Here is a 288,358-nt window from a genome sequence, read left to right on the forward strand (position 1 = left end):
GAACGTTGATTTCTTTTTTTTATTCTGTATTGAAATTATTTTTTCTATAGTTTAATTATAGCTGTAAGATTCAGTACGTAAATTTAAATGGAAAAATAGAACATTATTTTTTTAATAATTAACTTGTTGAAATTTAGCACAGATATAGAACATAGTCTGAACATATATAGAGCCTATGTGTTCGGCTACTAATAAAGTTTTTTAGTTCCGCGCAGACGGAGTCACAAGCGACAACTAGTATAGTAATAAATATAGCCTATGTCATTCGAGGATAGTGTAGCCTCCAAACAGTGAAATATTTTTTCAAATCGTTTCAGTATTTTCAAAGACTATTCGATGCAAACAAACACACAATTAAATCTTTTCTGTTAATAATAGATTCATAGATGCATAGATTATTTATTATTGAACTGTAAGTATGCCGAATTTTATAATCTGTACAGTTAATAAAATTAAAAATGGTCTGTATATAATATGAAAAATAATCATATCTCGCATGACAAACCAAATTTTAAATTTTGTTATCTGACTGTTAGTAAAGCCAAGTTTGTTCCGGTAGTCTCCGAAATGGCAGGATCGATTTTGACGGGTCTTTTAATGGAAGGTAGTTGATGCATGGAGTCACTTAAGCTACTTTTTAATTCCACACTAACGAATTTACTAAACAGCAAGTTTAAAATAATAATATAATTTAACTGAAATGTTTAGTGCCATGGAGTCAACGAAGATATCAAGAAATGTTTTTTTTTTTTATCTCAAGTCATAAAATAACCAATGAATTGGCAATATAACCTCAAAGTTTAACTGTCAAACGATAATGCTGATTAGATTCGAACTTAAACTTGGTTAACTAATTGTCGACTAATAACTTTGATTTTTAAGAGACAGGACCCGTCAAGTGTGTACAATCTCCTTTGTCAAACAAAAACAAAGAATAAGTTGTAAACTTACTTGTGATCTCGTTTTATGTGTGCAAATTTTTGGATCAATATGCGTTAATAGAGACGTTTGAATTTTACATAAATGACAGCACGATATGCATATATTTATTTACCCTCAAATTGACAACTGTTAAAAAACGTGGCAGAATTTATTTAGGACAATGATGGCCGTTTGTCGAGTCCATTTATCTATAGTCAAGAACTACTAACAAGATTACTTTTATGTCTGTGTTTGTAAACTGAGCAGAGGAAATTCATTTTATTAGTTTTTAAAAACTTCTGTCAACTTTGCTTAAAGATTAACTGAACAAACAGTATGTAGAGTGACCGAATAAGTTAAGAAATAACCTAAAAATAATGTTCGTATTTTAATTGAATGTTTCTTTTAACATACAATATCCATCAAACAATTACAGCCTCAAGGTGTTTAGAAGTTTGAAATGGAAAGTACAAAATTTATACATGTTTTCTAAAATTTTACTTCCTTCTTCAGTTAAATTAATTACCATTTAATTGCAACATCTTAGATAATATAATAAAGAGAAAAGATTTGTTTGTTTCTTCGTTTGTTTGAATTAAATATGCTCCGAAAGTACACAACCAATTTGAAAAAATTTTCAATCATGGGATAAGCTACACTATCTCCGGATAATAAAGGTTATGATTATTTTTATTTTTTTAAATTCCTCGCAGATTAAGTCGCAGGCAACTGTTAGTATATTATAAAAAAAAATGTTTCCAAGTTCATAATTTATATTTATATCTAATCTGTGGAATTGAATATATTTTAAATATGATTTTTCTAACAATCTTTTGCTTAATGAAATTAAAAAAAAAAATAATATTTAATTTAGCCGCGTACTTTGACATTATTTTGACAGTTAGTTTTTTTAAATTAAGTACTTTGGCATATGAAACGTAATCCGGATTGAATTACTAATGTCATTATTATATGTATTCTTAAAAGATCTATCTATCTATATATATAAAAGAAAGTCGTGTTAGTTACACTATTTATAACTCAAGAACGGCTGAATCGATTTGACTGAAAATTGGTGGGCAGGTAGCTTAGAACCAGGAAAAGGATATAGGATAATTTTTACCCCGTTTTCTATTTTTTATTCCGCGCGGACGGAGTCGTGGGTAAAAGCTAATATCAGATAAACAAATAATTATATTTAAGATAATAAATTCAATACGAAAAACTCGACTTACAAAAGTATTTCATTGGTTTCCATATATATTTAACAGAACGAAAAATTATCAAATGTCAAAAAAAAATCTGTTTATGTAAAACAATATGGAAGCTACGTAAAGTACAAACAACACAAAACTTAAGATAAACTTTGAAAGATTTACTAACTTGTATATATAATATCATACAACAAGAACACACCCTTAATCCATAGGGGTAGGCAGAGACCATTAACTTCTCTTTTCCACATTCATGCATCTACAAAGTCACCTTACTAATATTATAAATGCGAATGTTTAGATGGATGTTTGTTTGAAGGTATCTCAAAAACGGCTTAACGGATCTTGATGAAATTTGGCACAGATGTAGAACATAGTCTGGAAAAACACATAGACTATTAAGGCGACAGCTAGTATACAATAAGCTCCTTCGTACAAAATTCAACGTAAACCTTCGAAACCAATATTGAATCCTAGAGTTATATCAATCAGTACAGGTATAGTGACTACTTTTTAAAGCTCCACCATCTTGAATATTGTAGTGATATTTCTCACGACACGACGATCTTGACGAACAGGTCGCAAGCGACTGTTTTTGGCGATGAAAGATCCAAATATCGGCGACGCGAGCTGTGTATAAACAGTTACGATTTTGTATTGTGTAAGTCGCCAGGTTTATATACATTTATCAATAAAAAAAAAATAACAAAACAATTTTTTTTTTAATTAAAAATATGAAAAATATAAACAGTATTGTTCGTATCAATGACCATGGCTAGAGCAGAGTGCCCCCGTGCTCCGCATTGGGGGTGCACCGTTGATTATTGCCGGTGCACCTCCCTTGCGAGTCGTTCTGTATGTCCGCAGTCAGTACCCTACCCGGGGCTATTTAGAATGTACAGTAAAAAAAATATCCGTCTCATATAAAAAAAAATCAATAACAATTTGACACGAAATTTGAACTAGATGCGAAATAAACTGAGCAAAAGTAATACGTCTTCAGAATAAATAGCTGTAATATATAAAAAAATAACTCACACGTTTTTCGGTCCGTATAATCTTAATATATATATTTCTTGTGTGCGTGTGTATGTGACTGAACTCCTCCTAAACGACTGGACCAATTTTGATGAAATTTTTTGTGTGTGTTCGTGGAGATTCGAGAATGGTTTAGATTTACAGTTTTTTTTTTTTTTTTTTTTAATTCCGCGCGGACGGAGTCGCGACCGACAGCTAGTAATTTTATAAATTCGTTTTTTAACTTGATGATATGCTACTATGGTCCATTTATATTGTAAATTGATATCTTTGAAGTGCCTAAATATATATTACTAGCTGTCGCCCGCGCCTCCGTACACACGGAATTAAAAAATAAACATAATAAATAGCCTATCTATTCTTTCAGATTATGTTCTAAATCTGTGACAAATTTCATCAAGATCAGTTGAGCCGTTCCGGAGATACCTTCAAACAAACATCCATCCATCCATCCATCTAAATATTCGCATTTATAATATTAGTAAGATTGCTCCTCCTCTACATACGTGGATATAGTCTATTTTGTCTAAACAGAAATAACTAAAATTTTTCCGCAAAATTTTTGACGTTTTAATTTTTTTATTGCGTCAATAGCTAAGGCTTTTCAGCCAAATATCGACAGAAAATATTAGAAGGAAAATTCTCAATTGACTCTAAAGGCATAATTCCATTGGAGTGAAACTTGTATAGTAAGAGCGTCGGTGGCTCAGAGGTTAAGCACTTGACTTGCAATCTGCAGGTCCTGGGTTGGAATCCCGCCATGTAATACTGTGTTTTTCGATTTACACATGTACATTTATCCTACGTTCTTACTGTGAAGGAAAACATCAGTGATGCTGCACATATCTGAGAAGAAATTCAATGATGTGTGTGAAGTCAACCCGCACTAAGCTGTAGTTGACTATGACCTAGTCACAATCTAACTTAGGGTATGCTCCGAGCCACTCAGTGGGAACGTATAGTAAGCTGATGATGATGAAAATTTTATTTTGTCTTTTGGAAACAAACTAATATGTAATACAATTGTTATCGCAGTGGAATTCTACTGTTATATTATTATATGCATTTAATTAAGTATGTTGTTATATTTAACGTTTATATTTTCGGACGTTTTGGCCAAAGCTATGAAAAAGACTGCGGGATGTCGTATTGAAGACGACATGTGTGGAGTCGAACCTATATAAAATAGTTATTACTGACAGACGGGAAAATATTACGACTGGCTTTTTTATAGTAATACTAGTTATATGTGTTAATTATTTATATTATTTATTTACGTCAAATAGTCAAAGAATATACAAAATAATTTAAGCAATATAACGTCTTGCAATACAAGGCTTTTTAAACTTTCGTAATTTCTTTATTCATAAAATTAATGAAACGTAACCTAACGTAAATTCGCAAACTGTTGTTAACAGTCACCGATATCACAAAAATTAAATACGTTTTTTTCACTTTTATAAATTTATTTATACCTAACAGAGATTCCATTCAGTCGCTGTTCTCAAACCGCCCTTACTCCGGGACCTGTATATAAATACTGGGAGGTTCGTTCTGGATTGCATTCACTCGTCGCTTGGACACGAGGTAAGTACTAGATTAGTACTAGACCTAGAACATACGTACGTTTAGATTCATACATAGTGTTCGCCCATTGGTCGAAATCAGCAATAGTTAATAACATCTTTATGCACGTTTTATGCACAAAAACGGAATTGTTTTTTCGTTATCCTCATAGCAAATACATCATGTGTTTGTTACAATATCACATACAAACACACCATTTTTTTAACGTGTATGTCCTAACACTCTTTTCGTCATACATATGTATGCTCATCAGCCTGTCCTTTCCCTTACGTAGTATTGTTACACGTACTCCATACATATCAAGTAAGATCTGACTTCACTCCCTCCTCACTAGAGGATTATACTAATAACTTCTTTAATACAATCCATCCACTACTTTCTTCAGTCTTCCTATACCTTTGTGGCCATCTTGTTACTTTCTAGTTTATGTAAACAATGGGTTATACACAATCATAAAACATACGTTAATTTTTCCCATTTCCAAATAAAAAGTTTAGCTATCGAGATTAAATTTAGGTACAGTATTTCTAAAGTAACGAACTAAATCACTTTGGTTATTTTTTATGTTATCTAATTTTATTTTACTTACTTTTACAATTTAAGGAGATTAATCTAAAAATTATTATAAATTGTTAAACTTAAATTTGATTTACCTTTGTCCAAGTTATTCATAAAGGGACGGATAAACACACGTTAAATTGTCAAATGATCGTTCTGACAAACATGATAGAATATCCCTTGATTTTATTTCACAACTAGCTGTCGCCCGCAACACCGTCCGCGCGGCATTTAAAAAAAAAACATAATATCTGTTCTTCCAGACTATGTTCTACATCTACGCCAAATTTCATCAAGATCCGTTGAGCCGTTCCGGAGATATCTTCAAACAAACATCCATCTAAACATTCGCATTTATAATATTAGTAAGATTTAAACAAAACAACTGAAAAATTAAAATATCGTAATGGTCGCCATGTATATAATTTGACGTGACACTGTTACTTCAACCGTACAATTGAAGTACATTCAATATAACTATGTTATTCTTTAATTTAATACTGGAAATTATAATTTTGCATTGTACATGTCTCCGCTTTTAAATTTTCATTACATCTCGCTTTGTTTTTGAGATATTAAATGGGTTTTCTTTATAAATTACTTAAAGTACTTTGGACTAAGATAGATGTACAGTTTACCAGAAATTTAATAAAAAATATATATTTACTACAAAAAAAAACTTGAGAGGTGTGTTGGGACACCCGGATGGAACGAAGTTCCTTTCAATTAATTAGTGAAGGAACCAATGTTTATTCTATGAATAAAAAAACTTAAGTCTTCACAAGAAGTACATTTTATTTCTATGAATTTTCGTTATATATTGTCACGTCTTTGCCATGGTGAAGTAGCGCTCATTCATCGTTAACATACTTACTATAGCAAAAAGTGTCGTGACAACTTTTCGTAAGATTTTTTTCCGTCTAGCCCCCTTTCTCAACGCGCGATAAGGAACTTCGTTCCAAAAATAACGTAACAATTGCTTAACATTTCGGTCCTGATAAAATACCTAGTTTAAACGTTGGTTTCTGAGATGAAAATCTCTGTAGAAAACATATCATCATCTCTGTCATTATCTTTGGCAAAACATAGATAACAATATGTTTTATTCGGACGTTTTTGGTCTCCTAAACCCAAGTTGAACCGTTTTTAAGAAGCGAGATGTCAATTGGTTCGTTATCTTCCCGGACTTCAAAGACGGATTTATTGTTTGTTATTTTTTATGAATAACGCTTTTACCCGCGACTCCGTCCGCGCGGAATAAAAAATAGAAAATGGAATAAAAAATTATCCTATGTCCGTTTCCTGATTCTAAGCTACCTGCCCATCAATTTTCAGTCAAATCGATTCAGCCGTTCTTGAGTTATAAATGGTGTAACTAACACAACTTTCTTTTATATATATAGATAGATAGATAAATTGTGTTTCTTTACAATTATTTTTGCAGGATGGATGTGTGGTGTGACAAGAAAAGATAAATTTAAGATTGTGTATATTAAAGGAAGTTTGAAAGTAGCGCCAGTTATCAAGAAATTGAGGAGCAGAAGATTAGCGTGGTTTGGACATGTTATGCGGAGGGATGATGATCATATAAACAAAAAAGTAATGAGATTGAATGTGGATGGATATAAAGGTAGAGGAAGACCAAAGAAAGTGAATGTATTGTGTGAAAGAGGATATGCGTAAGAAGGGGGTAAATTCAGATATGACGGCTGATAGAGATGTATGGAGGAGTACATACTGTGCCGACCCTACATAGGGATAAGGGTGATGATGATGATTTGCGTAGGAAACGTAACTTAACAATGGCTGTTAAAAATATTGTAGTAATACCATTATGTACTAAATGTGAACAATTTGGGAGCGGTCAATTTGGTGAAAATAGCTGTTGTAGGAAATTGTACTACAATAAACTAATATTGTGTTTATAACTATATAAATGTGAATGTTTGTATGTTAGTACGTAAATACAGAACGTCTGAATTGATATGGATAGATGGAATTGAGGTAACAGTCTAGAAAGACTTGTTAGACTAAAGACTAACTTCTCGAAGCCTTAAGAAATTAGTATTTATGTTTTTCAATAATCACAAGGAATTAGAGTCTTTTCAGTAAGTTTTTTGTTAATTCCTCGCGAATTCGTAAATAAAAAAATAAAGAAATAAGAAAAACAAATGACAATTGCTCTGTTTTTTTTATCAACGAAAGTTAAATGTTAACTAAATTAGATTAAGTAACAGTTAACTTAATTCAACTATCAAGTTGTAAAGTTGAATTTAAGTTAGAAGTAAGAACACGTATTGTTGAGTTCTAAGTCGTAACTTAACTCTTGACATTTATTGAGTTTGCTGTAGACATGGCAAATGTTTTAACGTACTTATACTATTTCTTAATTATTTAAAGAGAAAAATTTAATTTCAACAATTTTAGTTACGAAGTTAGTAGCTATGGTTTTTTGATCTTTTTCTTAAAATCCTTAAAGTTGAATATAATACAGCGCCATCTTGTAACATAAGATGTTTAATCCCACCTTGAAGTAATTCAAAATTTTTACAAGATGGCGCTTTTTCCAAAAATCTAATAATTAATTACCAATTTTAATCACTTGTAAAAAATTACGAATAGATCATTTTTTTATTTATTAGCCAGAGATATAACCTATTCCTGGCTATCCCAACAAAATTAGATGATTAGTTTTTAGATTTAAGTAATTTAAAACTTAAAATAAATTCTGCCCGTTATATAAATAAATATCGTAAACGTTTGACGCATTAAATTTTTAAATGCATTACTAAAATATTAAGAAAAGGTTTTTCACAACCCTCTCTGTGGGTGCGTGGTCCCCGCTGTGAGCGACGAGGTCGGCAACCTTTTGACAACGAATAATTTAAAAAGAATCCCTAAACCTGATAAACAAAATGTAGTTAAAGAAATTCTATTATTTTAACACTATTCATAATACAGTCTAATAATTCTTGTGAATATGCAGTTACGCGAGGTTTCATTTTTAATTTATCAACTAGCCGCTAGATGTCGTATTTAAAAAAATCTTGTACTGCCGTAAGTTTAAAAACATATTCACTGAACTATTCTCGAATCATTCAGTAATTTTTTTTTAATTACTTTATCACGAAAAAGGGCAAGTATTATCGGATTTCTTCAATATAAATAATCAATTTATAAAACATTGAGTAATCCCACAGCAATTTTCCTTCATGTGTCCATCCATCCTATAGAAATACATTTCAAATGACGTAATATATTTTTGTTCGCAGATCAACTTTAGTAAAAAATAAAAAGAAATGTCATCCGCCATGATGTCGTTTTCCCGCGTATTTCTACTCGTTGTCATCGCTGTTTTGTACATGGAATCCTGCCATTCTGCCACCGTAAGTATTTCATATATAGGTATGTTTTTTATAAAATAAAAAATAAATAAATTATGGGTTAAGGTTATTTTTAATTTAAGTTAAATCTGAAATAAAGTACTTGAATAATTAATTAAATTAAAAAAGAAGGCAAAGAATACACCATAAAGCTTATAATATTCGAAATTCAAAAACACAGGTGGGCACAGTTAATCGAAAAGTTAACTTCGTTAATCGTTAATTCGTTAATTAAATAATTAACTTCGTTAATCGTTAAAACGTTAAATTCTCGACAATTTAACGCAAGTTAAAGTTAATCGTTAACAGTTAACCATACCAAAATTATACATACTAATTTTACACTTATGTGACGACACTTGTTTAAAATAGTAATTTGACTATACATTCTATAACACATTAGTATTAGAGACAAGTATGAATGCATTATAGTATATTTCATTACGAGTGCGGAAAGCCTGTCATTGCAAAGAGTTCCGACAAATGTCTACAAGTTGACAGTTGGAACAAGTTGTAATGACAGTTTCGCACGTGTACTAAACAACTATTTTTGATACAGTTGCGAAAAAATGAAGCAATTTAATAGAATAATAAAAACACAATAAACTCAACTAACTAAAATGTTTGGAAAATGGCGCCAACCGTAAAAGAATACAAACAGAGATTTTTTTTGTTTTCTTCACCCATTCTGGGTAGGCAAAGGGAACTATGCCCAAACAGCCAAGTCTTCAGTAGATTTTTTATTGATATGAAATGAAAAAGAAATTTAATGAGATGAAATAAAATGAAACCTAACCTAATTCATTGAATCAAATCATTAAATTTTATATTCTAACAAATAAGGAGCTTCTTTTTAGAAATAGTTGCATGAATTATAAAAACTTCAATGATTTTTTTTTGTAAAATCTTCGTGGTTGGTTTTTCTTTATAACAGACATTATTTTGACAGTTGGGAAAGAGAACGCACGAGTTTGGAAGCTAAAGAAAAAGCACAAGTAAAAAAGTTTTTTAATACAGTTGCTCAAAAAGTGGCGTATTGCAGAGACGAAGAGCGTTCGGAATGTGGGCTATTACATACTCGTGCTTTTATATACTCATAATGAAATATACTATTTCGAACCTTCTTTTGATTTTGTCCTGTTCATCACGTTTTTCCCGGACGCTCTGATACAACACACTTGCACGCGAACTTCACATATATTCACATAATTATTAACTCGTTCGTTCACCATTTGAGTCGCCGACAGTCGCCCAACATAGCTGAACATACGAGCGTGGCGTGGCGCGTAATTTAAACAAAATGACAGCACGTCTTCAAGTTTCTAATTTAACGATTAACGGACTTTTATTAACGGAAGTTGAGTTTAACGGAAGTTAACAAAAGCGTTAACACTTTTTGAAGTTAACTTAAAAGTTAATCCGTTAATCAAAATGTTAACTTCGTTAATTAACGATTAACGGATTAACGAGTTAATGCCCAGCTCTGTTCAAAAACATTAATGTTGGTTTCCTGTTGAAGCACTTTTAAAAACAAAACATTGATGTCTCCGTTATTTGAAACCGAATGAAAGAGAACACAATATGTTATTTTTACAGATACCGCGAAACTTCGACTCCAGATTATCTGATGACGTCATTATGACACCAAAGAAGAGACCATTCTGCAACGCATTCACTGGTAACTTCTTTATATTTATACAATTATAAAGATATTCATCATTAGTTTCCAGTTAACTTGTAAATTACTGAACTCATTATATTTACTCTAAATAGTAGAGAAGTCGCGAAGAATATTTCAATATTTGAAAGTCCCTCCCATTGTGGCATCAGAGATTTAACCTGTTTTTAATAATGTGTCATTGACTTCGCATTCTTTCTCCAAGTATTATTACTATTATCATTTTTAGATATCTTGACGGCAACTTTTTACCTCCTAACTAAAGTTGGTTTTGATTTTTTTGTGTTTTTAGGATGTGGCCGAAAACGTTCCCAGTACGCTCCCGGTATGCCACAGGACATCGGACGTCAGAGACAGGTAATATAAAATCGAATTTCTCACTAATATTATAAATACCAAGATTTTAGATGTATTTTTGTTATCATCTTACTCCAGAACGACTGAACCGACTGCTAGGTATCTCCAGAACGGAGAAAGGGATCTTGATGAAACTTGGTATAGGATTTAGAACAGTCTTTGGCCACGGAAGAAAGCTAAAGCGTTCCCGTGGCGCCCGCCATAATGCGTTAGAGGGCAGTCAGGTTTTAGTGGATATTCCGGCCACCTTCTGTGGCCGGCGAGTCCTACACTCCCTACGCCATTGCACAGCCCGGCGTAGGCGTGCGTAAACGCATTTCCTGACTTTAATAAAAAAAAAAAAAAAAAAGGATTTAGAACAGTCTGGAAAAAGACATAGGCTAACTATGATCCAGAAAATGTATACGGTTTCCGTGAGATACTTCAATTACTTAATAGAGTACTACTCAAGAGTATAGTGAATAGGCATCTACAAAGCTAGCGTGTACCATCTTTAGACCACATCATCACTTCATCGGGTGGGATCGTCTTCAAGCGCTCGCTTTTTCAATATATAAAAAAAATCTGCAACGTCTCGACGTACACTTAGTATTATACAACTTGTCTTTTTTTTTAATTCCGTGAGGACGAAGTCGCGGACAATAAGTTAGTTTGTATAAAGCCAGCCAACGGTCTATTTCGTCATTGTTTTTTTTTAATTCCACGCAGCCGTAGTCTCTAATTCGGCCATATTCCGGTGACATCTATTATAGTTCTAATATTAATACGTTGTCTGTTTTCAGTACGTTGATGATGAAACTCTAGGATCTCTGGTTGATTCTGAAAATGCGATCGACGAGTTATCTCGTCAAATACTTTCCGAAGCTAAACTTTGGGAGGCAATCCAGGAGGCAAGCGCTGAAGTACTTCGCAGAAAGCAGAAGGAATACAATCAGTAAAAATGCCAGGACTTAAAATGATCGAATAATAACTATTTGGATAACATTTTTAGGTTATACGAGTAACTTAGTAATAAATATTTGAACCGGTAGCGTTTCTGAATAAACCTTTTTATGTAAATTCCGTTAGTTGAAATTTATTAATGATGTTTAAAAATTTTATTATGTTATTTAATAGAATGTCAGTTATTTCGATTTACTTATTAGGTTGTGTCGTAATTATTTTTAATAATTAATATATTTTACATAATCTGTAAGCCAAATACATATTATTATATTTTATATTTAACACAGGGCTATATTTGTGCGTTAATATTAAGAAATTATATATATCCAGACTTGAAGAGTCAATAAAATCTTTTCTCGAAATAATGAATGTTTTAATTGACTTTATTGTGTACTAGCTTTTACCCGCGACTCCGTCCGTGCGGAATAAAAAATAGAAAACGGGGTAAAAATTATCCTATGTCCGTTTCCTAGTTCTAAGCTACCTACCCACCAATTTTCAGTCAAATCGATTCAGTCGTTCTTGAGTTATAAATAGTGTAACTAACAAGACTTTCTTTTATATATCAACTAGCTTTTACCCGCGACTCCGTCCGCGCGGAATAAAAAATAAAAAACGGGGTAAAAACTATCCTATGTCCGTCTCCTAGTTCTAAGCTACCTCCCCATCAATTTTCAACTAAATCAGTTCCACCGATCTTGAGTTATAAATAGTGTAACTAACACGACTTTCTTTTATATATATAGATTAATGACATGTAAATATCAAAATGGAGTGCTTTATATAAGTTTGAAGTTTAATCAAGAGTCGATTCATATTTGGAAAGACCTCCAGAGACCTTTCTTCAGTTTTTTGCTCCGGATTACGTATCTATAGGTTATAATATCTATGGTATTGATGTTTATGTACTGAAAACATACGCTTCGAATTAATTTTCTATAATACAAATATATTGATGGCACCTATAAATAAGGGTCATTGTACAAATTGACAACTTTACAGGAGAGACTCTCAAAGTTTCAAACATATAGGAAAATAGACCCGCATTGGTCCTTTTACTTCAACAAATTTACACATTTATATGTGTATTTGTGTTTAGTGCATGTTAACTAAACTAAGAGGTAACTTTTAATATAAAAAAGTAAAAATCATCAATTTGTTACATTAGCCCTGTAGATTTTCGATTTACATATGTACATTTATCTGATGTTCTTACAATGAAGGAAAACATCGTGATGCTGCACATATCTGAGAAGAAATTCAATGATATGTGTGAAGTCAACCCGCACTTGACTATAGTTGACTATGACATAGTCACATCTAATTTAGGGAAGGCTCCGAGCACTTCAGTGGGGACATATAGTGAGCTGATGATAAAATCTATATTAAAGGACGATCTTAGCAAACCCTAAACGACAGAGTGCAGTAAGATTACTGCAACAGACGAGATTGTGTGTATTGTAAATTTATAAAGATTGTGGTGATGACAGTACTGTGATAAAAAATGCATAAATACTTTTTAAATCATGTCATTTAAACTTGTCTTCATGAATGGAATATGTTTTCGAATAGATGTCTTTCAAGCCTCTAAAGAAAAATAACTTTTAACATAAAATGTTCTCATATTTAATTTATAGAACGACAAACTTATTTGACCCGGTGAGGCTAGTTCTGACAGAAAATATTTAAAATATACTTAAGCATATAATACAAAAAACAATAGTGACAAGGTTATTTCACCCGATGGCTGTGCCCGGTGGGCATAGGTCTACCTAAATTATGACATCTTACTAACGACACTCTGTCAATATAAAAAAGCGTCAAAAGATGTAATCGTACAGTATGTCTAGCATGAATTTTTGTGACAATCTCCATCGTATTGTCATCGTCAATCGTGTCAAAATTAGTATGAGATTTTTTTGTACTTAACACACGATAGAGGATGTATTAATTTTAATACGAACTTTGTCGATGACGATAAGATAGCGTAATCACAAATATTCGTGCTCATCCTATTGTTTTTATTTTAATTATAGAGCTATCAGAAAACACAAATTATTACAAGCAACTTTTATCGTGCTTCTGTCAGAATATATGTAAACCCTAAGCATAGAAAATAAAGGAAAGAAAAAATGTGACATGACAGCTACACTACGAAAAGAAACTTGATACTTTTGACATTGACAAGGAGGTCTTAGTGAGCTATAATAATTTAGTTTGACTTAATGCTCACCGGGTCAGATAAATATGTTGATCTATTTTCTTCCCCTCGCAGTTATATGATTCATGAAACTGGAAAACATTTACAAATGTTCTCAATAAAACACTTCAACCTCTTCTATGATAATGGATAACAAATAGTAGAAATAAAAAGCAAACTTATTCTTCTATAAAATATGAGATCGCGCGCTGCGGGTTTCATTCAACGACCGCCATCTTGTCTGACATGTCAAAATAATTTCGGCGCCAATTTGACAGTTTAACTGAAAAAAATGTTGAAATTTTTAATCGTACTATTTTTAATTGCATTCGGTTAGTACCCATTGTAATATTAACTAATTATTAATTATTGAATGAAACATTTAATTTAGTTATTTGTATTAATCATTTAAAAAAAGTTATTGATTAAATTAATAAAAATCAGATAATAAATGGATTGGCTTTAAGACATAGTATTTTGTGCCTATTTGATGTTCGCCATTTCAGAACAGGTAGCGTTTTATTCCGGTAACACGGATTTGAATTTAGAAAGAATTTACTGTCACGTAACATCAATAAGCGATTTTAAATCGGAATAAAACAAAAGCTGTCATTCCAAAGCAATAGCCTATCCATTTATAGAGATAAGTAGTCACAAATACAGACTTTTTTTAATAGCGTTTTTTTCGATTTTAGGCCACATTTATGCAGCCAGTTTAACATGCGAGTCCTGTGGTACCGAATGCGTGCCCGCATGTGGAACAAGACGCTTTAGAATATGTTGCTTCAATCATCTGAAGAGGAAAAGAGGATCTGACTTGGACGAGGTAATATGAGCTTACTGGATAACGTGCTCTAAATATTAATCCAGTAAATGTAATTATAAAAATTAAAGTATGCGGTGGCAAATGATCAATAGACCACCTAATTTCATTAACTCAACACAAATAGTGTTCTGCAATAAGTTTAAACGTTTCAAATGCGTTGCCTATTTTTAATCGACAAAGGAAGGGATTACAATAACAGCGTATATCGGTCTCCTATACGTCACCTTCCATAGAATAAAATAGAGCTAGTCCTAGTCAAAGAACTAGTGGTTTATCCATCATCATCAGTTCACTATACATCCCAACAGAGGTGGTCAGAGCCTATCTCAAGTTAGGGAAGACTAGGGCATAGTCAACCACAGCTCAGTACGGGTTGACTTCACACATATCTTTGAATTTTTTCTCAGATATGTGCAGCATCACGATGTTTTCCTTTATTGTAAGAACGTCGCATAAATGTACGTAAATATAAAATCTAAAAACACATTGGTACATGGTGGGATTTAAACCTACAGATTGCATAGCAAGTGCGCTTGAGCCAACGGCGGTCTTGCGGTTTATTAAAAAGTTTAGTTACTAATGTCTTGTCTATATTTTTAAATGTCTTTGTTTCTAGTACTATTAATTATCATATCATTGAAGTATTAATCTATATCTATATCTATATATATAAAAGGAAGTTGTGTTAGTTACACCATTTATAACTCAAGAACGGCTGAATCGATTTAACTGAAAATTGGTGGGAAGATAGCTTAGAACCAGGAAACGGACATAGGGTAATTTTTACCCCGTTTTCTATTTTTTATTCCGCGCGGACGGAGTCGCGGGTAAAAGCTAGGTGTTTGATACATATCGGGTTGTGGAAATACAAAGTATAAATTCTGTTTATTTTTTTTTCCAGATGGAAGTTATGTCAGATTATCCGGAATTAGAAGTTCGTAAAATCTTCGTTTTAGAATTCCCAGAGAAGATATTGAAGAATTTCATCAGTACATCCAATAACTACATCTGAAATGTGTATTTTGTGAATTTGAATAACGATGTAAAGAAAACTGTTCTATAATACTATGGTTTGAAAATTGTTAAATTAAAAAATGTGTAAATAAATAAATATTATATTAATTGTTGTATTTTTTTTAAATAAATAAATTTAAATTATATAAAAATTAAAGTGAATAAAATTGATTAACAATTCCTTATATTTTTACCTATTTTATTTTATTAAATTTTATAAATGAAAGTCGCTTTTAGTGTTATCTGTTTGTGTCAAATGTTCTCCTAAACCATGAAACGGCATATAATATAATATATAATTAATAAATATAATATATAGTTATGTTAGTAATATAATAAATACCTATATAATATATAGTTTTCATCAAGTGGCAAACGAACACATGAGTTCCCCGAAACAGCAAAGCGGCTGCCTGCTTATCCGCAATTGCAGATGTCTTGCCTACCTTTAATGCCATGCCATACCTCTCCTGTCAAATACACTTCCCCTTCCCATCCTTGTCTTATGAGAAAGGTTTCGAATTCGAAAATTAGGTCTTTGACACACACACTTCAGACGCGTTCTTCTGTTCTTACACCTTTTGACACCTTTTGACAATTACCTATACCTTTTCGAACTAATCTTACTAATATTATAAACTAGCTTTTACCCGCGACTCCGTCCGCGCGGAATAAAAAATAGAAAACGGGGATAAAAATTATCCTATGTCCGCCCACCAATTTTCAGTCTAATCGATTCAGCCGTTCTTGAGTTATAAATAGTGTAACTAACACGACTTTCTTTTATATACGAGTATATAGATGCTAATGTTTAGTTTAGATGGATGGATTGATGTTTATTTGAAGGTATCTTCAGAACGGCTGCATGAATCTTGCCTAAATTTGGCATAGATGACATATCCTGGAAGAACTCATAGGCTATTATATATTTTTTTATTTCACGCGGATGGAGTCGCGGGCGACAGCTAGTTTTTTTTTTAAAAGAAGGGTGCGAGCGAGTCCCGGGAACACGGAGGTGATCATTGAGGCAGGAAATTCAACGAAAATCACAATATTATGAAATGGTAATCCAAGTGTGAAATGGTACTTGGCAGTACATTAAAATTAAAGTTCAATAAGTTAAATGCTTCTGTTTCATTCTTTAAAAACAAGTTTTTAAATAAATTTGAAAGTATTTCGGTATAGTATGGTATAGTATTAATCCTTCATGGAGTAAGAATAATTCCAGAAATATCCGAATGTGTAGTGTTGTTCAGCCACACTGGGTAAGGCAGAGGTCGCTTTAGTTGTCTATAGACCTCATCGGGCTATGTGACAAAATCAGTCAAGAGGACGGGAGTCTAAGAAAAAACACAAGAAAGTTCTTAATACGCAAATCACATACCTAAATGTATGTTCTATTATTATTAAGTTCAACAATTAACACTGTAAAACTATCGTACTAATCTATCTATATATATAAAAGAAAGTCGTGTTAGTTACACTATTTATAACTCAAGAACGGCTGAATCGATTTGACTGAAAATTGGTGGGCAGGTAGCTTAGAACCAGGAAACGGACATAGGATAATTTTTACCCCGTTTTCTATTTTTTATTCCGCGCGGATGAAGTCGCGGGTGAAAGCTAGTATTATATATGCGAATGTTTAGATGGATGACGGGTCTTGATGTAATTTGTCACAGTTGTAGAAAATAGTCTGGAAGAACACATAGACTACTTATTAAGTTTTCTTTTTATTCCGCGTGGATCGAATCGCGGGCTAAAACTAGTATATTAATATTTTCAAGTAAAAAATGTAGAACGTCAAATAGACATAAAATATCATAACTTTAATTTTGATAAATGTTTAAAATCGTTACATTAATGTAGACACTGTTCCGTACTGTACACCGCCGGCGGAGGAGCAGCGCGAGGGGTCCTTTCAGACCTCACTCGCCGCCCCGTGAACCCTCGTACCCTTCAGTTGCGCTTCAGCACTCCGCGCGCCGACATACTTATCATCTTTGACATATATTTTGTACCATCTTTCATATTACAATCTATCATCATCAAACCAGTCTTTCATTCCAACATACAGTCCACACGCTCAACAGAAACAGTATCTAATAGATTTTATTTGAATTTTAATATACTACTAGCTGCCGCCCGCGACTCCGTCCGCGCGGTTCGTAGATTTACCATAGCAGCGCCATCTATTGATTACTTACTCAACCCAGTCGAAAGGTATCGACATCTGTTAGAATCATTTGGAGTTAACAGATAATTGTGACTGTCAAATAATAACAGACAAATAATTAGCAATAAATTAAAATTGCGACTATAATTTGAGATTTAAACTATCCTATCTCTCAAGTTGGATCGAACTGCACATGGTGTGCGAATTTTATTATAATCGGTTAAGTGGTTTAGGATTCCATTGAGGACAAACATTGTGACACGAGATTTATATATATTAAGATTGTATTCTTTTTTGTTTTTCAATTTAAACATTTTAACAATGGTAGACGTCAGCACAATATCTGTTGCACGAATTGCTCGACTCACCCGCTGGGATACCACGATCACACAGAAGACTGGCATCAAGTGGAAGCAATTCCGCGTACAGTCTGATGAGTGTTCGTGCCGGAGAACTATAATTTTAGTCTACTTTCCCTTCTCACTGATTTCTTATTAGGAAACTATGGGAAAGTATAGTAGATTTGACGGAGAAGGGGTCGCATAGAAAGGGGAAATAATCTCTTTCTGTGAGTCCCCTCCTCTGCCGATTGAAAGTAGGCAACACATTTGCAATTACAGATATCTATGGACAATCCAGGTGACCGCTTGGTCGTTTGCCACCTTATATTATATAAAAATACTTTATGGGGGTCAATAGAGATATCGATAAACTAGGTCTAGGATATCTAGGGGGTCGATGATCAAAAAAGTTTGGTGAATCCTAAGTTAAAATTTGACTGAGAACGCATATTAAGGGGAAAGATCCTTTATATGCGTCCCCTTCTCTGTCAATTAAAGATAGGCAACGCATCTGTAATTGTAGATGTCTATGGACAGCGGTCATTTTTCTATTACGGCAATTTCAAGTCGCCGATTGCTCGTTTGCTAACTTATGACATTTAAAAAAAATGTACAAAAAATATCTCCAGAGGTCTTATTATTTTCATTTGACACAATTATTTCTATAAAACAAATTAATATCTACATATAAATTTATCTCAATTTAAAATACTAGCTGTCGCACATAACTCCGTCCGCGTGGAATTAAAAAAAAAACCTTTATAAGTAGCCTATTTGTTCTTCCAGACTATGTTCTATATTATGCCAAATTACATCGAGATTCGGTGAGCCGTTCTGGAGATACCTTCAAACATCCATCCATCCATCAACTCATCTAAACATTCGCATTTATAATATTAATAATAATAATATTTGTGAATAAAATATATAACCTTTTTCTAATGCTAAAAATGTATCCAAATAACGTACGCAAACATTTCTTTTGCATTTATAAAACCTCTTATAATGACATCACAACTAAAGTATGTTTGACGATCCATATACAAAGCAAACTATTGTTTTCATATAAAAAGCCCTCCATTCCAGATATTTTCCATTCCACGTTCATCCCTCACATCGTCAGCCATCTTGTGAGAGCTGTCAAATTAACCTCCGAAAAGTTAACTTCGTAAAATGTTCAAATTACTCATTGTTGTGATTTTAATGATTGTCGGTTTGTAAATTTTATTATAAAAATGTATTTTTTTAAATAATCAATAAGTATTTAGAAGTAAAAAGAAATTAACTTAGTGTTCTGTTGAGATTCACAGATAATAAAACAAATAAAATTATAGTTAAACTTAATTTAAAAAAATGTCTAATAAAAAAAGGGGATAAAAAAAGGAAAAGTAGCGTAATAATTAAAGGAATATTCAATTTATTTCAACTTAAATACGTATAAAAGATATATAGGGTAACTATATTTCAGGTTACTGTCAAGAAAAATCTCTCTTCTTTCGAATCTTAGTTCCTTTTTCTGTTATCAACTTTCAACATAATTTAAAACCATGTAGAAGTATGTATATATATATATACATATATATATATATATATATATATATATATATATATATGTATGTACCGAGGTGATTTTAGTGAGTCAAACTCTTGTCTCACATTGTCTCCCCCCCAGAAGGCAGCGTATCTTTCGATGATTTCCCCCGACACCATAGAGTAGTCATGGTTTAAATTACTTATTACGGATACTAGAAAAATCCTTTAAAAATTTTCAAACACAGAGATTTGACCTCGTAGACTGCTCAATTTGATGGTTTAGTTAAGCCTTCTGTTGCAATATTATTCAACTTGTAAACTCTCACATTTATGTCCGTGTATATCGTCAGAGGACCACTTTTGGAATTACTGATCTATTTTTTTTTATTACAGGTAATATGTTAGTTTCCGGACTGTCCTGCAATTCATGTGGCGTAGAATGTGCATCATCTTGCGGCACCAGAAGATTCAGGACATGCTGTTTTAACTATCTAAGAAAGAAAAGATCTGACGCTATTGAGGTATTTGTTAATTAGAAATCCAAAAACCGACTAAAGATCTCAGTTTTCAGAACTATCTTAAGTCTTTTACGCCACAGAACATAATAGAATTGACATAGACACAAAGCATATAAAAGGCGCGAAAACCCCGTTTGCCTGACATGCCACTCACTTCGTATTATAACAACAAACTTTCTACCTTCTTCTTTTCAGTCGCGTAACGCCCACTGCTGGGCATAGTCCTTCCCCAAAGATCTCCACGATGATCAGTCCTGTGCTACCCGCATCCAGAATACTCCCGCAACCTTGACCAGATCTAACTTTCTACCTATTCCAACATACAGTCTTTATAGCTTGAATTGTTTTTATTTCTAGATACCCAGCCATATTCCAGATGTCGAATTTTACAATGCTTACACTCCTGAGGACCTGGATTGGTGGAACAGCATCCTAGACAACGGAAGGTCCAAGTTTGATTTCGATGAAGAATAAATCTACTAAACAGGAAAATTGAATCAATATAAAGGAAAGAATTTTGTATTAAATCAATAAATTGTACTTATTTATTTTACATCTCGTATTTAATTTTAGAAAATAAGATTTTTTCATTAATTTTTTAATTAGACAAACAACAAATTTACTTCTTTCTTTCTTACATAAAAAGACAACAAAAATCTTCGAAAACCAACGATTTTAATTTCTAAGCGACTTGCAATACAATGTCATAGAGGCGACGCGTGCTGTATACGAAATACGACGCGTCGCCGACATTTCCATCTGTCATAGCTAAAGAGAGTCTCTAGCAACCTGTTAGGATCACTGTAAGAAAAGTTGCTACAATTTTTAAGATGTGGCGGAGGAAATCTATCCTCTAGGACTAGGAATTATTATTTTAAAATCTATAGAAGTTTAGTAAAGCAAATTTATCCCAACAAAAGGTCTCTGGAGTCCTTTTTTCGCCTTACTTTTGTGTTTATGTTTCCGATAAGAACATATTTCTTTTTATCAAATCAACACTACAAAGCGCGAAATAACATTTATTATTTTTCTATTTCTATTTATTTCTTTCGTTAAGGTACAATTATATTTAATTGAATATCCTAAAAGATAATTTTTACTATAAAATACGCATATTCAACGGTCACCGTAAGAAAATCGGCCATTTTGAAATAGCTGTCACGTTTGGCGCGTGAATTATACAATAAAAAAAATGTTTAAGACTTTTGTTATATTAATTGCAGTTTTATCAGGTATTTTTAAACATTTTAAATTAAATATAAATTTATTATAATCAGTATTACTAATTGAATTATTTAATTAACTATTTAGCATGTTTAGTTGAGGCGCATACTTCCAGACGATTTCCAAATGGTTTGTTACCTTTATATAAATACTAGCTTTTACCCGCGACTCCGTCCGCGCGGAATAAAAAATAGAAAACGGGGTAAAAATTATCCTATGTCCGTTTCCTGGTTCTAAGCTACCTGCCCACCAATTTTCAGTCAAATCGATTCAGCCGTTCTTCAGTTATAAATAGTGTAACTAACACGACTTTCTTTTATGTATATAGATATCTTGCATTTGCTTCACGTTTGTAATTTACCTAGTTAAATTGTAAAGCAAATTACATTGAAGCATTCATGATCGTATCGTAACAGTTATAATTGGAATTTATTAACCTTTAACGTACAGATGATCAAGAAATAGTTTGTACAAAAGAGGCCTGCGGACCAAATTGTGGAGGAGACTGCTGTTGTTTAGTACCAAAACAGGTGAGAGAATTGTTTAAAAAAACCATCTGTCTATGGCACTCGGATGAATCAAATTAAACTTAACAAGTCAAAATCTGTTCAGTCGTTTAGGTTATAGTCACGGTGGAATTTATATACATACACGCGAAAAGTAATCATAGGTTTGTGAGACCAAACCTCCGTTTAAAACATATTGGTCTCAGAACAGTGAGTCTAGTCAGGTAAAGGTAGTTTTTTTTACCTTTTACCCGCGACTCCGTCCGCGCGGAATAAAAAATAGAAAACGGGGTAAAAATTATCCTATGTCCTATTCCTGGTTCTAAGCTACCTGCTCACCAATTTTCAGTCAAATCGATTCAGCCGTTCTTGAGTTATAAATGGTGTAACTAACACAACTTTCTTTTATATATATAGATATATAGGTAAAGATAAGAATAGATTAAAATGAAGATTTTATTGTTTCAGAAATCAAAAAGATCTGTTCCTTCGGATATATTTGAGGTTAACACTTTCTACGCAATGTAACTTAAGAAATAAATAAAAAAACATTTTACTTAATAAAAACGTTTTTAGAATATAAAAGAAAAAAATTAAAAACGATTTCTACTTTTAATCTCTTTTATTATCAATTTGGCCACACGATAGCTTCAATCCAGGACAGATAAGATATGACCTTTGTGTAAACTCCTGGCTGTCCAATAAACCCACATCCAGAACCGAAGGAAGTCACCCCCACTAGTACATACATACACTTTAGTTTCTTACTCTTCAGTTGTAAAGGTCCACCACTGTCACCCTACGTCATAAATATATTATACAGTAGAATTTCACTGCATTCATCATACATATTTCCATATATATTTGTATATTGTAATGGCTACTTGGATTCGCCGCAATAGCGAGGCGACCGTTGCCCATAGACATCCGCAAATGTAGATGCGTTGCCTACCCTTAATTAACGGAGAAGGTGACGCACAGAAAGAGGATATTTCTCTTTCTTATGGGTACCCTCTTCCGCCAAATCTACTTCCCCTTCCCATCCTTTTCTTATTAGAAAGAGGACTAAAATAAGTCCTCCAGCACCACACTCATCTGACTGTACTTGTAATTACTTCCACTTGACGTCTGTCTTCTGTAAGGTCGTGATATTTCACTGAGCGAGGACTATTCATGCACCCAACTAATTCTGTTGTTGCGGGATCTACCACTGTTTATACTCCCATCATTTTCGTATAAGCAAGAAAAGGGTGGGAAGGGAAATAGGAGTAAAAGTAGGAATCCAGCACTACACTGTACAGACTGTACGCGGAATATCTTCCATTTGACGTCTGTCTTCTGTGTTTCTTTCACTCACTTTGACAAAAAAAGAGACAGACACTCTTACTAATATTATAAATGCGAATGTTTAAATGGATGTTTGTTTGAAGGTATCTGAACGACTCAATGGATCTTAATGAAATTATTAAAGACTAGCTTTTACCCGCGACTTCGTCCGCGCGGAATGAAAAAAAGCACACAAGATAAAAAAGTTCCTATGTCCGTCTCCTAGTTCTAAGCTACCTCCCCATCAATTTTCAGCTAAATCAGTTCGACTGATCTTGAGTTATAAATAGTGTAACTAACACGACTTTCTTTTATATATATAAGATGTAGAATATAATCTGGAAGAACAAATATTAAATCTGATTTCTTATATAGAAGCCTCACCTGACAAGTATCCTTAGACTCATCATGGTCTCCGTAACAGATCTGAGTTGTTGGATCGAATCCATTCCTCAAGTATCTGTTACCTGGATACTTTTTCAAACATTCTTCATCAGAGAATTTCTCAAGAATTACCTAAAAATTAATTAAAAACACTAAGTTATTGTTAAATAAAAAAAAAACTATCGTAACCAATTTCAGTCAGACTGGTGGAAAAATCTCCTATCAAAAATTGGAAGTGAAAGTGGATTTGATGAAGGATATATCCCTTTTCTATGCCCCCCCTCTGTACATTTAGGGTTGCTAGATCGCCAAACCTACTAGCCGGACAGACCAGCCAGTTTGTCCGGACATTTGGGTAGAAAGGTCGGACACAATATATTATTTAGTATTTTGTCTCAGTATTAATAGGTACACTCTCGTTTGGGAAATGTAAAAAGCCTAATAAAAGCCGGAAAACCATTTATTTTGGCCGGACACGCAATCAAAAAGCCTACCTATGTTCGGCTTTATCCGGACGCCTGGCAACGCTATGTACTTTAAAGGTAGACAACGCATTTGAAATTGCAGATGTCTATGGGCAGGGGTCACTTCGCTATTTTAGCGTATTACGACCTTGCTTTGCCAAGTTTTAATATAAAAAAGAGTCATGACAGACAGACAGACGGACAACAAAGTGATCCTATAAGAGTTCCGTATTTTGTCCTTTCGAAGTACGGAACCCTAAAAAGGAACAATAAATACCAATTTCAAATTCGCTATTTCAGAAATCGTATTCAGCCTTAAATTAGTAACCATATAGAAAGAAACATGTAAAACATAGTCTTACTTACCTTCTGCAATACATCAGAAGTAGTCCCCCTATATTTAGTAAATCCCCAGCCAGAGGCCAGCGCGCGCGCATCATCAGCGCTCATGTCTACATGAAGACAGGCCGGCACTACTCTACTACTTAGAACTATCCTGGTTAAAATATACGACCTTATTTATTAATAACCTTAAAACAAATTTTAACCCGACCCCCACCCTGCCACAACTCAGAATCACAAGTATTTTTTACTAGCTTTTACCCGCGACTCCGTCCATGCGGAATAAAAAAAATGCATACAAGATAAAAAAGTTCCTATGTCTGTCTTCTAGTTCTAAGCTACCTCCCCATCAATTTTCAGCTAAATCAGATCGATCGTTCTTGAGTTATAAATAGTGTAACTAACACGACTTTCTTTTATATATATAGATTTCAAAAGAATAAATACACCTGATTTTTTTTCTTAGATCCTTTCTACTATCCTGTGATTTTTTTGTGATTTCGACCCCCCCCCCCTCTACCCCCTTTTTAAGTGTCACGTGATTAATAAAAAATTCCATAGTTATATAATCAAAGCTTACTCAGTTTTGGTCTTCAATAATGCAATATCATGATATTTTGAGGGTGGTTTGTAATCTGGATGTCTGATGGACATCTCCAGGTCGTATCTTTGTGAACCTTCAGTTATCTCAGACCTGCTGAGTATACCAACTAGAGCATACTTCACGCGACCTCTGGAATTATAACTTTTTTTTTATTACTATAATTTTGTGTTTTTTTTCTTTTTGATTTTATCTTCTTTGTGTGGCAATAAGTGATTTTTCTTTCTTTCTTTCCTTCCTTCTTTCTTTCTTTCCTTTCTTTCTTTCTTTCTTTTCTATCTTTCTTTCTTTTCTTTCTTTCTTTCTGTCTTTCTATCTATCTTTCTTTCTTTCTGTCCTTCTTTCTTTCTTCTTTCGTTCTGTTTTTCTTTCTTTCTTTCGTTCTAATTTATAACCAAAAGTACTGTTCTATTGTGTTATAGTCTGTAGTAAGAGTTTTTTAATATATTTTTAGCTCTATGTTTTTCATACAAAGATGTTTGGCATAGAAGTCCATAGTAAGATACAATTTACGGTGTAAGTTAGGGTTACGTTAGAGATATGTTTCAAATAAGTTAAAGTTAAGTTACTTACACGCCAACACTATACGTGCAATGTCCCGCAGTCAGAATATATCTTTCACTTATAACAGAACCTCCGCAAGACCATAATATGTCTTTACCCTGTTCGTAGCCGAGTAATGCCTGTGGATAACATTGAATTTAAAAGTTGTAGACGCCAGAAACAACATACTTTACGTATGAGGAAAGCATTTGAAGGGGAAGTGGATTCGATAGAGGACGGGACGCATAGGTACGGGAAATATCTTTCTGTGCGTCCCCTTCTCCGTCTATTAATTTATTTAAATTTATTAATTAAACACGCATCCATCAAAATTGCAGTAGACCAAGAGAAGAAGGCAAAAACCATACCATATGTGGGAACTCGCCGCTGCTGGCGTTCATACCACCAACGATGAGCTGGTCAGCATCATGGTTGCAGTTGGAGACTCGCGCCTGCCCCACGCCGTTAATGTCTGCAGATAATGTGTTGGTCTTTTTGCAAGGATATACCAGCTTCTCCTGGTATTCTATGCACTCTGGAAAAAATACAGCACTATGACATTTGAGGTCACTGAAAGCTAGTTACACACGTTAGGTTTTGTTTTAACCTTACAGTTATGCTGCTAGGAAACTCTAGCGTGTGTGACAAAACTGTGCCCATACATATGTATGGGTGTTATGCAAAACCTAACATGTGTGATCAATTTTAAAGAAGATTTTGTATTTAGACCGATCTAACCCAGTTACAAATGAAACTAAATTACAAAATAGCACATCAGCGCCATGTCACTGTCACAAGATCCTTGTCGGTTTGTAGCAGTCTTGTGTGTTTTATTTTATGTCTGAGTATGTTTGAAAGCGCCTTTTACCGGGCCAGGTAAATTTACTACACTATAAAATAAGTAGAAATTCAAGATTGAGAACAGCACCATCTATTCATTTTTAATATTATTGTGATTTTTTTTTTAACGACAACGACAAAATTTGTACAAGGCGTAAACTACACCAACGAATCATATACAAATTTTGTCGATAATGTTACGAAGTCGCGTGTCGCAAATATTCGTGCTAGGCCCTGTGATACTAACTGTCCCATGCTTTTTGTCCAGTTTTTGGCGAAGTGAGCGAAGGATCAATTGGCTCGCAGGTCGCCTCGTTATTAGCGAAGCGGTCGTTGATGACGTAGTCGTAAGTTGGTATCACTGGGGTCGGCTTCTTTATCGTTCTAGAAACATATAACTCTAGAACTTCACTGCAGTGTTATATTGACATCCCTTACATATTCTTTAACAACAATAGAGACGACAATATTTATTGAATCAAGTGTTAGTGGAGAACAGTTCTTTGACTATAACTAGAGATTTTTCATAGCAAAAGGAAACGAGCAAGCGGTCATTTATCATTTATTTATTTTTACGGATATCTAAGCGTTCTATCTTCAACGAAATTCATTTCCTTCTTATAAGAAAAGAGTGGGAAGGGAAAGAGAACGAGAATTAGGCCTAGAGACTGATCAGACTGTACTTGGAATGACTTCCACTTGAGGCGTATCTTCTGTGTGGTCGTGGTATTGCACCGGAAGAGGTCCATTCGTACAAAAAATTTCACTACGAGCTCGACTACTGTTATCAGATAAAGAAATATCACCAACTTAATTCAAGCTTCTAATTCGGAGGTAAACAGAGATTACGTACTTCTTGTCGCAGTCCTGACACACCACTCTAGCTTTTACCCGCGACTCCGTCCGCGCGAAATAAAAAAAAAAAAAAAAAAAAAACGGGGTGAAAATTATCCTATGTCCTATTCCTGGTTCTAAGCTACCTCCCCACCAATTTTCAGTCAAATCAATTCAGCCGTTCTTGAGTTATAAATGGTGTAACTAACACAACTTTCTTTTATATATATAGATATAGATTAGTTACTATATTTTGTGACTTACCTAATGGTAGTGAGCGTGTATGGTCTAGTAGATGTTATAGGTGTAAAAGACTCCACACAACACACAACTGTATCCATTCCCAAATACGAACATATCTGTTAAAGATTGTTATTTAAAATACCAAAAACCTAGAGTGGCTGTATCAATGACACTCAGGGGAAGAACACAAATTGAATGACAACTTACAAGTCAAAATCTATTCACTCGTTTACGTTACAGGAGGTAACAATGGAATTGTCATCTTACTAATCTTACTAATATTATAAATGCGAATGTTTAGATGGATGTTTGTTTGAAGGTATCTCTGGAACAGCTCAACAGATATTGATAAAAATTGGCATAGATGTAGAACATAGTCTTTCAGAACACATAGGTTATTTAATACGTTTTGTTTTAATTCCGCGCGAACGGAACTGCGAGCAACAGCTAGTATTAAATATAAAAAGTCTATATAACATAACACTACCTCTCTGGATTTTTATAAACTTTGGTAAACAATTGTCATAGAGTATGACTATTTAGCAGGTAGTAACAATATGGCGGCGGCAAAGTATTGAAGGCGCGAAATTAAGTAACCTCCATTTTGACGTTTGAGATGTCATTCGATTCATATTCTTCCCTTTAGTGTCATAGTTACAGTAGTCAGTCGGGTTTTTTGATTTTTTAAATAATAAATCATATAAATGTAGTGTACCTACCTGCGGCGGTAATCCCCTTCTCATGTCCATTATTGCAGATTGACAATTATGCAGCAATTTGCATGTTCCTTGAACACCATTCTTCGAGCAAGTTTCACCTGAAAAAGTATGGTGCGACTCTATTACATGGACCGGTTAAAGGTGTTGCTATTGCGGTTAAATGTATAAGAAAACTAGCTGTCGCCCGCGACTCCGTCCGCGCGCAGTTAATAAGCTTATATGACACGTTCGTAGATTTACCATAGCAGCGCCATCTATTGATTACTTACTCAACCCAGTCTGACTTTTAAATAATAACAGACAAATAATTAGCAATAAATTAAAATTGCGACTATAATTTGAGATTTAAACTATCCTATCTCTCAAGTTGGATCGAACTGCACATGGTGTGCGAATTTTATTATAATCGGTTAAGTGGTTTAGGAGTACATTGAGGACAAACATGTGTCCATTTGTGACACGAGATTTATATATATTAAGATATATAAATCCTACTTATCTATGTACAAAATTAGAAAATTATACATAAAACAAAATAGTACAAGGATCTTGCAACACTTATTTTGACATTGAAAAAGGCGGTAGAGGCCACTAGTGAGCAATTGTAATTTAGTTTGAAATATGCCCACCGGGTCAGATAAGATTGTCGCGCTATAAAAGTGAAACCTTTATTTCTATGGCTCCTCCGTAACTATTATAAGTTTGAAACGTAAATTTTGCAAGACCAAACTTTAAACACTGATAATGACGCATCAAACATAAATCAACAGTTCTTTTTAACTTTAATTTCAAATTTACATAAGTAAATTGCAAAATTGCCACGTATGAGCCATCGATTTTTGAAGTGTCATAAAATGCGATCATTATTTAGACCTGTTACACACTATGTCGAAATCAAAACAGAACCGAAGCGAATGAAATATTCTCTTCAACCAATTACAGTGACAATTACGTTTGTTTATCGCTTCTGCTACTTAAACTTTGTCCTTTACGGTAATAGCTTTATTGTTTTGTTAACTGTACTAGTATATATATAATGAGATACTAGCTGTCGCCCGCGACTCCGTCCGCGTGCAGTTAAAAAAACTAAATGGGAGGGGGGGTATGTAAAATAGATGTTGGCTGATTCTCAGACCTACTGAATATGCTCACAAAATTTCACGAGAATCGGTCAAGCCGTTTCGGAGGAGTTTAACCACAAACACCGCGACACGATAATTTTATATATTAGATATATAATGAGAGGGATGACGATATGTTTTATACAGAGATTTTGTATGTCAGAAAATCAATGTTAGAAAGGTTTGTTATAATTTCTAAATTGCTAACATATTTTGGAATTGCAAATAGAATTTACTTTATACATTACTAGCTTTTACCCGCGACTCCGTCCGCGCGGAATAAAAAAAAATAGAAAATGGGGTAAAGATTATCCTATGTCCTTTTCCTGGTCCTAAGCTACCTGCCCACCAATTTTCAGTCAAATCGATTCAGCCGTTCTTGAGTTATAAATGGCGTAACTAACACAACTTTCTTTTATATATATAGATATAGATTTTATTATTTGTTTATCTGTGTGTAAGGTTTTATTATTATTATTATTATATTGAATTCGACTTTATGTAAATTTTATTATATTCCCGTGTTACGTAAACGACTGAATTAATTTTGACTTGTGAGGTGTCATTAGATTTTGTATTCTTTAGCCAGTCGAGATTTTTAAAAAGAAAATTACGAATCAAAAAGATTAACTTACCTTCATATTGTGCAGTTGTCAACACAATTAACAGAACTATTACAAGTAATAAACTTTTCCACTCCATTGTCTTTCGTTATAAAAACTTCACTTAAAATAAAAATAAAACAATTTTTTAAAATTTCAAAATAAAAACCTATTTTTTCATTTTGTTTTTCAATGTAATCTGTTATTTCTTAAGATATTGTAATTTTAATAACTAACCTAACCTCAATTTGAACTGTCGTAATAATAAAAACAGTATTTTTTTAATAGAGTGAACGGAAAGGCTATATTGAAGTAATTCAGGTGATACCACTGGGAAGACTCACCTGCTCACAATGTTATTTAATCTAGTTATTACAGGTTATTCGGAAATGTACTTAATAATGCTGTATTTAATAACTGCTCATTAAGAACACTATAACAGGAAAATCTATAATTAGCTTTGAAATTAATTGAACTTGCATATTTATTGATTTCTACGACATTTTGTTTACAACTTTTTTTTTTTTTGGGAAAAATGAAAAAAAAAATAGGAATATTTTAAATATCACTGCCTTATAAAAATTAAAAAAAACGTAACAATTTGAATTTAATTGTAAATTTAATATCAAACAAATTTTAACAAAAATAACAAATTTTACAAACAAATAATTATGACCGATCGGACGCAACTACTGTCTCACAATATAAGAGTCTCTTGTCTTAATAAAAACCACTGACATCTAGATAGATAGGTCATTACTCCTTAATGACAGCTTTTGCTTCGTTCCACTTGTAATGCGCCTGTTGATATTCCTGACAATTAAATCCTATATACATTATTAGTTCAATTCCTCACCACCGCTACCAACCACGACCGTCAGCGCCAAAATGGAGCATAACAAATAGGCACAAAATACTACGATTCATAGCCTCTCCATTTACTGAGTGTCATTATATAATCTCACAACTGAAAGCACAGAAATATAGTTGTCCCTCTCATTCTGTATACAAGAAGGAGACAACAATACATAGGTTATTTTTATTTTTAACTCAGATATATAACCTATAGAGACAAAGTTTGGACAAAGTCCTCCGGAGGCCTTTTGTTGGGATAACTTCCCTCATTGTTGTCATTTACTACATTTGGAAAATTGACTCACGATTAAACGTCAAACTTTTATAAAACGCCGTGTCTATGAGTTATATTTCTATAGTTTATAAATTCAAGATTGGTATTAATTTTTTAAACATTTAATCAATACCAGCTGTTTCCCGCCACTTCGTCAACGTGGAGGTAAAAGTTCAAAACAAATTTTCATCCCCTTTTTGAACATTTACAGGATACTTGTAGCTCTTAAAATGTGCTAAATAAAATTCCGCGATAGCATATATCTATCTTTTATAGTTTTCTCACAGTAACCATTTTTTTCTTCAGAAACATCAATTAAATTCATGCCCTATTTCCGACGCTATTATTCGAGTTCAGTATTAACCCTTATATAAATCAATATGTTCATTATCAAGAGAATTTAATGAAGAGTATATTTGCCCTTCAAACTATATCATTCTGTCTAATAGTTTAGGAGATATCGAAAGAATAAAATTACGCGGAAACGAAAAATGCTACATCGCGTTATTAGACATTCAAGTTATAAAGATTTGAGTACTTTTGTATTAGAACTAAATTCGATAGCAGCGTCTCTCTTACAGACCCAGTTATCTTTATCAAACTTTAAAGAAATTATCTATTTTGCGCGAAATAGATAACCTTTGACAAACGTTATTGGGTTTTACCAAATGCCTATTCGCAAACATATGCCAATTAACGTTTTACTATCGGGTTGTTCGGAGTCATTTCATTTTTATTTCTATTTTCTATGTTTAATAATGTTTTTATCAGTTCCAACCGACCTTCCAGGACGTGGTGCATCTTCGTCGAAAATACAGGAATCCTAAGTCGAGCAAAAACGAAATGATTTTCCGAACGATCTATTATTTTAGGATGGATTTCCACTGTCTTCGGGTAGTCTAATAATTTAGGTAAATTATTTTATTTAAACTTATAAAACCTTACAAAAATATAATAAACTTAAAAAACATTCACATAAACCTTACATATTCCCATAAAAACGTTCATCCCCTATTTCCTTTTATCTTGCACACTCAAGGGTAAAACTTTTATAAAATTTGAATGTCAAATTCATTTATATCAAATTAACTTTTAATTAAAATGACGATATTTTCACACAACTTTTCATCCCCATTTTCAACCCCTCACAACCCTTTTTTCACATTAAAACGTAGCATATGTCCTTTCTCAGGCTATAGACTATCTGTGTACTAAATTTAATTTAAATTGATTCAGTAGTTTTACTGTGAATGCGAGACAGACAGACAGATTTACTTTCACATTTATAACATTAAAGTAAGGATAATAAGGAATAAGGATATGTGATCTCGGAGTTTTTGACGGAATGGTAAAAAAATAAACAATAAATCAATTTTATTTTTTTATTTAAAGGCTTTTAAACAAGTCCAAAAAAACTTATTTAAAATGACTTTATTTTACTAAAGAATTAATAATATATAATAAATGTTAATTTCAATTTTACAAAAAAATTATGTCATTTGTAAGTCCAAATTTGTTTTTTTTTTTAATCTGTAATAGTTTCTTTAAAGCTAAATAAACTTACACAGTATTAAATCAACTTATATTTTTTTTATTATATTGTAGCAATTTTATATGTTATTTCATAAGATTGTATGTTTGTTTGTCGCTTAAGGAAGTTGGTGTGTTAATTGAGGTTTTAGGAAAAGTTCCAGCCCTCATGTTTGCATTGATATCCTAAATCCATGGTTCCCAAGCTGACCTGGTGATGGCCAGGATTTGTGGGTCTGTGCAATGTCGTAAAAGATTCGTTACCTGTATATAAAATATCTTAAAGTCAACAAACAGAGAAACGTAATCCAATCCAAAACTTTAAACCAGGGATTCCCAAACTATTTTGGACAAGTGACCCCCTTTTCTAAAATAAACTGTTACCTCAGACCCCCACATGGCTAAATTACCTATTTTTAATGGACTCAAAACATCTGCTACAGTGTTATTTTTTATTCTGACTTAGGTCAATAGAAGAAGACAGAGTGAGAATTATCAATGCTTTAAGTTAGCAACACAATTATTAATAGGGGTCGATTTTTAGACCTCGTCGACTTCTAAAATCAGTTTTCGTATATGTCGACCTCTAGGAAACCGATATCGACCCCTTGGGACACCACTTTGGAAATCCCTGCTTTAAACCACAGACAATATGCACATTTAAAAAAAAACGTGTATTTTTTTTTTAGTCAAACACTTTTATTTTACAATAAACTTTTTTACTTTACTATAAAATTTTATTTTATTTTATTTTAAAAAAAATTATTTTATTTTTATTTTACTTTATTATAAAATTGTAAAAAAATAAATGTAAAAATTGAATATTATAATGGCGGCCATGTATGAAATTTGACATTTCTCAGTTTATATAATTTCCGAGTTGGATTGAAACGAGATTTAATTTTAAATTTATAACAAACCTGTTCTTCGAAAGAATAAACATCCTTATCTTCAAAATCATTGAAGATATCCTGCAATAGAAGGGCGAAGTCTCCAGGACTCCGTTGACTCACTTGATGAGATAATTTTGCTCCTCGCATTAGATCATAGACAACTCGGAGCTAGACAACGATAATATATACAACGATATGTCCTAAGTATACAGGCTAAAGTAACAAATTGATGATTTTTTTTTATATTATAAGGTGGCAAACGAGAATGTGGCCACCTGTATTCGCCGAAATAGCGAGGCGACCGTTGCCCAGACATCCGCAAATGCAGATGCGATGCCTTTAATTAACGGAGAAGGTGACGCACAGAAAGAGGATATTTCTATTCTATTAAGAAAAAGGTGGGAAGGGAAAGAGGACTAAAATAAGTCCTCCAACACCACACTCATCAGACTGTACTTGGAATTACTTCCACTTGAGGTCTGTCTTCTGTGAGGTCGTGGTATTTCACTGAGCGAGGACAATTCATGCAACAGATGTTGTTGTTGCTGACGTCTACAACTGTTGAAGTTAAAGTTAACATGCACTAAACACAAATACACATTTACATGTGTAAATTTGTTGAAGTAAAAGATCCAATGCGTTCTATTTCCCTATATGGTTGAAACTTTGAGAGCTTTAATTTGTATGTACCTTTATTTTGTACCCATTTTTAAGGAAATAACGCGAACTAATTGATATTAAAAACATAGAAAGTTTGTGGTGGGATTAAGTGGTAGACGTCAGCAACAACAACATCTGTTGCAAGAATTGTCCTCGCTCAGTGAAATACCACAACCATACAGAAGACAGACGTCAAGTGGAAGTAATTCCACGTACAGTCTGATGAGTGTGATGTTGGAGGACTTATTTTAGTCCTCTTTCTTTTCCCACCCTTTTACTTATTAGGAAATGATGGGAAGGGAAAGTCGATTTGGTGGAAGAGGGGACGCATAGGAAAGGGATATCTCTTTCTGTGCATCAACTCCTCTGTCAATTAAAGGTAGGCAACGCATCTGAAATTGCGGATATCTATGAATAGCGGACGCTTCGCTATTTCAGCGACTTCAGGTGGCCACTTTCTCGTTTGCCACCTTTATCTTACTAATATTATAAATGCGAATATTTAGATGTATGTTTCATTGAATTTATTTCCGGAACTTCTCAACATATCTAGATGAAATTTAGCATAAATGTAGAACATAGTCTGAAAGAACACATAGGTTACAAATTAAGTTTTTATTACGCGCAGACAGAGTCGCAGGTTACAACTAGTGATATAATTACCTTATCCTGTATTTCATCTTCCATCCATTTGAATGATATTTGTAACGTTGCCAGTAGAAGTCGATGACAAGATCTAGTCTCTGAAGTCAATTGTTGCAGACGACTTTCTAACACTAAAATAATACAATAAGGTCGAAAATATGTCACAGCAACATACATAAGTGCTGAATTATAGCTCTTATTACAGTTGTGAGAAGTGAATATCTTTGTACAGTCAGGGCATTTCGCAGTGATCTATTTTACCTTGAAACAAACTCAGCCCCTTTATACAAGTAATTAGAGGGCGTCTATTGTTTACGTAAGAGATTCTAGGGAAGGAGGGATCTAGCTAAATCTTTCCAGATCTCACATGGAGTCTTGTAAAATATCACTTAATTATTTTTTTTCTAGCTGAAAACAAGTTGTTTATTTTTTTTATCTCAATAATCCAACACGATAATTTAGGAAGAGCACACCCCCAAAGGTATAATTTTGGAGGTGTACTTTGGTATGTCTACTTAAGGGTCTTTTTAGAGTCTATTAGATTCATTGTAAGTTGCATTGGGGGTCTTTTTGGGGGTTTGTATTTTAGGTCTTCTTGGGGGTCTCTATGGGGTCGTTACCTTGTTTCCTGCATGGTGCGAGCAGACAGCGCGTGAGCCTGGCAGGCGGAGGTTCAGACTGGGAATGCTGCAATGAGCTGTTCCAGTCTACAGCCCTCAAGCACCCACTAACCACATCGTATAGAATGTTCTCCAAATGACGGTCCTTCAAGCCTGATAAATATATTTAAATCTTACTTATATTATAAATACGAATGTTTAGATGTATGTTTGTTAGAAGTTATCTCCGGAATGTCTCAACAAATCTTGATGACATTTTTCACAGATGTAGACCATAGTCTGGAAAAACAAAGAATACTTTTTTTTCTGCGCAGAAGAAGTCGCAATCGACAGCTAGTATATACATAATGGTAACCCAAAATGTATTCATTATTAGAAGAATTCAATGTAAATTGAAATTGTTTTTTTTTTTACACTATATTATTCAGTAAACCCTCTGCTGTTACTTTTTTCTTCAACTTAAACAACTTTTTTATTTATTCCTGCAATCTTAAACCCCTTCCGGGTCTTCCATGAACCCCAGGGGGTCCTAGACATTTTGATAATCAATGGGCTAGATCCTTTTAAAACACGTCAATCGGAATTACCTAACAAACTGGTGGCATATGTCATAGCGGCGAGACTTTCTTCGTAATTCAATTTCTTGTTGATAAAGTCTTGGAAACTGAAACTATTCAATTCCATAACAGACCTGGAATTATATGATTTATTTTACTTGCTGTTGTCCGCAAATTCTTTAATGTGAAATAAAAAAAATGGTCTAAATTACTCCTGGAGGCATCAGCTACATTCCAGTAAACGTCTCATCAAAATCTGTCCAACCGTTCCGTAGATTACACGGAACAAATGCACTTGCGGACAGACAGACTGACAAGAAAATTGTTTCCTAATTTTTTTATATAACAAGGTGGCAAACGAGCAAACAGTCACCTGAATTCGCCGAAATAGCGAGGCGATCGTTGCCCATAGACATCCGCAAATGCAGATGTGGTGTCTAGCTTTAATCAACGGAGAAGGGGACGCACAGGAGGACATTTCCCTTTCCTATGCATCATCGCCAAATCCACTTTCCCTTCCCATCCTTTCCTAATAGGAAAAGCGTGGGAAGGGAAAGAAGACTAAAATTAGGCCTGTTGTTAATTTGATATAAAATCAATAATAAATTTTAATACATGGTTCTCATAAATATTACACAATGGTCATCCCTTTGGGAAACCACAGCTAAAAGAAACTTAATGAAGCATTTCTTATCAAATGCCACAACTACTCTGAGTTGTGGCATGAAACAATCTCCCAGATAATGTAGTAATGACTCCATCAATCCTTTCAAAAACAGACTTGATAAACAAGATATCTTGAAACTATTCGACGCACGCATCAACTAGTTAGCTGCTAGTGTATAAACAAATAATTAAATACATACATTCCCATTTTATTTATCTGTATAGATTACGTGAAAGAAGTCGCGGGCAACAGTTAGTTTTATTTATCTATATATATAAAAGAAAGTTGTGTTAGTTACACTATTTATAACTCAAGAACGGCTGAATCGATTTGACTGAAAATTGGTGGGCAGGTAGCTTAGAACCAGGAAACGGACATAGGATAATTTTTACCCCGTTTTCTATTTTTTTTTATTCCGCGCGGACGAAGTCGCGGGTAAAAGCTAGTACATATTAATAAAATTTAAATGTGTATAGTTAGATGGAAAGAAAAATGTCATATTTCGTAAACTTTTTGCATTAATAACGAAATACCATTTTTGTCTGTCTGTTTGTCTATATGTCTATCCGCAAGTTGTGTTTGTTCCGGATAATCTCCGGTACGGCTAGACCGATTTTGATGGGACTTTGACTGGAAGGTAGCTTATATGATTGGGCATATAATTGGACAATTTTTTTTTAATTGAGCTGATGTAGTCAATGGCGAATATTATTCGTACCAAAATTACGTACCTGAAAGCGTGTGCTGGTATTTTAGCACACATTTTCTGATACTGACTGATGCTGTGCTCTCTTGTATCCTGAATTAATTTCTCACCAAGTGTACTCATTGATTCTATACCTAGAAATTATTATTGACCAAAGTCTAATAAAGTAGGTAGGCTCAGGTATAGTCTAATTCCATACATGGCGGCCATTAGGTTTTTTTTTTGTAGTTATTTGTGAAGATTATAAGAAGAATGTTAATGAAAATATTTTGTAATTTTCAAGTTTTAGTGTAGATTAGTTTATCTATGAGTAAGAATTAAATTGGAATTGAGTTTGTTTGAAGTTATCTCCGGAACAGCTCAACGTATCTTGATGAAATTTGTCACAGATGTAGAACGTAGGGCAGGCGGAGTCGCGGTCGACAGCTAGTGACTTATAGTTATATGACAGAGAATATGCCAAAGAAGGGAGTGAATTCACATACTGATAGAGATGTATGGAAAGAGGAGGGTGGTGATGATGGAGGTTATTATGGTGGTGGTGATGATGATGGTGATGATGACGGTGATGGTGATGGTGATGAACTAAGAGATAGAGGGCTTACCTTTCACATCAATTTTATTAGCAATCATCTCCCGAACTCTTTTGTGATCTTCCAAATACTGTATAAGTCCGCTGTCATCACCTAACGTTGTCACCTAAAGTATTAACCTTTAGTCAAATTACTTGTATGAAAATAAGTATTAAAGGGTTATTGTTGATTGTTATAAAACAGAAGAGAGGATGTACAGAAAAAGTATATTTCCCCTTCCCATATGTCCCCTCCCTTGTCAATACCTTTACATCACATTTTATCGTAAGATACGAATGGGTTGAGGATTTCTTGACAGAGGAGTAAGTATGGAAAGGGTATTCGTGTCCCTACCCTGTCTATTGAATATATCAACGCATTACAACATTTTAACTTGCTATATCTAGATATCTATGGACAATTACATCGCTATTTTTTCACCTCGTTTTCCACCTATTAAAAAAAACTGGGAAAAAAAAAACATCACACTGGAGTATCCAAGATGAAACTGACCTGGTAATCCTGCGAAGTGATACCCATAGACCTGATGACCCTGAGGGCGGCTGCGTCCACAACCAGCTCCTCGCCAGTCTTCACCAGCAGCCGCCGCTGACTGCCATCTGATAGACGAGCACTCAGCACCGCCGGACGACGCTTAGAATCCGTAAACACTGACACCTACGATTGATTAATCAATTAATTAATTAATTAATCAATTAATTAATCAATCAATCAATCAGTTAATTAATTAATCAATTAATCAACCAGTTAATTAATAAATCAATTAATCAGTTAATTAATTAATCAATCAATCAATTAAGGAATTAATCAATCAATTAATTAATCAATTAATCAGTTAATTAATTAATCAATCAATCAATTAAGTAATTAATCAATCAATTAATTAATCAATCAATCAATTAATTAATCAATCAATAAATTAATTAATCAATCATTCAATTAATTAATCAATTAATTGATTCGAATTAAGAAAGTATTTATGATTAGAATTAAGAAATAATTTAAAAAAATCAACCTGTTCTTCAAATCTGTGTACACGTATCCCGCGGGGTAACATTAACAGCCGATTGAGACAGTCTTCTGTCTCGCTCCCACATATGAATTCCGCTTGCGTTAGAGCGGGACAGAGCTGTGATAACTTGAAACTCTCAGATTGCGTATTCAATTCTTTTAGTACAACCAAAAGAGATTCTTTAAAATTATCTTTATTATTTATATCTGTAAGTAGAAATGTTGATACATTTTTATGGATAATTTTTTTTTTGTATGTACGCTCTAATCTCAGTAACTACTCAAAGTATTAAAAAAAAACTTTTTGCACTTCAAAGTACAGTTATTAAGGAAGGTTATAGGTTATTTATTATCACGCTAACATAGGTATGAGATGAATAGGAAGGGAAATAAGCTAATGTAGACGAAGATAGATGTTCGGAAATAGTGTATTTAGTTAAAAATTAGTACTAAAGCATCTAAATCTTTCTTATTTTTATATTAAAAGGTGGCAAACGAACAAGTGGCCGCATGAATTCGCCGAAATGACGAAGCTACCGCTGCCCATAGACATTCGCAATTGCAAATGCGTTGCCTACCCTCAATAGACGAAGGAGGAGACGTACAAAAAGAGAATATTTAACCTTCATATGCATCTCCTTCATCAAATCCATCTCCCCTTCCCATCCTTTCCTTATAAGAAAAGGGTGGGAAGGGAAAGAGGACTAAAATGAGTCCTCCAACACCACACTCATCAGACTGTACTTGGAGTTACTTCCACTTGAGGTCTGTCTTCTGTGAGGTCGTGGTATTTCACTGAGCGAGAACAATTCATGCAACAGATGTTGTTGTTGCTGACGTCTACCACTGTTTCTAGATAGATTATAAATTCAGACTAAACTTGTATTTCCAGGTTTACTTACCAAACTCAGATATTTTGTATAATATTTCTTTATACTTGTTAAGTACTTGATAGTCAACTCCGGCGTAAGGATTCTCAAATATCTTCTCTTTCATTCTATTAAATGATTTATTCAACGCAGCGCAATCTGTTATTAAATAAATATTAAATCTGAATACCATCATTGTTTTTGTACGAGTATATCTAATATATAAAATTCTCGTGTCACAGTTTTCGTCACCGTACTCCTCCGAAACGACTTGACCGATTCTCATGAAATTTTGTGAGCATATTCAGTAGGTCTGAGAATCGGCCAACACCTATTTTTCATAAACCCCGCCCTCCATTTAGTTTTATTTAACTGCGCGCGGACGGAGTCGAGGGCGACAGCTAGTTTTTAAATAAAGTTTCATCGCAGTCAATTAGTTTAAAAACATTTTTATATATATGGAAAATATTAAAATTAAATGCCTCACCTAGAGTTAAATGATTACTTAAATAGGCACTTAGTTTACATTTTATAAATAGACTTTCGAATATGGAAGTAGAAGCAGTTAAACGGTTTTTTTTAAAACAATTTCTTGTACCAATTCCACAAATTTAATGACGAAACAAATACGAGTACATTGGACTTCCTTAACCATTTTCCTATTTGATGTTACTTAGACACTTATCGTAAATTTCATACTAAACCTACATTAAGAACTATTTTTAACGAAAGACAGCACAGAAGTTCATACCATGATCTTCAAGTGCTTTCACCAACTCTCTAACGTAATGGCGCAGCACATGTCTCGGGTCGGCCACTAATTGCAGACACTGTTTCAGTTTGCTAGCATCTCTTGATAACTTGGCGACCAGCTCGCATGGAGAGGTCAATTTGGATTGGTTTCTCTTCAGCTCCTCTATCGCGAAATCATCCAGAATATGGATGAGTGTATCCATCTAGATATGGATAAAGTAAGTCATAAACGAACATAATTTTTATAACCAGAGAAAAGAAATCAGAAATAAAAAGAAGAGTATCAAATTACGGGATTTGAACCCTTAACCATAAAATCGGTAATTTGCACCTTTTTCATTTTATAAATTGACAAACTTGAATACGCTGAAATAGCTGCCCATAGACATCTGAAATTGCACATGAGGTGTGCCTACCTTTAATCAACGCAAAAGGGAATGCACAGAAAGAAGATATCTCTTATTCCGATGCCTACCCTCCTCCGCCAAAACCACTTCCTCCTCCCATCTTTTCCTAATAAGAAAAGACTGAGAAGGGAAAGCCGACTAAAATTATTCCTCCAGCACCACACTCATCAGACTGTACTTGGAATTACTTCCACTTGATGTCTGTCTTCTGTATGATTCACCTTGCTATTACATCAACCATGATGCTATTGGTGTTTAATCTGTGATGATGCTGATGACATTAACTCACCTTGCCGAGGATAGCTGCGGTGGCATCACTGTCGAGCTGGTCAACACAGCTCAGCCGGTACAGTAGCACATCAATTAAAACACTATATTTTAGATCTAAATTCAAGTCTATACCAACACCTAAGGCGTTCGTCATCTCTATTAGTTGAATGTTTTGTTCTATAGCTGGAATACGATGATCTAATTTCAGCTTATACAAGTTATAAGTAAGGCAGATTTAAATATAATAGACAATCGGATATAAAGACTTTAAATAACTGTCAATATTTGGTTATGATCACTGATTTTTAGGAAAACATTACTACACAATAAATAACTCGGGTAATAAATAAAAGCTTAAGAATTTGATCCTATGTATAAGGGCCAAAGTAACAAATTAATGTTTTTACTTTTTTATGTTAAAATCTACCTCTTAGTTAATTAACATGCACTAAACACAAATACACATTTACAGATGTAAATGTGTATTTTTTGCTAAAGTAAAAAGGCCTATGTGGTCTATTTGTCTATATGGTTGAAACTTTAAGAGACTCTCCTGAAAAGTTATTTGCACATTGAACCTAATTCGTCGGAACCATCGAAATATCGCTGTGACATAATGACTTAATAAACGATTGACTGATGTTTTATTAAGCTGTATTTATTATATGAGAATGAATTAAAAGCTTATTTAATAACTAACTGTAGTGATTATTCCGGTTTAATAAGTGTGTTTGTATGTCCGCTTCTTTGTGTCCTGTACTCTTAAATGGCTAGATTTTTTGTTATCTTATTCTAACGTGATTTGCCTTGTTTAAACTTACCACCAGTTAGTGGCCAATTTTCATCATAGTGCGTGATAGCAATCTGCACCATATTCTTAAGCACTTGCTTATTTTCACCTACTGTTCTACTCTCTGTAGTTTTTATTCTATCTCTTGTATCATGTAATAAAAATCTTAATTGCTCGTTAGAGAGTGCTGAAATATTATTTTTTCTATTAGATAAAAGTTTAATTAATTAATAATTACTTAAATTAATTAGATTAATTGAATTAATTAAGTCAATTAAACTAATTGAGTTAATTAAGTTAATTGATTGAATAATTAAGATTAATTAATCAATTAATTAAATTAATTGGTTGAATAATTAAGATTAATTAATCAATTAATTTAACTAATTGGTTGAATAATTATAATTAAGATTAATTAATTAATCAATAATGTAATTAATCGAATGATTCCTATGATGTAATGATATTTAAATACGCTACACTACGAAATTTGCGAATAAATAAACCATTGAATTAAAAAAGACAAAGCATAACGAAGTTAACTCACCGTCCAAATCTCTTCGCAGAATCAATATAAGATGGTTCAAACCAACAATATCTTCTATTGGAGTATTATCCATAATTAATCGATTTTCAGGTACTGGAATATTAATTTTAAATTGTGGATTGTGTGAAAGAGAAGGGAATGAATACAAATGTGACAGCAGATCAAGATGTATGGAAGAAAACATACTGTACCCAGACAAAAAAAGGTGATAATGACAGATGATGATGAAAATAGTTAATTAATTTTAAACAAGCTCTAGTTAGCCTATGACCTAAGACTATACACAACAGCTAAAGCAAAGCGAAGTTTGATAGCAATAAAAAAGTTATAAAGAGATCTTCATCAACTGTATAGTCGTTAACGGTTGACTTATATCTTCTTTAGTGTAGATTTCTACTACTAAATTAACACTAAGGGAAACTTGACTTTCAGCGGCACTAATGTCTTCTATATTACCATATGAATGTGCTCTTTCCAGAAGTTGACTAAGGATGTCCATGTCTGAGTTCTTGAGCGCCAGCTGCCTCCTGGCGAGGATTTCCTGACGCTGCCAGGCCAGGGTTGTCAACTCCTGTCTGATAATTTAGTATATACGTCAACATCCTAGTGATAATTACGCAGATCCGATCACGTGAGCGAGTTTTGGGAATGAAGTATTATTAACCGTATCCAAGCACAAAAGAAGAACTCAATAGGGAATATCAGTAAATTACTAAGTGTCTCATAATATTAAAAAAAGATAGTAATGGCAGAATAAATAAATTGCCGAAATTGCCGTCTGCACCGAAGGGCTCGGTGCCTATCCTAAGTTAGGTATGACTAGGTCATAGTCAACCATAGCCCAGTGTGGGTTAACTTCACACATATCATTGAATTTATTCTCAGATATGTGCAGCATAACGATGTTTTCCTTCACAATAAGATCGTCGGATATATAAACATATGTAAATCGAAAAACACATTGGAACATGGCGGGATTCGAACTCAGGACCTGCATAACCCCTGAGCCACCGACATCCTAAGTTTTACACTACCTTATTAATTTAAAACTGATTTAAAATGGGATTGCAACTTTTGTATACATTTTTGAGGTTATATGTATGTCAATTCCATAGTGTAGGTGTCAATAAATAACCCGGACCTAGAATCAAATAATTAACAAATTAAACAAACTTAAATATACAATAAATAAACTAAAACTAACTTGTTTATAGTCTGTATACAGCATAATACTTGTAAAGGTAGTGCCATCTCGTTCGCGCGCGTACACCAGCGCAGCGCGTGCGAGTGAGACGGACTGATTGACGTCATACTCTCCATATCTTCATACATCTTTTGTATACACGCAGATCTGTTGTATACAAAACATAATAATCTTTAGATCTATTTTAAAATAATGAGTATATTTCAGCCTTGTCACTCATTAATTAAAAAAATAATGTTTCTGTCCAATGAATTATGGCAACATTGACCAAAACATTTACTACAATATCTTTTATTAATAAGAAAAGCAAAAAACCAGAAAGAAATTGAAAAATAGCATTAGTTTACAACTACCGCTATGCGTTACGTCTGATAGTAATTAATCATTTAATTAATTAATTGATTAATTAATTAATCAAATAATTAATCGAATAATCATCGACAAAAACGATACACTATACCTGGTCATAATCCTAGCGGCCCACTCCACTAGACAGTCCTGCGGCTGGATGTAGCACTCCAGATCCTGAGGATGCTCTTCATCTTGCATCCTCTTTAACTCCAAAGCGTCTATTGTCTATGGAATATTACGTAGAGAATATATAGTTTGTAGCAAATAATTCAAGTTATTTATCTAGCAATTACAAATCTAAAGACAGAATGACACACCTATGACACTATAAGGAAAAATACATTTCGAATGACACATCTCTTCAAAATTAAACCAATTTAAAATAAAAGTTGTATGAACCATACAACATATACCTAATAAAGATAGCCAAAAAAAACCCTTTTTTATAAATGACAGTGTTAAGAGACCTCTGCCTACCCTTTATTAGCTTGAATATTAGTAGTGAATATGTAACTCACAGCGGATATTGTAAACTGCCTCTTAGGCCAGCGAGACATTTCGTTGTACCATTGTAAAGATTTGTAACTCTTCTTGGATTCTTGATAAATTGACAACATCTTATCGAACCATGTATTTGTTGTGGTCACTGGGAACGAAAAAAAAACAGATATATCAAGATATGGGAGTATTCTAATTTTTATTCGAAAAAAAATATGCAATATTTTTTAAATATGAAAATAATTGAATAATTAAATCAATAATTAATTTATTCAATTAATTAATCGAACAATTAATGAAATAATTAATTAATCGAAATGGTAGTAGAAAAATTGAGAAGTAAAAGGGTAGTGTTGTATAGGCATGTTGTGAGGAGGGAAGAATCGCAAATGGCAAAGAGAACGTTAAGTATGAGTGTGGAGGTACACAGGTAGAGGTAGACATAGGAAGAGATGGATGGATTGTGTGAAACGTGACATGATCAAGAAGGGGGTGTCAATGGAGATAACGGCAGACAGATTGATTTGGAGGAGGGAAACCTGGTGTACTGACCCTACATAGGTGGAACAAGGTTAAGGAGATGATGATGAATTAATTAATCGAATATTTAATGAAATAATTAATTGTAATTAATTGAATAATGCACAACAAAATTGATCATACCTTCATAGCTATCTAAATGTTTCCTGAAATCAGATATACAGGTCCATAGGGGAGGTAGTCTGTCTGCTGCGGACTTCTGCTGCTGCAGAGTCAACAGCTGCCAGTTTGAGAGAGAGTTGAATGACGTCACTACATCTGGAAATCGCGATTTACGTATCGCCATTAAGTTTATATAAAAAGGACAGATTGAAAAAGCCATTACATTTCTTTTACCTTCCAATGAAAATTCTTTTGACAAATTCAACATTTCACTGTCTTCATATATTTGAGTTGTATTGCTGAAAAAAAAACCACTTTCTAATTTTTCCTATTAATTGCATCTGCCAAAATTTATAAGAACCTGTCTTCCTTTTAGTTTGATGTTAGTTGCCCAAAAATAAATGTACGAGTAATCAAATGAAATGAAATTAAAATAAATGGAATTGAAATGAAATGTAACAAAACTTAACTAAAATGAAACGAAATTAAAATTCATTCAACACTATTACCAACATAGTTTGTGGGAAACAATATTTTTTTTAAACTTACCCTAGTACAAAATAATCAAAACCAGATAATCTGATCTCAACATCTTCTAACAAGACTTGAACCAATATTTCACCTTCAGTACCCTTCACTGATTTCAAAAGCTCTTCCACAGCTGGTTTAAATCTGAATCAAATTATAAGGCGACCTTAATAAGGGACCGTTCATAAAATACGTTCGCATACAAGGGGGAGGGAGGGGTCTTGCTGAGTGTGACAAGATGTGACAAGGGGGGACGGGGGGTCTACGGCAACGTGACGTTCGCCGTTCATTATTTTTCGACATGAGCGCTAGCTCTGTCGCGCGGCTCTAGCAGCGCTACTATCCGTCACTACTGTGCCCCAAGCATTTTGTGCATCAAGCAAAATTTATGTACAGTCAAAACCGTTTATGGCGACATCGTTTAGAATAACATACCGGTTAAATTGACCAAAATCAAAGGTCCTGGCTGAATGTTATATACATATCTTTCCTATTAATACCTGTCACCGGTTGTTACAACTATCGGTTTTTACGACTCAATATGAGTAGTCCCTTCGATGTCGTTATAACAGATTTTGACTGTACTATCATTTGAAATTTATCAGACTAAGGAGGGGGGGGGTCTTAGTTTTTGTGACGGAATATTTCTAGGGGGGTCACAGAAAGTGTGACACAGCGTGACAATAGGGAGGGAGGGGGTCAAAAAAAGCTGATTTTAGCGTGACGTATTTTATGAACAGCCCCTAAGAAATTTATTGAACTCAGAGTAATTTAATAGTAACTTACGTAGATAGTAAAAAAAAAACTTAAAAACACCAAAACTCAAGACTCACTGATGTTAAGGTCCATTCACACACACCGGGGCGGAAAGCGGAACAAATTTGTCGTAAAATGAAATTGATATTTTTATGGTAAAAAAAAGATTTTTCTTTACAAGTTTTTTATCAACACCTAGCATCAAAAAAGATGTAAAGTAAAAATGTATCTTATATAAATACTATGAACCTTAATTTCGTTTGCAACTAGAAGTTTAGGGCGACTTCGTTCCGGTGTAATTTAAAAAAATAGCCATGTCACTTGGGAATAGTGTAGCTTCCAAATATTAAATTTTTCATATCGTTTCAGTAGTTTCGGACTATTCAATGCAAATAAACAGTCAAATCTTTCTTCTTAATTAAATTGGTATAGACAAAAATCTGCTCCGCTCTCTGCCCCGGTCAGTGTGAATGGACCCTTAGTGTTGGTTAATAAGAAATCGAACCTATTTACATATAAATTTAACGAGTCATTATCAACTTACCCTTGTATAGTACAGCATTCATTAATAAACAACCTACAAGCTTGTATCACAAATGGCGTGATATCACCAATATGTGGTAACATTGGCAGTAATAAATGTGTCATCGCGGCAGGAAAATCGAAACCCCTGACTGAGATTGATTGTAAAGACGTCAGGAGTTGCAGTGTTAGTGCTGACGCTGCTTCACCTGTCTGGAATGGCAGGTAGTTTGAATTGTGTACTTCGCATTTATTATTTTTAAGGGAGAAAAACTGAAAAACTACCTTTGCTCACTGCAGATGTCAGCATGATTAAGTGTGACAAGCACAAAATATGCCACCGATATACAAAAACACTTTATTTTATATACAATAGTTGACACCAGCGACTCAGTCTGAGCATAATTAAAAAAAACTTAATAAGTAGCTTATATGTTCTTCCAGACTATGTTCTACATTTAAGACAAATTTCATCAAGATCCGCTGAGTTGTTCTGGAAATACCTTCTAACAAACATCCATCCATCCATCCATACATTTATAATATTAGTAAAAAGTACTCTGTTGACTGTAGTCATATCAATTTCGTCAAGATTCAAGAAATGTTTATTTTTTCCAAGTAATTATTAAATTATTTACAACAATTTTTTTTTTATATTCCGGCGTTAATTAATTAAGTCACTAAGGGATACATTTTTAATTTCTATTAAAAAGCGAGAATTTCATTTAAAAACTTTGACAGATGTTAGAAGATTTTGTCGCTGGCGCCACCTATTTAGGAGCTTTCAGTTTTTCTCCTCATTAAAACTTATTCAAGTAACACATTAAATTTATGTCTACCTTACTTTTTTCATATTACCTTACAAAACTGTAATAACGTTCCTAAAACATCATCCAAGGTTTTCGTATCTTCAGCAGTTGAATCTGAATTGGAAATTAATTTAACTTTACATAAAATTATCTATATTTTTATATTACTATAAAAAAAATAAAACTACCTTCATTTTGTATACCGCTACGAGTTATAAGATTTGTATCTTTTGAAGTCGTAGAAAAAGTACTGAAAGAAATACACAATAATAACTTCTTTTTCCATTTTTTTTTTTAATTAAAATGATTGATAATCGTTTTTTTTTTATCTAAACACATTGTGGTCATTATTTTTTTTCTTTTCTGTGTTTCTAGTCTAAGCTGTGTTTATTTTTAAGCAATGAAATATTTCTAATTGCTTACTTATTTGGCGTGTGTTCAGTGATCAGGTTCCGTTTGAAGGACTCATTATCTCTAAGATCCTTAAAGAAGACATCCAGGAGAACTGTGAGACAGTTCATAGATTTGCTATCACCGTATACCACAGGCAGGTATACGCTGATGATGAAACTCTCACAGAATCTGGTGAAAGATATGGAAAAAAAATGGAAAACTAAGACAAATTTAAAGTAAAGATTCTCAATTTTATTTTAATTCAACACAATTAGACAAACATTATGTTAGTTTAATTTTCTGAGAAAGATGTTATCGCGATCTAATATGATCCAAACGCCATCTATGAATTCAAAATGGAAACACATTTTTACAATTAATACACAATTTCCTTGTATTATAAATAGAAAAGGTAAATTTATCGAATTACAATTATTTTCCCTTAAATTTATTCATTAAACTATAATTTCTATACATTTTCGATAGATGGCGTTGAAATAAAACAAAATAAACTTACCTTTTTAATATACCAGTAGGTAGACATGAACTCACGGCGTTCCGTAGTCCATCATCAGAGACCAGCTCCAGTCCTAGGAAGGCCAAAGCCACCTTCAACTCCTCGTCCTGCAGCAGTGGACTGCTGAACCGAGCTGATCGTTTGGGGTTAGATTCTACTGTATCAGTGTAGAGACCTTCGAACAAATACTAGACAAGTCACAAATGTATTTTTTGAAGACAGTAATAGTAGATAAGTTCAAAAACTATAAATCTGAGCTGAAAAGTTCTAACAACGAATAAGACAGACTTCTTTATTGCCTAATATATTGAAAAAGAATTTAATCTAGATATTAAACAAGTCAAATTATCATCTATTTAAAAATGAACAAAACCTTTTTCTTATTATAAAAGCTAAAATGTATTTATTTAAAGTACATTATACATACATTCAACAGCTGATCTAAGCACACCATACGCCGCTTCTCTAACTCTTTTAACATCACTACGACAATGTTTCGCACTTTGCAGCACTAAGCCCCGCCCTATTCCCATCAAGCCACGCCCCAATCTCGATAAGCCACGCCCCACAAGTACTAAAGCACTGATATCTCCTTCTTGTACCAATCTAAACACTTCCCTACATTGAAACAACGAACTAACATCATCGTAAGATACTTTATTTATAGATAAAGAGAGTATTTCTAGACATTTCCTTCTGTTTATATCAACCATTTTAGGTAAAAGTTCTGCTATTCTCCTAAAACACAAAAAAAAATAGATATATTCAATCTATATATATATATATATATATATAAAAATGATTTGCTGTTCGTTAGTCTCACTAAAACTCGAGAACGGCTGAACGGATTTATCTTATCTTAGTCTTGAAATGTTCGTGGAGGTCTAGGGAAGGTTTAAAAGGCGAGAAAAAATTCATATCGCTATTAAGTTTTTTTTAACTGCGCGCGAACGGAGTCGCGGGCGACAGCTAGTCTATGATAAAGTTGTCTATGATTTTAGAAATGACGGAAATCAAATAGGCACAAAATATCATCCGTAGCCTAACAATTAGAATGTAGAGTTCTGTATAGTTGAATGTAATAGAAATGACAAATTATAAAACCTATCTAAAATACTTTATAACTCTGTAATCACAGACTTATTAAAAACAGACACGTCTATATCAATTTAAACACTGAAACACTCTAAAAAAAACCCATACAATTGAAATATAATTTCTCATTTCCATTGACTTAGATCTTTTGGGACAGATTTTTTTTTTCTGAAATCTAGTTTTTTTACCTGAATAATTCATTATGACATATATCGGAATTCTCTTTCTGTGCATATAATATAATGTCTATATATTCTTTTACATTACTTCTATATTTATCAATAAGTTCTCTGAATATAATTAACATTTCATTTCTTTTATCTGAAGGCATAACTTTAACACAACTAGCAAATAAAAATGCTATATCTTTCCGTTTCATTATCTGTGTATCTTTCTTAGATTGTAATATCTTTTTTAATTCATTTATTAATTCTGGTATATACATCTTTTTTGTTAATGTTTTCAATATATTCATATATATGTTTGCTATATCATCAGTTTTTACTGAAAAAAAAAAAATTATACATCGATGATTGAAAAGACGAACAGAAATATTTCCCCTACCTATTCGTCCCCTCCTCCATCAAATCCACTTGCCCTTCACATCATTTCCTTATAAGAAAATGGTGTTTAGGGAAAGTGAACAAAAATCTCTCTCCCTTTCTCTCTCTGTATTTTTCTCCCTCCCTCTCTCTCTCTCTGTTTCCGTCACTCTCTCTCCTTCTCTCTTACCTCTCTCTCTGTATCTTTCTCTGTCTCTCTCTCTCTATTCCTGTCTCTCTCCCGCTCTCTGTCTCTCTCTCCCTCACTTCCTGTCTCTCTGTGTCTATCTCTCCCTCTTTCTCTCTCTCTCTTTCTCTCTGCCGTAGATCGTATACCACATGGTGGCGGGGTCGGCTTTCCTAATCAGTTTCTTCCACTTCTCTTATTTTATAAAAAAAAAAACGTTGATTTAATAAATTATTGTTGAATTACGACTAATAAGTGACCACAGATAATATTTATTAGATTACCATAAACACATTCACTCAAACATGTCCATTGAATTTCTAAATGTTCAAACATATCCAATATTTGATCCATCTTCTGTATCAAATTGTATACAATCTTCTTTCTTCTTCTATTCTGTACAACAGTTTTAATTAATATCTCTAATACTTTATTGAGGTTTAATTTCTCATCTGGTTTTACATCGTCTTTATGTCCCCAGTATATAATCATGTCTATCTGAAATGTACCAATAGTCCATTGGTTAAGGGGATTGTATTTTGTGGTTTTGAGTTCGAATCTCGTGTATTTAATCATGTAAAACTAATACAACAATTATAAAATATTTCTGAATTTATTTTAGTAAAACTCGAAAACTATTTAAACTATTGAAAAAACACAAAAAAAAAACTATCTTATGAGAGAATAACATACATATGTACATAACGTTTAAAAATTATGTTTTATTTCGTAAAAAAATCTTCAAAATAGCTTAACATATCTTAATGAAATTTAGCACAAATGTAGAACATAGTCTGAAAGAACACATAGACTACTTAATAAGTTTTTTTTTAATTCCGCTCGAACGGAGTCGCGGACGACAGCTAGTATAATACTTACAATATCTATATGCAAACTGTTTAGTTCTTGATCAGAAGTTTGTACCAACATCGCAAGCAAAGCGGGGCGTAAAATGCTAGCGTTGCCTTTCAAATCCTCCTTACAGTTGTATATTGCCTACAAATATATGTTGGTTTGTTATAGCTAATCTAAGAAATTAATAATTTAATTGGTAAAATTATTGTTAGATTCAAAAGTATATGAATCAAGGAAGGTTATAAGCTATTTAATATCACGCTAAAGCTTTAAGGAGGTGAGCAGTAAGAAAAAACTTTTTTATAATACACAGTGGTAAACGAGCAAGCGGACTGAATTAGGTAATAGCGTAATGACGACTGTCTATTGAAGATAGCTGTAATAGATTTAATTCATCTTTCTCTTTCCATCCATTTTCTTGTAAAGATGGGAAGGGGAAATGGATGTGAGTGCGATGAGATCTGCAATTACAGATGTTTATGGGTAATTCGCTATTTCGGCAAACTCAGGCGACTTGTTCGTTTGTAATATAAAAAATATTACAAGAAAATGTAGAGAACAGGATGAAAATTTCCATTACACAGTTCGATGCCTCCTATAAATAAGGGTTAATGTACAAATTGACAACTTTACAGAAGAGACTGTCAAAGTTTCAACCATATAGGAAAATATGCCACATAGGCCTTTTTACTTCAGCAAAAAAATAACATTTATACCTATAAATGTGTATTTGTGTTTGTATGTTTAAAAAAAATGGCTCTTATACATAGGAGCCATCGAATTAAGAGAAAAGACTAGTAAAGTTTTCAGACTTAACCACTGTAGTTACCTGTGCTAGTAACCACTTGCTATTTCTATGTATGTCTGTTGTCAATGTATTTATTATTGTATTTAGCCATGTCATATGTGACAGAGATGTCGCGCGACTGACAGACATTGTCAGTATTCCAGCACAAGGATGCTGGTTTAACATATTCTCTGATATACAAAGCTCTTGATGGTATTCCTAAAATGCGGAAGACATTCGAAAGAAAATGTTTACTTAAATACCCAAATCTTTGGTCTCAGAAAACAATGATTAATGTAACTTTAAAACAAAGAGATACGTGCAAGGAATAGAGTTACATCTCTTATTGTAACTTTTTGAGTTACTAGGTTAGTTTTCATTAAAAAAAAGACTGACTAAGATACATACATACAAATCCAACATACATAAGAACTTACATACGCGAGAAAAACATCACCCTCCTTGTCAGTCGGGTAAAAAGAGTCCAACGAAAAGAGTTCCATCTCTTAATTTAACTCTTTTCATCATAAAGAGTAAAAGATATTCCACGAAAAAGGTTAATCTTCTTACGTAACTCTTTTCATCAAAGAGAATAAAAGACTTCGACGAAAAAGGTTACATCTCCTTTTGTAACTCTTTTCATCAAAGAGTATAAAAACTTTTCACTAAAAGGGTTACATCTAATTATGTAACTCTTTATATTATAGAGTTAAATTCCACGAAAAAGGTTACATCTAATTATGTATTTCTTATCGCCAAAAGAATGATTCGATACGAAGTGTGCCATACCTGGTCATCCTGTAGCATACCCACATCAAACTCCTCAGGGTTCTCAGACAGCGTGCGGAGATACGTCCTTGTTCTTGTTGTTGATGTAGAACTTAACAGACAACTGCTATCTTCCAATTCAACGCCAGCAAATTGGTGCATTGTATGCTTTTGCTGAAAAAAAAAAACATCAAATTACCGCAGTTAGATTACAAACTGACTGATTTTATAAGCGATGACATGATTCAAAAACTTAGGACAAAGCAACACGACATCTTTTAAAAAACCTATCTATAACGTCATACGACGAAAAGAGTTCTATCTTGATATATAACTCTTTTCGTTGCTTTTGTTTTTTTTTTATATTACAAGGTGGCTAACGAGCAAGCAGCCACATGAATTCGCCGAAATGGCGAAGCGACCGCTGCCCATAGACATTCGCAATTGCAGATGCGTTGTCTACCCTCAATCGACGAAGGAGACGTACAAAAAGAGAATATTTAACCTTCCTTTGCTTCTCCTCCTCCATCAAATCCACCTCCTCTTCCCATCCTTTCCTTATAAGAAAAGGGATGGGAAGGGAAAGAGGACTAAAATTAGTCCTCCAACACCACACTCATCAGACTGTACTTGTAATTACTTCCACTTGACGTCTGTCTTCTGTGAGGTCGTGGTATTTCACTGAGCGAGGACAATTCGTGCAACTGATGTTGCTGACGTCTACCATCTGTTAAATATATCTTACCCATGACTCAACTAAAGGTAATTGGTACTCCATCTGTGGATCTATAATCCTGCACCAGGTTTCCTTATTGAAGACCAGATCATAGAACTTAGGGTCCGAAGGTTGACGGCACCACACCGCTGAAGCCAAGCTATTGTAATTCTCGCAGTAAAACAACCTAATGTTAAAAGGGATAGAGTTCAAAATTGCATAATCAATAATAATATAAAGTTTTTTTTTTAATATGTCTCAATAAATATAAACTTTTTAAGTTACTTTATTTGAAAAAAAAAAAAAAACATAAAATTGAAGACGAATTTCTTTTTTTTTAATTGTTGATTTAATCAAATCTTGATAAGCGAGAGTCTAAAAGAGTTTTTCTCGCTTTAAAAGTTTCTCGCTTTAAAAAGTTTCTCGCTTTAAAAGTTTCTCGCTTAAAAAGTTTCTCGCTTTAAAAGTTTCTCGCTTAAAAAGTTTCTCGCTTTAAAAGTTTCTCGCTTAAAAAGTTTCTCGCTTTAAAAGTTTCTCGCTTTAAAAGTTTCTCGCTTTAAAAGTTTCTCGCTTTAAAAGTTTATCGCTTAAAAAGTTTCTCGCTCATCCAGGTTCAACTGTTCAACTCACAAGCAGATCTTCTTAAAGCTGTCATCAGCGTCATCCGGACAGGTGACAGGTCTATTCTTGACAAGGTCTACGCACAACATTGACAATGTTTTCGTCAAATAGAAGACATTTGTACCAACTTCATTTGACATCTGACTGTACAATAATGAATTAGGTGATTCTATACGTAAACGAGGGACCTGAAATCAACAAATCCGGATATAACGACGAAGTGACAGAAGATAAAATCTACATAAAGAAAGTCGTGTTAGTTACACTATTTATAACTCAAGATAGGTCGAACCGATTTAGCTGAAAATTGATGGGGAGAGGCAGCTTAGAACTAGGAGACGGACATAGGATCTTATTTATCTTGTGTGCATTTTTTTTATTCCGCGCGGACGGAATCGCGGGTAAACGCTAGTTGGTTATAAGAACGAAAAAACAGTTTCGAAACTTGATAAGCGAGAGTCGAAAAAACCGCGATATTATTCTCGCTCATAGAGGTTTCTTTTTAACACAAGTTTCTCGCTTATAGAGGGTGTCCGTCGGGATCTTGACAATGACTCTCGCTTATCGAGGTTCGACTGTAGTACGTTTTTACCTTTCGTAAAAAAGTAAAAATCGTAACTTCACACCCAACTAGCTGTCGTTCGCTACTTAAGAGCAGGGATCCCCAAACTATTTTGGACAAGTGACCTCTTTTCCAAAATGAACCGTTACCACAGACCCTTAGATCAAATTACCTACTTTAAAGATCAATTATTATTATTACTGTCTTCTTCTTTTGACCTAAGTCTTCTGACTTGTCTAAGTCGTCTTCTCTAGAAGAAGACATAGTGAGAATTAGGAATGCTTTAAGTTCAATATGAACCCCTTTGAGAAACCCTGTCTGAGAGGAATAAAAAAATAAGACGGTACCAATCTCTGTTCCATTCAGTCATTCTGATGTTAACTGTTTATAAACATACATACAAACATTCACATTTTATTAGTACTTACCATTTCAATACACACTCTTAGTAAAATAAGAGCTCGTATATAATTAACTACCGTCATTTGATATCTAAAAGATTGATTAGAAGATGACGATTTCTTCTTTAAAATTGAAAGAAGGTCTTTTAGCTTTAAAGAGAAGAATTCTTCACAAACAGCTGCTGATGAATTTCTAAAAGAGGAATTTTCAGCATATAACAAAGCGTATAATTACATGTATGAGCTTGTATGAACGTGTATGAGTACCTTAGTAATGGCACCATAAGTCTGCAACAGACTCCTAAACTAAGTCCTTCCCAGCAGCAAGAATAAAGTGTCTCATACACTGATATGTCATTACTCTTAGATAATGACACCACACACGCATCTATGGCATCGTCCCACCAACCTGTAGCCGTATCACCTATATACAAACATGTAATTAGTACCCATTTCCACTAGTGACTGCAAAAAAGATGCTAAAGATGCTACTCGTAGTGGAAAAAACGCATATGTCAAAAGGACAATTACTCCAGTCTTTTATCCTGAAGAAGTCTGGTCTTTTGTAGACTTACCTGCTATCAACTGGCTGATAGTCTTCAGTAGGCTGGAGTCAGCAGTAATCAGCGCTTCCAATAAAGCTGCAAGCAGTACACCGCTCTCACCTTGAGCTTCCGAAAGACGTGCGGGCAGTAGACCGGCATACCACCTCCAAGTAGACCTGAGACCAATAACTTAATGGATCGTTCATCGTGAACTACTTTCTAGAACAAGTCTAGAGCTTAGATTTATATCTAACGAAGTTACAAGAAAACACACTCATACACAAAACGTACGTCTAAGTTACCCGACTAAAGAGGGTAATTTTAACGCATACTTTTTATTTGTAGCAACTTCATTGTGACCTAATTATTGGCAGAGCGTTGGTGGTTCAGAGGTTAAGCACTTGACTTGTAATCTGCAGCTCCTGAGTTCGAATCCCGACATGTACCAAATGTATTTTTCGATTTACATATATACATTTATCCGAAGTTCCTACAGTGAAGGAAAACATCGTGATGCTGCACATATCTGAGAAGAAATTCAATGATATGTGTGAAGTCAAACCCGCACTTGGTTGTGGTTGACTATGACCTCAGGCGGGGTCACGGAAGAAAGCTAAAGCGTTCCCGTGGCGCCCGCCATAATGCGTTAGAGGGCAGTCAGGTTTTAGTGGGTATTCTGGTCACCTTCTGTGGCCGGCGAGTCCCACACTCCCTACGCCATTGCACAGCCCGGCGTAGGCGTGCGTAAACGCATTTCCTGACTATAAAAAAAAAAAAAAAAAAAAAAAAAAAAAAAAAAATGGTTGACTATGACCTAGTCATATCTAACTTAGGGTAGACTTAAAGCACCTCAGTGATGATGTATGAGCTGATGATGAAATGAAACAAATTGTATATACTTGTATGAGTCTCCAGACGGTAGTAATCCTATGAGTTTAGCTTTCATATCGCAAGTAGATATGTCAGATGTTATTGTCCTAATGATCCATTGCATTGGATTCGATTCCGGTGGCAATTTTTTTGATAAATATGAAACTTCCAGAAGTAAAGAATGCTGTTGTTCGAAAGTCGATACTTTCTCGAATTCCGGCCACAACTGTTAAGTAAAAAATAAATTTATAGAAAAAAATATTATGTCAAATCAAAAAGAAAACTTTGTACAAATAGATTATGTAATACGTGGATAAGCGAGAGTCAAAGGAAACGAGATATTTTTCTCGCTTATAAAGGTTTCTATCTAACCGGAGTATCTCGCTTATAGAGGTTTCTATCTAACTCGAGTAACTCGCTTATAGAGGTTTCTATCTAACTCGAGTAACTCGCTTATAGAGGTTTCTATCTAACTCGAGTAACTCGCTTATAGAGGTTTCTATCTAACTCGAGTAACTCGCTTATAGAGGTTTCTATCTAACCCGAGTATCTCGCTTATAAAGGTTTTTATCTAACCCGAGTTTCTCGCTTATAGAGGTTTCACTCTAACTCGAGTTTGTCGCTTATATAGTCCGTCGGGATCAAAAATTGATTCTCGCTTAAAGAGGTTTCTCGCTTATTCAGTTCTCACTTAGTATTAGTGTATTATGACTTTAAAATTTATTACCAAAGTTTCAAATTTGATTTGACACAAAGCATACAAAAGTATTCAAAATAGCTTCTTAAGTCTGAAGTAGAAGTTAAATAACATTAAATCTAATATATAAAATTCTCGTGTCGCAGAGTTTGTGGTTAAACTCCTCCAAAACGGCTTGACCGATTCTCATGAAATTTTGTGAGCATATTCAGTAGGTCTGAGAATCCAACAACATCTATTTTTCATTTTTTTTTAACTGCGCGCGGACGGATTCGCGGGCGACAGCTAGTATAATATAAAATACTTAACATGACATCGGTTAAAACGACCAAACTATAAAACCTGATTAAACATCGTTATATCAGATTTCAACTATCCAAACTTACCTGATTAACTAAATCCAATACATCATAATCTTTGGCCCTGGAATATTTCACTAGAACCTTCATCACATCTTTCTGATGAAGAATTTTCTTCATCAAACAATAAGGTTTCATCACCAAATGATCAAATACCACTGGCATAAACTCTTCACAAAAACCTTCCATCATCACGACACATTCAACTTCAGTGGTAGACAGAAATTCAAATATTACATGAAGTAAATCCATAAAATATGGAATATGTCGCTTTTTTATACCATTTTTGTAACATTCTTTTATAAAAGACAACCATTTTTTTATTTCTTTAGTCAAATCTTCATTTTCAATGTTTTTTTCGAAAATATCTATGAATTTTTTTAAAGATTTCGCTATATTTATAACATCATCTTCGAATACATCATTTTCTAGGTTATATCCAATTTTCTCCACATTCCATTCTTTGCACCACAATTTAAAACTTTTTATAAAATCTTGTGGAAAATATTTCAATAGTGTTTCATATTTTTTCAAACATGATGACAAATTTTTTGACTGTTCAATGATTTCTTCGGGTTTCAATTTTAATATAATCTTTGAAATAACTTTCACTGTATCCTGAAAAAAAAAGAAAAATATACAATCGCACTTGGATAAGCGAGAAACTTGGGTTAGAGAGTAACCTCTAGAAGCGAGAGTCATTGTCAAGGTCCCGATGGACGACCTCTATAAGCGAGAAACTTGGGTTAGAGAGTAACCTCTAGAAGCGAGAGTCATTGTCAAGGTCCCGACGGACGACCTCCATGGGCGAGAAACTTGGGTTAGAGAGTAACCTCTAGAAGCGAGAGTCATTGTCAAGGTCCCGACGGACGACCTCCATGGGCGAGAAACTTGGGTTAGAGAGTAACCTCTAGAAGCGAGAGTCATTGTCAAGGTCCCGACGGACGACCTCCATGGGCGAGAAACTTGGGTTAGAGAGTAACCTCTAGAAGCGAGAGTCATTGTCAAGGTCCCGAAGAACGACCTCCATGGGCGAGAAACTTGGGTTAGAGAGTAACCTCTAGAAGCGAGAGAAATATCGCGGTCCTTTGGACTCATGCTTATCCAGGTTCGATTGAATTTTTGTAAAAATAAACTAAAATAAACAAAAAATAAACTATAAAAATAGAAATCTCATAATTAAATAAACAAACATACCTCAAGATGTAATTTCACAAGAACATCAGCATATTGAGTGAAAAAATTCAAAATACCCTCTAAATATAAAAAATCCAAGTCCTCTTCAACCGTAAACAATTTTTCACAAACAAAATTATCTTCTAATAATCTATGGCACAAATTCTCATCCAAATCAAAGACATCTTTTGCAAATGATAAAATAATAAAAAGGCGGGAAATGTCGCCATTTTGTTTCTCAATAATATTTTCAATCATATTATACCAATCTTTGTCCGTACCATATATTTGTTTTATAAAATCTAATGTCAATTTCATTTTGTTCTTTATCACGCGTACATCCGCCATTTTGTTTACGTGGTTGCCATTTTGTTTTAATAGAATAACGTTAAGAAGTTCCAATTCAAAATTAGTTAGGACATTTCTAAACAATTCTATTTTGTCTTTGAACAAATCCATTGCGTTCTTATAGATTATATTGGATTGTTTTAAATCAATTTTAGCTATTTTTTGTATAAGTTTTGGAAGATATTTCTGTGCTAAGGCATTATCGTCTTTCATTATGTTTACTATAATTTCTGATATATCTAAAAATGCTGCTTTATTTTTAGCTGTAAAGATAAATGTGACGATTTTATTTAATACAAATAGGTTTTCAAAAACAATTTAGTATTCCTATTAAAAGGGGCTAGATTAAGGATAAATAAAAAAAACTTGAGAGATGTCAAAGGACACCCGGATGGAACGAAGTTCCTTTCAATTAATTAGTGAAGGAACCAATGTTTATTCTATGAATAAAAAACTTAAGTCTTCACAAGAAGTACATTTTATTTCTATGAATTTTCGTTATATATTGTCACGTCGTTGCCATGGTTACTATAGCAAAAAGTGTCGTGACAACTTTTCGTAAGAATTTTTTCCGTCTAGCCCCCTTTCACAACGCGCGATAAGGAACTTCGTTCCAAAAACAAAAATAAAAAATACGTACATTCAATAATAACAAAATATAATCTTACTAATATTATAAATGCAAATGTTTGGATGTATGGATGTTTGTTAGAAGTTATCTCCAGAATGTCTCAACGGATCTTGATGAAATTTGTCACAGATGTAGAACATAATCTGTGTACAAATATTCTTCAATATCAGATGGCATCCATGTTTTTTTTTTACAATGTATAAAGCAGGTGCTTTCTGCATCTGATCAAATGTAATATGAGATTTACTAATTGCCTTATTATTTTGCTTTGTGTAACTAGCTATCGCCCGCGACTCTGTCCGCGGAATTTAAAAAAATCTTAATTAGTAGCCATGCCTTACACCGAGATACATGCAACCGTTCTGGAGATAACTTCAAACAAACATCCATCCATCCAAACATTCGCATTTATAATATTAGTAAGATTTGACGTGGATTTTCATTGACCAATAAGTGTTTCTCGTTGGACCTATCAATAATTTGACATAATACGACTTTTTTTGGATTCTATGACCTTAATCTGACAAAAAATAGTTATTTAAAAAAAACAAAAAAAATGGGACCCATCTGCAAGCACTTCCTTTCGATTAAAATATTTTTTATCAAAATCACAACATACACATTAAAAAAAAATACAGTCGAATTGATAACCTCCTTCTTTTTGAAGTCGGCTAAAAAAACTATTGAGCCGATTGATCTATAGGTCGAACGACCCAACGGGAAACATAAGTAAGAGGTGATACTTACAACACAATGTGGAGTTGTATAACACAGTATGTGCCAACTTGTCATGCTGTGAGACCTGTCTCAGTATATCGCACACTGAGGTTCGGATTTCACTGCTTTCAGTGTCCACAAACTGTATAGTTACATGTAATAAGAGTTGAATTCCACTGCAGTCATATTTGTAATACATATTTACATCTCTTTCACTCTTTTAGACAATAACAGAGATAACGATATGTATTACAAAGGTCACAGAATTCGTTACTCGACTAACTCAGTGCAGTGCTTTCCTTTGTAACAGTCTAGAGCTGAAATGACTAGACTGATTTTAACAAATGAGGTGTCATTCGATTGGTCTCTTTCCCCTGAGTGTCATAGTGTGTCAATCAGCCCAAAACACATATTTTAATACGTGAGAGATGAAATTATAAAAAAATAAGTAAAAAGAACAAGTTCAAATCTCACTCGCTATAACATTTTTTACATTCTTAAATATTTTTTTCGATTTTTTTTAAATTAATTCAAAAAGAAAGTGTTTCATAAAATACTACTGTTTAGTTGAAATTAATTTTTATAAAATCATTGTTTTAAAATGCAGCCAACAAACGCCACAATTTCATTTATTACAGACTGAGTCACTCAATTCTAGAGTGAGGTGTCATTTAATTTGTACTCTTTAGCTAAGTGTCATAAAGTGTAGTCAAAAACTGTTGGTTATAATTGACATATGTGACTAACTTGCAGCAGGACATCTAACGCGATGTCCCCGCACACTGTAAGTATGCGCGTGCGCAGCTGCGGGCGCACACGTAACACGCACGCACTATAACAAAGTGCTCTACGTACGTTCTCATGAGGAACGCGATCCCATACTAAATGAAAGGAAACTTTAATATAAACTTGTGTTAAAAAAAGGTCGGAGACCTAAATTTAATCCTCTTTCACTTCCCACCATTTTCTTTTCCAAGGATGGGAAGGGTAAGTGGATTTGAAGGAAGAGGGGACACATGGGAAAATGTATATGTGAGTCCCTTCCTCTGTAGATTAGAGGAAGGCAACGCATCTGAAATTAGAGATATCTATGGCGGTCTTTTCGCTATTTCGGCGAACTTAGGTGGCCGCTTGTTTGCCACCTTATGATATATAAAAAACAAGATTCTTTGTATTGTGGGGTAGTTTAAAACCTAGAGAGAGGGTGAGGGGTTGAAATGTTGTAAAAAAATACATGCAATATTAATTGGAAAGCACTGTTTTAAACTTGAACCGATGGCTCCTACGTAAACTATGGTACGTTTGAAACGCAATTTTTTTCAGAAACAAAAAAAAATTAAACATTAATAATAATAATTAAATCGCATCAAACATGAATATACAATAGAAAGGCAAAATCTACAGATTTTTTTTTCTGAAAAATTTACATCATTTAAAATATGTTTGAAACATTTATTAAGTTTTTTTATGCCGTTTGAATTTAGTATGTATAACTCTTTTTTTCAACGGAATAAGTTGGAACCCCCCAAAAAAAAATTTTTTTTTTATATTTTATATAATAACTGTTAGTTAAAAAATAAATTTTGACACTTACAATTGGCGTAAAGTAATTCATGTAAAACTTGTAACATCTTCGTATCTTCATATCTTAACGCTAAACTATGCATTTGGTTTAAATTTAGCTGAAAATAAAATATATATATATATATAAATAAATAGTTATAAAAAAAATTATAGAAATTATATTCAATGTCATTGTATCAAGATGGCGGCCGCCACAAAATGGCTAGAATAATAGTACAAAATGATATAATTAAATTCAAAAAAATTAACTGAAAATAAAAAAAATGAATTGCTAAAAAGTTGAAATTGACTTAAAAAAAACAATTTACAAATCTCTATTCATTTTATATTATAATTTTAACAAAATAACTCGAAAAAAGTGTTCGGTATGGCCGCCATTTATGAAATATGACATTTCTTTGTTTACCATTACCTTTATAATAATTCCCTCGTTGATGAAAGGAATTCCTAAATTCATGTATTTCTCCAAATGTATACATTCTAAAGAATCTTCATCTTTATTCATATTTCTACCGTATTTGCCTAGAAAAGTTTTTATTTTTTATATATAGGGTGACTAGTATAGGTTATTTGACAATCATATAAAAAAAACACATTAAAATATATTTTTTAATATAGTTGGTATAATAGTCAGTGGTTAAGCACTTGACTTGCAATCTACAGGTCTTGTGTTCGAATCTCAACATGTACCAATGTGTTTTTCGATTTACATAACGAGGGGTGAAAGGCTATTTGTTTTAAGCGACATTTTTTGCAACATTGACTTATATATATATATATTGTTAGGACTGTTGAGGGTAGTCTCAAAAAAGGTTTTATAAGGAAGCGTGCGCTGCTGCTCGAGGCAGTCTCTTTCCATTCGTCATTGCGGAACGTCTGACATTTTTGTTTACTTTCGTTCGGTTTGAGTTTATACTACAGCGAGGATTATTATGAAGTATAGTTAAATTAATTATTTCGCTGTTAGTTTAATTCTTTTAAAATACTTTTGCATCAAATATCTTACATCAGAAGTGGGATAGGCTCCGCGTGATTCTATCCACTTTGCTCACTCTGTGTTTGTGTTTGCATTTTCGTAAAAAATAAATGCAAAGAGAAAAATGTCAGATCGTTACCGTGATAATTGTTGTAGTCGTAGCAAGTTGAGTCGATATCAAAGTCGTACCAGTGTTCGCGAAACATGGGTAGCGTGGACCAAGCCGTGTATTCTGCATGGGAATATGTGAGTAGTGAGGCTCACGCGCTGTCTGTGTATTTCACAGCAGACAGGATTGTGGACGCGATCTATTCAATTTGTACTGCGGTAAGATCGAACCAATATTTTTATATTTCAAGTTTTGATGCCAAATAAGTCAACATCAGACTTTTCATTTAATTTAAAGATGTGTTCTTTACTAAAGACTGAAATTGAATACCTCGATCAGTTTATTAGTGAGGGTCAGGTAAGGCCGAGTCGTGGCAAGATTTAACACGTTACATGCCAACATGATTTTTTTCATTTTAAAGTGAACTTGTAAGGCTGGTCGGTTGCGCTGAGCGTGTTAAGCCATTACCTGAGTCAGACGTATGTCGTTATGTCGTAATAGTCATTGATGCCCTTTATTAGTTCAGTTTGTTTTGTCCATGTATTGTCGAGATGCTCTGCGTTGCGTAGACTGCGGGATAGCCAACTGCAGAAGTGAGATTGTGAACGGAATATGAGACGTTCTGTATCAGGACATGTTGCTTCTAGGGTATTTTCAGGACTGACAAACTGCGGGTTGCCATTAATATCATGTAGAGGACGGACTGCGGGACGCTTGCCCTACATGGTGCCACGGTGAGGGGAGTGGACTCCTGAGACATGCTCTGCTTTTTTTTAACGGTGAGACATCTTATGTTTGTCAAGAAAAACTCCAATTCATTGCACAGTGAATACTTTTATTCCATTTTCAACATTTCTAACGGTCAATTCTACTAGACGACTGTCTTTCCACTAGACGACTTATCACATCGACGGATATCCAACGACTGCCCGAGCTCCTGACTCAATAATCAAACGCTGTTTCAACCCCACCACTCTCAATCCATTCGCCGGAAGTTGTCACAAAAGAGTGGCGGGGTCGAGCAGTGCTGCCATCTAAGAAAACTAAAACTACCTTTTATAAAATTATTACATTCGGCCATCCTACGAAATGTGTAGCCTCCTGGCACACTAAAACATCAGGAACTCTGCCAATTAATTACTTACTAACTTAAGTTACTTATTATAATTTTGAAGCCAATATAATAAAATCTTAATTTAATTTAACAATATAACTATAATACAATATTATAAAACGGTATAAAAGTATCTATTTTCCTCATAAAAGTATTCAACCTATGTAATAATTATTAGAGACAGCGATTAGATACTTTGGAACGTTTTCCTCTTAAAACAGCCGTTGAAATAAGAAACGTCCCTGGTAAACAAGCAGAATCCAAATCCAATCTCCTACAAACTTTTGAGCGCCTAACTAATACTTTGGATGTTCAAATTGAGAAGAATGAGCCGACTCCACAACGTCTACAGTCGTTGTCGAATTTACCAATACTTGGACTGAAATGGATGTGCTAGCGTCTGTCAAAAGCACAGAAAAAACAGAACTGACGAACTAAACTCCAAGCAACTTCCTTTCGTCGGAGAAGTCATTCCAGTTTACATGTTATAAAGATTAAAAGAGATTAACAAATATTAGAAGAGTACATTTTCTCGCCAGAGAATTAGCAAAGGCAGAAAAATACGCTCACAGCTGGGTTAAAAATGGTAAAATACTTTTACGAAAAACAGAAGGGGCATTGTCATTAAAAACGAAGATCAACTACATTCATTACGGACACAAAATAAAATATTCTACGTAGTACAATATTTAAACACATTTGTATAACATATACCGTCCATAATGTTATCTTGCTTGTTCATTTTATAAATGTAATATGTAGACACACTTTACTAAAACATAAAAATCAACACTCCCAACATAATACAATTAACTGCCAACAATCAACTTACTCTTATCACACATACTACCACCGCATCATAGAAGTGTACAATGCCAGGCATACTTATAAAATTCACATTAGTTCCCCAATTTGTTTATCTTACAAGTATGCTAACCTTGAAATTAATGTTCCATATTACGGTTGCTTAATTTGTAAATACTGGTACTGTGTAAACATCAACACACTGTACGGCCTATTACTACTACCATTCGAGAACATTATATATTACTCATGTACACTAAATTTATGAAAAGTTACAATAAAAGTTGCAATATACGTGTCATATTACTAATCTACAATATCTTATATACAATGATATAAATATCAATTTCACACTATCAACTAACATTATTAAAACTCATGACAATAAAAATACAACATCATTCCTCCAATAGTGTCAACTTCATGAAAACTGTTATTGTTACTTAATAACGAAGCACGAATTTTGTTTACAAAATCAAAACATACGTTTTATCAATTTAAACCTCTATTAATATGTCGTATTATGTATACACATACTAAGGCACTCTGATGTTTTACAAAACAAACAGCCCTAAACGTAGTACTTATATCCATTCATTTTTTTGGTAGGAGTACTAATGTACCCTTAATTATATCCGACATACAAATAATGTACCACACAATCTCAATAATTAATGATAACATCGACAACATTGTACCATCTAAGGCACAAACCTGCACATCTGAAGAATTCAACTCATTAATAAAATCACCAACACATAAACTAAAGATTCTAACACAGAATATAAAGAGTATATTGTGCAATTTTAACGGTTTCCTATTACTTCTTTCCAGAATAGCAATAAGTCCTGGCACCATTATTTTATTAGAATGCTGGCTTAACAATTTATGTATCCCTTAAATAAAGGGGTACAATACTAGTAGTCTAGAATTTTTTTAAAAAAACTAAAACGATGGCATAATGATATATATATACTAAAAACTATTTACACTGTGATTCCTTTGAACATAAACTTTCAGATGCTACCTGTATTATAACAAATAAAAAAATGGTATTATCCTAAAGTCCATTAACAGATCGCAATCATTTCATAATGTAATACCATTCCTTAAATCATTAGAAGAACTATTAATCTCATCTAAGAATTATAAAAAAAAACATCGTAATAACAGGTGATATGAACATAATGTTCAAAATGCTCTCACCGACCACAATACCATATTCCTTCCTAGTCATGGATACTAACCAAACAAAACCCTTTTTCACTATCACTGTTACCAAGACTAATTACAAAGAAGTTTCTGAAACAATCAAAGCATCAGACCTCTCAAAAATATTTATTACTGCTGATTGTAACTTGGCCACAAACTATCTTTTAGATAATATATCTAAACCAATTACCAGACACTAAAAAAAACTCTGGATCTTGACAGGACTATTAAGGTGCATGAAAAATAGAGATCGAATGCATATGAAATTACGAAATCAACCTGTTAATGTTATTTTTATTGAGACATATAAACGTTATAGAAATCACTGTAAAACCCTTCTTAGAAAAGCAAAAGCCAATTATGAAATAGAACGTCTGAGGGAAGCTAGTAAAGCGAAAAATATGAAAATAACGTGGCGAATCATAAACGAAATTACACATTTTAAAACAATTCCCAAGGTATCACAAGATCTTCTAGAAAATAACCAACTATAAAAAAAAAAGCAGTCAACGATGTGAATAGTTATTTTGTTAATATAGGTAAAGCTCTCGCAGAAAATATTGCTCCCGACACTGATATAAGTAATAGTCTACAGCCAACTAATACAACACTAAATTCCGTGATCCTAACAGATGCCGATATACCTGAAATTCTGAACACCATTAACGCGTTAAAAATCGATAGCTCCATGGGCTGGGACAATATTCCCTCCGCTGTACTACGCCAAAATAGTTACTTACTTGCACCAGTCATAACACACATTGTTAATCTTTCCCTACAGTCAAGAGTCTTTCCTAAATCTCTTAAACATGGCAAAAAAATACCTATGCACAAAAGTGATGATAAAATGATTGTTGGTAACTACAGGCCCAATTCCATATTAACATATTTATCGAAGGTTTTTGAAAAGATAATTAACAATAGATTGGTCAGTTATCTAGAACACAACAACATGTTCTCTAAAAATCCATTTGGCTTCCGAAGAAATAGGTCGACTTCAAATGCTGTACTAACATTAACAGAATATGTCGCCAAAAACTATCAGAAAAAAGAGTATTGCTCTATTTCTAAATCTTGCAAAGGCCTTTGACACTGTGCCAATACCGCTACTTTTAAACAAGTTAGAAGGTCTTAAAAACAAGGAATCAAAAATGTTCAACTTAACCTTTTCAAAGACTACCTCTCGGATAGGACACAGAGCATAAAGATAGGACCTCATATAAGTGACTCCTTAACTGTTAGCTGTGGTGTTCCGCAGGACAGTATACTAGGGCCTACCCTCTTTCTAGTTTATATAAACGAGCTTTGCAACCTCCCAGTCGATCGCGGTATCATTATCACTTATGCTGATGATACAGTTTTAGTTGTCCAAGGAGACACCTGGCCCGAGACTTTTGCATCAGCCCAGGGAGCGTTTAACAACATCTCAATGTGGCTCAGAAATAATAGATTAACATTAAATATAGAAAAACAAAGCATGTAACATTTTCCATTGAGAACCCGCAGAATTTCGAGTACCTCTTTCTACTTGCACACACCTCATCTACCTGCCAAAACAGGTTCCCGAATATCATGTGTAAATGCCAGACCATACAAAAAGTTACCTCAATTAGATATCTTAGCGTAATCAATTAACTCAGGGAATCAGAAAATTAACTGCAGTTTTCAAAACATCAGGGTTTGTGCATATAAAAGACATCATTAAAATGTTATATTACTCCCTATGTCAGTCTGTGCTAAGTTATTGTATTTCGTCTTGGGGAGGTTCAAATAAAATAAATCTTTTTCCACTCGAGAGAGCCCAACGCGGTATACTAAAATGCAGCACAAACCGCCCATACAGATATCCAACAGCTAACCTGTACAGGGAATGTAAAGTTCTTACAGTAAGGCAACTATATATACCGGCTCTTATCCTTCATCATCACTCATCTATTACATACAATCACGAGCTAATCTTCATTCAACGCTCCGCACATAATATATGTGAAGTGCCAAGAGTTCATACTACGTTTTCCGGAAAATTTTCATACTTCTTAATCCCAATCTTAGCTCTTTCAAATGCAAATGATATTATTTCATATTATACTCATTGATTTAATTGTATAGAACCTTTTAATCCTTGATACAAATTATATATAATACACTCTTAATTTTAATAGGAAGATCCTCCGCGTCGCAGTTTTTCATTTTTTTCTCAGTCCAATAGAAAATAATTCATTCCTCATCATTAATTGGTCGTACAGAATTTTTTTTTTTTTTTTAAGAATTTTGTAGGAAATTTAATGCTCTACAAAAAAGGTATCTTATGTTTTTTTCCGTAAACCTCACCATTTCACTAATATTGAAGATGTAAGATTGATTATTTTAAGTCAAATGTCACTTTTGTTTATGAATTTTATAACTCGACAAGAAATGGCTATTATTGAATGCGCAATAGAAATTTTTGTAGCAAATTAACTGCTCTATAAAAATGGTATCTTATGTTTTGGCGATTAAATTAAGCGTTCAAAAGATATTCATCATCAAACTTTCATGTATACCGATTTTAAGAGTTTTTGATCAAATAATCGAAAAATTTCAATTTAATCTATCAGTTTTGAGAAATAAATCATATCATATCTCAATACGTCATATCTAAATGTATTAAATCCCTGGAATCATGTCTCAATCTCTCTTATTTACATCAAAGTTCAGTCTCAGTCAAATTTAAAGTCATTCGTTTCCTACGGTCCAGCGAGCATCATTGCTCACTCAATCAATATCCAGCGTACATCATTGTTCGCTCAATCATTATCCAGCGAACATTCATTGTTCGCTCAATCATTATCCAGCGAACATTCATTGTTCGCTCAATCATTATCCAGCGAACATTCATTGTTCGCTCAATCGGTATCCCAAAAACATGATATTTCTCCACTATTTAATCGTTCGAAGCGAGTAATTTCAATAGACATAAATACAAAAAAATAAAAGTAAGTAAATGATTCACACACAAATAAAGTTTCATACATAATAAAATAGAAACTTCTATTATTTATTTCCCTGTTGGGGGGTCTCGCTTGTATAACTATGAAATCATTACCCATATTCAATTTCCAAATATCCCGTAAAACGTTTAAAATTCTAAAGAATTCAAAATAGGTAGCATAAATATAAATAAAGAAAAGTGAAAATACGAGTTAAAATCACATTCGATACTTACAAATCAATAACACATTAAATAAATATTTTTTTATAATGACGTAAATAATGATCTCAATAAAAAGTCTTTGTAACACTAGCTTTTACCCGCGACTCCGTCCGCGCGGAATAAAAAGAGAAAACGGGGTAAAAATTATCCTATGTCCTATTCCTGGTTCCAAGCCACCCGCCCACCAATTTTCAGTCAAATCGATTCAGCCGCTCTCGAGTTATAAATAGTGTAACTAACACAACTTTCTTTTAAATATATAGATAGATAGAAGATATGCATAATTTGTATTTTTGGAAAATATTCGTGATCAAATGCAGTATGACAGTGTCATATTTGTGCAGTATCGAAAGTAAAATAAAATAATAAAAAAAAAAAAAAAAAAATAACAAGCGTTATAGCTACTTTGTACTTTAAAGTAATTTTTTTTTTTAATGTAAATTAGTATTTAAAATTCTGAGGGCGTTCATACCTGGATTTTTATATCCCGCTTCTGAAATGTCAAGAAAAACTCCAATTCATTGCACAGTGAATACTTTTATTCCATTTTCAACATTTCTAACGGTCAATTCTACTAGACGACTGTCTTTCCACTAGACGACTTATCACATCGACGGATATCCAACGACTGCCCGAGCTCCTGACTCAATAATCAAACGCTGTTTCAACCCCACCACTCTCAATCCATTCGCCGGAAGTTGTCACAAAAGAGTGGCGGGGTCGAGCAGTGCTGCCATCTAAGAAAACTAAAACTACCTTTTATAAAATTATTACATGTTCGTATGACACGCAAACGTCGTGCCTATGTTATACGAACGATTGTTCGATACTACTTGCGTATAATAAGCGAACGTCGTGCCTATGTTATACGAGTAGTTATGTATCTGACATGTGTGTAATAAGCGAACGTCGTGCCTATGTTATGCACATGTAGATGACACATGATATGCGAACGTCGTGCCTATGTCATGTGCTGAAGTCATTTGTGTAGATGAACTATGCAAACGTCGTGCCTATGGTTCACTATGTTGTTGTAAACGAACTATGCAAACGTCGTGCCTATGGTTCGCTATGTTGTTGTAAACGAACTATGCAAACGTCGTGCCTATGGTTCACTATGTTGTTGTAAACGAACTATGCAAACGTCGTGCCTATGGTTCGCAAAGTTGCAAAGAAGTACAGGAGGACGAGGACGTCCTCCAGTCAGGAGAGGCCGTGTTAGGACTGTTGAGGGTAGTCTCAAAAAAGGTTTTATAAGGAAGCGTGCGCTGCTGCTCGAGGCAGTCTCTTTCCATTCGTCATTGCGGAACGTCTGACATTTTTGTTTACTTTCGTTCGGTTTGAGTTTATACTACAGCGAGGATTATTATGAAGTATAGTTAAATTAATTATTTCGCTGTTAGTTTAATTCTTTTAAAATACTTTTGCATCAAATATCTTACAATATATATATATATATATATATATATATATATATATATATATATATATATATATTCAGAATCAGAAAAATTCCCTAATTCTGAATATATATCTATATATATAAAAGAAAGTTGTGTTAGTTACACTATTTATAACTCAAGAACGGCTGAATCGATTTGACTGAAAATTGGTGGGCAGGTAGCTTTGAACCAGGAAAAGGACATAGGATAATTTTTACCCCATTTTTTTTATTTTTTTTTACTCCACGCGGACGGAGTCGCGGGTAAAAGCTAGTATATATATATATATATATATATATATATATATATATTTAGCTATATATATATATATATATATATATATTAGGGTGTTTCAATAAAAAAACTTTTTTTTTTTTTTGTTAATGGTGTCGAAAAGTTGAAAGTACACATAAAAACAAAAATTTTAGCGCCTAGTAAAGCCCTTAATATTAATATTAAGGTTTGCCTCTATTCATTCGTAATTTTTCTATTTAAATAACACGGGAAAACCTTTTTTTTATTTTAAAATTTTAATTACTTTGGATTGGCTTGTTTGCGCTACATCTCAAAGCAAGGGTCTATAGGAAATTTCACGCTCTACAAAAAACGTCTGATGGTCAAAGTTCCTCAGATCAACCGTTTCAAAGATATCTGCGATCAAAAATAACACTAATCAAAAATTTCAAATATTTTCCAATAAAACTGCAAAAAAATATCATACCCTATATTTATCTTATTTTTTTCTGTAAAATCACTTGAATTTTGTTTGCTTGAGACGGTTAATTTTTTTTTTTTTGCTTATTTACTCAATACGTAACTCACAAAAAGCACAAATACATATAAATATAAAGGTTAAAAATATCAAATAAATGATTTTTGGGTTTATTTTATAGCAAATTTATTTTATGTGTCATAAACTTCATAAATTTTTGTAAGAAGAAAATGTAAAGTTCCTCATTACATTAACTAACCAAGCACTCATCATTGCATTTTATTCAAAATAATAAAAAATTTATGTAAATATTTTAAATCAATTGAATCAATTATAAAATTTGATCAATTTTTCCATTCAAAAAATTCGACAGAGCTTTATTTAGCTCTGTCGACAAAAGTAGTATAATCGTTTGATCTGAGTAGTGTAGCTAATAAGCTCTGTGTTGGTAAGACTGGCCGTTCGGTACCAACTTCACTTTGTTGCTCTGCTTTTAACGCTTTATTATATCTTCTCGTCATTGTCTTTCTTCATTGATACTGATTGTTTTTTAAATCCGTTATATTATTAATTTAATTTGCGTAAATATATTAGATATAAATTTTATTACTTGTTGTTGAATATTGTTTTTTGTTATAAAAAATTGATTGTTCAATAAAATTTATTAGTATTCGGTGGAAAATTAAATAAATTTGTCAATTTGTCAAAAGCTATAGGTGCAATACGACACTTTTTGAATCACAGCTCACTATACATCCCCACTGAGGAGCTTTAAGTCTACCCTAAGTTAGATATGACTAGGTCATAGTCAACTACAGCCAAGTGCGGGTTGACTTCACACATATCATTGAATTTCTTTTCAGATATGTGCAGCTTCACGATGTTTTCCTTCATTGTAAGAACGTAGGATATATGTACATATATAAATCGAAAAATACATTGGTACATGGCGTGATTCGAACCCAGTACCTGCAGATTGCAAGTCAAGAGCTTTAACCCCAAAGCCATTAACGCTACTTATCTCACAAACCGTATGTTAATATCGTCAAATTACGATCGAACAAGTTTTATTGCTAATTTTGTCAGAGAACACAAAGAAATATAAAATACCGTCTTTCTGTGCGTCTCCTCTTTGACCACTTCGCTATTTTGGCGAATTCAGGTAGCCGCTTAATAGTTTGGTTTGCTACATTTAGCAATTTAAAAAAAAACAATAATTGTTAATCGAAAGAGTCTAGAAATATTCGATTCAAAAATTATCTAAATACTTTTTTTTGTATCTTTCGTTGTCATGGACAAATAATGTCCAAGTACTTTAAGATGTTAATTAACATTTCCAATATATAAAATATATTTTAGATTAGTTAGTTTACAAACTGACAATGAATAAACAGTTATAATTACCTAAAAACATAAACAATTCCCTTCTCAAACATCTGCCATCTTTCCCTTTGTATACAAAATGTTGTATTTTCTCCAATCTATATATTATCTATTAAAAAAAAAACACAAAAAAACTTTTTTTTAGTGACATCTTAATAACTGAAAATATTCATTTATAATAAGCGATATCGTCTTAATTATAAGTTACTAGCTGTCGCCTGTAACTCCGTCCGCATGGAATTTAAAAACAAACTTAATAAGTAGTCTATGTGTTCTTCCAGACTATGTTCTACAACTGTGATAAATTTCATCAAGATCTGTTGAACCGTTCCGGAGATAACTTCTAACAAACATACATCTAAACATTCACATCTATCTTATCTATCTATATATATAAAAGAAAGTTGTGTTAGTTACACCATTTATAACTCAAGAACGGCTGAATCGATTTGACTGAAAATTGGTGGGCAGGTAGCTTAGAATCAGGAAACTGACATAGGATAATTTTTACCCCGTTTTCTATTTTTTATTCAGCGCGGACGGAGTCGTGGGTAAAAGCTAGTTTATAATATTAGTAAGATTCAATCGAGATTTATAACTTTAGTAGTTACTAACTTCCTATAACAGATATATTTGATAAAAAAAAAATCTAATTCTAGTTAAATTTAGTATCATTTTATCAGGGGCTCAAAACCTACCCCAAGTTAGGGGCTGACTATTTCTAATATATACTTACTTTATTTAATAAGTCTGCATTTAATTCATCTTTTCTTGTTGACATAAGATTATCCAAAGTATTGATACAACGAGACAAAATGGACGCTTCAACATCAGACCGAAACAAAATAATCTAAAAAAACACTATTTGTTACTTAAAAAAAAAAAGATTGGTTGTATCTATGACACTCTAGGGAAGAATACGTATCCAATGACACCTCTTTTGTCAAAATCTGTTCACTCGTTTAAGTTATAGAAGGTAAAAAAAGAATTGACAAAAAAGGAGGCTTATTTTTAGTTCACGTTCCCTTCTCACCCTTTTCTTATAAGGATGGAGGGGGAAGTGGATTTGTCTGAGGGGTTGCATAGGATATATCCCCTTTCTGTGCGTCCCCTCCTGTGTCGATTAAAGGTAGGCAACGCATCTGAAATTGCTGATGACTGTAGGCAGCAGTCGCTTCGCTATTTAGGCGAACTCAGGTGACCGCTTGCTCATTTGCCACCTTATGATATATAAAAAAACTACAAACTACTTATCCATATTACATCAAACAAATCTGGGATCAACTTACAATAGAGTACATCGAAACTTAACAATTTTTATTTATTTACATTTTTTAATATTTTTTACAGGAAAAAATTCATTATAACATTCCCGCGTGCATCAGCTACCTTCCAGTTAAAGTCCCATCATAATCGGTCCAACCGTTCGGGAGATTACACGGAACAAGACATTGCGAATGGACAGACAGACAAAAATTAAAAAAATGGTTTTTCCTTCTTAGCAACGCAATAACATACGGTCATTCCAATTTTATTATTATTTTAAGATAAACATACTGAATTTTGAATAAATCTTAACAGAATAGATTAGCGAAATCAGAATTAAAATAAATTCAGGCATTTCTTAGATTAACGAACACAAACACACAGACAAACCCTAAAAAACATTACCCTTCTTACACTCATACAAAATCTAAGTCGAATAAATCCTAAAACCTAAAAATAATCAAAAAGGGTAGACAGACATACCTTTAATGCTTGCAGAACTCTTGTTACATCTGTAATTCTTGCCGCAGTGAGAACCAATCCTAAACATGTCTCATATAATGTTGACTCATCAATACAATCCTCTAAAGAAATATCCTATAAAGTAATAAACAAGTTTTATAAATAACATTGGGTAGACAGAATTAATTAAAACCACTTTACACATCTTTTACATAAGAAAAAGTTGTATATAGCTTTTTCTTGTATGTATACAAGTAGTAGACCGCGACTCCGTCCGCACGGAATTAAAAAATAACGTAAAAAGTAGCCTATTTGTTCTTCCAGATTATGTTCTACGTCTATGACAAATTTCATCAAGATATGTTCTGGAGATATATTCAAACAAACATCCATCCAAACATTCGCATATCTATATATATAAAAGAAAGTCGTGTTAGTTACACTATTTATAACTCAAGATCGGTCGAACTGATTTAGCTGAAAATTGATGGGGAGGAGGTTAGAACTAGGAGATGGAACTAGGAACTTTTTTATCTTGTGTGTATTTTTTTATTCTGCGCGGACGGAGTCGCGGGTAGAAGTTAGTTTATAATATTAGTAACAAATAACAATACTAGTACTAGTAGTACAGTGAATATTGTACGGGTGAATATAAGTTAAACTAAATTATGACGGCTCACTACCGCCCCCCAGTTAATGTCAAAAAATGTCACAAAATCCTACTTTACTATAGATGTCATGTCATCTTGTCTTTTATATTCTACTAGCTTTTACCCGCGACTCCGTCTGCGCGGAATAAAAAAAATGCACACAAGATAAAAAGTTCCTATGACCGTCTCCTAGTTCTAAGCTACCTCCCCATCAATTTTTAGCTAAATCAGTTCGACTTATCTTAAATAGTGTAACTAACACGACTTTCTTTTATATATAGATAAATTGAATGAGAGTGTACTTGTCAGTGAACTGTTTGACTAATGAATGTTTAGAGTGAAAAGATTCATTCACCCATCTAAAGTCCAATCGCGGAGGAGAAAGAATTTCGTACATTGAACTGTCATTACCTGTCTCTGTCATTCCCGCGTAAATACAATGAGTCTCGCTCGCACAGATACAATGGCCGCCGTCCTCAGGGATTGTAAACCTTTTACTGGAGACTATAAGGTTTGTTCTTTTGTAATAAATGTGACAGGCGAGACGTCTTCGGAAGGCAGTTACTCCGATACAGAGGAATCGGATTCTGATAATTGATTATTTTTATTTTTTTCTGCCGAATTAGTAGATACTTGTCTAGATTTTTATTATATGTAATATAAAATCTAAATAAATAATTTATATAATAATAATAACTATATTTCATAAGTTGGTAAATTTTCTTTCTCCTTCAAATAATTCATGTAAATAAAATAAATACAAAAATGTTTGTGACCACTGTCAGTAGGTAAAGAGGTCATTGTACGAAATTCTTCGTGCTCCGCGACTCGACTTTACAAAGATTCACAAATTTTATAAATCAATTTGTAAGTCTGAAGATACACAGAGTGAGATAAGTACAAGACTAAGTTTAGAATGAATGAGTGAATGAGTGAATGAATGAATGATTGAGCGACATACATATAACTCACCTTCACTATATCCGCGTATACATCAACAGCATACCGCAGCAACATCCTAGCAGCGCGAAGACCTGAACCCCCCAAACCCCCAACACCCCCCAACAGCCTCAACACCCCCCGACTGACGTCACACACCCTCTCACCCACCACTTCACCCCCTAATGGTATTATAAATGAGCTGATGATGATCAAATATGACAATTTGTCTGACAATTCCTAGAAATTACATTATCTTTCATATAACTAATAAATTAAAAAAAAATTAAACATTTTATAAGAAAAAAAAGTATAGTCTAACCAAGAATATAAGAATTCCGGTCTAGGGAAGCTAAAATAAGGCTTCTTAATAATTTATACAAAGAAATGTTATATATGTTTTCGAAATATGGCAAAGATTTTTTATATTTCTGACGAGATTAGCATTTTTCCAGCATCATCTCACTTATACATCTAAAGTCTAGACCAGTGATTGTCAAACTTATTTCTTTCACCGCCCCCTTTTGAAAATCAATTATATTTCAGAGCCCCCTAATTTATATTCAGCCCTAAAACTTAAAAATCACAATTTCATTACTTTGATTAATTTCAATGGCCCCCATTTTTTGGGCCTCTTATCGCCCCCTCCTAGGTTTCAAACGCCTTCAAGGGGGCGTTATCGCCCACTTTGGGAAACACTGTTAACCGGAAATATAAAAAAACATCGCCTGGATCTAATTACTTTGGAAGATTTTCATATTCTTGGTTTTACTATACACTTATAATTAAAAAAAACCCTGACCTCTGTATTTTTTTCATCATTTTCCATCAAAGATTGATATAAATATTCCATAAAGTCAAGGAAAACTTCATTGGATTTGTTCTTGATGTCATCAGAATTGGTGTCAAAGATTGACTTCCATATTTGTTGATATTTCTCAATATTACCATTTTCTTTGTAACATTGACATGTTTCATTTGTAAGAAATATTACTGCCATCTAGTGGTGGAAAAAAAAACAACAAAAAATTCTAAAAAATGCAAAAAAAAAAATTTTTTTTTGTTAAAAAATACGAAAATTATTTTTTCTATGTAATAAAAAATATAATATACAGATATTTTTAATAATACCTTATTTTTGCAGCTAAAAAAAAATTAAAAATATTTTTTTTATTTACTTTTTTCTAATTTTTTTTTTGTTCATGTATACTAGACTAATATTTAATAGCTTTTTCATCGATTTAAAAAAAACTATTTAAATTAACTGAAAAATTAAAAAAAATAAAAAACTCACTTTTCTAACACTAGGTGGCGCTCTCAGTATAATATCTACGGTAAGTTCTTTCTGATACTTAACAGGTATATGTTCATAAAATACCAAAACATTCTTCAGTAATTTTACATCATTTTCTAGATTATATTCCAAACACCATTGGATCTGAGACAAAAAAATGTAAAAAAAAAATTATATATTTTTTTATGTTTTACATCAAATACCAATCAACAAAAAAAATCTAAACAAAAAAAAATCGCATTCCTAACATCAATAACAAATAAAATTAAAAAACCTAACATTTCATTAAATCAAAAAAAAAATAAAAAAAACTATCTCACCATTTCACAATGTTCATATGTGAGACGTCCATGTCGCAGCGCATGTAACGCTCGCATATCGCAATATACGCGTGCATTACGCGTATCCAACGCGTATAACACGCGTAATGCTGTATACTTCAACTCCGTATTGTTACACTTCTCAAACTGACATATTTCTGTCTTAACTATCTCTTCATACTGTTAATATAACTTTATTATTATAACTTAACTATATATATTACTAGCTTTTACCCGGGACTCCGTCCGCGCGGAATAAAAAATAGAAAACGGGGTAAAGATTATCCTATGTCCGTTTCCTGGTTCTAAGCTACCTGCCCACCAATTTTCAGTTAAATTGATTCAGCCGTTCTTGAGTTATAAATAATGTAACTAACACGACTTTCTTTTATATATATAGATTATTATAAATGAGTGAATACGCAAACTAGTGATCAGGGAAGGGACACATGGAAGGGGAGAGACACGTATAAGAGGAGATATTTTCTTTCTATGCATCCCTTCCATCAATTAAAGGTAGAACATATCAGCAATTCTGTTTATTGGTAACAATCGCTTCGCTATTCCGGCGAATTAACAGTGGTAGAGCAACAACAACATCGGTTGCATGAATTGTCCTCGCTCAGTGAAATACCACGACCTTACAGAAGACAGACGTCAAGTGGAAGTAATTACAACTACAGTCTGATGAGTGTGGTGATGGAGGACTCATTTTAGTCCTCTTTCCCTTCACAATCTTTTCTTATAAGGAAAGGATGGGAAAGGGAAGTGGATTTTGTGGAATAGGGGACGCATAGGAAAGAGAAATGTCCTCTTTCTGTGTGACCTCTTCTCCGTTGATTAAAGGTCAACGTATCTGCATTTGCGGATGTCTATGGGCAACGGTTGCCTCGCTATTTCGGCGAATACAGGTGGCCGTTTGCAGGTTTGCCACTGTATGATATATAAAAAAAATTTGACCACTCGTTTGCGTTCTTTTAAAAATCTTTGTTTATGAATTAGAGATAAATTTCGAAAAATTAGCGACAACCAGTGGTAGTTAAAGGAAAAAACCCAGTTCACACATTTAGTAAGTTTCTTGTATGGTTGTTGAGTTGTATGTATGTATGTATGTATGTATTGAAAACTGGACCAATTATAACAATTAAGTTGGCATAAGATTGACATTCTTCCTGACTGTCATAAGTAAGGTTTTTTTTTAAATAACAAACAATTTTAGTATTCAAATGTTGCTGTGTAACTTACTCGACATTGATTTTCTGTGAAAACCTGCTTTATGGCATTATACACTGACAGTATGGCCTGTCGGTTGACACCCTGAGTGTCAGAAGCTGGATAAGAGTGCCATAATGACATCCTTGTTCTAGGATCATTAGCTAGAAGCTCTCGAAAGAGATCAGCGTGCTTTGCCAATATTGTGAGGTACACTATATGACAAAGAAATGATTAAAATAATAAAAAAAGAAAGAAAAAAATTCGTTTGGAAAAAAAGAGAGCATTTTTTTTAATAAAAAAATAAACTTTTCTTTTATTTCTTAATTTAAGTCCTTTGATGAATGTAAAATGTTAACCAAATTGTAGTCCCTTTCCCTACCCATTGTTTTCTTATAAGAAATGGAAAGGGAAGTTACATTTGGCAGAGGAGGGGATACTTTCTATACGTCCCCTCTTCATTAGATTACAGATAAAGGCGACGACTTCGCTATTTTAGCGAATTCAAGTAGCCGCGTGCTCGTTTGCCACCTTTGCTATAAAAATACACTTTCTGTACATCCCCTCCTCTGTCTTAAGGAAGGCATTAACAACCTTTCAAATTATTGCATATATCTATACGCAGTCATTTTAGTAATTTCGCTATTTTAGCGAAAATAGTAAAATATATATTTTTTTTGTTAATCTAGACTTTACTTACCTTCTCTACATTTAGATTTTTCGCCTGATTCTATTAAATGCTTGTAAAAGACCGGGAACTCTTTAATATCCAGGTCATTCCCAAAGGACTTCAGCACTCCTGACACACCCAAGAGTAACGATCTCACCACAGTATCCTGGTAGGAGAAGGTAGAACTAAGAAAAAGAACTAAAGATATCCAAGTCTAAATATCTGGAATTAATAACTTCTGCTCCATTCCGTCTTAAAAACGCCAATTGAAATTACTAACAGTTAATTCTTATCTCTCTTATTAATTCGTACCAACATCGCCGTAATGGCGAAATTCAAATTGACACAAAATACAACAACGAATAGCCTATCCAGTGAAATATATGAACTGATATCTGAAATAATTTCATAGCATATCCTTCATCTTCCTCTACCTTTAAAGCCAAATACGGGTTGCCCGCTTCTCCCCCCTCTCAAAAATTAGAAAAAAACTTAATAAATAGCTTATGTGTTCTTCCAGACTATGTTCTAAATCTATGAAAAATTTCATCAAGTTATGTTGAGTCGTTCCGGAGATACCTACAAACAAACATCCATACATACATTCGCATTTATAATATTAGTAAGATTTACATACCGAATGTTTAGAATCGAGTAGATTTAGATAAACCCTCCATATTGTAGCTATATTTGATTTTACTTCATCCGGATGGTGTGCACATATTGCACCTGAAAAAAAAAATCAAGGATAACTTGCATTTAGTCGTGAATCCTTTAATGTACTTTTAGTATTAAAAAGCAAAAAGTACAAATGTTTGTTTCAACCGCAAATTGCAAAATTCAACCTATTGTTTCAACCATAAATTGCAAAATTCAACCGCTTGTTTCAACCATTAGTTGTGTGCGGGATGCACACCGAGTTTGCTGGTGATGGAGGATGCAATGAAATGAAAAGGCAGAACTTCTGATATGCAAGTGGACTGTAGGATTCCCCTGATTTATGGCCCACGGGCGCCTTGTTATATGCGCCGTCAGGGGGGCTTAGCGCGTAGGGGGGTTAAAGCCGTACTTTTCCTTTATTAAGATAAAAATATTTTTTACAAACTTATTGTATATCTTATTATCTACTTATTTATTCGTTTATTTACTTATTTACAATATGTCGGACGACTCATCCCGTACAAATTGCAAAGTTCAAACCCTCTTTAAATTACAAAATTGAAAAATCTAAAGGCCACTTACCGATCAATTCAGCGAGCGCTGCCTTGCATATATTTTCATTCATGAGACTGATAAGATGCTTGTTATAATTCTGAGCGGCGGCCTCACAATATGGCACCAATGAAGTCAAGCATTGTAAAGCAAAGGCTCTTGGTCGAGGCTCAAATGATTTTTCACACAGCTGAAAATATATAAACCTATATATTCTAGTCCTATTGGAACCCTTGGGAATAAGTGGATTTGAAGGGGCCAGGAAGGGGAAATATCCTCTATTAAGAATATACCGTCCCCTGTCAATTAAGGTTCATTATAAACTTATTATTCTTACAGTGAAGGAAAACATTGTGAGAAGAAATTCAATGATATGAGTGAAGTCAACTCACACTGGGCTGTGGTTGACTATGACCTAATCACCCCTAACTTGGGGTAGGCTCCGAGCCCCTCAGTGGTGATGTACAATGAGCTGATGATGATGACTTCAAACAAAATAACTTATAAAAATAAACAAATAGTGAATAAATATCATAATCTGTATTTTAAAAATAATATTTTGATTTCTATCTTATATAACTATTCTTACCCGAACAATGTTCTCGAAATGTTGCGTACATTCTTCCGGAAACTTCTCAATTACATTGGAGAGTAATTTAAATGTTTTCCCAATAGTTTCGAGCCAAACGGGTTCTTTACATTTAGCCGCTATTGTTTTCAATATATTAACAGGCTCAAGTAATAATGTATCTAAGAACCACACTGAAAAAAAAAAAAACATCCAGCATATTTGTTATTGTGAAGGAAATATCTGATAAGAGTTATATTTGACTAGCTGTAGCCCGCTACTCCATTCATGCAGAATTATAACAAAAAAAAGTAATAATTAGCTTCTGTGTTCTTCCAGACTTTATTCTACTTCTATGCCGAATTCCATCAAGATATGTTGAGCCGTTTCGGAGATACATACAAACAAACATCCATCTAAACATTCACATTTATAATATTAATATTGGTGCACATTTAGGGTAGCAGGGAATTTCACCTGTCTAGACTTAAGACAGATTTAATGCTTTGGTTATTTTATAATTTATGTTAAAGCATCAACTCAATACAGCTAATATCATCTAACATATGCTGAGCCGACTACCTCTTGTTATAACTATGTTTAATAATAGAAAGAAAGAAAGAAAAAAGAAAAAAAACATTTATTGCCACTCAAAAAAAAATACAATCAAAAAAGAAAAGAACACACACATACAAGGCACAAAGTGTGTAAAAAGGGAGCAAGCTCAGCGAAGCAGGGACAGACTAAACTGCCCCTGCGCTGGTTTTCAGCTGGCACCTGGTTATTAATGCTATAAAAAATAAATCGTCAAAACCGGAGCTGAAGACAGTCGCCGTGGCCGATATCGGCCGGGATTACATCATCATCAAAAATTAAATTATTACCTATTTCTGATGGTGCTAAGTCATCTTTGAGTACATGATGAGCGCACTCACAGGCCTTGAGGAAGCTTTTACGTTCTACATATTCATATCTCTCTACAATTACTTCCCACTCCTCCATAATGTAACTAGAAAATAAAGCAAATTTGTAATTTACTTATATACAAGATATTAAATTTTCATATTTAAATTAAAATGAAGATTACAGTTGCAATTTTTAGATAACTAATTAAACGGTAACAATTTTTAATGTGAATTGTCAATTAATGTTTGTTGATGTTTAAAAATTTTAAGTCGTAACATTTGTTTGTGACTATTTTATTGGCGAATGTTAATTCTTTTATTATCACAAAGTGGTAATATATTGAGGAAAAAAGAGAAGTTTATTAAATAGATGAAAATTTATTTCGTTTTTTAAATAGAAATTTCTTATAAGTATGGGAAGGATTGTCAAGTTTCCCGCCATAACACTTTTTTTAAAACATTTAAGATTATAGCTTACCAGTCATTAGACGTTTATATGAAATCACTTTTAAGTTTTACAAACACAATACAAAATCTTTAGACCACGAAATAATGCATATATTCCTGTTTTTACCGTTACCAATGTGTCATCAATATGATAAAAGAAAGATAAAAATAAAATTGAATCGACCAATCAAAATAAACCAAAGAGCATGCGTGTCTTTGGTCGGTACTTTTTTTTCACAGACAACCGATATCATATTTTTTTTTATATTTTGTTTAGTTCTACAGAAAAAAAACTTCGTAATTGTATGTTCATTTGTTTATTACAAAAAATTCTTTTTTTTACCAATAGAAAAAGACACATCTTTACGTTATCAAGGAACTGTCAAAACCTAAAAACCAATCAATTTAATCTGTGCTGTCAAAAGCAATGCACAGATAATAATAAAATATTTATTTATATAAACTTTAATTGGGGGCTAATAGTAGGTCTTATCTTCAAAAATATTTAATTATCTAATTATATTATTACAGTTATAATTGTGAATCAAATAAAAACCAGATGAATTATAGTAATATAGAAATTTTGTTGATCACTGGAACGTCCTTACTTTTAATAATTTGACGGCATTGAATAAAAACAACTAAGATCTTAGAACAACCGTTATCCAAACAGCCTTTCACCTTGTCTTTTATAACGGCTCTTCGATCGTCAACGGCGCAGCGGGCATGTTAATTCACATAATTTATGCACACCTGACACTTGAACTTGCAAATTACCAAGTCTTGCTTTTTTACCCGATAAAAAAACTTGCATGTTTTGTAGCCAATTCGACAAAGCTTAAACGGTGTTACTAATATTAAGCAAGCTCTTTTGTAGCAGATAAAAACATCAAAAAAGAGGTTATCAATTCGACTGTATATTTTTCAAGTGTGTTCCGCGAAGATCCGCCCATGGTGCTCCGATTTTTATAAAAAAATATTTTAATCGAAAGGTAGTGCTTGAGAGGTACCATTTTTTTAATTAAAAAGTCATTTAGTCCAATTTAGTTCATAATGTAAATTGCATACATACAAACCCATATTGACATAGACTTCTTCAATTAAAATCTATCTTTATTAAGATTGACTTAAAATACCAAATAAAATTGTAAACAAGAATAATATTATACGGATCAATCATAAAAATAAGTACATTGCATGTCAGTATATGGTAAGTAAATAGCTAATGTGTTGAATATAAAACAACAAGGCTGAATAAATCGGGCACCTGTGATTTAATACAACATAAGGTGTGTCCACATTGCGCTTTGATCTCTATAAGTATGCACAGGTTGCTAACACAGTTTGACTTAAAAGTACCGATTGATCATGGCGTGCAAAAAGAGCACTACATTATCCCTCAATAGAAACAGTTTTGATGTATACATAGAAACCCTAAGATTTGGACTTTGGCGTAGTAATTTTATACTGATTTTTTTCCATTTTAATTATATTCCTAACGCCATCTATTAGAAAATTATAAAACCAACAAGATATGTAAACTATTGTATATAAATTATGTAATATATTATGTAATATATAATATGTATATTTTAAAATTATATTTTACATATTAGGACAAGCTCTAGCCCTCTTAGAGCAATTCTTTCTTTATTATTAGAAACACCACTGCCACCGACCGCTACAACGACAGCGCGAAATTCGAAAATCAAATAGGCACAAAATACCATTGCTTGTATCCATTCCATACTGTCCGTATATCAAGGTCAATAACTAACTTTAGTTGACGTTAGTTTCCATTGTTGTTTTCACAAAACTTATAAAAAAATTGTCTCACGAGCGAGATTTATGGTTTTGTCGGAGTTCTTCGGATCGAGACAAATTAGGGAAACATTGGGTGCACGATAGCGAAATGAAGTTGAGTTAAAGGTTAAAAAGTACCAAGAAGTGGTTCAAGTTCACCGAAACTAATTAAAAATTGAAATCTCTGATATAAACGCATCTTTACTCGCGTCATACGGCTTATAAGAACACGATGGAACGAATATTAACGCTCGTGTAATGTGCACTATGTACTTACAGAAACAACTAGTGATGTACACATGGAAAATGCCTATATCTTCCATAATTTCTTTTTCTACCGGTACTTAGTTTAAAAATTAAACGCATAGTCCAACAAGGATATGTGACCCGCTCAGAGGTGCTGCTATCGTAGTTACTTCTGTCAGAACAAATATAAAACCTATGTAGGCATAAAAATTGCATAAAAGAAAAAACATGATATGACGGCACAGTAACACGATGTTGTGACTTTGACATTGACAGGGGGGCGCTAGTGAGCTATCAAAATTTAGTTTGACTTATACTCGCCATATATAATTTTGTAGTGTTGTATAGTAGTTTAGTACAGATCTTTAATTGAAAATCCTTTTGTACGTACATTCAATTAAACTTTAACAATCTCATAAATGCAATAGATTTGTGTCACTAAATCTACATTTAACCCTACCCAGAGTCGGCGGGTAATTTCTCTTAGTGTAGCTTTATTTGCGGCCGTCAGTGTCTAGTATTACAGTTAACACATTTTTAATTGTGCTTGTTAAGCCCTAGCAAGGAGGTTATACTTCCACGCGCGTATTTCGCAGCATAATAAACTTAAGGTCCCGTCAAACTATATACCCTGATTAAAAATATATTTCGTATATTAACATTTAAATGTTAACTGATTTACGACATATTCATAGTTTCATTTGTTAGATTTTGAATTTACACTACATTTCGGAATTTCTGCGCAAATAAGAGCTAGGTGAATAAGAACATGCATCCTATTTGTTTCATATATTAAAAAAGTAAACCTCATTAAAATTAATAGCTAGCTTCTAATGCATAGCGCCAAATTTTTTAAGGTTATGTTATTTCTCTTTATAAACGCCAAAAAAATATTTTTAACGTGTAGTTTCGCCTTAATAAGTAGAATTGCATGCAGGGCTCGGGAAAGGCTCCGGTCGATTTTATCCGTACCGACCTAAGTCAGTCGACGTTTGGCGCGCGTTCAGAAACCGCGCGTAATTCGTCCGCGATAAAGAGAGTGGTTATTTCGTAAGTCCAAGGACGGCCATTGTTGGCAATATAAAAAAGCAAATTCAAAAGGTATGAGAACTTATTTGTTTTTTTTATTCTTATGTCTTACATGTTCTGGTTTGTTTGGCTTTGTACAGTTTTTTTTGTGGCATAATTGATTACGTTTGCCTTAAACGTTATTGATGTTGTAAAAATATAAAATTGTTTTTGTAAAATTTAGTATGAGTGTTATTCGAAAATATAAATTAAGGTTTTAATAAAAAAAATGCTTTATAAAAAAAAAGAAAATATTATAAATCAAAAAACTTTTTTTTTTCAAATTTAATAAAACAAAAGTAATGAGTAATATTGAATACTAATCTTACTAATATTATAAATGCGAATCTTTGTATGGACGGATGGATGGATGTTTGAAAGTATCTCCAGAACGGCTCAACGGATCTTGATGAAATTTGGCATATATGTAGATCATAGCCTGGAAGAACACATAGGCTACTTAATATGTTTTTTTTTTAATTCCGTGTGGACGGAGTCGCGGGCGACAGCTAATGCTAGTGCTAGTTACATTATAAACAAGAAAATTTATCGCAAACTTAATATTGAAACTACAGGAAACATCTCATAAATAATCAAGACGTCAATCTGTATGAACATGTATGAGACGATAAAGGTGTGCCAGAAGCGCGACAAATAAAGTATAGAAAAGCTACATACCCTTCTGGGGTACGGGCGTGATACTGATGTTGAACTACTAATCTAGTTAGGCATATTACTAGAATAAAATATTCGGTATTACTAAAATAAACTACGCTCATAATCGCTAAGTTATGACTCTACTAGTTGAAATTAAATAATTACGCTCATTTAATAAAATGCCGAAATTTGATTTAATTTTTTCGTGTTTTTCAAATGAAATTGAATTAAAAAAAACTTGAGAGGTGTTAACGGACACCCGGATGGAACGAAGTTCCTTTCGATTAATTAGTGAAGGAATTGTAATAATTTTTTTATTTTTTTTAAGTCGCGACACCACACTGTTCAATGCGAAATAGGAATGAAAATATCGGGCTTGCTTTCTATAAGAGAGAGAGAGACAGACAGAGAAACATACGACGCCGCACAGCTTACAATAGCTAACTATAGCAAAAAGTGTCGAGACAACTTTTCGTAAGAATTTTTTCCGTCTAGCCCCCTTTTCACAACGCGCGATAAGGAACTTCGTTCCAAAAGAACAAAACAACAAACTGTCAAAATATCCGAAATTCCATAGGTCGGTTGCAGTAAGGGCGATATTCTTGTGTACTTTTTTCAAGGTTCTGCTCGTCAGAGCGAAGTAAACGAGCGACACGAGATAGCGATTCTAATCTTTATTGCAACATTGGTACATTACGAATATTATTATGCCGGCTATACACGTTGGCCGAGGATTGTCGAGTGGAAGCCAACGCGAGCGTAGTTACAACGATACGTTAAGCAAGTCTATACAAGTGGCCAATGTATAACAATTATAGACAAGTAATTAATTTCTACTGGCGCACGGACCAACGACACCACAAGCAAAGCACATGAGAGTGCCTTTAATTTGTGCAGAAAAACCGACACCTCTCCGAAGTTAGGCAAGTGGTCGCGATCGCCGGAGATTCGTGACAAGCAATGTCAAATTAGCTCTATATATGTTGGGGCGAGCAACGCCTTGCGATAGCAATGCAAATGTACCGTCTATACGTTGGTATTCGGCAATTCTCGACCAACGTGTATAACGGTCATTAGACGGACGTGGTTTTTGCGCTAACACTATTGTACCTATGTTATGGTGGGTAAAAAATATGAGTAATCTCTTATTATAGATATAGTTTTATCGGTAATACACACTAAGTTGATTTAAAAAAAAAATCTATAGTATATTTATAATGATAACTTCTTTGTAACCATCACAGGCTTTCGACTTTTCGACTTCGAAACACTGATACATGGATAGGCTATAGGCTGTGGTATTTTGTGCCTATTTGATTTTGGGTATTTTGGTGTTTACAGTAGCGGTTGGTATTGATGGTGAAGATTAGATCTAATAATAATAATGATAGATATCGAATTAACTGTCAATAACACTAATATTCGAGTTAAACAGTGTTAGGAAACAGCAACAACATCTGTTGCACGAATGTGCTGGCTTGACCAGTGTAATACCACAAAATCACAGACATCAAATGGAAGTAATTCCGCGTTCCGTCTGATGGGTGTGCGTGATGTAGGCCTAATTTTAGTCGCCTTTCCCTTCCTTTTCTATAAGGAGAAGATGGGGAGGTGAAGTGGAATTAACTGAGATGGGTACAGATAGGATAGGATTTTCTTTCTATTTTTCTATCTGTTTTCCGTAGATTAAAGGTAGCATCTGCAATTTCAGATGTCTATGAGCAGTTGTCGCTTCGTTTATTTCGGCAAATTTAGGTGACTGCTTGCTCGTTTGCCAACTTATTGTATAAAAAAAGTTTAAGTAGCATAGAAGTAAAGCTGTCATTACCTTTAAACGACCTATCCAACTATAGAGATCAGTGCTTCTAAATTGTATATCTTACCGTGGGTTTCTGAGACCAATGTCTTTGTATAAAAATCCCTGTCATAATCATTGCCAAAACAGAGATAAACAATATGTTTTAATTTAATTTTTAGTCTCAGAAAGTCACTGTTAAAGTGACAGATTACTGTACAATATTTGATTGTATGGGTAACGATTTTAATGGTTTGTACATTTGATAATTGACATTATTATCTTAGCGCCACAATAATTAAACCTTTGACATTTTGTCTTATCAAGAAAAACCCGACGTGTAGGTATAACAGTATACAAGGTTTGTTGATTTTAAGATCAATGACATTTATGATTGTTGCGATGTAAAATAGCACGACCACAATGACGAGATACTTTTTGAAAGAAAGAAAGAAATACATTTATTCAAAAGAAAAGGTCAGCGCCAAATTTCAATGAACCCTAAAATATGAGCACAGCACAAAGAAAAACTATATACAAATACTAGCTGTCGCACGCGACTCCGTCCGCGCGCAGTTAAAAAATGGGGGGGGGTTATGAAAAATAGATGTTGGCCGATTCTCAGACCTTCTGAATATGCTCACAAAATTTCATGAGAATCGGTCAAGCCGTTTCGTAGGAGTACGGGAACGAAAACTGTGACACGAGAATTTTATATATTAGAAGAGATAGATTTAGATTTCTTGAAATCCATTTCGCATCTAAGAAGAATTTAACATTTCTTACGATGAAGTAAAACATTATAATGCTCATATCTGGTTATTAGAAATGTCTGTTCGTTCGCGCTTAGGGCATTGGTGGCATTTTGACTGACGCCTCGTCACTAACTTGCGACCAACTCGAGTTCGTCAGTAAGGACATTTTTCGCGCCATATATTATTGTATGATTGTTTAAAACATACAATAATATATGGCATTTGAAGTTCCGCTATTTATATAATTGACCGTTGGTTTCTGAGACCTAGAAACGCATTTAAAACATATTTTTAGCTGACTTCAAAAAAAAGGAGGTTATCAATTCGACTGTTATTTTTTATGTGTGTTTACTGCGAAACTTCGTCCCTGGTGGTCCGATTTTCATAAAAATTATTTTAATCGAAAGGAAGTGCTTGCATATGGATCCCATTTTTTTTTGTTTTTTTTAATCTGTATTTTGTCAAAGATAATGACAAGGATGACGATATGTTTTATACAGATATTTTGGTCTCGGAAACCCACCGTTAGGAGTTCAATTTGTATGAGATATAGTAAAATTACAAACTGCTTAAGTTAGTTATTAATTTTTGCTAATTTAACATGTTTAAAACAATTGTATACGGCAGCTGAAACATAACCTTACAAAATGTATCAGATTTCTGTCACATATAACGGCTAAATATCAAATATCATGTTTAGAATAAATAAAACCAAAGAGGTTTAATTTCAAACAATATTTAATCCACAACAATTTTATTTATATTCGTGATTCTATAACAATAAAAATATTATCAACTGTCTCCAAGATGGCCGACATGCAGCGCACTGTTCGACTGACCCTTGTCGATAAAAAACGTGCTAAATTAACTTAAAATTAATAATGTTAATAACTAGAAGACTCTGTACAAAGTTCTTAGCAATGATCAAACGGGTATGTGTTTTTTTTTTTTATCTAAATAATTTACTAATAAAATCAATGAGGCACAATTTTCGTCGTTTTGGCGTACTCTTTTAGAACTTATCGTAATATTAAGATTTTTTAAGTTCATTTCAATCCGACTTCAAAATTATATAAACAAAGAAACGTCAAATTCTAATTAATGGCGTCCATAATGGACTATTTCACTTTTTATTGTTCCAAATAGAGTTGGCAACAGACAGTTAAATACGTAATAATTACGCCAAAACATTAAGGTATATAAACCTTCTGCGACCCATGAGTGGGATAAGGAATTGAAGTTATTTCGTGAAAACTGTGAGATTTATTATATTCATTTGTGAAATAATGAATGTTTAGATGGATGAATGTTAGTTATAATGTATCTATGGAACGGCTCAACGGATCTTGAGGAAATTCGGCACATTTATAGAACATAGGGAACACCATATTAACAAAATAAATTCAAAACTAATCTCACTTTCAGTAGTTCTATCTAATATATCGAAGTGCCTACCCAAAACCGTAAAGTAGGTACATAGTCTATAACTCATTGGTAAAGTCACACATTGATTATTTAATTGAGATTTGGGGAACAGCATGCTTTGACAACAGCATACTTTGACCCTTAGACATAGGATGTGTTGGGTTGCCTTTGTCAAATTTCATCAAGATCCGTTGAGCCGTTTTGGAGATAACTTCTAACAAACATACATCTAATCTAAACATTCGCATTTATAATACATATTAAGTAAGATTACAAGTAATAATTATAACAGTAAACTTTGCGTATAATTTTTTAGATAACGTAATTAAACTTACAACAAAAGTTATCTGAAGTCAACGGTGTCGAATGCAACAATAAACTAAGTGATAAAAAAACTTATTTACAACAATAAACTAAGTGATAAAAAAACTTATTTACAACAATAAACTAAGTGATAAAAAAACTTATTTACAACAATAAACTAAGTGATAAAAAATATATTATTTACTATTTAAAGATAAATAATCTTAATATTTAATTTGAAACAAAAGATTTTTTAAATACAAACTAGCTTTTACCCGCGACTCCGTCCGCGCGGAATAAAAAAATAATAGAAAACGGGATAAATATTATCCTATGTCCTTTTCCTGGTCCTAAGCTACCTGCCCACCAATTTTCAGTCAAATCGATTCAGCCGTTCTTGAGTTATAAATAGTGTAACAAACACAACTTTCTTTTATATATATAGATTACATAAGGAAAATTAACGGGATGATAATTCAATTTGGTTATTTTTAAAACAAGCTATTTATATTCCGTTTTTTAATTTAGACATAACTAAAAATTAAAATATTTGATATAATTATTAATCTTACTAATGTTATAAATGCGAATGTTTAGATGTATGGATGAATGGATGTTTGTTTGAATGTATCTCCGGAACAATTCAACCGATTTGATGAAATCTGTGATGTAGAACATAGTCTGGAAGAACACATAGGATACTTATTAAGTTTTTTTTAATTCCGCGCGGGCGACAGCTAGTACATAATAGATGAGATAATCAGTTATTTCATTAAGAGGAAAACTCAAGAAACAGCCATCGGGGAATTACCCATATTTAACGTTTTGTCTGAGTTAAATTAATTTTCACTAGATTATCTATAAAATACGATGTATTGATAGGACTTAAATTATCTGAATCTTACTAATATTATAAATGCGAATGTTAAGATGTTATGGATGGATGTTTGTTTGAAGATATCTCCGTAACGGCTCAACGGATCTTGATGAAATTTGGCATAGATATAGAGCATAGTCTGGAAGAACACATCGACGCCCCCATCGAATAACCCCGTAATAGGAAAAATCAAATTTTTCAGAAGAAGCAAAAAACCGTATTTCTTTAATAACTTCATCAATAATTATTGTACAAGAATCTTTTAGATACCAAAACAAAGCTAATTTTTATATCTTCATTGTATTTAATTTTCATTCATATGTTCCGGGCGTATTCTGTGCTTTGAAGGAAAAATGATAATACCGGAAATAAAAAAAATCTGTTTCAATAATGACTTTTTATCTCCGTAATTAACATTAAGAAAAATATAAAAAAATTCACAACGTGTAATAGGACCTTTAGATGCCGAATTCAACGGAAAAGCAAAAACCCGGTAAGAGTGCATTACAGGATTATTCGTTGGGGGAGTCGATAGGCTACTTACTAAGTGTTTTTTTTATTCCACGCGGATAGAGTCGCGGGCGACAACTAGAATTTGTGAAATAAAAGTATTACAGTAACTAGCATACAGTATTGTATTATATGTGATAATATGAAAGTATCAAAACGTGTGAATCCCGTTACATTTGTATCGTGTATATTGCACTTAATAAAGTGATTGCACAAAACGAGACCCAATTTAGGGATGCACTAAAATGGTGTAGTGATGTGTTTATAACATTTATCCACTTATAATTTATCCATTGAATAGCAATTTTTACTACGATATCTCAACTAGCTGTCGACCGCGACTCTGTCCGTGAGGAATTAAAAAAACACGTAGTTAATAGCCTGTGTGTTCTTCCAGACTATGTTCTACCTCTGTGACAAATTTCGACAAGATCTGTTGAGCTGTTCCGGAGATATCTTTAAACAAACATCCATCCAAACATTCGCATTTATAATAATAGTAAGAAGTAAGATAACAATTTGCGAGTCTAGAAAAGAGAGACTAGGACTGCGAGAAAAGTACAGGCAAAAAAAATGAAAATGAAAAAAAAAGAGTTGATAAAATATGAGTTTATAACTTTTTCAACTCGCAGATTCTACCTTTTTTATATTTATATCGTTAGGGCACGTATTCATGTAAAATCGTATTTGAAACAAATTGTACTCATGTACTTCAAGTTCTGCTCAGTTTTAATATAATGAAAACTTTAATATCGAAGTAACCACACATTAGAAAGTCGTATAGAAAGCTTGGCTTTCGAGAAAGTTGTACTTTTTCATTGAGACAGGCTAAGTAATTGACTATAAAATTACATAGGTTAGAAACTTTATTTAAAATAAAAACCCTTTACTCTATAAATGTTCATATTTCTTATATAGACAAAATAAGTGGACTAAATACTTCTAAATGTCAAAATAAATATGCGTTATAAAATATAAAAAATGCAAAATTATCTTTACTTTTAACTGTAAAAATCATATAATAAATTAAAACGAATGGCATTAAGCTTTAAAGACATTGACCTATTCCAAAAAAAAAAACAAACAAACATGGCGTCCGTGACTTGCTTGACAAATGAAAACATTAGCACGTAAGGTGAAAGTACTTGTAAAGTACTTAAAATAACAGAGTTACTGCAACCTCCTTACCTAAAAATGTTTAATGTAAAGAATCTCCGGCGATTTAAAAGTGCTTATTCTTTTAAGTAACGAACGACATTTAATAATTATTTCTACTCATGTTGATTTTTTTTTTTTGTTCCAGAACAAAATGCGTACTCTATTCTTTATGGTGCTGGCGGCCATTTTGTGTAGCGCACTGGCCAAAAACAAAAGAGATGATAATAAGGTAAAGTTCTCTTCTGTAAATCTATGGCCGATACGAATAAGGGCAAAGAGCAAATTGACAAGAGGCTCTAAAGTTTCAACCATATAGTAAAACTGGCCGCATATGCCATTTTATTTTAGCAAAAAATACACATTTACAGTCTGTAACTGTGTATTTGTGGTAATTGCATGTTAACTAAACTAAGAGGTAGGCTTTTAACATAAAAAAAAAACTTGAGAGGTGTGTTGGGACACCCGGATGGAACGAAGTTCCTTTCAATTAATTAGTGAAGGAACCAATGTTTATTCTATGAATAATAAACTTAAGTCTTCACAAGAAGTACATTTTATTTCTATGAATTTTCGTTATATATTGTCACGTCGTTGCCATGGTGATATAGCAAAAAGTGTCGTGACAACTTTTCGTAAGAATTTTTTCCGTCTAGCCCCCTTTCACAACGCGCGATAAGAAACTTCGTTTCAAAAGTAAAAATCATCAATTTGTTACTTTGGCCCTTATACATAGGACCCATCGAAATAATATACCTCGTTTTAATCTTACTAATATTATAAATGCGAAAGTTTGGTTGTTTGAATGGATGTTTGTTAGAAGGTATCTCCAGAACGGATCAAGAGCCTTTGATCATATTCAGTAGATGTAGAACATAGGCAATTTTTTTTTAATTCTACGTGGCCGGAGTCGCGGTCGACAGCTAGTCATAAGATAAAAATAAAGATCTAATGTTATCTAGTTATAAAGAAAAAGCGGTTTACAAGAAATTAATTTATATTAAACGAATTTTAGCGTAATTCACTTTGTCTATGGATAAGAGTAGGGTTGCCAGGTCGTCAAACCTACTAGCCGGACAGATCAGCCAGTTTGGCCGGATATTTTGGTAGAAAGGTCGGACACCCTATATTATTTAGAACTTTGTCTCAGTATTAATAGGTACACTCTCGTTTGGGAAATGTAAAAAGCCTAACAAAAGCTGGACAACTCGGACTTTTGGCCGGACACGCAATCAAAAAGCCTACCTATGTCCGGCTTTATCTGTACGCCTGGCAACGCTAAATAAGTTTAGATCGGAACAAGGTTTTGCGTCTATAAGATTATCTATTTAACGCCATCTATTATTCGATTGTAGTACTTCGTTTTACTTTTATTTTATGTTGTTTACATTTTATTCTGCAGGTGAAAATAGCTGTATATTACGAGGCGCTTTGTCCTGACAGCAAACGTTTCATCGTATCACAACTGGCTCCTGTCTGGAGAGATTTTAGGGGTGCGGTGAAGGTCAAACTGGTGCCCTACGGAAAGGCTACTGTGAGTAAAATGTTACCAATAGATTCATCATCATCATCATCATCATCAGCTCACTATACGTCCCCACCGAGGGGCTCGGAGCCTACCCCAATTTACGGGTGACTAGGCCATAGTCAACCACGCTAGCCAAGTGCGGGTTACATATAGATTGTTCTAGGTTAATTTACAATCAGACTAGTCTCTAGTCAAAATGCAAGCTGTTTATATTGTTTATATCCTACATAGGAGTAGAGTTTTGTAAACTTTAACTAGCAAATGTTTATTTAGGGACCTTGCACGAAAATTTGTGAGATAATATTAGTAACGTTATTGATAAAAATTATATATTTTTCAACGTACTTTATGTGAGATAGAGGGCGCTACTCAAATCGAATCGTTACGAATATATTTTCGCATATTTTCGTGCTAGACCTTTTGTGTTCGCTTGTTCTATAACCAATTTTTATTAAATAAAAAAAAGGAAATGTACGTAATCACGAAATTCTAAATATTACAATAACATGTGCAAATTAAATATTTTATGTAATCTCTTTTGTTCTTTAGCACGATAAAGTGGACGGAAAATGGCAGTTCACTTGCCAACATGGCCCTGACGAGTGTTACGGGAACAAGGTGAAACATTGTACTAAAAAAAAAACAATTTGTTGAAATGTTTTTTTATAATATTCGAGGAAATGTAAACATATCATTTGTATACAGGTACAAGCTTGTATTCTGAAAGACCGCAGCTTGCAGGATACAGACAAGATGGAGCTGGTGATGTGTCTCATGAGTAACGCCAGTCCTGACAAATCTCTTGACACGGTAAATAACTTCAGAATCTCTTTAAAATTTCTGAAATTAAGTACAGGGCCGGTTTTAATACTGGCGCCTTGTGTGAGATTTTTGAGGCGCCCTTTTTTTAGTGTCGGGGGAAATCTTCTAAAGATATTTTAGGGGGCGCCACATCCGCCCCTTACATCCGACTTTGGTGCCTACGGCGCCCCTTTATGCCCGGCGCCCCTTTACGCCCGACGCCACTTTACGCCCGGCGCCCCTTTACGCCCGACACCTCTTTACGCCCGGCGCCCCTTTACGCCCGGCGACCCTTTACGCCCGACACCTCTTTACACCCGGCGCCCTGGGCGGTCGCCTTACCCTAACGCCGCTACTAATTAAGTAAATTGACGGTCATTACGATATAAGATTTTATATTAAGGCAACTGTGAGATAATTTCAAAAATAAGAACCATAGATTATTAAAAAAAAAACTTGAGAGGTGTGTTGGGACACCCGGATGGAACGAAGTTCCTTTCTATTAATTAGTGAAGGAACCAATGTTTATTCTATGAATAAAAACACTTAAGTCTTCACAAGAAGTACATTTTATTTCTATGAATTTTCGTTATATATTGTCACGTCGTTGCCATGGTGAAGTAGCGCTCATTCGTCGTTAACATACTTACTATAGCAAAAAGTGTCGTGACAACTTTTCGTAAGAATTTTTTCCGTCTAGCCCCCTTTCACAACGCGCGATAAGGAACTTCGTTCCAAAACGTATTTCACGAGAAATAATTTGTAATTTTCGATTTTTAGCATTAAGTGCAGTTTATCTATGGTTAAAGAAATTTTATATGCAACTAATTTCTATTGTATTTCAGTGTTTGGGTCAAGTAAACAAATCAAATAACTCTGACAAGATAAAGCGGTGCGCCGGCGGCGAGCAAGGAGACGCGTTCTTGGCCTCGTATGGAGACAAGACTGATTTGGTGCAACGCCCTCTATCCTTTGTGCCCACAATCATTATAAATGAGGTGAGAATAATTACTCAAGGTCATATTTGTGATAGGCTTTTCATTAAAACATTCCATTTTGTTACGTTTGATTTATTTGTAAAATTAACAAAGAATAATACACAAGAACTTCGTCAGGCCATGTTTTAGGCTAGATCTGCGGGAGGGGGATATGAAATTTATTTATTTTTACTCCTAAGGTAATGTTTATTATCTAGAAAATAGGTAAAAACTGACAAGTAATTTTTGAGTAATCCATTTGAAATTTATGTATGTATTATTTCGATATTATTATATTGTATGATTATATATTGTATGGTAGTATTTCGAAATAATTTATCCATTATTTCAGTTATCTAATTGCCCCCCTCGCCCTCCTCTGGCAACGTCCATGTACAATATTTTTATCTTAACTAAAATTATAAAATAATAAACTATTATTATTATCAATCGTAACTTAAATTATGTGATAATAAATCTAACTTCCACATTCAATTATCTGAGTATTGCACTAACTTTTGAATTCGTATACAATACTACAAGTGCAATTTTATTGACCCTTTAGATTCATAACTTGATTCTTGTTCTAGAAATTCGATCAGGCGATCCAGGACCAGGCGGTCAATGACCTGCGCGGCGTGGTGTGTCGCGTCGCCGTCAACAAGCCCGCCATCTGTTGATGTAGTTATAAGTTTACACCGCCATCTATTGATGTAAGCTCGAAACGTAACAAATGCACAAAGCTTTAGTTTTCCGTCAATAGATGGCGATGTTATTAATTCGAGGTTTTTTTTTTATATGTAAAAGTACAAGAAATTTTGTAGTTAACATTTGAGTATTAAGAAACTATTGTGGCTATGAAAAAAAGGTGACTTTTTTTTGATTTTATTTTCTAATAAAACACGACACTGAATCTTAAATTTTGCAATAATTTTGCAAAACTAAAATTATACCTTCCTTTCTACTTATATAAGTACAATTTGTAACAATTATTTTAGATAAATATCATTTTGTAATAAAATCAAGACAATAATTTAGGTTTAAGACACTTTTTATGTTTTTAAAATACAAAAAGATTATGTACTTATAGTTGTTTTTATTAATGCCTTTATCAATTAATCATTTATTTATAAATAAAAATAGTTTAATATACAATTTAATTCCAATTTAATTAAAAAAAATACATAAAAATTAAACTAAAACCTTTTTACTAAGACTACATTTATTTACACTTTATAAAAATAAGTCTGATAATTTACAAAAAAAAAAATAACTGAAACACAGTAAATAATTTAATAAAAACGGACACAATTTTACATAAATTCTATTAAAAACCACAATCATAAATATACATAATGTTATTCTATAAATTACCATCAACTTGTGGGCTTGGTACGAATATTGTGATAATAGACGTCATATCGTAATTCTGCGTTTCGTCTGATGAGTGTGGTGCCGGAGGACTAATTTTAATCCACTTTCCCTTCCCACCCCTTTTCTTATAAGGAAGGGATGGAAAAGGGAGGTGGATTTAATGGAGGAGAAGATGCATAAGGTTAAATATTATCTTTTTGTGCGTCTCCTTCGTCGATTGAGGGTAGGCAACGCAATTGCTAATGTCTATTTGCAACGGTCGTTTCGCCATTTCGGCGAATTCATGTGGCCGCTTGCTCTTTTGCCACCTTGTAATATAAAAAAAATCTTCATCGTAAAAATTTGTATACAAATTTGTACAGCGGTGTAAATTACACCAAAAATTTCAAATGAATATTAACATAATCGACATTTTTAATGTAATTGTCACAAATATTAGTGCTAGGCCCACATGTCTTTACCCTACACAGTGTTTATGTAGTACTCTTCCATTCATCTCTTGTTAACCATCATATCTGAATTCATTCCTTTCTCTAACATATACTATTTCATACAATACATACTTCATTCTCTACTTTTGTAGTTAACACATTCAATAATTCAAAGTTTTTCTTTAAATTACATTTACAAACCTGGATAAGCGAGAAACTTATATTTGGAGTCGTTGTTTTTATCCCAAAAAATATCTCCATAAACGAGACTCAGGTTAGAAACATTTAGAGGCGGGAAAAATATCGCAGTCTCTTGTAATCTCATCCAGGTTCAACTTTATATACAAAATATAAAAATGAGCAATAAACTTATTAAATAATGAGCTTGAATAATTTATTTAATTTAATAATTTTGTTAAATTACTCATCAATAAAATAATTTACTGTCCCCCTGACACTACTGGGAACAAAATTACACAATGGCACAGATTAAAGTAAATACATAAAAAAATATGTCTAATAAATAAAATTTTCTATTCGATTATTTTAATTATTAGAATTAATTAAACAATATTTTATTATCATTAATGTGGAATGATAGATAATTATATTTTTGTTTTAAAAGATCAAATTACAGAAAAGTTTTTTCCCGCCATTTTTTTACATTAATATTGGATCTAACATTTATAATTTATCTATGACATTTCTGAGAAAGAAAAAAAAATAATTGAAGATAAATAATATATAAAACATTTCCACAGTTATTTTGTAATTACCAGAAAAAAACATATCGTAACTTGTTACCAATACTACGGAATAAAAGATATCAAAATCGAAAAATTAACCTACAAAAAACCCAACTGTTGATCTATTATAACAAATTATTCTTACTAATATTATAAATGTGAAAGTTTAGATGTATAGATGTTTGTACGAAGTTATCTCCGGAACATCTCAACAGATCTTGATGAAATTTGTCACAGATGTAGAACATAGTTTAAAGGAAACATAGACTACTTATTAAGAGTTTTTTTAAATCCTGCACATATTACGTTGTAATTTCTGGTAATTAAAAAAAAACAGTATAATACATCAAAGTAAACATACTAAGAATGTCTTACCTCTTTACTTTTAGTCTTCTTATGTCTTCTAGATTTAATCTTCCTCGCACTACACACAAGTACATGCTTCATTAGATACCGTTTAACACTTGACACGTAATCACACTTATCACACTTGAACATACACTTGTCACCTACACTTTCGTGACACTTCAAATGGTACACAAGACTCATTTGGTACTTCGCTTTATACGAACATAGATGACATTTGAAACGCCTTGCATCTTTATGACGTCTCATGTGCCTCGTGTACTGCACCTTGCTGGATGTCGTGAAGGCACACCTGTGGCACACTAACACTGCGGTGGAGTGTTCTATCGTGTGCACCTTGTATTCAGATTTACTAGGTGTCCTGTAGTTACATTGTGGACAGAAGTACTGTAACAATTGTAATAATAAAGTCATTTATGTAAAAAAACAAACACGCTGAGAGGAGGGGAAAAAACTTGAGAGGTGTGTTGGGACACCCGGATGGAACGAAGTTCCTTTCTATTAATTAGTGAAGGAACCAATGTTTATTCTATGAATAAAAAACTTAAGTCTTCACAAAAAGTACATTTTATTTCTATGAATTTTCGTTATAAATTGTCACGTCGTTGCCATGGTGATATAGCAAAAAGTGTCGTGACAACTTTTCGTAAGAATTTTTTCCGTCTAGCCCCCTTTCACAACGCGCGATAAGGAACTTCGTTCCAAAAACATAAAAACTATAAAAAGCAACAGGAATGTTTTTTTTATATGAAAAGGGCGAAATACCGAGGTTACCTTTGCCCATAGACATCAGCAAATACAGATGAAGCCTACTTTTAATCAACGGAGAAGGAGACACACAGAAAGAGGACATTTCCCCATTCCTATGCATCCCCTCTTCCGCCAAATTCACTTCCACTTTTCATCCTTTCCTTATAAGAAAAGATTGTGAAGGGATAGAGGATTAAAATTAGTCCTCCGACACCACACTCATCAGACTGTACTTGTAATTACTTCCACTTGACGCCTGTCTTCTGTATGGTTGTGGTATTTCACTGAGCGAGGACAATTCTTGCAACTGATGTTGTTGTTGCTGGCGTCTACCACTATTATATTAACAATTATAAAAAATCTAAATTCCTACTAGGATTGCAATTCTGTATGAAACATTGTGCTTTCAGACATTATTACTTTTCAGAAATAAGCGCTGATATTCTGCAAAAGCTTTTGCATCAGTGCGTCATTTACAGCAGTAAATAAATGTTAATTTTTATATATGTATAAATGAAATAACGTGATTCTAAGAAAAAGATATATAATTACAGATTTTGTTTAGGTTTAGAGTAAAATTAATTATAATTTAGAATGGGGGAAAAAGAGAGAAATCTTCCGATCACTGCTTAAAGACAAATGAGAGGTCTGTATGTTAGAAGACGGATTTTCCATTAAATTAACTTGCAAATTTGGAGAAAAACTAATAGTTAGGACAATCAAGAGTTTAAATAGTGTTAAATGTAGATTAAATATGCAAAAAAACCTATATTTCATACTCATAGTTATGACATCAATCAAATTTAGTAACACATCTGCAATTGTCTATGGGCAGAGTTCGCTATTACGGCGAATTAATATGACCATTCGCTCTTTTGCCACTTTATGATATATAAAAAAATATCTATATGTATAGTCAGAAAGTCGTGTTAGTTACACTATTTATAACTCAAGAACGGCTGAATCGATTTGACTGAAAATTGGTGGGCAGGTAGCTTAGAACCAGGAAACGGACATAGGATAGTTTTTACCTTGTTTTCTATTTTTTATTCCGCGCGGACGGAGTCGCGGGTAAAAGCTAGTTAATAATAAAATTCAATACCTGATACATTCCCCAAGTATCTTTCCTATAGAAGGGATTCGGAGCCCGCCACCGGGGGCGAAGTCTCACCGTCTTCGGCACCAACTTCACCAGCGGTACATCATCCTCGTCTGTGGCATCTGACACCTCCACTGTGTCAATGTGTGGCTCCTCTATGATGACGTCATCATCATCACTTGAAGTCAACAAGCTGATCGGATCTTCAGGTCTGAAAGTTAAACAGTCAGTAGAAAATAATAGAATATCTTTGATAATTTGTTGTCATTATTCCACAAAGCGTCGTCGGTATTCTATTCAGTCATGTCGGTATTCTACTAAATTATCGGTATTCTGTTAAGTCATGTCGGTATTCTATTCAGTTATGTCGGTATTTTACTAAATTATCGGTATTCTGTTAACTCATGTCGATATTCTATTAAGTCATGTCGGTATTCTACTAAATTATCGGTATTCTGTTAAGTCATGTCGGTATTCTACTAAATTATCGGTATTCTGTTAAGTCATGTCGGTATTCTACTAAATTATCGGTATTCTGTTAAGTCATGTCGGTATTCTACTAAATTGTGGGTATTCTGTTAAGTTATGTGTCGGTATTCTACTAAATTCTCGGTATTCTGTTAAGTTATGTGTCGGTATTCTACTAAATTCTCGGTATTCTGTTAAGTTATGTGTCGGTATTCTACTAAATTATCTGTTAGATTAGATCGGTATTCAGTTAAGTAATCATATAAGTAACAGTTAAATTATCTATTGCCAACTATATAGTCGGTAAAAATTCTTTCACAACACTCACTGATCACCACAAGGTCCGTTGTCTTCTAAATCTGACATCATCAGCTCATTAGGATCCAATTCAACTTGTACACTCTCCAATAACATGAGGCAATCTCGGGGGCTGCCTGTATCACGATTATTTTGTTCTAGAATATTATAGAAAAAAAAATACATGATAGATTTAAAAAAAAAACGACTGATTGAGATTCGAACTATATTACCTTCATTAATAATGTTTTTAGTGTTCATGTTTTACTATGATCACCTCACAAGTCAAAATTGGTTCAGTTGTTTAGGTTCTAGATCTAATCCTAACTAGATCCAAACTATTTTGGACAAGTGACTCCCTTTTCTAAAATGAACTATTACCACAGACCCCCAAGACCAAATTACCTACTTTTAAGATCAATTATTATTTTTAATTCTGACTTAGGTGAATAGAAGAAGTCAGAGTGAGAATTAACAATGCTTTAAGTTCAATATCGACCACTTTGGGAATCCCTATTACAAAGGAATTGCATACATACATACATACATACATGTGAAAAACATTTCTCTGCTGATTACTTAGTTATTAGTTTACGAAAGTGTTAAAAAATGACAGGAATAATTTGTTTGTTTGAATTAAATATGCTCCTAAGTTACTGTTGGTAAGTTACGATATCTCCGGGGGACTTAGGCTATATTTATTCCCAGATTTTTTTTTTTGATTCCACACAAACGATTTCCAGGCAATTTGCTAGTTTATAGTATTAAGGCTCTGGATTGAAACAAGTCACAGTAAATACTAGCTATGCCCGTGACTTTATCTGCCTTCGGGTGGCATTTTAATTATTAAGGCTAATTATTTTACTTGAATTTATAAAAAATTACAACAAAACATATTAAATTTACAAAACATTCACTAAAATAACAATAAACCTTACATATTCTCATACAAACTTTCATCCCCTATTTCCTTTCGTTACACCCTTGAAGGTAAAACTTTTACAAAACCTAAAAATCAATTTCAAGCTTCTAACTGTAAAAAAATGTCGATACTTCCATACAAATTTCCACCCCCACTTTCAACCCCATACAACCCTTTTTCCATATTAAAAAGTAACCTATGTCCTTTCTTAGGCTCTAGACCAGTGATTGTCAAACTTATTTCTTTAACCGCCCCCTTTGAAAATCAATTTTATTTCAGAGCCCCCTTATTTTTATTCAGGCCTAAAACTTAACCACAATTATTACTTTAATTAATTTCAATGCCCCCCATTTTTGGGCCTCTTATCGCCCCCTCCTAGGTTTCAAACGCCTTCAAAGGGGCGTTATCGCCCACTTTGGGAAACACTGCTCTAGACTATCTGTGTACCAAATTTCATTTAAATCCGTTCAATAGTTTTGCTATGAAAGTACATACAAACAAACAGAGCTACTTTCGCATTTATAATATTACTAGCTGTCGCCAGCGATTCCGTCTCCTTGGAATTAAAGAAAAAAAACATATTAGCCTATGTGTTCTTCCAGACTATGTTCTAAATCTGTGATAAATTTCATCAAGATCTGTTGAGACATTCCGGAGATAACAAACATACATCTAAACATTCACATTTATATATAAAAGAAAGTTGTGTTAGTTACACTATTTATAACTCAAGATCGGTCGAACTGATTTAGCTGAAAATTGATGGGGATGTAGCTTAGAACCAGGAAACGGACATAGGAACTTTTTTATCTTGTGTGCATTTTTTTTAATTCCGCGCGGACGGAGTCGCGGGTAAAAGCTAGTTTATAATATTAGTAAGGAAATAAGGATTACCTTCATTTATAGCGACTTCTATAAACACTGGTGCAGGTTCATTCTCTTGTGTTGACAAATTAACTACATTTTCTCCGACTATTTCCTCTCTATTTAATTCATCTATTTGTCTGTCTGTAACATTTTTATTCTGCTTTATAGAGTAAGAAGTCAACATATCTTCTATATCATTTTCCGTCGATGCATTTGTATTTGAATTTAAATCAACTTGCTTTATACTGAAAAGAGAAATTATTAACTAAAAACTTTATAATGACAGACGCCGGCAAAATCTGTTGTACAAATGTGTCTAGAATTTTGTTAATACCACAACCAGAAAAAAGATATATCTCAAATGGATAGTATTCCATGTACAGTCAGATTAATGTGCTTCCCAGGACTCTGTCCCATACCCTTCCCACCATTTTCTTATAAGGAAAACATGAGAAAAGGAAGTGGATTTGATGAAGTAGATGTATAAGAAAGAGAAAATCTTATTGTGCTCCATTGATTAAAGGTAGACATTTTTTTATATTACAAAGTGACAAACGAGTAAGCGGCCACATTAATTCGCCGAAATGACGAAGCAACCGTTGCAAATAGACATTCACAATTGCAGATGCGTTACCTACTCTCAATCGACGAAGGAGACGCACAAAAAGAAAATATTTAACCTTCTTATACATCTCCTCCATCAAATCCACCTTCTCTTCCCATCCTTTCCTTATAAGAAAAGAGGTGGGAAGTGAAAGAGGACTAAAATTAGTCCTCCAACACCACACTCATCAGACTGTAGTTGTAATTACTTCCACTTGAGGTCTGTCTTCTGTAAGGTCGTGATATTTCACTGAGCGAGGACAATTCATGCAACAGATGTTGTTGCTGAGGTCTACCATCTCAGCAAGGCATCTCATCTAGGCATATTCAAGTAGACGCTTGCTCATTTGCCTTCATGTGTAAATTTAATTCGTACCTTTCTGATAATTTTTTTAAGGAATCTCTTGTGGAACAATGTTTACTGAGCGGTTCGTCATCATCAGAAGACGTATCTCTGGTATCGTTTATATCTTTCCCATCTGTTGTATCTTTTCTTTTTCTCATATCTTCGGTTTCTTTCGTTTCTCTCATTGCTTTTGTTTCTCTTTTACCTCTCGTATCTTTCTTTTCATCTCCATTTACATCTTCCACGACATTCTTTCTCTCCTCTGTTTTTTCTTTCTGCTTGCAATTTCTGATTTTTTGGTTATCTAGACTATCGGTATTTTCTTTATTTGAATTATTATTTTTTGTAGTTACATTTAGATTTTGTTGTTCATTCTGAAAATGTTAAAAATTAATATTATAGAAACCAAGTGAAGAAACTTTAGCTTCATTTGACTAGCTGTCCGTGCGGAATTACAAAAAAAACTTAATAAGTAGCCTATGTAAACTTCCCGAACATGTTCTACATCTGACAAATTTCATCAAGATCTGTTGAGCCGTTCCGGAGATAACTTCTAACAAACATCCATCCATCCGTCTAAACTATCACATTTATAATATTAGTAAGATCTGATAGTCTGATGTTAATCATTGATATATATCATAGTTATGGTGCAGTAGTAATAAAATGTAGCGGGCAGAGGTTACCCAAAAACTAGTAACATTTTAAAAGACCTAACAAAAAAATTTAGGAATCTCTAGTTTTAAAAAGATTGAGAACTTACCTGTGATATAGGCACAACTTTAGGTTTTAACCTTACTTTGCCACGGACAACTCCGTAATCATCAGGTCTGAAATGATCGCTGCATATCACAGAGTTGTAAGATGGTTTACTTGTTAAATTTATAGCTTCAATCCATTTTTTGCATTGAGTTCGGCTGTTCGGAAATCTGGAATAAAGAAAAGATTTTAACATTCCTTTTTCTGTCTATCTCCTCCCCTGACAAAGCACAATTAAATAAAAATCAACAAAGGAATGCATAATATTGTAAATAGGGTTGAACCTAGATAAGAGAGAAACTTCTATAAGTAAGAGAAATATTACTGTCCCTTAAGACTCTCCCTAATACAGGTTCAACTATAACGGATTAAGTGTGTTTTAAAAGAGAGGTGTTACTTGACTCATATTCAGAAGAAAGTCATGGGAACCTGATTGTTATAGTGGACAGTAAGTTATAGTATTATAATTAAACAAAGCATTTGTTAAAACTCACCTGAAATAGACCACATCTTTAGCAAAGCAACCATCTACACAGCATGATTTAGCCATGATCTTTCTCTGAAATTCTGGAATGAAAATTAAAAATCCTTATAATATTCACATCATATAGCATAAGAGGAGTCAGCCAAAAATCTGATTTTATTCCATTACACAATTTTAAACCATATTTTTTAAACTAAATAAAATCACATCACAACATCTGAACAAAATAGTCAAGCAGTCTTATTCTGATGTTTAAAATGTGACAACACGAATTAATCCTTATCATTACGTCAGTAAGGTTCATTTCGCCACATCAATACGCTATAGTAACGATTTAACTTTGGAAGCAATAATCAGAATAAGACGCGACAAAAATTAAATACACAAATTAAAATTACACAAAACAGTCAAGAAAGTTGTCTTTATATAAATGCATCTTAAGAATATATATATTTTAAAAGCAATTTCGCGCGCAAATGTATAAACAAGTATTAACGTACGAGAAAACTTACATCGGTCGGTGTTGCTCAGAAATTAACCGATAACATTTAATAACTGCAAATATCGTTTAAATTGTTATATCCACTGGCCATGTTTATATTTAATGCAATTTTAAAGCGCTGAAAGGATTTTCTTTTTCAGAATAAGCGTGATAAACAATTATCAAAGAGTATCACAAATTGTTATTTTGACATTTATTTTATTAATGTTGCCCGAAATTAACATTTTAAAAACTTTCTACAAGTAATTGTAGTAATATTGATTTTATGTTTAATTTTGCTAGACAGATTCTTACGAAATAGTTGTTTAAAAAATTTCTGAATTTTTACTGTTCCAAATGGTCATTTGTGGACTGCTAGTTAATAAATATACACCGGATCCGATATTGTTGATGGTCCATATCTTTAATACCATTTTTGATATCCTATACACTACTAGTTCTACATCTGTGCCAAATTTTTTCAAGATCCATTGGCCATTTTATAGATACCTTCAAACAAACATCTATCCATCCATCTAAAGATTCGCATTTATGATTCTTCATCTGAGCTTTAACACAACTGTTTAAGTAAATGTTGCCAATTACATCAAAATGTTTACCCCAGTTAATTCAAATAGACAATCTTGCAAATAAATGTGAATGTTTAGAATTTAGATGGATGGATGTGGATGTTTGTTAGATGGTATCTTCAGAACAGCTGCACGGATCTAGCTGAAATTTGGCATAGATGTAAAAAATAGTCTGGAGGAACACATAGTATACTAATCAAGTTTTTTATTTCCGCGCCTACAAAGTCGCTCGCGCCAGCTATTTTTAAATAAAAACGGGGATGCAAAGAGAATAAAATCAATGACACATTTTTAATAACTTTTATTATATTTGTTTTAAAATAAACAAACAGCAATATTAATGTTCAACTACCAAAAAACAACTTCAGTGAATTCATAACTTATCATTTAATAAAAGCGATTTCGCCACATAAGACTTATTACGATGTGTAGGAGTACCTAGATGTTTTTGTAAGAAACGTTTTAAAATAAATGAGACATTACATAATTCACATTTGTATTTCTTAATCATCACATGCATCAGCTCTGTGTGTTCCAATAGATTCTGGTAAGTTGTACATGAACGTTGACACATTGGACATTTGTACAACATATAGTTCATATGTTGTCTTACATGCTGTATTATACTACCTCTATGAAAGAATTGTCGACCGCAGTCATCACATTCATATTTCATCTCCGTCTCATGTACGATACTATGTAATTTTAATTGAGATGAATTATAAAAACCTACTGAACATATTGTACATTCGTAGGGAGTGAATTTTGTATGCATTTTTCTCATATGATCACGTCTTCCACCATGTTTGGAAAACCCTTTGCCGCAATACAGGCATTGGAATTTTTTGACACCTGTGTGTATACACATGTGCTCTTCGTGATCTCTATGAGTTTGATAATTTTTACCACACTCAACGCAATCTATACCGGAATTATGATAGTTCCTTTTGTGTGTACTCAGGTCTTTTCTCTGTGCAAAGATTTCATTGCATGAATTACATTTATATTGTTTGAAATAGTGTGTTGATATGTGATTTTTATATGACTTTCGTAAGCGAAATGTAAAGGAACATTCTACGCATTTATAAAGGCCCGTATCCGTATCCACATGTTTTGCATTATGTTGCATGTAATCATGATGATTAGTATAGGCTACTTTACATTGCTTACACTTAAAGCAATGGTCCTCCGAGTCATGGACAAACTTGTGGTTGATCAGTTCTAAATTGTTCTCGAATGTATCACCGCAGAGTGCACATGTGAACACAATTCCTTTGGATTTGATATGGAAGCGTTTGTGATGCATTAGTCCTCTTGTCGTTTGGAATGTATCCCCGCATACATCACAATAGTATGCTGAAAAATTTTCTTCATATACATTTGACTGTTGACTTGTTTCTAAGTCTGATTTATTATTGTGGTAAGTGTCATTGTCCGAGAATCTGCAACAAAATGAATATAAAGTATTTCTTTCGTGCACATTCCTCTACTATGAGGTAATCTTCATATTTACATGAAATAAATACAAACATTTAATTAAATTGCTTTAGTTAGCAATATACTGTCTAATTTATAACTTTAGAAAACTTACTTCATCTTTTTTCTCATTTTGGATTCTTTAGTATTAGTTTCTTGCATTTCTTTATTTATACTGTCATTGTTTTGTAATTTATTATTACTTATATTGTTATTTTTTCTTTTTAAATAGGAATTAACAAAGTTACGGTCTAAAACAATCTTCAGTTCTCTTAAATTATTGTTATGGTTATTTTTCCTCCGTAGTGATATTAAACCTGTGACGTCTTCTTCCATTATTCTAAGTCGTGAAGAGTCATTAGTAATTAGATATAAAGAAAACACTTAGCAAATACAAACAAAACTTTTCAAAAACTACAAAAATAAGTTGGTGCCGAGTGCCGACGGAACTTTTTTGACATTGACATCTTGTAGGGCAAAGAGCAAATATTATAGAGTTTAGACCGACAAGGCTATCTAACAGTGGGCAAAAGTCAAATTAATTATAACAGCTCACTAGCGACTCTCTGTCAACGTTAAAAACTGTCACAAAATCCTCTCTGTACTGTAGTTGTCATGTAATTTTCTATGTCTAAGCTGAGAGAAAAAAAAATGTGAGCCGTCATGGGACGCCAGGCAGATGTGAAACATCGTGTGTGTACAAGTAATATCATCATCATCATCATCAGCTCACTATACGTCCCCACCGAGGGGCTCGGAGCCTACCCCAATGTAGGGGGTGACTAGGCCATAGTCAACCACGCTGGCCAAGTGCGGGTTGGTTGACTTCACACATATCATTGAATTTCTTCTCAGATATGTGCAGCATCACGATGTTTTCCTTCACCGTAAGAACGTCGGATAAATGTACATATGTAAATCGAAAATCGAAAAACACATTGGTACATGGCGGGATTCGAACCCAGGACCTGCAGATTGCAAGTCAAGTGCTTAACCCCTGAGCCACCGACGCTCACAAGTAATATGCATAAAAGATAATATTATTAAAATAAAATATATTATATATATATATATAATCAAAAATTAAAATGTTTGTCCGCAAGGCCGCGTTATTTCAGGAACCGCTGGACCGATTTTGACGGGTAAGGTAACAAACAAGGCGAGCGAGGTTATTGATGTGAAACATCTATAGGATCACTTGTAAACCGAATCGTTGGCGTGGCGACGCTTGCCGTGGCGACGGGTCGCCAAGCTATACTGAGGTATACATGTATATACATATATATATTTTTTATTTTAATAATATTATCTTTTATGCATATTATTTGTACACACACGATGTTTCACATCTGCCAGGCGTCCCATGACGGCTCAAAAGTTTTTTGTTTTAGTTTTTAATTCTCAATGACGAAGTATAGGTGATCGCCAGTTTTACTATACAGCTGTCTACATTATAGCGCTATAATTATATTGAAAATAGTAGGAAATAAAACAAAGTATTTAGCTTAACAAAACCTTTATAAATGCATATATACAAAAGGACCTCTATATAGAAGTTTAAAAATTACCTATTTACAAACTAATAGAAACAACTTTTCATTTAATATATTTACCAGAAAGTATTTACACATAAAAAATTATTATATTTTATAAAGCGCAATCTATTTTTTCCATCTTGTCTATGTTAATTTTGATACCAACTATCAGCGAGTTTACTAAATGTAATACACATTACTTTAACATTTTTTTTATAATTTTAAAATTATTTAAAATACACTTAAGACATTCATATATTCAATATTTTACAAATATAAAAATATAAACGGTTTACTATCGTATTTTATATTACATCCTACACAAATTCAACATTCAATTTTGGGCCATCAAACTTTAATTACTAAGAAAGATTGCTAAAGTCCAATCGCGGAGGAGGAAGAATTTCGTACATTGAACTGTCATTACCTGTCACTGTCACTCCCGCGTAAATACAATGAGTCTCGCTCGCACAGATACAATGGCCGCCGTCCTCAGGGATTGTAAACCTTTTACTGGAGACTTTAAGGTTTGTTCTTGTTTGCATAATGTGGTTTTGGTTGGCCTTGAGTCACTTTACTTGTAATATAAAATCTAAATAAATAATTTATATAATAATATAAGTTCATCAATATCATAAGTTGGTGAATTTTCTTTCTCCTTCAAATAATTAATGTAAACCGCACTAAATAAAAAAATGTTTGTGACCACTGTCAGTATGTAAAGAGGTCATTGTACGAAATCCTTCGTGCTCCGCGACTGGGCTTTATCTCTCTTTATTTAAAGATAATAATAGAGATAGACATCCCTATCATATTACATTTGTTCACTTTTCACTTATCCTTTTTTCTTAACATTTAATGCACACTTACAGTGTCAATTGTCACTCGTCATCTCTAGGAGACATAAAATCAGGTGTTGACATGGGGCAAGTCACTAATTTTGTTACATACCTAAAGATACAATGACTAACAAAGCCTATTAATTGCTAAATCTTGACATTTCATATATTTATGGCGCAAAAGCGAGCCGAAGTGTCTGTCGGGGCCATCCTAGATGGACTTTAACCGTTGAGATTGATGAATTACTCAAGAAGGGCGGTATTAAGAGCATCCGAAATCAACGTACATGTATGAATGTAGAAGCGGGAGAGGTGTGTCAGGACCGCGCCAAATGGAGGTCCGTAGCCTCTGCCTACCCTATGGGTTACGGGCGTCAGGTATGTTGTCATATATACTGTTCGTAAGAAACGAGATTCTTACCACGATTAGGCTGTTTGAGCTCCCAATCCCTAGTAACGAATGAACTTTGTATGTAATCCACTTATATCACTAAGATTTGTCAACCCCCGCACTATTCACAGTCACCTAAATATTGTCACACTTAGGGTTTTGCCCCGCGATGTCGGGACCGACGTCTGACCGCTCAGAAGACGCGGTCTTGGTATCCAGAATCCGCAACGGGTTGGGAGGGCTTCGCCTGAGCACCAGCAACATGATGATGGTGCCGCAAGTGAGCTGGTCTCCGTGGTGGTGCTAAGTACTCGAACATACTCTGCGTGTGTTGGGCGAGCATGTTCGCTAAATCACACGGCATTGGATCCGTCCAGAAGAAATCATGATTCAACGCAGTGTCTGCGTCATATCTGTAATAAATGGAATTAAAATAAATCTGACTACATTACCTACGATACTCAAGGGGAACAATTCAAATTGAATAATACCTTGCTCGTCAAAATTAATTAAATCTATTACAAGTTTACACTACAGGTTAAAATATAATTGACATATATAGAAACCAAAACTACGTTTTTTTTTCTTATCATAAAAGGTGTATCTGCTGCCCATAGACATCCGCAATTGCAGATGTGTTGCCTTCCTTTAATTGACAGATGAGACACATAGAAAGAGTATTTCCCCTTCCTTGTCATCCAAGGAAAGGGTACTAAAATTAGGAATCCAACACGCACACTCAGTCTGTATGAAGAATTGCTTTCATTTGAGGCATGTGTTCTGTTTAGTCGCGGTATTGCCGCAGACGAGGCCCATTCATACAAAACATTTTGCAGGCGTCTACCACTATTAAAAATTTGTAATGAAACAATGTTTTTTACCGTTTAGCAGGATCCAACTGGAGCAATTTGTCAAGTAAATCACAACCGTATGGGTCCTTTACGTAAGGCTTTAGGCGTTCCTGAAACATTACAAAATAATACAATAGTAAATAATAAATAAATTGATGGGTCAGTGGTGCAGTTGTTCAGCATTTGACTGGACCGGACTGTAATCTAAAACATTCTAGTTCGATCCTGGCCATATACCAATATGTCTTTTAATTTTCAAATTAAATGCTTCATTTATTCATTGTTCTTACGGTGAATGAAAACTAGTGATGGAATCTACACATACCAACAAAAAATTTCAAAGATTACGTGAAGTCCAACCTATATTTGCCAGCACGTTTTACTATGGCATTAGTTAAGTACAGTTGTACTAGAAAAATACTTCATATTAAACAAACCTTGACCTTCCTCTTCTGACCCTTGGGAAGTTCCATCTTATTGTATAGATCCAGGTTCTCAACTCCAGGCCACACATCAGGGGTGCAGGAGCCACATAGTTGGGATATTAAAATCAACTGCTGTTGTTCTGTAGGACCCTGGGAATAGAAGATGGAGTTATCTTCTACCAAACATTCATTCATTCATGTAAACTTCGCATTGATAATATTAGTAAGATTACGTATGTTGTAGATAACATAAGTTACGTAACTAACCTGCATGATGGGTGATCTTGTCCACATTTCCGCCATGATGCATCCAGCACCCCACATGTCTACCGGCGGACCGTAATTTCTATCACCTGCAATTTTATTTTACTATATGACAAATGGCCACTTATAATATGTTGTACAAATCAATGTTATCCTCCATAACTAACAACTTGATTTTGAAGAGATTTTTGTTTATCTAACTCACCTAATAACAATTCCGGAGGTCTATACCACAGTGTGACCACTCTGTTAGTGTATTTGTTGACTTGCCCCGCCTTCGCCACGCTAAAAGCTCTAGCTAGACCGAAGTCTGCCAACTTTAAAACACCATTCTTTGTGATTAGCACATTTGCTGCTTTCATATCTCTGTGTAATATTTTATTACTATGTATATAGTATAAACCATTCAGTAATTGCTGCATAACCTTTTTAATCTCTCCTAAACTAAATTTAACATTAACATTAGATAGTAATCCCGCTAAATCGTGTTCACAAAAATCGAAAACTAAATAAAAGGTCGAACGATATTTATTATGCAATGTCGCTTTTGTACGACATATTTCTATTAAATTAACGACATTATCGTGTTTGAGAAGTTGTAGGATCTTAATTTCACGTAGAGCTGTGATCGGAAAGCCTTCTTTTTCGTTGTCCATAAGAACTTTTTTCATCGCAACGAATTTCTTGCTACTATTCCTTGCTCGCGCTTTGAAAACTTCCCCAAAGGTGCCTTGACCTATTTTTGCGACTTTCTCGTACTTAGAGGACTCGTCGCAGAAGGGAAAGTCGAAGTCTTCAATGTATTTTTCTTTTTCTCTCATATTTAGAATTGTCGAACTTGTGCTCAAAACGGGAGCTGGCTCCCGCTGAGCGTTAACGTTTTGCATTTTGGAAGCAATTATGACTGTTGTAACGCAAAAAGTGTGAATAGTTTTATTTGTTAGAACTTTCTTTTATCTTTCATTAAATTGCTAAGATATGAAAACGTTTATATCAAAAGAAATTGGAATCAAAACGTCAAACTTGTAGTCTAGATGACATGAAGTCATGAAGTGTCAAAAGGAAAAGACAAAGGTAAAAAAAAATTCAGCAGTCATTTTTCACCACACCTATCTTGCAAAAAAGCTTTTTTTAAGAAGAATTCTGTCTCCATTTTTTCAAATAGGCTTTTGAAATTTCTTTTTACGTAGCCATTAAACTATTTTGTATCAGGAAAAGAAAAACGGTGAAGTTTTTCATTGATAATTTTTCATAGATTATCTGTTCTTAATCTGAGGTTTAAAAATCATTTATTGAAATGTCAGTTGTCAAAAGTCGTAAATGTCAAGTCAGCAGTCGCGTCAAGTTATGAAGGTGTCTTAGTTTTGGATATTTTAAAATTTTCACTATCTACGATAAAGAAATTTAATTCTTTCTAAATTTTCGTGTAAAAGGTATTTATTTCAATCGTAATTTACGTACAATTATTGCCTTTTCTAAGTGCAAGATTCATTTGTATATCGATGGCTTTCTATGCAGTATTGATCCAAAAATGGAAAATAGGCCAACTCTTTGTATATATCATGTTTTTAATCAGAATTTGTTTTATCTTTATTCAGAATGCGTCATCCATATTGTACGCCCACAAAATCATAAAGTCAGTTATCATTTGTTTTTATTGATTATTTAATTATTTAAAAAAATCTTGTTTGTAATTGTTAAGTTTTCGACCATTTGTTTATTTAATATATTTTATCTTAAGATTATTGACGTGTTGTGTTATTCTATCATTTACTTGTATTTGTCATTTAAATTATCTTTGCTTTGAAAATGCAATAAAAACCATTATTAATGAAATTTGATATGAGAAATTAAAATGTTAATGCTTAATAGCACAACAATTGTTAGCTGTTGGGAATTGAGCACCAATACATTGTGAAATTTTCTTTTATTTAATTTAGTGTTAAATATATATTAAATCTAAATGTTAATTTAGATTTAATATATACTAGTACATGTTAATGTACTAGTTAAACTTTGGGGGAGGCCTATGCCCAGCTGTGGGCGTTATGATGCTGAATAGATAGATAGTTCAACATATACCTAAAATAAATCTATGAATTTTCTCTTATCAAAGGTAAATAGCATTGTTATGTAAAATTTCAGTAATGGCGAGTGACTCCAGCTCAGCAGTTCTAGACCTGAATGATGGAGACATCACAGAAGACACTGAGGCTCCCAGTGTTACTGATGATGCGGTGGACGGAACCCCCTTGATCATGGAGCATGGATATGATATAGCTGTCAAGGTAATAGTAACTTAACAAATCACACTCAGCAAATTGTTTGAAAAATATTTAATTTAAACCAGTCTGTGCTTAATTTTTTTAACAAATTATGAATCTGTGTAATATATAGTTTCAAGTCAATAAATTTCCTACTACAATTAATTACTTGGTTGCGAGACTGCGAGACTCAGGTTGGACAGAAACCTCTATATGCGAGAATAATTGAGATCTCTTTGGTATTGGAATTAGGGATATTTCTAATGAAATAGGGATATTGCTAATGCACTCTCTCGCAATTTATTTAACACCTTCTACTTGACATTAATTCCAGCTTGTAGACAGCCGGTTTTAGTATATCCAGCGCGTGTGAGATTTTTACGGCGTTTTTTTTAGTGCTGGGGGAAATGTTCCAAATATAGGGTATCTTGGGGCACCATAGGCGCTATTTTATAATTGAATCTGTGGCCCGCGGCGCCCTCCACCTGCACCTACTCCAACGTTGCTATTGTTTGACAGGTAGATGCACCAATGAAACAGCTGTCAACATTAGAAACATTTGTAACGTACCGCGTACGCTGCGTGTGCGCGCGCTGGCCAACACCACCGTTTGTTAGAAGACGGTACAATCATTTCAAGGTATGAAAATAAATACTTCAGCCTTAATACTTTTGCATCTCTCTATTTGTACTATTAATGTCAGTAATATTATACATAAATGCGAATGTTTGAATGTATGGATGGATGAATGCAGATCTTACAGAGTCTTCCCAAGTTAGGGGTGACTAGGACATAGTCAACCATAGCCCAATGCGGGTTGACTTCACACATATCATTGCATTTCTTTTCAGATATGTGCAGGATAAATGTACATATGTAAATCGAAAAACACATTGTTACATGGCGGGATTCGAACCCAGGACCTGCTGATTGCAAGTCAAGTGCTTAACCCATGAGCGTCCGACGCTCTTGCTACTGGCGAAAGTTAGTCAGTGATAAATTGTTAAGTGTGTTTATGTTAGTTACTTCACCGGCGGCTGTGTGCGGGTGCTCCGCTGCTGGCGCCGCCTGCGCTGCCGCCGCTGCACTCCGCACGCCAGCAGCTGGACAGATATCAGCCAGCTTTTGTACATATCCGTGCTCTCGCACTGCACGCCTTCCTAGGTGATGTGTTAAAACATTCACACAGAACAAAACCTTCTATATATTAAAAAACATCCTTTATTATTTTTCAGTTCCAATTTCAGTCCAATTCCCCTTCCCAGTTTTATAAAGAAAGGGTGCACGGAGAGTCCGGGTAGGGATTGGCAGCTGCACCCCCTACCAAGATAATAAAAAAAAAATCTAGATATAAAAATTATTTTGAATGAGACTCCTAGATCCTAGACCTAGCCTAGATCATCGGCTGGTGAACCATAAAGGGATAGGAAGGGGAGGTGGATTTGAGAGAAGAGGGAATGCATAGGAAGTCGTGTTAGTTACACTATTTATAACTCAAGATTGGTCGAACTGATTTAGCTGAAAATTGATGGGGAGGTAGCTTAGAACTAGGAGACGGACATAGGAACTTTTTTATCTTGTGTGCAATTTTTTTTATTCCGCGCGGACGGAGTCGCGGGTAAAAGCTAGTTATTAAATAAATAATATGTTTACAGATCGTGTTGCGAAACATCCAATATTGACACACAGCGAGGATTTCAAATTGTTTGTTATCACACCCGATGAAGATTTTGATAAAGTAAATAATTTATATAACGCAATATGTGTAAGAAAAATCATCAACCTACCATTTTCCAAAAGTAGTAGGAATATATATATTTTTTTTATATATATATCAGCTGATATTTGAATTCAATCCTTTCACACGATACTTTCTTCAGTTCTCTCATACTTTTGTAGCCAAATTTCTAGCCAGTGAATTTTTCTGCTCTGAAAAAAACTAGATGAATCGCTCTGCTGAAGATTTTGTCTATTTCTTGTAATAATTATATATTGTTGTTTATATTTGACATTTTTTTTAGGTATTCAAGAGTGAAAATAGTGCATTAAATCTATGGGGTCTCAGTAGTGCTTTGTACGGTAGTGGGGAATCGAAGCCGGGACCCAACGGAGCTAGGTGAGACATTTATATATACATAGAGATATTCGCAGACTATTTTCAGTTAAATACCCCCAAACAAAGATCACGGACCCCCAATATAGGATTACGGACCCTCAATATGGAATCACGGACCCCTAATGTGGGATTACGGACCTCCAATATGGTATCAAGGACTCACAATATGGGATCACGGACAGCCAATATATGACCACGGACCCCCAATAGGAAATCACGGACCCCCAATATGGAATCACGGACCCCCAATATGAAATCACGGACCCCCAATATGGAATCAAGAACTCTCAATATAGGATCAGGGACCCTCAATATATGACCAAGGAACACCTATATGTAATTAAGGAACCCAAAATACAATCAAGGACCCCCAATATTTTTATTTGATCAAATAACTTTTCGTCAGTCGAATTTTAGTTCCCTACCCTTATTGTAGAAGTAAATATGTTATATTTTTCTTACAGAGTACAAGATCCAGAGTTCACATCTGCAGCGGACTATCTGCAGTCGCTGGAGCAGAAGTTGACAACACTTTGCTCGCTCACAACTAAACTGTACAAAGGCTCTGTAGCACTCAGCGGGGAGTATATGAGGTGAGTACATTATATAATATTTGTATTTTATATATAGTCAAACCTTGATAAGCGAGAAACTCGTATAAATGAAAAATATCACCGTCATGAATAATATAAAAAAAATAGTTTTAGTTTTGCTTTTTATTAAAATGAAAAAAAAAAATGGTAGTTCTGAAATTTTTTTTTTGTACATTCATTTCTGTTGTAGAAAGTTTTTGAAATTTAATGTCTTTTTGACGTTATCATTTTAATTATTTTGAAGTTTTTATATATATATATATATACTAGCTGTCGCCCGCGACTCCGTCCGCGCGCAGTTAAAAAAAAAATGAAAAATATATGTTGTCCGATTCTCAGACCTACTGAATACGCTCACAAAATTTCATGAGAATCGGTCAAGCCGTTTCGGAGGAGTACGGTGACGAAAACTGTGACACGAGAATTAGATATATCTAATATATAAAATTCTCGTGTCACAGTTCGGAGAATCGGCCAACTTCTATTTTTCATAACCCCCCCCCCCCATTTAGTTTTTTTTAACTGCGCGCGGACGGAGTCGCGGGCGACAGCTAGTATATATATATATATATATATGTTTTGTATGGTTTCTGTATACAGTTTGCGAAGCGCGTGCGGCGCTTGGGGAGCTGCGGGTGCTGCGCTGGCGAGCGGGGCCTGCGCCGCCGCCAACGCCCGGGCCTGCGCCCCACTGCGCCATCGAGCTACATTACCATTACTTGCAGCGTACGCGCGCGCACATACGCAGAAAATACGAAATAGGAACGCTTTACATGGTGAGTCATAGATGGCGCTGTAGTCTGAATAGAACACGCTATCAAAAGATGAGTTCTGATACAAAATCTTTTTTTTTTCAGCGGCTTATGTATCTGGCGGCAACACTGAAGACTTACATAACAAGTAAATACTGTTATAATTACTTTATAATATAATAGCTTTTGTCTGCGACTCCGTCCGCATGGAGTTAAAAAAACTTGAATAAGAAGTCTATGGTCTTCTAGATTATGTTCTATCTGTTGAGTCGTTCCGGAGATAACTTCAAACAAACATACATCTAAACATTCACATCTATATATATAAAAGAAAGTGGTGTTAGTTACACTATTTATAACTCAAGATCGGTCGAACTGATTTAGCTGAAAATTGATGGGGAGGTAGCTTAGAACTAGGAGACGGACATAGGAACTTTTTTATCTTGTGTGCATTTTTTTTTTATTCCGCGTGGACGGAGTCGCGGGTAAAAGCTAGTTTATAATATTAGTAAGATAAACTAAAATACCTTTAATAAAATTTGAATTTACAATCTAAAAAATTCATATAAAATAACTCGGAAACACTTTTTCAATGTTTTCTAAAATTTCCAGATTAGAACAAGCTTCGGAAGCGCTCCGTTCAGAACTATCTGATTGGATACCAAAGACACGAGCTGAAGTGAAATCTCTACTCCTTGAGTTGGCTGACAGACAAGTGAACACACACGCGCAGACCCTGGCCGGCTGGCAGCAGGCACTCAGGCTGGCAACCGGGGCTGATGTCTCCGAGATCTTCAAAACAGTATCAAAGACTGCTGTACAGAATCTATCACCATCGAAATGCAGAGCTGACACACCAACGGAGAAGGATTTTGAAGATCTTGATAATTATAGTGCTGAAGAATGTGATATAGAACATTCTACAAGTGATGTTGTTGGTAACGTTGATGTACATGTAGACTCAAGTGTTAGTGTTCAAGTGAATTCTGAAGAGAAGACTGAAGATAAAGTTTCCGATCCATTGCAAGATTTCTCTGAAGTGGATCTATCTTGAGTTTGTGATACTGTGTTGTTGGATGTTTTTGAGTTTTAAATATCGTCACATCTGAAGATTTTTTTTTGGGTATGTAATTTGAAATTTTTATAGCATCATAACTTTAAAATTATTAGTTCACTAGCTTTTATCCGCGACTTCGTCCGCGCAGGATAAAAAATAGAAAACGGGATAAAAATTATCCTATGTCCGTCTCCTGGTTCTAAGCTACCTGCCCACCAATTTTCAGTCAAATCTTGACTTCAGATTCAGCCGTTCTTGAGTTATAAATAGTGTAACTAACACGACTTTCTTTTATATATATATATATAAGATTTTGTGAAATTCAATCATAAGTTGAAAGGCAAGACTTGTTCGGTTTCTACAATTGTGTATTGGAAATTATAGTTTTGTTCACTCATGTGATAATTATGAGAAAGTCGTGGACGTTTATTTCTTACTGAAACTTGTCATGAGAAGATGTATTGACAAGGATATCTGACCTCGGCATAATTCAAACTACATTATGACAGCTAGTACCCCCTCTGTCAGTATTCAAAAATGTCTCGAGACCCTTTTGTCGCTTGATCCTTTAGCTTTCATGTCATTTTTTTTCTTTTATCCCATTTTATAAACACAAATAGGTTTTAACTTAGATATCCTTGTTTACTAGGTGCTTTAGCTCTTTTTGACAGTTTGTCGTACGATGTTAGATCCTTGTATTTGATTTAAAATGGAAGTCATTCTTTGACTGCATATAATAATTTAATATTTAGAGCTATTTTGTGAATAAAATGATGATAAAGTACATTGTTATAAATTTTATCTTAACCAGTATTTAATTTAATATTTGTATATATTGGGAAATGTGTCAAAATATGTCAAGTAATGAATTAACTGAGATGTTATATCTTAAGCGGATAGATGGTGTATTGAATTGATTGCTCAGATATTTAAAAAATGATATAATTTAAATAAAGGAATGTTAATTGTACTATGATCGCGGGACAAGACACACTCGTGACGGATTTCTATGAATAATGCACAAGCGCCTGATGCGTGCGACGGCAATGCTACCGCGATTGCGCTCCGACGCAATATTTAAGCAGGCGTTAAGTCTGAACAGAGAATTTTCTGAACACAGGGGCTCGGAGCCTACCCTAAGTGTGACTAGGTCATAGTCAACCATAGCCAAGTATGGGTTGAGTTCACACATATCATTGAATTTCTTCTCAGATATGTGCAGCATCACTGATGTTTTCCTTCACAGTAAGAACGTACGATAAATGTACATATGTAAATTGAAAAACACAGGTACATGGCAGAATTGGAACCTAGGAACTGCAGATTGCAAGTCAAGTGCTTAATCCCGAGTCACTGTGGCTCTTACAGTTGATTTCAATGGAAATGAGAAATTATAACACATGTCACTAACTGACAATGTTATTTATTGTCTGTGTATTTATTTTGGAATGTTTTAATGTTAAAATTAATGAAAACATGTCTGTTTCTGATAAGTCTGTGATTACAGAGTTATAAATGTAAAATTGTTTAGAAAGGTTTGTTATAATTTCTTATTTCTATTGAATGCAAAAATACAACAATGTTTTTTGTTTCATCTTATGTTTCCACTTGTTATAAAACCTGTACAGAAATGTTTTAGAGATCTTTTTATTTGTCCTTTGGAACAAAATTGTTTCGTTATTTTGTATATAAAAACCTTAATAATAATTGTATTGTAAAAATTTGTAAATATGTGGGTATTTATTGAATAAAAATAATAGACAATATTTTGTGTTTTATTGAAATATAAAAGACTTTATCAGTTTATAATACGACTAGATAAATTATAAAAGATAACTTTTGCCTGCGACTCCGTCCGCGGGGATTTAAAAAAAAAACTTAATAGTCTATGTGTTCTTCCAGATTATGTTCTACATTTGTGACAAATTTCATCAAGATCTGTTGATATGTTCCGGAGATACTTTCAAACAAACATACATTCACATCTATATATATAAAAGAAAGTTGTGTTAGTTACACCATTTATAACTCAAGAACGGCTGAATCGATTTGACTGAAAATTGGTGGGCAGATAGCTTAGAACCAGGAATAGGACATAGGATAATTTTTACCCCGTTTTCTTTTCTTTTTTTTTTTTTTTTATTCCGCGCCGACGGAGTCGCGGGTAAAAGCTAGTTTATAATATTAGTAATATTGTGAAATAATACAATTGAGTATAATTTCATTAACCATGTGAAAATAAGTTATCCAAAATAATTTTGTAATTTAATAATTTAAATTTGAATTCAAGTCAAAATGTTTAAATATTCTAAGGTTTGGAAGAAATTCAAATATAGATTAATTGACAGTATTATTAATTTATCTTAGTAATATTATAAATGTGAATATTTAGATGTATGTTTGTTAGAAGTTATCTTCGGAACATCTCAACAGATCTTGATGAAATTTGTCACAGATGTAGAACATAATCTGGAAAAACACATAGGCTATTTATAATGTTTTTTTAGTCGACTTCAAAAAGAAGGAGGTTATCAATTCAATTGTATTTTTTTTATGTGTATGTTACCGCAAAACTCCGCCCTTGGAGGTCCGATTTTTATAAAAATTATTTTTTTAATTCCGCGCGGACGTAGTCGCAGGCAAAAGCTAGTATCAAATAAAATAGTAAATTTTACAAAAAAAAAAAGTTTGTAACAAAATTCAAAGAGTTGATATCAGTCTTGTAGTTTTTGAGTTAATTTTATTAGAAACATATAAAAAAACGTATATAACTTATATAATATTATAACAATCACTTATTCTAAACTTTTTTTATTAATTTTAGACTTTTATTCGATACAGTCAAACCTAGATAACTGTGAGTTCAAGGGAACGCGGTATTTCTCTAACTTATAGAGGTTGGTCTTTCTGGAACCGGACAATGATTATTTTGTAGAGATATCTGTTTTATTCAGTTCTCGCTTAACCAAGCTGGACTGTATACGATGAATTGAAAGTCTGAGAAAGTTCCTAAGAACAACCTTCAGAAGCGAGAAAATCTGGTAAGGGGGCGTTCATAAATTACACGAGGTGTTTTTTTTTAAATTTCAGACCCTCCCCCCCTTGGTGAGATTTTATTCAACCCCCTCCCCCTATCTCACGTGAGATATTTAATATATATATTTTTTATATTTCGTAATATATATTTTTTGTATTTTTTTGTCACGGGGGATGGTGGCTTGACAGTCGGTAAAAGTATAACGTCGAAGTATAAATAAAATATTTTTTTAAAAATATTATTACGAGTACGCTTAATATTAAATCTTAAGCATGTACAATCTGAATTAAATGGACTAAAATAGTATATTTTATTTTTGCTTCATTCAAAAAAAAAAATTAGAGAGAAACCTCTACAAGCGAGAGAAATATCAATATCCTTTAGATTTTCACTTATCCAGGTTCGACTATATCCTTTGCATTGACTTAGCTGTTAAAATATTTAACATATTATTAAAGACAGTCTTTTCTATTTAATATAAGAGATTTTTACCCTCAAATAACAGTAGAATACCACCATTTTTTCAATAATTTCTTGTAACGTTTAGAAAAGGGGAAGTAAATTTGGAAGAGAAGGTGCATTGGAAGGGGAAATTTATGTGCGTCCCCTTTTATATCATATACATCTGTAATTGAGCATATCTATGGGCAGTCATTTCGCCATATTGGCGAATTCTAGTGACCATTTACTGTATCAAAAAGTGTATCTGCAGTGGACTTTTGAGATGTTTTTTTTAAATTTAAATATCATTTTTATTTGTCTCTTCTCTTTCCAAAGACGTCTCTTCTTCTGGAGGACTCTCTTTAGGTTGGTTTTTATTAGTTTTTCTCTTCAAAAATGGTAAATCACTGGCGATATTATCTGAAAAAAAAAAAGATATAAATTATTAAAACACTAGCTGTTTCCCGCGACTCCATTCACGAGATATAAAAAAAAAAAACTTCCACATCTTATTTATAAAGTCATGATTCTAGAATTATAACTGGAAAACTAATTTATCTGTATTTTTTTGGAGTTGAATTAATCTATCTAGATAATTTTTAGTTTAAGGCAAAATTTGCAAAAAAAAAAATCCAAAAAGACACAAGAAAAAAATGTAAATCCAACAAAAAATGTGAACATTGACTCGATGATAAAAAAAGTACTTAAACTACACTTACTTATATCAAAGAAATGTCCTTTCCTGCCAACGTAGGCAATAATTCCCAACAGTATCAAAATAAGTCCAAGACTCAAAAGAACCCAGCCTGAAGTCCTAGATCTTTCGTAGGGCGCAAATTCCACAGCTTCCAATATCAATGTCCTAGTACCATTGTATCTAGATGGAGGGTAATCTGAAAAAAAAACAAAAAATAATATGACAACCATCAATTAATAAACATTATTAAATATTTTTTAACTTTTTTCCTTCTCGTCATGGATATAATAAGGTAAAAGGTAATTTGTTTGTCTCTGAACCATCAGAGATGAAAAAAATTGAAACGACTCTATGTTTTTTCTCCATTTTTATACATTGCATAGGTTTTTTTTTTAATTTTACTGATCAAAATTAAAAAAACTTTCATTTGATTTTATTTCAGTAAAGCGAATAAATGACTTACTGTAAAAAAATTTGAAATAATAATCGTCTTTTGGCAAACCATTTTCAAATCCCGACATCTTACGGACTTTAGCAACCGGCTTTGGGTGTAAATTCGTATTCATCCAGATAATGAACTTGTCATTCTAAAATAACAGATAATGAGCTTTATTACAAGTGCCTAAGAGTTCAATTTTGTATAGCGAGTAATTTAATCCAAAATTTTTAGAAAATTCCTAAGATTAAGACCAAATTTTCATATGTTTTCTTATTAAATCTAACAATAGGAGTATTTTCTTGGCGAAAAAATTACAAAAAACTAAAAAAAATAGATGCTCTTTCGGTTGATATATTTTTTAAGACGCTCACCAAAAATCCTGTAAAATTTCCCTCACCAATATCCCAAATACTCATCGGCCAGTTTAACGGTTTTGTAAAGTTATTCACTTCCTCTAATAAAAAAAAAAAATATATAAAAAAATTAAAAAATACAAAAAAATAAAGTTATTAATGCTATTATCTATATATATAAAAGAAAGTCGTGTTAGTTACACTATTTGTAACTCAAGATCAGTCGAACTGATTTAGCTGAAAATTGATGGGGAGGTAGCTTAGAACTAGGAGACGGACATAGGAACTTTTTTATTTTGTGTGCATTTTTTTTTATTCCGCACGGACGGAGTCGCGGGTAAAAGCTAGTATTGTATAAAATGTATCTTATCTTGTAAATGGTAATAAATAAACGTAGAATTATTTCAGATCGTTAAAAAAAAGTTACATATAGCTTGAAGAAGCTCAAGAAGACTCATAATGTGCCAAATCGCAGGCAGAAAACATGTTGGAAGGAAAAGAAAATCATGGTGAAGAAACATTCAAGAATAGACCACTATTGTCAGCATTGAACAACTTTTTCCCTCGGCACAAGACAGGGCTGGATTCACTAAGCTGACGGCCAACTTCCAGTAATGGACAAAAAAAATCTTCCCGATAAAAGGCTTTAAAATTAGCTAAAAATATTACATCACAAATATTTTTACCTTATTCTAAATATATAAAAAAAACTGTACAGTTTAACTGTGCAATTCAATATCTATCTATATATATGGGGCATTCCATGCCAACTCATCCGACCGATTGGATTTGCATCTCTGATTTCGCTGAAATTTGGGCATCTTTTTATACCCTTCGAAAAAGGTTTCTATGAATTTTTTCAAATTTTTTCATTCAGCCAATCGAGAGATATGAATTTTTGAAAATTTCGGCTATTTTTTTTTTAAATAGCCATAACTTGGTGAAAAATTGTCCGATTTGGGATTTTTTTATTTTAAATTTTGTGTTTTTTGATGATCTTTTTGAAAAATTTATGCAAAAAATTATTCATCATAAATTTGATTGTTTTTTTTTCATTCCAAAGTTAAAAAACGAATTTTAAGATTGTTTGTATCCTTCAATTTTTTTAAAAAAATTCTCAAAGATTCTACTCTTCAAAACACAAATTTTAAGCCCAGTCTCGTAATGGGATAATAATGGGTTATATTTTTTTTTTAGCTAAAACTATCACAGGTACACAAAAGTATCATTGCGTTATACCAAATACAGATGGATCACTCACAATGAAACTGATTTCTTGCTCAAATAAAATTTATTCTTGTAAAATATTATATATAAGACTATATAAGGCCAGAAAAAATAAAAAAAAAACCTTTAAAAATTAAATAAAATTTTCCTTAGAAATTGAAATTTTGACTTCAATTATTTATTATATTGATGTATGATTTTTTCGAATCTCATCTGATAAAGCCGCCAGTAATACACAAATAGTGAAAAAAAAAACAGAAAAAAAAATAATTAATTTAAAAATTAAAAATTAAATATAACCCATTATTATCCCATTACGAGACTAGGCTTTAAATTTGTGTTTTGAAGAGTAGAATTTTTTAATTTTTTTAAAGGTTTTATTTTTTATTTTTTCTGGCCTTTGAATATTTTACAAGAATAAGTTTTATTTGAGCAAGAAATCAGTTTCATTGTGAGTGATCCATCTGTATTTGGTATAACGCAATGATACTTTTGTGTACCTGTGATAGTTTTAGCTAAAAAAAAAATATAACCCATTATTATCCCATTACGAGACTGGGCTTAAAATTTGTGTTTTGAAGAGTAGAATCTTTGAGAATTTTTTTAAAAAAATTGAAGGATACAAACAATCTTAAAATTCGTTTTTTAACTTTGGAATGAAAAAAAAACAATCAAATTTATGATGAATAATTTTTTGCATAAATTTTTCAAAAAGATCATCAAAAAACACAAAATTTAAAATAAAAAAATCCCAAATCGGACAATTTTTCACCAAGTTATGGCTATTTAAAAAAAAAATAGCCGAAATTTTCAAAAATTCATATCTCTCGATTGGCTGAATGAAAAAATTTGAAAAAATTCATAGAAACCTTTTTCGAAGGGTATAAAAAGATGCCCAAATTTCAGCGAAATCAGAGATGCAAATCCAATCGGTCGGATGAGTTGGCATGGAATGCCCCATATATAAAAGAAAGTTGTGTTAGTTACACTATTTATAACTCAAGAACGGCTGAATCGATTTGACTGAAAATTGTTGGGCAGGTAGCTTAGAACCAGGAAACAGACCATTTTTACCCCGTCTTCTATTTTTATTCCGCGAGGACGGAGTCGCGGGTAAAAGCTAGTGTTAGATAATTTTTAAATATACAATTCGACTGTTCAGTTAAAATTGAATATTATTTATGTCTAATACTTACTGATGTTGACTGGGTTTTTGTATTTTTTTCTTTCAGCATCAGAAATAAGCCCCACTTCATCCATTTGTATTTGCATCTTTGTATTAAATAAACTATATGTATCTAAAATTAATAATAATAAAAATAATAGTACTTCGCTGAACTGGCTTCCTTTTGCTGCACATTTTTATCAAGTTTGTGATTTGTGTTTTATATTCTACTAGTTGTCGACTGCGACTCTGTCCGCCTATGTGTTATTCCAGATTATTTTCTACATCTGCGCCAAATTTCATCAAGATCTGTTGAGCTATTCCGGTGATAACGTCAAACAAACATCCCTCCATCCAAACATTCGCATTTATAATATTAGTAAGAAGTAAGATGTGTGGTAAGAAATGTTTTTTTTCTTTCTAAATATAAAGATACAGTGTTAGAAGTTACATGAGCATAGGATTGCCAGGTCGCCAAACTTACTAGCCGGACAGACCAGCCAGTTTGGCCGGACATTTGGGTAGAAAGGTTGGAAACCCTATATTATTTAGGATTTTGTCTCAGTATTAATAGGTACACTCTCGTTTGGGAAATGTAAAATGCCTAACAAAAGCCGGAAAACCGTTTATTTTAAGCTCTTCCCCTTCCCACTGTTTTCTTGTAAGCAAGGACTGTGAAGAGAGTGGTTTTAGCTAACAAGGAGACGCATAGGAAAGAATAACCTGTGTGCATTATCCTATGTGTATAAGAGGTAGGCAATGTATAGACAACTACAGATGGCTATATGCATCAATCACTTCACTATTTACTATATATAGGTGGCTGTTTACTATTTTTCCACCTTACACTAAAAAAATAATGTAATTTTTGTTTATCTATATATATAAAAGAAAGTCGTGTTAGTTACACTATTTATAACTCAAGATCGGTCGAACTGATTTAGCTGAAAATTGATGGGCAGGTAGCTTAGAACCAGGAAACGGACATAGGATAATTTTTACCCCGTTTTCTATTTTTTATTCCGCGCGGACGGAGTCGCGGGTAAAGCTAGTTGTTCATAAACCGTATATTTTATGTGCGTGTTACATCATGTTATCATCCAAGGAAGAGTTTCTTACCATTAAAAATAGCATCAGCTAGTGCCCCACATGGCACGATCGGCTTTGATCCTTCCGAAGTGTTAGCATATTGATACGGTTGACACATATCTGAGGGTGGCATTGATAACATCCCTGACCATTGAGAGGGGTCACTAAAAATTATAACTTCAATTTTACTTGAAAGGATCGGTAGATATAATATACATAACACACACCGTTCAACCCAGAATTTCCTAATTCACTAAGAAATTCCAAAATAATCTGAAAATACACTTTTTCTCACATAACTTTAACTTTTTTTTTAACAATATTAATTCCCTTTATCAATTAGTTTTTAAAAAATAACTATAAATGTCAAATAGCTAATGGTAACTGTCTCTAACGCAAGTTACTCGCTTATGGGGGTTGGACTGGACAATGTCTTTCACTTATAGAAGTTTCTCAGATCCAATTTACTGTATTTTCAGTGAGTACAGCAATAAGATAGTTATTAATTTATCTAATATATAAAATTCTCGTGTCACAGTTTTCGTTGCCATACTCCTCCGAAACGGCTTGACCGATTCTCATGAAATTTTGTGAGCATATTCAGTAGGTCTGAGAATCGGCTAACATCTATTTTTCATAACACCCCCCCATTTAGTTTTTTTTTTTACTGCGCGCGGACGGAGTCGCGGGCGACAGCTAGTATACATATAAAGATATACCTGGAGTTAAATAATGGTCCAAATATCTTTTTATATTCGTCTAATTCATAATAAATAGTAACATTTCCTCTAAAGTCCTCGTTTAATTTGAAATGAATATCACATTTACAGTCTCCATTTATATTTTCCATAAGATATTGTATGCATGTTTGTTTGTTATTTCTATTGTTTGTACAATTAGTATAATTAATAGGCAATCTCTTTATATTTGTTTTTGTTCCTTGCTGGAAAAAAAATCAATAATTATATAATAAATAAAAATTTACTTTTAAAATGTTTGAGTTACCATTAACTGTAGAAGACCAGCTTATATAGAAAAATAGTTCCACAGAAACTATATGGAGTCAAACATGGATAAGCGAGTCACTGTCTGGTCCTGACATCAACCTCCAGAAGCGAGAAACTTGGGTTAGTGAGAAACCTTTTTAAGAGAGAAAAAAACTAGGTCCCTTAAACTTATCCAGGTTTGACTGTAGATAGTAATTACTGCATGAATCAATTATTTTATAGATACCAGTGGAATTTTTAAATTTTTGTCTGCTTGTGCCATAATTTTGATTAAAGTTTGTGAAACATTTCAATTTAAGCTAGTATTTAACTTATTAACTTACCCCAGGTCTGCTGATCTGAATGATTCCAACAATAAGAAATACCAGAGTCAGAGCAATGTACACTGCTAATGATAATTTTATAGCTGTTGATTCTGAAATAGTAAAAAAACATAAGCAATTTAGCCAAAAATGGCATAAAGTCTTGGCACAGTCCTAGTTAATTACTAAATTTTAATAGTACTTACTTTTTAGTTCCATTGTGTCACGTTATAATTAAATTACAATATAAAAAGGTGTTTATTAGTAAAATAAATCATTAAAAACTACTTTAACTTCAGAGAACTCTGTATTGCCAAGCACTAAAAATACTTTTTTTCTAGAACTGTAAAAGAAGCTGGTGACTCACAAACATCAAGGAGTATTTACGCATTTTTGCATCAAAAATATATTTTTATAAAGTTTCCAAAACAGCCAGTTGAAATCCAGTGTGACCAGATTGAAATTAAACATTCTACCAGTTTACTTGTTTAAATTCTACTAAAACAGTGTAAATAGTGCTCAAATTCTGCTAATCGTTGAGGTCTTATTTTATACGAGGATTTAAAAGAAAAAAACGGCAATTTAAGACTTGGTTTTTATTGTTTGGTTTTTATATTTATATATTTTGTGCTGTAAACCTAATTTTAACGCTTTTATGTATGAGTGTGGAGGGGTAGGTACACCGGTAGGGGTAGGCCTAGGAAAAGATGGATGGATTGCGTGAAAGATGACAAGATCAAGAAGGGGGTGACAATGGAAATGAAACCTGGTGTACCGACCCTACGTAGGAGGGACAAGGTCTTTTATCTTCACTTTTTTTTTCGTTTTTTTTACCATTGTTAAGATTGATTTTTTATTATAAGAGAAGGGGTCAAACGAACGGCGGAAACACCGAGGTGATCAACGCCCAAGAACATCCAGACCAGAGGAACTGCAGATGCGTTACCGGCCTTTGAGAAAGAGATAGCCTCGCGTTTTGATTTCTCGTTCGAGATCTTTTAAAATTCAATTCTTCAACCAATTTTACGGATTTTAATCTGTGACCAAAGTTTTGTAAGGTCAAAATATCGGGGATATTATTTTAAAATTAACTTGATAAAATCCGTAAAATTATAACAAAAGAACCATTAAATTTATTGCACAATATTCGTGTAGATATAAGAAAGTTTAAAAAAAAAACAAATTTAAAAAATGGCGATGGGAGGAAAAAAATAAAATTACAATTTGACGTCAAATTATGTATTATCTGATAATTCATAATAAACATTTAAATACGATTGCATAAAACTGTTTAACAGTTAAATAAAAACATGAAAACACTTGCACCAAGTTTACATAAAAACAATACTGACTTTAATAAAAAAAAACTAATACATAGTTTAAATAAAGCATTAAAAATAGTTTTTTTTAAAGCTACAATTTATCTAAGAATAAAAATATGTTATTGACAGAATATAAATAGTATATAAATCGATAAAAAAAAAACAAACAAAACATAGGAAAAATATGAAATAAAAAGTTTGTTGCGTTTACATGATTTGTTATATGGTCAATTTGCCCATTTCACGAATCATAACTTTAACAGTGGAAGTTATAAACTGATCAAGTTTACAATATTATTACTTAAGACATATTATTAGAGCTCTAGTAAGTAGTCGAATAGCGAAAAAAATAAATTTAATCTAGTTTTCAGTTAGATAAATGATCTCTAGTTGGGAAAACTTCGCGTAATATCCGATAGCAGTCTTCCCAAGGGACCACTTTAGCTTTGACTTGTGGATTAGGAGATGACAATGTCTTCTTAATGAGATCATCTAAAGGATAACCTCTTCTAGGGAATACTGTCGCCTGAAAATAAAGTTTAAAATCTTTTTTTTTTTTCAAATTTAAATCTCTTACAAAATACTTAGATCACAACTCAATGGCGTCGCGAAACGATGATCTAGACTAGATCTATTTTTTTTTTTATTACAAGGTGGCAAACGAGCAAGTGGCCACATGAATTCGCCGAAATGACGAAGCGACCGCTGCCCATAGATATTCGCAATTGCAGATGCGTTGCTTACCCTCAATCTACGAAGGAGACGCACAAAAAGTGAATATTTAACCTTCCTATACATCTCCTCCTCCATCAAATCCACCTCCTCAAGAGGCCTAAAATTAGACCTCCGGCACCACACTCATCAGACTGTACTTGGAATTACTTCCACTTGATGTCTGTCTTCTGTAAGGTCGTGGTATTTCACTGAGCGAGGACAATTCGTGCAACTGATGTTGTTGTTGCTGACGTCTACCATCTGTTAAAGGGGGTTCTGTCTAAGGGGAACGGGTAGGAATTTTTTATTTTTATAATTCCAAAGGAAATGCAAAAAACTTACAAGTAGTTTTTGAGTTATTTGAGTTAATTACGTACATTAGGACCTATAATCGACAGTGGATGGGGAGGATATGTCCTCTTTCTATGCGTCTTCTCCACTCAAATCCACTTCCCCTTCCCATCTTTTCCTTAAAAGAAAAGGGTGGGAAGGGAACGTGGACTAAAATTAAGACTTCGACACCAGACATCAGACTGTACGCGGAATTGCTTCCACTTGACGCCTGTCTGCTGTGTGGTCGTGGTAAATTGTTGTTGAAGTGTGTACTGAAGGTGGCGAGATGATGAGCATATACTCACATGTGGTGGTAACGTTGTAGCAGGACAGAAGTCATTTCTACCATCACCGCTGTATATTATATTAGCATATGGCTTCTGACACCATTGACCTAGAGCTATAGACTTGCACAGATTGGTCGGACAGCGGGGGCAAGTAGACTGGTGCATGCACGGCTCTATGTACAATCGGTCGTTCTTCCAGAACGCCCTGTTAGTAACTACAGCACTGACTGCGTCCTATAACAACCAGAAGTTATGAAAACCCCTAACTACTATTCTTTAGGGAAGGGATTGTCATGTCCAATGTGTTTTTCGATTTATATACGTACATCAATCTGATGTTCTTACTGTGAAGGAAAACATTGTGATGCTGCACATATCTGAGAAGAAATTCAATGATATGTGTGAAGTCAACCCGCACTGGGTCAGCGTGGTTGACTATGACCTGGTCACCCCTAACTTAGAGTAGGCTCCGAACCCCTCGGTGGTGATGTATAGTGAGCTGATGATGAATTCCATTGTGACCTCTTGTAGCATAAACGAATGAACCGACAAGTTAAGTGTTATTGGTTTCGTATTCTTTTCCTGAATGTTATAGGGTGGTCAGTTAGTGTTTTTTTGTTGTTTTTTAATTAAAAAATAGATAAATAGACCGATGGGCTTTTTTTGGAAATGAAAACCCATTCTAAAGTTCGCAAATCTATATATAGAAAAGAATTAGTTACACTCTTTGTAACTCAAGATCGGTCGAACTGATTTAGCTGAAAATTGATGGTGAGGTAGCTTAGAACTAGGAGACGGACATAGGAACTTTTTTATCTTGTGCGCATTTTTTTTATTCCGCGCGGACGGAGTCGCGGGTAAAAGCTAGTAATAGATAAATCAGTAAATAATTTCTAGATGTACTAATATTTAAAGTGAATAAAAACAGCTACTTCTCTTTACTTGAATAGTCAATCGCGTCATCATCACAAGATCTGACGTCATCGTTTAACATACCACTAACATAGTTATGACGTCATTACTTTGTTGCAAACATGAAAATTTCCATCTATGATATAGGATCAGAAAAATAGAAGGTTAAGAAAGAAACGAACGTGCGTGGACGTGGAAATGTGGAATCTTTTCATTCCTTTTACTCCCATAGAAAAAAGAGACAAAAATATATTTTAACCGACAGTAAAGGAGTCGCAATTTGTATGCATGTTTTTTTATATTTTTTTTATATCATAAGGTGAACAAAAAGCGAGCGGTCACCTAAATTTAGACACCGTAGAGATCCGCAATTGCAGATGCGTTGCCTACATTTAATCGAAAAAGGAGGGGACGCACAGAAATAGGATCATACTCCATCAAATCCGATTTTCTATCCCAGTAATCCCTAATGAGGAAAGGGTGGGAAGGGAACGTGGACTAAAATTACGGATGGAGATTGTTGGAGATACATTAATAGCCTTACATTTAACATAGTACTATGATGACGTAATTTGGCTCGTTTAAAATACGAAATCTATTTTCAGGAAATGTTTTATTTCGTCGTTCGCCATTTTATTTTTAATCTTGGCTCGTGAGAATTTATTTACTTCGATAATAAACTTATCCAAAGAGAAATTAACGAAAAACTAAATATAATGAAAAAATCGCATAGTTTCATGTAAAATTATTCAGAAACTAGCTTTTACCCGCGACTCCTTCCGCGTGAAATTAAAAAGATACTATGTCCGTCTCCTAGTTCTAAGCTACCTCCCCATCAATTTTCAGCTAAATCAGTTCGACCGATCTTGAGTTATAAATAGTGTAACTAACACGACTTTCTTTTATATATATACTAGCATTTACCCGCGACTCCGTCCGCGCGGAATAAAAAAAAAAAACTGGGTAAAAATTATCCTATGTCCTATTCCTGGTTCTAAGCTACCTGCCCACCAATTTTCAGTCAAATCGATTCAGCCGTTCTTGAGTTATAAATGGTGTAACTAACACGACTTTCTTTTATATATATAGATAGATAGATAGACTAGCTTTTACCCGCGACTCTATCCGCGCGGAATAAAAAATAGAAAACGGTGTAAAAATTATCCTATGTCCGTTTCCTGGTTCTAAGCTACCTGCCCACCAATTTTCAGTCAAATTGATTCAGCCGTTCTTGAGTTATAAATAGTGTAACTAACACAACTTTCTTTTATATATATAGACTAGTTGTCGCCCGCGACTCCGTCCGCGCGCAGTTAAAAAAAATATAAATGGGGGGGGGGGGGGTTATGAAAAATAGATGTTGGCCGATTCTCAGACCTACTGAATATGCTCACAAAATTTCATGAGAATCGGTCAAGACGTTTCGGAGGAGTTTAACCACAAACACCGCGACACGAGAATTTTATACATTAGATTTACACCGTATTAGGAAAGAATAATGGGCTTGGAACGAAAATTTATGACAATTGTCATCGTATCGACGTTGATAAAATTAGTATTCATTAGTACTTTACACCTAAAATCTCATACTAAATTGACATTGATGATGTCGATACGATGCCCACAGATTTTCTACATTTTTTATAATATGAAAAGGTAGTATATATAAGTGGCCACCTGAATTCCCGGAAACAACGATATCACAGCTGCCCAAAGACATCTGTAATTACAGATGTTACCTATACACTATACATTTAATCGACGAAAGAGCTACAGAAAGAGAATATTTCCCCTTCTTTTGCGTCTCCTCCTCTGTCAAAACCCCATCCCCACTTATCCTAATCCCATAAGAAAAAGGTGGGAAGTGAAAGAGGATTAAAATTAAGCCTCTCGCATCACACTGATCAGACTGTACGAGGAATTGCTGCCACACCAGTCTTCTGTGTGGTCGTGGTATTGCAACGGTCAGTTTTAACAGTAGTAGACGCCAGCAACTCTGTTGCATGAATTGTCCTCGCTCAGTGAAATACCACAATCATACAGAAGACAGACTTCAAGTGGAAGTAATTCATAGTACAGTCTGATGAGTGTGGTGCCAGAGGACTAATCTCTGTCCTCTTCCCCTTCACAATCATTTCTTATTAGAAGAGAATGGGAAGGGGAATTGGATTTGGCGGAGGATGGGACGCATCGGAAGGGGAAATAACCTCTTTCTGTGCGTCCCCTTCTCCGATGATTTAAGGTAGGCAACACATCCACAAATGCATATGCATTTGCGGATGTCCTTAGCCAACGATCGCCTCGCTATTTCGGCGAATTCAGGTGACCGTTTGCTCGTTTGCCACCTTTTCATATAACAAAAAACTGGCCCATCCGTGCAACAGATGTTATTTATTATTGCTGGTGTCATAAGATAGGTGCCTTATAAAGTTTAAGATAATTCATAATGTAGGATTTTTTACCAATTTTAAGAAACTAGGTCATATCTGCGAGAGTTTAAGAACCTAGATCTTACCTGCAGGCCATGTGTCTTCAGCCAATGATTAACAAAGACGGTATTAGCGTCCGTCAGGACGAGTACATCCCAGTCGTTGGCAGCTAAAGTTGTGATCAGCTCTTCAATACCCGGGGTGGGTCGCATGGAGGCGATGCTGTCCAGGATGTCATCGGGATGCATGCCCGCGGAATACGCGTGTTCGAATACCTGGTGGCAAAAGTTAAGTTAGGGTTTCCACTGAGTGGTATTCATGTCACCATGCCTTTCATTTTATTTGACAATAACAGAGACAACGATATATACGTCTAAAGCTAAATTCAGTAAACAGAAGAAAGTAAAATTCCATACACGAGACGGGCATTATTTTTTAGCCGACTTCAAAAAGAAGAAGGTTATAAATTCGACTGTATTTTTTTTATGTGTGTTACCGCGAAACTCCGCCCCTGGTGGTCCGATTTTGATAAAAATTATTTTAATCGAAAGGAAGTGCTTGCAGATGGGTCCCATTTTTTTTTAAATAACTAAAAGACTAGTAGATTTTGAATTTCGCTTCAAAATGTGTTGCGAAAATTAGGGACATTTTTGCTTTCAGCGCTTACGTAGACTAAACTATAGGAATATTTTGAAATTCACAAGTTTTTTAAAATTATTTTTCGATGTTTGTTTCGTCTTTGATCATTCAATTTCCTGACCACTTCAGCATTGCCATTTTCAACGACCTATTTATCATACATGGTCTAATAATATTGTTGAAGGTTATAAACTATTAGGTGTGGTTAAAACGATAAACTAAACACGTTCAGTTTTAACTGAATATTTGAGTACAGTTTAACATTTACAATGTTACCTACACACTTACGTATTAAATGTACAGTTCGATTGTACAGTCAAAACTGAAAATGTATTTCTGGCTTTAGAAGAATAAAAACAATACAAAGGGATTACTAGGAAAAATAAAATATGGATCATGTGAAAGTAGATATGCGAATGAGATGTATGGAAGGGTAAATACTGTTCCAACGCTATATTTATGAAGTTTTAACCATTTCGACAAGTTTTTGGATGACATTTCCTACTTCCTCGTAATACGCTATCGCTTATGACATAAGGCAGCGGCTGAATGGAAACCGCGATCGCTGTCGAGTCAAGGTCGGGCGAGCGTATTGATATGCGGCCAAAAGTATAACCATGGCCACGAAAGTTGTTTGAAATCGAACTATTTCTATGTCTACGCAAAGAAAAAATCTATCCTAGAAATACTCAGAATTGTGAATGAATAACGTCTGACCTAATAATGACATATTAAAGCTATGATACGATTTTAAGTATGACGATAATAAGACTAAAGTCAGAAGGCTTTGTCAGTCATGGAGCAGTGAAAGCCCACATTTACCACGAGATCTGCCTACTATGACGTCATAGCACAAATGCTATGTTACGCAAGATCTTCAGAGAATTGTACGCAGAAATAATTAACTTAATTATATATACACGTGTACGACGGTTAAGAAGAGACGTATGGATTGCATGAAAGGGAACTTCATTAAGGATACTACTGCGATGACGGAAGATAAATCAGTAGGAAACCTGATACATACCACATAGAGTGGAAGATAAGAACAGGGAGATAGACGTGTATAAATCAGCTCTGAACCGGTTCAAAAATTTAGATCACATAGACTTGAACCACAGCTCATCGCGATGTACATTAACTATACGACGAGCCGTGAGTTGGCACTGGCTGGTTCAAAATGAGCTGAGCTGCGAGACGGTTTAGTGATCTGTTTCACACATGTAAACAGTGAGTTGATCTGCAGTTCGTCAATTTCAGTCGAACTGTCCATGACTACAGGGTGATGATGATAATTGGAAGATGCACTTTCAACGGTTCCAACAAAAGGTTCTGTAATTTTTGGACAAATACGGTGTCATTCAATTCAAAGTGGGTTATTCAGGTTTATATCTTTTTTCGTTAACCTCTTTCAAATATTAATGATTTTGGTGAGCTCCCTGTAACATTTCTCCTTAAACTTATGAACCTTCAATTTTATACCCTGCACAGTACACCCTACAGGGTCTTTTATGGCCCCGGAAGTCCTGGACCACTTTGTATGTCACTCTAACAGTAAAGTGTTATTTTATCTTTATCTATATATATAAAAGAAAGTCGTGTTAGTTACACTATTTATAACTCAAGAACGGCTGAATTGATTTGACTGAAAATTGGTGGGCAGGTAGCTTAGAACAAGGAAACGGACATAGGATAATTTTTACCCCGTTTTCTATTTTTTATTCCGCGCGGACGGAGTCGCGGGTAAAAGCTAGTATATATATAAAAGAAAGTCGTGTTAGTTACACTATTTATATCTCAAGAACGGCTGAATCGATTTAACTGAAAATTGGTGGGCAGGTAGCTTAGAACAAGGAAACGGACATAGGATAATTTTTACCCCGTTTTCTTTTTGACGCGCGGGCGGAGTCGCGGGTAAAAGCTAGTTCATTATAAAAAAGGTCTATAGAACTTTTTATGCGGTCAAAAGGCTACCGAGGTAATTAAACATAGAAAATCTCAATTTACGTTATCAGTATGGTACCGATAAAGCTGATCGAAAATTATCTGATAAGAGCCAAGTTCATCTCAATGTCAGGACTGACATAAAACTTAGTTTTACTTAATTGACTTAGAAGGGTAAAGTTTTTCAGTTCAGACGGACCTTGGCGGAGAGCAGGGCAGATATTTATCACAAATAAAGTTTAATTTTACGTCTTTTTTTACGCTTGCTCTTGACAAGAAAAGACGTGCAGACGGAATTTAAACCTTGTTTCAATCTTGTAAAGTACAATTTTATTTACTATTTAAAAATATGCTCCACATGAAATTAGTTTACTTTACAAGTTAAGAATAAATTGTTTGACGTAAAATTTTCAGGAAATCACCAAAGAATTGTTTTTGGAGTGTGACGTAATTGTATGACGTCATTAACACGAGTCCCATACGTGCTCTAACACGGTCACGTATACAAACATATTTTAACCGAACATTCGGTTTCCACTGCCTTCTTAGTTTAAAAAAAGTACTTATTTAAAAAAATGCGAAAGTTCAGATGGATGGGTGTTTATTAGGTATCTCTGGAACGACTGTATGGATTTGTTGAAATTTGGCATATACAGTTTAGTATTTTTTTTGTTAATTCTGCGCGGACAGAGTCGTGGACGACAACTAGTTATTAATATAAATAATTAATAACTCGTAATCGCAACTGAGGTAAAATTTCGAATACAAAAATTGTAAATGGAGTAAAATCTGAAAATCGATTGGTTTATTTGCTTGTTAATGTCTGCTAAAATCGCATTACTTAGTACTACTAAGGAAAATAATAGTGAAAAACTATGACTCATATCTAAAGTTGAATTAATAGCTTAAAATTGTTAAAATAAAGCCTAAAAACCATAAATCTTTAACATTTATAATCAAATGATTAAACAGATTTTTCGTTAGGAAATTGTTAAAAATAAATAATATTGATTTAACGTTTCCTTGTATCATAAAAAAATAAGCACGTTATTGGATTATTTAAAAAAATAGCAACGTTTATTTCATTACAACCTAAGTATCCAACATCCATAGATGTAATCATAGATAATTTTAATTAATTTATTTCAAAATAGGAATAAAGCATTATCACATGTCTCTTTAACGTTAGTTATAAACATAAAAGTTAACTTACATTGCTCATGTAAGGTGTCCAGTCATGGTTCCCGGCTTCCCATTCGGGCGGAGGTTTTTTTTCGCGTAATCTATTGATAATTGTAGCATCGGAATCATCGTCAACTATAGTACGATCAAAATCAAATACTGCTAAAGACGCCATGTTTTTAAAATGCGCGCGCAACCTTCCACAGTTGTAAGGACAATGATGTTTCACCAAAATTATGTCATAAATGTGTCATTGTACCATGACTTTGTGCTAATATAAATTTTTCCAGTTGCTACTGTTTGCGTGCGCAAAGTACGAGTGAAAAATCTCACTACTTTATTTTAGTTTTCTTAAGTTTTCCTAACAATACAGATTATAGTTCTGAAACTGAAAAATGATATGATTCGTAAACGTTCCGTTTTGACATTTTTCTTTTCGTGCAAAAATCTCTAGCTTGAAGTGGTCATAACTGTTTTGAAGTGAACCATTTTCACAAGTGTTTTTATCTTGTTTTACTTTCGTAAAATTCCGTACTACGTAAAATAAAATTGCAATCGGCTTGTTTTACCGCAACTTCATTAAGAAATAAAATAAACGACAAAACTTATTAAAAAATGCGCACGTCACAGCCAGTTATGTTACGGCACTTGGCGTGAAAAAAAATACTTTGACATTTGACAGATAAGGATAAGAATTAGTAAGACAAGACATATAACCTCATACGTGTTTTTTTTTTAAATAAATTTTTATAAATTAAACCGGATTCACGTTTTGACAGGTCGGTGGACGCACGTGTATCGAGGTTTTGGTGTTTTTATTTTGCATTTTAAGTGTAAAAAGTTCTTATTTATATTTTAAATTGGTTAATACTAACTCTTTTGCTGCTGGTAAGTAGAAAACTATTTGTTAATTCGTGAGACCAAAATGGAAACAGACCCTCCAAGCGAACCTCCCGATCCGGGAGCCACTCCTTCCCGCAAACGGCAAGCAGACGATGGAACAGTCTCCTCCTCTTCTAAAAAATCTTTGTCTGATCCCTCCCAAGCAAACCCATCTATAGGAAATTTATATATTCACCCGTCATTTGCCGAAGGCCTTAAATCTTACGCCAACGATGATAAAGGTCCATTCGTCGTCCAAGTCTCTAGGGACGTCGAAGACCCGACTTCCGGAGCCTCGTTAAGAGCCATTACTTTTGGTCAATTCCTTCACAAACATAAAATAAGCTCCATCTTACATGATGGTGTTAAAAACGTTGGTCGTAACAAAATAATCGTCGAGTTTTCGACAGCTCATGCAGCCAACCACTTCCTTGTCAATCCTATCCTCTCCCTATGTAAATTCAAAGCCTTCATCCCCACATATAATATGACCAGAATGGGATTGGTGAAGGGAGTCCCCATAGACTGGTCGATGAGTGAGCTCGTTCAATCTTTGGAGCTTCCCCCAGGCTGTGGTGAGGTGCTCAAAGCCCGAAGGTTGAACAGAAAAACAACTCAGGAAAATGTCACCACCTGGATACCGACTCAGTCTGTTGTCCTGACCTTTAGGGGTCAAATACTTCCAAGTAAAGTTTATTCCTACCACACGTCCTTACCTATCGAAACCTACAAACTTCCTACCATTCAATGCTTAAACTGCTGTCGTTTTGGCCATACCAAAACAATCTGCAGATCACAACCCAGGTGTTATAGGTGCTCCCAGTCCCATGCAGGGGAATCTTGTGAAATAGATAAAAATCTAGCCTCATGTCTACATTGCTCAGGCAAACATTTTGCCAATGACAAGGCTTGTCCTGAATTCACTAGACAGCAATCAATTAAAGTAATTATGTCTCAGAATAATATATCCTACATGGAAGCGGCAGCTCAATTCCCTTCTGTCCGGCGATCCTATGCTGAGATGGCAAAGGAAATGTTTACTCCTCCCGCCTATTCACCTAAGACCCCTTCCTGTCCGACAACTCAACCCACACCCAAAACTTCCTACCGTCAAACAACATTCCGGTCTCCTCGCCCTCGAGCCCCACCAGGCAAGGGTTATGACAGAGGTGCTCACCAGAATATTGTTGGTGAATGTGCTTCATCCCTTCCGAATGGACATGCTCTTAATCAAAATTCTCCCCCCAATGAAACTCTACCTATGTTAGAACAACTTTCCACTCTCCTTCTCAGTCTTATCACTCCTTGTAGTGACATTCCTCTACCGTCCAACGTTGCCAAAAACATTTCCAAACTCTTTAAAATCCTCCAAGATGGCCCCAACAACCATACTTCAATGGAACAGTAAAAGCTTACGGCCCAAAAAACACGAGTTATGCTCCCTCATTAACCTGCATAAACCTGTCATTGTTGCCATCTCGGAGACATGGTTCATGCCTGGTTCCCGGTTCCGGGTACCTGGTTTCTCCTGTTTGAGGGATGACAGAAATGATGGGTATGCAGGCAGTGCCATCCTTGTTCGGCACTCCCTTCCCTTTTCCCAAATCCCCCTTCCTCCACATAGTCAACAGATTAATGCTGTTGCTGTCCGTGCCTTAGACATTTCTTTTGTATCTATGTATATTCCTCACCCTACCCCATCTCTACTTCCTGAACTTCAATCAATCTTATCTTCGGTCCCAAGTCCTATCATCGCCTTGGGTGACCTTAACACTCACCACACCATGTGGGGGTGCTATGGCTGTGATGGGTTTGCTCCGCTGCTGATTGACATACTTGATGATGTAGGTCTCTGCATCCTCAATGATGGCTCTCCAACGCGCAGGGTATTCCCAAATCAGAACCCTAAAACTGCCGTGGATCTTTCCCTCTGCTCTCCTAATCTTGCCTCCCAGATTACTTGGAAAACCCTCCCATCCTCATACGGCAGCGATCACTTTCCTATCATTCTCTCATTAAACAATAGGTCCTTCCTTCCTTCTTCTCATGATCCGCTTTTAAAATATCAACTTAAAAAAGCAAAATGGACAGAGTATGCCAGATCTGTTGATTTTTTGATAGACTCCTTACCAGATCCGGTAAGTGATGGAAATATTTTAGCATGCTACGATCTTTTTTTAAAATCTCTCATATCTTCAGCTGACTCTCATATTCCTAAAAAACACCCTCCCAAAAATCATCTGCTTTCTTCTCCCTGGTGGGATGATGAATGCAATGATTTATTTGCTCAAAGAACATCTGCAGAAAAGACATATTCAAATTGTATGTCTCAGGAGAACTTTATTAAATATCAGAGGCTTGATTCCAAAGTTAAAAAGTTAGTTGCAAGGAAGAAAAGAAGTAGTTGGACTCGGTTTTGTGAATCACTTAGTCCTAGATCCCCATCTTCAATTGTATGGACGAATATTAGGAAATTTCGACGTTCCCTCAACCATACTGATCCCTCATCCAACAATCCCTTGGATTGGCTTAATGACTTTGCTGACAAATTGGCTCCACCTTATGTCCCTAATATTGACTCGTTTCCAAATTTTACTCCAACTCCCTCTTCAGATGATATGGATGCTCCCTTTTCTTTTTCTGAGCTCCAAATTGCTCTGAATGGCTTAAAGGATTCGACACCAGGGGAAGATGGCGTCCCTTATTCGTTTTTGACTAATCTAAATGACAAAGCTAAAATCCATTTCCTCAATATAATTAATAAATTTTTTGAAACTGGTACTGTCCCTCACTCCTGGAAATCCCAAATAGTTATTCCTGTTATCAAACCTGGTAAAAATCCCTTGGATTCTTATTCCTATAGACCCATAGCTTTGTCAACTACATTGGCAAAAATAACAGAACATCTTCTTAAAAACCGCCTGGAATGGATAATTGAAAGTAAGAATATTCTTCCCTCCTCCCAATTTGGGTTTCGGAAGGGACTGAGTACTACTGACAGCCTCGGCATATTGACAACAGATATCCGGATAGCCTTTACAAAAGGCGAGTACCTTGCGGGCGTTTTTCTAGATATCGCTTCTGCATATGACAACGTTCAACTTCCGGTACTCAGGCAAAAATTGCAATCTCTGAGTATCCCGCCGAAGTTAACACATTTTATATGTAGCCTGCTGTTCTGCAGGTCCATAGTGGTCAAACACCAGTCATCCTCTCTTCCCCCCAGACTCGTCTGGAAAGGTCTCCCTCAAGGCTCAGTTCTCAGCCCTCTTCTATATAGCATTTATACACATGATCTCGAATTGTCTGTCAGCAGTTTTTGTAACATCCTGCAATACGCTGATGATATTGCCCTCTATCACAGCTCTGGCAGTGTAGAGGAAATATCTTGTCGTATTAATTCTGCTTTATATTATCTAGGTCAGTGGCTTTCTGATCATGGTTTGTCCCTCTCTGTAGGGAAATGCCAGGCAGTGGTTTTTACAAGGAAAAGGTCCCTTCCATCCTTCCAATTTTCAATTGAGGATCAACTAATCCATCTTTCAGATAAAATAAAATTTTTGGGTATTTACCTTGATAACCGCCTTTCTGGAATTGCACATTCTGAACATATTATCAAAAAATGTGAAAAGGGGATTAATGTGATACGAGCAGTGGCAGGAGTCTGGTGGGGTGCCCACCCATACTCCTTAAAACTTTTATATAATGCCTTAGTTAGAAGCCATATGGATTATTGCATGTTTATTCTTGAACCTTTTAATAAATCCGCAGTTCAAAAACTTAATAATATTCAATTCAGATGCCTCAGAATTATACTGGGCGCAATGAAATCTTCCCCCACCAATGCACTTCAAGTGGAATGTGTGGATCCTCCCCTAACAATTCGTCGCCAGTACCTTTGTGACCGGTTTGTTAGCAAGATGTTACAATTATCATCCCACCCCCTTTGGCCCAGATTAACTCAACTATCTAGTGCTCCCCAATCCCGTAACTCTTCATCATATTTAGTAGATAGTTTTTTGAAATACACTAATCTCCCTCATCCGGTTTCAACTTTCCCACTTAATCCATTGTTTTCTACTCCTTATAATGCTCTAGTATATAACCCTCTTATCATCACTGATATTGGCCTGGTTAAAGGTGCCCCAGACACTAACAATAAATTTCAAAATTATATTCACCAAAATTGGTCAAATCACATTCTTATTTATACTGATGCATCAAAGCTGTCCCCTGATGGCTGTGTTGGTGCTGCCTGTTGGGTTCCCAGGTATAAAATAATTTTAAAGTTTAAATGCCCTCCCGAGTCTTCTGTGTTTACAGGAGAAGCCACTGCTTTATTGGAAGCAATTTTGTTTGCACATTCCCATAACCTCAAACAAACTGTAATTTTGACTGACTCCCTTAGTTGTTTAATGTCTATAAAAGAAAACCCTTTTCGAAGCAAGTCAAGATTTCCCATTATTTTGAAGATCAGGGAAGCTTTGCTCTCGTGTAATCAAAAAGGATTAACCATAATTTTGGTTTGGATCCCTAGCCACTCCGGTATCCCTGGAAACGAGACTGTTGATTCCTGTGCTAAATTAGCTGTTATCTCTGGCTCTCTTGACCATTTCCAAAACTCGGCTCAAGATTTATGCGGTCTTGCAAAAACTTATCTTAACCGATCTTGGAATACACTCTGGAATGAATCAAAGTCCATCAAAGGCAAATATTATGCCTCAATCCAGCCGGACATACCAACTCGACCCTGGTTTTTCAAATATAGGAATGCTGATCGCTGGGTCACCTCTACTATTTCCCGGTTACGGCTTGGTCACTCTTGTACACCTGTTTTTCTGGCCAAACTCCGGATAAGGAATAGCTCTATATGTGAATGTGGCTTGGATGAAGGCACTGTATCACACATCCTTTTCAACTGTCCCAAACTTCTTCATCCTCTTTACGATGTCCTCCCCCCTAACATCCCTCGTCCCGTAAACGTTGAGTATTTGTTAACTTTTGTGTTTAGTTCATATTGTAGATTTTTATGTAAATATATAGAATGTAATAAAATTAAACTGTAGTGTATTATGATTAAATACTTCTTATATATAATGATTAATTAATGTTTTTTCCTTTTGTTTTTTTGTAGGTGTGAGTGTGGCTAATGTTAAAAATAAACTTCTCTTTACTACATAGCTGATCAAATTTCGCAACATATATCACCGATCAATCTCCTTCGAGCCTCCCTCTTCAACGCGACACTGGCGAAACAATCAGTGCCCAGTTGGCACACCTAAAAGCCACTGCTTGGAAATTGAATTGAATTGATAAATTAAACCTCACCAAAGAAAATGGCTTCACTAAAAGTATATTCAGTGGGTAGACTAGTAAAACATATAACAGATTCGAGTCTCCGATCATTACGGGGGAACATTTACAGGTAAACCATTGCGCAACCAAACTTTTACAACCTAAAAAAGTCAAAACCATAAAAAAATAATTATTTACGACTGATTTAGATTTAAAATTCACTAGATCTTACATTATAGAACAATTGCTGTTGTTCTGTCGACAAGCAATAAATTCGAATATTTCATCATGCAGTGTATAGGAAAATATTAACGATAACTAAAATAATCTTGACAAGAAAACAAAGTTATTTTAATTTCAAAAGCAATTATTAACTTCATAATTCAATATGTGGTAAAGGAAAACTATAATCAAGTACCTTCTGATCGCAGATCTTCAGTCAGAGGCTACAGTACCGAGGAAAAGGCTGCAGAAGACTCATCCGGTGATAAACAGATGCCCACAACATTGGAGGACTGTCATAAACAAATCGAAACATTAAGTACTGAAGTTTCCACACTTAAACAACAACTTAAGGATTATGAAGTGAGTACAATAGAAAGGAGAAAAGTTCATTTTCTTATTATTTTGAAAATATCTTTTTTACAGAACCAATCTTTGTATATTTCATTTCAAAGGCTCCAATGTAAACTCTTGTATGTTTTAAATCCAAATTTTGCAAAAACAATGCCTCAAATATGAATATACAAGAGACAATAAAAATCTAGTGTTCTTTTTTGCAAAATATAAATAATATAAAACAAGGGGTCTAGGGTAAATCGCAAAATTGTGAACTTACGATAGTTTACGTAGGAGCCAATGATTTCAATCCAATGCTTAAGTTAAGTGAACACAGTAACATTCTATACAAATATAGTAGTAGCTTATGTATTATTTACTTTTTCAGTTTTTTTAATGTTATGAGTTAAATAGTGCTTTATGGTAAATAATATGGAATCTTTCAGTTTTTTTTTAAATCATGAGTTGGCAAACGAGCAAGCGGCCTGTTTACGCCAAAATAATGAAGCGACCAGTGCCCATGGACATCATTTTCCTATAAGAAAAGGGCCAGAAGGAAACTTGCACTAAAATTAGACCTCCGGCATGCAAACTCATGAGACGAAATGTGGAATTACTTCCACTTCACCCCTGTCTTCTGTATAATTTGCTATATATGATGAATTATATGGATGTTGGGCTTTCTTGAAGCCTCCGAGTACATTTCACCACCTCTATTTAACTATGTATTAGTTCTATAAATAAGATATTATCATATTTCAGGACAAATACAAGCGTGCTCTAGCAGACGGAGAGAACGTCAGAAGACGTATGATGAAGCAAGTTGAAGATGCTAAGTCATTTGCTATACAGAGCTTCTGTAAAGACCTTCTTGATGTAAGTGATTTGATGCAGTTAAAACAAGACTACAACCATAGACAACTGTAAGAATATACCTTTAATAGACAAGGGATGGTATAGAACTAGCAAATGTTCCCCATCCTACATGTCCTTCTTCTCTGTCGCTGCAGACTTTTCAGACTGCTTGTGATCAACAGGACTCGGTGACCTCCTTTACGAGGTGCCACTCCACCCTAGTCTCTGGCTTTTTTATACCAATGTGCAGTGAGATAACTCAAGCCGCTCTGATCCTACATGTCCATTCTCTGTCAAATCTACTTCCCCTTTCCATGATTTAATTGTTATAAAATGATGGAAAGGGGCACAAATTTATCAGATGAAATTCACAACTTATGTGGTTTTTTTTACGTATTCTTTTTTTGGGGATTTTCGTTTTTGGGACATATCAATCCAATAGTGCCTTTCTTTATCTTTTAATAGATGAGCTGCGATTGAAGTCGGATCTGACAACATTGTAAAAATTAGACCAACATCAATCGGATTAACTTTTAGCTCTGCAAACAGCAGCTCACGATCCCGTATGTTTAGCTCACACTCCAACAGCAAGTGTTGGACATCTTCTGGCTTCCTGCATATCTCACAATAAGGAGATGTGGTTTTAACTTATATGTGGTCGTAACTCTATGTGAGCGAGCCATTCTTACAGCAACATGCTGCTGCGGGTTCTATTATTGTGAATATTATAAGGTTGCTGACATATATTAGGTTGCGGATACACTGAGTGCAGCTGCAGACAGTGTGCCCGAGAGGGCGGAGGCACACGCGGAGAGCGCGGCGGCTGCGCTACGTTCCCTGCACGATGGCTTGCGTCTAACGCGAGCACAACTCGACCAGGTATTAAAAGAATAATATACTAACACACATGCTCATCATCAACAACCTGCCCTTATCTCTATAGAGGGTCGGCAAAGTATGTACTACACCTCCATACATCTCAATCAGCGGTCTCTTTCACACAATCCATCCATACTTTCTTTGGTCTTCACCACCTTTATAGCCATCCAAATTCAATCTCATTTACTTTTTTGTTTATATGACATTCACCACTAGCAGACATGCTGTCAGTTTATAATATATCAGAGAGACTTTGAAAAAGATGCCTTTAATAGAAGGGTGATTACATTTACTAAGTTAGTGTGTACTGTCACTAGTTTATCTTAATTCTTACTAATATTGTAAATGTGAATGTTTAGATCAGTGTTTCCCAAAGTGGGCGATAACGCCCCCTTGAGGGCGTTTGAAACCTATGAGGGGGCGATAAGTGGCCCAAAAAATGGGGGCATTGAAATTAATTAAAGTGATGAAATTGTGGTTTTTAAGTTTTAGGGCTGAATAAAAATTAGGGCGCTCTGAAATATAATTGATTTTCAAAGGGGGCGGTGAAAGAAATAAATTTGACAATCACTGGTTTAGATGGATGTTTGTTAGAAGTTATCTCCGGAACGTATCAACAGATCTTGATGAAATTTGTCACAGATGTAGAACATAGTCTGGAAGAACATATAGGCTACTTATTAAGTTTTTTTAATCCCGCGCGGACAGAGTCGTGGTTGATAGTTTCTTACAAAGGAAATGTTGTAGTATTTTTTTTTTTATTAATTTGAAAAAATTATCTACTTAAATTAGGAAAGTATAAAATGATAATTGACAGTTACTTAAATTTCTGTGTTATGGCCAATAAGTAGTTTAATTAATTTAATTTGTCCAGGTGTTTGCTAGACATGGGCTGGTGGCAGTGTCTCCGTTGAGAGAGAAATTTGACCCCAACCTGCATGAGGCGTTGTTCACACAGGTGATTAAGATTGCATTGACTTTTTTTTCCACACTTTAAAAGTTTAAAAGATTTCTAACAAGACCTATCTGTTACTACAAATATTGCAATCCTTTGACTATAAAGAAACGGACTAGGCAAAGAGTTGTTGTACCAAAATCTGCTATTTTTCACGCTAATATTTAATTTAAAAACACAAATTTATTAATACAAAATAAGCACACAAGAAAACAAATTTGGAATTTATTGTTATGTGCATGCATCCTGTCTTAAATATTAAAGGTCCTTTCAATGTTGTTATAACCCGTTTTGTATTTTATAATGTTTTCAGGAGGTAGAAGGTTTTGAGCCAGGCACAGTGGTGACTGTCAGCAAGGTTGGGTACAAACTGCACGAGCGTTGTGTGCGACCTGCGCTTGTGGGTGTTGCTAAAGGCTAGTGCGTATCGTATAGTGCGTGCGGTGGTGCGGGGTGGCGGACTGTGTAATATATTTCAATATTCCACAAATAAAACGTTATTTCTGTCATGTATTTATATTTTGATTAAGAAAATTAAAAAAAAATTTAATTGTTAGCATTTTCTAATATTATTTAAAATAATAGTGAAGAAAACCTGGACTAGAACACTAGTTTGCTCTCGAAGTTTTGTTAAAATATATAATTTTGTCTATGATAATGAGTTTGACATTTGTCAAAATGTAATTTGGCGGGACAACGCAATTGCTGTCGTAAATTTTTTCTGTTGCATTTTTTATTTTCATTAAAATAAATTAAAGGTGTTTTGTTTTAAAGTAAATATGTATTGGGAATTATGCAAATGAAGAAGTATATTTTTCATATATCATTGGAAATACATTGAACAAAAATTCCAAATATGTGTGAATGTGTTCCAAAGTTAAGTATGTAGTTGTAACAAATAAAAATGTTTAATTAATTATGTTCTTTTTATTATCATACAAAATCGATAATCCCCACTAATAAAACAATAGTTATTATTAAATATAAATTTTCTGATATCTCTTGTTACCAACTAAACTAGACTTATGCTCGGTTACAGTTGACAAGAATCAAATAAAATCATTAGGTTGCCACTAAATTATTACAAAAACATATTTTTTTGAAAAAAACTCAATGTTTAAATATATATTACGAGAATAGATACATTGAAATAAAATAGCATATATTACTTAATCAGAAATCATTTAATTCCAACAAATATTTGACCTTCTCTAATATGTCTTTCTTCCGTTCTTACATTCCATATATCATAGTTTCCAGTCATACAACTTGTATTGTATTGCCATCTCTTTTGCTTTGAACAAACAGACAAAAAATATCTGTAACGACAGTTAAAATTCAATGTTTCACATCACCTCAGAAATCCACTGCTGACATTTTAATAGTAACGGTCACTCACGACTCCATTTGCGTAGAATTAACAAAAACAATAGCCTAAAACATTACCGAGTGCATCAGCTTCGTTACAAAGTCCCATAAAAATCTGTCCATCCGTTCCAGAGATTACCCGGTACAAGCACAACTTAGACATAAAAACTAAAAAAAGAACGAAGTTCCTTATCGCGCGTTGTGAAAGGGGGCTAGACGGAAAAAATTCTTACGAAAAGTTGTCACGACACTTTTTGCTATAGTAAGTATGTTAACGACGAATGAGCGCTACTTCACCATGGCAACGACGTGACAATATATAACGAAAATTCATAGAAATAAAATGTACTTCTTGTGAAGACTTAAGTTTTTTATTCATAGAATAAACATTAGTTCCTTCACTAATTAATTGAGAGGAACTTCGTTCCATCCAGGTGTCCCAACACACCTCTCAAGTTTTTTTTTCCTCATCACGTGTACGAAATGTTTTTTTTTAAATATTACATACAGAAACTCCAATTTCAATATGTATAGATTGTCTCTGTTGTAAAAAAACAAGTGATGGAAACATCTTTCGAATATCACTGTAACGGAGTTCTGATGCTACTTCAGTAGACAAAAAAGAAAAATAGATGGGACCATAAACAAAGGTATTTATTAATAGCTCTTTGTATCCTTTTGTTGTTACAAAATATATCCTATATCTTTTCCTTAAAATCCTGACAAAATGTGTGTTTAGGGAATATCCTAGTTTAACAATTCTAGAATCTAGACGTTCTCCTAACCAAAGATTCAAAAGAAACATAGTATATATAAATATACGGCGCCATTTTACGTGTTTTAGCTTTCGTCTATGATTTTATAATAAAAATTACAACACATTGCTTTAGATTCTTCTATTTTTGGACATGTTTCAAATTTTTAATGGTCTTGGTGAACTTCTTGATGTTTTATTTCTTCAATTACCCAAAAGCAATCCCACAGCCTGTCCGGGACTACGAGGTCATCTGGACCACTTTGGAAATCATTTTATAAAATTATATACAGAATTTATTACCTCAGAAATTAGAAATAAAATAACATTTTTCATGATTTTTTTTAAAATCGGGGATATATATTTTTATTGTATGAAATGGCAAGCAAACAAAGTAAATTTAGCCAAAATAGCGACGCTATTATGCCCATAGACTTGTATTTGCTGTGTTGTTTATTTTTAATTGACAGAGGAGAGAACATACAGAAAGAGGACATTTCTCCTTTTGCCAAATTCACCTTTCCATCTTTTATTTGCAAGAAAATAGTGAGAAGGGGAATAAAATTAATTGTTATTTAGTATAATTATGCATTAAATACAAAAAAAAAAATAACGAATTTGTGAAAAGTGAGGTTAGATTTTTTCAAATATAGTTAAAAATGTGTAAAAACACTAAGTTTTACAGAAAAAATGTCAAATCTTTTGAAATTATTGTTAACTTTTAAAATCTTAAAGCCAAAGACATTAAAAAAATACATATTTAATATGTTGCAAAGATAAAAAAAACATATAGTTTAAATATAATAAAATAAATTACTTTATCTCATAATTATAATTCTAGATGTTCGGAGATATTTTGCATACTTTGAAAGCTAATTAGGAATATTATTTTGACAATCCGATAACTTTTTTCAACAAATTTTTTTTTTCGTATCTTTCATAAATCCTAAACCACCAGCATTATTATTATTTTAAGCTAGATCTTTCTCTTATAATGCTATATTTAATACTAATTTTACAGAATCAATTCTAGCAATCCTTCTAAACATACTAAAAGTATTAATTTCTATAATTTATACAACAGATATATCAATTTTCATACATTTAGTAATTTTGATGTATGGAATTTCATGACTATTATATTTTTGTATGGAGAAAACTTTATATTGAATTATAACCCAAATACTTTTTGAAAATTTCGTTTAATAACAGATAAAACAGTATTACCTGGATAAGCAAGAAACCTGTAAAGTGAGAGTCATTGTATGGTCCCGACGGACAACTTCCTCAAGCGAGAAACTTGTTTAACCCATTCAGGACCAAAAGATATCCAAGTCTAAATATACAAAACAATATTTTAGCTAGAATAAATTACCACAGTTTTTTTTACCATTCAGAAACAAATTTGTTGCTTTGGACATACATTTTGACATTCAGAAAAAAAATTACAATTAAATAATAATAGAACAATACGCCACTTTACAAGAACAACGTGATATTTTTTAAACCACAACTTTAGAGGAGAACAATTTTAAACATTTAAATGTTGATAAATTCTAAAATTTTGATAATTTTACCGTCGGAAAATAATAAAATTGTTGCGGTAATTAATGTGTAAAATTAATTTATCAACGCTTAAATGTTTAAAATTGCTCTCCTGTAAAGTTGTGGTTTTAAAAATATCACGATGTTCTTGTAAAGAAGCGAATAGATAACAATTTTGGTCGAATGGAGAAATATTTCCCTTGAGCATGAAAGGGTTAAGAAAGAAACATTTATGAGCAAGAAAAAATCTATATTTTGATTCTCACTTATCTAGGTTCGACTGTAGTTGTTTTATTTAAAATATCAGATTTATTATAAACATAGTTAGGATTGCCAGGTCGCTACACCTACTAGCCGTTACATTTGGGTAGAAAGGTCGGACACAATATATTATTTAGAATTTTGTCTCAGTATTAATAGGTACACTCTCGTTTGGGAAATGTAAAAAGCCTAACAAAAGCCGGAAAACCATTTATTTTGGCCGGACACGCAATCAAAAAGCCTAAATGTCCGGCTTTATACAGACGCCTGGCAACGCTAGACATAGTTAACATTCTTTACAGTTCTAGGAATAGTTACGAATTTAGATCATAAATCTAGATTTTCGGTGATGATTTAAATTTAATGCATTGCACATAAATGAATTCATTAATTTATATATTAATGTACATTTGTCTGTTTGTGTTTTATTTTTAAAAATTGTGACAACTTTGTAAGGATATTCCGAGAACACTAAATAGCTAAAATTTTCTTTACCTTACATGCTTTAGTTAGATGTCAGATGTAAAAAAACCTATATGGAAAGTGTATTTTTAATTCGTTTTTAGATGTGCTAGGAATACGCCAAAATCCAGTCTCTGCCCACCCTTCTAGGTTATAAGCGTGAGTTATTTTCAATTTGCACTGACACTATTTCAATATTTTCGACTTTACACTCATTTTTAGATATCACTGCACTAGTTCACTTCACTTCCGCACTTGTACAGGTCCTAGGTTCTAGACCTAGGTCTAGAAGCCCTCCTGGTAGGCCTTGGAGTCGAGCCTGGCCTGCAGGAGCTCGAGCTGACGACGAGCCTCGCATTGTGGAAAATTATTCAACTCATAATACTGCGGTGCTATTTTGAGTAACCACTCCGCTGCAAAGATAAGAAAAAAATAGAGATTTAGAAGTAGAACAACATTTATAAATTTACTAGATGTCGCCAACGACTCCGTCTGCGCGGTATCAAAAAAAAACTTAATAAGTAGTCTATGTGTTCTACCAGACTATGTTCTACATCTGTGACAAATTTCATCAAGTTATGTTGAGCCATTCCGGAGATACCTTCTAACAAACATCCATACATCTAAGCATTTTTTTAATATTACAAGTTGTCAAACGAGCAAGCGGCCACATAAATTCACCGAAATGACGAAGCGATTTTAATCTATCTATATAAAAGAAAGTCGTGTTAGTTACACTATTTATAACTCAAGAACGGCTGAATCTATTTGACTGAAAATTGGTGGGCAGGTAGCTTAGAACCAGGAAACGGACATAGGATAATTTTTACCCCGTTTTCTATTCCACGCGGACGGAGTCGCGGGTAAAAGCTAGTTAAAAAAAACACATACAGCTTATGTAATATATTGATTATTTTGGATTCTAATTAATTTCACTTTTGGGGCCTTCTTTTTATTATCTAGATGTTAATCTTACTAAAATTATAAATGCAAATGTTTAGATGTATGTTAGAAGTTATCTCCGGAACGTCTCAACATATCTTGATAAAATATGTCACAAATGTAGAATATAGTCTGGAAGAACACATAGACTACTTATTAAGTTTTTCAATTCTAAATACTAATAATATTAAACTATAAATTTCCTTTTTCTCTCATTAACATCATCAGGTACCGGTCATTTGTCAGAGCATTACCCGACCCCGTTACTTTATCTCTTGCTATTTAATATTACGATCACATACACTTTACATTTATATTTATTTTCAACCTTGAAGCTGGCGAAATCATCATAAAAAAAAAACCATAAGATCTAATATTAATTTAAAAAAAAAAAGTTTTTGTTTAAATCATCGCGGACAGAGTCACGGGCGAAAACTAGTATATATATAAACACTTACGTTTAATATCTGTCACTGTACGTATATAATTCTTTGTTGTGAGTACAAATTCATTATATATAACCCAATCTGGTTTATGATCTAGACATGTGGACGGATGAAGCTGTACCACTTGGTTATCTTTTACAGTCAGATAATGACCGGTGCGTTCCAAATGTGCCACCTGGAAAACAAATACAGTTTAAACTCTTTATAACGTTATCCTTTATAACAATAAACTCCCTGTAACGTTGAAGTGAGCCCAACTTTGGTTGGTTTGCGTTAAAACCCACATATTGAAACACTCTTTATAGCGATACGCCATTCTCTATTACGAAGAAATGTATTCATATTTGTAGACAGTAAATATTTATTATCGGTATTATTGTTTATGTTATGTTATCTTGTTAATTTGGTTGTTTTTTGTTCACTCCATATAACGACAACTCTCTATAACGACCAAAAAATGCTCAGTCCCTTGAGTTTCGTTATAAAGAGTTTACACTGTATTACTAATATAAATGCAAAAATTTTAGATGGATGGATGGAGTTAGTAACATGGATTACTATGTGGTATAATATATGCTAAAAATAGTAAAAAGGTAAGTAGGAAATATAGATTTTTTTACTTATTTGAATTTGTAATTGCTGTAACATTTTAAAATACACTTCATCATCATCATCAGCTCACTATACATCCACACTGAGGTGCTCGGAGTCTACCCTAAGTTAGATATGTCTAGGTCATAGTCAACTATAGCCAAGTGTGGGTTGACTTCACACATATCATTGAATTTCTTCTCAGATATGTGCAGCATCACAATGTTTTCCTTCATCGTAAGAACATCAGATAAATGTACATATGTAACTCTAAAAACACATTGTTACATGTCGGGATTCGAACCCGGGAGCTGCAGATTGCAAATCAAGTACTTAACTTTTGATCCACTGACTCTTAAAATATCACTTAAATACTAAAATTCAAGATGGAAAAGAAAACTAAGCAAATGACAACTTATAAGACAAAATCTGTTTAACATTTACCTGCATAAAGAATCCATTGACGAGCGCTTTTCTTATATTGATATAGTAATCTTTGCTTGTAAACTCTGTGCTTGTCCGTTTTAAATTAAATCTGAAATATATAATATGTTAAACTTACTACATATAATATGACTATTCCAACGAAAATAATGAAAGATTGTTATCAAAAAGATGTATATAACATAAACAAAATTAAAAGAAAAACTTTTTAAAAACAAACTTTCTCGGTAGCTTTAGATGTATGTTTGTTTGAATGTATCTCCGGAACGTCTCAACGGATTTTAATTAAATTTGTCACGGATGTAGAACATATATCGGAAGAACACATAGACTACTTATAAAACTTTTACTTAATGCCATTCGGACAAAGTCACTGGCGACAGCTAGTTTTGAAATAATTGTAAAGAAATATAAATTCAAAATATTTAATATGTATTATTTCTTATATGGAGCATTGGTGACTCAGGGATTAAGTACTTGACTTGCAATCTGCAGGTCCTGAATTCGAATCCCGCCATGTACCAATGTGTTTTTCTGATGTTCTTACTGTGAAGGAAAACATCGTGATGCTGCACATATCTGAGAAGAAATTCAATGATATATGTGAAGTCAACCCGCACTTGTCTATAATTGACTATGACCTAGTCATATCTAACTTAGGCTCCGAGCACCTCAGTGTGGATGTATAGTGAGCTGATGATGATGAGATTCTACCTGTCCATGATCCTGCTGAGCTGCTGCCGCACATTATCACCAGACTTTAGAGAACGGTAGTTGATGAAGTTGTCATAACACCAGTGGGGATCCTCCATGTCTATACACAAACATACATCTTAATCTTATATATAAAATTCTCGTGTCACGGGGTTCGAACTTGAACTCCTCCGAAACGGCTTCACCGATTCTCATGAAATTTTGTGAGCATATTCAGTAGCTCTGAGAATCGGACAACATCTATTTTTCATACCCCCCCCCCCATTTTTTAACTGCGCGCGGACGGAGTCGCGGGCGACAGCTAGTAATATTATAAATGCGAATGTTTAGATGGATGGATGTTAAATATCTTCGGAACGGTTCAGATCTCAATGAAATTTGTCATAAATGTAGACCAACAAGAACATAGACTTCTGCAATTTTTTTTTCAAATCCCGTTCAGACAGAGTCGCTGTCTACAGCTAGTGTTACATACATAAATACTATGCCCTCATACACATATATTATGATAATTTCAGTCTACAAGTCAGTAAGTAAGAAACATTAGTAGACTCCAACAACAACATCTGTTACACATCTCACCCGCTCTAATACTAAGACCACCGGAGTACCGGAGACCTAATTTTAGTCCTCTTTCTCTTCCCAGTCTTTTCTTATAAGGAAAGGATGGGAAGAGGAAGTAGATTTGTTAGAGTAGACAATGCAAATGGGAAATATTTTAATTTTGTGACCTTCCTCCGTTACTTAGATTTTGGTAATGCATAAGCAATTAAGGATGTCTATGGGCAGCGGTCTTTTCACTATTTCGGAGAAATCAGGTGACCACTTACTCATACTTATGATATAAAAAAAACACAGAAGACAGTTGTGTGACTAAGTCTGATGTCGGAGGATTAATTTTAGTTCTTTCTTTCCTTAAGAAAAAAAAAACACCTAAATTAAGTCTAAGTTTAAAAACTAAGTCTTACTCTGTTTAAACGCGTGGTAGACATTGAGCAATGTGAGATGATCTCCGTCAATATGAGCAAAACGCATCTTCGCCTCATCAGCCGCCTTCCGAGCCTCGTTAGGTCGAACAAAACATTGCGGCACTGGAATATGTCATACATAAATTATTATCTTTTCAGATTAGTCAGAAATTATCTAATATATAAAATTCTCGTGTCACAGTTTTCATCACCGTACTCCTCCGAAACGGCTTCACCGATTCTCATGAAATTTTGTGAGCATTTTCAGTAGGTCTGAGAATCGGCCAACATCTATTTTTCATAACCCCCCCCCCCCAAATTTAGTTTTTTTTTTAACAGCGCGCGGACGGAGTCGCGGGCGACAACTAGTAAATCTATATAAAAACTTGTTCAATAACAATCCCATTAAATCTTTACAGAAAAAAAAAACGGAGACAAAAATTAACTTAACCAAAGGAAAAAATATTTGTTTTAAATTAAATTTTTCTAACACGGAAATTGTTAAAAGGTATATATCCGGAACAGCTCAACGGCTCTTGATGAAACTTTGTACAGATGTAGAAAATATTCTGGAAGAATTAATAGGCTATTTATTAAGTTTTTTTTAAATTCCACACAGACGGTGTCGCAGGTAAAAGCTGGTAATAAAAGATTTAACCCTACCCCCTTTTTAAAAATAAGCATATTACTATGAGGTATTAAACAATATGGTATCTCACCAGACAGCATAGCGGTGATGGATAGTATCTCATTGGAGCAGTTGTGATTGCAGCTGGCGATGAGCATCTTAGCCAGCTGAGGGTCCAGAGGGAACTCCGCCATCACAGCACCCAGATCTGTCAAGTTGCCGTCATCATCTGCAATAAGAATGGAAATCAACCATTAATCTTACTAATATTATAAATGTGAATATTTAGATGGATGGATGTTTTTTTGAAGATATCTCCGGAACGACTAAAAGGATCTTGATGAAATTTAGCACAGATATAGAACATAATCTGGAAGAACACATAGGTTACTTATTAAGTTTTTTTTACATTCCGTACAGACGGAATCGCGTGTGACAGCTAGTATAATAAAACTTACCGAGTGCAGCGAGATAGTTCAATAATTCCAGTGCACGCATCAGGGTCTCTGGAGCGGGCGGGTCCATGAAGTCAAAGTGCACGAGATCGTCGATACCCAGCTTCTTCAGCTGCAAAACTACAGATCCTAAATTTGATCTGCAACGCAATGCGGGCAGGGTATTAGATGTTGACTAACTCTATACATTACACCTACGGCCTATTTGTTACATTCTGCTTGTTAATTACTAAATCTATTAAAACCAACTGATTCATTAATTACGGAAAATATAAATTGAATTACAACTTTAACTTCAAAATTACAATAGAATGGACAAACATAACATGTGGAACAGTTGTCAAACTTTCTATATGTTTGTTTAATGAGCGTCAGTGGCTCAGGGGTTAAGCATTTGACTTGCAATCTGCAATTCCTGGGTTCGAATCCCGCCATGTATCAATGTGTTTTTCAATTTACATATGTACATTTATCTGATGTTCTTACTGTGAAGGAAAACATTGTGATGCTGCACATATCTGAGAAGAAATTCAATGATATGTGTGAAGTCAACTCGCACTGGGCTATAGTTGACTATGACCTAGTCATATCTAACTCAGGGTAGGCTCCGAGCACCTCAGTGGGGATATATAGTGAGCTGATGATGCAATTTCAATGCAAATGATGGATTATTTTACTTCAAAGATTATTTTAGATCGTTTTTTTACATACAAAAGGACTATATTTCACTTTATAAACTTTTGCTTTAGTCATTTTCGCATTACATAAGCTTATATAAGGTTACAATGTTAAAATAAATAAATAAAGAATTCATATACAAAACCATGTGATCCAATCACCTCAGAATCTCCGGATAAGTATTATCTTGCATTTCATTCTTGTAAGCTTTCTCCGTATAAAGCCTGAAACACTTCCCCGGTCTCGTACGTCCCGCACGACCTGCCCTCTGCTGAGCTGATGCCTTACTGATCGGTGAGACCAGCAAAGATTCCACTCTGATACGAGGATTGTATACCTTCTGCTTTGCAAAACCTGGATCTATCACAAACACTACACCGTCTATAGTTAATGAAGTTTCAGCTATATTAGTTGAGACGACTACTTTACGCCCTATCGCTCCATTAGGTCGATTAGGAGGAGCCGGTTCAAAAATCCTTTGCTGCAAGTTAGGTGGCAATGTAGAGTACAGCGGAATGCACTTCAATTCACCAGCATCCGGACCTAAGTTGTCAATCTCTCGTTTTATCCGTTTACATGCGTCCTCAATCTCTTCTTGACCGGTTAAAAACAGCAAAATATCACCAGCAATCTCTTCACACAAATGTATTTGTATGACTGTCCGTATAGCCGCTTCTAAATAATCTCGTTCAGGTTGAGGCGTGTAGAATATTTCTACAGGATGCGTTCGACCTGGTACATTCATCAACGGTGCGTTATCAAAGTACTGCTGGAATTTACCAGCATCTAATGTCGCAGACATGATAACTAATTTCAAATCCGATCTCTGTTTAATCACTTCCTTCAATACACCCATCAGGATATCCGTTGCAAGAGTCCTTTCATGAGCTTCGTCAAGTAAAATTACTCTATACTGTTCGAGCATTGGGTCTGACATTGCTTCTCTAAGCAACATACCATCTGTCATATATTTCAAGACTGTTTGAGGACCGGAACAGTCTTCAAAACGAATGCTATAGCCGACTTGTTGGCCCAGCGCTACATCCATCTCCTCCGCAACTCTCTGTGCCACTGACATAGCTGCTACTCTTCTTGGCTGCGTACAAGCAACTCCTGTTGACTTCCCTGCTGTTACTGCAGCAAATTCCACCGACCACTGAGGTATCTGAGTTGTCTTTCCAGACCCTGTCTCACCAACCAATACTACACACTGATGAGTATTCAACAATCTCATGAAGTCGTTTTTATATTCCCATACAGGAAGTCCGAGTCGACGTCGAAGCAACTCGTGGTATCGCTGGGAATGTGGCAGTCCTGAAAAATTATTATTTAGAGAATTTATAACATGAATCAAGAATCTTACTAATATTATTAAAGCGAAAGTTTAGATGGATGTATGTGTGAAGTTAACTCCGGAACGGTTCAACAGATCTTGATGAAATTTGGCACAGATGTAGAACATAGTCTGGAAGAACACTTAGACTACTTATTACGTTTATTTGTAATTCCTCGGGGACGGACTCGCGGGCAACAGCTAGTATGTATAAAAATCATTCCATCCCAATAGTTCTTATAAGAAGTTACATTTCTTCAACAGATTAGTTGAATTATGTATCTGATATCTTGATATCTGAGTACTTAACTTCATGAACATGTAATTTTTTTTAATACAACAAGAGTTGATAAAATCAAAACTTTAAAATACAGTCAAAATCTGTTATAACGACATCGAAGGGACTACTCATATTGAGTCGTAAAAACCGATAGTTGTAACAACCGGTAACAGGTATTAATAGGAAAGATATGTAATAACATTCAGCCAGGACCTTTGATTTTGGTCAATTTAACCGGTATGTTGTTCTAAACGATGTCGCTATAAACGGTTTTGACTGTACATCTAAGTTATTCGATGATATGGAAAATGTTGCTTAGAATAACTTGTACTGAATAGAAGAAGTTGTCTCAGTGAATAGAAGAAAAATGGAGCACCTGTATGTGAGATCGAAAAAAATAATTTTACATTTCGCAAAAATGATGCATTTGCGTAATTTTTTTTGTCTGTATGTCTATACTCAAGTTTGTGTATGTTCCAGGATATCTCTAGAATGGCCGGACCGATTTTGACGGGACTTTAACAGGAAGAAAGCGGAAGCACGCGGGCATATTATAGACTACTTTTATGCGCTGACGAAGAAGAGGACGACCACTCAGTATTTTATAAGCATGTAAAATGTAATTACTGCCCCTTTTGTTGTTATAATCTTTACCATCCAGGTCTTTACACCAACCTGTATATGGATTTATTCCTGGCGTACTGGTAGTAGCTTGTGGTACCGCCATCGTGGTGCTCGCTGTATCTGATGATTCACTTGTAGTGCCTGCTTTCGCTGCTGCTGCAGCCTTTTCTTCCCTAAAAACAATTAATATTAACATATGTGTTGTGCAGTTGTAACAACTACAGCTGCATACTATAATTTTTTTTCACATATCTTGGTGGCTCTAAACCAGGGATTCCCAAAGGGGACGATATGGATTCCCAAAGGGGACGATATTGACCCCCTTCGAATTTAAAGCATTGCTAATTCTCACTCTGTCTTCTTCTATTGATCTAAGTCAGAATGAAAAATAATAGTAATAACAATAATTGATCTTAAAAGTAGATAATTTGGCCATGGGGGGGTCTGTGGAAACGGTTCATTTTGGAAAAGGGGGTTGCTTGTCAAACTAGTTTGGATATCCCTGCTCTAAACTTAGGTAGTTGCTGCACAGCGCAATGTTAGGTGTAGTGGGCATAATCGGATGCAATGGTAGGGTACTGCACAGCATGCCAGTGTCTTTGAGCCGCCAAGATAAAAAGACTAATACAATAGCAATAAACAATGGGTTGTAGCATCAATAACGTAATAATGTGTGGTATAGACTATTGGTTGTGGTTTCAAATCACATCCTTCAACTATTGTATTATGATTATAGTAACAGCCAATTACATTATACCTTTAATTTATTTTAATTCATATTCTAATATATAAACAAAATAGGATAAGTTAAAATCCAAGGAACCGCAATAGTTCTCTTAAGTTTCTCTCTAACTAGAGTTTCTTGCTTATAACGGTTTCACACTTATCCAGGTTAGACTGTACATAAAACAGGCACACTCGTACATCACATCACAACAAATAAGGTGAAAACCATGTCTTATTCCATTATAATTGGGTCATAATTATAAAATGTAAAACACATGGTGTGTGCTATTTATCAGATAAAAGATAAGAGAGCTTAATAAATATAAATTTGCGATATTTTTGCTCAATTCAGTTAATAGTTCAATTAGTCAATTTTATAGTTTTTTTTTGTGTTAATTGATTCTTGGACGTAAATTGATGTGGTAAGAATAGTAAATGTGTAGAATTTCGTAATTAAAATTAAAGATTTAAATAAAAAAAGTTGTAAATATTGACATAAAATGCGGTGCAATGACGGCGTATGAATTCAATATGTCCAGTGTAAAATTCATATTATGTGATAATTATAGTAAAACCCGTTTAATTTTTTTAAAGAAAACTAACATTACAGCTAGCGGCAATAAGAAAAACAAAGGAAATAACAAAAAGCATCGCATTACTAACACGTTGTAACTATATGGATACACACCTCTTCCTCTTAATGAAAGGGTCCATAACTTCAATTCTTCTTTTAGACATTTTTGCTAACACATATAACCTTTAAACAAACTCAAACACGTGAAAATTCTAAGAATTTCTACTGAAAAGAAACAGCTAACAAAATGGCGACCTATCTGATCTGTCCGCCGACCATTGATGTTTCAATAGACGTATTTATAGCACCAATGCAAACATATTTTGTTCACATCTGTTTTACGGAAACTAAATTCGCTATAATTAAAAGTAATTTTGAGAACATTCCATTTTAAACTTAAATTTTAATAGTAAATTTTTAAAAAACAAGAATAATTTTTTTTATTATATTTTATCCCTTCGGAGACGAAGGCACAATGTTTCAAATTCCTTTGTTTTTTCAATAAAATGTCAAGTGAAACGTTTCAATTCACTCAATAATATGGTCACAGTCAACTTTCAGTGCCGATAGAAAAAACCTTCCGCGGAATAGATTTATCTTAAATATTACGAACTTTTAAAACAAATTTCATTTAAAACAGCAACTTAATTTATTCTTTGAAAGTTGAAAAGAAACAATTTTGAAAATTCTCAAGACTTTAAAGCGTGAAACGAAACAGCGATAAATAAAAATGTCACAGAGACGTAGGAATTGCGTATTTTGGTTGCGTGCTAATTACTAAAAATAATTGTAAATTACTTTTGTAAATGTGTAAATAGCACCTGTAGTAATTCCATGTAAATATCGAAACGAATTTTTAAGAAAAGTTAGTGTTAATGTGAAGTGTGGAGTGTATATAATAATCTACATGCTATAAAAAGACGAATACGAGAAGATTATTAAACTCACACTAAGCGTCGCTCGATAACTCTTATAAAATAAAGTAGACGTGAGTAAACAATTTTTTAGTACAATTTTATTCCTTTTATAAGGAGTTTTCATGTGGGGTTGTTTTGCATTTTAGTTTCAAGATGGCGGATGTCTGCATAAGATTTGTTTATATTTGCATCAAATCTTTTTCAAATCATTAGCTCACTTTGTAAAATTGTAATCTTGACTTTAATAAATAATATAGGGACAAATATTTATTTATTCAAGTTCATAATTAAAGTTTTTTATTAGACGAGGTTAACAAACTTGTCTGAACTTGTCGCGATATTGGCACGACAGTCACCTCTTTTACATCTTCCAGGTAATCATGTTTTTTAATAAAGCCACAATTCTATAGTAAAACTGTTATTCAAATCTGACTTGAAAATTGCAAATTTATTGTGTATTATTTTGAATCAAAATTTATATTGAATACATTGAGCGGTGGCTCTGGGGTTAAGGACTTGACTTGCTATCTTGAATTCCTTCTTAGATGTGCGCAGGTTGCATCAAAATGTTTTCCTTCTCCATAAGAATGTTAGAGAAATGTACATATGTAAATCGAAAGTCGATACATTAGTACATGGCAGGATTTGAACCTAGTACCTGCAGATTACAAGTCTAGAGCTTAACCCCTGAGCCACCAACACTCCTTAAAAGACAAACGGATGGCTTTTAAAGGCACAAGTGTTGTAAAAATTGGCATTGCCTGTTATTAAACAATTGATGTCAAGCTAACAGTGAGTCAATTGCACATTAATTAGCGTAATGACTGTGTACAACCGCAATTGCGTTTATTAGAACAAGTTGTGACACAGTGTTGTGTGTTATTGTGTGTGAAATAAATTATCAACATAATTTAGTCACCAAAATTATGTACTAACTAGTTGTCACTTGCAACTCCATCTGCAAAATTAAATAAATTAAAATAAAAAACATTTAATTCAGATCGTTATAAGTCTATATATTGTTAGTAGAGTAATACTTATAACTATGTTAGTAAAATTAAAATTAAAATTGACAAAGTTATTTAAACATTTAATTCAAAAATCTGTTGTTTTGAGGCACCAGGCACATGGGTATATGTATGAACCCAGTGTCTCAAAACAGCAAATTCGGTTCTATTACCTACAACCACCAGGATATTGTTAGTACTCGAACGAACCCTACGCATTAGTGAGGCTGTCCATTTGAGGATTATGTACTATGCACAAAAATTAAGGAAAAACTTAGTTAAGTTACCCTATGTGTTCTTCGAGACTATATGCTACATCTGTGCCAAATTTCATCAAGATCCATTAAGATTTTTTTTTTTTTTTATATCATAAGGTGGCAAACGAGCAAACGGCCACCTGGTTTCGCCGCAATAGCGAGGCGACCGTTGCCCATAGACATCTGCAAATGCAGATGCGCTGCCTACCTTTAATCAACGGAGAAGAGGATGCACAGAAAGAGGATATTTCTCTTTCCTATGCGTCCCCTCCTCCGCCAAATCCACTTCCCCATCCCATCCTTTCCTAATAAGAAAAGGGTGGGAAGGGAAAGAGGACTAAAATTAGGCCTCCGGTACCACACTCATCAGACGAAACGCGGAATTGCTTCCACTTCACGCCTAAGATCATCCATCCATCCTTACATCTAAACATTCACATTTATATTAGTAAAACTAGTACTTGTCTCTAAATTGCCCATGCATCAACTATATATGAATTTCTTTAGGACCAAACTTAACATTTGTAATATAAACTTGAGTTAAAAAAAACTTTATTAGTAGCCTATGTGCTATTAGAGGCTCTTCTAATCCAAATGTCCTTACAGTGGTAGACGCCAGCAACAACAACATCTGTTGCACGAATTGGCCTCACTCAGTGAAATACCACGAACTCACAGAAGACAGACTTCAAGTGGAAGAAATTCTGCATTTCATCTGATGAGTGTTGTGCTGGAGGTCTAACTTTAGTCCTCTTTCCCTTCCCACCCTTTTCTTATAAGGAAAGTATGTGAAAGTGAAGTGGATCTGTTGGAGTAGGCGATGCATTTATCACATGCGAAATTATCTCATTTTTTGCATCCCTTCCTCTGTTGATGAAAGGTGGGCAAGGCATCAATAACGGATGTCTATGGGCGGCGGTCGCTCCGCTGTTACGGCAAGTTCAGGTGGCCGCTCGCTCATTTGCCAACTTATGATAAAAAAAAACATCTATTTGTCTTTTGCTTGATAATGTTTGTTGTAATTTTTTTTTATGGTTGCAGATGGTAGTTCGCTGGACGAACCTCTCATAGTACAAGAGTAAGCAACATGGGTCAACAGACTTCTAGGAAAAGTGAGTTATCCATTATATTATATACTTTAGTTAATGTTTTTGACTTGATCTGTGTGGAATTAAAAAAATAGTCTCTCACCTAGGTTTTTTATTATTATTTATTTATTTTTTATACAAAGAGATTTAACATAGAATTTTGTCTTGCCAAGCTGTAATACTTACCGGTTTTTCCTTAGGTTACTTATTTTTTTAAATTCCGCATGAACAGAGTCGCCTGCGACAGCTATTACAACGTACACAGTACCTTGTGTAGGTGGTGAATGCAGCTGCGGATGCGGCGCTTGGGACAGAAGACGTTACGCAGAGTCGCCCAGCAGTGTGCACAGATATGTCAGTGCTGTAACTGATAGGTATAGTATATTTAAAAGTATCCCTCCCCTAGATAAAGTATTTTGTACCTTGTTTAATATAAAAAAAAAATATTACTTGAACCAACGAGCTGCTTGTTGACTCGCAGCTCATCTCATAGGCAAGTATAAATTGAGCTGAACTCTGAGTCTGTTCACTGATCTGCTACACACAGGAGAACCATGAGCTAGTCTGTATGCCATCAATTTTATTAGAAATTATTATCATCATCATCAGCTCACTATTCATCCCCACTGACGAGCTTGAAACCTACCCAAGTTGAGGGTGACTAGGCCATAGTCAACCACGCTGGCCAAGTATGGGTTGACTTCACACATATCATTGAATTTCTTCTCAGATATGTGCAGCATCAAATTGGTACATGGCATGATTCGAACTCAGGACCTGCAGATTGCAAGTCAAGTGCTTAACCCATGAACCCATGTCTAATCTGTTCTTCATAGATTTTTATCCAATAAACCATGTTTACGATATCAGTTACCAAAGAAGTGATATTTTCAGATGGAATGGACGAGAGTGCGCCTGCCGGAGACGTAGATGGCGGAGGCCGGCATGTGTTTGCACAGCTTATAGACGTGTTAGTGACGACAGGTTAGTTAATTGAGAGATTTATCCGAGGTATAGATGAAATGGAACTTGTATGAAGTCATGAAAGTGGCCGAGTTGATAGGACCATAGATTGAAGAGTACATATAGTGTCTATATGTATTAAAAAAATTGGACTGACTATGTTTGGAAAAAAAATCTTATTTTAGCCAATAAAAAATGAAAAAGTAATTTTTTTATATTTGTCTGTCTGTTTTTCTGTCTCATGTGATATTAATGTCTTTGAAATAAAGTTTTTTTGTATCTATATACCATGTTAGATAGACAAATCAATTATTTTTATATACTAGTGGTCTTTCCAGTCGAAATTTGACTATAATTCACAGAAAAAGAGTTTTTTTCTTAATAGAAATAACTGTAAAGACTTTTTAGTTAATTTCTGTCTAGATGATTGTTCATTTATTCAGATTGGCTGCCGTCCTCACATTGGGAGCGAGGGATTTAAGACGTGAACTAGATGCTATTGTCTTAAATTCAGGTAAAACATTATGTATTTTTGTTATGTCTCATATCGGAGATAATAATGAATTTTTTTTAACAGGGGAATGACAAATTCCATACTAGTTGGTCATTATTTTTATATTACAAAGGTAACAAATGAGCAAGTGACCACCTAATTTCGCTGAAATAGCGAAGCAACATTTAATCAATGGAGGAGATGCACAGGAAGAAAATATTTCCCTTTCCTATGTGTCTCCTCTTCTGGAGGTTTAAAATTAGTTTTCTAATACCCACACTTATAACACTAGACTTGGAATTACTTCTATTTAAGTTATGTTTTTTATGTGCTCGTTAAATTACAAAGATGGAGGTACATTCAAGCAATAGATGTTGGCGTATAATACTGAAAAAAAGTTTTCTGTTGTGTGGTTTGTCTATATTTTGGTTTAAAGTAAGGTTTAAATTAATTGACTACATTTTTTTTTAGATAATGAATCAACCCGAGAAATTGAACCAAACGCTGAAGTTTACGTTCTCTCTGTCGCTCCAAGAACGTGAGTATTACATCGGATAGAACAACATCTAAATTTCTGACAATATTCAGTCGTAATAACCGATTTCAGTTATATAAATCCTTATTTAACTGGATTATTCATCATCAGCTCACTATATATCCCCACAGAGGGACTCGGAGTCTACCCCAAGTTAGGTATGACTATGTCATAGTCAACTATAGACAAGTGCGGGTTGACTTCACACATATCATTGAATTTCTTCTCAGATATGTGCAGCATCACAATGTTTTCCTTCATTGTAAGAATGTAGAATAAATGTACATTATACATGACAGAATTCGAACCCATGGCCTGTAGAGTGCTAGTTTTGTTTAACCACTGATCCACTATGCTCTAACCACATTTATAATATTAGTAATTTTCTTTAATTATTAAAAATTATGTCCATGTGAGTAATTTCATTGTTAAACTTCATAAAATTGATTTATATTACAGTGAGACGGAAACTGTACAAGAGTGTCATAGAAGTGAACTGACCACAGCCAATGATGGCTCTATAAGATTACATCCACACTTCCAAGTGAGTTATGTTGTGATGCTTTTTTATATGTTTTTCAGATGTCAAAATATTTTTATATAAATATATATGTGTTTCTTTCAGTTTCTTTAAAAAAAGAACAGCATAAAGTTGGTTATGTTTCGTATAGTTTGATTAGGTAATTAAAAAAAACTTAGTCTATGTGTTTTTACAGATTATGTACTATATCTGTGACAAATTTCATCAAAATATGTTGAGTTCTGGAGATAACTTCAAATAAACATACATACAAACATTCGCATCTATATATATAAAAGAAAGTCGTGTTACACTATTTATAACTCAAGAACGGCTGAATCGATTTGACTGAAAATTTGGTAGCTTAGAACCAGGAAACGGACATAGGGTAATTTTTACCCCGTTTTCTATTTTTCATTCCGCGCGGACGGAGTCGCGGGTAAAAGCTACTTTATAATATTAGTAAGATTAATATAGTGTTATACTAGCTTTTGACCGCAGCTTTGTTTATACAGAATTTAAAAAATATAGGTTTAAAATGATCTCATGTGTTACTCGAGACAATATGTTATATTGTTTCCCGAGTTATTGTATAAATATGTGAATGAAAAGTATCTCAAGAAAAATTACACATTTCTAGAACCATAAATAACTTATTTCTACTTCCAGATTGTTCTACATCTAGATGAAATTTCATAAAGATCTGTTGAACCGTTCCGGAGATAACTTCAAACATATATTCATATATACATTCGCATTTATATTAAGTTTGTTTGTATGTCCAGGTGGTGTGTGGTGGGGAGCTCCGGGCGCTGCTGCTGCGTGCCCCCGCGTTACCTCACACGCAACATGCACCCCTCGCACCTTTAGCACCCCTCGCACCCCTAGTGCAACTCACACCCCCCGCTAAAGTACACACACAGGTATGTATAGTTTAACTAAAGAGGCAACTTATAAATTTCAACCAACATGAGACAGTATAATGTAGAATTTAACAAAGATTATACATTTTGTTCGATACAGTCAAATATTAAACTAAACTCAACTAAAACATAAAATAAAACTTCTCAAAATTTCATTTCAACTGTAAAACTCTAATTCTTCCCGAAAATCCCAACTCAGCCATGAAATACAACTTTTCAAAATTTCATTTCAACTGTAAAACTCTAATTCTTCCCGAAAATCCCAACTTAACCATGAAATACAACTTCTCCAAATTTCATTTCAACTGTAAAACTCTAATTCTTCCCGAATATCCCAACTCAGCTATGAAATACAACTTCTCCAAATTTCATTTCAACTGTAAAACTCAAATTCTTCCCGAATATCCCAACTCAGCTATGAAATACAAATTCTCCAAATTTCATTTCAACTGTAAAATTCAAATTCTTCCCGAATATCCCAACTCAGCTATGAAATACAACTTCTCCAAATTTCATTTCAACTGTAAAACTCAAATTCTTCCCGAATATCCCAACTCAGCTATGAAATACAAATTCTCCAAATTTCATTTCAACTGTAAAACTCAAATTCTTCCCGAATATCCCAACTCAGCTATGAAATACAACTTTTCAAAATTTCATTTCAACTGTAAAACTCAAATTCTTCCCGAATATCCCAACTCAGCTATGAAATACAAATTCTCCAAATTTCATTTCAACTGTAAAACTCAAATTCTTCCCGAATATCCCAACTCAGCTATGAAATACAACTTTTCAAAATTTCATTTCAACTGTAAAACTCAAATTCTTCCCGAATATCCCAACTCAGCTATGAAATACAACTTCTCCAAATTTCATTTCAACTGTAAAACTCAAATTCTTCCCGAATATCCCAACTCAGCTATGAAATACAACTTCTCCAAATTTCATTTCAACTGTAAAACTCAAATTCTTCCCGAATATCCCAACTCAGCTATGAAATACAAATTCTCCAAATTTCATTTCAACTGTAAAATTCAAATTCTTCCCGAATATCCCAACTCAGCTATGAAATACAACTTCTCCAAATTTCATTTCAACTGTAAAACTCAAATTCTTCCCGAATATCCCAACTCAGCTATGAAATACAACTTCTCCAAATTTCATTTCAACTGTAAAACTCAAATTCTTCCCGAATATCCCAACTCAGCTATGAAATACAAATTCTCCAAATTTCATTTCAACTGTAAAACTCAAATTCTTCCCGAATATCCCAACTCAGCTATGAAATACAACTTTTCAAAATTTCATTTCAACTGTAAAACTCAAATTCTTCCCGAATATCCCAACTCAGCTATGAAATACAACTTCTCCAAATTTCATTTCAACTGTAAAACTCAAATTCTTCCCGAATATCCCAACTCAGCTATGAAATACAAATTCTCCAAATTTCATTTCAACTGTAAAACTCAAATTCTTCCCGAATATCCCAACTCAGCTATGAAATACAACTTTTCAAAATTTAATTTCAACTGTAAAACTCAAATTCTTCCCGAAAATCCCAACTCAGCTATGAAATACAACTTTTCAAAATTTCCTTTCAACTGTAAAACTCAAATTCTTCCCGAATATCCCAACTCAGCTATGAAATACAACTTTTCAAAATTTCATTTCAACTGTAAAACTCAAATTCTTCCCGAATATCCCAACTCAGCTATGAAATACAACTTCTCCAAATTTCATTTCAACTGTAAAACTCAAATTCTTCCCGAATATCCCAACTCAGCTATGAAATACAAATTCTCCAAATTTCATTTCAACTGTAAAACTCAAATTCTTCCCGAATATCCCAACTCAGCTATGAAATACAACTTTTCAAAATTTCATTTCAACTGTAAAACTCAAATTCTTCCCGAATATCCCAACTCAGCTATGAAATACAACTTCTCCAAATTTCATTTCAACTGTAAAACTCAAATTCTTCCCGAATATCCCAACTCAGCTATGAAATACAACTTTTCAAAATTTCATTTCAACTGTAAAACTCAAATTCTTCCCGAATATCCCAACTCAGCTATGAAATACAACTTCTCCAAATTTCATTTCAACTGTAAAACTCAAATTCTTCCCGAATATCCCAACTCAGCTATGAAATACAACTTTTCAAAATTTCATTTCAACTGTAAAACTCAAATTCTTCCCGAATATCCCAACTCAACTATGAAATACAACCGTATAAAAAAATCAACTAAAACATGAAACACAACTTCATCCCGAAATCTCAATTAATTCAATTGTGATCCAGGTGGACTACATCCACTGTCTGGTGCCGGATCTGCAGGAGATCACCGCCTGCTCCTTCTACTGGGGCAAGATGGACCGCTACGAGGCTGAACGTCTCCTCGACAACAAGCCTGAAGGTGACAGATATTTGTGTGCTAGTGAGAGGCAGACAGTTGTAGATATAGTTTCATAATCCGCCATTTTGTCAGCTCAGAATTGAAAAAAAAAATATCCTATAACATGCCCGAGTATATCAGCTATCTTACAGTGAAAGTCTTGTCAAAATAGATCCAGCCGTTCCGGAGATTACCTGGAACATATAGACTTCCTTTTTCATTTCCCATCCCTTTTCTTATAAGGAAAGGATGGGAAGGGGAGATGGATTTGATGGAGATGCATATGAAGGTTAAATATTCTCTTTTTCTACGTCTCCTTTGTCGTTTGAGGGTAGGCAACGCATCTGCAATTGTGAATGTCTATGGGCAGCGGTGTCTTCGCCATTTCGGCGAATTCCACCTTGCCACCTTGGAATATAAAAATAAAAAGACTGTTTATATATTTTTCAGACAGAAAGCCTGAAAGCCTGTTTATATATTTATAGACAGAAATTTAGAAATTTGTTTTTTTTCGTAATCATACAATAGATGGCGTTATTTATTAGAGCATCAGTCAATTGGTTTTTTTTTAAATTAATGTTGCGTTATTGATATTAGACTAGCTTTTATCCGCGACTCCGTCTGCTTGAATTTAAAAAAAACTTAATAAAAAGTCTATGTGTTCTTCCAGACTATGTTCTACATCTGTGACAAATTTCATCAAGATCTGTTGAGCCGTTCCGGAGATACCTTCAAACAAACATCTAAACATTCACATCTATTATATATATATAAAAAAAAAGTCGTGTTAGTTACACTATTTATGACTCAAGATTGGTCGAACTGATTTAGTTGAAAATTGATGGGGAGGTAGCTTAGAACCAGGAAACGGACATAGGAACTTTATCTTGTGTGCATTTTTTTATTCCTCGAACGGAGTCGCGGGTTAAAGCTAGTTTATAATATTAATATTAATTCTATCTGTCTTCAGGTACATTCCTGTTGCGTGACTCAGCTCAGGAGGAGCACCTGTTCTCTGTATCATTTCGTAAATATGGTAGATCTTTGCACGCCCGCATCGAGCACTACCAGCACAGGTTCAGCTTCGATTCCCATGATCCAGCTGTATTCGCAGCACCAACTGTCACCGGACTCATTGAACATTACAAGGTATAACAATATTCAAATATCTCCCATTATGTTAACTTCTATTATATCTTGTACAAGCTATCTTCTGTTTCATGTATATAGATATGTGCAATTAAAGATATATTTCCCCTTCCTATATGTCTTCTTATCTGTCAAAACTACTTCCCCCTTCCATTTTTATCTTAGTCTTAACAGACTGGTTGATGGTCAAGTAGATGCTGTGACCCTTTTCATTAAACGTCTCCATTCTTCTTGGATTACTGCTCTTTTTACATATGCAAGGGGATGTCTACTGCTTTTTGGTCTTTCCACCTCATCTATCTCGTACACTGATACTCCCTCTTTTACTTGTCCCTCAACTACTAACCCCAATTTTTTCCTCAACTACTAACTCCACTTTTACCTCAAGTATTAACCCCACTTTTCCCTCAACTACTAACCTCACTTCCCTCAACTACTAACCCCACTTTTCCCTCAACTACTAACCCCACTTTTCCCTCAACTATTAACCCCAGTTTTCCCTCAACTACTAAACCCCACTTTTCCCTCAACTACTAACCTCCAATTTTCCCTCAAGTATTAACCCCACTTTTCCCTCAACTACTAACTCCACTTTTCCCTCAACTACTAACCCCACTTTTCCCTCTACTACTAACCCCACTTTTCCCTCAACTACTAACTCCACTTTTTCCTCCACTACTAACCCCACTTTTCCCTCTACTACTAACCCCACTTTTCCCTCAACTACTAACCCCACTTTTCCTTCAACTATTAACCCCACTTTTCTCTCAACTACAAACACCACTTTTCCCTCAACTACTAACCCCACTTTTCCCTCGACTACTAAACCCCCATTTTTCCCTCAACTACTAACCCCACTTTTCCCTCAACTACTAACCCCATTTTCCCTCCACTAACCTCTTGTTGCATCAAATGAAAATGAAATGGCATCGACTACTTTTATAACTAAAAACCCTCTCTTTAGTCCCTGCCTTTGCTGAGCCTCCTTTTGCCACATCATCAACTTTTCTCATTACAGTTTTTGTATGTTTGATGTATGTAACAATGTTTTTTCTTTCTTTCTTAATACATATTTTATATGGATGATTTATTAAAATATCAGATTATCTGTTTTTGATGCGGGTAAAGATGGGTAGGGGAAGTGGATTTGGCGGAAGAGGGGACGCATAGAAAGGGCAAATATCCTCTTTCTGTGCGTCTCCTTATCCGTTGATTAACTAACGCATCTGCATTTATGGATGTCTATTTGTAACGGTCGCTTCGCTATTTCGGTGAATTTATGTAAAATGTATGTATGTATGTATGGCGAAAATATATTTTTTGCAGGATCCAGCTTGTGTTATGTTCTTTGAGCCGATGTTGACTGCGCCATTGCCTCGTACAGAACCATTCTCACTGCAGCAGTTGACGAGAGCAGTTATCGTCTCACATACAACATATGATGGTAACACTATTTATTATTTAGTGCTCATAAAAAAAAAACTTGTGAGTCGTCATGGGACGTCTAGCAGATGTGAAACATCGTGTGTGTACAATATGCATAAAATATTAAATAAATAAATGAATGAGTGAATGAATGAATGAATGAATGAATGAATTAATTAATTAATTAATTAATGAAAGAATGAATATATGAATAAATGGATGAATGAATTAATGAATGAACGAATGAATGGATGAATTAATGAATGACGAATGAATGATAGAATGAACGAATGAATGAATGAATCAATGAATATATGAATGAATGAATGAATAATAATAATAATAATATTAAATGTTATTAAAATAAAATATATATGTATACCTCAGTATAGCGTGGCGACCCGTCGCCACGGCAAGCGTCGCCAACCCAACGATTCGGTTTACAAGTGATCCTATAGATGTTTCACATCAAAAATACTAATAACATTCCTGTGTAGATTAGCTACCTTCCTGTAAAACTTTTATCAAAATCGGTCTAGACATTCCGGAGATTACATGTGACATATATACAGACAAATTTGTTTTTCATTATAGATATATCTTTACATCATCAGCTCATTATACATCCACATTTAGGGTCTCGGAGTCTACCTTAAGTTAGATATGTCTAGGACATAGTCAACCATAGCCCAGTGCGAGTTGACTTCACACATATCATTGAATTTCTTCTCAGATATGTACAGCATCACAATGTTTTCCTTCACAGTGAGAACATCAGATAAATGTACATATGTAAATCGAAAAACACAGGTACATGGCAGGATTTGAACCCAGGACTTGCAGATTGCAAGTCAAGTGAGAGCCCCTGAGCCACAGATGCTTTTAATACTTTAATTATAATTTCAATATATTAATTTAAAATTAATTTATCTTAAATTGTAAGTTGCTGCAGTGTTTCTGTTGATGTGAGATCTTGTCCTGCTCGAAGGATCATTTAAATAATAATATTTCTATATTGAAATAAGACTAGAATAGAATATATTTGTTTATTGTCACATAAAAACTACATAATCTTACTAATGTTATAAATGTTAATGTATAGATAGATATTTGTATGAAGTTATCTCCGGAATGTCTGAACGGAACTTGATGAAATTTATCACAGATGTAGAATATTCTAGAAGAATACTTAGACTATTTATTAATCTATATATTAAGATTATTAACCTTGCCTAAAGGGACACCTTTTAATGATATATTTTAGTTTTTATGTATTATATTTAATCTAATATTTTAATTTATAATATTAAACTAACATAAATAAGGTACATTTATCACTTTAATAAACACAAGATAAAGATTAATTTATAAAAATTAAAAGAAGTTAATTCGTATTATGATTATTAATCTATATCTATATATATAGTCAGAAAGTCGTGTTAGTTACACTATTTATAACTCAAGAACGGCTGAATCGATTTGACTGAAAATTGGTGGGCAGGTAGCTTAGAACCAGGAAAAGGACATAGGATAATTTTTACCCCGTTTTCTATTTTTTATTCCACGCGGACGGAGTCGCGGATAAAAGCTAGTTAAATATAAAACAAAATTAATACTAAACTAAAATATCTATACTTGGTCTAGATTTATTTGCATTGAATACACTCCGGAACTACTTTAACTATTTATAATTCAATATTGCCTAAATTATCCCCGTCTTATATAAGATAACTTTTTTATTTCTAGATTTTTTTAACCAAATTCTAGATTAGATTTCTATTCAGACAAATAAAAGAAGTGTTACTTCCAGGTGTGGAACAGCTCCCTCTACCGGCGAGACTGAGAGCATTCCTCAAGGAATATCATTACAGACAGCGTGTGCGCGTGCGCCGTCTCGAGCCAGATGTATATCTACCACATTGCTAGCACTGCCCACCCCGGATACAGGACCTCAGCTTGAGGTACTGATATCCGGGACAAAGGTACTACCCGAAGAGGTAGTTAACACTGCTATGATTTGAAGATCTCTGGATATTCAAAATTCAATGTAACAATTTATTTGATAATTAAGACCTGGACCTAAGGAGATAGAAATTACAAATTGTGGATAGAAGATTCTACCCGAAGAGGTAGTGAAACTGCTATGATTTGAAGATCTCTGGATATCCGAAGAGGTGGTTGAAATGTAACTATTTACTTGATAATTAAGACCTGGACCTAATGAGATAGAAATTACAAATTATGGATAGAAGATTCTACCCGAAGAGGTAGTGAAACTGCTATGGTATTGAAGATTTGGATATCCGAAGAGGTGGTTGAAATTCAATGTAACAATTTACTTGATAAGGTATTAAGACCTGGAATTAATGAGATAGAAATTATGGATAGAAGATTCTACCCGAAGAGGTAGTTAACACTGCTATGATTTAAAGATTTGGATATCCGAAGAGGTGATTGAAATTCAATGTAACAATTTATTTGATAATTAAGACCTGGACCTAATGAGATAGAAATTACAAATTATAGATAGAAGATTCTACCCGAAGAGGTAGTCTTAAGTGGGTATAGATTTATACGGAAGATGTTGGTACAGTTGAAGTGGTATTTCGTACACAGAAGACATGTTTGAAGTTGATCTCGAGCTGATATAAAATTTGTATTGGAATTATCCATACATGTATTGTATTAACAATCCGGGAACAATAATAAACTGTTACGTTAAATGGGGGGAAAGATTGTCTTTTGTGTGTTTTTTTGTCTATAGTCTAGAATGTTTTGAAGTTAATAGATATGTGAATTTTACTTTTTTCTCTATATTTTTAGTAAATGAATTTTTTTTTCGTTTTTCATCCAAAATGTAAATCCAAGATTAATGGATTGTTAAATTTTATTTATAGTATTATTTTGTAATGTATTTCATGAATTTTATAATTTGGAAAAATTAAACAAAAATGTTTTTTTTTTTAATCTCGAGAATGACGTACATTTTGACAGTTGACAGATGTCAGTGGACTTGAATCTGGAGTTATCTTACTTGGAGGGTTTTTCTCCCCATTTAAGACGTAAAGTTTGTCTCAGTGATTTAACTGCAGTTAGAATGGTTAAAATTTGCAGTTAAATTTAACTATAGTTTTTTTTTAGATGGAAAAATCTTATATCTTCGAAATTATCTGGAAATTGACTTGTATATATAAAATAAGTAATATATCTAGGTTCCTATGAACCTAATTGACTATTCAGATTAAATTAAATTATATAGTTTTTTAATATAATTTTTTTTTTAATTATTTAAGTTGAAGAATTTGTCATATTCAGTCTTTAATATTTAATATTTTATATATAAAATTTTAAACACTTTTGTTGGTGAGTGTACTTTCTCAAACAATAAGAAAGAGCTTTAAAAAAATCCAAAGTTTGATATTTGTCCAATATTTGATCAAACATTTTCATAATTGTATTGTTTGGCAAATATTCATCAAACATTGGCCAAATATGAATGACAAATCAAAAATAACATCACAATTTGAACAGTAAAGTTAGTTTTTTCGATTTAATATAGTTTTTTTTTAATTTTTAAAGTTTGTCAATGTATTTACTAGTTTTTATTCTTGTATTCCTGCCTACCCTCATATTAGGTAGGTAGTTGTAAAAATGAGTTATTTATTAATATAAGTACATTATATATTTACTGAAATTCCTAAATAAAAGGTTTTTATTTCTAATGTTTTTAGTTGTACGGATGTGGTTTTTATATGAAATAATGTACGCAGTATTATAAAATTCTAAGCAATTCAACAGACAGACAATCAATATATATATAGGAAGCGAAAAATTTACTTTGACCATCTTTTACCCCCAGATATAAAACAATTGGGGGTATAAATGATCAATGTACACCCCCAATGAAAAAAATTTAACACCTGTGCAATTCCAATTTAATATTAAAAAAAAAACTAATGGGGGTATAAATGATTAATGTATACCCCCAATGAAAAATTTAACATCTATATAATTCCTATTAAATAATAAAAAATAAACAATATAAATTAATTCTTTAAAATGACTTACATTAAATACGAAATCACACGACTCTGCATATGAAGTAAATTAACTAGTCGACGTTATTGTACAAAACTACTACACAACTCACGCCCATAACTTAGAGAGGTAGGCAGAGACAATGTATCCATTTGGTGCGTAATTGACACCTCTCTTCTACATTCATACATCAATGTATACATGCGAAATTACAAAGGATGTTTAAATTTTCACTGGGGGTATTTGAACATTTATTACCCCAAGGAGTTTTTCAGGGGGTATAAATAGACTTAGACGAAAACTGTGCCCTTTTCTTAAAAAAAAAATACGCTAACTAAATTCGAAATTTGAATCAGTTAAAAATAATTTGACGTGCAGAAAATTATTTAAAAAAAAACTCGTCGAAGTTTACATTTTTACATTTGTTTGTCTGTTTCTTGATTGGTTGAAAAACTCTTTATTGTATGATAATGTAAAATGAAATTGTATTTAGTATTAACTTGAAGGGAAATTATGTGATTTGAGATAAATAACAATCACTATTGAATAAAATAAATTCTATTTTAATTTATTTTGTTGTTTTATTTCGAAAACCAGCTGTCGCCTGTGACTTCGTCCGCGCGGAATAAAAAAAAACTTTATAAGTAACATATGTGTTCTTCCAGATTATGTTCTACATCTGTTAAATTTCATCAAGATCTGTTGTCGTTCCGGAGATACATCAGTAACAAACATCCATCCATCTAAACATTAGCATCTATATATATAAAAGAAAGTCGTGTTAGTTACACTATTTATAACTTAGGTAGCTTAGAACCAGGAAACGGACATAGGATAATTTTTACCCCGTTTTCTATTTTTTATTCCGCGAGTCGCGGGTAAAAGCTAGTTTATAATATTAGTAAGATTGTGGCAAACGACTAAGCGGTCACCTAAATTCTCCAAAATAGCGAAGTGACCGCTGCAAATAGACATCTGCATTTGTAGATGTGTTGCGGTTGTTTTTCTCATTAGAAAAAATACTTGTACAAAATAAAACATGTAAATATTTTGGAAATTACGAATATTGAATTATTTTGAGGTTTAGGAATTGGTTAGGAAAAGGCACGTTTTCTGAAATTATTGTTGAGAGATTCATTGAAATATTTAATTTTAGTGTATTAGGAAAATAAAAAGCCGAAAATATCTAACATCTTTTATTACATCAAATAAATTATAAAGTTCATAGACTATAGTTATTACATTTTTATTTATTAAAAAAGCGCAGCTGCCTCTCCGCGGCCATTGATTTGCAACTTCTATTGATAGCTAACTACGTAACTTAAAGCTTACAACATTTAATTCTTATAAAAGACAAGAAAAATCCATCAGAAAAGAAGAACAAAAAATCTTATTATATTGCAATATTTTGGCGGTAAAATCCATGATTACGTTAATTCCTGACAGATTTTTCATTGAAAAAAAAAACTTTAATACTGTCCATTTACATATTTAGGTCGTTAAATGCGTTCACATTAAGCATGAAAACTACCAAAGCGGTAGGAAATAAATAAAAAAAAAACGGAATGCATACAAAAATCGTAAAATATTTTTAATACTACAATGTTAACCTATACATTCATCTTAGGACTACTAATTTACATTTCGATAAAGCCTAAAAGCCTGGATCTAGCAAATAACGCAATAAATACTAATCTCATGAGTTTTTATACAAATGATTCTCAGTCGGATAGATTTTTAAGATAAATACGTGGCCTTACAATAAAAAAGTAACCTAAATTTATCTCTATTATCTGCAATTATCTCTTCATCATGGCAAGATTGGTTAATAAATAAAAATCTCAACAAAATTTCACTGACCTATATAAATAGACAGGCTATAAGCCGTGGTATTTTGTGCCTATTTGATTTCCGACATTTGGTAGCGTGATGAGGTTCAAACTTAGAATAGAGATGGAATTAATTACAACAGGCGCGTTAATTTGGATCGAATCCTGTCCATCTATAGAGATCAGTGTAATACATTCACTAAAGATTTCGAGATAATATGATTCTTATTAAAAAACTTAAGTTTGTTAACAGAACATCCCTTAATTAACTAGTCAGAATAAATATATTATTATTATAAATGAACACATCCAAAGTATTTTGTCACGATAAATCGGTAATTTTTTTAATATTTTTAAATATAGATATTTAAAAACTAAAACGTGCTTGGAAACAGTTGACAATTGATTGTAGATTAAAAAAAAACTTGACAATAGTCCCGCCAAAATTTGTATATCCGTAGCCTTACTGTCTTAGCCTCTGAAGTATATTTAAAATTTTGAAATATTAAAAAACGTAGACATTACATTTAATTGTACTATATTCATTTCAGTTTTTTCTTTGATTCAGTTAAAGAAAATTAGTATTACTGTTATTTTTAAATATATGTTATTTTACGAACAAATGCAATTTTTTAACTGACTGGTTAAGATTTCGTTAATGAGAATTACGTGTTTTTTTGTTGATTTTTGTATGTTTTTTGTTATTAAACTAAATAAAAAATACGTTGCAAGGACTAGGTTTCTATTATTTCTAACGAAGAAAATGTCACATTTCATATATGGTTTGTGATTATTTAATTCGGTTTAGGATTAAGTTTCAATAATTTTAACTACAGTTCTATCATATTAGGCCGAAGCTACTTTCCTTTATATCAATCACTAACTCTAAATTTAAAAATACAAAAATGGCGCGCAAGATTTGACACAAAAAGAGGTTAGATTATATTTTGGAAATACATTAAACAAAGAAGATTTTATGTAAAAGCTGCTAAATATTTTAAGGTAAAATTAATCCGCCATTTTGATTTTTTTTATTATGAATTTCGTGAATGTGACAATTTACAGATGAAGTCAACATTAAAAATTTATTGTCTATCAATATTTTCGTTGATATTTACTATTTCTATGAACATTAAGCGAAATCTGCTATAACTTTAAGGTTATAAGAGTAACTATGACGGGGTTATGTTGAGTACCAATGTTAGGACCATAATAGGTCTGAGTGTAGGACCACGACTGTTCTAGGTCCTGTCTAGAGCAAGAAAGGCGAGGTCCTGCCGCACTTCTTCCCACAAGCGCACTTACGTACTATTTCTATTTCTTTGGTGTACCGTGTGCCATCGTCGCAGACGAGACGAATCTGTAACGCGAGTAGAACGTTGGTTAAAGTAATACTACATCGATATGCAAACATATATCTGTGAAAAAAATCACTTGATGTTTGAGTGTTAGACCAGGAACGCCGAATCACTTTCACACCATATTTTGAGCACAACATTGATAAAAAATTCATTGTGCGTTGCCAAAAAAAATTATGAAGTCGGTATTATTTATATAAGGACCAAACCAAAAAATATTCGATGACAAGCCTATGATTTGAAAAATGCACGTTGAGTTCACTTCTGGCTTAAATTACTAGTGTTGCAAGGTTGTGGTATTTACCTTTCTTTTCTTAGTGCGTTTAGGTTGGCAACATTGTCCCTTGCCGCAAGCGCGGGAGTCGGGTCGGGCGGCGCAGCGAGCGCCCCTCACTGCGCGCCGACTGCGGCAACTACCCTCACTCACTGTATCCCGAGTCGCCTCCTAATTGACAACAGAAATTGCATACTGACAAACATTTATCGTCTTCAAGAAACGTTATTTAGGTAATGAAGCATTGTGGTAAGTTATTCGATTGACTTTCCGTTGGTTTCTGAGAACAAAATCTCTGTATAAAACACTAGCTTTTACCCGCGACTCCGTCCGCGCGGAATAAAAAAAATGCATACAAGATAAAAAAGTTCCTATGTCCATCTCCTAGTTCTAAGCTACCTTCCCATCAATTTTCGACCGATCTTTAGTTATAAATAGTGTAACTAACACGACTTTCTTTTATATATATACTAGCTTTTACCCGCGACTCCGTCTGCGCGCAATAAAAAATAGAAAACGGGGTAAAAATTATCCTATGTCCGTTTCCTGGTTCTAAGCTACCTGCCCACCAATTTTCAGCTAAATCAGTTCGACCAATCTTGAGTTATAAATAGTGTAACTAACACGACTTTCTTTTATATATATAGATAAAAGATATCGTCATCCCTGTCATTATTTTTGACGAAAAGAAGATAGCTATATGTTTTAAACGGGAAGTTTGGTCTCAGAAACCCACAGTTGGAAGCTGATGTTTTTCATATCTTTGTGTGACTATGTTTTTGACAAATGAGGTGTTTGAAAATTGATTTACATTATTTCGCTGAGTGTTTAATTAAAACATAATATGACCTTCCGACAGCCGCCGGGTGCGGGCGAAGTCTGCGCCTGCGACTGCTCATTGGATAACTGCTTGTGGGCCGGAGAAGCTGCAATAAAAATAATAATATAATCAACAATATATTAGCGTACAACATATTATTATCTCTGTTTTATCAAAGATATGTTTTGTACAGAGATTTAAGTCTCAGAAACCAACGGTAAGAGAAGGATTTAATTATTTACTATATTTATTTGTTACTATCCCATCTAATAAATAGTCCCGATAGATGGCGGTGTCACAAAAACGAAAGAATATTAGCACAACACTATTGAAAGAATAACAATTTTACGTCTGCGTTATAGAAAATACAATAAGGTTATAACAAAATAAGTAAGAAAATTGTTAAATAACAATAAATAAAAATATTATTTACTTTCTAAGACACATATAACAAATTAAGATAACAATTTTTTACGTATTAGTAAATTTTTCTGTGACTTTAACATTATATTTTTAAATAAATGAAAACACTCGTAAAATTATAACCACACAAATTTTCTGAAACTTAGAACGGCACGAATCTTAATATGGAGGAGTTTTCTTCGGGAGCCGTCAGAGGCCTAATTTTAGTCCTCTTTCCCTTCCCACAATTTTCTTATCAGGAAATGATGGGAAGGGAAAGTGGATCTGGCGGAAGAAGGGATGCTTTGGAAGGGCAAATATCCTCTTTCTGCTCTTCCCCTTCTCCGTTGATTAAAGGTAGGCAAAGCATCTGCATTTGCAGATGTCTATTGGCAACGGTTGCCTCGCTATTGCAGCGAATTCAAGCCGATTGATTGCCACATTTTGATAAAATATATATAGATATAGTAGCCAACCCATTACGAGTACCAAGTTGTGTAAAGATGTGCCAAAACTGTGCCAAATAGAAAATAACCTCTACCTACTTTGTATGACAGGTGCACGGTTTTGTGAACATTTTTCTTTTACATGTATAATTTAAACTATACTAACATTTAATAATAGTATGATTTCGTATTTGTTTGCTTTTTAATATTAACTTCTTTATACATTTCAGAATATCATTATGGTCCATGGTACTAATGTCGGAGGATGAACAAAATATTTCTCCAGCTTTTGGCACCAAGTTGTTACCGCTTAATGCTGTAGGATAAAAATTTAATAGATCAGAACTTGTCTTTAATGTAAACTTGATTATTGACGTAGATTTCTACTGTTAACGCCCAGAAAATGTAAAATCCGGAGAATCAAAGTGAAGCGAAAAAACGGCCTCCGGAGACCTTTTATTTGGAGTAAATAACCACAGTGTTGTCACTTACAATATAAAATTACTTTTGGAAAATCATCTCTGGATTAGACGTCAAAATTTATCTTACTAATATTATAAACTAGCTTTTACCCGCGACCCCGTCCGCACGGAATAAAAAATAGAAAACGGGGTAAAAATTATCCTATGTCCGTTTCCTGGTTCTAAGCTACCTGCCCACCAATTTTCAGTCAAATCAATTCAGCCGTTCTTGAGTTATAAATGGTGTAACTAACACAACTTTCTTTTATATATATAGATAGATATAGATGTCAAAAGTTTGAATGTATGTATAGATGTTAGAAGGTATCTGCGGAACGGTTTAACGGATCTCAATTAAATTTGGCATATAGTAGAACAGTCTGGAAGAACACATAGGTAGACAATGTCGCGGACGACAGCTAGTAGATTGCATATCTATAGTTTTTGCATTTCGGTAGAAAAACACATGGTTAAAGGAGTTTTTTTACTAGCATAACATCGCCATGATTTATTTACGATGTTTTATTGTTAGCCTTGGTAAAGTATACTCGATTCAAGCCACTTAAATAGGGCAAAGACTCCACAAATACCTAAAACTAAATCTCAAATTCTAAATAATTTCTATAAAGGTATTTGATTTGCAATCGATTTTTGAACATTCCGAGTAAATGTTTACTAACTAAATTAAGCAAATTCTCCTAAATACAGATAATTATATATATTATATATATAAATATAGATAATTATTATAATTTTGAATATTCATTTTGTATGTGTATACTTTATTAGTATTATTACTACACACTCAGAGACGCTTAACTCCATTACACACTCCTTTAGTAACATCTTACTGGCTGTGAGACCGGAGATAACTATCGTAAGTTAGTATTTTTTATCTACATATAACTTTAAACTTTCGTGGTTTTTACTAATATAATGTTCGTAAGAAACGGGATCCCGTTTCTTACGAACATTATATTTTTTATCTACGTTGATACTTTACAGGTTCCATCAAAATCTGTTGCGTTCAGCGTCTCTTCTACAGTATCCAAAAAAAAAAAATAGTGCTGTGTCGTCTGTATATAGAATTTATTAATCTGTTATCTTTTTTATAAATGTATTGTATATTTTAATAAATGAATAGAAGACAGTATTCTCTACTAATATAATAAAGTGTAAACACTTTTTTATAGCGCAAAATCATAGCAATCACGGTATATTTTTAAATAATTATTTTTGTAACAAAAGGCTCTATACTTACGACACGCTTTAGGATATATATTTTCACGCCATTAAACTTAGGGGGTGAGTAAATTAAAAAAATTGTTATGCGAGAAAGGGACTAAAATTTCAAGCCAATAGCAAAGATGGATGCTTGTCATGGTAACGGTAATACTCAGCCAATGGCGAAAGCCTTCGTTGTCATTTGAGCATTTGAATTTTGACATATGCATTTTGCGTTTAGCGTATGTATGAAGTATATTTTTAAAGTGCATTTCAATAATGTACATAAAACCCTTGCCATTTTGTGACGTAATATTTTCAAATCGAAAAATACAGTGGGTAGAGCCAGTAAAATAGACATTGTTAATTAACATTTCAGTTGTAAGCCAATTTTTTTGTTATAATCTGTATTTTTCTAGCGAATTTTGACAGATAGAAGTCATTGAAGCGTGCAATATTATTTGAAATACAAATAAACAATTTTATCGTATTTTATTTTAGAGTATTTAACTATAAAACTAAAAACAAATATTAAAAAATACTGTACCTGCGACAACTCTTGCAGTATTTCGTCTCCGATCAAATGGACCTTATGTTATAGCGTGAAAATAATATAACGTCAATATTTATAAGGAACGAATATAAATCTAGGATAGATGAATATAGGGTTGCCAGATCGCTAAACTTACTAGCCGGACAGATCAGCCAGTTTGTCCGGACATTTGGGTAGAAAGTTCGGACACAATATATTATTTAGGATTTTGTCTCAGTATTAATAGGTACACTCTCGTTTGGGAAATGTAAAAAGCCTAACAAAAGCCGGAAAACCATATATTTTGGTCGGACACGCAATCAAAAAGACTACCTATGTCCGATTTTATCCGGACACCTGGCAACGCTAGATGAATAAGGAATAAAAAAGTACCTGGAGAAGCTTGCACGTTGCTGATCATTTTGCGAGTTGGCGGCTTGTTCAGACCAATGCTTGGTGCACCACCTAAGTAAAAGATTACATTAAAGACTGGTATTGTGGTTTATTTCGCTGGTTGATTAGTGTATTTTTGTATACCAATGCCAGTGCGCAGTTCACACTGCGCACCCGCGGTGCCTGCGCGACATTTGCACGTGTAGTCAGAGGCTGAACCCTCCTCGCGTACGCAGCGCCCTCCACGGGCACAAGGATTCGGTACGCAAGGGTCCTGTAACCAAATACTTGTAAATTCGATTGACTGTAGTCTACGACACTGAAAATGGATTATTTGATATCATTATAGTATAACTAGCTGTCGCCCGCGACTCCGTCCGTGCGCAGTTAAAAAAAAAATGAAAAATAGATGTTGTCCGATTCTCAGACCTACTGAATATGCTCACAAAATTTCATGAGAATCGGTCAAGCCGTTTCGGAGGAGTACGGGAACGAAAACTGTGACACGAGAATTTTATATATTAGATGTATGGATATCTGACCGGTTTGTGTGCGCCGTCCTCTTGCAGGGCATGTGATGGAGGTGCTGGAGGAGGCTCATCCCCCCCACAGCCCGCCAGCGTGCGCTGCGTGCGCGCTGCATTCACGAAGTCAACCCTCTTGTGGTTGATCCACGCCTCCTTCAGACAACCTGACGAATTACTTGAAAACTTGAATATAAATTGTGACAGTCAGAAGTGTCGTAGTTACCTAGAATCAGATAGTAAGATAGGGCATAAGTGTAATTTGCTTGTTCTCTCTTTTATTTTGTGTGAACTTTGTATGAATATTGTCTAAATACCTTTAAAACTAGTGATGTTCCTGAGATGCCATTTACTGAAGGCATCTTTAGCGACATCTTCAGGTACTCCGCCGAGGAACATCGGCCTGTCCAGACGCAAATACTCCTTGGTACCTGTAATATTTACATAAAATGACTAAATTAAATGTTCAGCTTTATCTAAACAACGCAGAGATTCCTAAACTTTCTCGTAGACCTTTAAAATGATACTGGTTTCTGGTAACTCCCTTCTGGTACATTTCTTCAACTTTTGAATCTTCATATTTCCCAACATAGTAAAACGAATCGGGTCTACTCAGACCAGAAAGAGACCTGGACCACATTTAGAGTCACTGGTCTACTAACTATATTAATTGCCGTCCTCTGAATCTTTAAGATAAACTCTTAAAGATTCAGAGATTCATTCAAACGAATTCAAGCATATCCCAAGCTCTTAGGTCATTAAGGGGTTTAAATTAAGAAAGAGAAATCTACCTTAAGGGCTGCTTAAGTGACAATTAACTCTGGTACTAAGTACCTTCATTGATAATAGACCTGGCAGGCCCATCGTCTACTTTTAAAGTGAAATTCTTCTTGACAGCGAGCAGCTCAGCCTTGTGATAAGACCCATCAGAGACCATCTCGAAACTGTAATAAAATTTATTAGTACCACATCAAAAGACTAACTATCACAGAGACCACTAACTGAGGCCTTAATAATCCCTTCGATTGTAGTAACTATAGTGTAACAATCAGGTGTAAAAATCAATTTGGTAGACAGGTCGACGCAGCGTGGGTAGGCCTCCTGCAAGGTGGACCGATGACCTGGTCAAGGTTGCGGGAGTGCACTGGATGCGGGCGGCACAGGACCGGGCATTGTGGCAATCGATGGGGGAGGCCTACGTCCAGCAGTGGACAAATCCAGGCTGGTAATGAATAGTGTAACAAATTTATCTGGCTCGGTGAGAAACACTGTAATCCAGGTTAGTTCTGTCAGAAAATGTACGATATACAAATTTTCATGTCTAAGTAAGGCGTCAGAACTTACAGACAAGAAAATATGTGATAAGACAGTTATAGTATGGTAAGAATCTTGTTGCACTGACATTTAAAGGGGGGCGTTAGTCAGCAATTATACGAGTACCTACTGGATCAGTTAACTTTACCAGTCTTTGTCTACAGGGAACTGATTTTTATACATGAACTAGCTGTCGCCTGCGACTCCGTCCGCGCGCAGTTAAAAAATGGGGTGGGGGGGTTATGAAAAATAAATGTTGTCCGATTCTCAGACCTACTGAATATGCTCACAAAATTTCATGAGAATCGGTCAAGCCGTTTCGGAGGAGTACGGGAACGAAAACTGTGACACGAGAATTTTATATATTAGATAGATTGTTTGCAAATTAAAGTTTTGCTTCGTTCCGATTTAAACACGTCTGTTGATGTCACTGACGATAAAAATCTATTATTACTTCGAATCCACACTAGTGTTAATAACCGATATCATCAACGCGAAAATGGCCAAAATCAAATAGTCACAAAAACCACGACGTATAGCCTGTCCATGTATAAAGGTTTGTTGGTACCAACCTGTACATAGTAGATGTAGGATGATTGCCGACGTCGTAGCTGATCCGGATTCTACCATTGAACAGCTCCACAGCAAGATGCTCGCTGTCTCCGAAGTAAAGTAATACGCCATGATGCTGAGTCGTGCTGAACACTGAATAAGAAAGATTAGAAGTTTCAACAGTGGCAGAGTTAAACGCTATCAAACTATGCCCGTCTGAGATACGCTTATTTTCCATCAACCCAGGACATTCTAGTCTTCATCAACTTGTAAGAAGTAAGGATAAAAAGTTTTTATGCGGTTTTTTTAACTAGCGTTTGACTGTTGAGTGAAAATATATATACGATCTTTTTGGTAGACAAAGAGTTTTAAATTCTGTTAAGTAGTTGGCATACATGTCAACAAGACCTTAGCCTTTTTGATTTAGAAAAAGATAAGTGAAAAAATTGGAAGATTGCGCGGGAAGTCAAAGAATAACAACGAGTGTAGTAATGAATAGGGATTAATGAAATTAATGTTGGTAATATATTTTATTTTATTGTTTTTAATAACGAAAAAACAAATTTTGACTGCCATGTTGATATTTTCAAGTATATACTAGACAAAAATCTGACGGATAGTTAGCGCTTTAGTTAGTGCAATTTTACAGTGCTCCTGAATGACGGTGTACTTGGAAAGAAATTTTGACACCGGTAATTTGTTCCACTCCTTTGCTGTATATAAAATGAACAAAGATTCAAATATTTTCACTCACCAAGAGTGACATTAGCCTGTGGTGATGTCCTCAATGGTTCCAGTTCCACCAGAGAGTCGTTGTGGTTGAACGTAAGGGAGGTGAGGTACTCGCAGAGACGACCTGGACCACAAAACAATCTATTATGCAAAAAGTTTAAGTTGCAGCTGGATTTATATTAGATGGCGCTGTTCAATTGAAAAATGAAACACTTTAGTTATGTAATTTTCTTCGACTTATTTTGGAAGATGTTTAAATTAGTGACTTTTTGATGTGAAACATCTATAGGATCACTTGTAAACCGAATTATTGGCGTGGCGACGCTTGCCGTGGCGACGGGTCGTCACGCTATGCTAAGGTATACATATATGTATACATATTATGTGTAGTAGAGTGTACGGTGTGGGGACGGGTCGCCACGCTATCATTATCATTCTTGTCATTATTATCATTATCATTATTATTATTATTAATTTAATTATAATATTTAATATTTTATCCATATTACTTGTACACACACGATGTTTCACATCTGGCAGGCGTCCCATGACGGCTCACAAGTTTTTCAAATAATAAAATAATTTAATTTGTATCATAGTGGTTGTAACGTGTTTGGCTACATTTTTTTTGTATTTATTAGAAGTCTTCGAAACAAAATATAACCTGAGTATCCTGGTGCGCACTTGCAGAGGTAGTCATTGGTAGCTCCAAGTAGCGGCCGCTCCATCATTATATCATCCTGAGAAATAACTGGCTCTTAATTATTTATCAATTACTAGTAATACTAAGAACGGATCTTTAAATTAATTTTGTATCCGACTTGAAGGATCGACACATTTTCAAACTCTACAAGATGTGGTCTCAAATTTAGAAAGCTACTGGAACTCTTTACTATTGAATTAAAATAACTTATAGTTTTTCTTTATATCGACGCTGGAAAGCATAAACGCTGTGACCCTTGAAATCGCGAATATATTTTTCACACGTTAATAATTTCAACCATTATCAAACGATAATGATTTTATTATAGGTTAGCACAAACTACACAACATTGCTAAATACCGCATGCTTGTAGACGTATCAGCTCACGAGTTATCATTTTTTGGCTCTCCTGTAAAGTTCATACTTTCGGGGTTACAGCGTTTACGTTTTCCAGCGTCGATATGTACATGTTAAATTGTGTTACAAACTCACAAAGGATCATAATCTCTCTGTGCGTTAGAAAACAGTAGTAAAGTGAGGTGAGACCTGTAGCGCGGTGCCGGCGGGTTGTGCGGGCGCAGGCGCGGGCAGGTAGCAGACGCCGTGCACACAGTCGTGGTGTGCGCAGGGCGAGGTGCCGAGCGCGGCGTGCGGCGCAGCCTCGCAGTAGCGCCCCGCGTACCCGGCTGCGCACGCGCATCGGTACTCCTCCAAACCGTCGATACATGTCGCACCGTTCTGATGTACAGTAAACAAACGTTAAATTCCATATTTGCAGCTATTGCAATACTAGCAGTCGCACGCGACTTCTTCAGTGCCTATAATATGCCCGCGTTCATCAGATAAACACAGCCTTGCGGTCAAAAAAACACTTTTCGATATAACATACATACACTTCAATTCTATTGATATGTATAGTTTCTTTGTATTGGAATGTAGTCAAGATGAGTGAAAAATTGTGTCAGGTTAATATGAGCGTCGGTGACTCAGGGGTTAAGCAATGGATTTGCAATCTGCAGGGGTTGGAATCCCGACATGTATCAATGTGTTTTTCCATGTACCATGAAAACATCGTGATGCTGCACATATCTGAGAAGAAATTCAATGATATGTGTGAAGTCAACTCGCACTGGGCTATGGTTGACTATGACCTAGTCATATCTAACTTAGGGTAGGCTCCGAGCCCCTCAGTGGGGATGTATAGTGAGCTGATGATGAATGTGACGTTTGTGTATTCACCTGACACATATGGTCGAGGCAGTCGTCTGGGTTGATAGTGCAGTTGATGCCGGCGTAACCTCGCGGACAACTGCATGTGTAATGGCTGCCGTGGTCTGTGCAGATCGCACCGTTCTCACACGGATTGAACTCAGCGCTGCAGAACGGGATCTTAGTCTCGCAGTACTCACCTGGACATAAAACCAGTACATCCTAAAGTTAACAGTGGCAGAATCCGCATAGGAATTACAGAAAGACAGACAAAAGACAAGCTTCCGATGAGTACCGAAGAATAAATAAATATTTAAAAAAAAAACCACTTCCTATCCTAAATGGACTTAGCTGAAGACGTAAAGGATACGTAATGTCTTTTATAAGTCCTCTCTTTAACCTTTCAACTTGTTGCAAATATCTATGGGCAGTTACGTCGCTATTTTAGCGAAATCACATGGCTGCTTTTTCGTTTTCCACCTTCACCTGATTAAGAATTAAAAGAAGAGTGCTCTTTGTGATGTTAGCTACTCACCCATGTAACCAGGTGCACATTTACAGGTGTACCCTTCCAGATGGTCGAGGCAGGTCGCGTTGTTCTGACACTTGTGGCCCGCGCAGTCGTCGATGTCCACCTCACAACGTACACCAGTGTACCCCGCCTCACATGAACAACTAAACATATGATAATAACCTTCAAATAAAAGACCAAACTCCGTTCAAGTATGTTGGGGGTCTTCAAGAGTATAGTGAAAGAGTACCATCGAAATTAGCATCAGTTGGCCAACTGAACACCTAGAAGTATTAAAGAGGAGCGGATAATAGAAATAATCCACTCTTTCTTAATACTTCTGAAGATATTAAGCATGGGGTCTTTAGTTTAGTTAGGGGGTCTTAACAGTATGTACTCACTGGAACCGCCCTTCCTCCAATAAAGTACATGTTCCATGACGACAGGGGGCGCCGTAACAAGCGTCGATCCGCTGCTGGCACGTCTCGCCGTGGAAACCGCGTGCGCACGCGCATGAGAACCCGCCGCGTGTCGCGCTACAAGTGCCGCCATTGGCGCACGGAGACCTCACGCAACGATCGCACTTCGATACTACTTCACTGGGTACCTTCTCTGATGAACGAATGAGTGAGTATAGACTGACTGACTTATCTGACCCGGTGGATATAAATGAAACTAAATTACACAGCAAATTACCGCACCTAAAACCAAAAAGTTAGTACAAACAGGATCTATCACAACTAATCACGCTAAAGCGGTTCTCTATACCGAAATCGCAGTACCATCATCTTATGACTAGTGTGAATGAAGTGAATGAAAGATCGAATGAATGAAGACTGAAATGAATGACTGTCGAAGTTGTCTGTACCTGTACAGACGAAGGCGCTGGATGCAGTGCTCAGTACGAGCTTGTCGCGCATGCGCGCCGGCTCCGAGCACTTTGCGATGCCCGCCTCCACGTACTCGCCCGCGCTCTTCACCCACTCCGACAGCCAGCGCGCGTGGCAGTCGCAGTATAGCGGGTTCGAGCCCAGTGCACTGCAAATTAACTAGCTTTAGTAAATAATTGCAGCGCCATCTATCGGGTTTTGTATCAACTAAACGAAATAGACGTCTTCTAGTAACAGCGCCATCTATTGGGATTTGTATCAACGAAACTAAATAGACATCTACTAGTATCAGCGCCATCTATTGGGTTTTGTATCAACTAAACGAAATAGACGTCTTCTAGTAACAGCGCCATCTATTGGGTTTTGTTATATACATATTTATCCTATCCGTGTCATCTGTACGTAATCGTTACTTTCCACTGCACCTGTCTGGTACATTGTAATGAACAAATAGAAGTTGTTTATTAGGAAAATGTATAAAAAAGACCACAGTATGAGTACAGTAATGAATGTGGATGATATTCAGAACACTTACACATGAGAGATGGACTCCAGGTCCCTGAAGACGCCATCAGCCAACATGGAGATGTTATTTCCATGCAGCGATAACACTCGGAGCTGCGTCAGCCCTTTGAGGGCGTCCCTCTGGTAAATGAGACAAGTTAGTTAAAACCTAAAGAAAACTGTTTATACTTATAATTTGTGACGGAATGGCTTATGCAGGACTTAGTTTCTGGTACAGATTCAATCCCCGCCATTTTTTAATTAACATAACGACGCCAGCAACATATGTTGCACGAATGGGCCAGCTCGCCCCGTAAAATACCACGACCATACAGAAGACAGGCGTTAATTGGAAGTAATTCTGCGTTTCTTCTGATGAGTGTGCGTTCCGGAGGCCTTATTTTAGACCTCTTTCCCTTCCTAAACTTTTCTTATAAGGAAAGGATGGGTAGGGAAGGTGGATTTGATATTAAATGGGATGCATTGGAAGGGAAAATATTCTCTTTCTGTGCTCCCTTCTCTATCGATTAAAGGTAGGCAACGCATCTGCAATTGTGGATGTCTATGCGCGGTCGCTTATAATATAAAAAAATACAAATGTGTTTATAGAAATTTCACATATCTGCTATGAAATGTCAGTGTGTGCATGTGCTCTTAGGTTCGAGACCTGATAAACCAGGGATCCCCAAACTATTTTAGACAAGTGACCCCCTTTTCCTAAATGAACCGTTTCCACAGACCCCCACATGGTTAAATTACCTACTTTTAAGATCAATTATTATTATTTTTTTAAATTCTGACTTAGGTCAATAGAAGACAAAGTGAGAATTAGCAATGCTTTAAGTTCAATATCTACCCCTTTGGGTATCCCTGTGATAAACTAACCTGTACACATCTAAGTCTGTTGTAACTGACGATCAATGTAGATAACTTGGTGAGGCCGTCGAATGTATTGTTATGGAGTACATCGATCTTGTTGTTGGAGAGATCGAGACGCGTCAGCTGAGTGAGATGACGGATTTGTTCCGGCTCCAGGCTTGTGATCTCATTTGATTCCAAGTACCTTGGAAATTATGAAATAATTGTTTAACTTAATAATTTTCTTAAAAAATTTAAATAACCATCAATTGACTCTATGGTTATTCTGAATAGAATGTACTAGCAATTGATCGCCACTTCGTTTGCGAGAAATCTTATATATAAAATTCTCGTGTCACGGGGTTCGAACTTGAACTCCTCCGAAACGGCTTGACCGATTATCATGACATTTTGTGAGCATATTCAGTAAGTCTGAGAATCGGACAACATCTATTTTTCATAACCCCCCCCCCATTTAGTTTTTTTAAAAGCGCGCGGACGGAGTCGCGGGCGACAGCTAGTTAAAATATAAATTTAGTAATAAACATAGCTTATATCATCTGGGAATAGTTTCAGTAATTTCGGAGCCTATCAATGGATGCAAAGAAACAATCACATCTTTTTAGATAAATATAATTTAATATTTAAAAGAATGCATACTTATTATTAATTAATACTACTAATAAATAATACTAACACTTATATAAATAAGTGTTAATTTCAAAGTGTTTTTATTATTCAAGTGTAAATGTCGTTATTTTAAACTGTACTCGTATATTCATAAAACATTAAGAACTGTAGAGTTGTACGAGAGTAGTCTCGTGTCGGATTTTACAAGCAATATAGGTAGAACTTACAGTTCAGTGGTCTGTCTGGGTATATTGTGAGGTAGGGCAGTGAGCTGTGCGCGTGCGCAGCGCACCACTGTGCCGGCGCACGCGCACGCCGCCGGGCAGTACTCCGCTGACAGGCAACCCTTGTCTTCAGCTACAACACAAATACATTATATATGTTGAATATCACTCGCAATAGATGGCGCTGTAATAAACAATTATCAAAGTTCTTTAAGAATACCGAAATTCGTCGTGCAATTAATAACAATTATATTTTACTAGCTGTCGCCCACGACTCCCTTCGAGCCGACTTTAAGCATAATAATATGTAGTCTATGTGTTTTTCTAGACTATGTTCTAAATCTGTGTCAAATTTCATCAAGATCTGTTGAGACGTTCCGGAGATACCTTCAAACAAACATCCATCCATCTAACTAGTAAGATTAGTATGGACCAACCGGTGTGCTTGTAACCACTTTACCTAATAAACCATTTGATACATACAGTGTGTTATATTTTACCTAAACGATGAGTATAATTCCTTCAAGTTAATAGTAACTTAGTGTTAAGTAACAGTGGTTACTTACCTGTGCATTTAAAGTCAGTGAGTTCAAGATGTGGTATATTTGCACCGCGCAGGTTGGCGGGCGAGGCGCATGCGGCGCCGGGTGCCAGCCGGCGCGTGCGCAGCCAGCCCGCCAGCCAGCCCACGTGGCAGCTGCAGTGGATCGGGTTGCCGGAGAGTGTGCTAAGGATCAACAGATATATGATATAAAGATTCGGACTAAACTGTAGTCCGCCATTAGAAAACTCTAATCTCTTTTCTACTTACAGAGTTTTCAACAAGTTGAGATGATCAAAAGCTCCAGGTGTGATGCATTTAATTTTGTTATCAGCTAAGGACCTGAAAGATAATTAATCTTACTGTAATCTAGTAACGAAAAACATTTCAAGAATTGTTTTTTTTATATTACATGGTGGCAAACGAGCAAGCGGCCGAGAATTCGCCGAAATGGCGAAGCGACCGCTGCCCATAGACATTTGCAATTGCAGATGCGTTGCCTACCGAAGGAGACGCACAAAAAGAGAATATTTAACCTTCCTATGCATCTCCTCCTCCATCAAATCCACCTCCCCTTCCCATCCTTTCCTTATTAGAAAAGGGATGGGAAGGGAAAGAGGACTAAAATGAGTCCTCCGACACCACACTCATCAGACTGTACTTGTAATTACTTCCACTTGACGCCTGTCTTCTGTGAGGTTGTGGTATTTCACTGAGCGAGGACAATTCATGCAACTGATGTTGTTGCTGAAGTCTACCATCTGTTAAAAGCCATTGTGAAGCCTTCTTGTGGTTAAAATAAGCCTTTGTATTTCCTGACAATTTGAGTTCGTGTATTTAACTTACAATGTAACGAGACTGTGTAAACCAAAGAACATCTTGTCAGTAACGGTTGCTAAATGGTTGCCGTCTAACAACAACTCCTGCATGTTGGCAGCGCCGTCAAACGCGTTGTCTTCTATCTCTGTTATACCTGGAGAAAGAACTTACAAATGAAAGAGACGACAAGTCATTTCATTCCTAAAAATTCATTTAACAGTTTCAAAGTGAACAAATTTAAGGGGTCTTATTAAAATAAAATTCCTAACCATTGTTACGGAAGTCCAGTTTATTAAGATCCGGTAGTCTTCCGAAGAGACCATCTGACTTGATCTGTCTTAGGTTGTTGTCTGACATCAATCTGAAATAAAGAAAATAAATACATTTTAATTTTTTTTATCTCAAATATAGTTCTTAAAGGTTCAAAGTTTTAGTGACTTACAGTGCGTGCGTGGCCATAGGTAAGTCCCGTGGAACATCATTCTGTCCAGCTCTAGCACACGCGACGCGCACCCCTCTTGCATCCCACTCGCACGCGCACGCGGCGGGGCACGCGCCAGTGGCGCCACACGAACCTCTATCACCTTCTGTCTCCTCCCCAGCTGAAGTTAAAACATAATTTGAGTAACAAAGCCCTTGAATACATATTGCTGTCCTTCTGTTTCTTTTTCAAGAAGCAGAGACAATATGTGTCAATACAAATGGTGTTGCAGTGAAATTTTCCATAGGAATGATCTTGGTCCTTCGAGTCAGGTAAATTAAAAAAATATATAAAGTTAAAGAACACATAAATGGAGAAGTCCACACGATTAACAGAGTGAAAAAAAACCTTTGTCAGATGACATTTCAGCAACAATAGATTGCATTGTATTAAATGGCATACAAAAACCGATTAACAGAAATCCCGTATAAGTCTGTAAATAAAAATGAACTCTATTTTCTACTACTTACGTTTGCATTTAAAGTTTTCATCTCGTAACGCGTCTATTCTCTTGCGGGCAAGTCGTTTGGGTGAGTCGCATTTGGCTCCAGATGTTTCTATAGGGTTCTTACGAAGGTACGCAGCCAGCCACCGTAACGAACAGTCACAGGTGAACGGATTACGACCTAAATGCCTAAGAAATAGAGTTTGTTTTAGAAGTGTATTTAATTTGTAAAAGTGTAATTCTATTTTTAATCATGTTTCACAATTTCTTGACTAGATGGCGTTATTTCTAATTTTCAAATTATTTAATTTAATTCCCAACTTTATCTATGTTATATAATATGTAAAAGCGAATATTTAAAAGGATGTATTTTTGTTTGAAGTTATCTACAGAACCGCTAAACGGATCTTGATAAAATGTCACAGATGGAGAACATAGTTTGGAAGAACACATAGGCTACTAATTATATTTTTAATTCCGCGAATACAGAGTCGCGGGCGACAGCTTGTACAAAATAACTTACAAAGTCTGTATTCCAGTGAGTGAATCAAAAGTACCATTAGGTATGGACCTAATATTGTTATCATACAGAGATCTGAAAGAAAAAAGGTATTTTAATTAAATGTAATAAGAAACTGAACATTTATAGCCATTGGCGCCATAAATGGCGGCCATTTTCGGTTTCTTTTTAGCCGACTTCAAAAAGAAGGAGGTTATCAATTCGACTGTATTTTTTTTCCACTCATTTTGTTAAAAAAAAAACTTGAGAGGTGTGTTGGGACACCCGGATGGAACGAAGTTCCTTTCTATTAATTAGTGAAGGAATCAATGTTTATTCACAAGAAGTACATTTTATTTCTATGAATTTTCGTTATATATTGTCACGTCGTTGCCATGGTGAAGTAGCGCTCATTCGTCGTTAACATACTTACTATAGCAAAAAGTGTCGTGACAACTTTTCGTAAGAATTCGTCTAGCCCCCTTTCACAACGCGCGATAAGGAACTTCGTTCCAATATCAATGAGTTAATTAAAATCAAACTTACAATAATTTCAAACTCTGAAGATCTCTAAAAGTATCCTTTCTTATGCACGAAATCTCATTAGAATTCAGCAATCTGTAAATAAATAAAATAAAGTAAATAAATAAATTGTTTTATTCATATTAAATGTAGACTGTACTGTTTGTTGGGTACGGATTAATCCATAATTGTGGATTCAAATTCCGCTATCAGATTGCAAACCATATCCTAGCTAAGTCAGACACAAACATCGCATTCCAGTGCGTTTACATTTTTCCAGTTGTCAGCACTCAACTATCGCTTGATTGGAATGATGTAAACTGGGCATTAGTTCTTAACAATTCCGGTATTGATTACTTAAGCTAGAATGAGTTCTGAAACATTTTTTAGTTACTAATATTATGCGAATGTTTAGATGTATGTTTGTATGAAGTTATCTCCGGAACGTCTCAACAGATCTTGATGAAATTTGTCACAGATGGAAGAACATATAGGGTACTTATTAAGTTTTTTTTTAATTATGCTCAGACGGAGTCGCTGGCGACAGCTAATAATATAGCGTGTACTTGAGTAGTAATACTCACAGTAGCTGTAAAGATGACAGTCCGTGGAATATACCCGCTGGCAGATCTTTTATTTTATTTCCGTACAGTACTCTGAAAATAAAGATACAATATTAAGTACATTTGAAGAGTTCAAACATATTTTTTATAACTCTTCGTCCTTTAGCTAACAAACCCGCTTAAGTCATTTTTATCAACTTTACGAGAGACGAAAAAAACTGTCTATTTCGATTACATTATAACATCTTGTAACGTGAACAACTGAACCGATTTTTTACTCACAAGGAAGTAAGTCTGGTGAGTCCATTGAAGGCGTCTGCTGCGATTTTCACAATCTTATTGTTTGAGAGGTCGATGCGGGCCACCACTTTGATAGCGACGAAAGCACCCGCTCCCACTTCTGTTATCTCATTCTGTTCTAGACGTCTGGAAGTACACATTTAAGCTATTCTAGATTTCTGTTTCATATTAATGCAATTTTATCATACCTGTCGTAGTTACTTTGAGTATTAATATTTGTAACATCGGACATCGAAAAGAGAAAGTTTATTTTGGATAGTTCTAGAAAGAAACGCTGTAACCCCGAAAGTATGAACTTTACAGGAGAGCCAAAAAATTATAACTCGAGAGCTGATACGCCTACAAGCATGCGGTATTTAGCAATGTTGTGTAGTTTGTGCTAAACTATAATAAAATCATTAATGATTTGATAATGGTTGAAATTATTAACGTGTGAAAAACATATTCGCGATTTCAAGGGTTACAGCGTTTATGCTTTCCAGCGTCGGTATACTGCCAAGGACGTTTATTTACTATCCATTTATATGAAATGTTATTTAACGCTCACAATACAAGCTTGGAATCTTGACATAGCGACATATGGTCAAATGAGGATATCTGAGTTAGTAAGGGGCGCTACTGTCGCAGGTAGTTATGTCAGTAAATTTGTAAAACTTACACGGGTATAGACAATGACATGACAATTACAGAACATAGAGAATGTTGTGGCACTTTTTGACATTAACAAGAGGGCGCAAGTGAGCTGGCTCAATTTAATTTGACTTATGCCCAGGTCAGATAAACTTGTCGGTATATACCTACTTTAAATAAGTTTGGCTTTGTGGAAAAATATCTTACATTTCAACAGTACGATGTGGTATTGAGGCGGGCAGTTCGGCGAGCAGCTTCTCCCTGCAGTCGAGGGTGCCCTCCGCCGTGCAGCGACAGGGCGGAGGGCAGCGCGGCTCCGCGGAACACTCCGATGTCACCGCTATCGGACCTGGAGAATAATGGTTATTCGTAAACAGAACATGGTCCATTATTAAAACAATCAGAAACTTTCCACTTATTTAAGGTTACATTAGACAATAAACAACGGTTTGGAGATGTCTATGGGCTAGATACTCCACTATTTCACGGAACTGTACAGCTGATTGCTCGTTTGCTTACTATGAAAAAGACTAGAATGTTTTATCAATTTGGACTGAGTATACTTAACATAAGACCTTGGTTGCAACAGCAAAAAATGTCGCGTTAAACATGGTTCTTAATATTTTTCTCCGTAAAACTATAATACGGTAGAATTGCAAGCCTTACCATTGCATATCAAATCACTGTCTTCTAAATCTGTGAGTAGCGCTCCTCTGAGGGTCGCGGGGGCTTGGCATCTGGAAACAAAAATATAACAACGGTAGGTCCGAATCTCCAGTAGGCACGAAGCTAAAGTTCAATCAGTTCTTTCAACTACATGTTCATCCTCAGCTCACTATATGTCCCCACTGATGGGCTCGGAGCCTACCTTAAGTTAGGGGTGACTAGGTCATAGTCAACAATGCTGGCCCAGTGCGGGTCGACTTCACACATATTGAATTTCTTCTCAGATATGTGCAGATTGCATAACGATGTTTTCCTTCACCGTGAGAACGTCGGATAAATGTACATATGTAAATCGAAAAACACATTGTTACATGGCGGGATTCTAACCCAGGACCTGTAGATTGCAAGTCAAGTGCTTAACCCCTGAACCACCGACTCTCTCTTTCTACTACATACCTGGCTCCAACTCCTACGAACGCCGACGCTCGTAACGCGACCAGTAGACGGGCGACGCGACAGTCGCACACGACCGGGTTATCGGTGAGTCGTAACGTGTGCAGTCGCGCGACTGATGCTGGCTCCAGTGATAAATATGTGAGGTTGTTGCTATTCAGTGTGCTGGAAGATTGGAAAGTTAAATCAGTAATCAATTACAGCGACGAATTCAATACCACTGGTTTATATCACTGTTTGTTAAATTAAGAAACAAAAAACCCGATTGACTAAAAAAATCGAATGACACTTCATTAGACAAAATCGATTTAGTATTTTATAAAGGTAAAGGAAACAATAAAATTTACATAAATATAAATAAATAAATAGCTGCTTTATTGTAACACTCATGTACACAGTTATGTGAGAGCCTTGGTTCCTGAACTAGGGCAAAGCTTAAATTGATTTTACATTTAGTGACAAGAGTAAAGAAACAATTATTTATAATTTTGAAAATGAAGTTGAAAAAGAAAAATAAAAAAAAAAACTTTTTTTTACATTTTTTTTGCATACGTGTGTTTTAGATTGGTGGGTGTTTACGTGCGTGCGTGTGTGCTTTTTGTGTGTATAAGTCTGTGTGTGTATTGTGTATGTTTGTGAGTATTAACCCGCGTTTCTATGATCAAGATGTCTAAATAAAACATATCGTCATCCCTGTAATTATAGTTGATAAAACAGAGATATCAATATGGATTTTAACGGGGATTTTAGTCTCAGAAACTTACAGTCAGTTGGGTAAAAGGTATTCTAAACTGACATCTGTCAAATTTGCAAACCACTTACAGTACTTCCAAACTCTTCATATGTTCCAACGCCTTGTCATCTATACACTTGAGGTGGTTTCCGTCTAGATGTAGACTCTTGAGTGACGTCAGACCTCTGAAGGTCCGTCTACTGATCGCTGTCAGCTCATTCCTGCTTAAGTCCCTGTAAGATAAATGTTTGTTAGGCGTGGAATAAGATGTCGAAGTCAGTGTTTCAGTAGCCTTTAAGAACAGAGGCACTTCTAAAGCGCGTACAATCTTTCGATTTTGTAGGTGGTAATATGACCAAGCATTAGTTTATTTCTAATAAAAGAAAGGTTTCCAGAATTTTTTCTTTTAAAACAGACGTATTTTGACGATTTAAAAGCGTTTTGACTGATTTTAAGTAAGGTATAAGTTACTTAGAATTTCGTCAGCACCCTGCGATACTTGAATAGCAAAGTTTTTAACGATATAAAATTGCTACTTAAAAATTAAGGCGTTAAAAGATATATTAATTTAAGTGTCTTTTACTTATTGTATAGATGGTTTTATAGAAATAATACATGTGTATTTAGTAGTAAATAAGTTTTATTATAGAACATGGCCGTTTAAGTGCTCGTCTTTCAAAAATTTTCGGAAAATTAAATTGTGCTTAAAACTTTTATTACTACACTCAAAGTCCTCCTTGTTGTAAATATAAAAAATATCCCCCTAAATGACTAATTTTCGACTGTGAATTCTCCAGTTATATGGTTTATGTTTTTAATTTTGTGTATTGGGTGGCCTAAGGCTTGTGAATTGTACATAAATCCAAACTGTCTGTGGCTACTCATAGTACAGTTTCGCACGCGATATCGTAGTTATTAAATTGCACTGAGTATCGCCGGAGTATACGAAAGTATTGTAATGATATTACTTAGTCGTAAGACATTAGTTTTAAGTTGTCAAATTTGATGTCAAAAAGGTGAAATTTTATTAAAAATTAATCCAACGTGATTAATTTATTATTTAAGGATGTGTTAATAATTAACATTATTAAATAAAAAAATATAAATAAACATATTTACAAATGTCATAGATTCTCTGTATCTAAAACAGAAATTAGACAAAAAATTATTTAAAACCACATCCACAATAAGCTAACGTGTACCTAGTACTAGGTACTAGGACTGTCCAAAATTGTTCGCTATCCGTTTCACTTGAATAATTAATAAAGCTCACAAATTGGGCGCCGACTTCACGAGAACCATGGATGTGATAAAATTTATTGTTTTAATGGATGCGGTACTAACATCCAGAAGTTATAATTTCTTACATCCATTACTTAGATAGGCATTTATGATATACTAGCTATTGCCCGCGACTTCGCACGCGCGAAATTAAAAAAAATGTGTGTGCCAAATTTCATCAAGATCCGTTGAGTCGTTATAGATATACCTTCAAACAAAACTTACATTTAAACATTCTCATTTAATAATATTAGTAACCTTATTATTTATACATCTACATTGATGCTTTTCGATAAAAGCCCTTCATACACAAGGCTATCAAAATCTTCCATACATTTTAGTCGTTAAGACGCAATACAATGTCAAAGGTTCACAGCGTACATCGCCAAAGACAGTTGCAACCTTTTTGTCAAGATCGTCGTGAGAAGTTGTTGCAATTTACAAAATGGCGGAGCAAAATACAATTGACATGTATTCGCTATACATTTACTGACATAATAGACGATTCCCGTAGTCGATTCAACGATGTGTGTACAGAGCGCGTGCAATTCTAGCAACGCAACCATACAATATAAGTTTCGACGATTGACGTAGCTTAGTGTACGAAGGTCCAAAGTACACTTACTACCTTTTTAGAACATCTTCATCTATAATCTTTACAAGTTAATTCTGAGGCTACTTTTGTATGTGAGAATGGTCAAAAGTTTTTTAAATGAAATTCTTTTTGTTTCCTATGAGATTAAAATAAGAAATGTCTACTACCATATCCATATAAGAAACCTTCTTAACTGGACCATTTTGTTCCAATAAACGACATTACAATGTCGGACTTACTAATTAATATTTAACAAGTTGTCGAGGGGCGCAACATTGGCCTATCGATTTGAAAACTGAAGGACGCGGAAGTTGATTAACTGTGAGGAAATATCTGATAAAAGTATACTAGCATCGTTTTCGTAACTCTAGTGGCAGTGAAAACCAACGTTAACAATCAACATTATAGTCAGTTTACAATATTACGAGAAAAAATTGGAAGTAAAAAGATCCTAAAGTGTAATGTTTATTGGTTTTTGACAGCCCTAGCACATTTCTATGTCACTTATATGATGAATTATGTTTAAAAAGTTCTCTACACTATTTAATAATAAATCTCTTAAGAACATTCTAAGATTTTACAAGAAAAATACATATTTTAAAAGAACCAATTCATAGTTTCGGAAGTAGTAAGACTTGGTTCTGCGTCCGCCATTTGCAATACTTTCCCGCGCTTTCCGTCAAGATGGCCGCCGTACAATGCCGTCTAATGGAGCCATCGATACCACTTCAATGCCTGATAGAGTATAGGCCATGTAGAGAACAAAAAAGCGTTTTAGAATCTTGTACGCGTAACTGTAATATACTGACTGAATTTTCACTTGAAAATGTCTTCGAACATCGTAAGAAACTTTCTTTTTCATACATATAGTGCACAGCCGAGGACGTTTATATCCTTCGCATTTAGTTGAAATATCATTAAATCTCACAATTCAATTAAGTCGAAAGTTATAGTTGCACACATAACGTCTTTTAGCTTTTATGAGAGTTTTTTTAGACATTATTACGTATTTGATCTTAAGAGTGTTCCGTTTTAATGTTCCGTTAAAACTACGTCATTTTTGTACGCTGTTTTCAAAGTTAATTAAAAAATCGTATCGATTCCAATTATGGTATAGTGATACAAGCTTTTCTGCACCGGTAAGAGTGGCGCTAGTATCGCGGTTAGTTCTGTCAGAAAACATGCAAAACCTACATTGCCACAGAAAAAGGTACAAAAGAAAAAACAACGACAAGACAACAACAATATGAAAAGTATTTTGTGACACTTCGACATCGACAGAGGCGCTAGTGTGTTATCATAATTTAATTTGATTTATGCCCACCGGGTCAGATAACTTTGTCGGTCTATAATTTGACTGTGACACATTTCCAGATTATCACAGACTCGTATTATAATTAATTTAAGTAATTATCTGTGCACGGAAGCGACGCCATCTTGTTCGCGCGTAATGGCGGGCTGTTAATTACATGCCTTTATTGATATTAATTGCTTTTAGGTCACTGTACTGGCAATGCTGTACGTATAATATAAAAAGAAATAAATCAGGAAGTTAATTATAGATTAAAATAGTCGTTATTATTAATTATAATAAAAAAAATACTGTTTTTAATTTGATTTAGTTACTCAAGAATTCTTAAATTATTACCTCTGTCTCTTTCTTACAACGTTCTAACACCATACTGGTATTGACTAAACACGTCTATTGGTAACCAGCATTTAGCCAAGACTTAGTACTACATTTGCATTCTTAAATGGTCTTTAAAAGAATTCTTTAGTTAAGGAATACTTAAAGTGTGTTTGTTAGGTTAGGTTTTATTTTATTATAACAGACATAATTTTTATTTGCTAAATCGTCGTAAATAATGATCGTTAAAATGTTAATGTTCAATACATTAAGTGATAGAGTCGTAAAATGGTTTCTAAGTTAGAACACTGCAGGTGGCAAATTACTATTAAATTATTACAATAAAACTAGACTCATTAAATTGTAACAACACTTACGTGTATTTACATGCATTATACAAATTATATTTGATTTAAAGTACTATAAAACTAAAATAATAATTGTCATATATTTTATAACCCAAACAATTATCTATATATATAAAAGAAAGCTGTGTTAGTTACACTATTTATAACTCAAGAACGGCTGAATCGATTTGACTGAAAATTGGTGAGCAGGTAGCTTAGAACCAGGAAACGGACATAGGATAATTTTTACCCCGTTTTATATTTTTTATTCCGCGCAGACGGAGTCGCGGGTAAAAGCTAGTTAAGAATAAATCAGTTAGATGTAATCATATTACATTGTGCACTAAATAATTTTCCACAAAGATTAACTTTATTAAAACGTAGCCAAAAGTTTCTTAACAATGTTCCGAGTAGTTTAAAAGCATCAATTAGACTGGAGAGTCTTTCGACACGTCCGCTCCGGATGAAGAACAGACATCGAGTGCGCGGCGCCGGAAACACCGCCATCTTAGAGGGCGGAAGTCGTAGCGGATAATGAGCTTTAGACTTGAGTCAAATTATTGTTTTGGTTATACGATAAAAGATGAGGACGTTCTTACAGGGGATACAAAATTTTGTGTTATATTTTTGCCTACATTTAGATACTCTTGATTTATTTTAATGAAAATAAGTTGACGACCGTGGCAGTCAAAATTACATACCTAATTTTACTTAAATACTTACATACTTAAAAACATAAAGGTTATTAGCTCCGTCCAAGATTATAGACTCCGTCCTTATGGCATTAAAAAAAACTTTATAAGTAGCCTATGTGTTGTTCTACCAAACGATGTTCTACATCTGTGACAAAAATCATCAAGAAGATTGAACTATTCCAGAGATACCTTCAAACAAACATCCATCTAAACATTCGTATTTATAATATTAGTAAGATTAATGCAAAGTAAATTTGCATTTACAAAGTCAACGAAATTGCCAAATTAATTAAATAGAAAGTGATTGGCAAGTGTAGATTGTATTCTTAAATGATAAACTTTTCTACTGTATATATTTTCCGCATCAAAACAAGCTGTGGTCTCCTTTTATAATGTCAAGAAATAATACCATCTCCCACTAGGGACCGCTGGTGTCCCTAATCCGTTTTAAATTGACATTTCAAGTAAAGACGCCATTCCGGGGAATTGGCGCGCGAAAATACTGACTCTCCCGCCAAAAGTGCTGTCAGTGCAATAACATTTCTGTGCTAATAAATTATTGTTATGAAATTGTTGTAGATATTTGTAAAAATATGTCCTTTTTTCACTTAAATTTTTAACCTTTTTACTCTTTTAATTTTTTTTATTAACTGTGTGTTTTAAATAATTTTCAACGCTTGACCAAAACTAAAAATCAACTGGAAATATAAGATTCGTTATGTAAATAGACTTTATATGCGTATTATATGGCAATACCATTAGTTAACATTAGACTGGCGACACTTACTTACCGACGATTTGTCTAAAACTTTATTAAGCCTCTCAGTTGAAAGCAGTTTGTTTTTATGTCGCAAAGAACACGGGAAAGCTTTCTGCAGCCGTGTTGAGGCTTTTTCTTTTCACCATCAACTCTAAATGTGTTCACGTCTTTTTGTCTAGCTCAATGGAAGCCATTTTGTTACGCTGAAGGGCCATTTTGTTTATGTAATTTCATTCTTTTCAATTTGACTTGAAAGCGTAATGTTTTAATAATACTCTAACTGTATATCAAATAATTGAGACCAATCTGTTTGGATTTTTTGTGCTTAATATAATGAACCTAATAAGCGATCATTTTGGTGCATTTTTGTTTACTTAATTACTTTACTTTCTTTCTTAAAGTGCCTGCAAGTATATAATAGTGATGTTGCATAATAGTAATGGAATTAAAATTGCTATTTATTTCCTCCTGTAATTATTCGAATTAAAAACAAGTTACACAGTTACATCACTAAATAATTGTTAAAATAAACCAAATGATGCAATGTTTACATGTATAAGATAGTATCCGACAAACTAAACTATCGATTTCCATATAAAAAACATTTATTTCAAATGCAAGACACACGTGTGTTAACTTATTTGAATACAATATAAGGTTGTACTTAAAGAAATTGGGCTTAAAACATTCAAATAACAGACGCCCCAAGAATATTAAGTACGAAACGGTCGCTTTAATTTTATAGTTACGGTATTGATTGGAATAAAGTTACCTATAAACGGACGGAGAAATGGACGGTTATTTATTAACGATTTCATTGAAATGTCGTTGCGATGTTGTTCATTGAAATAACATTAGGTAGAAAATTTGCAACAAACATATGCTGAGTAACTATTACCGTGAAAGTTTTCTGCAAATTTAATTGTTTTGTGGCATTTGAATAATTTTTATTCACCGTTTTGTATAAAGTAAACGAAATAATTTTGAAAGCTTTCTGAAAAACCGATAAAATAGATTTTCCACGTTTATTAATTACAGTCTAACCTGGATAAGCGTGAGTTCAAGGGATAGTGATATTTTTCTCACTTCTAGAGGTTTCTCTCTTACCCAAGTTTCTCGCTTATGGAGTCGGGACCGGACAATGATTCTCACTTATCCAGGTTCGCAATTTGTATTAACATATTATTATAATAAAGCCATACGAACCGTTTTTTTTATATCAACGAATATTATTTGTTCAAAAAACATCCTTTTGTCAAAGAGTAAAAGTCCTGATTGGCACATAGAGTATATCTTAATAAATTTTAACTTACTGGTGTTGCTATATGCTTCTTGTATTGCCATAGTCATCTTAAAAAATCTTACTCTTGTAATAATAGTATATTGCTATCTTTTACATTCTCGTTAAAAAAAGAGAAACAGCAATATTTTTTACTGCAGTGTAATTTCACTGTAATATATATTCGTTCCCGTTTTTCTTGGGACGTGTAAAAATGCGTAAAAATTGAATAGGTCTGTAAAGGACTTCGTTTCCTTGAGCACTGCGTCCTGAGGGATACGTAACTTGAATATTGCGAGAGAATTATTTATAAAGAGCAGCTCCCAGAGGAGACGAAGCGCTCGGTGGACGCGAAACTGTGTATCATTTGAGAAGGGGCATTTTATTTCCAAGACCGGGATGTAGGGTTGACGAAATTGTGGAAATTATCTTTTAGATTTTGCGGTTTTTTCGATTTAATAGAAATGTAATTATTAAATTATTATTTATTTTACTAATATAATGAATGAGAATGTTTAGATGGATGGATGGATGTTTGAAGGTATCTCCGTAACAGCATAACGGATTTCGATGAAATTTGAAGCAGATGTAGATCATAGTCTAGACAAACATATAGCTTACTAATTAATTTTATTGAATCACGGGCTATATATATAATCCCATTTACACAGATACGAGAATTCTGTCATCATATATATAATAGTTGATAAATTAGTAACTAAAATTTATTTATAAAATATTTTTTTTAATTTGAAGATCATGAAGACATCCTATTTTTTATACACTATTTTTGGCGATTTTTAAATATTATAATACTAGAATAAATTTTAGGTGTCAACCCTAGCATTTGTCAGTGCTGTCTCGCTATTTTGCTTGCATTTTTCAGTGTCCCTTTGGCTTGTTAGAATACAAGAAGTTTGCGAGAAATTTAAGTAAATTTGTTCGTAAAATATTGACGCGTCTCTCTTGCATTCTTGTTGGAGTTATAAAGGGCTTTTATTGTATTTTTGATAAGATTCAGAGTTAAATCAATATTTTATACAGAAATTAGTTAATCTTGGTTATTTAGAATTACAAAATTACATGATAATGAATCAAAAATAGCGTCTTTCAGTGTCTTATCAAAGATCTTTTTTTCTTGATAAAAATAGATTATTTGAATCTTTAAATCTTAGATTAATCTAACATTTTTTTCTTAAAAAAGTGTAGTTTGAATATTATATAGAATTACTTGTCGTTATAATTTCATACGCCTGGCATTTTTAAGTTGCAATTATGCTACGCCACGTCTCCACGGATATTTTTGCTCCAACGTCTATTGTAGGAGCTGCCATCTTGTCGGATGTGCGCATTTATTATTAACCAAGAGGTTTTCTCTTGCAAGATAATTAAAAGTTTATACATTAAGAAACCCTAAATCCCAGTAAGTTTTCGTATTCCAACAATATGGCGTTCGAATCGCAAAATGAATTCTTTCTTTTATTCTTTGACAAAGATTTAAATGCTGTGCAGTTCTTCAAATATTTATTAGTCAGAAAAGTTACGACATAATTTACTTCCTTTATAAAAAATAAAAACTTTTTTATTTAAACTTCTTGTCCTGTTTGTAAAAGAACGCATCAGTAGGTGGCACCATTAACCCTACCTTTGTACTTTAATAGCAGTTTTCTCAAGCAGAGCCGCGGGCGAAGTCTAGTGCCGCACTAAAGCCCTGAAAGATGCACGTCTTTGAGAGTAAGTCGAGCGTGCTCCCGAAGCGGCGATAAAAGACGGTTACACTTCGCATCAAAAATAATGGTACAAATATAAAATTAAAAATTAGTAAAGTCTAAAAATTTTTCTTTTTACGTGTTTAAATAATTTTATTTTGGATTATTTGAACTTTTTGATGTGGCTTTACATAACTCAAAGATGTGTAAAAATATTTTTGACTTTCAAAGCAGACGTTGAAAGATTCAATCCAGTAGCTTTAAAGGGCTCTTAAGCTTCATTAAAAACCTGCACGACAATGAAAAATACCCAATAACAATAAACCTTTGTTTTATCGTTAAAGTTAGTAAAAACCACAATAATTTCAACCCACAAAGTGTGAACTTAGAGTTCATTACAATTAAATAAATAAAGAAAGCTTCGATGTGAATCGAAGTGGATAATTTTTTTTGTTCTTTAGTGTACACTTCTAGGATAGAAGTCGTTGAGTTCGCTCATGCGTCTTACCGCTTTCCCGCGACACTAATGCTGTGGGAATTTTTTTTGTGAGAAAAAGGGAATTATAAAGCTGCCAACACTTGCGGCGCCATCTTGGATTTAGCAATAAAATGGCGGGAATTATCGACTGCAAGCTTTCGAGCTAGCAAGTCTTATAATGAAAGATCTTTTATGGTGAATTTTATAACGGACAATTTTATTTGTTTACTAGCTGTCGTCCGCGATTTTGTTTGCCGTTCAGCTGTTCTGTAGTTACATGCTAAGAAACATACATGAAAACCTTCCCATTTATAATATTAAGTAAGTAAGAAGTATATATTATTTAATCTTACTAATATTATAAATGCGAATGTTTAGATGGATGGATGGATGTTTGAATGTATCTCCAGAACGGCTTAACGTATCTTGATGAAATTTTGCACAGACGTTGAACATAGTCTGGAAGAACACGTAGGCTACTAATAAAGTTTTTTTTAAATTCCGCGCTCAAACGCTAAACTAAAAGCGCTAAACTCATAGATGTGCCCATTGTGGGGACTCGAGCCAGCCCTAAACCAGAAAGCAGGCACGGGCCTAAGGTCAATACGCCTTTACAAGTTTAAGCGCCCAAAAACACACATATTAGTGAACTAGCTGTCACCCGCGACTCCGTCCGCTCGTAATTGAAAAAAAAACATAATAAATAGCCTATGTGTTCTACATAACTTAACTATGTTCTTCATCTGGGCTAATTTTCATCAAAATCCATTGAGTCGTTTCGGATCTACATTCAAACAAACATCCATCCATCTAAACATGCGCATTAGTAAAAATTCTTCACAGATATTTGCAGGTTGCATTATATGTTCCTTAGCTGTAAGCTCGTGCATAATACTTTATTTTTGTATTGAAACGAAGTACAATATATTCCTGTGACGTCACTGACAAGTAACTGCTGGCCCTTTAGTTCGAGTATTACATAATTTTGTCTGTCCGTCTCGATGTTCACATGGACATATATCATGAGCTGTCAACGCATAGGTGCCATCTACCGGTAAGATTCGGCGGTACAATTCCGTAGGGATGGCATGATTGTCGATAAAATTATCGATTTTTATTTGTCGATAAAAATTTACTTCACTTTTTATAAATGAAACCGTATGATAGTGACGTTCAAATTAATTATATCTTTCATATATTATGTTTAAGGCTTTATTATTATTTAGATAAATGTTTATTTAGTGTTGTTTATACAAATTCGCAGTTTCTCTTATATTGGAACGAAGTTCCTTATCGCGCGTTGTGAAAGGGGGCTAGACTGAAAAAATTCTTACGAAAAGTTGTCACGACACTTTTTGCTATAGTAAGTATGTTAACGACGAATGAGCGCTACTTCACCATGGCAACGACGTGACAATATATAACGAAAATTCATAGAAATAAAATGTACTTCTTGTGAAGACTTCAGTTTTTTATTCATAGAATAAACATTGGTTCCTTCACTAATTAATCGAAAGGAACTTCGTTCCATCCGGGTGTCCCTTGACACCTCTCAAGTTTTTTTTTAATTATATGTAATTCTTCTATTATTTTATTTATAAATATCTCTATTTTAGTGATACTTTATTTGTATATGACATCTCTTTTTAATACGAAGTCATAGTATATACTGTCTTGTCATTTGGTTTTGAATATGAGAAAACGTTAATTATCTAGTATTTCGTAACACTATTTTATGTAAAACGTCTATAATAATATAACACACAATAAAATCGATACAAAGCAAACGCTTAACATCATCGAGTTAATAGCGTAGCAATGGCGCGAACGGATTAGGTACAAAATCATAAAAGAACTGTGAACAAAAATCCAATCTTTGAAACGTGTGTTCACATAATATCGTCACTTAAAAGCAGGAAGTCTAACAAAACATCGCATTAAAACTTTATCGACAGTAAATAAAACAGGCTAAGCTCAGCACTGGTTGCTCACGCACGCTCGTATTGTGGCCCAGTTGATCCCATTGAGTTCGGTATCCGGTGTTACGTACTCATTACGATTCGTTAAGGTCTCCTTGAGGAAAATATTACATTGTCATGTGGAAGGAAGTTGCTTCCGAGGACATTGTACGAGAAAATTGACAATAATTTCAAGTAAACTGCCCTTTTATTTATTAAAAACAGTCGGTTTAAAAAGAAATCTACATTAAGGGCCTCCCTTAATTATTATTTAACAACTCGGTGTAGGGTAGTAAACAAATCGAACTATAAATTTTAGGTTATGAAAAGTTTATGGTATACAATTGTATATTGTTTTTTAAATATTTTATTATAGTTTTGCTTTTTAAAAGCAAAAGGTCTTGTATAATTTGCTAGTGTTTAAAAAGGTTCCTTTCTAAGGTGCCGTTATAACCTTAAATTACGTAATGACAGTTTGAACAAATGGTAACAGGAAATTATGTTAAATTTGTTATAAAATCTATTGATAGTTAAATTAAGACATCAACATTAAATTCATGAGCTTCGGAATTAAATTATATATAATTATAGTTTAAATTTTAATTATTTACAACGTTAAAACTTTTATGGAGTTTTTAATTGCTATTTATTCATATATACATTATTTTAAGGCAGTATTAAGACAGTTATAATTGTCTATTACTTTTGAAAATAATATTTAAAAAGATTGGAATGTCAGCTAGTATTGCTTCATAACCTATAAATCATAAGATTCCATTTCTATCCTACAAAAACTGACGTAGTAACAAAATTATAACCTCTAAATTACCAATTTTACAAGGATCAAGGATATTGAAACACAATATCTAGCATTACACAGTGTTGCCACACTCAAAGCTGTTGGTCAATGTTGCCCGGATGAAATATTAGCGTATGGATTACCTTGCACCATGGAAAGCCCGGTAAATAGGGAGAGAAGGTCTCTAATAGACGAAGGACTTGTTAGATGATTTAATATAACATGTCCTTGTGGATAAAAATTTAGTCAATATTTAAAAAAATAACGTAAATAATGTTTAATCTTTTTGCATAATATTGTAGATAAATTTTCACAGCTAACAAAGAATGTTTACTGATTTATTGAAATGAAAACGTAATTTAATCTTTGACCCAATTTTTGTGTTGGTTTTCGTTCTACTTTTGCATATTGCATTGTGATTTTTTTAATTAATTATAATTTTAAAAATATTAACTTTTGCGTAGGATAATTAAAATTTATAATTTTTTTTTGATCCAAAATTCCTAATCTATCGACATCACTAATCTTTTCTCACAGCTGTCAAAATAGATCTGACAATGTACGTCAACATAAGTGATTTTTTTTTCTAAATGTTAATTTGTTTTGTATTTTAAATTTTTATCCACAGGATTTTGACCGAATATGTAACTTTAGTTTTGGCTGACGATTCTGTTCTCAGCCTTAGAGTTGGAAGATAGAACCCGCTGCGGCTTTAGAAGCAGTCTATGGGGTGGTCAGTGGTAGAGCCAAGCGCCAGGGTAGTAATGACGTAAGCACCAGGTACCAGCACCGGGAAGCTATCGAATTACATAACCTTACTTTTCTACCTATACTTTTATTTAATCTGTTTTTCAACACTTCAATTCTATTTTCAATTTAATTTTCATTTTGGTATAGATAAAAAAGAGCGGCAATTTTGACATAGTCATTTTGACATTTTATAGTTTTAAATATCGGTAAAAAGGCAAAGACAACTGTAAAAGTCTAGCTTCAGTATTTATTCGACTTATACCAAGTTTGATGAATTGTGTCTGAAATCTAGTAATTAAAATTTCAAACCATTTTAATCGTATTTCTGATCATTATGGTTTTTTTCATTGATTCCTTTAAATGAATTGTATAGGCTATATAATTCGATTGCACTAAACACTGTGGATTGCTGTTTCATTGTTTCCGTACCCTATACGAAATATACACAATGATTTAAAACAAGACCTTAGCTGACTAGATTTAGGTATTTAAATGAAATGAAATGTAAGAAACAAATAAAACCCAAGCCACAGTATAGCTGGTACCACACCATTAGAAGGGGAAAGGGGGCTAGGTGCGAACCCAGAACATTTTCAACTCACAAACGTTGTAGGTGTTTCAATCTCACGAAAATGCCGTCCGGTAAATGACCTATTCTGTTATTGTTCAGTTTCCTGCAAGTTAACATAAAACAAAACAAAATAAAGTCACAAAATAAATTGATTGTCAAACATTTTTGAGGTTAGATTTGCCTTAACAAGTTGTGGTAACAATCAACGGTGTAGAAATAGAAATTGATTGTTATAAACCAATTCAATATGTTTTTAATAGCAGTATTTATATTTAATTATACATAAGAAACTATTTTAATAAAAATTAAATTACTTTTAAGGTTATAAAATACATAACCTCAAAATTAATTTCATGTTAAGATAAAAGCTAACTGAGTATCTAGATATTAAATTTAGTTCTAAATAAACTTAAATTGTGCTATTAAAAACATATTTTACAAAATTTGCACACTCTATTTTATTTCTAAACCTCTTAAATATCCTAATTTCTAACGTAAATTTTGACGAATGCTTTTTATAGCATTTTGATGTTATTGCCAATTGAAATATGTATAAAAAAAATTAATTTACAATAAATATGTATAACAAATCAAAATAAATCCATACTCACAATCTTTCCAGTGAACTCAGGGCTAGAAATGCGTCTCTTTCGATCGTATGTATCTGGTTTTCCGACAACTGTCTGTAAAATAAAAAAATATAATTAAAATGACGTCATGACACCTCTTTCATTCTCATAGAAGAAAATCAGACAAGCAATATTTTAATGTAAGTTATAAGAACAAGGAAGAATAGCAATTGAATAACTTTTCACATTTCAAAATTGACCAAGTTGGTTAAGATATAAACTGTCAAAATTATCTGACAGCTCCACTAGCGCCTCTCCTGTCAATATGAAAAAAGTTACTATATCCTTGTCGTATTCTATAGACTGACAACGATATCTGAACCAGTGGGCATAAGTTAAACTAAATTATGACAGCTCACATTAGCGCCTCTCTCCGAGAAAAATGTAACCGTCCGTTTCTGCGTGAACACCAATCCAAAAACATAATATCGTCTTTTATAAAAAGAAAAACATTGCATACTTACAATATCTTCAGTTCGTTCAGATTTTGAAAGTCGCTTTGGAATATAATCGTCAAATTGTTGCCTTGCAGATCTCTGAAACAAAACAAATCTATGTATATAAAAGAAAGTCGTGTTAGTTACACTATTTATAACTCAAGAACGGCTGAATCGATTTGACTGAAAATTGGTGGGCAGGTAGCTTAGAGAACCAGGAAACGGACATAGGATAATTTTTACCCCGTTTTCTATTTTTTATTCCGCGCGAACGGAGTCGCGGGTAAAAGCTAGTTATACATAAAAGAAAGTCGTGTTAGTTACACTATTCATAAATCAAGATAGGTCGAACTGATTTAGCTGAAAATTGATGGGGAGGTAGCTTAGAACTAGGAGACGGACATAGGAACTTTTTTATCATGTATGCTTTTTTTTTTAATTCCGCGCGGACGGAGTCGCGGGAAAAAGCTAGTTTACAATAAATGGCACCCAAAGTGTTCATTATCTAGTTATGCAGGGAAAACATTTCAACCTAAAAACTATCATCCCTTAATTTGGACATTAGGGCATGGATTTCGAAAAAGCTTATTTTAGTGCTGGTCTACGTAGTAACAAAAACCGCTGTATGTGTGTTTTTTTTCATAATATGTCACGCAAGTGGCCACCTAAATTCACCAGAATACCGAAGGGACCGTTGACAATAGACATACGCATTTGTAAATGCGTTGCCTAAATGTAATCAACAGAAACAAGACACAGAAATATGATATTTTCCCTTCCTATGCGTCCCCATCTCTGCCAAACTCACATCTCTTCCCCATCCATTCCTTAGAAGAAGAGGACTGGAAGGGAAAGAGGATCAAAATTCGAACTCCAGCTTCTGTTTTGGTACGTGCGCAATTAAAATTTTATTCAATTTTAATATCTCTGCCTAACCATTTAGAGTACGTCGTGTATTACATAAAAGTGTATTCCTTAGTAAACCTAAGTAAGTTATTAATTAAGTCACTTAACTTTGAGTAAATGTGGCATAAGGTTGTTGGGAAAAGTGCTTTTGCAAGTCACAAGCAAAGCCGCAACTTGCCGTCTCTAAGTGACACTTAAGTGAACTAAGTTAATGTAAGTGATTACGTTTGTAGGCTCTATTGAATTACTAGAAGTAATGGACATTCTTAATAGAAAGGTTGCTTTATTATAAAACGTCTTCTTATAAGGAAAGGATGGGAAGGGGAGGTGGATTCGTTGGAGGAGGAGATGCATAGGAAGGTTAAATATTCTCTCTTTGTGCGTCTCCTCCTTCGTCGATTGAGGGTAGGCGACGCATCTGTAATTGCGAATGTCTATGGGCAGCGGTCGCTTCGCCATTTCGGAGAATTCATGTGGCCGCTTGCTCGCTTGCCACCTTGTAATATAAAAATAAAAACGTGTCTTTTGTATTATTTAAATTAACAGAAATTATTAGAGAATTTTTTAAGTAAAAATTCACAAGTTAATTAGCCCCGAAGTTAAGACGTAATTTTGTCGTATTTCAATTGGCAAAGGATAAAAAATTACCCCCAGTCGAGTTTTCCTACAAATTACCCAAGTTATGAGCTTGCTTAAGTGTCACTTAGCGTCACTAAGTGGCACTCGAGCTCGGGTGAGTTAACTTAGAACTTGAAAAGGCTCTACTTGCGACCTATTTCCTTTGATAAGTTAGTTACTATATAATTTACTAGTCACTTACCCTGGTTTCGCTCGCGTACATAAAATAAGAATAAAATGTAGCGTAATTTGTTTAGTAATAAAAGAGTTTTTTTTTAAATTTAACCAGACTAAACAATTATACAATCTTACTAATATTATAAATGCGAATATTTAGATGGATGGATGTTAGAAGTTATCTCCGAAACGACTCAACATATCTTGATGAAATTTGTCACAGATGTAGAACATAGTCTAGAAGCTATAGAACACATAAGCTACTAATTAATTTTTTTTTAGATTCTGCGCTGACGGAGTCGCTGCGAAAGCTAATACCAACTAATATTTAAAAATAACTACATTTTCAATATAATGGTATGAAATAAATCTCTTTGTATAAAGCAAAAAAATAATCGAAACAATTTTTTTTAATTCAACCGCAGTAACAGTGTTAAAAAGTATTTTTTTATAGTACAAAATGCATCATCTTTTTCACACTCATTTAAATACCAGAGATAACAAATATGTATCAATGCATGTCGTAACAGTGGAAACAACATAATATAGATATGTTAACATTACACAATAATCGGTACATAAAAAAGCTTGGCTTAATCTTTACGAGCAGGCTTCAACTGATCTTGAGACATAAACTTTTACTGCCTTGTCAAGGGAAAGAATGTAGACTTAACGATATTATAGAAAGGATAAAAAAACATATTAAAAACAGAGAATAATTTATCTATATTAATAAAATAGGAGTTTCTGTATCTTATACTAGCTTTTACCCGCGACTCCGTCCGCGCGGAATAAAAAATAGAAAACGGGGTAAAAATTATCCTATGTCCGTTTCCTGGTTCTAAGCTACCAGCCCATCAATTTTCAGTCAAATCGATTCAGCCGTTCTTGAGTTATAAATAGTGTAACTAACACGACTTTCTTTTATATATATAGATAGTAAAAGTAATTTTAAAAATTTTGTCAGTGTGTCTGTAAATCCACGTTTGTTCCGGATAATCTACGAAACGGCTGGATCGATTTCGACGAGACTGCATACTGTAGGTTAAATTTGTTCTTCTGCATTGACGAAGTCGCGGTCGACCACTAGTCATCAAATTAATCAACGTAGTTATTATTTCGTTTAAAATTTAGATTTTCGCACAAACGAAAATATTTTCTTTTTTTTCCACTGTCTTATGTTTTATCTCTTTCTTGTAACGAAAAACTACAAATAATTATGTGACTTCAAAAAAGTATCTTTAAATTGTTTAATTTTTTTTGGTGAGATCTAATCAATTCATAATTCTATGGTAAATATACCCTTTTCTATATCATAAAGCGATATAGAGGTGCTCAGAGACGTAAAATGTTCGTATTACGTTAAATATTGAGGGAATTGGGTCGGGTCATTGACCGAACGTCTCCTGAAGCCTTATTTAATTAAAATGTGGACCTTGGGAAGTAGTGTCATTGAAAATTCAACATATTTGAAGTTCGTTTGCGTACTCTGTTATACTCAGAGTCCAATGGTAACTAAGGAAGTGCTTAGTGTAGAATACATTTGAAATCAGCATTATAAGACTATTAAAAAACGTTGAATTTAGAATTTAATTTTTTGATTATCGGATTTATAGCCAAACTAAAAATTGCAGGCCCAAGGGGATCACCCTGTTGACAACCTACTTCCGAAGACAGTTCATTAGAACGATATAGCAATTTCGTTGGGTTCGCGTAACTGAGAAGAAGATAATTGTATATTTCCGGTAAATGATGTTTTATTTCCGTCAACAAGGTATCCCTATTTACCGAATTGAAAGCATTTTTGACATCAATTTTGAGCAACACGTCAGGCTGTCCATAAGTTAAGAAAGAGCGTAACGCATGGACGGCTGCCTCACACCCTCCTTTTACACCAAAGCCTAACTGTACAGGCTCAAATTCCGAATTTAATTTTGGTAAAATATGTCGAACAGCAATTTTGGAGGCCAGACGTCGTAGTGTTGATCCAACAGCAATTGGTCTCACCCCTCCGTCCTTTTTGGTGGTCCACTATTAAAATATATAACAACTTCATTTGTATATTTTGCACAAATGATCAAATATAATCAGAGTAGTTATGTGGTCACTAAGGAGCTACTTTAGTGTTGATTTACTTTCGGGATTAGTGTTGAATGAAACTGCACAGTTGAGTGCATAATCATTCTGCCAAAGAGGTGGCATATTGACCACTAAGAACCTTTGCCTTTTGAATTGTCGAAAAAGATAAGTGAAAATAGAATAGCGCGGGAAATTAACAAGTTATCAACGAAATGTAGTCGTAAAATAGTGTTCGAGATTATAATCATTGTACTTCTTACTAATATTATAAATGCGAATGTTTAGATGTATGTTTGTTTGAAGTTATCTCCAGAACGTCTCAACAGATCTTGATGAAATTTGTCACAGATGTAGAACATAGTCTGGAGGAACACATAGACTACTCACTATTTTTATTCCGTCCACATTTTGGCTGCCGTGCCGATGAAATCTTCACTTAGCGACCAATTAACGAATGATTACATTAACTTTCAACATATTAATTAACATCGATGTTTGTTATATAATTAAACATTAATTTCAATCAATCCTGAACATTCCCCGCTATAAAGAGTCGATTATCTTGCCCCTTGAGCTTTGATTGCGGCACAACTTGTAATTCGGACAATTGTAGGGGCACTATAAAATATTTTTTTCTCGGACATGTCCTGAATAAGAAAAAAAATAAAAAATAAAATAAAATTTCTTTATTTAACTATAAGCCATTTTTCACAAAATTTGTGGGGCTCTGTCTCCCGAACTAGTTAAAACTGTGTTTCGGGAGGCAGCGCCTTCTCTTATATATTACTTAATTAAGCGTTAGTTACTATATTATATATGTTAAAAGAAAGATCTATAGATCTAATCTTGCAATTATAATATTAATATCTTCTTTTACTAATAAAATGAGAGAAATTACAAGCTTTTGTATTTTATATTCCGCGGTGGAAACTTACATTCAATGAGAAATAGTATTTTATATTTATAAGGCTGACATTTATGCCTAAGAGATGGATTGTGTCAAAGGTGATATGATTTAAAAGGAAGTGACAGTAGAAATGATGGAAGATCTGGTGGATGAAGATCTGGTGCCCTAACCCTATGTGAGTGGAATAAGTATAGGGGACGATACGGCTGAATCTTAGATATGTCTAAAATACTCTAAACGTAACTGAGTAATTAATAGAAAAAAGTACAATAGTATTGTGCGGTATTAATGGTTGAATTTGCATATAGTGTCGAGTATTTCTGTAGATGTATCTAGATTTTTTAATGTAACATAAGGTGGTAAACAAGCAAGGGGTCACCTGATTCCGCTTAAAAAGCGAAGCGACCGCTGCGCATAGGCATCCGCAATTGCAGATACATTGCCTACCTTTAATCGACACAGGAGGGGACGCATAGGAAGAGAGGATATATCCTCTTCCTATGCGTCGGGAGGATATATCCTCCGTCAAATCCACTTCCCTTCCCATCCTTTCTTTATAAGGATAGGGTGGTAAATTAAAACGGATTAGGCTTACTAATTATTAGTTTACCATATCTTTAATTTTAGTGATTGCATTAACACAGCTGCAGGAAATGTCCTATCCATCGAACATATTATGGTTCATCTACGTTCATCGGACAAGTTTTAATTGGTCCGTCGTATTCGTGGCGTATCATTACGAGAGTGGTGCAGCTCACAATGTACAGACACGCCGACTTTATAAACATTGTGTTAATTAACTCTTACATTTAGTTTTAGTTGCCGCCTCTATAAACATTTATAATTCTACAAACGTGGGGATACAAGTCAAGTCACGAAAAAGACTTTTTTATATAATTAGGCGGCAAACTAAAGAAGTGACCGCTGCCCATAGACATCATCCGTTGCCATCATTTAATCGATGGAGGTGGAGATGCACAGAAAAAGTATGTTTCCCCCTTCTTATGCGTCCCCTCCTTCGTCAATTTCACTTCCCGTTCCCATTCTCTCCTTTCCAAGAAAAGGTTGAGAAAAGAAAAAAGACTAAAATGAGTCCTCCGGCACGCCCACTCATCAGAATGTACGCGGAATTGCTTACAATTGACGCCTGTCGGCTGTGTGGTCGTGGTACTGCAGCGGGCGAACCTACAAATTCGTGAAACTGATGTTGTTGGCGTCTACTACTATTCAATTCCTCGTCTAAGTTTCTCTTTAACTCAAAATAACTCCAAATTCTATGTCCACCGCTTTAAATGGTTTCCAGTTAAAGGTCTTAACACCTTCAAGAATCACACGTTGATTTGTAAACCGTCTAGGACAGAGGCGAACCTTTAATTATCAATGTGCCAATTGTCTCTTGTTTGAATCTCTCTTGTCAAGTTATTTTGACTTTGTTATTATTTGAAACATTAGCGTAGGGATCACTCGCGTTTGCTCGTAGTTTTTTCCGTAGTGCATAGTGAAGTGCACAAAATATTGTATCGGGTGCCATTAACTTGCTATCCCTGGTCTAGATATTGAGGAAGAAAATCTTTTTCTTTGCATTGTTTCCTTTTTCCATTAAAAGTAAGCAACGCATCTCATTTTTTAAACATAATACAGATGTCGATGGGCGAATCACTTCGATATTTTAATTGATCCCTTGGTGCCAGAGGCCTAATTTTAGTTCATTTTCAACTCTTATAAGGAAAGGATGAGATGGGGAAATGTATTTGACGAAGGAGAGGACTCATAGAAAAAAGATATATCCTCTTGCGTACCTCCCCTCCTCTGTCGATTAAAGGTATGCAATAAATCTGTAATTGCGGATGTCTATGGACAGCGGTATTTAGGCGGATTCAGATGACAGGCAGCTCGTTTGACACCTTATGATATAAAAAAAAAAACACTTAAAGACGAAGTTTTTTCCTCACTTAAAAACCCTCCAGTTACTGTTAGTTTTACTCACAATAAAGCAATAAATTTTTGTTTATTATAACTTCTGTTAATCCCCTTCAATGAAAGAACATCACGTACTGAACTAGCGACAGAGGGCATTCAGTGGCCACGTACTATACACGCATTGATGCTGTACAGATGTACGCACTTCAGATTCTATTCTTACGTGTAGGGTGACAATGCTTTTAATAAATAAGTGAAAAAAAGTCCTATTATGCCAGAAAAAAGATTATGTATTTCTATACGACATATAGACTGATCTTAATAGTCTAATAAACAAATTAAGAAATCAAAAAAAATTAACCATCTCTTTCAAAAACCTTTATTATGTTTTATCATGTCTCGTTGTTGACATTTTTAATATTTTTTTGAAATCTTAAAAGAAAAACATATGATAAAATGTCGTGAATTAGTAGTTAACTATAACTTTCTTTAAATTTTTAAGGACAATCCATTGAAATCCATAATTCATATTTATCCTAGAACACCGGCAACACTTAAAATATTTATTTTATCAAGTAATTGAACGAAGGAAATTGAAATTACATTTATCTGACAGTTCAAAGTAAAATTTTAATCTATGGTCCTTTTGACAGCTGTCACTTTGAATGTCATTTCATAATTGTTAGTAAACAAATAAAAAAAAACATATTACTAATAACATAAATGCAAAAAGTTTGTATGTTGATACATAACATAAGAATGGCTTAAAGGATTTTAATTGGACATAAATAGATAACAGTCTAGAATAACACATAGGTTACTTAATATTTTAATTCCGCGCAGATGAAGTCGCGGGCGACAGCTAGTAAACAAATAAAAAATTTAGCCAGTTGTTTGAAAAAAAACATAAGTAAATGAAAATGTCGTAAAACCCTCGGGTGTTCTTACGCTATAAAATGTATGAAATAAAGGCGCTCAGGTCTAGATTAAGCCACAATTCCTAGGGATACTGACGCAAGGAATATTCTACAGCTTGCACCTACGTATACAGAAAATTTATGAACCGGCCCTTCAATATTATAACCTATAAGTTTGTTATTTTTATACGTCAAAGAGTATGTTCACAGACACGTTGTAGTTTTGTGACATTCAAGTTGTTCAAAAATTACACTCCAATCAATCAATATACAACAACTTCTAAAATATTGTTTTTTTTTTCACTTTTGCATTGATATCTTTATGTAATTTTTTATTTTTATTTTATACTAGCTGACAACCGCGACCGCGCGGAATTAAAAAAAAACTTAGTAGCCTATGTGTTGACATTTATAATATTAGTAAGATTATTTTTTAAAATAATAATTTAAAATGTATGTAGGTACCTAATTCACTTCTGTTTTATAATATATGTATAATCTATGACAGGGATCGTGTCTGCCGCGGGCCACACAGTATAGGCGGGGCTCAGTTCGTATTCGCATCGCAATGCGACATACTAAGGTTCATAACTAGTTATTAATAAATAAGTTTTTATGTGGAGAAATTTCCTTTTAATTGGAAACGAAATATTTCTATTCAAAGTTGAATAATTAACATAGACAAACTGTTTAATTCTAGCTAAATCTTGTTAACCTTACTGTCTTACTAATATTATAAATGCGAATGTTTAGATGGATGGATGGATGTTTGTATGAAGGTATCTTCGGAACGGCACAACGGATCTTGATGAAATTTGGCACTAATGTAGAACATAGTCTGGAAGAACACATAGGCTACTTATTAAGTTATTTTTTTAATTCCGCGCGGACCTAGTCGCGGGCGACAGCTACCCATATATAAAGATCAGTGGGCATTAGTTGGTTCAATTACTAGAGATATAAATAAAGAGAGCAAGTTAAATAAATCCGTTTAAAAAGACTCCGTAACTGTCTAGTAATCCAAGAGGCGTCTTCTTGTCTTGTATCAGACTGAGTCATTGCTAAATGCAGCTGACAGGCGCCATGCAATTGCCACGCAAATAAATGCCACGTTAAGTCCGTGACGTCAGTCAAACACAATGCTTACCAAATGAATATAGGATGGACTGTTTAAATTAGATTTGCTTGTCTTCTTTTATATTATGAGGTGGCATACGAGCAAACGGTTACCTGGATTCGACGCAATAGTGAAGCGACCGCTGCCCATTGACATCGACAATTGCATATGCGTTGGACTCTTAATGGATGGAGGAGGCACCGAAAGAGAATACATTCCCTTCTTATGCGTCAAATACACAATTTTCTTATGCACAAAATACGGACTGCTGCAGCTCATAGTACAAGGAAAGATCACAGGAAAGCGAAGTGTAGGTCGAAGACGAACATCCTAACATAAACCTTTGCCAGTGGTTTGGAAAGACTACCCGTTCGCTTTTTAGAGCCGCAGTGTCAATGGTGCAAGTTAACTTAATGATCGCCGACTTTCGAAAGATGGTACTATAAGAAGAAGAAGATGCGTCAAAAACACTTCCCTTTCCCGTCTTTTCCTGATAAAAAAAAGGGTGAGAAAGGAAATATGATTAAAATTAGCCTTCCGGCAAGTATTGTTTCACACTATTCAAATACGAATCTTGTTACTAAAGTTGAATTTCGAAGAAAGTAATGAGTAAGTAGGTTGCCTTTAATAAATTAAATAATTGTACTTTGTTTAGTTAAAAAAAAAATACCTTCAAATTGTGTAATAATCGTACAGAATTTACTTTAGTGAAAGCGACAAGTTTTCCTCTAAACATTATCAAATACACGTTAGATTTTTCGCTTAAAACACACGTTAGAAAATCGTGTATATGTTAACAAGTATTCCACTTAAGTTATTAGCAAGAAATTAATAAGTTACGGCACATGACCGAAGCATTTTTAAACTTTACTTTTAGTTAAAACACAAAGATAACATTGATGTGTCTGTATGTAATACAAGCTGTCGCCTGCGACTCCGTCCGCGCGGAATAAAAAAAAAATGCACACATGATAAAAAAGTTCCTATGTCCGTCTCCTGGTTCTAAGCTACCTCCCCATCAATTTTCAGCTAAATCAGTTCGACCGATCTTGAGTTATAAATAGTGTAACTAACACTACTTTCTTTTATATATATATAGAGGATAGATAGATTTCTCGAACGGAGTCGCGGGTGACAGCTAGTTTTATATAAAAGTAAAACTGACTAATATATTTTTGTAAAACGGACAGGTACAGTCGACGACGTTTCTTTTGTGTTTTCTTTGTAACAACATATATAAGTTGTAAAGAACGTACAATATTCCATTCTTAGTGGGAAGCGGATTTATTTCTTTAACTGTACAGTCATACCCACTCGCAATTGTCCGTGTAATGAGTTTATTTCTGTCTCGCGCTAACAAATTGCGATTGTTCTGCGCACGCGCATTCAAATTGTGTGGCTCTGATCGTTACTATTATTACGCCCACAAACGAAACAAAACACTTTCTATATTACCTTCCTTATATGAATATTACATAAGTTTTTTCAAAACTGAATTTAAATTAACAATTATTTCATAGTCCAACTAGCGGTCGCCCATGACTTCGTTAGCGCAGAATTTGAAAAAGAAGGTATCCTATCCTATTCCTGCGTACATCAGCCACCTTCCAGTGAAAGTCCCGTTAAAATCGGTCCATTCGTTCCGGAGAATACCGGGAACAAAAGCTGCCTTGCGGACAAATATACAGACGAACAACAATTAAAAAAAATAACTTTTTGTTACCGGCAATACACAAACATCATATGCACGAATTTTTTTTCAGACACTCTGATTTTATTTTATTAATAGACCTACATTAATTAATTTGTATCTGTCAGAGGCGTTATTTTAAAGTGAATATATCAGATAAACCATCTTTAAAAAGCTAAATCCTTGTACTAGAATGTCACGACACTCGTATAGCAGAGGTTTTGAACCCAAACCCAGTTATTCAGTAGTTCATACCCATTAGGCTTTACTTACAAATTTGTAATATACATATATTGTGGTCTTTTTCTTTTGACATCTATATATATAAAAGACAGTCGTGTTAGTTACACAATTTAAAACTCAAGAACGGCTGAATCGATTTGACTGAAAATTGGTGGGCAGGTACCTTAGAACCAGGAAACGGACATAGGATAATTTTTACCCCGTTTTCTATTTTTTATTTCGCGCGTACGGAGTCGCGGGTAAAAGCTAGTATAGAATGTAAGGGACGACAGTATTTCAGATGTAAAGACAGTGGAGTTTTAGGGTTGGACCTAGGTCGTCTCTTGAGTCCTAAAGTTGTGCAAATTGTTAACAAGTAATTAATACTGAGACGGGTCGGAGCAGTCGCTTCGTCACTCCCTGAAGTTGTATTTAAACTTTGTCTACCAACTCCTTTATCGGAATGCGAGGTACAGTTGTGTACACAAGTGTTTTGTTACAATCTTTGTTTATTAAGATTAATAATGTGTTTTAAATATGACAAGTAAAAATTTAAGTTTTTGATTAAAATAAAAGAGTATTTGTTTACGAAAGTACCTCAGTTATTTTGATGGCGAAATGATTTAGCATCTAGCACAACTAACACCTGTAACCCAGAGAAATAACGGACCTCCATTTGGTGTGGCCAAATGAACCTCCGCAATCCACTTTTCGCCATTTCGGGAGACGGAACGTGACGGGTAGCGAGCCACGACACCGTCTTTTTCTCCCGGGAATTCACACATATGTGTGGGTTGCATCACGATGCTTTCCTTCACCGTACAAACGTCGGATAAATATAGTAGAACCCAGGACCTGCAGATTGCAAGTGCTTAACCCCTGAGCCACTGACGTTCATATCTTAAAATACAGACTATTTAATCTATTCTTAGTAAATATAACACTTTCTCACAAAAGTAAAACTTGAGTTTGTAACTTTAATAGCAAACAACAATACGTAGCAAAATTTAACTTTTCATTCATTCATTCATTCACTTTTGTGTTTGAGTGTATCTTTGACGTATATTAATCAAGACTATGGTAAGTTTCGAGAGTTGAGACGCCTCGGGAATACTTTGGACATCGCTTATATGTAATTGATTGCTGTAGCGATTGCTCAGTGGTATATAAGGAAGAAATATTTGTTTCCTAGTATGTTTGTAATGAAAAAACTCAATAACCTAACTTTGTTGAAACAAAAGCAAAAATCCCGAATAACTATGTAATAGTGAGATAGCGACATCTATTGGCAGCGTTTTAAAACATAAATTAAACACTTGAAATTTTTTAATTTAAACTCTATGACACCCGTATTTCCATCCGCGTGGAATTAAAAAAAAATCGCCTATGTGTTCTTCAAGACTATGTTCTGCATCTATGCCAAATTTCATCGACATCCATGCAGCGGTTCTAGAGATACCTTCTAACGAACATCCATCCATCTAAACTTTAGCATCTTATATATATAAAAGAAAGTCGTGTTAGTTACACTATTTATAACTCAAGAACGGCTGAATTGATTTGTATGAAAATTGGTGGGCTGGTAGCTTAGAACCAGGAAAAGGACATAGGATAATTTTTACCCCGTTTTCTATTTTTTTATTCCGCGCGGACGGAGTCGCGGGTTAAAGCTAGTTTATAATATTAGTAAGATATCCACCGATAGCTAAGAAAAAAAGATAGTGTAATAAAGATCTGTCAGTGTTTGTTTTTTTTTACTTCTACCAGAATTAAAAATAAATTTTATATATGTTTTCATTTTGAAATTCTCTTTATTTCGCACATATTCCCAGCTATACATTACGTTGTCAACACATATGTAAAAAATGTCTGTACTAACGAGCCGCATTGCGCGCTGGCATCACGCCAGGAGCCAAATGCCAACCAGGTGCCAGGTGCCAAGCGCCAGGCGATGGAGACAAATTGAATGTTAAATACACTTAATAGCCTATAAAAGAGACAATATAATTTAAGTATGTCACTGCTAAATCACGAATTCAAGTCCATTTGTAATTTATTTAGACAAATTTTAAACATACCGCAATTGATCGAATGAATCCATTTAAATGACATGTTTTATTATGAACAAGCGCAGTGATTTAATTGTGAAGGAGTTATTGCCCAATTTACAGAAGGTTAGAATGTGACCTTCCGTAGCCTAAACGAATAAACAGATTTTGACGAGTGTGATGTCATTGAATTTGTATTATTATGAGTGTCATGTGTACAATAAAGGACAGCATTTTCTTTTTTATATATTACAATGTGGCAAACGAGCAAGCGGCCACATGAATTTGCCGAAATGGTGAAGCGTCCGCTGCCCATAGACATTCGCAATTGCAGATGCGTTGCCAATCGATTGAAGGAGGAGACGCACAAAAAGAGAATATTAACCTTCATATGCATCTCCTCCATCAAATCCACCTCTCCTTCTCATCCTTTCCTTATAAGAAAAGGGATGGCCAAGGGAAAGAGTCTCTCATCAGACTGTACGTGGAATTACTTCCACTTGACGCCTGTCTTCTGTGTGGTCGTGTTTCACTGAGCGAGGCCAATGCAACTGATGTTGTTGTTGCTGGCGTCTACCACTGTTAAAAAATCCGTCTTTTTTTAAATTAACTCTCGCTTGTCAAATAATATATTTGAGTAAATTTTAAGCAATTAGTATTCAGTTTAAAAACGTAAAAATAAACGTAATCCAGCAAATTCATTCGTTTGCGAAACGGCACTTTTGCGCTGTTTTTATACACATTAATGGAAAAACACTTTAAGTGAGTACCGTGATATAAAGCGGTGGGTTCCGTAGAAAATTATTTGTAATATTTTTACGAATAATTTGCATATAATTCTTTGTAGAAAAATAAACGTAGTCTTATAAGAACTTATAGCAGATTAAACATACGTTCGACATACAGCATTATTTGCTTGCACTAATTTTTTATTAACAGTAATTTTAACATCAGAATAGCCAATACTGAAACGTTTATTATGAACTACCCAACATTAGTTAACAGAATTGAATATATAATTTGAATCAAATATACAGGATGTCCGGGACTGACTTATAGTACAGATTCCTTGGTCGAAAATATGTCGATTCAACCAAACTTACCTCTATCTAAAGTTACTTCGTTTGACCGCTAGAGGGCATTAAAGTTTGCAAATTATTTTACATTTATTTAAATATCTCAAAAAGACTCACATAGATTTTATTCACATTGAAAACACGGTTTTTTTTTAAAATTACATCTTTTTGTAAAATAAAACCTACAGGGGGCTCGGAAACACGAAAATAGAAACAATTATAAATAATTTTTTTGCAACTCCCTGTACACCTGTCTCCCACAAAATAATGTTTACGAACTACATAGGGCTTTACCGCCCTTATATTTTTGTAATTTAGTCTTAAATAATTTAATGTTGCAAATTAAACCATTTCTTTGCGGATCTCTAATCGCAGGCCCTCTCAGGCAGCGTATTTATATCAATTAGAGTTTTCTCGGCGTTTTCCTGGAGGACGCCTGCGGTGTAGGGTGACGTAGTATTAAATAGGACAGTCCCAGTTTAATATTAAAAGCCGAAAAGTTAAATTACGTAAAGTAAAGCTACTTATTACTTTTTTTATTTCTTGCGGATGAAATCGCGGGCGACAGCTAGTATTAAAATATAGTTTATCTTACTCATGAATGTATAATTAGTTTAGTGAAAGAATTTTTAAAATCGGGCCATGACTTCTTAAATTATTGTTTATACAAAATACAAAATTAAATCTTTCCGCTTTCGGTGGACAGTAATAGCTCGAGAAGGAAAAAGGGATATCCAAATATTTAAAACCTCATAGTCACCTTAATCGGAGGGTAGTCGATGAACCACACAAATGGCGTACGGAAGCGCTTTTTTTAAATCCACTCGCCTGATGCGCGTGAAATTGTACAGCTTTTGATTAATTGCAGTTGTGTTAGAGTCGTTTGTACTGAATGTGCAGTTTATTTGGGCAATTTAGATTTTATAGCGGTTACTTAACAACGATGTGTTTCAAATCTTTGAAGAAAAATATGAAAAAAATGCATCAAAATGAATATTAACCGTTGGTTTCCGAGACCAAGATCTCTGTGTAAAAAATATCTTCATCACTGTCATTATCTTTGAAAAAATTAAGATAACATTATATTTTAAACAAAACGGTTGGTCTCAGAAACCAACGATAAGTGATGTCACTATACGACTATAAATTGGAGACCAAGACGTAAGGTCTTTAAATGAAAAGTTTGAAATTGGAATGCCTTATGACATTTGACAACATGTCTATTTATTAAAAAATAAATACTTAAGCGATTAGTTATAGTTAGTAACTAGCTGTCGCCCGCGACTCCGTTCGCGCGGGACTAAAAAAAAGTAGCATATGTGGTCTTCCAGATTATGTTCTACATTTGTGCTAAATTTCATCAAGATCCGTTGAGCCGTTCTGGAGATAACTTCAAACAAACATCCATCTAAACATATTTATAATATTATTAGGATTTTTAATTGTAATTTGGCTTTCTATATATGAATTCAAATTTAATTACTCCAAAATTAAGTATTTCAGGCTATAGGATAAATATACTTGAATAGTTAAATGTTTGAATTAAAAATGTACAGGAAAAAGTCACGTTGACGCCTGTAGTAATAGATCGCGGGGAAGTTTCGCTCCCTTGGAGATGCGCATTTTGCCTTCGCGAGAGAACCGCCGCTGGCGAGTAGAGTGACCATATTTATACATATATTAGGGCAGTCCTTACGCCAAAGAAACATATGAATTTCTTTGTTTGTCATTTGTAAATTTAAATATCTTTAAAACATAGAGAAACAATTTTTATATGAGTTTATTACTAGTGACAGTTTGTTATAGCTAAGACTATATTTATCTTTGTTCATTTCATAGAGTCTGAAAGGGATGGTAATATTTGTGTTAAGTTAAATTACAGCGAGGGAATGAAATTTCGTTAAAAGTATAAATAGAAGTCTTTAGTGAAACTAAAAGCTCTGTAAGCTGCTTCGTTACTGGAAGTTAAATCAGAGCTTTTGTAAGCCTAGTACTTGTTAGCATAAACAAATTTCAGCGCAGAGCAGCTACGCTACAGAGCGTTCGGAGTTAAACAGAATAAAATATGCGTCATTTATGGATGTAATTATAGATAGAAAACAATTAATTTAATATACGTAAAAAATGATATTGTAATAGTAAAAAAATGAATAAAGAACTAAGTAAAATTTATATGTTACGGAAGTTTTGTGACAACGAAATAGAATATGAAATTAGCGTATTTTTGTATAACCATTCTACTGAATAATCTGTAACTTACTTAACTTAACTATCCAAAAAAAATCTTATTAAAAAGGTTATAAAAAAAAGTTTACTTTTCAATTTAGAATACAGAAAATATTAGCATTTTTAAATCGCTAAAATATAAATAGTCTCTGGAGTGTATTAATCTATGTCATTACTCTAGACGTGTAAATTCGTTTTCCCTAGGGAAGAGAAAGGAAACCCCAACAACGCTCCTTTGTGCTGCGGAACTCAAATAACATTTTGTAAACCTTGTATTTTTGGTGTTGGAAAATTTGTTAAACTAGCAACACTGCTTTGCATGTTGTATACATATAAAAGAAAGTCGTGTTAGTTACACTATTTATAACTCAAGAACGGCTGAATCGATTTGACTGAAAATTGGTGGGCAGGTAGCTTAGAACCAGGAAACGGACATAGGATAATTTTTATCCCGTTTTCTATTTTTTATTCCGCGCGGACGGAGTCGCGGGTAAAAGCTAGTTGTATAATATATCTTGACAATTTCCAACATAATGTTAAATTATTTCATTACGCCTAATTTTCATCATCTTACCATCATCATCAGCTCACTATACGTCCCCACTGAGGAGCTCAGAGCCTACCCCAAGTTAGGTGTAACTAGGTCATAGTCAACCACAGCCAAGTGCGGGTTGACTTCACACATATCATTGAATTTCTTCTCAGATATGTGCAGGTTACATCAGATAAAGGTACATATATAAATCGAAAAACACATTGGTACATGTTGGGATTCCAACCCAGGAGCTGCAGATTGCAAGTCAAGTGCTTAACCCCTGAGACGCAGACGCTCGTAAGTTATACAAAAATTTATAAATTTACCATTAGAATGTAAAAACCATAGTGATACTGGTTCAGTAGATTTTGAGTTTTTCATGTTGAGAAAGCTAGACACGGAAAGGTGATTTATTTTAAGGTTTAATTTACAATTGTTTTTAAAATTTAAACTCAGCCCAAATCGATGATAAATAAAATTGTATGAAATTAAACAAACAGCTGGAAAAAAAATAATCTAGAAGAAAAATTAACCTTTTTTTAAATAAAATATGTCTTTTTAAAGTTATCTAATGTATAAAATTCTCGTGTCGCGGTGTTTGTGGTTAAACTCCTCCGAAACGGCTTGACCGATTCTCATGAAATTTTGTGAGCATATTGAGTAGGTCTGAGAATCGGCCAACATCTATCTTTCATACCTCCCCCCCCCATTTAGTTTTTTTTTTAATGCGCGCGGACGGAGTCGCGGGCGACAGCTAGTAAATCTATATAAGTTTAACAGTCGATCAACTGTTCACGCATAATAAAGGGGTTGGAATGTAATAAGTACGGATAGGGGTAGCTTATTTAGTGTCGGTGGTAATCTGAATGATCAAGGTATTAAAAGGCTTTACAACAAGCCTACCTCTTTGTTAGATTAGAAGGTTTAATAACACTGGCTTTCAAAGTAATACAGAGACGTATATGTTTATTTTGTATAAACTAAAAAACTAATAATAAATATTTATTTAATAACTAGCTGTCACCCGAGAAAAATAAACTTAACAAATAGTCTATGTGTTCTTCCAGACTATGTTCTACATCTGTGACAAGTTTTCATAAAGATCCTTTGAGCATTTTCAGCGATACCTTCAAACAAACATTAAAACAGTAAGATGGGATTATTTGTTCCAAAAAACTCAAAAACTACTCAAACGATTTTAATTTATTTTTTATATATATAAAAGAAAGTCGTGTTAGTTATACTATTTATAACTCAAGATCGGTCGAACTGATTTAACTGAAAATTGATGGGGAGGTAGCTTAGAACTAGGAGACGGACATAGGAACTTTTTTATCTTGTGTGCATTTTTTTTATTCCGCGCGGACGAAGTCGCGGGTCAAAGCTAATTTTTTATGTAAAGGTTTTTTATTTTTTATTTTTCTATCTTCTGGCAAAACAGATTTGGAAATGTTACTTCTATGGATTTGAATAAAAATAATGGAACTGAAATGTAAATACTAATAAATAAATAATAAGTGGATACAAAAAATAACTTTTTAAGACTCAATAACTATTTCTTTATTTGAAAAAGGGTAGATATTAAAGTGTTCATAAGAAAACGTTTATAGCACAAAGGGTGGCCATAATTGTGTGATATCACTTGTGTGCGCAACTGTATATTGATATTTGCGGCTTACCCTCCGTTAGTTGTCCACAGAGGAATGTAAAGTTTTAGACAGGACGTTTCTAATTATTCAAAAATTATTCTATATTTAGTAAAATTTTTATTTTTGTATTAATTAAACACAGGATAGTTGATAAGAGTTTTATTTTTATTTTAAGTCTTTAGTAAAAAAAAACGAATAAAATAATAATTTAAGAGAAGAAAACTGTTTGTCATTTTTTTTTGTCAAAACTTTTTAATATTCCGATAAGAACTAAATATCAAAGTTGCACTGTATCATTTAACATTTTTTGGAACGAAGTTCCTTATCGCGCGTTGTGAAAGGGGGCTAGACGGAAAAAATTCTTACGAAAAGTTGTCACGACACTTTTTGCTATAAACGAATGAGCGCTACTTCACCATGGCAACGACGTGACAATATATAACGAAAATTCATAGAAATAAAATGTACTTCTTGTGAAGACTTAAGTTTTTTATTCATAGAATAAACATTGGTTCCTTCACTAATTAATTGAAAGGAATTTCGTTCCATCCGGGTGTCCCTTGACACCTCTCAAGTTTTTTTTAATTAATGTGTGCATCGGTCGCTCTATGTTATTCTCTACTCTACAAACCCGAAACCTTACGCGTAACATGTACAGTCCCCTGTGAAAAATGAAAAGAAATTGCCACCGCAAAGGATCACCCTACACAACTATTCATCTACAAAAATCAACCTAATATCTTACTTGATTAAAGAACAAAATCGATTGACAATATCGGTTTGCCTCTAAAATGCTATTCTGTTTTAATAAAAATTCGATTAAAAGCTTTGTTGGTTTCACAATAAAGTACATAATTGCTTGACCTTTGACGATTCGAATTTGTTATAAATTGTACAATGTACTACACTAGTTCGAAATTCTATTTAATAGATTTTAATCCAATATAGACTTTATTTCTTTTGTTATAGGTTGAAAGTTGCTTGTTTCATATTTGAATATGTGATGTAAATTATTTGATAGTCGATACAAAAGGTGTACAAAAGCGTGTTCTTTTTGTAAATTACGCGGGGATATTGTTAGTGACGTCATACCGCGGGAATAGGAAACTGTTGTTATAGGAACTGTTTTGTACTTTGTGACTATAGACATAAGGTTCACATTTGTATGTATTGAATGATATATAGGTTTTAACTATTTTAAGTTTCCGACTAAGTTTATGAAATTATTTATACTGAGCCTGTCAATTTTATGTAAGCCGAGATAAACTATAAAGTGAGAAAACAATTTAGAATCAAATCAGTTTCTAGACTATTGACACGATAAGAAAAATAAGATGCTCGCTTGATTCCAGCCATCGTTCACTTACAATCGATGCGCGTCGCCGGGCAGTCGTCTAGGCGCGTGCAGAAGACCGCGATGAGCGCAGTCAAGCGCGCCGGGCCGACACGCACAAGCCCAGGGGCATGCTCCTGCTCCCGCTGCAGCTGCTCCCGGCCCCAGCAGCACCGCGCTCAGCGCGCAAAGCACGCTCAGCACCGCACCTCGCATCCTCACACCTTCAATTAGGTCATCTGGAACCAAAAACAGCTCTTACCATGGGTTTCTGACAAAATCTCCGTTTAAAACAATGACATAGCAGTTCGAATTTCAGCGCTAAAATGGCGGAAATCAATTAGGCACAAAATACCACGACTTATAGCCTTTGGAGATATATAATAGGACTAGATTTTGCCATCGGCACACACACTCGCTTTTCGAATTTTTTTTTTATAACATAAGGGGGCAAAGTGTTCATTGACGCCCATGGACATCTGCAATACCAGACCAACCGCAGATGCGCCTGCCTTTGAGATGGTGATACGCTCGCTTCTTGAAACTACTATTACGTTTATAAAATGAACCGTTAAATTAACAGATACGGTTACTGCCTACCTTAAAGTACAATAAAGCTTTTAAGTTTAACACATTCATTATGAAACATACATAAACTAAGCAATTGTACAGAGTTTCAACGTGTCGTTTTCGATCAAGAGTTATATACTCTGAGGTCAATTGGATGTAACTGACAGATGCGTTTAATAGCAGTTATACAATACAATGACATCACGGCTTAGTAGTTAGTAGTAGACTACTAAATCTGACAGTCATCAGTTCGATTATCAATATCTTACTAATATTATAAAATAGCTTTTACCCGCGACTCCGTCCGCGCGGATTAAAAAACAAGATAAAAAAGTTCCTATGTCCGTCTCCTAGTTCTAAGCTACCTCCCCATCAATTTTCAGCTAAATCAGTTCGACCGATCTTGAGTTATAAATAGTGTAACTAACACGACTTTCTTTTCTAATATATAAAACTAGCTTTTTCCCGCGACTCCGTCGGCGCGGAATAAAAAAAAAATAGGAAACTGGGTAAAAATTATCCTATGTCCGTTTCCTGGTTCTAAGCTACCTGACAACCAATTTTCAGTCAAATCGATTCAGCCGTTCTTGAGTTATAAATGGTGTAACTAACACAACTTTCTTTTATATATAGAGATACTAGCTTTTACCCGCGACTCCGTCCGCGCGGAATAAAAAAAAAAAAAAGAAAAGAAAACGTTGTAAAAATTATCCTATGTCCTATTCCTGGTTCTAAGCTACCTGCCCACCAATTTTCAGTCAAATCGATTCAGCCGTTCTTGACTTATAAATGGTGTAACTAACACAACTTTCTTTTATATATATAGATAAGATTCTCGTGTCACAGTTTTCGTTCCCGTACTCCTCCGAAACGGCTTGACCGATTCTCATGAAATTTTGTGAGCATATTCAGTAGGTCTGAGAATCGGACAACATCTATTTTTCATACCCCCTCCCCCATTTAGGTTTTTTTAACTGCGCGCGGACGTAGTCGCGGGCGACAGCTAGTATATATATAGATGCGAATGTTCAGATGGATGTTTGTTAGAAATTATCTCCAGAACAGCTCAACGGATCTTGATGAAATTTGGCACGGTTGAGAACATAATCTGGAAGAATACATATGCTACTTATTAAATTTTGTTAAATTCCGCGCTGACGGAGACGCGGACGATAGCTAGTATATACTAATAATAAAAAGAAGAAAGATTTGTGTTTTTGTCCACTGGATGGATTTCGAAAATTCTTTGGCCATTAGAAAGCTACATTATCATTGAATAACAAAGCTAAATTGATTGTTAGATTTTTTTCATATTATCGCAAACAAGCAAGCGGCCAACTGAAATCACCGAGATAGCGTAGCGATCCCTGCCCATAGACGTCAGCAGTTGCAGATGAGTTGCCTACCTTTAACTACCTTGTATCAACGGAGAAGTGGACGCACAGAAAGAGGATATTTCCCCTTCCTATGCGTCTTCCGCCAAATCGCCTTTCCCTTCTTATTCGACTGACAAGGGGACGCACCGAAAAAGCATATTTTTCTCTACCATTCTTAATCATATCACATTTAATGCTTTCAATTCATCCGTAGGCCTACAACTACAGATGCTGATGACGTGTGTAATAACGTTATTAAAAATACATTAATAAGAAAATCGTAAGACCACATTAAAGCCACCATGGCTAACGGCGAACTCGTCGGCTGATTAGAGCTCTCCGTGTACAGCAGCCCTTACATACGAGTACACTCGGTGGTCAATTGCTACAATCAAATGAACAATTCCCAATCAAAGCTGATTGTTGTTGATTAGATAATGCGACGAGAATGTCACCAAACTCCTTCCTGTACAACACAAGGGAAGACGAGCTAATTGACAATTATAATTTATTTTTAATCTATGTTTATTAATACAGAGTTACCAGTAATTTATCAATAAAAAGAAATTAATTGTTTTTCAATGAATAAACTCAAAAACTATTAAACTAATTTATGTTTTTAAGACAGCTACAGTACGACTACTTTGAGACATTCTTTTGACATTGATTTATATATCGACATCATATGACCCGGTGAGCATAAGGCAAAATAAATAATGATAGCACACTAGCGCCTCCCAGTTCCCTCACATTTTCTTTTATGCCATTTTCTATACCCATGTAGGTTTTATGTACTATAACTAACCGACCTAATCGCGATAGCAGCGCCCCTCTCACCGGGACAGATATTGTTTCACTATATTTATACCCAACACGTCAAATAAGTATGTCGGTATATCAATCCGAGCTATCTCGGGGATTATTGTTGGTGTAATAAACTAAAATAAGTCGGTTACGCACGCCAGAAACATCCCGGGTGCATTAAGGTGAGATAAGTGAATTCCTTCCCGGGTCACGACTTCAGTTTCTGGAGCACTAATGTACTTTGCTATACTTTATTATTATTATTGACAAAGCAAAGGTCGTGTGTGCTTTTAGAGTTTATTAAAAAGAAGGCCATCTGCTGCATTTATTAAAGTATTAAACATTTTATGTCGTATCCTTTTAATTTATCTATATTATTTTTGTAAATAACTTATCGTTTTTTTATTATGAACCTTACATTTAAATAAAACCACAAAGTCAAGGAGTATCAAAAATTAAAAAAAATATAATAATACTGTAACTTCCTAATTGAAAAATATAAAAAAATAATAAACATCCCACGCTTAAGACGTAAAATTAAAAATGGAAAAAAAAACAATAAGCCGAACGGGCTGCCTACCTTTGCCTTTGTGTTTTTAAAAAGAGCTATTCAGCTGTCAGAATGGGCATTGTCGAGTTGTCAAAATGGGATTCACACCTCGCGCGCTTTTGTCACTACGTCTAAACTAGAGGCAGGGTTTGGCGGGAAAATTATTAAAACAATTATTTTGTTGTTAGGGAAAAATGAATACATTATTTAGAAAATATTAAGAGCGAACGGTTTATTACATCAGTATTTTAACGATTATTATCTATTATTCTTTTTTATTACAAATGTTTTAAATTTAAATTTTTTTCTTTATTATCTATGTATACATAGAATTAGTTTTATTTTCGTCAATGTAATTTACTCAAATAATTTCAGTAACCGCTTTACAAAGAAACAATTTTTTTGACTACGAAAATAATAAAAATATTAAAATTTTTGTAATAACCTACAGAACCCGACATGTCATAACTAAACACTTTCCTACGACTACGATCATTAAAATTTTGTGTTGCCATCCACATCCTTTTTCAACCTTTGTTTCTTTTTGTTGGCTACACTTTTTGAGAACTGTCAACTTTAAAAGTACAGGCTGATGGTGTTATGTTAAAAACATTACTATCATTTTTAACGTGTTATGTTCATAACCTTGGTAATGTTAAATATTACCGTTTCATAAAGTATTACCAGACTGATGGGGTAGGTAATATTTTTCGTGGGGAGACCCCAATTTTAAGTGAAGCGTCACTAGATCCGTATGACTTTTTTCCGTACAAATTAAAAGGATAATAGTATATTTCATTTGGTTATGTTTATAAACAAATAGCCTTACGTGACGTTATGAAATCCGACACCCAGCAGGTGACAAGACAAACGATTGTTTTGTCTGTTAGTCACGCTTCTATGTAAAATGGTTCATTTGTATTTCTGAGAATGTTTTCATGTCCTGCGGCGTATTATACAATAACACAGTAGCTTTTTGAAGTCTTTTGTTTTAATTGAGTAATTTAATGTAGGTTTCTGAGACCAATATCTACGTTTAAAATATATTGTTATCTCAATTTTGGCAAAGATTTTCATCTCATAAACCAAAAAATAATTTTATATAAGAAAGTTCCATTTTTACCATGGTTATGGACAGAAGTAGAAAGACCATAACCCACGAAGGAATGTAGAGTTAAGAATCAAGAAAAAACGAAGTAATCATGAGAGAGAAAATGCAAGTAAACAGTGGGAACTAATTTGAGTCGTAAAATTATAATCTCGGATGTTATTTAAAAGCTAAAAAATGCGGGCAAATTATGCATCAATTAAAATCTGAAGATGTAATACCCTGTTGAGTGGTTGGTGCCCTTTGTATACGAGTGCGAATTTGATTCCCGGCATTGTTATAGCCCTAACGCTCGAGGACGCAGCTGTGACGTGGAATCTTACACTAAACACATCCCTGACTCAGTGGTTACACTTGAAAGCAGCTGATAATTACGAATTCGAATTCCATAACTGTTTAACGATCGATTTTTTTGTAGTTGACTTTATTTATATTAAATTTAAATGTAGTTAAGTCACCAATTTAACAATGGTAGACGCCAGCAACAACAACATCTGTTGCACGAATGTGCCTCGATCTTAGTAATACCACGACCACACAGAAGACAGGCGTCAAGTGGAAGTAATTCCGCGTAGTCTGATAAGTGTGGTGCGGGAGGCAAGGACAGGAAAGGAATGGGAATTGCATTTGACAGAAGAGGGATATAGGAAGGGGAAATACTCTTTCTGTGCGTCCATTCCTATGTCAGTTAGAGGTAGGCAATGAATCTGATATTGCGGATGTCTTTGGGCAGTGGCCAGCGGGCAGGATAGGTAAAACTTCGAAACTAATATTATATACGTGTGTCCGCTTCGTTCCTACAACGTTCAATTGTCGATGCTAGTTGTCTATTCTGTCAGTACCATAGATAATATAGAAATTATTTAACTGTTTATTTCACATAAAAATACATAATATTATAGTACTTGTAGAAGTGTCCATCTGTGTCGGTGCATTCAGAGGCGCGCCGACACAAATTGTCGCCGTAATTGTGTCGGGGAGACGACAGGGTGCAGGGGAGGGAACGCGGTAACACAGAGTGACAGTCGCCACGCGCGGCCATTGCGCGGTACAGTCGCGCACAACATGCTTATAGATGAATAAAATAATGTTAACAATCACTCAATGATGAATTTTTATATTATATCTACTCTCTAGGCGAATATTTAATGCAACAGATAGTGTTTTCAAACCATATCAGTTTTTTCTTAAAGTAATGTTTAAAATAGTTTTCATTTAACTGCGAAAAGTAAGTTCTTAGTTACTAATTCGCTTAAATAACTGAGCCCTACTCTATCACTATCCCCAATCCTGTATTCATTTGTTAAAAATATGCAAAAATAAATTATATTAATTAACTAGCGGTGGCCCGCGACTTTGTAAGTGCTGAATTTATATAAAAAAAGGAAAAGCTTATAACATGCCCGCCTGCATCAGCTATCTTACCATCAAAGTACAGTCAAAATCGTTTCAGTCGTTCCGGAGATTACCCGGAACAAACGCAGCCTTGCGGATAGACATACAGCCAGACAAAAATTTTCAAAATTTAGTTGCTTCTTATAAGCAACGCAAAACGTGTACGAAAAAAAAATAATACGTATAAATCGAAGTATATTGTGTAGGTGACTGTACAATATAGATGCTAACCCGATTGCCGGGCGGCCGGCAGTTAATTGTGTACTTGTGTGGAGCACTGTATCCGTGCTGGACCACTATAACCTAATATTCTTTGCTTATTAGCTTACTCTGTGACTATACAAAGTACCTATTTGTACTATCACGACCACTCTTAATAATAATAATAATGGATTTAAATAGATGGATGGATGTTTGTTTGAAGGTATCTCTGGAACGGCTCAACGGATCTTGATGAAATTTGTCACATATGTAGAACATACTCTGGAAGAACACATAAGTTACTTATAAGGTTTTCTTTCATTTCTCGAAGACGGAGTCGTGGGCAAAAGCTATGGTCCTTAAAAATTAAGGTAAAAAAAATGACACCACAAATAGACTTGTCGAATAAGTTCAATGAGTTGTAGGTAGGTGATAACGCTGTCCCGCATCCTTCGCATCAGGGATGCTGCTCTCTTTCTTATCAATTCGGCAAAGTCTTCAACATCGGCATCTACAAACATCCCTGATGCGCTACAGAAAGCGCGACAGCCCCAAAGCCTTAAATCCAAAATTGTACGGGACCCGCAAACATTGTACTTTGTGTACGCTTGACCCATAGTCTACACGTATAAAGGGACTGAATAAAACTAAAAAATACAGTTAGGCACTGTTTAGTTAAACCCTTTGAAAGACTATATTTATCAAATTACAATAATAATGTCTTTAAATAATGTCTAACATTAGCTTGCGATAAAACAGTTCTCATATTTTATTGAATAACTGTCAAAGTTTTTTAAGTTAGGTTAGGCTCCAATTTTTTTAATGAAGTCATTTCGTTAGACACAGACTATATCAGCAGCTATATAATAAAGTCTGTAACTTTGCAGTACGCAATAAATCAATTTGCACTTTTTATTAGCTGTGACCGCCAAGATGGATCGACCTCACTCACTATTGTCAACTTATCAAACACATTGTGAGATGGATTGCAGTTATAAAATGTTGCCAGACTGAAAGAAGTCAAGTTGAAAGATCTAAATAACGTAATCTTATATATATAAAAGAAATTCGTGTTAGTTACATTATTTATAACTCAAGATCTGTCGAACTGATTTAGCTGAAAATTGATGGGGAGGTAGCTTAGAACAAGGAGACGGACATAGGAACTTTTTATCTTGTATGCATTTTTTTTATTCCGCGCGGACGGAGTCGCGGGTAATAGCTAGTAGGAGAATTAAATTGCGTTTCAAATTTAAAAAATGCATATCGCATCATATAGTCATAGCTTTCAAATAAGTTACGGTTAGAAAAAAAAATATTTTCAAGCTGTACATTCCAGTATTTGACATATTGTCGTGATTAAACTTTAAAATAAAAAAAAACGTGTCTTCGATACTTTATTCTTATTATAAATGCGAATATTTAGATGGATGTTTGTTTGAAGTTATCTCCGGAACATCTCAACGGATCTTGATGAAATTTGTCTCAGATATAGAACATAGTCTGGAAGAACACATAGACTACAGATTAAGTTTTTTTTAATTCCTCGCAAACAGCATCGCGTTCGATTTTTAATTCGATGAAATACAAAACTATATTAGCCATAGATAAGTATGTTCTGATGAAAATGTTATCTACAGACTGTCTTTGGTCTTTATATCGATTGTGTATTGAATGTCTGTCTATCTCCACTATCAGAGAACGACAACAATACTCTGTTAGATCAGACGTACCAGACATAGGTCTATTGTGTTTTAATCAAGGAGGTCAAGTATCATCGAACCTTGAAATTATAGTTGCAAAGATATTTTCGCCTATATATATATATATATATACTAGCTTTTACACGCGACTCCGTCCGCTCGGAATAAAAAAAAGAAAACGGGGTAAAAATTATCCTATGTCCTATTCCAGGTTCTAAGCTACCTGCCCACCAATTTTCAGTCAAATTGATTCAGCCGTTCTTGAGTTATAAATAGTGTAACTAACACGACTTTCTTTTATATATATAGATATATAAGAGCGTCGGTGGCTCCTGGTTCTGATTTCGAATCCCGTCATGTATCAATCTACATTCATGTACGTATCCGTTAGGTTCTGTTTTCCGAAATAGCGTAAAGTGGATTGCGTAGGTTCTTGGCCACGCCAAACGGAGGTCCGTGATCTCTGCCAACCCCTCTGGGTTAAAAGCGTGTTTTTTTTTTCAATTTAATAGTAACTGTTGTCCTCTGAGTGTCATAGGTACAGTAACACGGGTATTTTTTAATTTTATAAATAAAATATATAGTTATATTCAACAAAAAACCCTAACGGTATTTACAATTAAGTTATCGGGATAAGAACTTAAATGGATTGCACATCGTAAAAGTAATTAAGATAACTTAGGTACAGTGACGGGAACTTCCGTTTCAAGGTGCAAAGTTTGAACTCTTAGCTAATATGACTTAACTGGGTTAAGCATGATTGAATAACTTAAGTTAATCTTATCTCAGAAGCAGATTATAAACATCCTAGGAACATATTAAATAACAAAAAACACTAGAACAATTTGTAAAGAAAACCCTAACTGCTTTCACTCCTGCCTCGTCAAATTCGATTCAGTCGTTTACCCTTAAAGTCATAACTGAATTGTATGCATATATAAAACATATATACATAAAAACAGACGCGCAAAAAAACTTTACTCTCAGTAGTTAATCGCGTAAAAAAATCTATATTACACAATATGAAATTCACGATAAACAGTTTAGAATCGAACCCTAAACTTTATAAGTCTATAACCACTGCACTATTACGTCACACTCAATCAACAAACGTAACTAATATAAAAAAAAAACATAATTCTAAACATCTTAGATATGTCTTCCCAGTACTTATTAGCCCTTAAAAAAAATGCTAAAGAAATATCAACCCTATTTCAAATACCTAAGATTGACTTCACAATGAAAAGTACAGTCCCATTCTTGTTAATGTAATTTCTACTTTATGTATTGGTAATATAGTTTATAATTGAATGTATTTGACTAATAGGCCTTGTACCGGCAGATCACCGTCTAACGAACCACGCGTGCCTTCATCTGATCTACGACGTACAGGGGTAAGTAACATTTTTATTAATACAGTTTTATTATAAAATTTGATATACAGTATATTAGAAATATTAAGTTAAAATGTTTTTCTTTCCGTAGTCCAAGTATAATTACGTAATTCAACAACTCAACTATAATAAACTTAAAAACTACAAGTTGTAATTGTGACTGTAGTTTTAGACTGTGATTAAACTAACTATTAAACTCACAGTTACTTGCCATATATGTATATATATTTGTTATCATTTTTCAGTCCGTCTGTATAGCATTTGTATTTCGGAGAGTATAAGGTCATTGGTAGGAAGCTCCTTGTATAATATAGTCAGCAAGAAGGTCACAAGCAATACGTCCCCACATCCCCAAATCCATCACAAACACATAAATCACCACCATAAAAATAATAAAGAATAATTAAACGGTATAAAATGCTTTGTTCTTTTAATTTAATCAGTGCATTAGACTGTATTTAATTCGTCAATAAGATAGTGTACCAAATGTTGAATACCCCTGTGGTAACCCGACCTCTCGATAGCATCGCATTGCTCCACACTCATTGCTCGTTTTGTTTTTTCATTTATTTATTTTTATAACTTGTGGACGTTTTTTTATAAGCATTGTACATTACACTCTGTAGAGATACATAAGCCCTTGTGTTGATCGATATCTGAAATATGTGTCGGTAGCAATTTTTTTATTATGTTTTTTTTTTTATTTAGACAAACTCAATGACCAGTACAAACAAAAGTTTCATAAAAAATTTAAAACTAAAAATTATTTTATTTTTTAATTTACGATCGAAATGTCGAAAATCAAGGGTAGCATTTTGTCGTGACGGTACATCTAAGTTATAAGTTGTTAGTTTATAATCTGACTAGACATATCATAAGCTGTTGATAACAAATATTAAAATAAAAAAAATCACAATCACACAATCTGACTTATAAATTTTGTAATGAAATTGTAGAATGTTCATTCAGTTTACGAATTAAAACATATATTAGTCGGATTATAAATTACCTATGTTCACAATAGATCGGTGACAATCCATATTCAATACTTAATAACACTAAATCGTAAACAATGACTCATGAGCTTCCGAAAAGCTTCAACACGACAGCTTTACGAGCCGACATCATAAACAAGATAAACATTTCAACGAAAAACTCGCGTCTCTACTGACAACGGATTTATATATGCGTAAAGTTTTGTCACTTGAATTAGTGATGCAACGGAAGTGTCTTAGCGGAACCAGAAACGGAAACAGATATCAAAAGTAATTTTAAGCAGAAACGGAAACGGAAACGGATGCATAAACAGAAGTGTAAATAATATGAAAAAAAAATTACTAATGTATTTCTTTATTAAGTATAAAATACGCCAAATCTAGATTAGAAATAGATATAATTATTAGGCGTCGGTGGCTCAGGGGTTATGCACTTGACTTGCAATCTGCAGGTCCTGGGTTCGAATCTAAAATATTACGCGCTTCACTAAAAAGTACATAAATCCGTCGTAAACTTCCGTTTGTATCTCCGTTATTAAAGTAGCGGAAACAGAAGCAGAAACGGATGTTGAAAAGCACGCGGAACTTCCGCACTTGCGGAAACAGAAACAGACATCCGTTGCATCACTAACTTGAATTGTCTTTTTAATAACGTTGACCACATTTATTTCCATCACGGTCACTCGTAGTGTCTATACCTTCCCACTCCTTTCTAATAAAGAAAGGATAAGAAGGGGATAGATTTGACAGAGAGGGACATCCGACTAAAGAAAGGCAACGTATCTGCAATTCCAGATGTCTATGGGCAGACGCTTCTGTATTTTAGCAAATCAAAGTGGCTTACTCGTTGTCTTTGAATTAAATATTTGTCTATTGCTTGATTTATAAGACCCCAAGTAACGCCTGTGCGTGCCTGAGAGTAAGGGAAGAGGATTTATCTTTGACGGCTTTTATTATATTTTAATATACATTATTCTGTGTTATTAAGTTAGCATAACGTTAAATTGTGAATCTAGTCATTTTGTATGGCACCAAAAGAGAGTATTTCCATTTCCTATGTGTCCCCGAGCCCGACACTTCCTATAATTCCCACTCTCCCATAATTCCCACTTCCTATAATTTTTTTTTATATAACAAGGTGGCAAACGAGCAAGCGGACTCATGAAGTCGCCGAAGTGGCAAAGCGATCGCTGCCCATGGACATGGACATCCTTTCCTTATAAGAAAAGGGTAGGAAGGGAAAGAGGACTAAAACTAGGCCTCCGGCACCACATTCATCAGACGAAACGCGGAAATACTTCCACTTGACGCCTGTCTTCGTGGTATTACACCGGTCGAGCCTGCCAATTCGTACAACTGATGTTGTTGTTGCTGGCGTCTACCACTGTTAAAGACCACTGTTATAAGAAAAGGGTGGGCAGGGAAAGAGGATTAAAATTTGCCCTCCAGCACCACACTTATCAGACTGTACTTGGAATAACTTCTACATGAAGCGTGTCTTCTTTGAGGTCATGGTATTGGAGCGGCCAAGGCCTATTAATACAACAGATGTTACGGTCTTTACCACTGTTAGCTCAACATACCGACATATCGGAAGTGTTTATTTTGAAGTAAAAATAAATAAAAACTATGAATCAAGTATCAAATGGATTGTCTTATTAGAAAACGGTTATTATTGTACGAATATAACAATAGTGCTCAAAAAACAATTATGTTTACTTCTATTGATCTGCTTCGGGGATATTTTCATAAGGTCATATGACATCAGTTTGTTACGCAATTTCTTAATAAATAAATAAAAACGTATAAATACCTATCTATAAATGTAGACTATATATTTCTTACTTTATGCCATTACTAGCTTTTACCCGCGACTCCGTCCGCGCGGAATAAAAAATAGAAAACGGGGTAAAAATAATCCTATGTCCGTTTGCTGGTTCTAAGCTTCCCACCCACTAATTTTAAGTCAAATCGATTCAGCCGTTCTTGAGTTATAAATAGTGTAACTAACACGACTTTCTTTTATATATATAGATAGATTATAAAATACTAGCTGTCGCCCGCGACTCCGTCCGCGCGCAGTTAAAAAAAATGAAAAATAGATGTTGGCCGATTCTCAGACCTACTGAATATGCTCACAAAATTTCATGAGAATCGGTCAAGCCGTTTCGGAGGAGTATGGCAACGAAAACTGTGACACGAGAATTTTATATATTAGATCATAATCAGCTCACTATACGTCCTCACTGAGGGACTTATAGCTTACCCTAAGTTAGGTATGACTAGGTCATAGACAACAACAGCCCAGTGCGGGTTGACTTCACCCATATCTTTGAATCTCTTCAGACATGTGCAAGTTTTCCTTCATTTTAAGATTGTCATGTAAATGTACATATGTAAATCGAAAATTGAAAACACATTGGTACATGACAGGATTCGAACACAAGACCTCCAGATTACTATTGTAAACTATACAAATTAAATTGAAAAAAAAAATGAAGTTTCGTATTCACTTTGAAGGTGACACTGGTCAGCTTTTAAATTGTCATTTTTCACAATTTTACTAATACATTCCAACCTATTAAACATGCTCAATAAATTAATTCCTAAAGCAATAAGGTCTCCCTCTTCTCCCAGAGGACAATTGATCCCGGGAGTCCCAGTAAATTCATAATAGAGGGCGTTAACCTCAACGTAATTGATGAGAGCCATAGCATTTACCCACTGGTTCCCAAAGTGGTCCAGGTGGAGACCTAAGCGTCCATGGAAGGTCCCTGCGGTGTACGATGGTAAATAGAGATGACGTTTCACCTTTTTTTAAAAATAATGTAACAAAAATACCGGTCAAGTGCGAGTCAGACTCGCGCACCGAGTGTTCCGTACAAACCTAATAGGGTATATATGTGACAATTTTGGTTTGTTCGCTAATAATTCTTTTCATTTATCAGTTATCTAGGAAAAAAGTAACACGAATCGTAATTTATTTATTTGTTTACTTAAAAATACTAATGTACTGTCCTTAAATGCGCTGTACTAATCATAGGATTAAATTAAAAAAAAAAAGGGAAAGTGTCACAACCGACCATATTCCAAGAACAGTTGTGATACAAGTTGGGGTCGATAGTGACTTGCAAAAACGTACAGCAAAATGGTTTATCATCATCATCAGAGCTCACTATACATCCTCACCGAGGGGCTCGGAGCCTACTCTAAGTTAGGGGTAACTAGGTCATAGTCAACCACGCTGGCCCAGTGCGGGTTGACTTCACACATATCATTGAATTTCTTCTCAGATATGTGCAGCATCACGAGGTTTTCCTTCACAGTTAGAACGTCAGATAAATGTTCCTATATAAAAAGTAAATCACATTACTTTATTGTGGGATTCGAACTCAGGACCTGCAGATTGCAAGTCAAGTGCTTAACCTCTGAGCCACCGACGCTCTTAAATATATAAATGGTTTATACTAACATTTATTGTTAGAAGTATATACACGTTAATAGGTTTTATAACAACGAATACGTACAGTACGCCTTGACACAAAATTATTGTTGCACAAATTGGATTCGAACTGGCAACCTATTGCAAACATGGGCGGAGTTAATCGCTTGTTTACAATGTTATAAAAGATTTTATTTACCTACTCATATAGTATGTAATTCACTTATGTATTTAAAACTAGCTGTTCCCTTTGTCTAACCTGTGTATATAATAAACCTGTTTAAGCGAGAGTTATTGTGCTGTCTCAACAGAAAACCTCCATATGCGAGAAATCATGGTCAGAAAGAAGCGAGGAAAATATCGTGATATCTTGGATTCGCTTATCCAGGTTCGACTGTTCGTGATTTTTGATTATCATTGAATTTCGACCAATTGGCGACCACTAGATAAATATTAAATTGTTTCTTCAGTTCGCAAATTAATATTACGCAATAAAATTACGCGCACGGCGAAACAAAACCAACTGCACTATCCCGCTTGAGTGTACCCGCGGCGGACAGGGAAGCACGAGCTAGAATAGGCGATGTGAGGCGACGCGTCTATATTTTATAAAACCTTAATTATTCCACATATTTAGAGCCTTGGGCCCAAGCTACCGGCGGTTAGGCCTCCAGAGACAGAAACCTCCTCACAATACGTGCCGTGCTCAGGAGTACCGCCTTCTGTGCCTGGCCCTTCACCCACTTACCGAGCGAGAGCCTCTCTAGGTGGTAATCGAGGCTCTTCGCAATTAATCCGTTCACGGATAGAAACCTTAATTATATTATTAAAATTAAAAGTCCTAAGTTACTCCCGCTTCCTTACATATTTGCCTTCCAGTAAAATACCTGTCCAGAAATTTTTTAAAATGTGTTTTTCGTTAAAAGTAACGATAAAACATCGTATAATATTGTCAACAATCAATAATTAAAAATGTAAAAAATTACGCAAACACAATTCGAACCTTTATCCAATTAAACGGGACTATAGGGGTTGGGACGAGTGCAAATACGGGGGTGAAAAAGGGGATGATTACGAGAAATACAATTGCCATGTCCGACATGCGATCTCTGGATGTGGATTAACAATTTAAAAGTTTAATCCTAATGGGTACGGATATAAGATCACGTAGTCGTGGATTCGAATCCTTTCGAATGTGTACCATATTTTAGTATAATATGTTAGTTATATAAAGAAATCTATAGTTGTTCAAAAGTTGAGTGCTTTTTTATTCTATGAAAAGTTCCAGGTTCAAAAACTATGTTAATTTGTTACGCCATTATTGTTTTTAGTGGAAAAAAAATACGTTACAATTCCAATTGACTTCAAACTTAGACAATATTGTAACAAAATATAGTTTGTAGTATATAAAAACACGTTCAGCTAATTTTCAGGTTAAAAACTTAGAAAAGTTCGATTTTGTGCATCAAAAAAAAATTCACGAACAAATGAATAGTTTAACGAACAAATCCATATAAAAACAACCCTTGCATTCCGACATGCTCGCTGTCGACCCCCTTGGGGGCACGCGTGATGTCAGTGAAAGGGAACGCTGGGGGGTTAATGTCTTATATTAGTAATCCTGATGGATTAAACATCACTGCATTAAGGGGTGGACAGTGTTAGGTACATCTTTATATCGTTAGGTATATCAAAGTCCGACTAGTTTTCGCCCGCGACTCCGTCCGTGCGAAATTAAAAAATTATGTAATAAGATGTAGAATATGTTCTACATCTGTGTTAAATTTCATCAAGATCCGTTGAGCCGTTCTGGAGATACATCCAAACAAACATCCATACATCCATCCATCCATCTAAACATTCGCATTTTAAGATATTTACTATACTTTTAATATATTATAAGGTGGCATTTTGATTTACGATTTACATATGTACAATTATCCGAGGTTCTTATTGTGAAGGAAAACATCGTGAAGCAACCACTTGGTCAGTGTGGTTGACTATGACCTAGTCACATCAAACTTACGGTAGACTCCGAGTCCCTCAGTGGAAACGAATAGTCAACTGATGATGATGATAAGTTGGCAAACGAGCAAGCGGTCACCTGGAATCGCTGAAATTGCGAAGCAACCGCTGCCTATAGACTTCTGCAATTGCAGATCCATTGCCAACCTTTAATCGACGGAGAAAATGCACAGAAAGACGATATTTATGCGTTCCTCCGCCAAATCCACATCTCCTTCCCATCCTTTCCTTATAAGAAAAAGGTGGGAAGGGAACGTAGACTCAAATTAGGACACCGGCTCGCACTATTATAGCTTAAACCGCTTTTACAAATTGTTTTCAATATTTGATATTAACTGTATATGAATTTAATTTTCATTTGACCAGGCGTGAAAATGATTAGGCATTATGTACATGAATAATGGATTACTTTAAACGTAACATAACTGAGGGTATAATATAAAAAAAATCTTTGTAAGCTTGCATGTTGATGTTGTATAAAATCCTTTGTGTAATAAAAAACAACAAACAGATTCAAACGAACGACAGATTTTCATTTTGTTTTTACGCACGACTAGCGTCCTATTTCAAAGGAATAAAATTGGCAAAAAGAGTCCCTCTTTTTTATTAAAATGTTCGTTATTCGTGTCCCAATTTAACATGGAATAATTATATACTACAAGTATAATTCGTAATCAAAGAATTTTCTTTATTAAAACTAGCTTTTGCCTGCTACTCCGTCCGTGCAGTATTAAAAAAATAATAAGTAGCCTATGTGTTCTTCCAATCTATGTTTTACATCTGTGCCAAATTTCAGTGAGATCCCTTTTTGGAACCGATTTTATAAAAATCGTAATGTGTTATTTATTTATAATTTTTCAAATTGTATTTGTATAATTTTTAAAACGAAATATACTTTATTCTACTTGATGAAATCTTTCGTTAAACTTTATCAGGTCTTTTAAACACTGTTCGTATTAAACTGGTTCAAAATAGACGTTTGTAAAAACAAAGCTTTGAATACGTCAGTAGGTGACAGCTCGGTTGCCGGCGGCCATGTTTGCTTTGGCGGGATACAAACACTTCCGTGGTAAAGTCGTGATGAAAGAGAAATATATTTGGAAGATAAATATCGCAAAAGTTTTATTCAATACGACTGCCATTTAATAAGTTCAATAGCTTCAGAGTAACTACATTCAAAAACTTTACACTTTTATAAATCTAACCTAACATAACCTAAAATAATTATGTCATTACTTAAAACTGTTGCAACCTATAATAATTATTATATTACAACTATATAGGGCTCTGGTTCAGGGGTTAAGCACTTGACTTGCAATCCTGGGTTCGAATCCTGCCATGTATCAATGTGTTTTTCGATTCTCGATTTATAAATATACATTTTATCCGACGTTCTTACGGTGGAGGAAAACATCGTGATGCTGCTTGCACATATCTAAGAAGAAATTCAAAGATATGTGTGAAGTCAACCCGCACTGGGCCAGCATAGTTGACTATGGCCTTGTCACCCCTAACTTGGGGTAGGCTTCGGTGGCGACTGTAGTGAGCTGATGATAATTAACTTCTACATAAACATTTTTTTTGCAAAGTTATATAAAAAAAGCCAGTTAGATTCAAAATAAGATTGGGTTTTGAATTACGAGGTGGAACTAGAAACAAATACTCTTCAATGTCCGTACGTAGGTCAATATTAACTATGTGTTAATTCAATTACTACAGCTACGTTAATTTTTCTTGGGAATTCTCTTGGGAACCGGGCACATGATTAACCTATCTACACGAAGAAATTCTTATAAAATAAAATATAAAGCAATTTATAGCTTGATAAGAGTAAATTACAGAACTATATTTGTTAACTTAAAAAAAAATGGTAGACGCCAGCAAAAATATCTGTTACACTGATTGGCCAGCTCGCCTGGTGAACACGACCACATAGAAGACAGGCGTCAAGTGGAAGTCCGTGTACAGTCTGATGAGTGTGGTGTCGGAGGCCTAATCTTAGTCCTCTTTTCCTTTCCACCCTTTTCTTATATGGAAAGGATGGGAAGGGGAACTGGATTTGTCGAAGTAGACGATGCATAGGAATGGAAAATTATCTCATTTTGTGCGTCCCTTCCTCCGTTAATTAAAGGTAGACAACGAATCTGCAATTGCGGATGTCTATGGGTGGCGTTCGCTTCGCTATTCTTGCGAATTCGATGGCCGCTTGCTCATTTGTCAACTTATGATATAAAAAAACTCGACTGTCTGGATAGTCTGACCTCTATGACAAGCAAAGAACAAAAATTGAATAACACCTCTCTCGTCAAAAACGGTTCACTCGTTTACGTTATAAGTCGCAAGAGAATTTTATCCATACAAACTGCCATACATATGTGTGAATAAGATTACCCTCCTCAGTCATGTGGATAAAACAAGATATGAATAATGTTTTAGAGCAAAATAACAATACGTCAACATATAAATACACATTTCATCAACTACCTACAAATAGAACAGATACAATCCACAAAACGACTATCACTTGATCCTTACTAGATCTATTTAAATAACCAAAACTGTTTTACTAAAATAACAAAACTTTACTATATAAATATCAACTTTAAACCACTCTATTAAAGTTCAATTTTGCGTACTACAAATTTGTTTTAAGAGAAATTCTTAAAGTTTACCTCTCTAAGCATCTGTTAAAAACGCGCGTAAGAGGGTCGTTAGGGTGTCGTTAGCGGCCGCAAGGTGGCACCACTCACGCGAAGGACTGTTACACTTGGAAACCTATATTTATGTACTCTTTAAATGTGAAATTAAAATCAGAAATAGTCAATTTTAAGACTTGAATATAGGTTGATTCAATAAAATAATAGAGTTAGGTTATTCTGTAGATTATTCTTGCCTATTTTTCTGTTTTCTGTAATATTAGGGAAATACATAATTTATTTTACTCACTTAGGTTGCTTAAATAAGTCAAAGCTAAGATTATAAAACTAGATAATTCTCATCAAATAAGCTCCGATATCTTTTAGATTATAAAACAATCTTCTCTTTTAAAATCACTAGAAATAAAATACATACAATTATGTACAACTAACTGGCGCCCGCGGCACCGTCCGCGCGGAATTAAAAAAAGTACTAGTCTATGTGTTCTTCCAGACTGTGCTCTACATCTATACCAAATTTCATCAAGATCCGTTAAGCCGTTCTAGAGATACCTTCAAACAAACATCCATCTAAACATTGCGTATTAACTTCCGAGGTAACTTTATGAACATAACTGACTCATAAACTTTTAACAAAATATAAAACATTCAGCGAAAGCTCTGTTAACAGAAAGCTTACTAATTATATCTCGCATTCGGATCGTTTAAAATGTCATAAATCATGAGGACGGACAGACAGACGAGCTGTGCGACGACGATAAAATATTTATATACAACGACCACGTGCCGACTACGATACGATTACGACGATTCGATTTTAAATTGTCAGAATTATTTTTACAGGAATCACAATTTACATAGTGCTAGCTGTCTCCCGTAAGTCCGTCCGTGTGGTTTTAAAATAAACTTAGTAAGTAGCCTTTGCGTTCGACCAGACTATTTTCTACATCTGTGCCAAATTTCATCTAGATCCATTGAACCGTTCCGTTCCAGAGATACATCCAAACTTTTGCATTTATAATATTAGTAAGAAGTAATATTAAATGTATAAAAATCTTCATTTTTTTTAAAGAAAAAAGTTATTCATATACTAACACAATATAAAATTAAATTAACATTCAAGTTTTTGTTCTTAGATTCCTTATTGAAATAAACATTATAAAAATTACCAATTCTAGATGAATTATTATCCCAAATCTGTCTTACTTTGCTTATCTTTATGTTTATCGCTTAAGAAAGCAATATAATAACTAATTTTACATTTTAATTGACGATAACTTAGTCGAATAGTATAAACAATCTCACAACACAAGGAAGAAAACCTCATCTAACTAAAAAAAAACCAGAAAAAACAACACATCACCGCCCATAAAATTAAAGGCGCCTTTCGACCGAATTGATCACAGGACCTATCAGAAATTATAATCTTAATTTATTAGACAGGTACAGCGTTTCAAACTATTTAGTTTAAATTTACAGCGGCCATTTTATCTTTCAAATTTATAAATTAAGAAGAACTATGTCCATTGAATTATTGTGGTGTTCCCCAGGGTACGCTTCTGGGGCCAGTACTATATTTAAAAATTTGAATACATTCTTAATTTGGGAGGGTACTTTTAGATTGTAATCTAAATTGGTTACGTTAATAATGTATTAAACACGTGTGAATGAAATTATATTTGTATTAAAGTTTTTTTTGTCTTTACAACTTTTGTAATTTTTGTCAGAAACATTGACAAAAAGCTTCAAAAAGTTTGAAAATATTTGTTCTTTTGCGTTGTTTTCAATATATCTTTATAACATAGAAAAGACCAACGGCACAATATACAGGTGAGTCTTTGGACATCATGTTGTGTTGAAAAGTTGTTTAAAAAATTCTACAATTTATAAAAAGATAAAATGGAATTCCACGACCAGTTTTCTATCAATTACTTTATTAATAGGCTTACGTAAATGACAACCTTTCAAGTAATTCCGATGTAAGACTTACGCCTTTTATATATAGAGGTGTGATCAGAGATAACCTTTTGGTTCTAATGTCTCTCATTAGAAAAAGAAAGTCTGAATTCTATGAAAATTAGATTTGTTTTGATAAAAAAAGAAACAGAATAATCACTAGACTTGTCACTACGAATCAGATCGTAATCCTCAACTTAACACTAAGCTAAGAAATAAAAATTAACCCCTTAGAAGCTGTTACGGGCCGATAGTACATGAAAGATTACGAAATAAGAAACTTTTAATTTATACCTGAATAACTTAACCTACTTAAGAAAAACCACAACTTTATCCTCAACACAAAAAAATATCGAACCTTACTCAATACGTCAAGAGAAAGGCAAATCTTGCGTAAAAAAAAATACACAAGATCAATAAAACATAAGTTTATTGATCTTGTGTATTTTCTTAGTAACTTTTTCGTGTCATTCCGTTTAAATTAAAAGCGATAGAGGAATAATTACTAATATTATAAATACGAATGCTTGGATGGATGGATGTTTGTTAGAAGGTATCTCCGGAACAGTTCAAGGGAACTTGATGAAATTTATCACAGATGTAGAACATAGTCTGAAAGAACACATAGGCTATTTATTATGTTTTTTACAATTACGACAGCTAATATTTTTATACTTTCTAGTCGCCTATAGATCAAAATTAGACCGTAATTTTTAATCAAAGTTTTTTTTTAAATATCTTTCCGAACATCATCACATTAAATTTGTCTTTCGCGTTCATCAGTTCAACATGATCTGCTCTATGGCAGTAACAATAGATCGTACTGTTTCCATAGAAAGTAATTAAAATAAAAAGATCTATCGATTATTGGGGTCGTTTATCAAATCCAATCCGTAGTTGTTAAGAATAACGTATTAAAACAAACATTTAAAAAAATACACTGATACTGTTAGACACTCTTTAGTTGAAGAAGTGTTTTAATTCTTTAACCAACGCTGATTGATGTACCTATAGATGTAAACGTGGTGATATGTTTAAGCATAAATACTTTCGTATTTCGCAAGCTATTCACTAACCATGGTTAGTCAGAAATCCACGCCGGGCGTTAGAGTCACCATATAAAATGGTTGACGTATGTTTAAGATAAAATATATTTGATTGACTGTTTGTCTTTCATAGTAAGGAAGGCAGGCTCTTAGAATATTGTTAAATATATAGTATATAGTATTAAGTTAATTTAGACAGCGGTGTTCGCGGCACGAATTTCGCATTTACAATTTGCATTGTGGTGCATTGCAGCCCGTATGACTCATGTTTGTCAAGCATACCACTTACATGTCACCGTAAAACTATAAACATCATTATTTTATTAACTGACACTATTATATAATGATAAAAAATCGCATACATAAATAGAGCTTATCATTAGCTCATGTTGTGTAATAAACAATAAATATAAGAAAAGAGATTGTATTCGTTTTATTTTTTATATAAATATCTTATTTTAAATGACAACACTGGGAGTATTTATAAAAAAAAGGCATCTGAAGTTGTTAGAATGCCTTCTTTTCACTTTTGTGCTCTGAACGCTACATCTAAAGGTACATATCTATGACTTAACTATTGTCCCTGATACATTCAAAACAAACTAACATCCTAAGCAACCTTTAAGCCTGGATTCAGGTCGTACTCTCACGTTACAACTTAACAAACAACTTAGTTATACTTAAGTGCTGACATCTGGCGGGTTGCGTGTCACATAATTGTTGTTTACATCCAATGACCCATTTCACATTAAGCCGGCGACACAAAGACGACAGGTCACCTACTTGTATACTTCAACATATGTTTTTTTATACTTTAAATTGGCAAAAGAGTAAGCAGCCATTTGAATTCGCTGAAATTACGAAATGACCGCTACGCACTACGCAACTGCAGATGTGTTACCTACCTTTAATTGATGAACTTGTCCACATCAAATCTACTCCCTCTTATTATCGGAGAGTAAAGAGAAACTCGTCTGTGTGGTCGTGGTTTTACACCGGTCCAGCCTATTCGTACAACAGATAATATTGTTTGTAGCGTCAACAGCTATTAAAAAAATGATACCAAATGACATAAACCTTTCGTATAAAACAAGAAATATGAAAATCGGACAATCAGGAGGGGAGTTACGAACTAACAAAAAAGACGAATTGAAAACCTTCTCCTTTTTGAAGTCGGTTAAAAATCTATATATATAAAAGAAAGTCGTGTTAGTTACACTATTTATAACTCAAGAACGGCTGAATCGATTTGACTGAAAATTGGTGGGCAGGTAGCTTAGAACCAGGAAACGCACATAGGATAATTTTTACCCCGTTTTCTATTTTTTATTCCGCGCGGACGGAGTCGCGGGTAAAAGCTAGTTACATATAAAACAAGACAGATACAGCCCGACAAGGATCTTGTGCCTATGCTATATAACAGGGGGCGCTATTAAGCTATTGCAAATTAGTTTGCCTACGTCCACCGGGTCAGACATGTATGTCGGACTATAATGAGATTACTGGCAACGCCTTAAGCAAGTCTTATTAACTAAAACCTTCTTGGCCTAGTCTATTTGAAGTGATTATTAATGGCCAACCAAGCTTTAGATTGAATAAAAAATGTTGTCACATATAAAACTGAAGTTCTGCCATTTTATTATCTCACTTGTCTAAACTGACGTATTGTGAAAAAATTAAACGGCTACGTCTCAAAGTAAGCCGTGGAGTTGCGGAAATCGAGCCCTTACAACTAACTAATTATCTTAAAGTAAAGAACACTGAAAATCTAGATTTTAACGCTGAGTGGCGACCATTTTTGTATATTATTGTTGTATTGTATATTTGTATAATTTATAAAATTTAAATTTATTTTTTATCTCACTAATATAAATGCGGATGTTTAGATGGATGTTTGAAGGTATCTCTGGAACGGCTTAACGGATCTTGATGAAATTTGGCACATTGTAGAACATAGATTGGACGAACATATAGGCTATTTTTTACGGTTTTTTAATTCTACAAATGCGACATCTGGTACCAAATAATCTTATCTTTCTTTCTTTCATGTCGTAATGAAGTTGTGAATTGTTGCTGATATTGTCTTATGTTTCCAACATATTCTATATGATTTAATAATGTATAACTCGTTAATATCGTGTATGGAAGACCTTATTGTATCAAATAATTATATTTCTTATCAAGACAATGTCTGTGTAATTAATTTTAACTATCTTACCATATATCATTGTGGCACAAGAAAAATTTATTACAGTTACGAAATGCGTATTTTATTTATCTATATGCCAATTGTCCTATTTATGAATATGTTGTAGTCAAATCGTAAACATCGGCACTTTATCATCTGACAATTGTTTGTTGAATTAAGCGATTTACAATTTAACGTTTGTTTTCTTTATGGAAAACCATGTATTTTACTGCAATTAAAATGTCTTAAAAATAAAACACAGACATAATTTTTTCTGATACAAAAATAGAGTTAATGTAGTACATTTATGTGTAAACTAGATGTCGCCCGTGACTTCGTCCGCGTAAAATAAAAAAAACTTAATAAATAACCTATTTGTTCTTCCAGATTATGTTCTACATTTTTGCCAAATTTCTTCAAGATCTGTTGAGCCGTTCCGGAGATAACTTCAAACAAACATCCATTTAAACATTCGCATTTATAATATTAGTAAGATTTTATTTAAGGTAACTTTCCAACCAAGTATTTTCGACCGTTTTTTTTTTGTTTTAAATTTAAAACTTCATTGGACATCAAATATTCGTTCCACATCAAAACGCATCTCTCCAAGCGTTAAGTACAAATCCTTTTAATACGAAATAACAGAAACGGATATTTTCGACTTTGCGGTCGGACATTTGATCCATTTTTTTACTCCGCTCTCATATTTCTTTGGTAAAAAGTCAACAATTTTAATACCTGTAGCGTAGACTGTCGAATAAAGCTCGAGACACAAGAGAGAAACAAAGCGAAAACAAAGAGATTTTTTTATATTAGACTAGCATTTGCCCGCGACTCCGTCCGCGCGGAATAAAAAATAGAAAACGGGGTAAAAATTATCCTATGTCCGTCTCCTAGTTCTAAGCTACCTGCCCACCAATTTTCAGCTAAATCACTTCGACCGATCTTGAGTTATAGATAGTATAACTAACACGACTTTCTTTTCGCTTCAGCGATGTTATTAAATTGTTAGAACGAACAAAATCCACGTTATACGTTGTTGTTAAACCCAAAATTCACAATAAACTGCACATTTATCTTACAACTAACGGTAACTCTAGAATTCGTTCGCGAAGAACTAAAAATAAATTGTATCCTATGTGTTCTTCCAGACTATGTTCTACATCTATGCCAAATTTCATCAAGATCCATTGAGCCGTTGCGAAGATACCTTCAAACATTCATCATAATAGCCGCCATTGGAGTTTGGAATTCCCTCTGTTTAATTTTGGCGTTGGAATTAAATAAAAATTAGTTCATAACACATCTGATTCGCTTCTCGAATTAAAAAAATAAATAACTTCAATAACTCTCTAGACGCGTACTCGAAAAGAGATAAAATTTTTATCGAATTGATCTTTTATCGTGCATTTCAAGTACCAACACTAGTCAACACGCGACTGACGCGTCAATATTTGTTCTGTAGTGACGTTGATATGTCGATATATTTGCTGTCGATAAATTTGTCTAGCGGAAGAGTTGAAGGTCGATACGAATGTTTATCTAAGTATTTGCTTATTAAATATACTATGAAATTCGACGACATTTAAAAAAAAAAGCTTTAAATATTATGCGTTCCTTAACTCAATTGATATCAAATTTATTATTGTAAAATCACCGGCGTAAAAAAAAAAATTCTAGACTTTATTTAAAATTTCATCCAGATACAAACATCCATACAAACTATCGCATTTATATGAAGTCAATAAATAACATTAAGAATTATTTTTACTAACAATCAGTTCGAACCATTTTAATTTAACTGATCAGTTAACACTAATCAGGGTCAAACTTTTAACACCAAAGTTAATTCTGAATCACTAACCATTGGGTCCACTTAAACTTCTTAAGACATATTAAGTTTAAGTTATTTATTTGACAGTTCAGTAATCATTTGATAGGAATTATGTGACGAAGTTTACAGACTAATTGGGACAATATTACATTTGAGAAATATCCTTCTTACGTTGGGATTCCACTGCTGCATAAAGACTTTGTTTGTTCTTGTTCATTCTGTAGGTCTAATTCAGTCCTCATTCCCTTCCCACCCCTTTTTTATAACGAAAGAATAAAAAATTGAAGTGGATTTGATGGAAGAGGGAACACCAAGGAAAAGGAATTGTTCTCTTTCTGTGCGTCTCATCTTCCGTCCTTTAAAGGTACGTCTATGTAATTTCGTTATTTCGGCGAATTCAGACGGTCGCTTGATCATTTGCCACCTTATAATATATTCATCTCCTTGACTTTGTCCCACTTACGTAGGGTCGGTGCACCAGGTTTCCGTCCTCCAAATGAATCTGTCTGCCGTCATCTCCATTGTCACCCCCTTCTTGATCATGTCACCTTTCACGTAATCCATCCATATCTTCCTAGGCCTCCCTCTACCGGTGTACCCCTCCACACTCATACTTTATGAAATATAAAAAAAATTGTTTGTTTTGTGCCGAGTTGACTGAGGACTGTTTACTTATATAAGACATGTTTTAGCTCCAACAGTGGTTATGATTAAGAACTGATGATGTAAAGCCCAACATTCTTAAAGCTCTGGTAGTCGTTGTTATCAAATTAGCTTTCTTACAAAACAAAAGATCGATGTATAAGCTAGTGTTGACCATCACGAGTGCTTCGACGCCGATCGATATCTCAATATTTGCACAACTAGTGATGTGAACCTTATATCGATAAATTAATATGGAATATTTTATTTCATTAATAGATCTACGTTAAACCTGCTTTTTTACCTAATAAATTGTCAAAAAGTCTAGTTTGTGTAGTGTTCTTCTGAATTGAATTGAACCGATCAAAACGTCAAATACTGTCAACTTTAATAACTAAACGAAAGTCAGTTTTACATCTGTACCCATGACATTCATAAAGCTACTAAAGAAAATTAAGTATTATATACAGGTTTTTCAACTATCATAACATATCGACTATCGATATATCACATCACTAGTGAGGGATGAGTCAATAAGTCTACGTGACAGACGCATTAACGCGCGACATCGCCGCAGTATCGCTGCCTTCTTTAACAACATACTGCAGGGCTCCTTAACTTCATACATACGGCCCGCAATTATCTGCAGATTTTGTTTGTTGTTCACTTGACTCCAAGTCCATGCTGGGTAATTGTAATTAGTTTGTTGTATTGGCATAATTTTCCGCAACTCTGTTACAAGATTCTTAAGCTATAGTATTCGTTCACCATTACTCAATAATTTAACTATTGAATATAATCGTTCAATATTGGACGAACTCAAAAGTATTTGATACAACAAATAAAAAAAAGAAAATGCAAAAAAAAAGCTTGTCCAAATAGATGTTAGTCTGGTATTTATAATGCGGATAGCAATTAACCAGCCCTGGCTGACGGAGTATTAAATGTTTAAACACACCTGACCAATATAGTTTAATCCTCTCAAAATGGTGACATCTTTGTGCGTGACAGTATCAAATGACAGGTAAAAATATGTCACTACATTATGGTAAGAAATAATAGTGAGATGACAAACGTACTTACCACACTTGTAGTAACGACGACGCAATTTTAATAAATAATAACATAACGCGCGTTATCCAAAGGAATAGATAGAGATAGACTTCTATTTGGCGCGCTTTTGGTACATCTCTTTCTATTCGTAGTGTCCGTACACAGACCGGAGCGGAAAGTGAAGCAAATTTAAATCTCAAGCAAAATTGAACTTTACACAATTGAAATATATATAATTTTCCTTTGCACGTCTTTTACACTTCATCTTGATACAATTTACAAAGTAAAATTAAACCTTGTTACAGTCGAATAAAGCTCAATTTTATTTGCAATTAAAATCTCCTTTAGTCTCCGCTCCGGTCTGTCTTACTCTACATTCTTACATGTACACAAGAGTATAGTTTTTGGGTGCACTATATACCACCATATTAGTATCTCATATTAATAATCTTATTTCTAAATACATCAGAAACTATTAGTAGTCGCCCATTTGTCGAAATTCTAAAATAAGTAATAATCAGCTATCTGTACTTCTCCTCAATATACCTGTTATAAAGCTTTTAAAATCTCATTTGATTTTTATATATGAGTCACTATACGTCCCACTAAGGAGTCTACTCTAAGTTAGGTGTGACTAGGTCATAGTCAACTATAGCCCAGTGCAAGTTGACTTCACACATATCATTGAATTTCTTCTCAGATATGTGCAGTTTACAAAGATGTTTTCCTTCACAGTGAGAACATCAGATAAATGTACATATGTTAATCGAAAAACACATTGGTACATGGCGGAATTCAAATCTATAAACTTCAGATCCAATGAGCCACTGACGCTCTATGAAATTATAATATTTAATCTTTTACATATTATTTAATCCTACATCTAAATCTGTATATTTAAAATACCCCTATCTATAAAACCACAGCACAATGAATCGATATCAGTTAACCCCATGTTCATATTATTAACACATACACGAGAAACTGACAACAAACAGACAGACAAGATAAAAACATGACAGATATCTTTAATTCTTTACAGTATTGGGATACGAAATCCCTAATTCACACATAATTTTATAACCTAAAAAAAATCAACAACACGAGTATAGTCTATGGTACTAGATGACAAAAGAGCTTACTATGGATAGAAGAAGTTTTCAGTTCAGTAAGTTTTTGAGTTTATTCGAAACAAACAACTAATGTTAAAATACGTAATGTAAGGCGAAAGACAGCGTACTGAGAAAGGCATTGTGTAATGCATATGTCTTGTAGTGGGCAGATAAAGGCTGATGATGTATTTCTCTCTACTGCTCATTTAAATACTCAGAATTACTTAATTGAATTAAAATTCAAAATTTATAACTATTTTAGTATAACTGTGTTCTTAGAACAAGGGGTACAAAAAACCTATCTATCGTCCGTTAAAATTTATTATTTTACAATTGCGTTTTGTTAGTATTTAACGTAATTTAAGTTATTAGTGTTGTTAGTCCGTTATATTCAAATGTGGAGACCCCTTTGGGTAAAGGCATCCGCCATATTCTTCCAGCCTGTTCTGTTTTTGCTGAGAGTGAACTAATCTTTCCCTGTTACTTCGACTGTGTCATCAATCCATCGTTTTATTGGTCAACCAACGGTCTTAGTCTCTGTCCAGTAATAAAAATAATTAAAGATCTAAAAAAAATATCCGTTGGTAATAATTTATAAGAACAAGAACTTATTTAATAAATAACCAACCTCAAATACACGCTTGCATTTAATAAAAAAACAGTAATAAATCAATTTATTAATCAGCAATAAACTTACGACCTTCGTAATATATATTTTTTTATTCATAATATTTCATTTACAACCTGTGGCGTCTTGTAATGTCGGGAAAAATGCCCGCCCACGCATCGGCATCTTGGCGGCTATATTTTCTTATAAACGTCAAATTAGATTGACTTAGTTTACGAGGAATTGACAATATAACCACTAAAAAGCCTACGAAATGTTTTAATTTTCGTTGAAGGAATACTGAATAAGTATTTTTTATTTTATTAAGTTGTATATGTTTTTAATACTTTCAAATATAAATAACTCCAGAATATATAAATAAAACTACATTATTATTAAATAACGAAGAAGAATTTAACTATTTCAACCAATTTTTATACTATCCCATTTTATATCCCAATATATCCCAAACAAGATGGATGTTTGTTAAAAGGTACCTAAAGAACGGCTGCATGGATCTCATGATTTTTTACATGCGGGCGGACGAAGTCGCTGGCAACAGCTAGTTCTATATGAATAATATGACATTTTAATGCTTATTGCAAATTAATACAATAATTGTACCTTAAAAATTACTGTAAACTTTAATTTTTTCACTTAGACTAGTTTACTTTATCCCTCTCTATAGACCGAACCTAAAAGTTTCAAATTCAATTACAAAATTTTTATTATCATCAAATTTGACGATATTCGATGGAGTAACTTTATTTGCATTAAAAACTTTCAATGTCCAAAACCATTTAATGTCTTAATGAACTAATCAATTCACTCCCTATGGTTTTAATTAATCAAATATAAAAAAGAAGACATTTACTCTATGGTATGTAGATTAAAAAATAACGAAATTAAACTAATCATAGAAGGGATAGTGATAAATTTACTCACCCCCTGTGAATTATTTCAACAAACGTTTTAAGTTTCGATTAGAAATGATTGTAGTTTTAAGTTATCTTTATTCGAGTTGGAGTAAAAAGAGAGTTGTCGAAACAAAAATAACTCGTCAATGGGAGAGCATTCTATGAAATTTCTTAAATCGTCTAAGTATTTTTTTGAGGTTATCCTTCACTAACTAACGTCGTCATCTTTATTCCCACTCTATATGTGAGAAAGTGTCGTCCTCCAGATGGATTTATCTTCTATTTCAGACTTCATCATCAGCTTAATACGCCCCCACAGAAGCGCTCGGAGCCTCCTCTAATTAATTATGACTAGTCAAACATAGGCCATAGTCAAATACGCTAGCCCATTGCGGTTTGACTTCAAACATATATTTCAATTTCTTCTCAGATATGTGCAGGTTGCATCACGACGTTTTCCTTTACTTTTAGTACGTCGGATAATGGTATATGTGTAAATAAAAAAACACATTAGTACATGGCGGGATTCCAACCCAGGACCTGCAGATTACAAGTGGGTAAACCACTGACGCTCACCAGACGTAACAATACCTACAAATATTCTGTTAGGGCCTCACATACCGATGTTCCTCTGCACATTAATATTTAAAGTTCTTCTAGAACATACAAACATCTAAATCTATTCTTATTTTTCTATTTATATCGCAAAAAGTCTAGACATGGAGATTTGAGCGTTAAGTACTAATTATAAAATAATGATGTACGAGCGAGTGCGAGCCTGAACAAACAGCGCCGCTGATAGCAGGGACACTGTAATGCGACTAAACATTGTAATAGTGATGTGCCACACTCGATATATTTAGTGGCATCGATATCGATACTTCTGTGTCTCTAACGCGGAGGCATAAGATATGAGACCCAAAACATTGCTCTTGACATTATTTCCTCATTCGCGTTTTGAACATTTCTGATTATTATGTTTTTTTTTTTTGTATTTTCGTTACTTTTAAATTTATTTTACATAATTTCTTTGTATGAATACCATTTGAAATTACTTTTTAGATAATATACTTTTAATTGAACAGGTTAATAAATCATTTTATCGATATATCATGTGAACATCACTATATTCAAACGGACGGCGCAGCACGGACGGAGATAGCCCGTACAAATAGTGACGGGCTTGCATTCAATTTGCATAAATTATCGATTTAGTAGAGCTTTATAAGTTTCGTGTGAAATTATATCTTAAACCGTTCTATTTATTACATAAAAAAAACACATTTTCCGTGTACATATTATTTAAAAAAGGAAAAAAAATTAACACGTTTTACAAAAACTTCAAAACTTTACGTAAGTCCAAAATAAAAATCTATAAAACGAAATATTTCCGACCTGTTTATTTTTATGTAGGTATGTTTGTTTAAAAAATCCATTGTCATCTAAACAAAAACTGATTTAGACGAGTCTCAATTCGTATACTTCCTCTGAATGTACATATATTCAGTCTAGTTTTTTTTTATTATTAACCATTACAGTCATATTAATCAAGATTTAAATTTATATTCTAATATCTTACACTATTTTAACCACAAATCTATCTAGCTCTCACGCCTTCACACTTTAGCGTCGCAGCCTTAGAATATGAAATGAATTCAATTGATAAGGCAAATTGAATTCCGTCTAGGAATAACACATTTCCCGTCTAGTCTAGACTTCATAAAGTCGCAGACGTTTCTTGGCGTCACATGGAAATAAAGATTTAAAAGGTTACGTCAAGCGGAAAAAAACTAACTTTATTAACTGTATATATACACAAAATAATACGGAACGGACATTACAGTTTTCAAAAATTGAACAATGGTAGACGCCAGCAACATCTGTTGCTTGAATGTACCTCGATCTTTGTAATACCACGACCACACAGAAGACACGCTTCAAGTGCGAAGCAATTCCGCGTACAGTCAGATGAGTGTGGTTTCCGGAGGCATAATTTTAGTACTCTTCTACTTCCCACCCTTTACTATAAGAAAGGTATGGGAAGAGGTTGATTTGGTAGAAGTAGGGACCTATAGGAAGAGGAAATATCCTCTTTCTGTGCATTTCTATCGATTCAAGGAAGGCAACGCATCTGCAATTGCGTATGACTATTGGCAACGGTCACATCACTATTTTGGCGAATTCAAGTGGCCGCTTGATGGTGTGGCTTTTGCTATAAAAATATCAATCTATATCCTCACAAGAGCTACAAAAAGTTCTTCAAAATTTGTCAAACTTTAATATAGGCTACATGAAGTTACAATGAAGAAGTATGCAAAGGCACGAAAAAAAGAAAGAAAGAATGGAAGTTAGAAAGAAAGAAAGAAAAACATTTATTTAAAGAAACGCCTTCATTTGGGCAAAAATGTCGTTAATTTTGACGATTTTTCAAACTCTGCAAATTTGGACTCACTGATGAAGTTCATAATTTAATTGTTACTTCAATTAGTTAGCTAATTAGTAAATTTACCAACTTCTAAACTTATTACATTATTTTTTCTCCTCAAATCATATTTCGTACGTCACTCATTAGCGTGAAATTCCACTAATGCACATGTAAATGTGGGTTACATTATTGCTTGTATTTTTTAAACACATTGACAGAGTCACAATGTTTTGAAACAAGTTTCTGCAGTGGAAAAGAACTTTAAGTATTCCAAATGTTCGATACGTGTTAGTTGAAGTTATCATGAACCAATGTTTGCGCTCCCACGGACTGAATAACGAATACTACGTCGTGTATTTGATAAAAATTACAACCAGCGCTTCCCAAACTGTTTCTAAATAACGACTTCAATAATTTCATTTGCTTATTAAATCATACTAATATTATAAATGTGAATGTTTAGATGGATGGATGGATGTTTCTTTAAAGGTATCTTGATGATATTTGGCATAGATTTAGAACGTAGTCTAAAAGAACACATAGGCTACTAATAAAGTTTTTTTTTAATTCCGCACGGATGGAGTCGCCGGCGACAGCTAGTTTCAATTAATGTCGAACCTGGATAAATTTATTTAATTTTGTTAAATGCTAAAAGTTAACTTAAAATGTATTGAATACAAAGGGAAGGGATTGGCTCCTGAAGCACAGGGCAACATCTTTCAGACTCTACCCAAAATGTATAAAAATGAGTGTCACAATAAAGATTCTTTAAGCGAGGGTGAAGGAAAAGATCATGATGCAACCAGCACATATCTGAGAAGAAGTTCAATGATATGTGTGAAGTCAACTCACACTAGGCCAGCGTGGTTGACTAGTCACCCCTAACTTAGGGTCCGAGCCCCTCAGTGGGGACGTATAGTGAGCTGATGATAAAGCGAGAGTTCAAGGGGCAGGAATACTTTTTTTTTTCATTTATCCATTCGAAGCCGGGATAAATAGATTGTAGTAAATTGTAACACTTGACCTAATTAGAGAACTTAAATTAATAAGACTGCGGTTATTTAAGTTCTAATCTTTAAAAATGACGAAGCTGAGAACTCAGCACTCTTTTGTTTTCTTATTTTAAAAGAAAACTTAATGAGTAGTCTATGTGTTCTTTCATACTATGTTCTACATCTGTGACAAATTTCATCAAGATCTATTGAGCCATTCCGGAGATAACTTCAAACAAACATCCATCCATCTAAACATACGCATTTATAATATTAGTAAGAAGTAAGATAGCGACAGATAAATAAAATTACGTGTCTCTGTATGGAATATCTTAAAAAATAATGTTCCGTGCACATTATATGTTACTATGTTCTATCGCTGCTTAAAAAAAGCACATTTTTTAATTTTTTTTCTTTGGAAAATATAGCAAGATCATAAAAAATATCAGAATATGATTTATTGATTTTTGTTCCGACGCTCCTCAATTAAACTTTAAAGAGTGACTGCAAACTGCTTCATCTCGTTTCTCTTTTTACAATCAGAGTGAGAAAGACGAAACTATTGTACTATAATTACAAGAGCAGCCACAGTTATTGTATTGAATAATAAAGATTGAGAACCACTGTTTTTAAATTTAAATACCTCGTGTGAATTCAAGGTCATGTTTATTTAATTGTTCAAGCAAATAGATCCCTACGGTTTAATACTTTATTTCCTTAGTCATAGATTCGATTTCAAATCTATATATAAAATAAAGTCGTGTTAGTTACACTATTTATAACTCAAGATCGGTCGAACTGATTTAGCTGAAAATTGATGGGGAGGTAGCTTAGAACTAGGAGACGGACATAGGAACTTTTTTATCTTGTGTGCATTTTCTTTTATTCCGCGCGGACGAAGTCGCGGGTAAAAGCTAGTATTAAATAATAATAAAACTCAATTAATATGGATAAACAAGAATCTAATCGATATTTCTCTCGCTTTTAGAGTTTTCTTTCTTACCCGAGTTTCTCGCTAATGACTCTAGCTTATCCTAGTTCATCTAAACTTGTAACGTCCGCGCGGAATTAAAAAAATAGAAGCCTATGTATTCTACCAGACTATGTTCTACATCTATGTCAAATTTTAGCGAGATCTACTGAACCGTTCCAGAGATACTTCTAACAAACATCTATCTAAACATTCGCATTTATAATATTAGTAAGACAACTAGTCTAATCGTTTTCATTGCTAAAAAAACATATTTTAAAACAAGATTAGTCAATGTCAAAATAAGCAAGATTAGTGCTACGTTCAAATATCGAAAAACAAATTCAACCTTCAAATATTCAAAGAAACCCTACAGATGTTAAATCCGCAAAAATATACTTTCTTAGACACCCCTACGCCTTTCTATGTTCTCTCTGTACAATGGTTCATTTTGGCTTTAAATAAAAAATAGCTTGAATAAAATTAACGTCATTTGAAAAATCATTAAAAATATCTAGGACATATCTTACTGTCAAACCCTATAATCAATCTTTAAGATCTATCCAAAGATTATTTTGCTTATAGAATAACTAGCAGACGACTCTGTCCCTGCATAATTAAAAAAAAACCAATTGGTAGCCTATTTTCTACACCCATGTCAAATTTCATCGAAATCCATTGAGCCGTTCTGGAGATAACTTCAAACAAACATCCATACATGTAAACTTTCGAATTTATAAAATTAATTAGATGTACTAACTAACGTAACGATAAGAACAGTGTTAAAATATTAATTTATTACGCATTACGTATTCGAACCTACAACCTCATGTTTTGCAATCCATACCTTCAACTACTACGCTATTGACACATCAAATTATTACCATTTTTAAACTAAGTACTTCTAAGTTACCTGTTAAGTTAAAATACCACGTTTAGAAATAATTAACATCAATAAAAAAATAATTATAAAATCAATTATTAACTAAACATCAATTCCATTTGCTTATATATTAAATTGAACCCGTCAAAACTTACTGAGGGGAAAACAAAACATGTGTTTTATTGAAAATATCTAAATAAAAGTTGTTTTAATATTATTTTTATTGACTATAACGTACCTTATATACCAACAACGAAGTATAAACTCGCCTGTATTAAACAGAACACTTATAAACACGGATAATCACAGAAAAAGCACAATATCTGTCACACACCGAACCGATATTCTCAACGGCGGTCGAACACGAACTGAGGACTGGAATTTGGTATCGCGGAGTTGTTCGTGTGTTAGTGTTGCCAGATTCAAATGTAAAAGCTCCTGATAATTTTTTCCTTAATAGATAAAAGCTCCCGATAATAAAAGGCAAATTTTTCAAAGACAATTTTTAACTTGGATACATGACGCGGTTTGTAATAAGTAAATTGGATTGGAAATTTATTTTACTGCTCTGTTTTTTTTTTGTACATGTTGCAGTTCTCTGAACCAGTGTACAAGCTATATATATTTTTTTGAGAGCAATAATTTTTAACACAAGTAAACCCTATGTAAAGTAAAACTAAGTAAAACTTTGATTACGACTACAATTTTTGCAGGTAACGCGAAGTTATCCGACCTCATTCCTATATACAGCTTTTCTTACTTCGTGTTCATTCTTCAATATGACAAAGAAATATACTTTGTCGGGATTAAATATTTGTTTATTCCTTACCTTAAATATGTAAGATAAAAAAAATAAAATTAATTAACTAATTAGGTAAGAGGACTTTCTGTTAACCAATATAGAAGAAAAAAGCTCAAATTGGCTTTAATTTCAAATTACTTTCCCAATATTATGGTTTACCGTAGACCGTGATATATACCAAATAATTTCTTAGTTTACTTTAAACCGAAATGAACCTTTACTTTCTATATTTCACAACACACTTCAATTATCATCAACAAAAAAGATCTCTTCAATTCTCCCTAAAATTCTTGAAGTATTTGAAAACTGGTATCACCAAACACAATACCTGTATTACACACACCAACGCAAACCTTTCACAGGACTGTGTATATACACGAAAGGGCGTCACGCAAACACACAAACGAATGAAAGAGAAAGTTCTATGTGAGAGAAAGAAATGTTAGATATTGCCCTTCTATAGGTTTAGATATTCAAAGGGGATGGGATTCGATTCCTGATGTATTTTTTATTAATTTTATAATTTGTATAAATTATAGGACTTAATTTTGTGGTTATGATATTAAAGCTATAAATTCAAATCTATATATGTATATAATAAAATTGGAGTGTCTGTATGTAATAAAAAAAAACATATTTCGTACACATACGTATTTGCGTTGCCGATAATCTGTCTTATCTATGTTAGGTTAGGTTAATCTTCGGAACGCGAAGATGTAGAAAATATTCTGCAAGAACATATAGGCTACTTATTAAGATTTTTAATTCCGTGCGGACAGAGTCGCGGGCGACAGTTAACTTCAACATAAAGTTAAATCGAATTTACTCGTTCTAATGATAACAAAAGCAATCGATAAACAACAAACTACAAATTAAATAATTATAATAATTTTCGGATCGATGTTATGGATCGAATAATAATTTTCTTCGTCACACTATGTTTGGTATATTTTTATAACAATAGCATAATTTTGTGTAAAAAAAACATAGTCAAGTACATGAAATGCGCCACCGACACTCAGTACCAAACAATACTCTACATATCCAGGTTCAATTCCAGCAATAAACCAATGTGTTTTTAGATTTTCTAATTTACATATTTTTTTATCCCAGTATTCCATTATTATAATTTTTTTAATATATCGCTACAAATATCAAATGAAATCTCTACCAACAAGCGACAAGAGCTTAGAGTTTTGTTGTTTTTATTTATTTTGTTGACTTAAGTTTATCGTTATTTACTTATTGCTTGTTTATTTAAGGAGTGGAATGGAGGCCACGAACAGGTCGACTCAGCGTGGGCAGGCTTCCCGCAAGATGGACCGATGATCTGGTCAAGGTTGCGAGAACTTCATGGATGCGGGTTGCACAGGACCGATCATTGTGGCGATGTTTAGGAGAGGCTTATTCCCAGAATTGGGCGTTACAAGGCTGAATGGATGGATGGATGGATTGTTATTTATTGTTGGTATAATTTTAGAAGGAATTTTGAAGTTATAATTACTTAGTTTATAAATAAACTAGCTGTTGCCCGCGACTCCGAATGAATATTCATTAAAAAAAACTTAGCCTATGTGTTCTTCCAGACTATGTTCTACATTTGTGGCAAATTTCATCAAGATCCACTGAACTGTTCCGGAGATAACTTCTAACAAAAAATTGTCCATCCATCCATCTAAACATTCGCATTTATAATATTACTAACATATTCCTCCTAAGGGTTGGCGACATAGGCCGGCCGTGGAAAATTAAGTCTATAAAACTTAAAGTTCATAAAACCTTGTTTCCCACGTGAGATACGATCAGAGAAATGAAGTAAATGTTTACCAACCACCTTTAAAACACGCATTGTTATGATTAAATTAAATTCGTTCATTAATTCAATCATCAAAATATAATTAACTATTATTCACCTATGACATATAAATCTGAAATGTTATAAGACATGTCTATTCCTTTAATACTCTGGCCTAAAACTTCTATTATATCCACCTCTCTCATTATCTATGACAACAACAGAGACAACGATATATAAAATATCACCACAGTTTATTTCCAGTATGTAATTCCATTCTAATATCGTCACATGTAATTATATATTTTTAATTGAATTTTTGATTGTAACCTTGATGAGAAATACGAGATGAAATTAATAAACAACTCGTATTGTATTTTTTTGTTCTACTAACAAGAGGACAATGTTTTTTGTCTTACACGCTTAGATGATGCTATCGAGGTAAGTCATGTCAGAAAATATGTAAAAAATGGGTATATAAAATGGCATGAAAAATATGACATGATAGTTACAGTACGAAAAGGACTTTGTGACACTTTTTGACATTAACAGGAGGACGCTAGCTGAGCTGACTTGAGCTGTCATAATTTAGTTTAAATTATTCCCACCGGGTCAGATATCCTTGTCAGTCTATACTTATATATTTAAAATCAATTTTAACAATCTTACTAATATTATAAATGCGAATGTTTAAATGGATGGATGTTTGTTTGAAGGTATCTCCAGAACCGCTCAACAGATCTCGATGTAATTTGGCATTATGGGTAGGGCATAGTATGGAAGAACACATAAGTTACTATTGAAGTTTTTTTTTAATTCCGTACGGACGCAGTCGAAGGCGACAGCTAGCTGGTAAATAAAATGCGCACTGTTTATGTCGATTTGACAAGTAAATTATCATATTTTTCTTTAATATATAAAACAAAATAAAAATTGCTTGCATTAATTATAATTTAAATAATTTTTCGATTTTAATATTCTTTTAATATACTTCTTATCTGTACTTTTAAATAATTTTAACAAAAATAAAAATTCAAACCGAACGTAATTGACCAAAAATGTTCAAAATGAATGTATAGACTGTCCTCAAGCATCAGCGTGTGCTTTCTCATAAAGCTTTTTATTAGACTATCCCCAACAGTTCCTAACAATACATATTTAGTTAGGGTTGCCAGGTCGCCAAACCTACTAGCCGGACAGACCAGCCAGTTTGTCCGGACATTTGGGTAGAAAGGTCGGACACAATATATTATTTAGGATTTTGTCTCAGTATTAATAGGTACAATCTCGTTTGGGAAATGTAAAAAGCCTTACAAAAACCAGAAAACCGTCTATGTCCGGCTTTATCCGGACGCCTGGTAACGCTAAATTTAGATAGAAAAGTTTGTTTGTTTCTAGTTTATTGTGAATCTGTAGATAATACTAGAGAAGTAAACTTAGAAAAAAAACTATCTGATTATTACTTTAGAACTAGTTTTTTGACAAAGATTTTAAAATCTTATTTAATCAACAAATCTTTTTTTTTCGATTTGAGATCTATGACGTGTCATTATGGCGCTAGTTGAAATTCATTTTTACACGAAACGCGTTGTACTTTTAAATGGCGTAGTTTCTCACTGGCGTCCATAGAAAAATATCCTCCATTGAACGCTTGCTGTCTACAACAGAGTACGATAAATATCACATATATAGCGGCCATGTTTTTATGGCTAACGTAAATCCCGCCAAAACGACTGCCGCGCGTCAACTGTCAAATGCAAAGCGCCATTACTTTAGCGAACTGAAAACTTACGATTTATTCTGTGACCTATTTATTGTGAAACAGCGAAAATTCAGTAATTTGACTTATATATTATTCTTCTCTAAAGTCTTTCAGTAAAATTGACACCCTCGAATGAATATTAAGCTCATGAATTAAGATAGTAGGCACAGTCAACAAATTTTCAATTGACGTTCTCTTATAATATTGTAATTTAGTGAGTAAAAACGAGTTATAATCTCACTTGCCACAACTTTTTTATGTCATACAATTGTTTTTATTTCATTTTTTGAGTTTAATCTTAATCAGGAAAGTATTTTATGTTAAATAAGAATTTAATTAAATATTTTATAAATCTTTGTTTCAAAATATACCTAACAGATGGCGCTACTTTGTATACATAACATTCTGTTATCGGGATTTTTTTTAATCAATTTTAAATTAAAAACAACATTTAATGTTTCAATGTTTTATTATTTACTATTATAACAATAATCGTAAAACTTAACAGACAAATATAAATAATTTTAAAATTATATACTAAATGTGTACTGTGGAACGTTACGTACTTTCTAGCTCCATGTATTTGTACAAACGGACAAACGGCAAATAATAAATATACAAACAGTCAAAACAACTAAATTGAGCAAAAACCTAGCTTCAAACACTTTGTCATTTCTTTTTAAAAATCTGTTATTTTTTTTCGTCTATTGATAGTGAAAGGAAACAGTGAACGATGGCACACACAAATATTTTAAGTTTTTAATAGATTTAAAATTTAGGCTTAATCAAAACAATACTTTTAAAAATATTATTAGAATCGTTTTGTACATTTGACTAATATTATAAATGCAAATGTTTGGATGTATGGATGTTTGTTTGAAGTTATCTCCGGAATGTCTCAACATATCGATGAAATTAGTCACAGATGTAGAACATAGTCTGGAATAACACATAGGTTACTTATTACGTTTTTTTTTAAACCGCGCGGACGGATTACTAAATTAATCTTTTATTGTCTATTCTTCTTTTTTTTATTTTTTTTTTAAAGATGAATTATTAATTTATAAATAGTGTAATATTTATTCCTGAAAATAAATTAAAATAAAAGATCATTTCAGTTAATAAATAATAATTTATTTTATAATTTGCATTGTGTTCCTTTGCGAGGTATGTTCATGTGAGAAGTTGGAAGTGGATAAAGTCTTCTGCGACATTTAAACTCAACCAAATCTTCAATACGAACTGCTTTTGATTCATTCTGAAAACATTTCAAAATTAACATGTGAACAATTAAATTCGCTAAAATGGCGAAATCACTACAATTGCAGATACATTTACTAATCTTAAATCAACAAAGAAGAAGCTGAGAAAAATAATATTTTCCACCCTTAATCCCTTTATTCGCTAAGCTCTTAAGAGCGTCTGTGGCTCAGTGGTTAAGCACTTGACTTGCAATCTGCAGGTCCTGAGTTCGAATCCCGACATTTACCAATGTATTTTTCGATTTACATATATACATTTATCTGATGTTCTCACTGTGAAGGAAAACATCTTTGTAAACTGCACATATCTGAGAAGAAATTCAATGATATGTGTGAAGTCAACTTGCACTGGGCTATAGTTGACTATGACATAGTCATATCTAATTTGGGGTGGACTTAAAGCACCTCAATGAGGTCCCCTTATCTGTGAAATCTGTGAAATCCATTTCCCCTTCCCATGATTTCCTCATAAGATGTGGGAAGGGAACGGGAACTTATTCAATAGAGATGTCTTAAACGTATATTTCAGTCTCAGAAACCTACACTAAGTGTAAATACCTCTTGATTTTCCTTATCTTCTGTGTCTTCTGTATGTTCAGCTCCTGCTCCACCTTCTGCTGTTGATATCACATGTACTGATAACTTCTGTCTGTCACAAGACTCTGCGCTTATGTACTTCTGGAATTATATAATAAATCTAGAAGATAAATTGTTACAACTGGAATTAATGTAAATTAGTTATAATAGACTCTGAACTATTTAAGTCAGAGATATAAATATATATATATTAACTAGTTGTCTGCGACTACGTCTGTCTTGGATTTAAATAAAACTTAATAAATAACCTATGTGTTCTATATTTGAGAAATTTCATTAATACATCTAAATATTCGCATATCTATATATATAAAAGAAAGTCGTGTTAGTTACACTATTTATAACTCAAGAACGGCTGAATCGATTTGACTGAAAATTGGTGGGCAGGTAGCTTAGAACCAGGAAACAGACATAGGATAATTTTTACCCCGTTTTCTATTTTTTATTCCGCGCGGACGGAGTCGCGGGTAAAAGCTAATTTATAATATAAGTAAGATGTATGTTTGTTAGAAGTTCTCTCCGGAATGTTTCAACAGATTTTGATGAAATTTGTCATAAATTCAGAACAAAATCTGAAAGAACAAATAGACTACTTATTAAGCTTTATTTAATTCAACGCGGACAGAGTCGCGGGCAACAACTAGTATTAAAAATAAATTAAATCTGTACAAAAACAAAAGCAATAAATGATTAATTCGTTACTCTTTGACATACATACTCTATGATGTATACTCTTTGACACAATCAAAGAGTATACATCATAGAGTATAATACAAACAGAAGCTTCACATTGTTTAATAAAAAGATTAAAATAATATTATAATTAATATCAAACTAACCTTGTAGAATTGTAACAATTCATCTTTAGTTATTGTATTTAATTGTTCTACTTCCACACGCGGCCTGTCAAAGTTGTACACCTAACAGACAAACAAACAAAACATTCAGATAATTTTATGCTAAATGTAGATTTTACATTATAAAAGTTGGAATTTGTTGATAAAAAAAATTAAAAAAAAACAACTGACTGAACCCTATGACACTCAGGAAATGAAAAAAAAAACAGAATGACACCACACTTGTTCTGAATGTTTATAGACTTCGTTGTATTCTCAGCTCGTTTGCCTTCTTTTATATAAAATAGTAAAAAAACCACAGCATAGTATTTTAAAGAAGCGTCTGTGGCTCAGAAGTTAAACATTTGAATTGCAATCTACAAGTCCTGAGTTGGAATCTCGACATGCACCATTGTGTTTATCTATTTAAATCTGTACATTTATCGTACGTTCTTACAACCTGCACATATCTGAGAAGAAATTCAATGATATGTGTGAAGTCAACTCGCACTTGTCTATAGTTGACTATGACCTAGTCATATCTAACTTAGGGTAGACTCCGAGCTCTTTAGTGGGGATGTATAGTGAAGCTGATGATGATGAATATTTAAGAATAATATACAACCTGTGTGATGATCTCAGCCCAAATGCGAGCAGCTTTAGTTGCCATACGCTTTGGTCGCTCCAGCCTCTGAGCTGCCAATGTCGACCTGTGCTTCAGGAACATCTCCTCACTCATGTTCTCCAAGTCTTCCTAAAGATACACAATGAAAAAACAAACTTCCAAGTAGATATTAAAAAATTGACAACAGCGCCATCTAGTTTCAAAGTTACAACTTTAAAACTGGCGCTAATTTCAATTCTTATATACTAAGTATTTTAGTTAGTTTTATGACTACCGTCAATTCCGCCATGGATTGAGAACTATAATTCTCTATCCTAGATCTCTGTCTTAAAGCAATCGTTCACAAAATGTGTGTCTGCCTGACCTGTGAAGTCTTGAGGAAGGCTTCTATCCTCTGCTCGAGGTATTCAGGATGGCGGTCACTCTGCACCACCAGCCGCAGCCCCTGAGCGCCATTGGAGCGCCTCACACCGCTGAACACTATGTAGCCAAGTTGCTCCTGACAAATAAAACAAACAATAAGCAATTGCTGCCAATTTAAAACGTTAAACTATTGGCGGTTCAAAATTATGAAAACATCGACTTTCTTAATAAATCCCGTTCCCAGATAAAAAAAACTAACATCTACAGTTCGCTACTCTATGATTGCCTCTCAGAGACAGAACAATGCTCATATCAATCATTTTAGTTCTAACATTAGCAATTACCTGTGACTTCGTTCACGCGTCATTAAAAAATCTAGTAAAAACATAGTAACCAAGATATAGCGTAGTTTTACAACAGTAAAAGAATTCTAAACAAGTTCAATAGTTTCAAAACTTATTAATTGCAAAGAGACAAAGAAATGTTTCCTATTTACAATATTAGTATAGATAACTTTTATACCTAACATTTGATTGTCTCTCAGAGACACATACCTTAGTCCTGAGAACATTGAATGCTGGTTCAGCGAGCGCGTGCGCGACCAGCTCCAACGCGACATTAGCGCGCGTTGCACGCGGACCACACGCGTAGTACACGAGCGCGCACGACGACTTGTGCACGTTATTCTCTGTACTACGGAGGAACCACGAACCTACCGACATGTGTTTGTGATTGTACCAAAATGTATTTCACTATACAAACTTTTATATATATGTTATTCTCTGTCAATAAAATTAGATAACAAGATGTTATGTTTGCGAGTGTACCGCAATAAGTATGTACGCGATTCAATTGAATGTAATCCTAAACGTTTTGACCGTGATTATACCTAATTGTGTAGAATTTTGTGTGTGTTACCGCAACATGTGTTGTTTGTGACTGTACCAGAATTTTTTATAACGTCACATGTGACTGTATCAAATTAGTATTAACCTAGAAAGTAAGACAATTATGTTTGTGATTGTATCATTATTTTATATATAAATAACAGTAGATAACTTACAATTGTGTTTACGATTGTACCAATGTACGTACACTCACGGACACAATATAAATAACAGTTGCATTATAACTTACCTTTGCCTAATTCCACTTCACGATATAAAATTAATTCCTGAGCTAACAAAGGTCTGGCGTCTTTTGGTAATCTACAAAAAAAAGTATTTCAAAATATATCATATGTTTATTACTAGCTGTCGCCCGCGACTTCGTCTCCAAATACAAAAAAAAAATATCCTATAACATGCCTGAGTACATCATCTACCTTCCAGTAAAAGTCCCATCAAAATAGATCCAGTCGTTTCAGAGATTATTAGGAACAAATACAGACAGAAAAAAAATATTAACAGTAGTTGTCATATGCGATTTCGTCCGCAATTAATTAAAAAAAAATCTTAATTAGTAAACTATATATTCTTCCAGACTATGTTCTACATCTGAATTCAGGAGACATTCAAACAAACATCCATCCATACAATATGTGTACAAAAAACCATATTCAAATGTACTAACTTGTTCTCAATATTGTCAGCCATGTTGAGAGCTCTCTCCCTGGTGATGTTCCCCATCATCAGAGCTTCAACATGCACCTTCCTCAGCAGACGACTCACGAACACATCCAACTTCTCCACATTCATATCTAACAAACATTTCCCCCAAAATAAAATAAAAACACTCCAAAAATTACACTGCAAATGTACAGTCTGAGCATTTCGCGGTGACCCAACAACGATACGAACTACGTCATATACAAAACTAGCTTTTACCCGCGACTCCTTCCGCGCGGAATAAAAAATAGAAAACGGGGTAAAAATTATCCTATGTCCGTTTCCTAGTTCTATACTACCTCCCCACCAATTTTCAGTCAAATCGATTCAGCCGTTCTTGAGTTATAAATAGTGTAACTAACACGACTTTCTTTTATATATATATAGATAAATTAGTTTGCACTGCATCTTTTTGGTTACGAAACGTCCAAACTACTGTCTCTTAATATAATACCGTCAAATTCCCTGATAGTTAAAAATATTTACTAATTTTTTTGACAATTCTTTTTCAATATGTCAAATAAATACAAAATTTAATAAACAAAATATATACATTTACTAAATGGATCGAAAATACGAAAAAAAAAGTGTTATTTTAGTTATTCAATATTAATAATACAATTATCCTTTTCATTTGCTTTGACAACAAAATAGACAATGTTTCAATATATATATTAGTACATAACTCACGCTAGTAACCTATAAGGGTAAGCAGAGACTAAAGACTTGCTTACAAAATAGTAAAATTGATAACTTTGAAATGAATTTAATAGAAAAAAGTGTGTGTCATTGTATTAGTGTCATATGGTGTCATGGTGATATCACCTTTAGCAGCGGCTAACAGCTCGCAGCGAGTCCAAACCATGTCAGTGAGACAAAGTGATTGTTGGTACACGGCGTGCTGTCGAAATGTTACAAAATAAAACACAAAAATATTAAATCACAATCTGACGGATTTATAATTATCAAAATGTTAGTAAAATTATAAAACATACCTGATAAGGTTGTTCCGCATCAAAGTTCTTAATGGCTCTGATATGATTTTCTTTCATTATATTGAATCTTTTTGGGTCCGTCTTAAAGTTTACCACATGGTCAATTATCTTGTCCAACAACACGTGCTGCTTGTCGTCGTAACCCTCGATTACAATCTGAAATACACGGGAAAACACGTCACGTCAACGTCACGTTAACGTCACGTTAATGTCACGTCACATCTAAAGGTTGTGTAGCAACTGATCGTTTAACTTTACTGGTGAATTTTACAATAAGTCATGTCAAAGATTATAAATCCCGTCAAAACTTAATTTTACAATCCGTCACGTTAATTTTACAATAAGTCATGTCAATTTTACAATCCGCCAAGTCAATTTTACAGCACATCACGATAATTTAACAATAAGTCATGTCAATTTTACATCCCGCCACGTCAATTTTACATTCTGTCACGTTAATTTTACAATAAGTCATGTCAATTTTACAATCCTCCACGTCAATTTTACAGTAAGTCACGTTAATTTTACATTTCGCACGACAATTTTAAAATAAGTCACATCAATTTCAATATGAGAATAAGTCACGTCAATCGACATCAATTTTACAATCCGTCATACATCCACCTTTACCTCTGCCTACCTATCTACGTTAAGTCGTGAGTACTCACGTTGACAGCCTGCTTGGCGATAGTGACGTTCCACCTGAGACCTGCCAACTCCGCGGCGTACGCGTACTCCTGCAGACCATCCCTGATCAGCAACACCCACACAGACAGCAGCGCGCAGCTCTCAGGGTCCGCGTACGACAGGGGACTGGAACAGTCACCATTACCCTGGTCTAATCCCATTCTATGTCGTGTCACTAGGTTTTCTTTGCTTTGTTTCTGATCTATCTTTCGTCACATCAGAACTCATCCCCTTAGACTTAATCCTACCGATGTATCTTAGATGGAAACCAAAATGTCAGAAACTGACATAACTTTTTTACTTATGCACTAATTATAATTAAACAAACATTAAATTTTAAGTAAAGCTAACAACAATAGATTAGTGAAAACCGCATTCAAATCGGTTGAGCCATTTCTGAGATTATCGCACACAAACACACAGACAAATCGACAGACAAAAAAAATCTTAGTACCTGAACAAATCTATAGCTATGTATGCCTTAGGTAACTTGAACTCGTTGTCCCGTTTGAACCATAGTCTCATTAGAGGAGTGTCCTAAAAAAAAATACAAAATACATAATAACTTTGGATCCGGTAGGTGGCGCTGCTATAGAATCTAAAAAATAACTAAATTTTACTTACACCTTAAGCTTATTTGCTACAATGCAAGATACATCCATACATACCTTAAGTATGATGGGTGCGATGGAGTCCGCGGTAGGGTCGTGTGAGGTCTCAAGTTCGAGGCGTTCGGGCAAGAATTGGTTGGGATGCGGCAAATGCAGCTCCGGACCCGCCCGAGCTTCCTCCCACTCCTAAATAATACCAGAACATAACTATTTTCCTAAAACCAGTGATTTTTACTTCTTTTTTAATGAAAAAAAACCGGACTCAATTATTTTTATCAATTTGTTAGGTAATTTTTTATGTATAGACTAGCGATTGTTCAAGACTTCGTTAACGCGGCACAAGAAGTAGCCTATAACATGACCGCGTACATCAGCTGCCTTCCCGACAAAGTCTTGTCAAAATAGGTCCAGTCGTTCCGGAGATTACCCGGAACAAACGCGACTTTGCGGAGACAAAATAAAAATAAAATTCTCTATATTACATAATAACATTGAGTGTGAGTAGGCATGACATGACAATTAAACTTATGACTGTCGGGTCAGATAACTTTGTCGGTGTTTAAGTGTTTTGTCGTATTGAATTTAAAATTTAAGTTGTCATTGTCATTCACAGTGAGATAAGAAAAAGATCGTATTTTTCCCCTGAGTGTGAATTTACCTTTATCTTACTATCCTCTATGTCCTCTTGAAGATATTTTGTACCGTACCAAGATTCTACTTGAGTACATTTGTCCGCAAAACGTCTGGAAAAAAGGGTATTTTTTCATAGCAGAAGATTTCAAACGAAAAACTAGACATAGTCATCTATAATTTTATATTAGGTTATGATGTGGAAAATATTTCCCTGTTATATCCCCTACCCCGCCAAATTTACTTTCTATCTTTTGTCTGTAAGAAGAATGGGAAAGGGGTAGAGAAATAAAATTATGCCTTCAATAAGCACATCCGATGAAGGCTCCAACGTAAACTATGGTATGTTTGAAAAACAAATTTTGCATAACAAAACTTTAATACGATTAATTAAATCCCTTCGAATATGAGTTTTTCAATGATATTTTTAACTTAACACAGAAATTAGTATTTAACAGATTAATAAAAAAAAACACGTGGTAAATCACATAATCGTAACTTACGATAGTTTACGTTGGAGCCATACCAAGATTTCCCAAATTAAAGGACACTTTCTCAGTCTCAGAAACCCACAGTAAGTAGTAAAAAGTTGATGAAATAACTAACTTGGCGACAACTCCTATCCTGACATTTTTCGGCACCAGCCGGGACAGTACCTCCTCTATCAGCTCAGGCTTCCACTCTGATAACAGGTAGTATGCACTCAGGATGTCCTCCATTGGAAATTCCTGCGCAACCACATTCATACAAAGATAAGATTTTTTCTTTTTTTTATTATTAAAATTATTTTTTTTATAGGTGCCAGCTGAAAACCAGTGCAGGGACAGTTTAGTCTGTCCCTGCTTCGCTGAGCTGGCTCTCTTTTGACACACTTTTTGCCTTGTATGTGTGTTTTTGGAACGAAGTTCCTTATCGCGCGTTGTGAAAGGGGGCTAGACGGAAAAAATTCTTACGAAAAGTTGTCACGACACTTTTTGCTATAGTAAGTATGTTAACGACGAATGAGCGCTACTTCACCATTCATATAAATAAAATGTACTTCTTGTGAAGACTTAAGTTTTTTATTCATAGAATAAACATTGGTTCCTTCACTAATTAATAGAAAGGAACTTCGTTCCATCCGGGTGTCCCAACACACCTCTCAAGTTTTTTTTTTTCTTTTTTGATTGTATTTTTTTTTTCGAGTGGCAATAAATATTTTATCTTTCTTTCTTACAAATAACGTCTCTATAACACCACGTAAGAGTGAAAAAGAGAAAAAATCAACAAATCTCTATCGTTTCACATATAAGTGAGTGAGAAGACCTCACCTGTAACATGTGCACATGTTTAACAACAAAAGACCTGGGATCCTGTACATCTCTGTACGTGAAATCCGTAGATAAAGTCTCTCTCTGTTCATCCCACATCCAACGTTGGGGACCTTTTTCACGTAGCATTGAAATGTACTGGGGAAAAAAACCAAAAAATATGAAAAAATATCAACTTGCGTATATTTGTATCTTAACTTTGGTAGAATGTAATGAAGACTACAGAGAAGTTTCTTGTTGAAAAAATCCAAAAAAAATTTTTTTTTGTTTAACGAAAATTTTTTCTTGCACTATAACAAACTTTAGATTTTTTTAATTTAAATATTGTCAAAAATGTGTTCGTTCACCTTTTTATTTCATTTTTTTTTTGTATTTTTTATACACTAATCTGCATTGGCAACAATTTATCCAACAGAAAACATACAAAAATTAATTTTTTCTTCCATTTGACTTCTTTAGCTCAGGAAAAAAACCTATTACATGCCCTCGTCCATCATCTACCTTCCAGTGAAAGTCCCGTCAAAATCAGTCTAGCTCTTTCAAAGATTACCAGGAACAAATGTAGACTTGCGGACGGACAGATAGACAAAAAAAATTTTTTTTTTTTTCGTTAAATGTTGCAAAAAATATGAACATTTTTTTCAACATTACATAAAGACATTCCAATTTTATTAACTGTACATACCTGGAAGACCATATTAACTATATCATCAACATGTTCCAGGCCGTCTTCTGTGAGGTCGACGTGCACCTCGAAGAAGCCGAAACCTCGCGCCCCAGTACGTCCTCCCCCCTCTAAACTACACACAAATAAACCCCCCATTGCAATACAAATTCATACAAATGCACATTTAAAGCTAAAACTAATAAAAAAAAATCAATGGCTCCTATGTAAAGTATCGTAAACCACAATCTTACGATTTACAACCTGTTTTATTTTTTTCAATTTATTTGATAAATACTAATATCTATGTAAATTTGAAAGTAAAATTAAAAAGAATAAGAACTGTAGATTTTTATTGTCTATTGTAAGTTTATAAAAGTTTTGTTTTGTAAATTTTGTGATTCATACATATCATAGTTTACGTAGGAGCCATCGTAATTTAGAAAATTTCGACAAAATTACAACATTTTCGACAACAATATAAAGAGTAATGGACGTCTTGTAAAGAATTTGACCTTCTATAGTCTAACAGTGGGTTTTTGAAACCTTTTAAACTATATTATTATTATTATCTCTATTTATATAGAGATAATGTTCTCAGAAACCAACGATAATTGCTAGATTCATAATTATTATTCGAGTTACAGTTAATCGATCTTTTTATATCATAAGTTATCAAACGAACAGTCACCTAAATACGCCTAAAAAGCGAAGCGATCGCTACTCAGAGACATCCTTAATGAAAATGCTAACTTTAAATCGACAAAGGAGACGCACAGAAAAAGGATATATCCTTCAGCTATACGTCCCCTTCACCATCAAATTAAATTTCCCTTCCCATCCTTTCTTAACAAGGGTGGTGGACTAAAATTAGTCCTCCAGCATCAGACTTATCAGACTGTACTTGGAATTACTTCCACTTGACGTCAGTTTTCTGTGTTGTGTGATGTACCACTGTTAAAAATGATATAATTAAGTAAAAGCTGTCACCTGTCAACCCAACCCTTGTCCTTGAGTGCGGCGAGCAAACTGCCTGGACCCTCGTGTCCCAACAAGTGTGACAAGTAGTAAATAGGCTGTTGTGAAAATATAAATCTATTTATCTCTAACCAGTATAAGCTGAACCTTGATTACATACAAGACCAAATAAATACGAGATCAACTTAACTTAAATGTAAAAACATCAACTTTCGATTTGAATTGATATAACTTTTTTATTTTTACACTTATTGAGTTTAACCAACAACTAAATTTTAAGTGAAACTTAATTCAATAATTTAAAATAAACCGCATTAAAATCGGTTAAGCCATTTTTTAGATTAGCGAACACAAACATACAGACAAAAATTTTACCAATCTTTGTTTTAATATACAATTTAAACTGAAGCAAGAAGCCACTATAAGCGAGAGTCTTTGTCCGGTTTAGACGGACGACCTAGGTGACTGATTGGTATCTAGACACGAGAAATTAGTCAAACCTGTATAAGTAAGAACCCAAGCGACCACGATATCTTTCTCGTTTCTAAAGGTTCCCCCTTGTGAAGGTCGTCCATCAAGACAGGACGATGACTCTCGCGTACAGACGTATCTCGCGTATATAGACTCACCCCACTCTTATAATGTTTGAGATAGTCAGGTATAGGAAACTCTATAGACAGACTCCTGAGGTCCTTCACAGGCAGACAGTAGGCGCGTTTGCGACACCGCGAGGGGGGGAAGGGGTGCTGCGGCCACGCGGGAGGGGTCACATCGCGGTCTTCAATGGCAGAGAAGAGAGGTACCACCATCGCTTCTAACTCATCAAGACTTTCTACAAGGAAGAGAATTACCTTGACTATCGACCGTACTCAGAGTCCTAAAGTGATAATTTAGCTTGAGACATCTACAACAAGCGTATCTTAATGACCAATTAACTTTGCGACATAAAATAATAGAGCCATAAACTCGGACCGCATTAGAACAGACAACTGTAAAAGTCCTAAATATGGTCTTTTACAGTTTTTTTTGTAATGTAATAAACACTAGATTTTAAGTTATATTTAACTCAACAGACTAATGAAAACAGCATTGAAATCAGTTAAACAATTTTTGAGATTTGAGAACACAAACACACAGACAAAGATCTTAAAAAAATCATTATTTTGGGTTCTGCGGCATTTATAAAAAACATCTGAAATAATTTTAATTTCTGTAGTTATGTCTATATACATTCGGACATAGATAAGTAAGAATCCAAGAGATATTTTTCTTACTAAAAGAAATTTCCCTCTTATCCAAGTTTCTTGCTTAACCAAGTTTAACTTAACTTGTATAAACATACTAGCTGTAACCCGCGACTTCGATCGCACGGAAAAAAACTTAGCCTATGTATTCTTTCAGACTATGTTCCACATCTGTGACAAATTTCATCAAGATTCAATCATCATCCATCCATACAAAGATTTGTATTTTTTTATACAATCAACTAACCTTTTCCAACTACAGCGAAGGTCATGATGTTAGAGGAGTACCAGGTGTGGTGGAACTTGAGCAGTTCTTTGCGCACATCGATGCCTTTCTGCTTTGGAATTACATCCAAAGTCTGCTTGTTACCTTATAAATAAATATAACCATTTTTATCATACTGTAAATTAAAAAAAAAACTTGTAAGCCGTCATAGGACGCCTGGCGGATGTGAAACATCGTGTGTGTACAAGTAATGTGCATAAAATATTAAATATTATAATTAAATAAATAATAATTATAATAATGATAGTAATGATAATAATAATATTAAGAAAAATGTATTAAATCAGAAAATTAATAAGTATGTGGAATAATAATAATCATAGTAATAATAAATAATATTAAATATTCAATATTATTAAACTAAACACATAAAATATGTATACCTCAGTATAGCGTGGCGACCCGTCGCCACGGCAAGCGTCGCCACGCCAACGATTCGGTTTACAAGTGATCCTATAGATGTTTCACATCAAAAACTGTGTACCTATGACACTCAGGGGAAGAATACGTATGCAATGACACCACATTTATCAAAATTAGTTCAATCGTTTACGTCACAGAAGGTTACAATGAAATGACATAAAATACAAGTCTGAAATGGGTTCTGCGACAAATTCAAAGAAAAATTTATCAATGTTGTTATTTTTCTGGTACATACCGGTACCAAACTTGGTATAAGGATGTCCAGGTTCCGCTGTACTCTTATTGAACTGGTTCAGCCGCCAGGTGTCGTTGCAGACGTTGTTCTCGTGCTCAGAATGAACAGCGCTCAGTTCACGACCTGTCGCAGACTCCGTGAACAGCGGACAGATGAAGAACTGCGAGAAGCTGACAGAGACGGACATATGTAGCCACGTGTGCGTCAGAGAGGGACAGACAAGCGTCAGAATAAGAGAGAGAGATGTAAAAGAGAGATATACAGCTTCAAATTTATAAAAGCGAGAGAAATACGCAAATAGGACCACAATTTATGTACATTGAAGTAAAAAAAACTTCAAAAAACAAAATTTCTATTCACAATACAGAACAAACCAAAGATAATAATGAAGTTTTTATATGACGTTTTCGTATTCCTTATTGACTTCATCATCATCAGCTCACTATACGTCCCCACCGAGGGGCTCGGAGCCTACCCCAAATTAGATATGACTAGGTCATAGTCAATCATAGCTAAGTGCGGGTTGACTTCACACATATCATTGAATTTCTTCTCAGATATGTGCAGCATCACAATGTTTTCCTTCACAGTAAGAACGTCGGATAAATGTACATATGTAAATCGAAAATCGAAAAACACATTGGTACATGACGGGATTCGAACCCTGGGCCTGCAG

At 34.1% G+C, this 288,358-nt stretch overlaps 17 protein-coding genes and 3 long non-coding RNA genes across 25 annotated transcripts in view; 8 read left to right on the forward strand and 12 right to left on the reverse strand.

The window, feature by feature from the left end:
* Window positions 1-8,583: 8,583 nt before the first annotated feature.
* Window positions 8,584-11,758, forward strand: LOC106708074 (cardioactive peptide). The gene is made up of 4 exons (XM_014499548.2): window positions 8,584-8,704; window positions 10,298-10,379; window positions 10,672-10,736; window positions 11,519-11,758. Exons 1-4 carry the CDS (start codon window positions 8,618-8,620, stop codon window positions 11,672-11,674), a joined length of 390 nt encoding a protein of 129 aa, XP_014355034.1. The 5' UTR covers window positions 8,584-8,617; the 3' UTR covers window positions 11,675-11,758.
* A 7,599-nt stretch (window positions 11,759-19,357) lies between these two features.
* Window positions 19,358-20,770, forward strand: LOC123722686 (U-scoloptoxin(20)-Sm1a-like). The gene is made up of 3 exons (XM_045685153.1): window positions 19,358-19,451; window positions 20,165-20,292; window positions 20,647-20,770. The coding sequence occupies exons 1-3, from the start codon at window positions 19,412-19,414 to the stop codon at window positions 20,761-20,763; spliced, it is 285 nt and encodes a 94-aa protein (XP_045541109.1). The 5' UTR covers window positions 19,358-19,411; the 3' UTR covers window positions 20,764-20,770.
* A 648-nt stretch (window positions 20,771-21,418) lies between these two features.
* LOC123722685 lies at window positions 21,419-22,511 on the forward strand. The gene is made up of 4 exons (XR_006756540.1): window positions 21,419-21,521; window positions 21,601-21,642; window positions 21,964-22,043; window positions 22,488-22,511. It is a non-coding gene; the product is annotated as an uncharacterized LOC123722685 (long non-coding RNA).
* Window positions 22,512-22,643: 132 nt separating this feature from the next.
* On the reverse strand, window positions 22,644-28,433 carry LOC106708063 (serine protease snake). Its single transcript, XM_045685027.1, has 9 exons — window positions 28,316-28,433; window positions 27,618-27,712; window positions 26,767-26,903; window positions 26,048-26,214; window positions 25,710-25,819; window positions 25,116-25,268; window positions 24,560-24,689; window positions 23,730-23,861; window positions 22,644-22,818 (listed from the first exon to the last, which is right to left on the reverse strand). Exons 1-9 carry the CDS (start codon window positions 28,343-28,345, stop codon window positions 22,648-22,650), a joined length of 1,125 nt encoding a protein of 374 aa, XP_045540983.1. The 5' UTR covers window positions 28,346-28,433; the 3' UTR covers window positions 22,644-22,647.
* Window positions 28,434-32,817: 4,384 nt separating this feature from the next.
* LOC106716398 lies at window positions 32,818-50,242 on the reverse strand. The gene is made up of 28 exons (XM_045684885.1): window positions 50,189-50,242; window positions 49,333-49,643; window positions 48,906-49,080; window positions 48,419-48,577; window positions 48,184-48,245; window positions 48,045-48,109; window positions 47,209-47,399; window positions 45,930-46,052; window positions 45,615-45,679; window positions 45,402-45,536; window positions 44,759-44,886; window positions 44,350-44,465; window positions 43,890-44,036; window positions 43,142-43,260; window positions 42,686-42,778; window positions 42,170-42,325; window positions 41,368-41,531; window positions 40,670-40,874; window positions 39,952-40,077; window positions 39,054-39,256; window positions 38,531-38,695; window positions 38,051-38,144; window positions 37,471-37,579; window positions 36,103-36,206; window positions 35,516-35,668; window positions 34,914-35,026; window positions 33,618-33,758; window positions 32,818-32,961 (listed from the first exon to the last, which is right to left on the reverse strand). Exons 2-28 carry the CDS (start codon window positions 49,616-49,618, stop codon window positions 32,884-32,886), a joined length of 3,675 nt encoding a protein of 1,224 aa, XP_045540841.1. The 5' UTR covers window positions 49,619-49,643; window positions 50,189-50,242; the 3' UTR covers window positions 32,818-32,883.
* Window positions 50,243-50,920: 678 nt separating this feature from the next.
* Window positions 50,921-81,524, reverse strand: LOC106716394. The gene is made up of 26 exons (XM_045684958.1): window positions 81,366-81,524; window positions 80,761-80,852; window positions 80,154-80,289; window positions 79,487-79,668; window positions 78,242-78,421; window positions 77,922-78,065; window positions 77,430-77,627; window positions 76,661-76,867; window positions 75,060-75,173; window positions 74,047-74,160; window positions 73,332-73,419; window positions 62,778-62,887; window positions 62,376-62,463; window positions 61,529-61,662; window positions 60,812-60,923; window positions 59,107-59,696; window positions 56,883-57,079; window positions 56,014-56,159; window positions 55,706-55,862; window positions 55,466-55,631; window positions 54,485-54,663; window positions 53,885-54,041; window positions 53,161-53,313; window positions 52,414-52,590; window positions 51,609-51,725; window positions 50,921-51,227 (listed from the first exon to the last, which is right to left on the reverse strand). Exons 1-26 carry the CDS (start codon window positions 81,406-81,408, stop codon window positions 50,961-50,963), a joined length of 4,248 nt encoding a protein of 1,415 aa, XP_045540914.1. The 5' UTR covers window positions 81,409-81,524; the 3' UTR covers window positions 50,921-50,960.
* Window positions 81,525-81,930: 406 nt separating this feature from the next.
* LOC123722661 lies at window positions 81,931-83,395 on the reverse strand. The gene is made up of 3 exons (XR_006756535.1): window positions 83,287-83,395; window positions 82,788-82,912; window positions 81,931-82,097 (listed from the first exon to the last, which is right to left on the reverse strand). It is a non-coding gene; the product is annotated as an uncharacterized LOC123722661 (long non-coding RNA).
* Window positions 83,396-86,269: 2,874 nt separating this feature from the next.
* On the forward strand, window positions 86,270-98,058 carry LOC106716395 (gamma-interferon-inducible lysosomal thiol reductase). Its single transcript, XM_045685028.1, has 7 exons — window positions 86,270-86,405; window positions 93,998-94,081; window positions 95,252-95,383; window positions 95,927-95,995; window positions 96,083-96,187; window positions 97,024-97,176; window positions 97,746-98,058. The coding sequence occupies exons 2-7, from the start codon at window positions 94,004-94,006 to the stop codon at window positions 97,833-97,835; spliced, it is 627 nt and encodes a 208-aa protein (XP_045540984.1). The 5' UTR covers window positions 86,270-86,405; window positions 93,998-94,003; the 3' UTR covers window positions 97,836-98,058.
* Window positions 98,059-100,056: 1,998 nt separating this feature from the next.
* Window positions 100,057-107,357, reverse strand: LOC106716402. Its single transcript, XM_045685051.1, has 8 exons — window positions 107,180-107,357; window positions 106,678-106,750; window positions 106,188-106,353; window positions 105,455-105,798; window positions 104,503-104,720; window positions 102,718-102,844; window positions 101,925-102,132; window positions 100,057-100,459 (listed from the first exon to the last, which is right to left on the reverse strand). Exons 2-8 carry the CDS (start codon window positions 106,731-106,733, stop codon window positions 100,067-100,069), a joined length of 1,512 nt encoding a protein of 503 aa, XP_045541007.1. The 5' UTR covers window positions 106,734-106,750; window positions 107,180-107,357; the 3' UTR covers window positions 100,057-100,066.
* Window positions 107,358-108,518: 1,161 nt separating this feature from the next.
* Window positions 108,519-109,674, reverse strand: LOC106716400 (zinc finger protein 62-like). Its single transcript, XM_045684886.1, has 3 exons — window positions 109,330-109,674; window positions 108,817-109,180; window positions 108,519-108,590 (listed from the first exon to the last, which is right to left on the reverse strand). The coding sequence occupies exons 1-3, from the start codon at window positions 109,548-109,550 to the stop codon at window positions 108,519-108,521; spliced, it is 657 nt and encodes a 218-aa protein (XP_045540842.1). The 5' UTR covers window positions 109,551-109,674.
* Window positions 109,675-111,975: 2,301 nt separating this feature from the next.
* LOC106716399 (cyclin-dependent kinase 9) lies at window positions 111,976-114,547 on the reverse strand. Its single transcript, XM_014509919.2, has 5 exons — window positions 113,725-114,547; window positions 113,523-113,608; window positions 113,268-113,405; window positions 112,861-112,940; window positions 111,976-112,392 (listed from the first exon to the last, which is right to left on the reverse strand). The coding sequence occupies exons 1-5, from the start codon at window positions 114,404-114,406 to the stop codon at window positions 112,173-112,175; spliced, it is 1,206 nt and encodes a 401-aa protein (XP_014365405.1). The 5' UTR covers window positions 114,407-114,547; the 3' UTR covers window positions 111,976-112,172.
* A 305-nt stretch (window positions 114,548-114,852) lies between these two features.
* On the forward strand, window positions 114,853-120,415 carry LOC106716397 (sorting nexin-7). The gene is made up of 10 exons (XM_045685054.1): window positions 114,853-114,952; window positions 115,665-115,807; window positions 116,303-116,422; window positions 116,806-116,947; window positions 117,439-117,521; window positions 117,805-117,899; window positions 118,364-118,492; window positions 119,093-119,268; window positions 119,350-119,392; window positions 119,857-120,415. Exons 2-10 carry the CDS (start codon window positions 115,667-115,669, stop codon window positions 120,296-120,298), a joined length of 1,371 nt encoding a protein of 456 aa, XP_045541010.1. The 5' UTR covers window positions 114,853-114,952; window positions 115,665-115,666; the 3' UTR covers window positions 120,299-120,415.
* A 3,443-nt stretch (window positions 120,416-123,858) lies between these two features.
* LOC106716401 (cell cycle control protein 50A) lies at window positions 123,859-130,378 on the reverse strand. Its single transcript, XM_045685053.1, has 9 exons — window positions 130,265-130,378; window positions 130,080-130,171; window positions 129,469-129,692; window positions 128,780-128,913; window positions 127,692-127,793; window positions 125,287-125,369; window positions 124,940-125,063; window positions 124,499-124,672; window positions 123,859-124,199 (listed from the first exon to the last, which is right to left on the reverse strand). The coding sequence occupies exons 1-9, from the start codon at window positions 130,275-130,277 to the stop codon at window positions 124,078-124,080; spliced, it is 1,068 nt and encodes a 355-aa protein (XP_045541009.1). The 5' UTR covers window positions 130,278-130,378; the 3' UTR covers window positions 123,859-124,077.
* A 1,207-nt stretch (window positions 130,379-131,585) lies between these two features.
* On the reverse strand, window positions 131,586-140,203 carry LOC106710189 (pyridoxal phosphate phosphatase PHOSPHO2). Its single transcript, XM_045685052.1, has 4 exons — window positions 139,852-140,203; window positions 136,142-136,330; window positions 132,733-132,948; window positions 131,586-131,906 (listed from the first exon to the last, which is right to left on the reverse strand). The coding sequence occupies exons 1-4, from the start codon at window positions 139,993-139,995 to the stop codon at window positions 131,748-131,750; spliced, it is 708 nt and encodes a 235-aa protein (XP_045541008.1). The 5' UTR covers window positions 139,996-140,203; the 3' UTR covers window positions 131,586-131,747.
* Window positions 140,204-145,648: 5,445 nt separating this feature from the next.
* LOC123722614 lies at window positions 145,649-146,015 on the forward strand. Of its 2 annotated transcripts, none has more exons than XR_006756530.1 (2): window positions 145,649-145,684; window positions 145,837-146,015. It is a non-coding gene; the product is annotated as an uncharacterized LOC123722614 (long non-coding RNA). The 2 variants fall into 2 exon arrangements; XR_006756531.1 differs by having other exon boundaries at window positions 145,669-145,748.
* A 1-nt stretch (window position 146,016) lies between these two features.
* On the forward strand, window positions 146,017-149,763 carry LOC106710188 (grpE protein homolog, mitochondrial). The gene is made up of 6 exons (XM_045684998.1): window positions 146,017-146,127; window positions 146,429-146,582; window positions 147,318-147,431; window positions 148,161-148,289; window positions 149,164-149,247; window positions 149,558-149,763. Exons 1-6 carry the CDS (start codon window positions 146,039-146,041, stop codon window positions 149,663-149,665), a joined length of 678 nt encoding a protein of 225 aa, XP_045540954.1. The 5' UTR covers window positions 146,017-146,038; the 3' UTR covers window positions 149,666-149,763.
* A 3,789-nt stretch (window positions 149,764-153,552) lies between these two features.
* Window positions 153,553-163,306, reverse strand: LOC106709225 (putative pre-mRNA-splicing factor ATP-dependent RNA helicase PRP1). The gene is made up of 10 exons (XM_045684931.1): window positions 163,152-163,306; window positions 161,789-161,910; window positions 159,662-160,814; window positions 158,826-158,962; window positions 158,459-158,596; window positions 157,740-157,862; window positions 156,772-156,871; window positions 156,058-156,148; window positions 155,035-155,197; window positions 153,553-154,047 (listed from the first exon to the last, which is right to left on the reverse strand). The coding sequence occupies exons 1-10, from the start codon at window positions 163,199-163,201 to the stop codon at window positions 153,920-153,922; spliced, it is 2,205 nt and encodes a 734-aa protein (XP_045540887.1). The 5' UTR covers window positions 163,202-163,306; the 3' UTR covers window positions 153,553-153,919.
* A 694-nt stretch (window positions 163,307-164,000) lies between these two features.
* Window positions 164,001-176,889, forward strand: LOC106709310 (cytokine-inducible SH2-containing protein). Of its 4 annotated transcripts, none has more exons than XM_045684983.1 (12): window positions 164,001-164,025; window positions 166,260-166,330; window positions 166,539-166,680; window positions 167,201-167,290; window positions 167,713-167,783; window positions 168,234-168,300; window positions 168,757-168,841; window positions 169,603-169,740; window positions 172,043-172,157; window positions 173,107-173,285; window positions 174,612-174,729; window positions 176,521-176,889. In XM_045684983.1, the coding sequence occupies exons 2-12, from the start codon at window positions 166,306-166,308 to the stop codon at window positions 176,634-176,636; spliced, it is 1,146 nt and encodes a 381-aa protein (XP_045540939.1). In that variant the 5' UTR covers window positions 164,001-164,025; window positions 166,260-166,305; the 3' UTR covers window positions 176,637-176,889. The 4 variants fall into 4 exon arrangements, with proteins under 4 accessions (XP_045540939.1, XP_045540942.1, XP_045540943.1 ...); XM_045684986.1 differs by having other exon boundaries at window positions 166,572-166,680; XM_045684987.1 differs by having other exon boundaries at window positions 166,584-166,680.
* Window positions 176,890-181,582: 4,693 nt separating this feature from the next.
* Window positions 181,583-235,360, reverse strand: LOC106709146 (protein slit). The gene is made up of 37 exons (XM_045684961.1): window positions 235,160-235,360; window positions 215,733-215,804; window positions 215,251-215,322; window positions 214,671-214,742; window positions 201,880-202,023; window positions 201,061-201,222; window positions 200,605-200,675; window positions 200,146-200,287; window positions 199,291-199,434; window positions 199,030-199,101; window positions 198,470-198,541; window positions 197,948-198,019; window positions 197,450-197,613; window positions 196,941-197,100; window positions 196,768-196,859; window positions 196,526-196,652; window positions 195,950-196,021; window positions 195,705-195,865; window positions 195,142-195,271; window positions 194,312-194,489; window positions 193,458-193,567; window positions 192,901-193,070; window positions 192,434-192,644; window positions 192,057-192,196; window positions 191,552-191,721; window positions 190,859-191,050; window positions 190,274-190,349; window positions 189,632-189,733; window positions 188,898-189,030; window positions 187,846-187,955; window positions 187,329-187,442; window positions 187,030-187,178; window positions 186,632-186,761; window positions 186,488-186,559; window positions 183,059-183,135; window positions 182,240-182,380; window positions 181,583-181,937 (listed from the first exon to the last, which is right to left on the reverse strand). Exons 1-37 carry the CDS (start codon window positions 235,339-235,341, stop codon window positions 181,830-181,832), a joined length of 4,566 nt encoding a protein of 1,521 aa, XP_045540917.1. The 5' UTR covers window positions 235,342-235,360; the 3' UTR covers window positions 181,583-181,829.
* Window positions 235,361-275,451: 40,091 nt separating this feature from the next.
* The window catches only part of LOC106716963 (insulin-degrading enzyme), a 16,829-nt gene continuing 3,922 nt past the window's right edge, over window positions 275,452-288,358 (reverse strand). For both annotated transcript variants that reach the window (XM_045685159.1, XM_045685160.1), the window contains exons 6-26: window positions 287,683-287,852; window positions 286,986-287,108; window positions 286,124-286,326; window positions 285,507-285,592; window positions 284,538-284,652; window positions 283,853-283,990; window positions 283,149-283,270; window positions 282,571-282,655; window positions 281,970-282,098; window positions 281,756-281,838; window positions 281,283-281,427; window positions 280,615-280,770; window positions 280,445-280,520; window positions 279,585-279,711; window positions 279,150-279,220; window positions 278,567-278,724; window positions 278,014-278,148; window positions 277,650-277,778; window positions 277,028-277,108; window positions 276,150-276,269; window positions 275,452-275,587 (exon numbers count right to left, since the gene is read on the reverse strand). In XM_045685159.1, coding sequence (XP_045541115.1) covers window positions 275,468-275,587; window positions 276,150-276,269; window positions 277,028-277,108; window positions 277,650-277,778; window positions 278,014-278,148; window positions 278,567-278,724; window positions 279,150-279,220; window positions 279,585-279,711; window positions 280,445-280,520; window positions 280,615-280,770; window positions 281,283-281,427; window positions 281,756-281,838; window positions 281,970-282,098; window positions 282,571-282,655; window positions 283,149-283,270; window positions 283,853-283,990; window positions 284,538-284,652; window positions 285,507-285,592; window positions 286,124-286,326; window positions 286,986-287,108; window positions 287,683-287,852 — 2,572 coding nt within the window. In that variant the 3' untranslated portion in view covers window positions 275,452-275,467. The remainder of the gene's footprint in view (window positions 275,588-276,149; window positions 276,270-277,027; window positions 277,109-277,649; window positions 277,779-278,013; window positions 278,149-278,566; window positions 278,725-279,149; window positions 279,221-279,584; window positions 279,712-280,444; window positions 280,521-280,614; window positions 280,771-281,282; window positions 281,428-281,755; window positions 281,839-281,969; window positions 282,099-282,570; window positions 282,656-283,148; window positions 283,271-283,852; window positions 283,991-284,537; window positions 284,653-285,506; window positions 285,593-286,123; window positions 286,327-286,985; window positions 287,109-287,682; window positions 287,853-288,358) is intronic.

Source organism: Papilio machaon, chromosome 28, assembly GCF_912999745.1.
Source record: "Papilio machaon chromosome 28, ilPapMach1.1, whole genome shotgun sequence".
Taxonomy (NCBI): Eukaryota; Metazoa; Arthropoda; class Insecta; order Lepidoptera; family Papilionidae; genus Papilio; species Papilio machaon.

Excerpts from the sequence above, each read along its gene's own strand:
- LOC106710188 (XM_045684998.1), top strand. The coding sequence starts at position 146,039 with ATGGCTTCACTAAAAGTATATTCAGTGGGTAGACTAGTAAAACATATA. Across the intron at positions 147,432-148,160 it reads TCTGTAAAGACCTTCTTGAT|GTTGCGGATACACTGAGTGC; the intron begins GTAAGTGATTTG and ends GACATATATTAG. Across the intron at positions 148,290-149,163 it reads CGCGAGCACAACTCGACCAG|GTGTTTGCTAGACATGGGCT; the intron begins GTATTAAAAGAA and ends TAATTTGTCCAG.
- LOC106716401 (XM_045685053.1), bottom strand. Across the intron at positions 127,794-128,779 it reads AGCTGATGCTATTTTTAATG|ATACATATAGTTTATTTAAT; the intron begins GTAAGAAACTCT and ends TATTAATTTTAG. Across the intron at positions 124,673-124,939 it reads TTATTTCAAATTTTTTTACA|ATTACCCTCCATCTAGATAC; the intron begins GTAAGTCATTTA and ends TTTTTTTTTCAG.
- LOC106710189 (XM_045685052.1), bottom strand. The coding sequence starts at position 139,995 with ATGGCGTCTTTAGCAGTATTTGATTTTGATCGTACTATAGTTGACGAT. Across the intron at positions 132,949-136,141 it reads TGAAGACACATGGCCTGCAG|GACGCAGTCAGTGCTGTAGT; the intron begins GTAAGATCTAGG and ends TGGTTGTTATAG. Across the intron at positions 131,907-132,732 it reads CTACAACGTTACCACCACAT|GCGACAGTATTCCCTAGAAG; the intron begins GTGAGTATATGC and ends CTTTATTTTCAG.
- LOC123722686 (XM_045685153.1), top strand. The coding sequence starts at position 19,412 with ATGTTCAAATTACTCATTGTTGTGATTTTAATGATTGTCG. Across the intron at positions 19,452-20,164 it reads TGTGATTTTAATGATTGTCG|GTAATATGTTAGTTTCCGGA; the intron begins GTTTGTAAATTT and ends TTTTTATTACAG. Across the intron at positions 20,293-20,646 it reads AAAGATCTGACGCTATTGAG|ATACCCAGCCATATTCCAGA; the intron begins GTATTTGTTAAT and ends TTTTATTTCTAG.
- LOC106708074 (XM_014499548.2), top strand. The coding sequence starts at position 8,618 with ATGTCATCCGCCATGATGTCGTTTTCCCGCGTATTTCTACTCGTTGTC. Across the intron at positions 8,705-10,297 it reads AATCCTGCCATTCTGCCACC|ATACCGCGAAACTTCGACTC; the intron begins GTAAGTATTTCA and ends TTATTTTTACAG. Across the intron at positions 10,737-11,518 it reads ACATCGGACGTCAGAGACAG|TACGTTGATGATGAAACTCT; the intron begins GTAATATAAAAT and ends GTCTGTTTTCAG.
- LOC106709225 (XM_045684931.1), bottom strand. The coding sequence starts at position 163,201 with ATGTCTAAAAGAAGAATTGAAGTTATGGACCCTTTCATTAAGAGGAAG. Across the intron at positions 161,911-163,151 it reads CCTTTCATTAAGAGGAAGAG|GGAAGAAAAGGCTGCAGCAG; the intron begins GTGTGTATCCAT and ends AATTGTTTTTAG. Across the intron at positions 158,963-159,661 it reads ACTTATCCGGAGATTCTGAG|ATCAAATTTAGGATCTGTAG; the intron begins GTGATTGGATCA and ends ATTGCGTTGCAG.
- LOC106716399 (XM_014509919.2), bottom strand. The coding sequence starts at position 114,406 with ATGCAAAACGTTAACGCTCAGCGGGAGCCAGCTCCCGTTTTGAGCACA. Across the intron at positions 113,406-113,522 it reads CAAGATCACCCATCATGCAG|GGTCCTACAGAACAACAGCA; the intron begins GTTAGTTACGTA and ends TTCTATTCCCAG. Across the intron at positions 112,393-112,860 it reads CAGTTGGATCCTGCTAAACG|ATATGACGCAGACACTGCGT; the intron begins GTAAAAAACATT and ends CATTTATTACAG.
- LOC106716395 (XM_045685028.1), top strand. The coding sequence starts at position 94,004 with ATGCGTACTCTATTCTTTATGGTGCTGGCGGCCATTTTGTGTAGCGCA. Across the intron at positions 95,384-95,926 it reads TGCCCTACGGAAAGGCTACT|CACGATAAAGTGGACGGAAA; the intron begins GTGAGTAAAATG and ends TTTGTTCTTTAG. Across the intron at positions 97,177-97,745 it reads CCACAATCATTATAAATGAG|AAATTCGATCAGGCGATCCA; the intron begins GTGAGAATAATT and ends TTCTTGTTCTAG.
- LOC106716394 (XM_045684958.1), bottom strand. The coding sequence starts at position 81,408 with ATGAATGAAAATATATGCAAGGCAGCGCTCGCTGAATTGATCG. Across the intron at positions 78,066-78,241 it reads CATATGAACATTGTGAAATG|ATCCAATGGTGTTTGGAATA; the intron begins GTGAGATAGTTT and ends TTTTTGTCTCAG. Across the intron at positions 60,924-61,528 it reads CGTTAGATGTCCTGCTGCAA|TTTGTGGACACTGAAAGCAG; the intron begins GTTAGTCACATA and ends GTAACTATACAG.
- LOC106709310 (XM_045684983.1), top strand. The coding sequence starts at position 166,306 with ATGGGTCAACAGACTTCTAGGAAAA. Across the intron at positions 169,741-172,042 it reads CCGCTAAAGTACACACACAG|GTGGACTACATCCACTGTCT; the intron begins GTATGTATAGTT and ends ATTGTGATCCAG. Across the intron at positions 172,158-173,106 it reads CCTCGACAACAAGCCTGAAG|GTACATTCCTGTTGCGTGAC; the intron begins GTGACAGATATT and ends ATCTGTCTTCAG.
- LOC106709146 (XM_045684961.1), bottom strand. The coding sequence starts at position 235,341 with ATGCGAGGTGCGGTGCTGAGCGTGCTTTGCGCGCTGAGCGCGGTGCTG. Across the intron at positions 200,288-200,604 it reads CAGTGATTTGATATGCAATG|GTCCGATAGCGGTGACATCG; the intron begins GTAAGGCTTGCA and ends ATTATTCTCCAG. Across the intron at positions 189,734-190,273 it reads GTGCGCACCAGGATACTCAG|GTCGTCTCTGCGAGTACCTC; the intron begins GTTATATTTTGT and ends TTTGTGGTCCAG.
- LOC106708063 (XM_045685027.1), bottom strand. The coding sequence starts at position 28,345 with ATGGACATGAGAAGGGGATTACCGCCGCAG. Across the intron at positions 27,713-28,315 it reads GAAGGGGATTACCGCCGCAG|ATATGTTCGTATTTGGGAAT; the intron begins GTAGGTACACTA and ends AATCTTTAACAG. Across the intron at positions 26,904-27,617 it reads TACACGCTCACTACCATTAG|AACGATAAAGAAGCCGACCC; the intron begins GTAAGTCACAAA and ends ATATGTTTCTAG.
- LOC106716400 (XM_045684886.1), bottom strand. The coding sequence starts at position 109,550 with ATGGAAGAAGACGTCACAGGTTTAATATCACTACGGAGGAAAAATAAC. Across the intron at positions 109,181-109,329 it reads AAAATGAGAAAAAAGATGAA|ATTCTCGGACAATGACACTT; the intron begins GTAAGTTTTCTA and ends ATTTTGTTGCAG. Across the intron at positions 108,591-108,816 it reads ATACGGGCCTTTATAAATGC|GTGTCAAAAAATTCCAATGC; the intron begins GTAGAATGTTCC and ends GTATACACACAG.
- LOC106716398 (XM_045684885.1), bottom strand. The coding sequence starts at position 49,618 with ATGGTTGATATAAACAGAAGGAAATGTCTAGAAATACTCTCTTTATCT. Across the intron at positions 40,875-41,367 it reads CCGCAGCTATCCTCGGCAAG|ATGGATACACTCATCCATAT; the intron begins GTGAGTTAATGT and ends ATCCATATCTAG. Across the intron at positions 40,078-40,669 it reads GAAAGCACTTGAAGATCATG|ATTGCGCTGCGTTGAATAAA; the intron begins GTATGAACTTCT and ends ATTTAATAACAG.
- LOC106716402 (XM_045685051.1), bottom strand. The coding sequence starts at position 106,733 with ATGGCTAAATCATGCTGTGTAGATGGTTGCTTTGCTAAAGATGTGGTC. Across the intron at positions 106,354-106,677 it reads AAAGATGTGGTCTATTTCAG|ATTTCCGAACAGCCGAACTC; the intron begins GTGAGTTTTAAC and ends TCTTTATTCCAG. Across the intron at positions 100,460-101,924 it reads ATACTTGGGGAATGTATCAG|TACTTCTGTCCACAATGTAA; the intron begins GTATTGAATTTT and ends CAATTGTTACAG.
- LOC106716397 (XM_045685054.1), top strand. The coding sequence starts at position 115,667 with ATGGCGAGTGACTCCAGCTCAGCAGTTCTAGACCTGAATGATGGAGAC. Across the intron at positions 115,808-116,302 it reads GATATGATATAGCTGTCAAG|GTAGATGCACCAATGAAACA; the intron begins GTAATAGTAACT and ends ATTGTTTGACAG. Across the intron at positions 117,522-117,804 it reads CCGATGAAGATTTTGATAAA|GTATTCAAGAGTGAAAATAG; the intron begins GTAAATAATTTA and ends CATTTTTTTTAG.